The sequence below is a fragment of the Phyllobates terribilis genome, unplaced genomic scaffold (assembly GCF_046119375.1).
Source record: "Phyllobates terribilis strain yellow unplaced genomic scaffold, ASM4611937v1 Scaffold_13__5_contigs__length_258822181, whole genome shotgun sequence".
Lineage (NCBI taxonomy): Eukaryota > Metazoa > Chordata > Amphibia > Anura > Dendrobatidae > Phyllobates > Phyllobates terribilis.
The window spans coordinates 234,588,832-234,877,189 of NW_027362773.1; the positions used below are offsets into that span (position 1 = coordinate 234,588,832).

Genomic DNA, 288,358 nt, shown 5'->3' on the forward strand with positions numbered 1-288,358 from the left:
AGGGGGGTGTACTAACTCACACTGAGTGCAGTATATATAACGTACTGAGAATACAGGGGGGTGTACTCACTCACACTGAGTGTAGTATATATAACATACTGAGAATACAGGGGGGTGTACTCACTCACACTGAGTGCAGTATATATAACATACTGAGAATACAGGGGGGTGTACTCACTCACACTGAGTGCAGTATATATAACATACTGAGAATACAGGGGGTGTACTCACTCACACTGAGTGCAGTATATATAACGTACTGAGAATACAGGGGGTGTACTCACTCACACTGAGTGCAGTATATATAACATACTGAGAATACAGGGGGTGTACTCACTCACACTGAGTGCAGTATATATAACGTACTGAGAATACAGGGGGGTGTACTCACTCACACTGAGTGTAGTATATATAACATACTGAGAATACAGGGGGGTGTACTCACTCACACTGAGTGCAGTATATATAACGTACTGAGAATACAGGGGGGTGTACTCACTCACACTGAGTGCAGTATATATAACGTACTGAGAATACAGGGGGTGCACTCACTAACACTGAGTGCAGTATATATAACATACTGAGAATACAGGGGCGTGTACTCACGTATGCTGACTGCTGTACTGATAATACAGGGGGTGTACTCACATATTTGTCTCTCTTTCTCTCACTTTCTCCTGGACATATTGTCTTCATGTCGTCACACTGAGCATGCTCAATCTATAAAGGCTTCGGACAGATGGACACATCCCTGGTTTTATTATAGATGAAAAGTACACACAATAGTACAAATAAAATAATGACAGCTAAAAATATGTGCACTTTTTGCATTACTTGTTTTAGTCTGCAGCTTAATAAAACCAATTGGTAGGAAACAATTGATATCAGTTTTCTTCAGTCCTAATCCATTTACCTTCTTCCTGCACACAACAGCGCTGTGAGCACAGAGCCCGTACGGCTGCGCAGGAATCCCTACAATTTCATCCATAAGCACTCTATGTGTTGTCATACGGTAATGTAAGGCGGTGAACAGATGAGAGATTCCCACACTGTGAGGCCTAATTGGGTGTCAGCAAGCAGGCACCACCATCTACTACCTAAAGGGGTATTCCCATCTCCAATATCTTATCCCAATATGTAGTAGGTGTAATAATAGTAATATTAGCAAATACATCCAATTAGAAATGTAGCATAGTTCTTCTGATTCACTATCCTCATGTGAAAGCATTGCAGGATCTTAGGTATCCATGGTTACATCCACTGATAAAGTCACAGTTAGTTAGCTAGTTGCTAGTGGTCGTAACCATGGATACCTAAGGTCCTGCAATGCCTGCACATGAGGTAAGAGATAGCGAATCAAAAATACTATACTACATTTCTAATTCTCAGAGTCTCAGTGGCCCCTTTAACACATACCACGATTCATGATGCACAGATACCGCAGAGAAATATATGTATAGTACAATGCCAAAGATTTCACTTCTTACATTACATGAGCGATATAAATTGTAAATTCCACAATAGCTCTGAAACCGGCGAATCCTCGCAGCCCACAGTGCAGTATAGTCCTCCATACAGTATTATGGGCCCTATATAATGCTCCATATACAGGATACTGGCCCCCATATAATGCTCCATACAGGATACTGGCCCCCATATAATGCTCCATACAGGATACTGGCCCCCATATAATGCTCCATGCTGGATAATGCAATTCAAAATGAATCCGGCACTCCAAAGTATGATGAAAAGAAAAATAAAATATTTTACATGATCCTCCACTATGCAAAATATATTAACATTTCGGCCTGATACGGCCTTCATCAGAACTGTAATTATAATATGAATATACAACATATTCACAATGTTTATGGTATTACAATTAATTGAGCAAAAAAATTGATTTAATATGATAAGTCCATAGTACTCTTTATAATTTAAGCAAATGAGAGCAAATAGTAAAAAAAAACAAAGTGGCTGAATTCATTAGATGTGATTAACAGGCATACAACATCAAATATGAGATATGAGAGACAGAAAATACAAAAGATACATCTCATTATTACCAGGATGCTGCCCAATTGATATGTGGATAGTCAATCAAAGCTGCAAAGAAAAGGTGTCACGGGTGTGTCGCCACGAAGATCGTCACGATTACACAGCCTGACTTCTCGCAGCTGAGTTTTTGGTGCTTTGTGTTTTTCGGCAGTGAGGGAGTTAACTCTCTCTCTCTCTGTGCTAGACAAGGTCCAGCCTCGCCCAGCTGCAATCAATGCTGCTGTAGTGGGACTCCTTCAAATGCCTGCCGGCCTGTTAGGGAAGTGTCGGTGAAAGCATTTCATGCAGACTAACAGAGCGGATCGTGGTATTTGGAGTTTCAGAGCTAAGTGTATTTGGAGTGTTTTTTCCCTTCCTCGCTTTATCATTTATCTCCTTTCCCGTTGGTGTTCCCTCTGTTGTAGTTGTGTAGTTTTTGTATGCAAGGTGGTTTTGGTTTTACCCTTGTACTGTCTCGTTCGTCTAAGTACTGAGTGTGGGCATATTATTACCTGTCCCCTTTTGTTGTGATCAGGGGTCCTTCTCAGGACTAGATTACTTAGGTGCAGGGATCCTCAGGAGGTAGGGGTTACGCTGGCGGCCTGGACCTCTGTACCTTTAACAGTACCTCCAGGTAGAGGGATTAGTCAGAGCCCCAGCTTAGGGTCAGCTTAGGCCCCCTACCTCCAGTACACAAAGACAGCGTGACAAAAGGGGGATAACATGAATCACTATCTCTGTGCAAACTAAAATAAATGAGAAAACCCTAATAGATATGCAGTACTCACCAAGACCTCGTGGAGGAGGGGCATACGTTCAATGGCGCTACATAGAGGAAAGCATGACTGTACTATAGAGAATGTGCTGTGGAAATAGAACGCGAAGCGCCAGTGCTCCATACAGGATACTGGCCCCCGTATAATGCTCCATACTGGATACTGGCCCCCTTATAACGCTCCATGTAGGTTGTGCCCCCACATAATGCCGCATGCAGGATGTCACCTCTCCCCCCCATATAATGCCCCATGCAAGATGTCACCCCCCATATAATGCCCCATGCAGGATGTCACCACCCCCCATATAATGCCCCATGCAGGATGTTACCTCCCCCCCATATAATGCCCCATGCAGGATGTCACCCCCCATATAATGCCCCATGCAGGATGTCACCCTCCATATAATGCCCCATTCAGGCTGTACCTCCCACATAATGCCCCATGCAGGCTGTACCTCCCACATAATGCCCCATGCAGGCTGTTCCCCCCACATAATGCCCCATGCAGGCTGTTCCCCCCACATAGTGCCACATGCAGGATGTCACCCCCCCATATAATGCCCTTGCAGGATTCCCCCCCCACATAATGCACCATGCAGGATGTCCCCCCCCACATAATGCCCCAAGCAGGATGTCACCCCCTCATATAATGCCCCATGCAGGATGCCCCCCCTTATAATGCCCCATTCAGGATGTCACCTCCCCCCATACACACATATAATGCTCAATGCAGTATGTCACCCCCCTATATAATGCCCCATGCAGGATGTCACCCTCCATATAATGCCCCATTCAGGCTGTGCCCCCACATAATGTCCCATGCAGGCTGTACATCCCACATAATGCACCATGCAGGCTGTTCCCCCCCACATAATGCCCCATGCAGGCTGTTCCCCCCACATAGTGCCACATGCAGGATGTCACCCCCCCATATAATGCCCCATGCAGGATTCCCCCCACATAATGCACCATGCAGGATGTTCCCCCCCACATAATGCCTCAAACAGGATGTTACCCCCTCATATAATGCCCCATGCAGGATGCCCCCCCTTATAATGCCTCATGCAGGATGTCACCTCCCCCCATGCACACATATAATGCCCAATGCAGTATGTCACCCCCCCATATAATGCCCCATGCAGGATGTCACCTTCCCCACTCCTCCATACATAAAAAAAATTCAAATACTCACCTCACTTCTCCTCAACGGCTGCCGCTGTTCGCCTCGGGACTTCTCAGCGTCGTCGGCATCTTCCCGCTCTGCGCGGAAGAGACAGGACCTGCTGCAGAGGTACGGGGAGAGGTAAGTATTGTGGCAGCTGCCGGGGTCCTGAGCAAGCGGGTGGGGGGCAGGCGCTGGCACCACTCTCCTCCGCTCATGGGTCCCATAGCGCCGGGGTGCCCAACGGCGAGTGGACCCCCCCACCTGCTCAGGGCCCGGCACTTGCCTAGGTGCGCCGGGTCTGAATCCACCTTTATGCAGTGTGAACCCCTATATAGCTCCCTAAATATACACTGCTCAAAAAAATAAAGGGAACACTCAAATAACACATCCTAGATCTGAATGAATGAAATATTCTCATTGAATACTTTATTCTGTACAAAGTTGAATGTGCTGACAACAAAATCAAACATAAATCATCAATGGAAATCAAATTTATTAACCAATGGAGGCCTGGATTTGGAGTCACCCCCAGCATTAAAGTGGAAAAAACACACTACAGGCTGATCCAACTTTGATGTAATGTCCTTAAAAAAAGTCAAAATGAGGCTCAGTATTGTGTGTGGCCTCCACGTGCCTGTATGACCTCCCTGAAACACCTGGGCATGCTCCTGATGAGGTTGTAGATGGTTTCCTGTGGGTTCTCCTCCCAGACCTGGACTAAAGCATCCGCCAACTCAGGGACAGTCTGTGGTGCAACGTGACCTTGGTGGATGGAGCGAGACATGATGTCTCAGATGTGCTCAATCGGATTCAGGTTTAGGGAACGGGCAGTCCAGTCCATAGCTTCAATGCCTTCATTTTGCAGGAACTGCTGACATACTCCAGCCACATGAGGTCTGGCATTGTCCTCCATTAGGAGGAACCCAGGGCCAACCGCACCAGCATATGGTCTCACAAGTGGTCAGAGGATCTCATCTCGGTACCTACTGGCAGTCAGGCTACCTCTGGTGAGCACATGGAGGGCTGTACAGCCCTCCAAAGAAATGCCACCTCACACCATTACTGACCCACTGCCAAACCGGTCATGGTGAACGATGTTGCAGGCAGCAGATCGCTCTCCACAGCGTCTCCAGACTTAGTCACATCTGTCACATGAGCCCAGCGTGAACCTGCTTTCATCTGTGAAGAGCACAGGGCACCAGTGGCAACTTTGCCAATCCTGGTGTTCTGTGGCAAATGCCAAGTGTCCTGCACGGTGTTGGGCTGTGAGAATAACCCCCATCTGTGGACGTCAGGCCCTCATGCCACCCTCATGGAGTCAGTTTCTAACCGTTTGTGCAGACACATGCACATTTGTGGCCTGCTGGAGGTCATTTTGCAGGGCTCTGGCAGTGCTCCTCCTGTTCCTCTTTGCACAAATGCAGAGGTAGCGGTCCTGCTGCTAGTTTATTGCCCTCCTACGGCCCCTTCCACGTCTCCTGGTGTACTGGCCTGTCTCCTGCTAGCACCTCCAGGCTTTGGACACTACGCTGACAGACACAGCAAACCTTTTTGCCACAGCTCGCATTGATGTGCCATCCTGAATGAGCTGCACTACCTGAGCAACTTCTGTGGGTTGTAGAGTCTGTCTCATGATACTACGAGTGTGAAAGCACAACCAACATTCAAAAGTGACCAAAACATCCCCACCTGCAGACCCACTCCTTTATTGAGTGTGTCTTGATAATTGCCAATAATTTCCATCTATTGTCTATTCCATTTGCACAACAGTATGTGAAATTGATTGTCAATCAGTGTTGCTTCCTAAGTGGACAGTTTGATTTCACAGAAGTTTGATTTACTTGGCGTTATATTCTGTTGTTTAAGTGTTTCCTTTATTTTTTTGAGCAGTGTAGTTATGAGCCCCCACATAGCCCTGTATATTCAGTATGAACCTCCACATAGCCCTCTATATACAGTTTGAGCCCTCACACAGCCCCTTATGTACAATATGAGCCCTCATATAGCCCCCTTTATACACAGTATGAGCCCCCACATAGCCCTCTATATACAGTATGAGCTCCTACACAGCCTCTCTATGTACAATATGAGTCCTCACATAGCTCCCTATATACAGACACACATATCATACACATATATATTAAAAAAACAACACAAACTAACCCCATTCCCCAGAACTCTGCTCCAGTCTCGGGTGCACTGAATAGATGCAATGTAGTGACGTCATCGCATCTGCTGTCTCAATTGCACACGCTGATTGGTGGAAGAAGGAGATGGCAGCCCCATCTTCTACCAATGTATTCACTGCTATCTGAATCCTAAGAATGCAGATAGTGGTGATATGAGGGGGCAGACGGGGGAGGGCATGTGGGTGTTATGCGCTACGCAGAGAGACCCAGCAAGACTGGCACCAAACCAGCAAAGGGGCAGCCACAGACGCACTTGGCACAAGCTGCCCAGCTAGGCGAGCCTTTGAGGGTCGGGAATACTCTTTACCCAGCTCCCAGTAAATGGAAGGGGGACTTTGGCAGAACCCTTCCCAGGCCCACTTTCACTGGACAGCTGGCGTATGGTAATGCGGCCAGTGCCTAGTCAAGGACCAGGTGAGTACCTCAGCAAGAAACCCCGGAAGTGTAACCAGAAGAGAAAATGAGAAAACCCCTGAAAAAATAGTAACACTAATGCTAGCACCACTCACCACCACAGCACATAGGAACTGCAATAAACAAAGGACTGAGCAAGGAACAGGATTAAATAGCCTGCCTAATGATCAGGTTTTGAAAACCTACCAATCATCCCCAGAGAACCACTCCCTGCTAGCTTGCACATCAGAATGGACACAACCCCACCACTGCCTAGTGCCAGAAACAGCAGCATCCTGCATTGCCTGGCAGCAGCATAGCTACCAACTGTCCCGGATTCAGCGGGACTGTCCCATCATGTCTCAGCTGTTCTCCCGGCTTCTATACTTACTTCTCTGAGGTTTTCATCTCTCCCGTAGCTTCTTCTCCTTGAGGGGCAGGGCCGCTTCTCTCTGTTTAGTGCATAAATTAAATTACTAAATTAGTCGCCCCAGGACTCAAACTCACATCTTCTCAGTGTCTGCAGGCTGTTGATCTACCAACGAGCTACAGCCTAAAATGCTGGAGAGAGGAGAATTTGGTTATCTTGACCTTGGTTGCAGGCAATGTACCCAGAAGCACAGTATACATAGCCATACAAATACATTGTATATAACAATGTATTTTTATAGTGCCTGTATACTGAGGTGAAGTAAAATATTTATTTTGTTCCTATAAAAGTATTAAAAATTACAAAAACTGTTTTTTTCTGTGAGTCTCCCTGTTTTGAACTCACAACCTTTACATTACAGACTAGGTGCTTTAAGTCGCTGAGCCACTAGCAGAACTTTATGTACTTGATCTGTACTGCAGAATCTGACTACAGGCAGATTATACTGATAGCGGTGTATTTCTATGTACAATGTATGTATTTTTATTCTAGAGGGAGAATGACAGATTTTTTCATCCTATAAAACTACTAAAAAATAATAATGAAAACACTTGATAATGGAAAAAGTTATTTTAGCGGGTTTTTTTTATTAATAAACATCACTAATCAGTACATAACACAGACCTATTTGAGGTCCCTGTAATCGTAACGACCCGCACAATACAGCGATCATATTATTTACGCGGATCGGTAAATGACGTACAAACATGGCGTAATTTATTTATTTTTTCTCTATTAAACTCATAAAAAATGTAATAAAACTGTAACAGTGAGGCCGTGCTCACACGTAGCGTAAATTTTGTATTCTTTCTGCTGCTTTTTTTCCGCAGGTGTCTGCCCCAGACGAGGCAGTAACAATTTTATCTGATTATTGCGTGTTTGCTGCGTTTCTTTTATGCATTTTTCTGCTTATTTGATGCGATTTTGGGGCAGACATGAAGCAGAGTTTTTTTACGCTTTTTAATACTACGGAAGAGCTTTGATTCTGGGCTTAAAAATCCACTGGAGTTTTTTTCTTATGCATTTTTTTTTTTTGATAAGAAGTCTATAGAGATAAAATGCACCAAAACCGCAGCGTTCAGCAGCGTCTTCAGGTGACAGAGAGCGGAGATTTTATGGAATCACATCCACTTTGCTTTAAAATTTATACTGTGTTCACAAGTAGCGTAAATGCTGCATGTTTTCTGCTGCTTTTTTTGCACAAAAATTCTGCTTTTTAACTGCCCAAAGTGGATGTGATTTCGTGAAAACTGCAGCTGCTATTAGAATTCACCAAACAGTATTTTACATTATTTAGAAGTTAGTATTTATCTATATTCTTGTCTCTCCAGCTGTTTTTACAGGTGTTCTTCCTCTCCCTTTTCTTTCCTTGCTTTTCCCTTTCCTTTTCTTCCCCCTCCTACCTCTTAAATGTTTTATATATAAGGTATCTTATATGTGTATCGTAACCCCTTTCCCTCGCCTATCCTTTACAAACCAATTTTTTTCATTTTCTTTCTATCTCTTTAACTTTTTCTTTTTATCCCATTTTCCTTAATAAACCATATTTTTCCTTCCCCCTTCTCATCCTTAACCCTTTCCACCCTTTATTTTGCCTATATCTTTCATCCATTTAAATTTTGCTTTTTTGCTTTTATTTTGCTCGTTTGCTTCCATATTACTGTGTATTTATAATATGTCTCCTCCCCCTTTTTCTATATTACTGTGTATTTATGATATGTCTCCCCCTTGTTGCTTACCCCATTTATGTAAGAAATCCTTAATAAAAACTACCTTGACAAAAAAGGCGCCCGATGTGCACCCAAGGAGGCTGCTGAACTGTGCGGTTTTGGTTCTTTCTTTTCTCTAGATGCTTCTATGTGGAGCTTAAAAAAAGCCTGTAAAAAACTGCGTATACTTTATTATGTGCAGCATCAAAGCTTCTCTGTACTATAAAAAGCACATTAAAACCGCAGCTTCACATCTGCATGGAAAATGCATCAAATAAGGGGGAGGAGATTGTTATTGTGGAGTTTGGTACGGATGCTGCAGAGAGCAAAAACGTAGTATTTCTGCAACGTGTGAACACGGCCTTACAGACACGAAAAAGGAACAAATGTTGTATAGTGAAGCTACATAAAGATGAGAAAGTTCTGGCGGCTCCGACTCTGAATGAGGGAACAAAAAGTATACCACAGGTCCAAACTAGAGATGAACAGGATGCACAGATGACGTTGCGCTGTTCTCGGTGATCAAAAGCCGCCAGATGGATAGAGATTCACGGCCTCCTATCCAGCCGCCAGGTAGAACTGAACTGCACGCTGGACCAGAGACCCGGGAATCCATCCGCTCATCTCTAGTCCCAACTGTGCCGAATACAGCGGACAGTCCAGGATTTTGGTCTATGCCCTGCAGTCTTGGGCATCTGCTGAATATCCCTGTCTGTCACCGTCCTTCTGACAACTCCTCCTGCCAGTAGAGAAAGAAATGGTAAATGGGTGTGGATTGGGGGTGTGGCCAGGGGCGTGACCAAAACTTGCCATGGCACACCACATCATCGGTCTCTCTTTCTGTTCTTTAAAAGTTGGGAGGTATGCAACCATGGAACACAGTGTCCCTTGTAACCTGGGCAGAGACATCAGTGAGAGACAAGGCATCCCGCATCCTCACACATCCTACAACACCAGAACACGATTCTCCATAAGATTGGGACGATTTCCCTGCGTGCTTGGTAGCTCCGCCTCCAGGGTCAGGACAATGGCGGCACCTGCGACTGGAGTAGAGAAGCACCAGACCTGATCCATTCCCAGGTGGGAGCACAGAACCACAATTCCTAACAGTGGCCCACTGTTTTAAGCCCTGCGGCAGTCTCAGTCCGAGGGCTGGACTGGAACAGCCAAAAGGCTGGATGTTACCTGCGGGCTGCACCTTGCCCAGGTCTGCTATAGACTATAAAAAACAGGAGTAGAAGAGTAGCACCCATGCGAGAAAGATTGACATCTGAATGAGAGATCTAATTTTGATCTGTGACTCAAATCAACAGTGGACATTTCTCGGTTATCTTTTGTGGACCAAGTGGTCCACCAAAAAGCATACACATGCGAACAACCACATAGATTATTATAATTATGAAGTGTTCTATCTGGGAAAATCACAGATCATGTACAGTATGTGAAACACAGACATTTGAATGAAGCCCCAGACTGAATTTAGATGAATTGTGATGTACGGACTAGCCTTGGGTCTCCCACCCCAAACGCAAATGTTATTTTTTTTTCTACTCTGCTAAAGAAAGCACCATTTTCATCAGTGAGCTTTATCTGATTTTCAACCATTTTTTGTCTCTGTGTCCATATTTACTATCTGTATGATATTCTTATATATAAAAAAAACAAGAAAACTGATGGATAGTGATGAGCGAGTGTATTCGTTACTTTCACGGATAGTACGGCATTCGGGTTACTCGTTATTCTGCGAGTATTTGTGTACTCGCCTCGCTATATTCGGATGTCCCGCCCTGCATTTTTGGCGCCTTCTTTTCAGCCATTAAACATGCTGGGCTTCTTAACCAATCACAGTAATGCCGCAGACATCTTGGTTGTGGCATTACTGTGATTGGCTGGCCACCCAGCATCATAGGTTCTATTAAGCCCTGTCGCCACCATTTTGTGCACCTTGCGTCCGGAGAATGCATTCCACAACCATAGGAGAGATCGCTGAGCTGCAAGGGAGAGTGTTTAGGCCTCTTGATCAAACAAAAGCCTTTTTAGGGGCTTGCTGCAGTGTATACTAGTTCAATGTAGAGTAGGGAGGGAGAGATACTCAAGAGGGGACAGTTTAAAGGAGCCGCTCACTAGCTCCATAATACCACCAAAAAACACCAAGGTTACTTATCGGTAGCGGGTTTTTCCTGAACCCATGACAGCAGACCTTGAGAGAGGGATCTGCCCCACCAAGGACAGGAAACCATCTGAAATAAAAGGGCGGTACCTCTCCCTCGCTTCAGTTGATTACAGAGCATTGAGAGGACCTCCAGAAAAGGTTAGACACATAACACCTACAATATATAATCACCCAAAACATAAAGTGCTCACCAGGGAGTGAAAAAGAGACAGGGAGGGGGACTACGGGTGCTGTCATGGGTTTAGGAAAAACCAGCTACCGGTAAGTAACCTGGGTGTTTTCCCCTCACCCATGAGAGCACACCTTGAGAGAATTTTGGAGAATATAAGCACCCTAGGGAGGGACCACCGCCTGAAGTACCCTTCTCCCAAAGGTGAGGTCAGAGGAGGATAGATCCAACCTATAGTGCTTGTAGAAGGTGGATGGTGCAGACCAAGAAGCAGCTTTACATATCTGGTCAATTGAGACGTCTGCTCTCTCTGCCCAGGAGGTAGCTACAGCTCTGGCGGAATGAGCTTTAATACCGTCTGGTGCCGGAACACCTGTAGATATGTAAGCTAGACAAATGGCCCCCCTAAGCCACCTAGAAATAGTTCCCTTTGACACCACGTGACCTTTCCCACTCCCCTGAAAGGCCAGAAACAAGGAGTGGTACTTCCTCCACTGACTAGTCATGTTTATGTACTGTAGTAAAGCCCTTCTAACATCTAGATTGTGGAATCTAACCTCCCCGGGGTTTTTTGGGTTACTGCAGAATGAGGGAAGCACAATCTCTTGATTACAGTGGAATCTGGAAACTACTTTCGGAAGGTATGCTGGATCTGTACGTAGGACGACCCCGTCATCATGAATTTGGGTGTATGGGGGATCGACAGAAAGGGCCTGCAGGTCACTCACCCTACGGGCCGATGTTAGGGCCACTAGGAGAATGGTTTTGAAGGTGAGGAACTTTGGAGAGATAACCTGCAGGGGTTCAAATGGGTTGCCAGAGAGTGCATTTAAAACCAAATTCAGGTCCCAGGGAGGAACTCTGAGAGCCCGAACTGGCTTAGCTCTGAAACAGGATTTAATGAATCTAGATACCCACCCATTCCCCACCAGGAAGCAATTATAGAGCGCCCCTAGGGCGGACACCTGAACTTTAAGTGTTCCTGTAGCTAACCTCAGGTCGCGTCCCTTCTGAAAAACTCTAGGACGTCTTTAATTGGAGGTTTATCCGACAACGCAGAGTCTATAAAATCCAGGAATTTTCCCCAGATTCTGCTATAAATCTTAGTTGTTATGGGTAGTGTTGAGCCACCCCCGTAGTGTTCGGGTTCGGTTCGGTTCGTCGAACACCGGGATGTTCGAGGAACTGTTCGTCTAACTGTTCGTCGAACACCTTAGAACACCGTCGAACACCGTTAAAACCAATGGCAGGCAAACAAAAACACATAGAAACACATAGAAAACACCTGCAAAGGTGTCCAAAAGCTGACAAACTGCTCAGAAGACACTCTCTTTAAAAAAGCCGGCCGGCAAATTCAGCAGCGGCATACACCGGTACCCGACAATTTAGACAAGAAGGAATAGAGCATCACACATAGATTAGATAGATAGAAACATGTCAGTCACACATATAAGAAGCACAGTGACAGTGTTGGTTACTGCACTTGTCATTTAGTGTAAAGGATTTATTAAAAAAAATATTAGTGTTTTCATGCACCATCTCTTTAAAAAAGCCGGCCGGCAATTCAGCATCTGTACCCGACAATTTAGAACAGAAAGAATAGAGCTTCACACATAGATTAGATAGATAGAAACATGTCAGTCACATATATAATAAGTACAGTGATAGTGTTGCTTACTGTACTTGTCATTTAGTGTAAAGGATTTATTTAAAAAAATAATAGTGTTTTCATGCACTGTCTCTTTAAAAAAGCCGGCCGGCAATTCAGCAGCGGTACCCGACAATTTAGAACAGAAAGATAGAGCATCACACATAGATTAGATAGATAGAAGCATGTCAGTCACATATATATGAAGTACAGTGAGAGTGTTGGTTACTGTACTTGTCATTTAGTATTAAAATAAAGGATTTATTATTAAAAAAATTGGCGTGGGGTTCCCCTTAATTTTAGGCTCTAGCGGAGGTTAAGCAGACGGCTGGGGCAGATGTTTGAAGCCTGGGAAGGGGGTAATACCCACGGAGCTTCCCAGGCTACTAATATCAGCCCCCAGCTGAATACATAGCCTTTACTAGCTATTAAAATGGGGGACCCCCCCAAAAAAATGACGTGGGGTCCCCCCTAATTTAATAGCTAGCAAAGGCTAGGCAGACAGCTGGGGGCTGATATTAATAGCCCAGGAAGGGAGCCATGAATATTGGCCCCCTCCCAGGCTAGAAACACCAGCCGTCAGCCGCCCCAGAAATGGCGCATTCATAGGATGCGCCAATTCTGGCACTTAGCCTCGCTCTTCCACGCTGCCCTGGTGCGGTGGCAGGGGGTAATAGGGTTGGGGTTGATGTCAGCTTATAATGCCAGCTGACATCAAGCCCAGGTTAGTAATGGAGAGGCGTCTATAAGACACCCCCATTACTAACCCCATAGTCAAAGTTAAAAAAAACACAAACACCCAGAATAAAGTCCTTTAATTGAAATAAAGACACAATCCTTTATTGTTCTAAATTAAACCATACTTACCATCACGCCCATTCCAGCTGAAGCCAACGATCTCCTGCAATAAAAGAAAAATAATAAAGCAACCTCATCCTTACCTTTCCATGGTTCCCACGACAGCTTCAGCTCTGCTACATCGAGATGACAGGCTGGACCGCAGCAGAACGCTGCCATCCAGCCTGTCATCCCGCAGACACTGAGAAGCGCAGGCTTGCTTGCGCTGCTCAGCGTCTCTCTGTGACGACATCCAGATGAGCCGAGTTCATGACCAATGAACTCGGCTCACCTCATGCACGTCACTGACAGCGTGGGAAAATTCTCACGCTGAAGCGCTGAGTGCAGGAGAATTTTCCCACGCTGTCAGTGACGTGCAGGAGGTGAGCTGAGTTCATTGGACATGAGCTCACCTCATGCACATCACTGACAGCGTGGGAGAATTCTCCTGCACTCAGCACTTCAGCGTGAGAATTTTCCCACGCTGTCAGTGACGTGCATGAGGTGAGCCGAGTTCATTGGACATGACCTCGGCTCATCTGGATGCCGTCACAGCGAGACAGTGAGGAGCGCAAGCATGCCTGCGCTTCTCAGTGTCTGCGGGATGACAGACTGGATGGCAGCGTTCTGCTGCGGTCCAGCCAGTCATCTCGATGTAGCAGAGCTGAAGCTGTCGTGGGAACCATGGAAAGGTAAGGATGAGGTTGGTTTATTATTTTTCTTTTATTGCAGGAGATCGTTGGCTTCAGCTAGAATGGGTGTGATGGTAAGTATGGTTTAATTTAGAACAATAAAGAATTGTGTCTTTATTTCAATTAAAGGACTTTATTCTGGGTGTTGTGTTTTTTTTAAATACTTTACTAGAAATTCATGGCGGTCATGTCTAATACTGGCGTGACCCCATGAATTTTGGGCTTGGGGCCAGCTGATAATACCAAGCTGGCCCTAACCCCTTTATTACCCAGTGAGCCACCGCACCAGGGCCCTGGATGAGTTGGGTACAGCGCCAGAAGATGGCGCTTCTATGAACGCGCCATTTTCCGGGGTGGCTGCGGACTGCAATTTGTAGCGGGGGGGGGCCCAGAAAGCTTGGGCCTCCCTGCGCTGCAGATTCCAGCCCCCAGCTGCCTAGTTGTACCTGGCTGGACACAAAAATAGGGCGAAGCCCCACTTCAATTTTTTTTAATTATTTCATGAAATTCATGAAATAATTAAGAAAAAAAGGCCTTCCCTATATTGTTGTGTCCGGCCAGGTACAAATAGGCAGCTGGTGGATGGGGGCAGCCCGTTCCTGCCTGCTGTACCTGGCTGGACACAAATATAGTGCGAAGCCCCACTTCAATTTTTTTTAATTATTTCATGAAATTCATGAAATAATTAAGAAAAAAAGGGCTTCCCTATATTGTTGTGTCCGGCCAGGTACAAATAGGCAGCTGGTGGATGGGGGCAGCCCGTTCCTGCCTGCTGTACCTGGCTGGACACAAATATAGTGCGAAGCCCCACTTCAATTTTTTTAAATTATTTCAGGAAATTCATGAAATAATTTAAAAAAAATTGACGTGGGGCTTCGCACTATATTTGTGTCCAGCCAGGTACAGCAGGCAGGAACGGGCTGCCCCCAACCATCAGCTGCCTATTTGTACCTGGCCGGACACAACAATATAGGGAAGCCCTTTTTTTCTTAATTATTTCATGAAATAATTTAAAGAAAATTGACGTGGGGCTTCGCCCTGTTTTTGTGTCCAGCCAGGTACAACTAGGCAGCTGGGGGCTGGAATCCGCAGCGCAGGGAGGCCCAAGCTTTCTGGGCCACCCCCGCTGCAAATTGCAGTCCGCAGCCACCCCGGAAAATGGCGCGTTCATAGAAGCGCCATCTTCTGGCGCTGTACCCAACTCATCCAGGGCCCTGATGCGGTGGCTCACTGGGTAATAAAGGGGTTAGGGCCAGCTTGGCATTATCAGCTGGCCCTAAGCCCGAAATTCATGGGGTCACGCCAATATTAGACATGACCACCATGAATTTCTAGTAAAGTATTTAAAAAAAACACAACACCCAGAAAAAAGTCCTTTAATTGAAATAAACACACAATTCTTTATTGTTCTAAATTAAACCATACTTACCATCACGCCCATTCCAGCTGAAGCCAACGATCTCCTGAAATAAAAGAAAAATAATAAAGCAACATCATCCTTACCTTTCCATGGTTCCCATGACAGCTTCAGCTCTGCTACATCGAGATGACAGGCTGGACCGCTGCAGAACGCTGCCATCCAGCCTGTCATCCCGCAGACACTGAGAAGCGCAGGCTTGCTTGCGCTCCACAGTGTCTCTCTGTGAGGGCATCCAGATGAGCCGAGTTCATGTATAATGAACTCGGCTCACCTCATGCACGTCACTGACAGCGTGAGAAAATTCTCCTGCACTCAGCGCTTCAGCGTGGGAGAATTCTCACACTGAAGCGCTGAGTGCAGGAGAATTCTCCCACGCTGTCAGTGACGTGCAGGAGGTGAGCTGAGTTCATTGGACATGAGCTCACCTTATGCACGTCACTGACAGCGTGGGAAAATTCTCCTGCACTCAGCGCTTCAGCGGGAGAATTCTCACGCTGAAGCGCTGAGTGCAGGAGAATTCTCCCACGTTGTCAGTGACGTGCAGGAGGTGAGCTGAGTTCATTGGACATGAGTAGAGATGAGCGCTGTTCTACTCGAACTGTTCGCCAATCTCAAATTCGAGCTGTTTTGGGCGGTGTTCGAGCCGGTCGGCGAACACGAACAATTTGAGAAAAATTCGGCTGTTCGAGGTTATGTTCGATAACTGTTCGTGCACCAAAATCATAACTGGATTTTTTCTCAGTAATGATGAAAATTAATGTTAATACGCAGTTTGAGTGTACAGCGGGGCGGGGGGAGGGGCAGGGGATGGATCTCTGCAGGAACAATGAAGATCTCCATTTTTTTTTCTCTTTCCCGCATTTGCAGTGGGGAGGTGCAATCTGTCAGCCTATCAGCAGCGCACACACGGAGCGAAGTGCTTTTTTTCACACAAGCAAGGGCATGTGTGATTGGCAGTGTATGTCACATGTCCTTGCCCTATAAGATCAAGCCATTTTCCCCGTCGCCACCATTTTCTCACTGCTGCAGCTGCGTGTTAGACGGCACCGCTGTTGCTGTGTGCGCTATACCTTGTTAATTTCAAGCCAATTTTCGCACAAATATACAGATAGCTTGGGAGTAGGGAATAGTTGTGATTGCAGTCCTTTTAAGGACTAGGTTACAGCATTTCCTACGACTTTTATCAGGCAGGTCTGTGCTCTTAAATAGATAGATTGTGGGAGTAAAGACTAATTGTAATTGGAGTCCTTTTCAGGACTAGGTTACATCAGTTCCTATCAGTTTTTGCCAGGCAGGTCTGTGCCAGTGCTGTGCAAGTTTTTTTCACAGCATTTGGCTGAATCTAGCAAAGCTAATCCTTTTTGGCCTATTGCAGAGTGTGTTAGTCAGTGGAGTAGCCTATCTGTGTTGCAAGATATACCACCTGTGTATAGATTACCAATTTTTTTACTGCACCTAGTGAAGTAAAATCTTTTGGGCATAGCATCATTCTATTAGTCCATCTATACTGACCTCCATCAGGTTGCAAACTGAATATAATTTTTTTCTGCATCTAGCTCTGAAAAAATATTTGGGCTTCTAGCAGTGTGTGGGACTTGGTCTATTAGTCCATCTATACTGACCTCCATCAGGTTGCAAATTAAAAATAATTTTTTTCTTCATTTAGCTCTGAAAAAATATTTGGGCTTCTAGCAGTGTGTGGGACTTGTTCTATTAGTCCTTCTATACTGACCTCCAGCAGGTTGCAAATTGAATATAATTTTTTTCTGCATCTAGCTCTGAAAAAATATTTGGGCTTCTAGCGGTGTGTGGGACTTGGTCTATTAGTCCATCTATACTGACCTCCATCAGGTTGCAAATTAAAAATATTTTTTTTCTGCATCTAGCTCTGAAAAAATATTTGGGCTTCTAGCAGTGTGTGGGACTTGGTCTATTAGTCCATCTATACTGACCTCCATCAGGTTGCAAATTAAAAATAATTTTTTTCTTCATTTATCTCTGAAAAAATATTTGGGCTTCTAGCAGCGTGTGGGACTTGTTCTATTAGTCCATCTATACTGACCTCCATCAGGTTGCAAATTAAAAATAATTTTTTTCTGCATCTAGCTCTGAAAAAATATTTGGGCTTCTAGCAGTGTGTGGGACTTGGTCTATTAGTCCATCTATACTGACCTCCATCAGGTTGCAAATTAAAAATAATTTTTTTCTGCATCTAGCTCTGAAAAAATATTTGGGCTTCTAGCAGTGTGTGGGACTTGGTCTATTAGTCCATCTATACTGACCTCCATCAGGTTGCAAATTGAATAAAAAAATTTTCTGCATCTAGCTCTGAAAAAATATTTGGGCTTCTAGCGGTGTGTGGGACTTGGTCTATTAGTCCATCTATACTGACCTCCATCAGGTTGCAAATTAAAAATAATTTTTTTCTGCATCTAGCTCTGAAAAAATATTTGGGCTTCTAGCAGTGTGTGGGACTTGGTCTATTAGTCCATCTATACTGACCTCCATCAGGTTGCAAATTAAAAATAATTTTTTTCTTCATTTAGCTCTGAAAAAATATTTGGGCTTCTAGCAGTGTGTGGGACTTGTTCTATTAGTCCTTCTATACTGACGTCCAGCAGGTTGGAAATTGAAAATAATTTTTTTCTGCATCTAGCTCTGAAAAAATATTTGGGCTTCTAGCGGTGTGTGGGACTTGGTCTATTAGTCCATCTATACTGACCTCCATCAGGTTGCAAATTAAAAATAATTTTTTTCTGCATCTAGCTCTGAAAAAATATTTGGGCTTCTAGCAGTGTGTGGGACTTGGTCTATTAGTCCATCTATACTGACCTCCATCAGGTTGCAAATTAAAAATAATTTTTTTCTGCATCTAGCTCTGAAAAAATATTTGGGCTTCTAGCAGTGTGTGGGACTTGGTCTATTAGTCCATCTATACTGACCTCCATCAGGTTGCAAATTGAATAAAAAAATTTTCTGCATCTAGCTCTGAAAAAATATTTGGGCTTCTAGCGGTGTGTGGGACTTGGTCTATTAGTCCATCTATACTGACCTCCATCAGGTTGCAAATTAAAAATAATTTTTTTCTGCATCTAGCTCTGAAAAAATATTTGGGCTTCTAGCGGTGTGTGGGACTTGGTCTATTAGTCCATCTATACTGACCTCCATCAGGTTGCAAATTAAAAATAATTTTTTTCTGCATCTAGCTCTGAAAAAATATTTGGGCTTCTAGCAGTGTGTGGGACTTGGTCTATTAGTCCATCTATACTGACCTCCATCAGGTTGCAAATTGAATAAAAAAATTTTCTGCATCTAGCTCTGAAAAAATATTTGGGCTTCTAGCGGTGTGTGGGACTTGGTCTATTAGTCCATCTATACTGACCTCCATCAGGTTGCAAATTAAAAATAATTTTTTTCTGCATCTAACCCAGCCAATAGTTTTGGCCTAATACCACAGTTTGGCCACTCAGCTCTGCTCGGTTACCATCCATTGTTTTTTTGTGCAAACAACTCCAGAGTTGTGAATTAGTTAACCACCAAAATGAGTGGAAAAAGGCCTGCTGCTGGTGGAAAGGGGAATAGGCGTGTTGGGAAGGGGAAAAAAGGCTGTGTCCGTGGGGTAGGTGCAGAAGAAAGACCATCTTCCAGCCAAACTAAAATGTCTACTTCTTTTAGCGGACAATGTGATAAGATCCCTTTCTTACGGCCACGCCAATCGCTACAAATTCCAGATGAGGCACAAAAACAGCAGGTGCTTCAACGGATATCAAGTGCACCTTTAAGTGAGCTCTCCTCCACATCAACTACAACATCACAAATACTCCAGTCCTCAAAGGTGTCACCCAAATCGCACTTGCTTCCTCACAGCTCCCAAATCTCCAGCTGCCCGTCTGAGTATGAGGTAGAACAGATGGTTGAGTCTGCAGAGCTGTTTACTCATACTATAGCCTGGGAATCAGAGGTCGACTCCAGCGCTTCTGTGAATCCAGACGAGGAAATGATCTGCACTGATGCCCAGAATCTTTATGAGTCGGATCCAGGACCAGACGCAGAAGGTTCTGACCATAATGTAGACCCTCATTCCCAAACTGTAACTCCTGTTGGTGGAGACAATGAGGAAGACGATGATGAGACTCAAATACCTGGAGCGACAACTTTAATTTTTTGTCAGGGCAGGAACAGGTTGGCTCTGAGGACGACGGGTGTGATAACACACAGGGTGATGATGATGAGGTTGGAGATCCCACTTACTGTCAACCCACAGTCAGCCAAGAGATGAGGTCAGCAGAGGAGGTGGAGGAGGATGCTAGTGACGACGAGGTCAGGTTGCGCCTTCCTGGACAGAGACGTAGTACTGGAAGCACGTCAACAACTGCATCCTCAAACACAACTCTGCCTCTCACTACAAGTCGTGGTGGCTCTTCAGGTCGCATGGGTGCTAAGCCTTGCATAGCCTGGGCATTTTTTCAGATCGATAAAGATGACCCAACTCGTGTTATCTGTAACATTTGTCAGCAAAAGCTAAGTAGAGGCCAAAAAATACATAGTTTGAGTACTTCATGCATGAACCGGCACATGGACATGAAGCATAAGTTGCAGTGGGAAGCTCAGTGTGCTACAATGCGGTCTAGCCGGCCGGGCCAACCACCGTCTGCCATATCTTGTGCATCCGCGGCCTCTTCATCCTCTGTGACTGGGGGGACAGCAGTCACACCTGTTTTGGGGCGCAGACCTGCCACCTCTTTACCCGCAACAGCCAGCGTGATTGGCAGGTCATCATTTTCTTTGGAGGTGGTAACACCAGCTGGTCTTGAGCGCTGTCCGACATCGATAGCACCACCTTTGGATCAAGGCAACCTAACATGTCCGCCTGCATCTTCCTCACAGACCGGCAGTTTGCCGGGGACACCCTTATCAACCCCGTCTAAGCACAATAGCCAGCCCTCGGTCCCTCAGATGTGGACAAGTAAAAGACCATTTCCTCCTAGCCATGAGAAAGCTAAGAGGTTGAATTTCACCATCTGCAAGCTCTTGGCTACAGAAATGCTGCCTTTCCGCCTGGTGGACACAGAGGATTTTCGAGACCTTATGTCCGTCGCAGTGCCCCAGTACCAGATGCCCAGTCGGCACTACTTCTCAAAGAAAGGTGTGCCTGTGCTCCACCAGCATGTCGCACACAACATCACCGCTTCTTTGAGAAACTCTGTGTGTGACAGGGTGCATTTCACCACAGACACTTGGACGAGTAGGCATGGACAGGGGCGTTACATGTCGCTGACTGGGCACTGGGTAACTATGGTGACAGCAGGACAAGGGGCTGCTGTCCAAGTCTTGCCGTCCCCACGAGTTGTGCGTCAATCCTCTTTATGTCATTTTTCCTCCACTGCTTCTGCCTCCTCAACCTCCTCTCGGTCTTCCACCTGCACCCAAAGCCTGTCTGGTCATGCCACAAGCTTTCTAACTGCGCAGAAGGAATCCTGCACACCTCCTTACTATGCTGGCAGTAGGGCTCAACGTCATCAGGCGGTTTTTACATTGAAATGTCTGGGAAATGTGAGTCACACAGCTGAGGAGTTGTGGTCAGCTCTGGAGAACCAATTTCATGAATGGTTGTCTCCACTGGACCTGAAACCAGGGAAGGCCGTGTGCGACAATGCTGCAAACCTGGGTGCGGCCCTTCGCCGGGGCAATGTCACACACGTGCCTTGTATGGCTCACGTGTTGAACCTGGTTGTCCAGCAATTTTTAGCCCACTATCCCAGACTAGATGGCCTTCTGCAGAGGGCACGGTCGCTGTGTGCTCACTTCCGCCGTTCGCATCCCGCAGCTCAGCGACTTACATCTCTACAGAAGTCGTTGGGCCTGCCACTTCACCGGCTAAAATGCGATGTGCCTACCCGGTGGAATTCAACTCTGCACATGTTGCAGCGACTGTGGCAGCACCGACAAGCCCTGGTGCAATACGTTCTGACGTATAGCCTGGGCCAACGAGATTCAGAGGTGGGGCAAATCACGCTGGAGGAGTGGTCTCAGATCAGGGACCTATGCACCCTTCTGCACAGTTTTGAAATGGCGACGAAGATGTTTAGTGCTGACGATGCCATTATCAGCATGACTATTCCGGTGATTTACATGCTGGAGCACATGTTAAACAGAATTCGGAGTCAGGTGGTGGCACAAGAGGAGGTGGAGGAAGTAGAGGAGGAGGAGTTGTATGCGGAAGGGCTAACATCTGCAAGGTCCAGACGGTCGGCAGCACCAAGGCGGCAGGCATGTGAGGGTGGGGGAGATGGTTTTACCAGGGCGCATGGTAGCAGCCAAACTAGTGAGGAAGGTGCAGGAGCCCAGGAAGAAGTGGAGGACGAAGTGATGGAAGACTCATCAGATGAGGGAGACCTTGATCACATTTCTGTTGTGCGAGGTTGGGGGGAGAGGACAGAGGAAGGAAGCATGATTGTTACCTCGCCACCAACACAACAGGGACTTGGTGCTCCTGGATGCGCAACACACATGAGTGCCTTCTTGCTGCACTACCTGCAACATGACCCTCGAATTGTGAGAATTAGAAATAATCCTGACTACTGGGTTGCCACACTGTTAGATCCCCGGTACAAAAGTAAATTTGCAGAAATTATTCCTGCCATAGAAAGGGATGCACGCATGCAGGAGTATCAGCAGAGACTGTTGCAGAATCTTACATGTGCTTTTCCACAAAATACCAGTGGTGCACGTAGTGAATCTCACAGTTCCAACTTGCCAACCGTGGGACCGTCAAGTGTTCAGCACTCAAACCGTAACAGAACCACAGTATCTGCTGGTAACATCAATTTTGCGGAATCATTTCACCACTTTTTTAGCCCATCCTTTGCAAGGCCACAGGAGACAAGAAGTCTGACACATAGTCAACGCCTAGAGATGATGGTACAGGAGTATCTCCAAGTAAACATTGAAGCCACGACTGTGTCACTGGACCCTTGCTCTTTTTGGGCTTCCAATCTGGATAAATGGCCGGAGCTAGCCACTTACGCCTTGGAGATCTTGTCATGCCCCGCAGCCAGCGTTCTGTCTGAACGTGTGTTCAGCGCTGCTGGTGGTGTGCTGACAGATAAGCGCACGCGGCTCTCCACTGATAATGTAGACAGACTCACGTTCATAAAGATGAACAAATCATGGATCCGAAACGACTTTTCTACCCCTGTGTCATCCTGGGGAGAGTAAAAGCTTGATGATTGGTTAAAATCACCCTACCAACCGTTTTAAGCTTTCAAATTACTAATCATGTTTATCTGTATCTTGACTGGAAAATAATTTGGGCTTTGTAGCAGTGTGCAGCACTGATCCTATTAGGCCATCTATAATAAGCTTCACCAGATTTAAAATTAAAAATAATTTTTAGCTGCATCTAGCCCGGAAAATAATTTTGGGGCTCCGAGATGCGCAAGACACATAAGTGCCTTCTTGCTGCACTACCTGCAGCATGACCCTCATATTGTCAGAATTCGAAGTAATCATGACTACTGGGTTGCCACACTCTTAGATCCCCCAAACTTTTCGATCAACCTTTTCATTTTAATAAAGACCAAAAAAATGGTCATTTTTGAAATTATAAGCATTAGCAGGTTGTTAGAAACTGAAATCAAACAGTTTTCAACTCAAAACTTTATTCTAGGTGATGTTACATTTTCACATAGGACCCCTTGTTCGAAAGGAGCTTCTGAACTCTCTCGTCCATTGAATTTGTCAGGTTTTGGATGGTTTCTGCTTCAATTGTTTTGCATGAGGACAGAATACCCTCCCAGAGCTGTTGCTTAGATGTGAACTGCCTCCCGCCATCATAGACACTCCTTTTAATGATGCTCCAAAGGTTCTGAATGGGGTAGAGGTCAGGGGAGCATGGGGGTCACACCATAAGTTTGTCCCCTTTTATGCCCATATCAGCCAGAGATGCAGATGTTTTATGTGCAGCATGAGATGGTGCATTATCATGCAGAAAAATGATCTTGCTGTGAAATACACGGTTCTTCTTCTTGAACCATGGCAGGAAGTGCTGTTTGAGAAAATCCACATACATTATGGAGTTCATCTTTAGCGCCTTCAGGGATCCTAAAGGGGCCGACAATCTCTCTCCCCATGATTCCAGCCCAAAACATTACTCCACCTCCTCCTTGTTGGCGCTGTAGCCGTGTTTGCGTGGGGTGTCCATCAACCAGCCATCCTCCACTCCATTCATCTGGACCATCGAGCGCTGCACGGCACTCATCCGTGAACAAAACAGTTTTGAAATCAGTCTTCATGTAATGTTTGGCCCACTGGAGCCGTTTCTGCTTGTGTGAAGTGGATAGAGGAGGTCGACAGGATGGCGTATGCACAGCTGCAAACCTCTGAAGGACCCTGCATCTTGTTGTTCGGGGGACGTTGGAGGCACAAGCAGCTTCAAAAACTTGTCTGCTGCTATGACAAGGCTTTTTTGCCGCTGCTCTTTCAACCTGACGTAATTGCCTGTAGGAAAGAGTCCTCAATTTGCCCTTATCAGCACGCACACGTGTGTACTGTGAATCAGCTACATACTTCTTGATTGCCAAGACACTTCATCCTGATCATCGCACAATGTTGATTGTAGTCATGCCTTGACCTAAACACTCCACAATTTGTTGCTTCTCAGCAGCCGACACATCCTTTTTCTTTCCCATTTTGGCAGAAAATGTAGGCTGCTTAATAATGTGAGAGAGCCTTCTTAAGTAGTCTTGCCTTTCATTGGACACACCTGCCAAACTAATTAGCACAGGTGTCTGCAATTGCTTACAGTGATATAAAGAGCCCTGACACACATCACCATCAATGGATTTAGGGAGGGAGACATCGAGGGCCTCAGACTTCGCTGCATTGATTTTAAAATTTTACCATGTAACAAAGTGATCTATTTCAGCCATAACAGCAGGGATGGATATATGTGATTGAGTGATATATACTAGGACATCATCAGCAAATAGAGAGCACTTGTACTCGGTGCCTCCCACCTCAATCCACCTAATATTGGGGTTATGGCGAATTGATGAGAGCAGGTGCTCCGTCACTAGGATGTATAAGAGAGGGGACAGAGGACATCCCTGCCTTGTCCCATTGGTGATTGTGAAAGGTGATGAAAATGTTCTGACGCACCCCCTGGGCCTTGGGACACCCGGAGCCGGACCCTTTTTGGTGGATGCTGGTGGTTGTAGTCTTCGTGGCGGCGATCCGGTTCCGTGGCTCAGGGCGGTCAAACCAGTGGCGGAACTATTTATGTGGTTTTGATGTTTAAATGTCCGACTACGCCACCCGTGGATTGCGGTCAGAGTGAACCGCCGCTACAGGGCAGACCGCTAAGGCTGGTGTTGTGGGTGCAGCAGAGCGTAGCATAACTCCCCACGGGAGGAGTATAGCCTCAGGGCAGTGTATGCGGAGGATGGGGGTGATGGTGCAGGGCAGCAGCAGTAACGACACGGAGTCAGTGATGCAGTTCAGGGCCTTTACTCACAGTTCTTATTATCCAGACCACGTCTGCAGGTAACGGCTGCCCACGTCGTACTGTGCTCACCAGGTGAGGGGCTCAGACAACTCCCAGAAAACTTTGGAGCGCTTCACAGGACCCCGTTTGTGTGTCCTTTGTCTGGCCTTTCTTACCAACACTTCTGTCCGGCTGCCTCGGGCCTCCTCTTGGTAAACTTGGCGCCAGTTTCCCTGACCCTATGTGGTGCCTTCCTAGCGGGTGGAGCAAGGGGCTGCGCCACATAAAATGTCAGAGCCTCCGGTTTCTAGCTGAGGGTCGTTTCCTGCCTCCACTAGTTCGGGGACCGGTCTCCCCTTTGGCCTGACCCCTCCACGCAGGTGGATTCGGGCGTGCGGTGGCGACTCGCCCGTCCGCACCCCTGGGATCCCTTCATTCCTCGTTCCTGGAGCCTTCTCCGCTCCTCTTCCTTCCTTCTCCCTCTTGCAGGCCTAGGCCTCTGTTACTAGGCCCGCCTCCGGAGCAGAGCTCATGCAGAGCCCCTGCTCCCTGCCACTTCTGCTCAGACTTCTCTGCACTGAACTAAGATGGTGCCCACCTTTTATACTCCCTTCTCAATGCACCCAGGAACTGCTTCCTCCCTGCTCCTGCACTGCAGGGTTCCCCTTCCTCAGTGTTCCCTCCCCCCACTCCAGCCAGGGACAGGGACTGTCGTGCCCATCTCAGGGGCATATTGGTCGCCCTGCCCCACGGCAATGTGGTGTAATGCATGCAGGTGTCGGGTCCTGATCCACACTCCATCCTTATCTGAGAGTGAGATATCACACCTCTGGGTGAGGTGCAATACGTCTGTAGCAACCGAGCCCTCGGTGCTACAGTTCCATTTATCTTCAGCCTAGGTGACGTATTGTGATACAGGGCCGTGATTTTGGCTATAAAAGGGTCCCCTAGACCCCTACCCCAAGCTTTTTAAGAGAATCATATATGGCGTGCCAGGAGACTCTATGGAATGCTTTCTCAGCATCCAACGAGAGTATGTACTTACAAATTTTTAACTGCATCTAGCCCAGGAAATACTTTGTGCCTAGTAGCAGTGTCTGCTAGTCAGCGGATTAACCCGGCTGTTAAGCAAGCTACACCACCTGTAGTTTGGACACTTAATTTTTTCAAAGGAAATGCTTCGGGACCACGGGATACTTAGTGAAGAGCATCAGGAGGCACCCCAAGGCATAGGGGCTGGGACTGGCACTAGGATGCCTTGCGGTGGACAGCCGAGCTCGATCCTTATAAAAGCTTTTTAACTGCAGCAGCTTTAGTGGACGCTACTGGAGCTGGAATTACGCGGCTGCTGGCATGAGACTTGCCCTCCAATAGATCCTTGTAAATGGATTTAAAGTGTATTCATTCAAATTAGAGGGACAATTTAAATTAAAAAGCTTAGAGCTGCCTCCACCACAGGGGGGCTCTCTCGACCCACCAGCGGACAGGCACCAGTATTGGGAGAGGGGGGCTGGCCGTCAGGGTTCACCGCGGCTCTGGCACAAACCCGGCGACACGGAGGTGGCACGGGCAGGAGCGGACTGGCCGTCTCGGCTTCTCACTTTTTGGATTTTAGAAGGGCATGACATGCCTATATCTGTGTCTCCCCCTCCTTTTACTCCTCCACCTCTTTTCTTTTCGCATGACTATATGTACTTGTCACTTTTCCATGTGTTAGTTGTGTCTTCTGAGCAGTTTGTCAGCTTTTGGACACCTTTGAAGGTGTTTTCTATGTGTTTCTATGTGTTTTTGTTTGCCTGCCATTGGTTTTAACGGTGTTTGAAGGTGTTCGACGAACAGTTCGACGAACAGTTCGGCGAACACACGGGTGTTCGACGAACCGAACCGAACTCGAACACTACGGGGGTGGCTCAACACTAGACATGAGCTCACCTTATGCACGTCACTGACAGCGTGGGAGAATTCTCCTGCACTCACCGCTTCAGCTTGAGAATTTTCCCACGCTGTCAGTGACGTGCATGAGGTGAGCCGAGTTCATTGGACATGAACTCGGCTCATCTGGATGTCGTCACAGAGAGACGCTGAGCAGCGCAAGCAAGCCTGCGCTTCTCAGTGTCTGCGGGATGAGAGGCTGGATGGCAGCGTTTTGCTGCGGTCCAGCCTGTCATCTCGATGTAGCAGAGCTGAAGCTGTCGTGGGAACCATGGAAAGGTAAGGATGAGGTTGCTTTATTATTTTTCTTTTATTGCAGGAGATCGTTGGCTTCAGCTGGAATGGGCGTGACGGTAAGTATGGTTTAATTTAGAACAATAAAGGATTGTGTCTTTATTTCAATTAAAGGACTTTATTCTGGGTGTTTGTGTTTTTTTTAACTTTGACTATGGGGTTAGTAATGGGGGTGTCTTATAGACGCCTCTCCATTACTAACCTGGGCTTGATGTCAGCTGGCATTATAAGCTGACATCAACCCCAACCCTATTACCCCCTGCCACCGCACCAGGGCAGCGTGGAAGAGCGAGGCTAAGTGCCAGAATTGGCGCATCCTATGAATGCGCCATTTCTGGGGCGGCTGACGGCTGGTGTTTCTAGCCTGGGAGGGGGCCAATATTCATGGCTCCCTTCCTGGGCTATTAATATCAGCCCCCAGCTGTCTGCCTAGCCTTTGCTAGCTATTAAATTAGGGGGGACCCCACGTCATTTTTTTGGGGGGGTCCCCCATTTTAATAGCTAGTAAAGGCTATGTATTCAGCTGGGGGCTGATATTAGTAGCCTGGGAAGCTCCGTGGGTATTACCCCCTTCCCAGGCTTCAAACATCTGCCCCAGCCGTCTGCTTAACCTCCGCTAGAGCCTAAAATTAAGGGGAACCCCACGCCAATTTTTTTAATAATAAATCCTTTATTTTAATACTAAATGACAAGTACAGTAACCAACACTATCACTGTACTTCATATATATGTGACTGACATGTTTCTATCTATCTAATCTATGTGTGAAGCTCTATTCTGTCTGTTATAAATTGTCGGGTACAGATGCTGAATTGCCGGCCGGCTTTCTTAAAGAGACGGTGCATGAAAACACTATTATTTTTTTTGATAAATCCTTTACGCTAAATGACAAGTACAGTAAGCAACACTGTCACTGTACTTCGTATATATGTGGCTGACATGTTTCTATCTATCTAATCTATGTATGATGCTCTATTCTGTCTGTTATAAATTGTCAGGTACCGCTGCTGAATTGCCGGCCGGCTTTTTTAAAGAGACAGTGCATGAAAACACTATTATTTTTTTAAATAAATCCTTTACACTAAATGACAAGTACAGTAATCAACACTGTTACTGCACTTCTTATATATGTGACTGACATGTTTCTATCTATCTAATCTATGTGTGATTCTCTATTCCTTCTATTCTAAATTGTTGGGTACCGCTGCTGAATTGCCGGCCGGCTTTTTTAAAGAGACGGTGCACGAAAACACTATTATTTTTTTTGATAAATCCTTTACGCTAAATGACAAGTACAGTAAGCAGCACTTTCACTGTACTTCGTATATATGTGGCTGACATGTTTATATCTATCTAATCTATGTGTGAAGCTCTATTCTTTCGGTTCTAAATTGTGGGGTACAGGTGTATGCCGCTGCAGAATTGCCGGCTTTTCATGTTTCACTGTTGGCACTGTTCCCATCGATTTGGGCAATCACTGTAATGCCACAACCACCATGGCTGTGGCATTACAGTGAGTGGCAGACAATCCCTGCATGATTGGTGCTCTAAATAGCGCCAGACATGCAGGACACGCTTTTGGTGCACGAACAGTTATCGAACATAATCTCGAACAGCCGAATTTTTTGCAAATCGTTCGGGTTCGTCGAACAACTCGAACACCGCCCAAAACAGCTCGAATTTGAGATTGGCGAACAGTTCTAGTCGAACACCGCTCATCTCTAGTTATGGGCTTCCTACTACTCAATAGGGTGGAAACTCGGCCCGGTGAAAACAGGGTATCTGGAGAGCGTCTACAGCATAGGGATTCTCTGTTGGATCTAGTGAACAGAATCTCTCCACCTTCCTGTTCGCCCTGGAGGAGAAAAAATCTATGTCCGGTGACCCCCATAGTTGGATAATCTGCTGGGTTTAGAGCCCACTCTCCCTGTCTTAAAGTGTGGCGATTGAGAAAATCCGCCTTTGAATTTTCCACCCCCCCGGATGTAAAGAGCACCGATGGATGGGAGATGCTGTTCTGCTAGTTGCAGGATTCTGTTTGCCACTACCATCAGGGAGCGTGATCTTGTTCCACCCTGGTGATTTATATAAGCCACTGTCATCTGATTGTCGGACCTGATCTGGACATGGCGACCCTGTATGTGGGGAACGAAGCCTATCAGGGATTTCTCCACTGCCAAAGGCTCTTTTAGGTTGGATGATGTTGCTCTTTCGTGTCGTAGCCAGAGCCCCTGAACCGAGAGATCTGAAAGATGACCCCCCCAGCCGGAGCCACTTGCATCTGTTGTAATTGTATGGTCGACTGGTCTGAACCACTGCAAGCCTGAAGTCAGATTCTCCCTTTTTGTCCACCATGAGAGGGAGTCTACCGTCTCTAGGGAAAAAAATAGTCCTCTTTCTAAATGTCTGTTGAAGGATTTTTGCTCTGACAGGACCTCCCACTGAAGAAGCCTCATATGAACTTGGGCCCATTTGACTGGTGGAAGACAGGACGTCATGGAGCCCAGTAGGGACATTGCTCCTCTCAGGGACATCACTGGAGACTCTATGGCCCTTGAGATCAAGCTGATTATTTTGTAAACCTAGTCCTCCGGGAGGAAGCAGGCTTGGGGTTGGGAATTTAGGGTCAAGCCCAGAAAGATCTGAGTCCTTGAGGGGGATAGATTTGATTTTTGAATATTTATCAACCATCCTAGCTGATGTAAGGCTGTCTTGACCTCTAAAAGTTGAGTGGAACCTTTGGTCTTCTGATTTCCCTATTACCAGAAAGTCGTCTAAGTAGGGAACAATAACCACATTTTTAATTCAGAGAAAAACTGTCACCTCCGGTATAACCTTTGTAAACACTCTCGGTGCTATCGAGAGTCCAAAGGGTAGGGCAGTAAATTGGAAATGCCTCAATTCCCCTTGGATGAATAGGGCTACCCTTAGGTACTTCTGGTAGTCTAGATGGATTGGGATGTGATAATAGGCATCTTTTAGGTCGATAACTGCCATGAAACAATTGTGATGTAGGAGTTTTACTGCAGAGTTCACTGATTCCATCTTGAAAGTCTGGTACTCTATCAGCTGATTTAGACTTTTGAGGTTGATAATGGTCCTTAAAGACCCATTTGTTTTTTTTATCACAAATAGGGGGAATAAAATCCCCTTCCCCTTTGTGAATCCGGAACTTCGTGAAGGACGTGCTTGTCGACTAAATCTAGCACCTCCGACTCTAGGGCTATCTGCTCCTCCCTGGACTTCCTCCTGGGGGGTGATCATGAAGGTTCGGTGAGGGATTTCACTGAAGTGTATCTTTAGGCCATTCTTTATGATACTCAACACCCAAGGATTTGAAGTAATGGCTTCCCAAGCTGGGATAAAATGGGAAAGCCTTCCCCCGACTTCTAGCCCTGCGTCATTGGGAAGATTTTTTGGTACTGGAGGATGGCCCCCCAAACATGTAACCAGAGTCTTTTTTAGATCTGGGCTCCCATCTTTTCCTTTCTCCAGGAGGGCGACCCCGGTTATATCTTTTCCTCCGAAAGTAGGACCTTTTTGTGTCCCTCGTGAACCCAGGGAATCTTCTCTTCCTGTCGCCAGCCTTCTCCAAAAGCTCATCCAGTTTTTTGGCCAAACAAGAGTTTACCATAAAAAGGAAGGGAACATAGTTTATGTTTAGACTGCATGTCTCCTGGGCAACCCTTGAGCCACAGGGCTCGTCTGGCAGCGTTAGATGAGTTTGCAGACCTGGCAGCGAGTTTAACCGAATCCGCTTGTCACACTGTCACAGAATACTGGAGGTAGGGGGCCTAAGCTGACCCTAAGCTGGGGCCCTGACTAATCCCTCATCCTGGAGGTACTGTTAAAGGTACAGAGGTCCAGGCCACCAGCGTAACCCCTACCTCCTGAGGATCCCTGCACCACAGTAATCTAGTCCTGAGAAGGACCCTGATAACAACAATTGGGAACCAGCGATAATATGCCCACACACAGTATTTATACGAACGAGACAGTACAAGGGAAAAACCAAAACCACCTTGCATACAACTTCAACAAAACTACAACAGAGGGAACACCAACGGGAAAGGAGATAAATGATAAAGCGAGGAAAGGGAAATAACACTTTCAAATACACTTATCTCAGCAACTCCAAACACCACGATCCGCTCTGTAAGTCTGAATGAAAAGCTTTCACCGACACCTCACAAACAGACCTGCAGGAATATAAAGGAGTCTCACTAACGAAGCATTGATTGCAGCTGGGCGAGGCTGGACCTCAGCTAGCCCAGAGAGAGAGAGAATTAACTCCTTCACTGCCGAGAAAACACAAAGCACCAACAAGTCAGCTGCGAGAAGTCAGGCTGTGTACTCGTGACGATCTTCGTGGCAACACACCCGTGACAGTACCCCCCCTTCTACGAGGGGCCTCCGGACCCTCAGGGCCAGGTTTATCCGGGTGAGTCGTGTGGAAGGCCCGAACTAATCGGTCTGCGTTAATATCCGACGCAGGAACCCACATCCTCTCCTCAGGACCATACCCCTTCCAATGAACCAAGTACTGAAGGGACCGGCGATTAAAGCGTGAATCAATGACCCTCGATACCTGGAACTCCAAGTTACCATTGACAACCACAGGAGGGGGAGGTAAAGGTGACGGTACCACCGGCGCCACATACCTCTTAAGCAATGATCTGTGAAACACGTTGTGAATTTTAAACGTAGGGGGGAGGTCAAGACGGAATGCCACCGGATTAATAACAGAACTGATTCTGTACGGCCCGATGAACCTGGGACCCAGTTTCCAGGAGGGAACCTTAAGTTTAATATTCCTGGTAGACAACCATACCTGATCGTTCACACTTAGGTCCGGACCAGACACTCTCCTCCTATCAGCCATACGTTTGTATCGGTTCCCCATAGTATTCAGATTCTTCAGCACCCCTCTCCATACTGAAGCGAGAGATGAGGAAAATCGTTCCTCCTCCGGAACCCCCGAAGAGCCCCCCCTACTGAAAGTACAAAACTGGGGGTGAAAACCATATGCCCCAAAAAACGGGGACTTACCAGTGGACTCGCTTCGCCTATTATTGAGAGCAAACTCTGCCAGAGGTAGGAAAGAAGCCCAGTCCTCCTGGTTCTCTGACACAAAACACCGAAGATATGTCTCCAAGCTCTGGTTCATACGTTCCGTCTGACCATTGGTCTGAGGATGAAAAGCCGACGAGAATGACAAATGCATCCCCCGCCGTGCACAAAACGCCTTCCAGAACTTGGACACAAACTGAGACCCCCGATCAGACACCACCTCGGAGGGTACCCCGTGAAGCCTCACAATCTCCCCAATGAACACCTGCGCAAGAGTTTTAGCATTAGGGAGAGCCGGAAGAGCGATAAAATGTGCCATCTTGCTGAACCTGTCCACTACAACGAGTATGACCGTTTTACCCGAAGACGGAGGGAGGTCCGTAATAAAGTCCATAGACAGATGAGTCCAAGGACGCTCCGGGATCTTCAAAGGTAAGAGGGCCCCAGACGGACGGGTATGTGAGGTCTTAGAGCGCGCACAAACCCCACAGGACGCGACAAAAGTTACCACCTCTTTATGTAAGTTAGGCCACCAAAACCGACGCGAGAGGAGATCCACAGTTGCTTTACTCCCCGGGTGTCCTGCAAAAACTGAGTTATGGTGTGCCTCGATCACCTTTTGTCGCAACTGATCTGGAACGAACAGTCTCCCCGGAGGTCCAACAGGGGCGTCCCCCTGAGCCTCCAATATCTCCTCCTCCAGCTCAGAGCATACTGCCGAAACCACCACCCCCTCCTGAAGAACAGGAATCGGGTCGTCCGTATTCCCGGCCCCAGGGAAACTACGAGATAAGGCATCCGCCTTTACATTTTTAGACCCAGGACGATATGTAACGACGAAATTAAACCTGGTAAAAAACAATGACCACCTAGCTTGTCTGGGATTCAGACGTTTAGCGGACTCCAGATATAGCAGGTTCTTGTGATCGGTGATGACGGTGACCGGATGAACTGCCCCCTCCAAAAAATGGCGCCACTCCTCAAAAGCTAACTTAATGGCCAGGAGTTCCCTATTGCCGACATCGTAATTCCTCTCAGCGGACGACAATTTTTTAGAGAAAAAGGCGCACGGATGCCACTTACCAGGGGACGAACCCTGTGACAATACTGCTCCCACCCCTACCTCGGAAGCGTCTACCTCTACAAAGAATGGCTGAGACGCATCAGGTTGAATGAGTATGGGTGCCGAGGCAAAACATTTTTTCAAGGAGGAGAATGCTTGACAAGCCTTGTCAGACCACCTAGAAAAATCCGTCCCCTTTTTAGTCATGTCTGTGAGAGGCTTAACCACGGACGAGAAATTACGAATGAACTTCCGGTAATAGTTAGCAAACCCCAGGAAACGTTGTAGTGCCTTAAGATTCTCCGGCCGATCCCACTCAAGAACTGCCCGCACTTTCCCAGGGTCCATACGAAAACCGGACGCAGAAACCAGGAAGCCTAAAAACTGGAGTTCCTGTACGGCGAACACACACTTTTCCCACTTGGCATACAGTTTATTATCCCGCAAGATCTGTAACACCTGTCTAACATGCTCCTGATGAGACACCAGATCCGGCGAGTAAATTAAGATATCATCCAGATATATGACAACAAACTGTCCCACCAGGTGGCGAAAAATATCATTAACAAAGTGTTGAAACACCGCCGGGGCATTAGTCAGACCGAATGGCATGACAAGGTTCTCATAATGCCCCTCCGGAGTGTTAAAAGCCGTCTTCCACTCATCCCCCTCCTTCATCCTAATCAAATTGTACGCCCCCCTGAGATCCAACTTAGAGAACCATTTGGCGCCCACGATCTGATTAAAGAGATCGGGAATAAGTGGGAGCGGATACGGATCTCGGACCGTAATCCGATTAAGTTCACGGAAATCCAGGCAAGGGCGTAGGCCTCCATCTTTCTTCTTAACAAAGAAGAACCCCGCGGCCACCGGTGAAGATGAAGGTCTAATATGCCCCTTAGCCAGACTTTCAGAAATATAATCCTTCATGGCCTGCCTCTCAGGACCAGAAAGGTTATACAACCTAGCTTTAGGTAACTTGGCCTCAGGGAGCAGTTTTACAGAACAGTCATACTCGCGATGAGGAGGTAGTTCCTGACACCCATTCTCCGAGAATACATCCTCAAAGTCTGCCAGAAATGGAGGTAAGACCCAAGGAGTAACCGCACCGATGACCGTGTTCATGCAGTTTTTATTACAGAATTTACTCCATTGGCTTATCTCTCTGGTTTGCCAATTAATAACAGGGTTATGCTTAGCTAACCAAGGAAGGCCCAACACTATAGGAGTGGGAAGACCCTCCAACACGTAGCAAGACAACAGTTCTTTATGTATTGCCCCCACTTGAAGTTTTACGCCATGCACAGCTTGCAAAAAACTTCCCTGACCGAGAGGCCTGGCATCGATCGAGAATATGGGGATGGGTTTAGCCAACTCACTCAATCGCATACCTTGAACCCGGGCAAACCGAGCATCAACCAGATTAGCCCCGGCCCCACTATCCAGAAGAACAGATATCCTCTCAGTTCTCGTACCCACCACCACCTCCGCCGGTACGAGAAACTGAGACGAACCTAGGGACGAAATACCTACTCCCAGATTGCCGTCCACCACACAACCTGGGATCAACAGTTTTTTCGACGACTCTTTACTCAGCAAGGGGCGGGATGGACACCCCCCAATAAAATGTCCCTTTTTCCCGCAGAGGAAACACCTTCCTGTCTTATGGCGCACCACCGGTCCCCTTCCCCGAAATGATGTCCCTCCTAATTGCATAGGCTCCTCCGGACTGACCAGGGGAACCACCATATGAGGGGACCTTGTAAGAGGTGGAGACATTACAGGGGGTAGAGTTATCCCGCACCTCTCCCGAAGCCGTCTGTCAACGCGAATAGCAAGGGCCATAGCGGCTTCCAGTGACGCGGGAGAGTCATACTGTGCCAACACATCCTGTAATTTGTCGGATAAACCATGACAAAACTGGCTCCTAAGAGCCGGGTCATTCCACTGGGTGTCCGTGGCCCACCTACGGAACTCCGAACAGAATTCCTCCGCCGGACGATCTCCCTGCTGAATCCTACGTAACTTAGACTCAGCAAGGGAGATCCGATCTGGGTCATCATATACGAGTCCCAAAGCAGCGAAAAACCTATCCACTGACTGGAGAACTGGGGAGCTAGGGGGAAGAGAGAACGCCCAAGATTGTGGGTCCCCTTGTAGGAGCGAGATGACAATTCCCACCCTTTGTTCTTCACTGCCCGATGACCGAGGCCGCAGCCGAAAGTACAATTTGCATGCCTCCCGGAAAACAAAAAACTTGTCCCGCCCCCCAGTGAACCTGTCAGGGAGAGCTACTTTAGGTTCTGGTCCGGCTTGCTCCAGAGGATGCAAAACCTTGGACCTAACGTCCGCCAGCCCCATGGACAAACTCTGCAACTGCTGAGCTAGACCGGCTACTGGATCCATGGTAGCTGGAGAAAAACTAAGTTGGTCGGTGAAAATGTCACACTGTCACAGAATACTGGAGGTAGGGGGCCTAAGCTGACCCTAAGCTGGGGCCCTGACTAATCCCTCATCCTGGAGGTACTGTTAAAGGTACAGAGGTCCAGGCCACCAGCGTAACCCCTACCTCCTGAGGATCCCTGCACCACAGTAATCTAGTCCTGAGAAGGACCCTGATAACAACAATTGGGAACCAGCGATAATATGCCCACACACAGTATTTATACGAACGAGACAGTACAAGGGAAAAACCAAAACCACCTTGCATACAACTTCAACAAAACTACAACAGAGGGAACACCAACGGGAAAGGAGATAAATGATAAAGCGAGGAAAGGGAAATAACACTTTCAAATACACTTATCTCAGCAACTCCAAACACCACGATCCGCTCTGTAAGTCTGAATGAAAAGCTTTCACCGACACCTCACAAACAGACCTGCAGGAATATAAAGGAGTCTCACTAACGAAGCATTGATTGCAGCTGGGCGAGGCTGGACCTCAGCTAGCCCAGAGAGAGAGAGAATTAACTCCTTCACTGCCGAGAAAACACAAAGCACCAACAAGTCAGCTGCGAGAAGTCAGGCTGTGTACTCGTGACGATCTTCGTGGCAACACACCCGTGACACCGCTGAGGAGTCAGCAAGAAAAGCGGACGCTGCCTGTAGTAAAGGTATATTGGATAGGATTTTATCTCTGGATATCTTTTTATCCTTGAGCTGGTCTTCTAAATGTTGAAGCCACACCATGAGTGACCTAGCAACACAAGTGCCTGCTACAGCTGGTTTCAGGACCCCTGCCGCCACTTTCCAGATGTGACGCAGGAAGGAGTCTGCCTTCTTATCTAGAGCATCTTTTAGACTGCCCAAATCTTCCAGAGGTAGGGACGATTTTTTGAATGACTAGGCGACAGAACCGTCAACTTTAGGAATTTTATCCCAGGACCAAGAGACACTATCCTCGAAGGGGTACCTTCTTTTAGAGGATGAGGGCAACACTCCCGATTTCTCAGGCTTCCTCATTCCCGGTCTATAAGGGTCTGAATTTTAGGATTCACTGGAAAGGAGCATCTCTTTTTTTCCTCCAGGCCTGCGAACATAATGTCTTCCAGGGACCTGGCTGCCTTCTCCTCCCTCAACCTCATGGTTGATCTGACAGCTCTGACCAACTTGTCCGTACCCTCAATAGGGAAACAGGGCCTACCACTGTCTGATGAAGAGGAGGATGATGAATCACTGAGGCATGGATCCTCCGCCTGGGAAGATGAATCATAGTCGGAGGAGATATCCTTATGGGATCTCTTTTTCCACTTAAGTAAGCCTTTTAGGGAATCTTGAACCTCTGTACGGATTATGGATCTCAAATTAGAAGCAAAATCCGGGGTGCTCTCCGCTATGGTTTGGTTAATACAGCTAGCACAAACTGTTTCTGCCAATCTATGGAAAGGGGACTTGGCATAAGGCGCAAACCCAGTTCTTCTGTTTGGCGCTACTCTTCTAAGGTTCCTAAGGAATGAAGCACATTTAAGTGACATTCACGAAGATCACTCACCCCTGAAGTCACAAAAGGGTACCGGATTTGGAGGCTGTGGCGGGACATAAGATGAATCCCTTCTGGATGGCCCTGAAGCGTCCGACACCTTACTTCTCCTGCTGCTGCTACGGTTACTGGAGCGGCTGTCCGTGTGAGAGGCGCCCGACTGCTTCTTTCGCTGGTGTTGCTGAGGTGGAGGGGTCAGTTGCTGCTGCTCCTGGTTATCCTGGTCTGCCATAGCTGCTATACCACAAGCACGAGTATAGTCTGCGTTTACCAGGACAACCCCCCACCTAAAATAGGGCACATCCGGAACCTCCTCCTGTTCAGGTGTCCTCCCCCCTCCTGACGCCCGCCGGCCGAGGTTTCAAAAGCCGGCCGGCAAGCGCTTACAGGGCGCCGCCATGATGGATCCGGGTGCCGCCCCCAGACGTCATCGGCACGCCTCTCCCAGCGCGCACCGCGCCGTGACATCAGGCGCATCACACCCGGAAGACGCTGCTCCCAGAGTGCGGCTAGCCAGGAGCCTGCGACAGGGAAAAGACAGCGCAACGGTCTACGGGGAGCCGGAGCCCTCCTCACTGCCTGTGCACGCTCGGACACAGCTCCAGAGAACCGCGGACGGTGCTTCTGGAACCTGGAACCCGGTGCACAGGCTGGCGCTCGCTCTTCCACACCGGAACAGGCCCAGGTAAGTATGAAGATCTTCTTTCAGACAGGTTCCCATCAAGGACAGGAAACCAACTGAAGCGAGGGAGAGGTACCGCCCTTTTATTTCAGATGGTTTCCTGTCCTTGGTGTGGCGGATCCCTCTCTCAAGGTATGCTGTCATGGGTGAGGGGAAAATAGCTCTTTTCAGAGCTGAAAATACACAACAAAGTCACAGTACAGGGAGGGAGAGATTGTGTATTAAGTAGGAAGAGGTTAAAGTGTTCTTCCAGTGTCCATCTTAAAACAGCTCTTGTCAATATTTTTCCAGTACCCAGAGAAGTAGCATTTTGTGCTACCTCTTTTTTAAAAGCACCGGTCTATTTTCCCCGCTGTTTTAGGGGTCAGAGCCTGGCTTGTGCTGTCCACATTAGTCCACATAAACAGACGGTTAGTGCCCTACACAAAGCAGTAGTCTAAACATTTCCTACTGCCTGCTACACAGCATGCACCAGCCCATTTTCCCCACTGTTTTTGGGGTGACAGCCTGCCTTCTGTCCACATTAGTCCATTTAAAAAAGTGTTTAGTGCGCTACACAAAGCAGTAGTCCAAACATTTCCTACTGCCTGCTACCAAGCAAGCACCAGGACATTTTACCCACTAATTTTGCTGTGACAGCTAGCTTGGCTTGTGCCATCAACATCTGAAAATCTGTCAACAAAACCCAAAATGCAAAAAAAGCCTGTTGTTAAGGGATGTGGACATGGTGTTGTCAGTGGTGGGCGAGAAGGCACTCAGTCTGTGTCAGGTCAGAAGAAGCTTAATGCATCCACTATGTTCCTGGAAAAATGTCGCGGTCTGGAACGTAAACGTGTGTGGAAGCCAGAAGATCGAGAGCAGATTCTGTCATGGATAGCAGACAAGGCCACTACGCATTTGCCAAGCAGCAACAAATCTTCCACGACCACACAGTCTACTGTGGATACACAGAAGGCTAGCCCATCGAATCCTGAAGCTGGTTCTCCTTCCTCCCACCATTATCAGTCACAGGAGACATATGATCCCAAGCTTGGCCACTCTGAGGATCTGTTTGGTGCGTATCCTTTGGTTGGCTCTGGCCTATCACCGTGCAGCATTGAAGAGGGACAAGAGGAGGTGCCGTGCGTTGATGCTCAAGTATTTAAGGACCTACAGCCAGAAGAAAGCCACTCGGAGGGACATGATTTACCATCTCCAGAGGTGGAGGCTGATGATGATGAGACACAGTTGCCATCAGGTCAGCCTACAATGTCAACTGGGAAGGAGGATGAGATGGAAGATGAGGTGGTCGATGGTGAGTCCACTGATCAGACCTGGACTGTTTGCATGCATAGCCATGACAGCAATACAGAGGAAGAAGGAAATGTAGCACCAGCACAGGCACCAAAGAGTCCTAATTTGCCCAGAGTGAGAACTGGGTCAACTGTTCCCAAGAGCATCCTCACTATGTGCCAAGTCAAGGCAAGGGGGCGTTCAGCTGCTGGAATTTTTTTTCTGAAAGTCCTTCAGAGAAAAACATTGTAGTCTGTAGCAAATGCCATACCAAGTTGAGCAGAGGCCAGGGCAAAGGCAACCTGAGCACCACCAGTATGATAAACCACATGGCAGCCAAGCACCCCAGTAGGTGGGTGGAACACCAGGGTACCAGATCTGCGTCTTCGGGACAAACCAATGCCATGTCACCTGGGCTATGTCCTTCGGAATCTGCTGTTCAGGAAGCAGGCGCTCATTCCTCCTGCCCACAAGCTGCGGTTGCTCACACACAACAAACATTAACCACATCCACTTCCTTGTCCCAGCGAAGCGTCCAATTGTCCGTGCCTGAGAGCATGGAAAGAAAGCGTAAATACCCAGCCACGCACCCACAGGCACAAATACTAAACTCGTACATTGCCAAATTGCTAGCTGTGAAAAGTGTTACCGTTTAGGCTTGTGGGAACACAGTCTTTCCGTGATCTCTTGGCTGTGGCTGCCCCATGATACAGTGTTCCCAGCCGCCACTATTTTGCCTGGTGTGCCGTCCCTGTGTCACACAAGCACGTGTTAAACAATCTGAACCGTGCTCTCACCAACGCCGTAACAGGGAAGGTCCACCTAACAACAGACACCTGGACAAGTTGTTGTGGACAAGGACGATACATTTCTGTCACGGCACACTGGGCGGGCCCAACTTCAGTCAGGGTTTCCGCCTCTTCATATTCCACTTCCTCTCTCCCCTCCTCCTGCTCCTCATCCTCTGCTAAATTACCCTCCCCATCAATGCCAAGCTGGGACCTGTACAGCAGCGCATCGGCAAAGCGACAACACGCTCTTCTGAAGCTGATCTGTTTAGGTCAGAAAGCACACACTGCAGTAGAGCTGTGGCAAGCTTTAAAACAACAGACCAATCTGAGGATCTTCCCACTACACCTACAACCCGGTCTGGTCGTCTGCGGTAATGGGCGTAACCTGGTGGTGGCTTTAAAGATCGGCAAGCTGGTACACGTGCTGAACCTAGTTGTTCAGAAATTTCTGAAAACTTACCATGACTTGCCGTATCTACTAGAGAAGGTGCGCCGTATTAGTGCCCATTTCCGCCATTCCTCTACCGTTTTTGCTGCTCTTAGAGCGCTGCAAAAGAGCTTGAATTTGCCTTAGTCACCGACTCATTTGCAACCTGCCCACGCGGTGGAAGTCAACATATCATATGTTAGCGAGGATTAGTGAAAAGCAGAGGGCAGTAGCTGAATACCAGCTTCAACATGCCCGTCAGACTGAGAGTCAGCCACCACACATAACTGTCAAGTAGGTGTGGATCGCTGCCATTTGTGAGGTTCTTGAGAACTTTGAGTACTGCACCAACCTCGTGAGGGTTGATCATGCTTTTATCATCGTAACCATCCCGCTGCTGTGGCTCTTGAAACAATCACTCCATGATCTCAAAGAGGAAGATTTAAGTGCCCAGCATGCTGGTATGGAGCCAGATTTCCCAATGGGTGATACTACCCAGTCCAGCCAATATTCTGAGGCAACATTGGGTGATGAGGAGGAAGATGAGGAGGATGAGGAGGGAGAGGACTTGTTTTTCTGTTCTACCAAGGGGACTCGTAATGCTACAGAGGGGACACCCAACCCAAGCTTTATGTCTGTCTAGCCTGTATGAGCTGGAGAGGAGGAGGTGGAGGAGGAGGAGGCAAGGCAGCGTGAGGAGAGGTTGGGTACTGTTACTACTGTTAGGGACACAGATCATTTGCCATTTTTCAGCTTGGCCCACATGGCATAGTTCATGTGTAAGTGTCTGCGTGATACACATTTTATCGAACAACCTATACTGGTTGGCCATCTTTCTCGATCCACAGTACAAGGAGAAATTTCTTTCTCTCCTTTTGGAGTCAACAAAGAGTTTTACAATGGAATCGTTCAAGAGGGCCATTGTAGATCAGTTGCTGAAAACATCACCCCAGACAATGCTGGTGGCTCTTTTCAACATCAATGGATAATGGGGAGATACATGAACACCAGCTCCAACAGAGGTGGGGGGAAAATGTGCACAAATTGGACAATTTTCAATAAGCCAGCACAATAGCAAGGACTATCTGTGCCTCTAACAATGCCAAGGAGGGATAAGTTGCAGAACATGGTCAAAGGGTATTTAAGTGACCATTCAGCGTCCTTTCTGATGCTTCAATTCCCTTTAATTATTGAGTATCTAAGCTGAACACTTGGCCCGACCTCTCCTTATATGCCTTGGAAGTGCTGGCCTGCCCGGCTGCTAGTGAAGTGTCTGAGCATATTTTCATTTCCGCTGGGGCAATCATCACTGATAGGCGCACACACCTCTCCAAGGAAAATGCAGACAGACTTACTCTGATTAAATTCAACAAGGACTGGATATCTCCACAGTTTGTAATCCCTCCAGATGACAGCAAGCCAACCTAAATTCACCAAAAATGCAGATTCATGCTACTGCTGTTAACGTCACCCCCTTCCCATAAAAACCCGTTTCCTTCCTTCGTCAACCATGACTCAGCCCATAGGGCTAGTTTCTACAAACCCTATGCACATTGTGCAGTGGACAAATAAGGACAGTATTCCTACTCCAGCCTAACTATTTGTGATTGGAGGCCCTTGTGATGGTGGCTTCCTGCGTCAATGATGACTCAGCCCATAGGGCTAATTTTTACAAACCCTTGTGCAGTGGACAAATCTGGAATGTACAGTGGTTCTACCAAACTAATATTTGTCATTGGAGGCCCTTGTCACAGCTTGTGCCACATTGTGACTGAGATAGGGCATACATATTCAATAGAAATTTACACTGACTATTGATGACCGACTGATGGTCCTCTGAAAACTTGAATTGAGGGCAACAACTACTACAGTACTCCATCGTAGATAATGTTTGTCAAGGAAGGCTCTTGTCATAGAATCTTCCTGCACCTATGACACAGCCCCCAGGAGTAATTTTTGGAAATACGATGCACATTCTGCACTGGACCAAGTAGTACAATATCAAGAAGTCTTCTCTTCCTATATAATCTGGGGAATATTGACAATTAAAATCTCTGAGCCATTTGGAGAAGCTTCTCCAACCCATCCTGGAGGGGGGGCACCATATGTCCTTTGTCCATTGACTTGCACAAGTGATATATTTGAGCTCATCATCCAGTTGACTAGTGGAGTTTTATTTTCCGGTTCACAGAGTTCAGCCATACCTGAGGTTTGCAGGCCGCACTCACTACTACCTTCTAGTACTCCATGTCTCTTGGCATTTTTCTCTGTAGTCTCTGCCCTTAAATGAGTTAAATAATAGAGTGAGGGCCCTACAATATGAATAAGTGAGGGCACTCTCAAATGTACACAAGAGGCACCTCCAAAATTTCTAGAGGAGGGCACTTCAAAATGTATGTTACAGGGCCACACGAGGGCTCTCACAAAACTTAGCTCTCCTGCCTACTGCAGGCCCTATGAATATTTGAATTTAGGGTTGCAGGATCACATGGTGGTGGAAGAGGAGGGTCAAGCCCAACGCTACTGTGGCACCCCAGGGGTCTGGTTTCCCACAGTAATGTAATGTTATGTCTGAGAGCAGGTGGGAGGTCCTTTGGTCAGGGATCCTGTGCATGCCACACCTCCTGCCCAGTCTTGGGAGGGGAAGAACTTCCCCTATATAAACCCGGGGCTGAGGCAGGGTGAGGAGTAGAGAAGAAGTAGAGACAGAGAAGAGAAGCAGATATAGGAAAGAACATCAGGAGCTCTGTGGGAGCAGTGCTACAAGGAGTCAGGGGCTGGCAGCTGCAGAGCTCGCCCTGACTGAGAAGCTATCACCGGACCCGGAGTCCGAGGCTGTGGGGACTAACTCCTATCCAGCAGCAGAAACCGACCGGCAGGGGATTGCAGGTCCTCTGGCCCAGAAACCCGAAGGCACGGTCACACGCGTGGGACCAGCACCGCCGTCGTGGAGCGGAAGCTACTAGAAGGCCCCGAGTCACCGGCCATACGGGTGAGCACCACACGGTACACTCAGGGATGTGGGCTACTTATACCCGCTTCTAGCAAGGTAGCCAGAAGAGTATCGTTAGTTTTGGGAGGCCTACAACTCCGCCTGGCCAGGGGAGATCCCATCTGCTCAAGGACTGACCAGGCCCCAATCGCTAGCCAGTACTCCGGGAGGGTCTATCGTTGTCACCAGTAAAGACCCTGAACTACACCGTACCGTCTCTGAGTGGTTCCTGCTACCCCCATCATCCACGTCGGCTGCCCTGAGGCCATACCCCTCCCGTTGGGGGTTATACTATCACGCTGCACAATCCTACCACCGGCCTCAGCGGTCTGCCCTGCAGCAGCAGCTCCTTAGCTGTACTCAACGGGTGGCGTAGTCGTCCAACATCCTGCCGACTACGCCAAAAGTTGACGCGCCCCTGGGCCTGTGTCGCGCTGCGTTGCGCATGCGGGAGCTTACCCGGAGCCGGACCTCTTGAGGGTTGTAGTCTCGTGGCGGTGATCCGGTCCGTGCCCAGGGAGTCAGACTAAGTGGCGCTGTATTAGCGGTAGATGTTGGACGACTACGCCACCCGTTGAGTACAGCTAAGGAGCTGCTGCTGCAGGGCAGACCGCTGAGGCCGGTGGTAGGATTGTGCAGCGTGATAGTATAACCCCCAACGGGAGGGGTATGGCCTCAGGGCAGCCGACGTGGATGATGGGGGTAGCAGGAACCACTCAGAGACGGTACGGTGTAGTTCAGGGTCTTTACTGGTGACAACGATAGACCCTCCCGGAGTACTGGCTAGCGATTGGGGCCTGGTCAGTCCTTGAGCAGATGGGATCTCCCCTGGCCAGGCGGAGTTGTAGGCCTCCCAAAACTAACGATACTCTTCTGGCTACCTTGCTAGAAGCGGGTATAAGTAGCCCACATCCCTGAGTGTACCGTGTGGTGCTCACCCGTATGGCCGGTGACTCGGGGCCTTCTAGTAGCTTCCGCTCCACGACGGCGGTGCTGGTCCCACGCGTGTGACCGTGCCTTCGGGTTTCTGGGCCAGAGGACCTGCAATCCCCTGCCGGTCGGTTTCTGCTGCTGGATAGGAGTTAGTCCCCACAGCCTCGGACTCCGGGTCCGGTGATAGCTTCTCAGTCAGGGCGAGCTCTGCAGCTGCCAGCCCCTGACTCCTTGTAGCACTGCTCCCACAGAGCTCCTGATGTTCTTTCCTATATCTGCTTCTCTTCTCTGTCTCTACTTCTTCTCTACTCCTCACCCTGCCTCAGCCCCGGGTTTATATAGGGGAAGTTCTTCCACTCCCAAGACTGGGCAGGAGGTGTGGCATGCACAGGATCCCTGACCAAAGGACCTCCCACCTGCTCTCAGACATAACATTACATTACTGTGGGAAACCAGACCCCTGGGGTGCCACACTACAATGGGCACATTGTAAACTGCTATGGAATATGTATTCCACTCTCTGAGTGTCAATGATGGAGGGACCGCAAAAATGTCTAATTAACAGCTGTCCCTCCAAAACGCATGTTACAGAGCCACCTGAGGCCTCTCAGATCAAAGATCAACATACCTACTGGTGCATTCTAGCTGTGCTTGTAAAGTGTTTGGGAATAGCGAACTAAAAATGATGTATGACAGAGGGACCTACAAAATGTATAAGTCAGGGCCCTCCCAATTGTAAAAGGCGAAAAAATGCCACAACAGTTTGTGTGAACAAAGGCTAAAAGGGATATTTTTTTGTTTCTCTGGTTTATTTAGCCTTATATACAAGTGATTATGCAGGAAAAACAGTCTATTAACCTTTTTGGCCTGTTAAATGCAATTTAGGTTAGGTTTGGTAGTTGTTCTTGTGTGTCTGTAAAAGTGGCGTAATACTGCGACAAACTTATTCCCAAAAACCATATGTGAGTCAGAAATGCATGCAGGCACATTCTCCATGCTCTTTCCATTCTGTTTCATCACTTTCCCATCCATTTCAGCCTTTCCTGGGGCCCATAGACCTCTTTGTAGGGTCCAGCAGAAAATTACTCACATTTCCCATTGACTTACATTGTACTCGCTATTCGGAACGAATACACGATTATTACAAAGTACTCGTTACGAGTATAGCGATTACCAATATTACGGTATTCTATCATCACTACTGATGGAGGTTTCCCAGGCTTATCCTCGCTACAAGTAAAAACAGACAGCAAATGAATTCAACTTTTGGGGCACCCGTACTTGCTTGTTTTTCCCTTTCCTTAAAGAGGTTGTCCACTACTTTTTCACTGATGACCTAATCTTAGGATAGGTCATCAATGTCTTATCGGTCGGGGTCAGACACCCAGTTCCCCTTTTGATCATCTGTCATCGGTGTCGGCGGTGGCCGCAAGTACTCACTTGTGGAGCTACACCAACTTCTGACAGTGACCGAGGTATGGCACTGAACATCCGCCTCTTATTCAAATTAATAGGAGGCAGATGTGTAGTAACCTACCATGGCCACTACCAGAAGATGGCCAGCTCCGCAAATAAGTACTTCTGGCTGGCGGTCACCGCCGACACTGATAACAGCTGATCGGCGGGGGTGCTGGGTGTCGGACCTCGGCCGATCAGACATTAATGCCCTATCCTGAAGGTAGGTCATCAATGAGAAAGTAGTGGATAACCTCTTTAAGGGCGAAAATTGTTCACCAAATAAATAAATCTGACAGGTGCATGGCGTTGTAGAATATAATGTGCCAGTGTGCGCTCACACTGCGATAAATCAGACGTGTGAAGATTTACTTGCAGTACAAACCATAACAAAAGCGCCCCATCTGCACATACCCTTAATCTATTTCTGCAACACATGTGATATACATGAGATCAGAGCATATGCCTGCGTGCCCACCATGACTTTTTGGTCAATTTTTGACGAGGCGTATTTTTGCTGCCTCAAAAACGCAGCATCTTACAATTCCAGAAAAGTTGGTGGGATTTATAGAAATATCCTGTCCACTGGGTTTGTTTTTACTCAGTGTAAACTGACCTGCGGTGCGTGTTTTAAATCCGCAACGTGTTAGTTTCCCCAACGCTCAGTTTTATGTGCAGATCTTTCCCATAGATTTGGATTGCAATCACAGCTGAAACGCATCAGAAATGCAGGCAATCTGCATATGACTGTATAAATAAAATTTAGTCTAAGTCAAATACCAGGAAGTATCAAAAACAAAGCAACTTTGTTCAAAACATGACATACTAAAAAAAGACAAAAAACGTGATAAAAATGCATGTAACACATTCTCACAAGTGAGAAGAAGGAGAAAAAAAATTCTCCATCTTCTCCATTCTTCCAGTCTGTGAAAATTGGTCTGCACTCAGATGTCATCCGAATGCAGTCTTATGTTTTCCATGGACTCATTGACTTGCATTGCCAAGTGCGATCTGAATACCAGATCAAACTCGGGCATGCTGCAGCTGTTTCCCTGGATAGGCTCTATCCAAGAAAAAAATTTGACGTGTGCACGGCCCTTTAGAATAACATTGGTCCTGGTGCCACCTGATGTTTTGTCGGATTGCATTCGAACCGATAATTTGATCATGTGCACGATCATGGCCTCCTTCACACATCCATATAAAACCGGTTCCGGAAGAAACAGTACCGGTGTCATCAGTGTTTTGGATAAGTATGTCATCAGTGTTTGTCGGTAAGGCAAAAGAAAAAGAAATGACAAAGCTTCTCCTATACTTTGCAATGTTAAACACGTACGCACACGGATAGCACACGGATGTTTTAAATGGACCTTTAGACGTGTATTGGCCTTTATTGTCTGTGCTGCCTGTAAAAAATGGACAAGTCTACATGTGGTTTACATCGGACACACGGTCTGTGGAAAAACACAGACATGTGCACAGCAGCATAGTTTATATTGGGTACGTGCTGTATCCGTGCAAACACGGACATGTGAAGGGGGCCTTTGGGTGCTTTCACATTGAGTTCAGTGGCGCCGTTCAGTGGCTTATGTCCAAGCCCCCAGTAAAAAGGGATTCGGACATATGCACCTGTGGCGCCCCTGCGGGTTCAGTCGCCACGGAGGTACTGCATCTCACCCAGAGGTGTGGTATTTCACTCTCAGGTAAGGATAGAGTGCTGCCCGGGACCCTAACACCTGCATCCAACACATTCCACTTCAGTGGGGGCAGGGCGAGATTGCTCCTAAGGGAGAGCACATTCCCTGGTCCCTAGCTGGAGGGTGGAACCATGTAGTGGGTGTGGATGGAGGACGTAGTTTAGGGGAGCACTTCAGTATGTGTATAAATAGAGAAGCCATCTTGAAAGGACAGGTCAGTCAGAGGAGGAGAGTGTGTGGAGCAGGAGCTCAGCAGGAGCTCAGCTCAGGAGCAGGGCCTAGTGAGAGAGGCCCAGGACAGACTAAAGAGAGGAGAGGAGCAGGAAGGAAGGCTCCAGGAGGAACGAGGGGATCCTAGGGGTACGGGCAGTGCTGGAGGCCACCCGTATGCCCGAATCTGCAGAAACGTGGAGGGATCAGGCCGCAGAGAGGGGACCGGCCCCTAAACTAGTGGAGAACTACAAGGCTCAGCTAGAAACCGGAGGCTTCTGTACTTTTAGGGTGCAGTTGCCACAGCCACAATTACATCCCCGAAAAGGTGGCCACAGAGGGTTCTGGGAACTGCAGGTCGCCCAACAAGATCCGAGGCTGCCGTCTTGGGACACTGATTGTGAGGCGCAGGGCAGGAGGGTGAGAGCCAGCGCAGGAAGACGACTGAGAAAGGCACACAGAAAGGGGTCCCGTTAAGTGCCCTGGAACTATCTGAGGGATTGCTGAACCCCTTGCCTGGTGAACGCAGCGCGACGTGGGAAGTTACACCGGTACCTGTAACTTGGATGGCAACAACTGTGAATAAACCCTGAAGACTGCACCCCACTGTCTCCATGAATTACTGCTGCGCCATCACCCCCTGCACTACACCGCAGCATCCATAATAACTCAGCACGGCCCTGGAGCTAAGCTCTACCTGTGGAGAGCTAAACCAACTCTGCTGCATTTACACCAGCTCCAGAGGACCTGCTCCGCAGCGGCGGCTCCATATAGCCGCATACAACAGGTGGCGTCACGAACTGTATATAAAAACAATAAATCCCCTGTAAATATCCCCTTTTGATTGACTGCCCTGGGTCACGGACCGGGTTACCGCCACTGTGACATCTCCCCTAGCAACGACCGGCCCAGCACTGAGTACCCCACGGCCCAGGGGGCGCGTCATCTTTGGCGTCACGAACAGGATATGAACCCACCCATTATCACTGGATATTGTGCGCCTAGAGACTGTGATCTATACTGAATGTGGCGCCTGGCCCAGAAGAAGGGGGCGCCATTATGTGCATTATCAAGGACAACATAGAACCTCCCATCGTGGGCCGGGTCCCAGAATGGCGCCAAAAGTGGAGCACACCCCAATCAGCAGTAACCATGTATGTAGATGTGTCCATCAAGGTGGGGGAGCTGCCCCCAGGTGTGGCCGACAACAAGCAGCCATGGGACCACCCCAGAAAGGGGAGAGGAAAAAAGAAGAAAACTGGGAGACAGGGTGTGGTCTCGGGCTGTCTGGACAGACCACACCCGGCAGGCAAGATGGAAGGAGGTCAGCCTGAAGCTCCAGCTTGTGGTCTGCAGCCCGCGGCAGAACCCCTCACCGTGGAGGGGATGCTAGCCAAGTTGTCCTTGGAGGATACCAGCTTCATCCGGGATGAAATGGAAGGCCTGGGCAGGAGGATGGAAGAGGCCCAGTGAGCTGCGATTGCTGCCTGGAGAGCAGAGCTGATGGAGAAGTTGGTGACCCGGCAGCTGTGGGCGCTGCAAGTGACCAGCAGCGCCCCAGCCCTGGCGGAGCCTGACCAGAACCGGGAGGCAGCATGCAGCACAGGAGCGGCCGTGGGAGCAGGTAAGAGAAGACTCCCTGTCCCGGTGACTGAAAGCGCTGACCTGCTCCTGAGCCCCCTGGTGGAACTCCCTGTCCCGGGCGCTGAAAGCTGTGATCTGCTCCTGGGTCCCCTGCCGAAACCTCCGTACCCGGGCGTGCATGCGCCCGCTCCGCTACTGGCCCCGGGGCCTTCTACCCCGGGCGCTAGTGAGGAAGACCTGATCCTAGGCCCTCTTCAAGAGCTATCAGCCCCCACACCTGAATAGGTGTATGGACGTGCGGTCTGGGACTAGACCGCGGAGGTGGAAGACCGTAACCTCCCGCTGTTACCCGCTCCTGAGCCCTTAGCCTTCTCCGGGAGGGAAGAGGACCAGTTCCTGTGGGACAACCCTGGGGTGGACCTCATGGGGTTTCCCCGGGAAACCAGAGCAGAGGCTGCGCGCCGAGTGGAGCACTGAAAGAGGGAGCTGGCGCAGATGGAAAAAGAGCTGCACCTTCAGCGGGTGCGCTGGGAGAGACTAGAGGCCCGGAACATAGAGGAGAAGGCCCGGGCCCGCAAAAACAGAGAAGCTGCACATGGTCCCCGTGCCGAAGGGACTGTGGTAAGGTTTAACCTGGATGGAGGATGGGGATTTATCCGAGATCCACACTCCAAGACGGATCTCTTAGTCAACAGGAGGGACGTGGAGTGCCACCTGAAGGAAGGACATCCAGACCGGAATCTCTACCCTGGTGATTACGTCACCTACACCAGGCATAGAGGTGAGAGGGGCTGGTATGCCCTGAATGTCCACAGGGTGGTGGAGGAGAGCAAACCCTCGCCATCTGGAGCTGATGACCCGGCTGGGCCAGCCTATAGTGGACAGGAGTTGTTTCCACGGAGAAAGCACCACTACTGAGCAGTAGGTGGAACTGTACTGTATATAGTTTGTTACCCGGAAGGGTACAGCAGTGTTGGTGTGAACTGGAAAAGTGTTGTGTGTGTGTTTCCATAGTTACCCGGTAAGGGAACCAAAAACTGACAGGCTGAGGATTGTGAGCAGCCAAGAACTGACCTTGTAAATAGTTGCACTTCTTAAAGTGCCCCTTATTGGTTTTATGCAACAAAGATGACCTCAGAACAAAAACCGTTTGGCATGGCCGAAGACGTGGTCCAGCACCTGGATCACCTATGCCCTGCAGCCACGCCCAGGGCCTACGTTGAGGGTTTTCAGATGGGTCCCTCAAGCTCATGTTTGCTAGATTGCACCTTGTTGAAAAGAATGGACAGCCGGTTTCAGATTGCGCTGTAACCTGTAGAAGAAGAATGTTTTATGTGAAAAATGTTTTATATGTGAAGAAGAATGTTATTGAAAATGCTTTTTTAATGTTTTGATATAGTAGCCTGAAACGTTCAAGTAATGTGCTTCCCATAAAGGGAAGAAAAAGTCTGTTCATGATCTTCTATGCGAATGCATTCTAAAAAAATTGCATGTCTTCAAAATATTTTGTGTTTTACTCTGTTCCAGCCCGTGGACGCGCTGTGTTTTACCAAGGGAGTATGTGGCGCTCCTGCGGGTTCAGTCGTCACAGAGGTACTGCATCTCACCCAGAGGTGCAGTATCTCACTCTCAGGTAAGGATAGAGTGCTGCCCGGGACCCTAACACGTGCATCCAACACATTCCAATTCAGTGGGGGCAGGGCGAGATTGCTCCTAAGGGAGAGCACAGTCCCTGGTCCCTAGCTGGAGGGTGGAACCATGTAGTGGGTGTGGTGGAGGATGTAGCTTAGGGGAGCACTTCAGTATGTGTATAAATAGAGAAGCCATCTTGAAAGGACAGGTCAGTCAGAGGAGGAGAGTGTGTGGAGCAGGAGCTCAGCTCGAGCTCTGCTCAGGAGCAGGGCCTAGTGAGAGAAGCCCAGGACAGACTGAAGAGAGGAGAGGAGCAGGAAAGAAGGCTCCAGGAAGAACGAGGGGATCCTAGGGGTACGGGCAGTGCTGGAGGCCACCCGTATGCCCGAATCTGCAGGAACGTGGAAGGATCAGGCCGCAGAGAGGGGACCGGCCCCTAAACTAGTGGAGAACTACAAGGCTCAGCTAGAAACCGGAGACTTCTGTAGTTTTAGGGTGCAGTTGCCACAGCCACAATTACATCCCCGAAAAGGTGGCCACAGAGGGTTCAGGGGACTGCAGGTCGCCCAACAAGACCCTAGGCTGCCGGCTTGGGACACTGATTGTGAGGCGCAGGGCAGGAGGGTGAGAGCCAGCGCAGGAAGATGACTGAGAAAGGCACACAGAAAGGGGTCCCACTAAGTGCTATGGAACTACCTGAGGGATTGCTGAACCCCTTGCCTGGTGAATGCAGCGCGACGTGGGAAGTTACACCGGTACCTGTAACTTGGATTGCAACAACTCTGAGTAAACCCTGAAGACTGCACCATCACCCTCTGCACTACACCGCAACATCCATAATAACTCAGCACGGTCCTGGAGCTAAGCTCTACCTGTGGAGAGCTAAACCAACTCTGCTGTATTTACACCAGCTCCAGAGTACCTGCTCCGCAGCGGTGGCGTCACAAACTGTATATAAAAACTATAAATCCCCTGTAAATATCCCCTTTTGATTGACCGCCCTGGGTCACGGACCGGGTCACCGCCACGTTGACATCTCCCCTAGCAACGACCGGCCTGGCACTGAGTACCCCATGGCCCAGGGGGCGCGTCACAACAATGAGGCCATAGACTATAATGGTGCCAACATAGCGAACGTGCACTCTGCCGTGCATCATTTTCGGTCATATACACCTACTGGAGGTGGACACCCAAACGCAGTCGGCGTACACTCCCGAAAATGATGCATGGTAGACTGCATGTTCGCTCTGTCGGCACCATTATAGTCTATGGCCCTGTAGGCGCATATGTCCGAATCTTGTTTTGCGGAGGAGGGGGTGGGCAGGGTTTGGACGTAAGTCTCGATGGGACCACTGAATGCAATGTGAAAGCATCCTTTATTCTACATTGCTTTCAGAAATCTTCATCACTGTCCCCATTGGGGCTCACAATCTAAATAAACCATATATACTCTCTTATTTTAAAGTACACCCATTTGTTTTCTCTACACATTGCTGAATTTGCAGCTAGAATTTCCCTACATTTATTTCAATCCACAAAGCGTTTTATACCATAACACTTATAATACAGTCCTGGTGACCTGTACATTAACCAACCCTCCGCTGAGAAGACAAGTCACTGTGTATTAAAGCGAGATTACAGCCTCCTGCATCATTGTTTGCTCATGCTGTGCACTGTATCACAGCCCACATACTGTACACAGCATCCACTGTGCTGAAACATAGACAAGAGGCAAAGCAACATCTTACTGGGACTGTGTGACAATGCAAACCCCATGGCAAGCAGCAAATAGCAGCAGGCAGTGTAGAAGAAGTGCAGGCACAGCACTCCACCTAGGTGAGAGCTGCTGCAGCCCAGCATCCCTGGAACAACAGTAGGTGCCTCCTTGCATCAGTATGTCCACACTATGTACACAGTAGCAGCTGTACTCAGTGGGAGTGGTGGGGGGAGGAGGGACCCAGCTCCTGCTTGTCATTGCCTATTACTATTCATTTCTCCCAGGGAGCCCTGCCAGCAGCAGCTTCTGTCTCTCTACCACTTCTAAACTCCACTCTGCAACCGTTGGCTGCAAAGACTTTTTTTTTTTCTTGTTTTGTTCTTCGATAACCCCCCAACTCCAACCCCTCCCTTTCTTTTAAACAGGCAGAGAGGTCATTTCATAGAAATTGATGTATCCATCATTGCACAAACCCTTACTGGTGGAATAAAGTCTTCTGGATCTGTTTGGAGTTTACTTTGTTCTCTCTTATTAGTATGGTTTGACAGTGATTCTCTGCTTCTTTTTTTTTTTTTTTTTTTTTTTTTTTTTTCATTTTATTTATTTTTTTGGGTGCTTGTCCTGCTTGAGATCAGCTTCTGCTGTGGGATCTCCTGATCCCAATAACCCAACGCGTGGCTCCTTTGTGTATAGCAGCTGCTGTGCATCAATGCATAGGCAAGTCCTATGGTTTGGCTGCTTGCTTTTTTAAACAAAAAATACAAGCCCTGAATCTTTCAACCAGAAGAACCTCCAGAATTCCTTGTCTTATGCTCCTTATCCTGGAAGAACTAACACCTTAAAACCCTCTGCTCTGCAACTTTGTATTTTATCTGCACCTGAGAACTCCAAGAACAATTTGAATGCTGCTGATCCACTACTACTACTCCCACTAGGACTGGTTTCAACTACAACTTGACTACTTAAAACATGGATGTAAGGTTTTACCCTGCAGCTGCTGGTAATGCCCTGACTGGAGAGTCACCCAATCTGGACTTTTCCCAATGTTTGGACTACTACAGTTACAAGGTGATTGATTTGTTTATTCTTTATTTACTGTTGTCACTCTTTGTTTGTAAATAGTCACTTCCTTTCTGTCTCTCATCCTGATCTTTGATTATAAGCTTTTGTGTCTCAGGTCCTGCAAGAATTATAAGAGAAATGTCATGTTGGAAAAGGTTGATGGTCTCCTAGCTTAAAAAGACAAGGAGTTAAATGTGGTTGTCTTTAAATACCTCCTAGTATCACTGATGTGTCATCAAGCTTTTCAATTAATGAGTGCTTACTATTAGTCACATCAAACATCTAATTACTAAATGATGTGGGATATTGAGCTGCACATGTGCTAATTTATGTACAGGGCGTTTAGTCTTTGTAGTAGGAACTTTCTTGTGTTGAGGTTTTTTTTTTTTTTCTTCTCCCCTTCTTACATCCACCCATGGTGTCTACATGAGATGTATCCTAGCTCAATCCTTTGTCATAACGTTGCAGTGTTTTGACAACAGTATATTTGATGTGAATGGATAGACACAGTGTGGAATGTTTGACTTGTACTGTGTGCATATCCTGCCTCTTGTGCTATTGTTAGGGGAGGGGGGGAATAAATTACTGCTTCATGTTATATCTGGATTATAAACTGCTCCTTTGCTTAATCACTTTTCATAACAAATGACAGCTGGCAGGGACTGGAGAGAATTAGAACTACATTATCTTATTATTCAAAACTAATGGATTTTTGTTGCAAGGAGGGTTGATATTCTAATTTTTTTTTTTGCAATTGGGTATTAAGTGTGTTGTGGCTTTATTTATCCTATTACAGAAGTTTACGTGCTGAGAAAGTTTAACTATTAATTGTGCCCGGGCATGCACCAATGCTTCTTTTCTTACACATGGGGTCAGGGTTTACAGTGTTATACATATTGGCATATGACCAGTTATTATTTTGGTGAAGGATCAGTGGTTTGCAGAACGATCCCATGTGGCTGTTTCACAAGTAAAAGTTTTTGCGTCCCACATAAATCCATGCCCTGGGGATTATAGAAATAGAAAATGACCTTTTAGTGGCACGTATAATTGTTTTAATGATAAGGACGTTGAATTAGTAAACTAATGCTCTGGTATCTTTTTGCTACAACAAAGAAGGACATGTAGGAATGGATAACTTATGGTACAGTTCTGTAAAATAAACAATTAGTCCTTTTTTTTTTATACTTTTTTTTTTCTTTTTTGTCTGTAACGTAACTTTCTGTCCAATCACTCACAACAGTATTCACCTTCAAAACAAGTATATAAATAAAGCTGATGAAATACTTTATGTATATAGTGTTATTCTAAACTTCCATATTAATCCTTTATGTACTAGTGTAGTTTGCATACTGCTGAAAAAATAAATATATATATATATGTGTGTGTGTGTGTGTTGAATTTACCTTCAGGCTCAGAATTGATTCTATTAATGTTTTAAAAGTTTCAATAATGCATATTTTGTGTGTGTCATATATATTCTTGGTATATACTGTATGTAATATATATTTTCTTAGTTGTCACAGTTTTCTTTCCATGGAGAGCAATGAGCATCGTATCCCTGTACATACTTCACTTTTCTAACTTCCAAAATATATTTTAAGGGGATATTTAGATTTGTGTGTGTGATGTGTGCACAGTGTTTTGTATGTGTTTGTTTTCATGAAATTCCGCATTGTGTTTGTATGCAATTTGCCTTTTTACAACACCACAGCATATGTTGGTGCTGTATTAAGCATATAGAATTACATTGTGTTTACTGTAGGCAAAGGCCATCCCTTTTAATACAACAATTGTCGAAATACAAGAGCGATCTAACAGCAGAAGAGGTGTATCCTATTTAGAAACAGCCCTGAAAAGACAGCCTGAAGTAGCTTTTTAGATTCGATTTGTGTCTTATCCAGTTAATGTCATCCCAATAATGCTTTTTTTTCCCCCCATTTCACCAGTACGCACACCCCCTTCTTATACCATATCCAATGAAATTGAAATGTTCTCCACTTGCTGCCTAATAGGAATGGCCCCCTTCTAAGGGGCATTATTTCAAGGTAATTCATTGAAAATTCAATGAGGATATTTGTCTTTAGTGATGCAGCCTGTGTGACAAACACCACTGAGTGATAAGGATTGATGTCATTTTACATTGAATGGGAATACTTCAATGGGCAAATTCTTCAGGCTGTTAAGCATTAATCGGAGAAAAATATATGGCTGGGCAAGGTGGGACGGGTTATTTCTAATTAACTGATTCATTCTTCTTTAGTAAAAAGTGAACAAATAAGTCACAAAGTTATGCGTGTGTGTGTGTATATGTGTGTATAACTTTATATTTATTATAAAATGGGTCATGTATTGATGTCCCATAGTGTAAAGATCAGTGTAGAATACAAAATACACAGGTAAAGCAGCTCGTACACATGAGAGCGAGGATGGCTGGATGAACATTTGGCTAAGGCCTCCTTCACACGTCCGTATAAAACACATACATGTAAAACCGTTACCATCAGTATTTTTCCGGTAAGGATAAAGAAATAAATTGTAAAGCTTCTTCTATACTTTGTAATGTTAAATACGGAAAGCACACGGATTGTACACAGATGTCCTCCATATGCTGTACGTGTTTTTCACGGACCCATAGACTTGTATTGGCCCTTGTCATCTGTGCTGCCGGGAAAAAATGGACAAGTCTCCGTGTGTTTTACACATATACACGGTCTGTGTAAAAGCACTGAGATGTGCATAGCACCATAGGTTATAGTGGTTACATGTGGTACCCGTGAAAAAAATGGATACCACACGTACTGGAAACGCGGACTTGTGAAGGAGGCCTAAAAGCTATCTCCCCCGACTTCAGAAATGTTTAGATTGGTCAGAACATGCTTTCTTGAATGGTCACCCTGTCACCACTTAGGGTATGTGCACACGATGCAGAAATGAAGCAGAAAATTTCTGCATCATTTCTGCATCTCCCTGGCAGAAAAAACGCATGCAGATTGTGCATGCGTTTTTCCTGCAGAATACATGCGGATTCACATGCAGATTCACATGCGTTTCCGCATGCAGATTGACAAGCGCTTTCCAGGCGATTTTAGCATCACCTGGAAAGTGCTTGACAACTAGGTCACGCTATATAAATCCATGCAAACAGCATGGATTTATATAGTGTGACCCGAGAGAGTGTATATACTTACCTCCGATGGCCCGCGCTGTCCTACTTTACAAAGTTCCCGGCTGCCGGCAACTTTGAATTGAAAGACCTGCCGACGTCAGCGTCACGTGACCCGTCACATGACTCTGACGTCACCGCAGGTCCTACAACTCACTGCAAGTGCCAGGAACCAAGCGGGAGCGCTGCGCGGGCCGACAGATGGTAAGAATACATTTATTTTTTATTTTATTCTTTTTTTTTACAGCTTTTTTAATGGTACCTGGGTGTGGATGAGAGTCTCCTCTCCTCCACACTCGGGTACCATCCGCATATTAAAACGCGCCAATAACGCAAGTACAAATGCTGTCTTGCGGAATTGGCGCGTTCTAATGCAAGTCAATGGCGGCGAAATCGCCGCGTTTCCGCAAAATTAATTGACATGCTGCGGACTTTTGACCGCAGCGTTCACGCTGCGGAAAAATCCGCATCATGGGCACAACACATGCGGATTTCCATTGGGGAACATTGCTTCCTTTCTACCATGAATTTTTCATGCGTTTCCGCAACTGCAAAAACGCCGCGGAAACGCATGAAGTACGCATCGTGTGAACTCAGCCTTAGGCTGTGTGCCCACGTAGCGTTTTTCAAGCGTTTTTGATGCGGAATTTCCGCAGCGGAAACGCTTGTAAAACGCTTGGTAACCCGCACCCCATGGTCCCCAATGGGATTCCGCAAGTTCTATGCACATGCTGCGGATTTTTCCGCAGCGTTTATGCTGCGTTCAAAAATCCGCAGCATGTCAATTAATTTTGCGTTTCCGCAAGCAGAATTGCCTTTGTCCAATGCATAAAAAACGCAAGGCAATTCCGCATGTGGAAAACGCGTGATAAACGCGCGAAAAATGCGCGATAAACGCGTGCGGAATTCCGCATGCGTTTTTCCGGGAGAGGACTTGCAGAAATTTTCTGCTTCATTTATGCAACGTGGGCACATAGCCTTAGGCTGGGTGCCCACGTAGCGTTTTTCAAGCGTATATGCTGCGGAATTTCCGCAGCGTAAACGCTTGTAAAACGCATGTATATCCGCACCCCATGGTCCCCAATGGCATTCCGCAATGTCAATGCCCATGCTGCGGATTTTTCCGCAGCGTATATGCTGCGGTCAAAAATCCGCAGCATGTTCATTAATTTTGCGGAAGCGCAGCGGAATCAATGTGCGGATGGTACCCAAGTCTGGATGAGAGGAGACTCTCATCCAGACCTGGGTACCAAAGAACCTGTAAAAAAAAAGAATAAAATAAAGTTTATACTTATCTTCTGATGTTTTCCCTCCGTCGCGCTGTTGTCTGAAGGACCTGCCACGTCATTGAGTCATGTGACCCACCACATGACTCAATGACGTCACCGCAGGTCCTGCACACAACAGCGTGAGCCGCTCAAGACTCCGGACGGGGCAGAGGATGCATCAGAAGGTGAGTATAAAGTTTATTTTTTTATTTTTTACCATTCTGAACAAGTTGTCAAGCACTTTTCCAAGTGATGCTTGGAGAAGTGCTTGATAACCCACATGCGGAAATGCATGCAAAGACGCCTCACAAACGCTTCTACCTGGCGGGAAAACCGCATGTAATATCCGCATGCGATTTTCCCGCCAGGGAGAAGCGTAAAAAATATGCTTCAGGTCCGCTACGTGGGCACATAGCCTAGGCTATGTGCTCACGTTGCATTTATGAAGCAGAAAATTTCTGCTGCATAAATGCAAGTCCTCTCCCGGAAAAACGCATGTGGAATTCCGCACGCGTTTATCGCGCATTTTTCGCGCGTTTATCACGCGTTTTCCACATGCGGAATTGCCTTGCGTTTTTTATGCATTGGACAAAGGCAATTCCGCTTGCGGAAACGCAAAATTAAATGACATGCTGCGGATTTTTGAACACGGCATAAACGCTGCGGAAAAATCCGCAGCATGTGCATAGAACTTGCGGAATCCCATTGGGGACCATGGGGTGCGGATATACATGCGTTTTTCAAGCGTTTAGGCTGTGTGCCCACGTAGCATTTTTCAAGCGTATATGCTGCGGAATTTCCGCAGCGTAAACGCTTGAAAAACGCATGTATATCCGCACCCCATGGTCCCCAATGGGATTCCGCAAGTTCTATGCACATGCTGCGGATTTTTCCGCAGCGTTTATGCTGCGTTCAAAAATCCGCAGCATGTCATTTAATTTTGCGTTTCCGCAAGCGGAATTGCCTTTGTCCAATGCATAAAAAACGCAAGGCAATTCCGCATGTGGAAAACGCGTGATAAACGCGCGAAAAATGCGCGATAAACGCGTGCGGAATTCCGCATGCGTTTTTCCGGGAGAGGACTTGCATTTATGCAGCAGAAATTTTCTGCTTCATAAATGCAACGTGGGCACATAGCCTGTGGCTTATCTATCCTAAGAACAAGAGGATGGGGTGTTTTTAATGCAAATTACCTGATCCTTTTTAGGAGGCTCCTGATACATATCAGATTGTTGACCAATCCCTCTAAAATCAGCAAGTTTGGTCAATTTTACTCTTAATTAATTATGGGGATGAGGCGTAAGTATGTAAAATATTTATATAGGATAATTACATCTACATTCTCAAGTAGGATTTGTCTTATGATTTATTTGTAGATTCACAGGGGCTCTGGAGATTATGTGGCTCATCTCCACCTCCAAAGCAGGTGGAATTGGGCATTATGATGAGCTATAGGACTGCAGAGGGCCCTTATTGTTCTTGCACAGAGGCCTCTTCTGTCTGTGTCTGCCAGTGACATCAGCGGCATGTCACTTTGGTCATAAACCTGAAGCAAAACTCTACACTTTCTAAAGACTTTCTCACTATATACATTGATCACTAGGCCTCATGACAAGTCATGACATTGTGGGGGCCTAGCATTCACAAGAGATGGCTTAGATGCTGGCATTTGAGTGTGGAGAAGGAAGTCTGCTCTACCATTGTCTACTGATGTGAAAGTTGGACCAGAGCGGTGGACATCTTTTTGCTCATCTCTATTAACTGACCATTAAAAACGAGGTCCCAGGTAAGTATTTCTCCAATTTTGAGGGGGAGTTTGAATGGAGAGGTGGTAGCGCATGTACACTGCAACTTTATTCAAGTTATATAGAACTGATGCCTCATAACATGGTCAAGACTAGGGATGAGCAGACCTGTGGAAGTTAAGGTTCGCTGGGTTTGACTGAACTGAAGTCCAAAGTTCAGTTCGAGTACCAGAACTGTATCCGAACTTGAACTCTGACTAGGTTCCCTTTGAAATCTCCTTCTCTCTCTCCCTTTCTCTTCTTCCCAAACTGTAAAACGGACTTCCGGTAGAAGTCTGTGTTTGGAGTTCAGCAGCGGGCACTAGGTGTCCCGTACAAGCCCCGTACTTTGCAGTTTGGGTTCACTTATCTCTAGTCAAGATATTTTTGGCAATGTGGGAATCCTCATGCAATTCATAAAAGAAAACTAATTCCGCTATTAATGTGATCTGTTTCACCAGACAGATTCATGTTGTGGTATCTACACATAGTGTGCTTTATGGTGCCATGTTGTAGGCATATGGCATCCAGAGCCTTTTTTAGACCCATATTGTAGCTCTGTGTTTCTAATATTATATGGCCATGTGATGAGCATGGCTGCTCAGTGGTTAGCACTGTTGTTTTGCAGTGCCCTTTCCTTGATTCAAATCCTACCAAGGACGACATCTGCAAGGAGTTTGTATGTTCTCCCCATGTTTGTGTGGGTTTCCTCTGGTTTCCTCTCACACTACAAAGACATACTGATAGGGAATTTAGATTCTGAGCCCCAATGGGGACATTGAGTGATTAAAACTGTTGCAGAATATGTTTGAGCTATATAAGTAGGAGAAATAATAGCTAACATAGGTTCCAAGTATTAATCTTTAGTAAATTTGGAGTAGGATGACATTTTGAACTGTATCTTGTAATTAGACCCTTCTCTTTCCCTTGTGTTGTTACTCCACATAAATGGTACAACAGTATGGAAACTGCTACTTATATGTAAATCTTAATACACTGGTAAAATGTTGTTTTTTACCTATAGGCTTTGTCCTTCTCTTTTAAGAGCTCGTATTCTACTTAAAGGTCAGAATATGAATATAGGTCAAGGATAATGACTGTAATTTAGCTTTATCCAGCTGTGGCTAAGTAAATCATGTGACAATGCATGAGCGCCTGGAGAAATTGCAACGAGGCAATCAATCAATCAAGACTTGAAAAATAATATAACCTGAAGAAAACAGAATTCTGAGATTTTTTGAGCAGGTGAAGGTAGATAAAGTAACAGGTGCATTGAGAATGTTAGAGATACCCCAAAGAAAATGGTAGATCAGCCTTTCCCGTTATCTTGACTGAATCTCCAATCTTTGTGTTTCAAGTCCATTGTTGACTTGTACAGTGATTGTCCAGTTAATTGCAGCAGTGATCTAAGCTAAAGACCTATTGTCGGAATAGCAAGAAGCAACACACGCAAGGCTACAGGTTGATCACATATCCTACATTTAATGAGATTAAGGTCAACTTCTGTCATCGAGCCCCATAGGCATCCCGTAGACAAGAGCCAGACTTTAATTGTACAGAGGGAACATTTCCCGGCTTGATGAATTTCTAAATCTGACATTTGTCAAAGGTTAGCGGTGGCATTTATGTATTGTTTATAAAACGGAGCAGATTTAATATGATTAAGTTGGAAGAGAATCAGAGCTTGTACTTCAACTAAATGTTGCGAAAGGGTTTTCTTTTTCCTTCATCCTAAATTAAATTAGGTAAATTTAAAAGAATAATCCATAAGAATGATCTTTTTCATTTTGAAAGTTTATCTTTGTGGATCCCGTTCCAATAGATTAAAGAATGATAGAAATCATAATTCTCTCATGTCTACACATTGTCATATTAGCTTACTTGACATAAGTGGGAGCTTGTATGCCACTGATGGGAGTTATGGGGCAATGATAAGAAGTTAAAATTCTCTTCTGCAAGATATGCCTAATAATGCAGTTCACCCATTTGTTTGTAAAGTTATAGGCATGTATTAATGTAATCTATAGTAGATTTAGTATTTTTTTTTTTACATTATGCAATTAGACATTCTAAGCACCAATAGGCTAAACTTGTTGGCTTCCCATCAACCCAATGAGGAAATTCGAACTATGAATAGATGTTACTAAACATAAATTGAAACCCTTCTTATTATTGCAAGGTTTCTGTTATGCCACACAACCACTATGCTATGAGTGAGTGTTTTAAGAATAGAGTCTACCTTTAAAAGTATTATCCCAAAATATATTACACACTATAGAGAGAAGTTAATGACTACTGAGGAGCCCACCATTGTGACCGTCAATGATCACATTAAAGGTTCGCTCACACTGGAATATATTCTCTCATGTGAGAGAATTGGGCCGAGTATGCTAATGACACTTGACTCAAACTCAGAGTGTGAGCTAATTCTCTCACATGAGAGAATCGGAGCACAGGTGTGGAGAAGATGGCGAACTTAATTTCTCCATCTTCTCCATTGTCACTGTAAACGTACATCAGACTTCACCCATAGACTTGTATGGGATCCATGTATCGGAGCATGCTGCAATTGTTTTTTCCGAATTGGCATGAAAAAATAATCGTAGATCTGCACTGCCCCCTAGTATAACATTGGGCCGAGTGCTATCTGGTAAAGCATCATAGAGCATTCGGCCGTGTTATACGCCAGTGTGATTGGAACCCTAATAGCGGTCTCCAAATTTGAATAGAGCAGCACCATTCCACATCTATGAGACTGACAGAAATAGGTAAGTGTTGTGCATTGATATCTCTTGTAGTCTCATAGACTTCTAATAGAGTTGCAGTGCAGTTGACTTCCACTCCAATCAAAATAGGTACTGAAGGATCGGCATTTTTGTAATTGGTGGGGGTCAACTAACATGTGAATCGGTGGTAAGTTATCATTGTGGGACAACTCCTTTAATAGCATAATTGCTCTAAACTACCTTTACCACCACATATGGAAGAATTACCTTTGAGTAATGGTCAACATTAATGTAGAGTTCTCCAGACTAATAATTCAATATATTTAGCATTACCAAGAATAGACATTTTAAACGCAATCAGTCAGCACAAACCAAGCACAGGAGCTCTGGGAATCCTTGTCTGCAACTTCCCACCTATTTACTTTCCATCTATCTCCACCCTTTTCTGGCTCCTCTAAAGGTCGATCAAGCAAGAGGGTCAGAAAAAGATAGAAAACGAGTAGGTGGGAAGTGCATTGAACAGTTTGACCACGCCAAGGGTGCACCAAGCGCCCTTACTTGGTTGGAACATTAATATTGTTCTGACAAACTACCTTTAAACCTGTGGCCCTCTAGATAAATTTTTTTTTTTTTATAACCCTTAACATGCCAAGACGTGTAGTTGTGCAACAGCTGGAGAGCCATGGAAATCTGTCCTGGGTTGAACTGGGTCTACCAGTCCAAAAATTGGTTTCATCCTCAGTAATTTCAACGCCTATTGTTAGTATATGATTGGAAGGTTTGTAATTTTAATAAAAAGTGTACTCTGTAATATTAATTGACAAGTTCACATTTTACATGTTTGGCCATGCTCATCGCTGATGTAGTGAAATGGGCCATCACCATTTCCTTGACAAATTAGGTTTTCTGTGGAGTAAAAAGGTGAAAGGTCAGTCTATTACATTTTGATATATGCGCTATGCAATCATCAGATAGGACTAATGCACATTAAGGCCAAATTGTATTTTATTCTACTGACTAGTAAGGAATATAATGAACGTGCCTTCCTTAGGCTACTGCATGAAATGCTGACCATGGCAGTTATGGTAATTATTGGGCTGGAGAGCTGACTCATCAGTTTGCTGATGTTGGCAAAATTGTGATTGTATAGCATTCAGATCGCGTTTTATCAGGACTTAACATTATATTCTGTTTTTACATCATGTAAAATATTTTAAAGGAATATGTCACTAAGACTTGCCCCTTTAAATTAGAACATCTAGAGGTGACCCGATGATGGTAAACAACCGAGAATCCTTGTACTGACCAAAGAGGTTACTAAGAAGACATCCATCATGTACCCAGCTTATATCTTTCACCGTTATAGCCCTGCCTGATTTGTGGGGACTACAAGGAACAATTCAGAGGATGGAATGGCTTATAGAGTTTTATCATGTTTGTGTTCTCATTAAAAGGAATTTCGTTTAGTTTCTATCATTGTCTCTCCACACTCCTCCTCCCATACTTAAAATAGTCACTGTTGGGCACTTAAAGTAACAACATTCATCACCTGCACTAGATTGCTGGTGGGCAAGTGCAATTATTACACCTGGAAGCTAGCCTTGTTGCACTGTATTAATATAGGGTTACATCATGTTAACTTTATGAGACATTTTCAGGACCAGTGAGGGATCTGTTCTTCAAAGGGATATGAATTATTGGTGGGCAGCACTTCACAGTGCTATCAGATGAAAATTCTAAATACTGTACAAACGTTACATGCATCAACCTAATCGTTTCATTTGTACTTCTTATATTTGAGTGGCCAACTTGATTGGTGGAGTTTGTTAGTAGTCCGCGCCCATGGGCTCCTAAGGCGTCGGTCCGCGCCCATGGGCTCATAAGGCGTCGGTCCGCACCCGTAAGGCATCGGTTTGCGCCCATTGGCTCTTAAGGTGTCGGTCCAGGCTCATAAGGCGTCAGTCCACGCCCATGGGCTCATAAGGCGTCGGTCCGCGCCCATGGGCTCATAAGGCGTCGGTCCGCGCCCACGGGCTCATAAGGCGTCGGTCCGCGCCCACGGGCTCATAAGGCGTCGGTCCGCGCCCACGGGCTCGTAAGGCGTCGGTCCGCGCCCACGGGCTCGTAAGGCGTCGGTCCGCGCCCACGGGCTCGTAAGGCGTCGGTCCGCGCCCACGGGCTCGTAAGGCGTCGGTCCGCGCCCACGGGCTCGTAAGGCGTCGGTCCGCGCCCACGGGCTCGTAAGGCGTCGGTCCGTGCCCACGGGCTCATAAGGCATCAGCCCGTGCCCATGGGCTCTTAAGGCGTTTGTCCGGGCTCGTAAGGCGTCGGCCCGTGCCCATGAGCTCGTAAGGCGTTTGTCCGGGCTCGTAAGGAGTCGGCCCGTGCCCATGGGCTCTTAAGGCGTCAGCTCATGTGAACTTAACCTTTCAGTAGTAATGAATAAAAGGTGCCTATGTTATAATAGCCCTTGATCATCTGAGATATGAGTTGATGGAAAATAGCTTCACCTTTTAATAAAAATGATTCTTTAAAATGTAAATTTATTGGTTGTTGAAATCAGTTCGGCCAAATGATACATGTGGTTGAAAACAACTGTATATTTCCAAATCCTAATTTGACTATTAAAATGATTTGTGGTCATGTGCTTAAGTGTGTCATTGAAAGCTGCAGCAGTTATATAGCCATGATCCTTGTGTGGTTGACACTACTATGCAGAGAGCATTCACTTTAAATATAACAGCAAAAACAAATACAGAGCAATTTCTTCTGGATCCGGTTGGTTTAAAGCAGCTGAATAAATTATTTCGCAAGTTACAAACCTCTTTTATTGCTGCTAGTTTAAATGAATGTGCTGCCGTTATTTCTGGGAAAACCAAGTGCGTAACACTGTGTAGAAATAATGTTAAACACCAGATAAGTACTTTTTCCTTAAAGGGCTTAAAGGGGATCTGTCACCAGGTTTTTGCCTCCTAATCTGAAAGCAACATGATGTAGACGCTGAAATCCCGATTCCAGTGATGTCACTTACTGGGCTGCTTGCTGTAGTTTTGATAATCTTTTGCTGATAAAACACTGATTTTATCACTACAGGACTGTCTCATGCCTTCTAGTCAACTGCTCTTTGTAATCCCGCCCTCACCTCTTATTGGCTGCTTTTTGTCTATGCACAGTGTACACAGAAAGCAGCCAATCAGCGATGTGGGCGTGGTTATACAGGGCTCAGCATTGAGAGCTTTTGTAGATCTGCAGCAGATAAAGCTGTTTTTTTTTTTTTTAAATAAAACTAAAGCAAGCAGCCCAGTAAGTGACACATCACTGGAATCGGGGTCTCTTCCCCTACATTATGCTGCTCTCAGATGGGACTGCAAAAAAATGGTGATTGATTCCTTTTAAGAGAAATAAGGCCTGAAAGGATCTGCTTGGCCTCATGCGTAAATGCAAACTCTTTAAGTGGCCAAAAATGGGAAAATGATGCCACATTTTGGTGAGGTTTGCACAAACCCCCACTTCTTTAAAAATTTTAATTGTGAGATTGTGGTGCCAAAAATGGACTATTGTCAAGTGTGCATGTACAAATTGAAGGTGTTGCCTATAGCGATAATCCTAATCCAGTTATAATTTCTTTAGTAGAGATTGGAAAATGAAGACGTAGATCTGATTGGTTGCCGTGGTAAATAATTTTTGACTCCTGATTTGGTCCACACTGGTTATCATATGTGTATAGCTTGTCAGCATTGGTACATAAATGTTGTGTGAGTCACCTCGGGGCCTGGACAATTCACAATAATTGATGTATTTAAGCGATAATTAAAGTATATGAATAATGAATATGTCAAGACTAGCCAGGAGCCATCGATAGTAGTCCTGTGCTTTGTAAGTAAAGGTCATATAAAATATTGCGTACAATGGAACATTTAGAATCGCGTAAAACCCTGACTGTACATTATAGAACTATTATTTTGGTGTCCCGAACAACGTATGGCAGCATACCCGTGAACAGAATGTACTGTCCCTTTAATTGGTAGAAAAACATTCATCAGACAGACATAAAGGCCATTTTCTCCTGGCTTAGTGGCTTAATCCTAAAGCACTACAAGAGTACCCATCAATCGAACAATTTGCAGTGGATGAAACGGGGTTAATTATAGACGAGGCAGAAACTGAGCCGTCACTGAGGATGAAAACATTACACTCCGATTTAGGCAGGTTTTATTTAATATGAAAAGCCATGTTCGGGGCAGTTTTACAATATATTTGTTAAAAGCATAAATAATTTCTCCTTAGTGTAGTATTAATGTTGGAATTGCTTATCATAGGCGTAGAAAAAAGTCAATTCTAACCTGCAACGCTGAAGGACTTAAAATGCCTAATTGACCTGTTGGCGAATTACAGGCTTAAAAGTGTTCAAAATATGAATTATTATTATTATTATTAACATGAATATTCTTAACAAATATATTATATTTTCTCTAAAGACATTTTAAATTACTTTGTAAAAAAAAAATATAATATAATAATAATAATGATAATAATAATATAGGACTATCCTCCAAGTATGTTTAAAAGGAATAGGTCAGCAAGGTTTTGCTATGTAATCTGAGAGCAGTATGATGTAGGGACTGAGACCCTGATTCCAGCGATGTATTTGCTGTTGTTTTGATACAATCCCTGTTTTCTCTGCTGCAGATCTTTCAGTGCTCAAAATGATGAGCTGTGTATAACCCTGCCCACATCACTGATTGGCTGCTTTCTGTCACTATACAGTAAACACTGATCAGTGGAGGGGGCGTGGTTACATAGAGCAGCTGACTTGGAGGCACAAGACACCTAGCCCTGTAGTGATAATCTCCTGCTGATAAAACACTAATTTTAATTAAACAGCATCACACAGCCTAGTAAGTGATACATCACTGGAATCAAGATCTCTTCCTCTATATTATGCTGCTCTCCGATTACATAGCAAAAACTGGCCTAAAAATTCAATTTAATTAAAGTTGATCTATCATTTGAAAAAATATTTTAGATATTATAGTGACTGTAAATTGCTGCCGATTAGTAGAAGTCGGTGTCATTAGATCCCCATCAATCTGTCACAACACCGCTCTGAATTCTGAGTGTGATGTGTGAACTCAATAGTACGTCTGTAGGCCATATACCACTCTTACAGTGTAGTGTTGTGAACCCATCGACTTTAATATTGAGCCCGTACACTACAGAAGATTCAAACCAGTGTTTTGATTTTTCAATGGAGGTCTTGAGACTTGATCCTCTATAATAAAGTTTTTTTTTAACTGAAGGGTTGACGTAAAAAAAACAGAAAATGAATCATTATTTTTTCTATTTTTTTTTATTTTATGCGTATAGATTTTTATGATTATTATTTATTATTATTATTGCCTTTGCCTGATTATGGGGTTTGCCTTGTTGTCTGAGCTTATGTTAACAGTATTTGAAGAGATTTCTTACAGAACCTACATGAATCATAGAACTCAGTTTCTGCCTATTATTCTCTATCGCAGAGCTTTCTATTCATGTCACTTTAAGCCATATGGTATCATCATGGCCCTGGTACCTGAATGGATGTTCGGCCACATAAGTAGACTCCAGTATTATGGATGGCATTTGGTAGGTACAGATTTTGTATTGAGAAACTCATGGACTTGCTTAGAGATATAAAATGTTCTAGAGTTAGTATAATACAGTACGGAAGCAGAATAAAACTGTAGACAAAATACAGAGCCATACAGGGTGCATGCATGTGACTTTACTGTGCGAGTGAGCCATTACTGTGCGAGTGAGCCATTACTGTGCGAGTGAGCCCTACTGAGTTCTCGGGCAACAATTCATTACCAATAACAAATAGAAATAAAAAAGATTCCAGCTCACCGAATGAAACAGTCCAGTCGGACCTTCGTGTTGCAAAAGGGGAAAACATGAAGGAAATATTTCCTGCTCCTGGTAATATTTCTCGTAACTTTATTCCATGAAAATATTAAACCCTGGGTTCAAGGTAGATATGTGCAAAGCAACACGTTTAGAACGTATACAAACGCTCTTTGTCAAAGAAGCTTTGACAAAAAGTTTGTATAGGTTTGAAACGCGTTGCTTTGCACATATATACCTTGAACCCAGGTTTTAATCATTTTATGGAATAAAGTTCCAAGAAATTTTACCAGAAACTTGGAAATATTTTTATGTTTTCCTAATAATTCATGGCCCACTTGTACCTGCCACTGTTATTTGGTCCAAGCCAAGTCAGACAAAAAATGCTGTATATAGTTCGTCATATATCAATTTATTTATTTTTTTAATCTTTACACAACCAAAGGTAGTTTTACTTAAGGGCAAAGGGAATTTATTACCGGTTTTGTTCCACCTAATGTGAAAACAGCATATTGTAAAGATAAAGACCTCAATTCCGGCAATGTGTCACTTATTGGGCTGATAAAAGTAGTTTCGATAAAATCACTGTTATATTAGCTGCTACAGGAGTAATATCCTGCTGCCCTGTAATCCTTCATATTCATGAGCTCTGAATAACCCCCCCGACCACTGATAGGCAGCTGTGTGAACTGTGCATAGGCAGAAAGCTACCAATCAGTGGTGTGGGCGGGGTTATACACAGCTCAGCATTTAGAGAACTGGTAGATCTGCAGCAGATAAAATCAAAAGAGCAGCAACAGTCTAGTAAGTGATACATTGCTTGAATCAGGGTCTCTGTCCCTATGTAATGCAGCTCTCAGATGGCATAGCAATAACCTGGTGACAAATCAGATTTCAATCAACGACTGGGGGTTTTACATGGAATCTAAGATTTTTTTTAGCAAACAAGGTAGAAAAAAACGTATCTTGAGAAATCAAATTGGAAAAGTAATCATGGCTTTAAACCAGTCAATAATGATTTATAAAACATTAGAAATACAGATCCATGTTACATACTAATAAGTAAGTTTCTGAAATAGAAGTAAAGCCGACGGCAAACCCTGGACAACATGTGCGGTGAAATGAGCGCAGCGCTCCTCTCTTAGGTGCCATTTTTGTGAATCCATTACTGTTAGACGCCACAAATATCATCTCTATGTTCACTTGCAGGAGACTTAACCGAGTGCATCAATCTCTGTTCTGCAGAAATAAACTTGATTCCACTACCCTTAATAGAGCATTTCATTTAGATGAAGCCAATTGAAAGTATTACTTATGATCCATTTAGTTGACCTTGAGTGCACTGAAATAAGTCTGTGTTCCTTTGTGAAGAAACATGTTGGCTTGCTTCGGTACAAAACTGCTAATCCAAAATGACATTTTTATAAATCCAAAATCCTTCCTGGCAAAATAGAAGACTGAACGCTCTTTCATCTTTGTTTTAAACCTACGGATCTACTTTAATTAAACTTAGGAAACCGACTAAATAGCAATTAGTTATAAGAGTTATCCTGAACTGCTGGCTTAACTGCTATGGAGATAAAAGTTTTCTGTGGTTATCCTGCACATCAGGATACAGACCTAGAGGAGACCTGTGCTGAGGTTAAGGGGGATTAAGACATTAAATGAAAGAGTAGGTTTTTTTTTAGCAGATGAAACCTCCTTCTTGCTTATTTCGTATGTTTTGTATTTCAATTCAACCCTTTTCACTAAATTATGGCTTAGCTGTAATACCAAACCTGCCAATTAATAAGAGGGGTGCCGTGTCTGCAAAAAAATTTCCTATCTAAACCACCAGTGAAGTGAGGGGACACTACTGTGAATAATTTTGAAGACTTTTATATAATTTTAAAGTCACATGGTAATTTAAATAATTAGTATATAAAGACAAGAATGGGACACTCATATTACACCTTCCATATTACAGTGGAATCAGACCCAATATTCCTGATGGACCACAGGTCCCCTTTTCCATCAGGCCCTTCAACACATGGACATAATAGTGGGGGATGTCACAGTTCTTGTATGACAGAATGCATCTTTCTCCTCCTGACTAGGGATGAGCAGACCAGTGGAAGTTCGGGTTCTGGTACCCGACCCGAACTTTAGTCCAAAGTTTAGCTTGGGTATCAGACCAGTACTCATACCTGAACCCCATTGAAAACAATGCGGATCAGAGCTTTGGTACTGTTAAAAATTTTCTCTCTATCAAGACGAGAACACATTGTTGAGAACTCAAGACTATTAGTTTTATATAAATGGGACATTAAGTTTCTTCTCTATATCAGTGGTGGTCAAAATTCCTGGATTCCACCAGAGCAATCTATTGAAATATTTGCATGACATCCAAAACTACTGGTCCTAGTTTTTTTTATTATTATTATTATTATTATTGGTTGTCCCACAAATAAATGTAAATTAGCTCTTGTTAGATCAGACAAAAAATAAGTAGTTATTGGAAATTATTTAAAAAATGTTCCCATATTCATAATTTGATGTGTGATACTTGTTATGGCATCAATTGCTACTCCTTTTGATTCCCTTGCCGAATGTCCATCTTCTGCTAGTGGTGACATATGCTCAAGAACTGAAACTTGTTATGGCACCCCATAATGTTCCTTTGATTCCCTTTCTGTATGCCCACCAAATACTCAAGAGCTCATTCACACTACTTATTTTTCTACCTGCCTGTTGTCCTGCAGGTAAGCCAATAAAATCAGGAGAGCAGTAGTCAGCTTCTTCTCTTTGGCATTGTGCACTTAGACCGGAGTAAATAAAAAGAACACCTAAGAGCACACTGATCAATATGTATGATTATAACATCTAAGCAGGGTAGCATATGTTGAGAATGAGTGAAACTGAATACTCCTCAAAGTTTGCAAGAATACAAAATTTTTTTGTAATTTGCGCCACATAAATTCAGAAAAATGGTGTCCAGCTGCAGAGGGCCAGGCAAGAGGTTAAAAACAAAATAATACTCTGCTTACTACTCCTCTGTCCTGCCACCCCCGTTGCACACCATCTTTTTTTCCCTATTTCACCATTGGGTTAATTCTCTTCAGCTTCTTCACTCCATGTCAGGAGTTTTGGTATGAGCAATCTCTGACATCTCTGCCTTTCGTGCCGTTGGGGTGCATGTCTTGGCGAAACAACGCATGCCATCCAAGTGACAGCCTTAATCACAGTGATGTTAGAGGCCTTGTAATGCTGGTGGTGCTGGCCGGGAGTATAGAGGCTCCACCTTACAGGGGAAGAGTAAAAGAAGAGGGCCAGAGCACTGGATAATTGGATGGTGGGACAGGTGAGCAGAGAAAAGACCCAAGAACACTATAAGGAACATTTTATAACTTCACTGCAAATGGAATTTTCCTGTAAAATCTGTGTGATTTGCCAAATTTGTATCTCGATATTTTTATTTTATGCCCAACAGAGAAATGATTTAAATAATGGGGACTATATCATGGGACTAACAGCATAGGGGCAAGCAAACATCGTCCAGTCCAGGGTGATGCATTTCAAAAGTTGAAGTTTATTCCGCCATCATACAAAGTTTTGACCTGTCCTAAGTCTTTCTCAAGTATGATACTTCATAAAGACCTATGACCGGTTGAAATGTTGTGTGATGGCGGAATAAACTTCAACTTTTAAAGTGCATCACCGTAGACTGGACTCTGTTTGTTTGCCCCTATGCTGTTAGTCCTCCAAGTGGGTTCCTTGAAACTTTGAACGAGCATCCATCTTGGTGAGTGCTGTCAGCCTTCCCTTTTTTGGTCTGGGACTGTCCATTGAAGTGGTTCCAAATATGGCTTTATTAAAAATATTGCTTTGTCCGTAAAGTTAAAATGATAAGAAAATGGTAATATTAGTTGATTCTTATATCTGAGAAATGGAAACAAGTCCTCGGTTATCATGAATTGTTCTGTATGCAGAAAACATCCATAAATATTATAGAGAGATTGTTGAGATACAACAGGTTTCAGATGGAAAAAATATATTGTCAGATGCAGATGTAGTTTTATATACCTTATCTCATCATTAGGAAGTTGTAAATTGTGATGGCACTTAATGGACCAACAAGAGATTATCCCATTGATATTATAATGTGCACAAAGCTTTTAGTGCTTCGTTGCTCTACTCAGTCTTGATACTTGATTATCTATTGATATTTGTTTTATATAAACAGTTCTTTCGAGTGTAAGTTAACTCCATAACCATATTGTTGTCTAATATATACAGGTGCATCTCACTAAATTAGAATATCATCAAAAAGGTAATTTATTTCAGTTCTTCAATACAAAAAGTGAAACTCATATATTATATAGAGTCATTACAAACAGAGTGATCTATTTCAAGTATTTATTTCTGTTAATCTTGATGATTTTATATATACAGTACAGACAAAAAGTTTGGAAACATCTCATTTAAAGATTTTTCTGTATTTTCATGACTTTCAAAATTGTACATTCACACTGAAGTCATCAAAACTATGAATTAACACATGTGGAATTATATACTTAACAAAAAAGTGTGAAACAACTGAAAATATGTCTTATATTCTAGGTTCTTCAAAGTAGTCACCTTTTGCTTTTATGACTGCTTTGCACACTCTTGGCATTCTCTTGATGAGCTTCAAGAGGTAATCACCGGAAATGGTTTTCACTTCACAGGTGTGCCCTGTCAGGTTTAATAAGTGGGATTTCTTGCCTTATAAATGGGGTTGGGACCATCAGTTGTGTTGTGCAGAAGTCTGGTGGATGCACAGCTGATAGTCCTACTGAATAGACTGTTAGAATTTGTATTATGGCAAGAAAAAAGCAGCTAAGTAAAGAAAAACGAGTGGCCATCATTACTTTAAGAAACGAAGGTCAGTCAGTCTGAAAAATTGGGTAAACTTTGAAAGTGTCCCCAAGTGCAGTTGCAAAAACCATCAAGCGCTACAAAGAAATTGGCTCACATGAAGACCGCCACAGGAAAGGAAGACCAAGAGTCACCTCTGCTTCTGAGGATAAGTTTATCCGAGTCACCAACCTCAGAAATCGCAGGTTAACAGCAGCTCAGATTAGAAACCAGGTCAATGCCACACAGAGTTCTGGCAGCAGACACATCTCTTCAACAACTGTTAAGAGGAGACTTTGTGCAGCAGGCCTTCATGGTAAAATAGCTGCTAGGAAACCACTGCTAAGGACAGGCAACAAGCAGAAGAGACTTGTTTGGGCTAAAGAGCACAAGGAATGGACATTAGACTATTGGAAATCTGTGCTTTGGTCTGATGAGTCCAAATTTGAGATCTTTGGTTCCAACCACCTTGTCTTTATGAGACTCAGAAAAGGTGAACGGATGGACTCTACATGCCTGGTTCCTACCGTGAAGCATGGAGGAGGAGGTGTGATGGTGTGGGGGTGCTTTGCTGGTGACACTGTTGGGGATTTATTCAAAATTGAAGACATACTGAACCAGCATGGCTACCACAGCATCTTGCAGCGGCATGCTATTCCATACGGTTTGCGTTTAGTTGGACCATCATTTATTTTTCAACACGACAATGACCCCAAACACACCTCCAGGCTGTGTAAGGGCTATTCGACCAAGAACGAGAGTGATGGGGTGCTATGCCAGATGACCTGGCCTCCACAGTCACCAGACCTGAACCCAATCGAGAAGGTTTGGGGTGAGCTGGACCACAGAGTGAAGTCAAAAGGGCTAACAAGTTCTAAGCATCTCTGGGAACTCCTTCAAGATTGTTGGAGAACCATTTCCGGTGACTACCTCTTGAAGCTCATCAAGAGAATGCCAAGAGTGTGCAAAGCAGTCATCAAAGAAAAAGGTGGCTACTTTGAAGAACCTTGAATATAAGACATATTTTCAGTTGTTTCACACTTTTTTGTTAAGTATATAATTCCACATGTGTTAATTCATAGTTTTGATGCCTTCAGTGTGAATGTACAATTTTCAAAGTCATGAAAATACAGAAAAATCTTTAAATGAGAAGGTGTTTCCAAACTTTTGGTCTGTACTGTGTGTATATATATATATATGTGTCTGCGTGTGTATATATATTATACTGTTCATAAAACTAATACAGAGTGGTATTGGTAATACATATCTTTGTTGTATCTCCTATGTACAGCTTTATTTACTGAAATGCTTTGTTTTTAATGCACAGTTGGACCCATAGGGTGTCAATCAGTTACATTAATGCTGTGGCTTCTTTATTTAGGGCAATGGTGTAGGACCCAGGTGTCAGACTACGTTTAAAAGGAATCTGTCAGGAGGATTGACCGTCCTAAACCAGTAGGTCATAGAAAGCTGAACAAAATGATGCCTTGATATCTGCGATCTGATGTTTTAGTCTTCATTTTTCTTACTATAGATCTATTCGCCTTACCAGTGTCTGACAGTCTGCTCTCCTTATCTACATGTCTCACACTGGTAACTCCCCCATTCATTTAAAATAATTTGGAGGCCGATTCTCAGAGATCTATGTTCGACCCATAGATCTTAACAGCTCATTTACATGTTAAGAAAAATTTTGATTTCAATGGAATAAGATATCAGATTACTGATATCAAGGTATCATTTTATTCAACATTAAATGACCTACATGCCCATATAGATGGATTTGGAGGTTATATCCCACTAGTCGATTCCCATTAAAATTGTATGACATGTTATTCTACTTATGATTGGGAAAGTTACTGCTAAATTATATGAAATAGATTAAGGTTCGATAAATTGGAAAAAAAAAATCAATTTTGCCAAATGGAGACAATACATTTGACGGGGGATTTAAGAATGTGACTACAGCAGATTTCTGGAGTAAAAGTCACAATTTTTGGTAAATGCAATACCTATGCCGTAATTTGTGACTTAAACTTTCACTGATAATTATGGCACTTTTCTAAAAGTGGGGGGGGGGCTTTGTTCAATGGGATTTGACCCCACATGGCCTTACACTCTCGTAAATCTGTATCAAAATGGCAAAAATTGTAATGCAAATCAACGCCTGCCCATAGTTTTGAAAAATCTCTCCCATTTTGTTCCTCGAGCAGGAAGTTTGTTAATATTACTACCATATACTTATTAAGAGATATGTAAAAATGTAATGATCATGTGCGAGTATTTTTAACAAATTTCATGTCCAAGGTATTCAGGGCATATCTCTTTTGTTCAAAAAAGCTAAACCCTTATAAGAAAAGGTTGAGTGAACCTTTAAGGGCTGGGATCATAAATGTTTGATTTATACCATTCGCGCCACTTCTACAAAGCATAGTACTGTAGAAAAATGTGACTTTTTAAACTCAGTGGGATTTCCTACAGCTTGTTTAGCCCTCCATAAACCTTACCTGCCGACCGAACCATCAGCCGATGTCTACCTCAGTCATCTCTCCTATACATAGGAACGCTCTCTCGGCCAAGCGCTCCTGTGTTCTCTATGAGATTGACGCTACTTGATTCCAAGCAGTGACTTCTCTTATTGAGGACAAAATGATGGGCAGTCCGAAATCAGATTTGTCAGATTCTTATGTCCCCAACAATGATCTGCCCTCGTGCCCATTCGATAGTCAGCTGAACCCATCGATATCAGTTTCCGTCAGTGTTAATCTAAGGTGTCAGGGGGGGCTTGAGATTGGGCATTTGAATTTTGTGGTGGTGGTGATGGTAAAAATGCATGTTCAACTTATGTCCACTTAAAATAAGAGCAACGTTCTTGTCCTTGGGCTGTGAATAGTATTGCAGCTGTCACGGGTGTGTCAGAGGTGACAGTCGCCCTGCAGTTGGTTGCAGGAGATCTCTACATTTGGCATTACAGACATCTTCTTAGAGGCTGTCTCTAGGACCCAGTGGCTACTTCCCTCTGGCTAATTAACACACTGCCAGGGTGTATAAATACCTTCTGTGTTTCAGAGGGAGGTGCCAGCGATATTCATTAATACCTGTAAAGGCTTTAGCAAGAGCAGTACTTCGTCCTCTCTGGAGCTTGAGGACGTGTGCGCATTTGTCTGGAGTTCGTCTAAAGCTAAGCAATTTCCCTGTTTGTCCACCCCTGTTGTCTATAATGTTTAGTGGAGATTGACTAGTGCTTATCTCATCCCTTCCCTAGCCTTAGTGATACACCAAGGAAAGACGGTGTGAGGCACGTGTGCGGCGATTGGTGAAGAACCAATACAGGAACATTAGATGAGATAGTGTAATGCTAGATCAACCTAGGAGGTCTCCACTTCCCCCCTTTCCCTAGAGTGTGGGCTTCCTTTCCTTTTTCCCTTTGTGTTGCACTAAAGGCCCCGTCACACTTAGCGACGCTGCAATGATCCCGACAACGATACGACCTGTCAGGGATCGTTGCTGCGTCGCTATGTGGTCGCTGGTGAGCTGTCAAACAGGCAGGCTCACCAACGATCAGGGGAGCAGCGACATCGTGGAAAGAATCTTTCCACGATGTCCTGCTCCTGGTTACGAGCCTGCTGAAGCAGGAGCAGACTGGTAACTATGGTAAACATCGGGTTACTAGGGGCACACGGGCTCCTAGTAACCCGTTGTTTATCATGGTTACCACTCTGCTACAGTGAGCGGGAGGTTACCACTCACTTTAGCAGGCTCATAACCATGATAAACAACGGGTTACTAGGTGCGCGTGTGCCCCTAGTAACCCGATGTTTACCATAATTACCAGCCTGATTGCTGCTCCCGCTGGTCACACACAACGATGTGTGCTGACCAGCGGGAGAGCAACGACCAAAAAATGGTCCAGGACACTTTGCAGCGATCAGCGACCTCACAGCAGGGGCCTGATCGTTGCAAAGTGTCACACATAGCGACATCGCTGGTGAGGTCGCTGTTGTGTCACCAAAACCGTGACACAGCAGCGATCTCGCTAGCGATCTCGCTATGTGAGACGGGGGCTTAAGTCTTTCCCACACCATGTGTGACAGCAGCTCAGTTTGATTAATTCAGAACATAAGTTGCCCCATTTTTAGATTTCAAAACAACAGGAGAAAAAGTGTCAAAAAAAGGGTCGAATGAGAACCTTCCAGAAACAGCACCGTTATGGTAGAGTAAAGGCATCAAAAAGAATCTTTGTATTACTGGGACTAGGAAAATGTGTACAAAAATCAAACCAACTTAAAAAAAAATTACCTTATATTAGGTTGATAAGTTCCCAACATGTTGAGTTGCCCCATTTTTATATTTCATAATAACAGGAAAAATAAGTGTTCTGAAAGGGTTGAATGAGGATCTTCCCAAAACAGCACCGTTGCTGTTTTGGCAAGATTGTACCTTTTCTCAACATTTATTTTTTTATTGTCTTGAAATCTAAAAATCGGGCAACGCAACATGTTCTGAATTTATCCGCCTAAAATAAAGTGTTTTTTTTTTTAAGTTGGTTTGATTTTTGAACACATTTTCCAAGTCCCAGTAATACGAAGATTCCGATCAGTAAAGAAGTGTCAACTCCTGTTTTTGGCACAATGTAATCTTTTCTTGTGTTTAGAAGAAAAAAACACATAAACTAATCAAAAGCAATTAATCTTTCTGTGCACATGAAGAATCAGCCGTTCACATCTGATGGATGATGAAGTACGAGATTTACTTCCAAAGCTTTAAATAAATATGGAATCAGAAAAAAAAATCCTCATTCAACTCCTCCTCCTTTTCGCTAGAAATTCTCATCAAAGAAATGTTTTATGAAAGTGAAGTAGACAACTGACAAGCCCTGCAGGAATTTGCAACTTATTATATTTCACATCATATGTGCCTGATTCTTTCTGATGCCTGTACTACAAATAATTTATTTTTAATATAACATGCAAAGTTCTACATGTCCATAATAAAAAGTGACATTTTAATATCCTATGAAATATGTCTACCAGTTAGAGGGACAAGACAGTAAAATTGAGCAACCAGGACGTATATATTAAAATTCTCCTCCTGTTTGTAGAGACAAAGATTAAAAAAACAACTCCAGCAAAATTGCAAAGTTTACAAGTTAATCATTTTTTTTTTTTTTTTTATCCTTCGGGAAGAAAAAAAGCCATAGAAGAAATAATAAAAAAAAAAAAACACTTCGGCTTTAGATGGATTTAATGAACTGCAAAATACTGACATTTTCCCTATAAAAGTCACACTCTATTTAATTAGGTAGTTAAATACATGGAGCTATATTGAAACAAGCTTGGTAAAATGTCATTGCAGCGCGAAACAAAACAATCTCTGTTTTACAGTATACTTGCCTATTTGCATTGCGGGATTAGCTTGTGTGTGGAGTTATTGTATAGTTAAGGTCTAGAAAGGGATATTTTGATTTTTGTCATAGTCAGGGGCATTTTATTTTACTTAATGTTCTGTTCAGTTTCTGTCATCTGTTCCTGCTAAAAATGGAGCAGACTTTATTCCTAAAGGAGTTCAAGGCTAATTACATCTTTGAGTGAAGTTTACCAAATGTCTCTTTAGGAAAACGTTGACTTAAATGATCGTAATTTTTTTTGTTATCTGACTTCTACCAAGTTTGTGACTCCTCCTAGTTTGAGACATTTTGGAACTCTTTGTAGATAATTCGATATAGCTTCTTTTCTCCCTCTAATAATCACCAACTCCATACTTTGGAATTTGGCATGTTCTACCTATGGTTTTGTTGACAGGGATTTAGCGATAGGGGTTCATCCAAGCTCCATAAGCCCCCAAGAATACCTTGTATGAAACCTGTACTGTAAATTATTGGGCAAGTTTAGAGGCTTAGTTTCAGCCTTTGCGTTGGAGGGCCCGGAGCGCCAAGTTACCTTTCTGCTTATCAAATCAACAATCCTTTATTTTCTTTTTTTATAACCTTGATTTAAAACTCCATATTTAATTCATACATGGGACAAAACATTTAGGGGTTGTCCAGCCTTGGGTTACATGTCTGTAGTCACTTTGCATACTTCCGGCCACATTCCCACTAGACGTCTCTACCTCTCTCAATAGACTTGCATTGAGCGACTTCACCCACATCTAGTCGGCATGTGACCGCATTTATGCAAATCAGATACTTATGGTTACATGCCACCACTGTGAGGTTTCACAGGTCTGCAGACTTCTACTCTAAGACCGGACAACTCCTTTCAGACATTTGGTCATTTGAGCAATCAGATTCTAGCTATCATTTTTGTAGACGGAATTACAACATGGAAGTAGGGGGTCCAATAAAATTGAGAGTTCCTGAATGACTCTATTGGCTGACTAGTAACAGGTTATGCTCCTGAACTTAACAACACTGAACTTCTATACTTTTGTGTAGCCCAGTGTGATCACATAAGTGTTGGTGGTGATTATTACTTGCGTGGCTCAACACTTTTGCCTCCTATATTTTGCAGAATCAAATACTTGGGAGTATAGTAGAAGATAAAGTGGTGAACCACAAGGAAAGAAATTGTAGGCCTGCTGGTGGTTTTATACAGCTACTATATAGTATTTAAGAGTGTACTTTCTAAAGTGAAATGAATGACATACTTCACTGGACTCTTATATCCAATACTCCAACGTGACTGAACGAGTGACTATCTCCAATCATGCCTGAATTCAGAATATAATTAAGCATTATTGGATCTAGAATTGGTATATTATTTGATTCCTTCTGAGAGGTGACACCATTGAGATTCCCGTGGTCTTTAGGTTCATAATTTGTACGAAAACACATCTAATTGCAGGTCTACAAATAAGATGTCCTACTATGAATGTGCACAAACAGTATATTCCTATATATTGTAATGCAGAGTATGGAAGAAGGTATCTCTGGGTACAAACAATTGCCATCCTGTTGCAGATATTTTTTGCCTGAGAGTAGAGTAAGGCTGGGGCTTCATGGTGACTTTGGCCATGACAGTGACCCTCAGAGTTGCAATGTGGCCCCATTCATTTGTATTGCGTTGCGATGTAGGAGCAGCACCAAACGAATCTCGGTTAAGCGACAGGTGTCACAACCAAAGTCGCCGGGTAACTCTAGGCTAATATAGGGCTAGAGATACTGATTCCAGCAATTTATCACTTACTGGGCTACTTTCTGTAGTTCTGATAAAATCAGCAGGAGTAAATCACTAGTGGCCTAGTAAGCTTGCCACACTGTAGTCCTCCATATTTATGAGTTCTATATAACCCACCACACTGCCACCACTAATTGACTGCTTTTTGTATACACTGTGCATAGACAGAAAGCAGCCAATAAGTGGTGTGGGTGGGGTTATACAGAGCTCAGCATTTAGAGAACTGGTAGTTCTGCAATAAATATAACAGGGATTTTCGCAAAACTGCAGCAAGCAGCTCAGTAAATGACACATCGCTGGAATCAGGGTATCTGCCCCTACAGCATTCTGCGCTCGGATATAATAGCAAAAACCTGGTGACAGATTCCCTTTAAAGATCATCCCTACCATGCTGCAATATACATCTGATAGAGGCACAGTCCTTATTGTTGTTTCTAAATTGCTGTCGGGTGAGATCAACCATATCTTAAGCTTCACTATTTCATTTATAAATGTAGAGTTCCATTGTTATATTTAGACCTAAATAATCTTTACCACCACGTCAGGATTTTAAATTTATCTGCACCATATGTTACAAATTGTTCTTGTGATTTGTGTGAGCAATATCTAAAATAAACCAGGAGAGAATAATTAGTTTTTATTTATATTGAGGCACAATTATTCTAGTTTAAAAATATGACTAAAATGTACTTTACTCTTTTGGATAATTTAGTAACCGGAATGTAGAACAAAATCTGTTCTTAAAGTAGATGCTACCCACACATTGATAAAGTTTTACAACAATTAGTTATTACAAGACATTATTTTTCACACATAATTTTATCTTTAAAGACCAAACTTCTTCGTTTTTTTTTTATAATCGCCAAAAAAAACATACAAGTTGTACTTTTCATGTTTTGTATATTTGGGGATATATAATTTGATTGCTTTTATTAGGTATGGGGGAGGGGCATGCAAAAGAAAAAACAGTAATTTTTCTATAGTTTGTTTTTCTATGCAGTCAGCGTATGGGAATAGACATGGCTTGATTTCCTCTCTACAAGGACCCCATAGTAGCCACATTCTCAATTTTTGGCATGTATGCCCTTACTAACGTAACTGATAATACTGTATGTAGAATTTGTAGTATTGATAATATGTGTCCAGTGCAAAAAGATACAAACCATTTCTCAACTCCAATGGATTATGGGATTATAGTAAATTCAGATTATCATTGGTATCAAGGGTTTATTATCAGGTCACTACAGTTGTTGATAATGTTTAAGGTAATCTGTCAATATGGTTTTTATGTTAAATTTGAGAGCAGTATAATATAGAGCAAGAGCGCCTGATTCCATGGATGTGTCACTTACTAGGCTGTATGTTGTAGTTTAAATACAAACAGTGGTTTATCAGCAGGAGATTATTACTGCCAGACTAGGTCTCACGTGCAAGGAAGTCCAGCTATTCTGTGTAACCCTGCTTCCACCACCGATTAGCTATTTACAGCCATTCAGGGGTGTGGGCGGGGTTATTATGACCACTGCTAAATCTACAACAGATAAAGCACGGATTCTATCAACACTGCACCAAGCAGCCCAGTAAGTGACACATCACTGAAATCAGGCTGTCTTGACCTACATTATTCTGTTCTGGGATTACATAGTGAAAACTGGTGCAAGACTCCCTTTAATGTATGCAGAATAATTATTTTATTTTCCTAATGATTTTACTGAATGAAACAGTTTCTATAAACTTCATTGAAATGAATTGTGCATGAAGGAGCTCATGGCCAAAGAATATAAATGGATAGTGCATTTTTTGTATTGTTTGGTTTATAATGGTTACCATCTTGTACAAGGTGGTCACACCTCAATTCTTTATGTGAATTTATATACAGATATCGCTATAGACCTCGCCTTTAGATTATAGTTTTCATGATACTGGTCACTAAAATAGGGAGTGCAATCCCCTGTCTTTTTGGTACTATCCACACCTATTCGTTTCAACATATTTATCCGGGATGATCTGCAAGCAGCTTCTAGAGTGACTACAGGATTCTATGTGAAATAAGCCTACAAGTAGTAGCAAAAATATATGGAAAGGTGCAAATGGAGCTGGAGAACTGTGTACATTCACAAGCCATTCTGATCCATGTGCTCAGACTCCAAAAAATGGTGCATTAATTTTTTGGAGTCTACAAGTAGTAATGTCATCACAAAATTAAAAAGGACTTTTATTTTAGAAGCTAGGGGTGCGTTATCCCAATTTAAAAGAATATTCCTTATCTTGGACAACAGAACAGAAAAAAACAAAGATCTTTAAATCCATGTTCTCATACTAGCTCCTGAGCCCCCAAAACACAAGATTGTTAGTCTATGTTAATCACATATAAATAGGATATAAAGTTAACTATTTTGAAAATTTGCATAATTTGTGTATACATACAATTGCTTTACTTAGAATTACACATAACTAAAGGTTTTCCAGTTTCTTAAGATATTATGATTTTTGATAAATAGACGTTAACTGAAGATAAAATCACTGTAATGTTTAGAGTGACTAAACTCTCATTTTTATAATTTTGTCTGCCATGGAAACTTTTGAAACTTTACAAATCACTTTATTATTGGATTTGTCTTTGTTTCTGTAAATAAATAGTTTGTAAGTGGCTTTCAAACCCCCAGCTTGTCTTCAGCAGCATTGAGATCAGTACTTAATCATTTGGAGTACAGATGATAGCAGTGATGAGTCAGGGTCTGTCTCCTCCTCTGAGTGTTGTGCTTAATATAATAATCTCCTGCAGCATCTTCTCCCCATAGAACACAGAACACAGATAGAACACAGGTGTTAAACTGAACCTTTCACTGCCATCAGTTGTACTCCAAATAAGTATTTTCTGCTATCAATGCAGCTGAAAGTCGGCAAATAGATTGGGAAATAGCCAGGATTTGGAATCTGCTTACAAACTTTTTTTTTTTTTAAAGGAATGAAGACAAATCCCCTAACTAAAATCATTTGCAAAGTTTTGTTACTTTACATCCTGGTCAAAATTATTTTAAAAAAAATAAAAGTTTAGGTACTATTTAAGGATACTTTGGCTTTTTTCACCCCATATTGTTTCTGTGAGTCAGATATTCTGTAACTATGTAAAATACCTCTTCCCTTAGGACAGTTCTCTTTGATATGTTCTAATCCTTATTAAATTTAAAAAGGATCAAATTTATATAGAGCTCAGGCAGAAACTGATTAAAGTATTGTAAAGTGAGTGGGCTGCCTGCTGTGCCTTCCACCGTCCTTGCTTTAAATGATAGCGATATGATACATTTGGTTTTCATATTAGTAAAATGTATTTGTCACCAGTGACAAATCTGATAATGTGTACATGTTCTCTAGATTGAATAGTCTGTGTGATCCCTGTATTTGTTAACACTGAATAACTTGAGTACAAACACCCGAATGGTTGGCGTGTGAGCATAGACTATGACTTTTTAGACGTTTTATAGCATAAAGTATTTAGTAGTTATTAAAGGGGTTTTCCGGTCTGTGGTCACTATGTGATTGAAGACTTAAAAATCCTCACATCTTGTGCACTGCGTGCAGTGAGGATTCTCCGGTGCCAGCACCAGGAGTGGGCGATCATGTGACCACAAGTATTCACTCGTATGGAGCTATGCCACATAAGTCTAGTCGGTACGTGACCGCATGTATGCAAATCACATATTTGTGGTCATACGACCACCCACTCCCGGTGCCAACACAAGAGAATCCTTAAGGCCCCGTCACACTAATCGACGCTACAGCGATCCCGACGACGATACGATCTGTCAGGGATCGTTGCTGCGTCGCTATGTGGTCACTGGTGAGATGTCAAACTGTCAGATCTTCCCAACGACGCAGCAGCGATGCGGTGACCCGTAACGATCTGTATAACGATGCACGCCTATGTGTTTCTGTGTCTGAGTCCTCAACAAGGTCATTGGTAAGGTGTCAAACACACTGATACATGCTACCCAGCGGGACCTCAACGATCAAAGAAATGTCCACATCATTCCGACACGACCAGCGATCTCACAGCAGGGGCCTGATCGCTGCTATGTGTCACACATAGCGACATCGCTACTGAGGTCGCTGTTGCGTCACAAAACTTGTGACTCAGTTGCGATCTCGCTAGCGATCTCGCTTAGTGTGACGGGGCATTTACCGTGTGAAGTGCGTATGCTGTCAGGATTCACAAGTCTGCAGTCGCATAATGTGACTGCAGGCTTGTACTCCAAGGCCGGACAACTCCTTTAAGGCGGTCCATGACTTGCCTTCACCTCCAGAACATAACCTTTAGGAGGTCTCGCCTTACAGCTGCCTATTGAAGTCTGAGGCATGGGAAAGAAGAAGAGTGGAGGAGTAGAGTGAAAGGAAATGAATAGATCGGTGCTGCAACTGGCCTTTATCTGCACTCAGAGCTGGATTCACAGCTAAACTGCTCAGTAGTACGGTAAAATGCCCTCCAGTCTGCTCTGAATGTGCTATGTAGAGACAGAAGAGCAAGAATTGCTCATGTCTATGTATATTGTGTATGGAACATATCATAGCAGCTCTTCTCCACACACTAGGTCAGAGACAAGTAAAAAGTTGAGTTTTCTGAAGAGTAAACTGATGAGATTGATTTTACCATGATTCTAGTTATATTTACTGTCAAGGTAGATAAGAGATACATATTTTTGAAGTATGATGACATAATATTACAATGCGGTAATTTAAATATCATGTAGAAGTTAATGACTTAAAAACTTGGGAGTTTTTCATTCTAGCGCTTATGTTTTTTCCCTCCCCTTCTTTCAAGAGCTATAACTTCTTTATTTTTCCATTGTTATAGACATATGAGATCTTACTTTTTGTTGATCTAGTTGTAGATTTCAAGGACACAGTTACTTTTACCATTCAATGTATTGGAAAATAAGAAAGGAATTTCAAAGTGGGATAAATGTTAAAAAGAAAATTGTAATTTTGTCATTGTTCCTTGGCTTTTGTTTTTACGGCATTCATTGTGGTGAAAATGACTCTGCCAAATCATTTTCCAGGTCAGTACATTTATGGTAATACCAGACTTGCATAATTTTTTTGGGAAATGTTTGTCACCATTTTCCTAGACCCCTAACATTTTTTATTTTTCTATTGATTGAGCTGTAAAATGTCTTGTTTTTTGTGTGATAAGCTGATGTTTATATTGATACCAGTTTGATGTACATTTGATATTTTGATCCCTTTTTTATAGCATTTTTTAGGCCAGTAGTGGTAATTAAAAATCTGCAATTCTGCTTTTCTGATTTTTATTTTTTTTTTCTCGTTAGTTTTTACCATATGTGTTAATTAATTTTACATTTTGATAGACCAGACTTTTACAAACGCAGTGATACCAAATATGTTCATTTTTTAATGGGGAAAAAAGTGGGTGATTTTTATACTTTTTCTTTTTTCTTTTAGTTTTTAGTCTTCTTCGGGGACTTGAACCTGCAATTGTCCCATAGATTATACTATATTCTGCGGTATTTCAGTATATAGTGAAAATTTTGGTCTCCTATGAAGCTCAGCCTGTGGCAGAGCTTCACAGGAGTACTAAGATGGCAGTGACGGTAACCCATCGGTGCCCAGTGATTGTGTCATGAGAAGCCGATGGGAACACTTTCAAGCATTCCATTTAAATGCCATTGCTCGATATTGACAGTGTCATGTAAATGGTTAACAGCAGCCATCAGAGCTCAACTCTGCTCGCTGCTGTTGGACACTAATGTACATAGCTGGCATTCGGAGCTTTCTCCACATGCAATCGCCCTGTACAAATATGTAAATTTGCGTTAAAGGGTTAATAGTAGCCTTATGAAATACTGGAGTATTTTGTACTGCTTTAAGAACGGCAGAATGGTAACAGCTATTCTAGCTATAATGAAGCTATAAAGTAAATCTGTATATAAAAATAACAGTTTAGATTCCCCCCTACCGAGCATAACCTGATGTAAACGCGTCCCAGTGTCTTTAATTTCTCCCATCTGCTTAACCTGGTCATTATTCCTCTGCCCTTTACACAACACTTAATGAATATCACTATTCTTAATGCTTTAAGCTAATTTCAGTGCTCTCTATGGTTAATGAGATTAAATTATGGATACCATTTGAAGTGATTTATTTTGAATCTAATCAGGAACTTTTATCAACTTGAAAATCCATGCTCCGGCAAAATGGCCAAATTAATTTAGTCATGTCAAATCATTTGAACCTTTCTAATAATTGTGAAATAGAAAATGACCATCTTGATAAATCAGAGTTATAATCACATATTAAATTTTGACAATACACAATTATTACATTTTATTTCCTTACGGATACATTTGAAAATATTTTATGACATCTACATGTAATAAAATACCGAAAACACTTTATGAAGATATGGGACGTTGTATGGAAACATCACGGAAAAAAGCCTCCATATTTACCAATATCGAGACACTAGAGATCAGCGGATCTTGTGAAATCTGAATTTGCCAAGTTTGTTGAATTTTCCCGATGAAATCAATTTCTCAATACTGGAAAGCTTGTAAATGCTTGAAAAATAAACATGGGGGAGAGAGATGGAAACCGTGCTAAACATAAGAGCTTACACTCTTTAGGAAAGAGAGAGAGAAAGAGAAGACCCTGCTGACCATAAGAGCTTGCACTCTACATGAGTGAGGACACTACTGACCATAAGGGCTTACACTCTACTTGAATGAGGACTCTGCTCACCATAAGAGCTTAGACTCTACATGAGAGCTTGAGGACCCTGCTGACCTTAAGAGCTTATACTCACCTTGAGTGATGACCTCGCTGACAATAAGAGCTTACACTCTACAGGATAGAGAAAGAGAGGACCCCGCAGACTATAAGAGCTTACATTCTGCATGGACCATAAGAGCTTATACTCTGCATGAGAGAGTGAGGACCCTGCTGACCATAAGAGCTTACACTCTTCATGGACCATAAGAGCTTATACTCTGCATGAGAGAGTGAGGACCCTGCTGCCATAAGAGCTTACACTCTACTAGAAAGAGAGAGAGGACTCCACTGACCATAAGAGCTCACAGCTTACAGACCAGAGAGCGAGAACACTACTGACCATAAGAGCTTACACTCTACAGAAGAGAGAGACTTATCCAATAACTCTTGAGATGGAAAATGACTCTGCTGTACAAACGCTGCTCGACTGGCAAGCACTGATCTGTGATGGCCCAGGTACTGATCACCACTGTACAAGGTATGATTATGCGTAAGATATCACAGCTGCAGGACATTATGGGCAGGCCCAAGTTGCAACGAAGAATTACATTCTCCCATTGTCTGATGTGTCAGCAGTGTGGGAAATAGTGCCAGGCAAATTTATTTTCTTTCAATTTCTGAAAGTTTTCGAATTTACGTAAACCCCCAAATTTCAGGAAATTTGACTCAAACTCAATCCTCCACAGAACGATCCACTGATCTCTACTAGTTATTACACTAATGCACTTCAGGATGCAGCAGCCTCCTGTGTTTGAATGCGGAAGCAGCATAGGTGCAAAATACTCATAAAACAACCACTCACACACGAGGCAATCATGGAGGTGCTGCCTAGTGTTATAAATGCATGGGGATGAGGCTAGTATAAAGTGCCAGCCACAGAGGTACGTGAAGTGCACCATGCTGGCTTACAACCTATTTACCACTCCCATAACAAGGGCGTACCGACCATAGCGTCAGACCACGCGACTCTGTGCACTGCAGACATGATGCCGTCACTACATTGCGCCTGCTGTGCTGAAGCCTCTGTACTCACACTGTACAAACTGGAGCTGGCTGTGTGCTTTCGGCGGGGGGACTGCAACAGCTAGAACTTTTGCTATGGTGCCCTGTGATTTCTATGTACACCACTGGCAGACAGTTTAAGCAGCACAATGTAAGTGCATCCCACAAGGACAGGCACCCCATTTCCTCACCAACAATACAGACCTTGGCTACACCCTGCAAAAGATTACAAAAAAGATGAAGTATTGGTTGCTGTGGTTTTTTTTTAGGGTTTTTTTGTGCCAAAATACACATGCTCACAACCCATGTTAAGGTTTCTCATTGTCTTGTGAGTCCCAATACTAAAATTGAAAAGGAATTTGCTGAAAACCTCTACAGCCTTAGTGTTGGGTGATCACTAAAGTAGTAGTTCATATTGTCAATGACTTTTACGACTCGTATGTCCTCTGAAGAGCAAACCTCTGGAGGACCCATAGCAGTTTGTCTTTTTGGTGAAGATATGAAGTACAGGTCTTGACAAAGAAGGCTAGTAAGTCGTTATCTATCATATTTGATGATGGTAATGTTGACCAGAGTACTAAGAGTTCCTTCTTTGGGTCTCAAGATGTAGTGGGAGCCATTTGTAATGTTTGGTTACTGATTACTGTGGAAGGGGGGGCACCCCTACTGAATGCATTATTTTTTCTTTGCTACATTACTTTTTCATTATTCTTGTATAGTGCATGATCCATGTACTGCGATGCCATCTTGGGCATTATACCTGGATGTGACATTATCATTTTTCTCTATGAATGGTAACATTTTTATGTTTGTTCTATGAAGTTTTGGTGTCTGCGCATTATTGCTTTACATTAAAAAGACTCCCAAAAATTTAGCTTTCTGTGCTTTGAACTTATTGAAAAATGTAGTCATGGTGGAGAGGGACCCATTTCTAGTTTTGATATGGGGCTCGTTAATTACTAGCTGGGTCTACTTTTAAAATGAGTTTTGAAAAAATATTATGATGCTTAAAGTACAGTACATGATCATGGAGTGTATGGCAACTTCTAGACCATTTATTACCTTGAAATTCTGTTCTGGTTTGCACTTTTAGCTTTGCTCGCTCTATATGACGTACAGACAAATGAGATATTTTAAAATGTTGATTTTTCTTTTCATGTATAATTTCACATTTATCTGTATGTTTTTCCTGAAGTACTAAACATTGATTTTATGTAGCAAATTTATACCCAAAATGCCACCTGTTAAGATAAGTAAAATGCCAAAAAGTTTCTGGAATTTTAAATATGCAAAATTAAATCCATGAGAAAATAGATTGTTGTTGCTGATGGAATAATATTTATAAGCAGCATCATGTGGGAATACTCGCCCTTCAACAGTAATCCAAGAGTGAGACCTGCCGAAATGTTTCAATGCCAGTACGGTTGAATCGTAATGAAGCAAGTTTTTTTTGTTTTCTGAAAACAAATATTGTTCACTGTGGTTAACTTGCCATGAAAAAATGAAGTGGTTCAGTTGTGTTTGGAATCTGGGCAGTCAAAAGAAAGTGTAGAGAAATGTAAAATTAATTAGAAGGACTTGGTGTGATGTTTATAGGATGCATTTTGTTTTCTCCATCATTCCAAAAATAATATGACTTGCGGTATTGGCCCCATTCCACAGATGTGGTTTAGGGTTTATGTCCTGTGAACAAACACATTGCATAAACAACAATTACATATAAAATTTTGAAAATAAAAAAAGAAATGTTCTACTAGGGCAACAAGAAGGAATTATCGTTTTCTGATCTTTGTGAGAACGTCTTCTGATATGATGACGGGTGGAGATGAAAGAGTGGAATTGAATTATTCCCCTACATTACGAAAATCAATCTGTATTTGCCAAAATTACGGATGCTTTGTAATACTTTTCCACACAGATTCAGAAAATTATTGGTTGTTGCTCCCACTTTTCTGAAATGCAACGGACCATCAAAAGGTTAAAAAAATGATAAAATACTTATAATCTTCCTACTGCTCACCTCCACTCCACCTCCATTCCTCACTGTCATCCAGCTAGTTCTCAGCGGATCTTATCTCCGCTAAGTGCTGAATCCTTGTACATATTTGTGCTGGCCGTGACTTATGCCGCTGACGAGGCCATGGACGCTTCTGCACATGTGCGTGCAAGCAGTGGCGTAACTACAGTCTGATGGGCCCGTTGCAAGATTCTGACGTGTGTGTGCGTATATATACAGGTGTATAGCACTAGATTAGAATATCATCAAAAAGCTAATTTATTTCAGTTCTTCAATACAAAAAGTGAAACTCATAAATTATATAGAGTCATTACAAACAGAGTGATCTATTTCAAGTGTTTATTTCTGTTAATGTTGATGTGTATTCATTGGCTGTAAGCCATAATGAAGTCATTATCTCATTAACTTAAAATAATTAACAAAAAACACTTGCAAAGGTTTCCTACGCTTTTAAAAATGTCCCTTAGTCTGTTTCAGTAGGCTCCACAATCATGGGGAAGACTGCTGACTTGACAGATGTCCAGAAGGCAGTCATTGACACACTCCACAAGGTCCCAGAGTTCCAATTTTCATTCGGAAATCAAGGTCCCAGAGTCTGGAGGAAGAGTGGAGAGTCCACAATCCAAGCTGCTTGAGGTCTAGTGTGAAGTTTCCACAATCAGTGATGGTTTGGAGAGCCATGTCATATGCTGGTATAAGTCCACTGTGTTTTATCAAGACCAAAGTCAGCACAGCCATCTACCAGGAAATTTTGGAGCACTTCATGCTTCCCTCTGCCAACAAGCTTTTTGGAGATGGAAATTTCATTCTCCAGCAGGACTTGGCACCTGTCCACATTGCTAAAAGTACCAATACCTAGTTTAAAAACAATAGTATCACTGTACTTGATTGGCCAGCAAACTCGCCTAACCTTAACCCCATGGAGAATCTATGGGGTATTGTCGAGAGGAAGATGAGAGACACCAGACCCAACAATGCAGAGGAGCTGAAGGCTGCTATCAAAGCAACCTGGGCATCCATAACACCTCAGCAGTGCCACAAGCTGATCGCCTCCATGCCACATTGCCGCATTGATGCAGTAATTGATGCAAAAGGAGCCCCATCCAAGTATCGAGTGCATTTACTGAACATGCATTTCAGTAGGCCAACATTTCGAATTTTAAAAACTTTTTTCAAGCTGTTGTTATAAAGTAATCTAATTTACTGAGATAATGACTTTTGTGTTTTCATTGGCTGTAAGCCATAATCATCAACATTAACAGAACTAAACGCTTGAAATAGATCACTCTGTTTGTAATGACTCTATATAATAGGAGTTTCCCTTTTTGTATTGAAGAACTGAAATAAATTAACTTTTTGATGATATTCTAATTTAGTGAGATGCACCTGTATCTACACATGTCCTCTATCCTGGTATATATGTTCTCCTTCCTCCCCCCATCCTGATATATATATTCCCCCTCAGGTATATATGTCCCTTATACTGGGCCCCCATCCCGGTGTATATGATACCCGTTCTGCCACTGTTTTTTACTGCATAGAAAAAAATAAGCAATCATACTCCACCCCCCCCCCCCTGTCAACTCTCCCGTTGTGTGGAGTCCTCTTAAGCCAGCACCTGACTTCAGCATGCAATTGACGGCAGCGCATGATGTCATTGTCATGCCCCCCAGTCATGTGCAGCCTCTGATAGGCTGGCAGCACGTATTGCCATGCATGGACCCGACAGGTCTCTGCGCCACAGTACACTTCAGCTGAATATGCGTCCAAGGACCTCTGTGACAATGGTCATTATGCCCATACATGCAAGGTCATGGCACACATTGTGATGTTGTAACTTTAAAGATCCCGTCATGTGTATATTCTCATTCAATACACAAAAACAGCAGTCACTTTTTTTTTTACCATAAAAATCAACAGCAGCAGCACCTTTTTATCATGGATCAGCTTCATCCTGCAGTGCCCAAGTATTGGTAGGTATGCTGTGTTTTTTTTTTTCTGTGATGTTTTTTGGGGGCAGTTTTCTTTTCTGTGAATACCTATCCAATGGCTCCCCAGAACATAGCTCTGATACTGTTTTTTTTTTAACAAATGCTTTGCAAACCTTAAACACATATCATCTAGAATCAGTGACTTACAAATTAGTGGTGTTCATGCCGGTCTTGATGAAGGGGGCATGCTGTAGTCAGTTGCTCCTGATACATTAGGAGGTGCACCCCCGGGATGGTTGGCAACCCTGAGCAACAGTCGCTGCTTGTCATGAATTTGATGAGCTGCAGTTGCCATTCTCCAGCTTTTCCCACTTTGTCGGAACTGGGCGAAAATGTCGTGAGAATGCCAAAAGTTGCAACATTTTATCGCAGCCTTGAATTGCAATTTTTGAAAGTTTGTCATGGCAAAATACTGGTGTAAAAGCATTGATGAATCGGCCCATAAATGCTCTAGTCTTTAAGGCGGAAGTGGAATTAGAGGTTCCCGTGATAGACCATGGTAAGAATGTTGGGAATCGTCACCCTAAGAGAACAGAATACTTCCCTCGCGCCCTTACTAGCGGTGTTTGGTGTACGGGAAGCTTGCAAAATTGTAATAAGAATGCAGAACAAGACAATTGGTTCTGTACAGATTGCACTTACAATTAAGGTTCTCTAAACAGTTGCAAAACCCTGCTGTCTTGTTGAATAAGCCCTTGTATTAATTTGCTAGGCTAACTCCGCTTCTGTGTGTTAATTTGCAACACAGCAGGGACGGATTGATGAAACTCAACAATGCTGCTTTTGTGTCGTGTACGATATTAGAAGTCGTTTTTTGGTTTATTTATATAGCAAATCTTCTTTATTTCCTTTTTTGTTTTTTTTCTTGACCTGTGTGCACAGCAAAGACTCTCTTTTATAATGATGAATGTGTTTTTATGATACGGAGTTGATTAAATGCGAACAATGGGTCATATTATTTACTTTGGTTCGAGAAAAGAGTAATTAGAATGACCTCTGTGAACAGACTGCGATCAGCTTTTGTTCACGTTTAACCATATGCTTTGTGTTTACCTGCCATATCATATTTCATAAAAGAAACAGTATTCTGCCACTTCCTGGATTGGATTAAGCTTTCTGCCTCCGTATCTCTCTGATCTATCTTCGGGAGCACAAGCATCTTTTTACAAATCGTTTTTCTCTTTTATCTTCTCAAATTACCTTTGTCTGAAAAACTTTGCTTACAAGCTGTCTGCCTTTGCATTCACTCATTCATCATTGTGAAACGCGCTGGCATTGCAAGTCTTCTGTTGATGTGTTGGTCTTTAAAAACCCGAGGGTCAGTTTGATGAAAATCTTAGCGCGGTGTGGTGTCTTTTGCAAAGCAGCCTCTTGTAAACAGTTTGTCAGAGTTGCTGCCTCATGAATAGGAAACCAAATTTACATAGCGCCCAAGGAGAAGGACATGTGCAACTGTTGTACTCAACTATATTAATTGTCGATGTCAGCTCATCTGTCAGCAACGCTATCGAGGCTCAAAGTGAAGCTTTGGCTAAGAGATTCCAATAAATGTAATTACCAAGTAAAAATTCTGTGAATGTATTTTTCCATTTCACCATTATAGATGGTTTTACTAGGTCATTTACCTGGAAACAGTCTATTTCACAAGGTAGGTTATTCCTAGAAATTGAGAAGTGAAAGCCAACTCATTGGAAGAACATCGAAGCAAAACTTATGTTGACACAGTAGCCTATAAAATGGAAATTTAGAAAAAAATTTAGAAAAAAGAAAGCACGTCTATACAAGAAATGACTCACTCACTCCTTGTATTTTATGCAAAATACTTAAAGAAAAAGAAGGTTCAAAAAATTTAAAACAACTTGTTGACCATTCTGACCAATAAGGGGAAATTCTTTTTACACCTTTTCATTATTTTATACTTCGTCTTGAAAGTCATTTTAAAAGGGATCTGTCACCAGTTTTTTGCTTGTAATCCGAGGGCAGCATGAGGTAGGGGCTGAGACACTGATGTCACTTGCTGAGCTGTGTGCTGTTGTTTTGATGCAAGCAGTGCTTATCAGCAGGAGGTTATCACTGCTGGACTACAGCTCATGTGCATTCTGGTCCAGACACACCCCCAGCAGTGATTAGCCGCTTACAGTCAATAGACATTGTAAATAGAAAGATGTGGTGTTGGCGGGGTCCGCTTTCTGAGCGCTTCTACATACAAATTCTGCTTGTATCACAACTGTTGCACCAAGTAAACTAAGTGACACATCGCCGGAATCAGGATTTCTTTTCCTATATTATGCTGCTCTCAGATGAGGTAACAAAAACCCGGTGACAATATCCTTTTAATTAGTCTCTATATTTCTTCAAAGGACATACATGTAGAGAAATATTCAAGACATGATTTTGCCCAGGTTTAGGGAGTTCACATTCAACTTGAAACATTTCCCTATGATATTCGTTTTGCCATCAAACCTTCTCTTCCAGGAACTAGTAGAGCTGAAAAGCTGTTGTTCGAATTTTAATAAAGTTGCCAAAAAAAGCCATGAAATTGTATAAAGTCACCCACCATTACATCCCCTACTGCCTCTGCACTGCTATTCTTATAGAGATGATGTCATTGACATCACTGGACTTAGCAGTCATGTTCCATCCATGCAAGCATAACCACATAGGCCAATGATTGTCTACAGTGTTCACATGGATTATATAAATGATGTCATCACTTTGGTACCTTAGAGAATTTAGAGAATTAATCAAAACACTATAGATGCTTTTAGAATTGTTTAATCCACAACAGGATAAAATACATCAAGACCATTCAAGATAACGTTTCAGTCTTCCTGGACCTTGTTCACATTAGGCTTTTGAAAAGAAATGCTGTAACACAAGTAAAGCAAGTAATGGGCCAACGACACCAGAAGGCACTCCAGTGCAAAAATATCATTCTCGGGGGTATATCAGTGGACCACGACAGCTTATGCGCACTGAGCACTTTATTACAGAACAGATCGGTCAGTGTTCATCACTTTGCTTAGGTCTGCCTGTGTGAACAAGCATTTAAATGACCACCGATCTGTAAAGGTTTATCAATTGGCGGTCGTATCATTCCACCGGTCAGTCCTTGCAAACGGACCGCTTTCGTAAAAATTTTTGAGCTGTTTTGGAAATGTTGAGAGAAGGGTGAATTACTAAAGTTTTGGCAAAACTCATATAATCTAAGTTGCCATGATCCAAAGTTAAAAAATAAAAAAAATATATGGTTTTCCTAAAATAATAAAGGGGTCGTCCACGAAGTAACTCCTTTTAAAATTCCAGATGGTGGTAGAAAAATAAAAAAAATTGATACCTCATAGACCAGCGCTGTTCTTCCTTACTTCACGCTGTGTTCCTTGTTTCTGCTAATGTAAGAGCATCCTCACCCCTTGTGGGTGTTGCATGAGTCCAGCAGGATACCACGATAATTATGGTCACAGTAAACTTAGAAGTCAAGCTTTTGATTAAAGTGTAATTAAAAATGGATATTTACCTAGGGAATTTTTAATCTTAACCGTTATCAAGGATGGTAGCATATGATCCGACTATTGCGAGCAGTATTATAAAATTCATTTTAATAAAATGCTATGATTAATATTGCATTGGCAGGTCATTTTGCAAGGCAAATACAGTTGTTTTTTAGAAGGTATGTGCAAACTATAGATTGTATATGTACGTGGAAGCATTAGATTAGAGTGACTACCTGAAAGGACTCAGATCATGAAAAGCAACAGTTGGCTGCACACAGAGGAGTCAGCCATGTTGTAGTCTGGGCTAATGTTCATAAGCATGCATTTATCATGTCTTTGGTTGTGCAAGTTTTAAAGATAACCCACTTATAATTGTTCAAAGGCTTTTCTGCCACTGTATAGTCAGTTTAATGCCAATCCAGTTTTAAGCTCTAGGTCTTGCTGTTGGCTGGTAGCTAGAGACACCGCTGTTGTTTGACAGGCGGTGCCTGGCTGGTGACTATACAACTCGAAACACCAATGGGGACAGCACATCAAAATAATGCTTGAATTGTGTTTGTTCGGATTAACTCTTCAACATTCATAATAAAAGAATAAAGGGAAATTACAGAGACTAAGACCCTCGTTTAGTAATAAAATGGTCACAACCATATGGGATCTTCTGGCATGCAGTTGTGCAGGACCTTGACCTATGTTTAGTTCCCTTTATTTTGTACAAAAGCACAGTGGCAACCTGGTACTGTCTGCAGATTCAGAATTCGATGCTTATTGTCCCATTCATAATGAATTATCAGGCTCACCTACCTATAATGACAGTTGCTATGCCTATAGAAACAGTAAAGGGAACATAATGGCCACAGGAGCACCAGTACCTTGGTGTTGTGCTGACTGCCAGAAGTTATGAAGAACCCTGTTGAAAAGGGCATGAGTCTTGGCCATACCTATGCTCTTCGCCTCTTACTGCCATACTGATCAGATTAAAGGGTACCTACACTTTTATTTTTTCTAATATATGACAGGGCCTGAAGCATCCTGCAGTTCCCGAGACCCCAACCGATCACTCCAAACACTTTACAGATACAGTTATATGAAAAAGTTTGGGCACCCCTATTAATCTTAAGCTTAATGTTTTCTTAAAATTGGTGTTTTTGCAACAGCTATTTCAGTTTGATATATGCAATAACTGTTGGACACAGTAATGTTTCTGCCTTGAAATGAGGTTTATTGTACTAACAGAAAATGTGCAATCTGCATTCAAACAAAATTTGACAGGTGCATAAGTATGGGCACCCTTATCATTTTCTTGCTTTAAATACTCCTCCCTACTTTTTACTGACTTACTAAAGCACTTTTTTTTGGTTTTGTAACCTCATTGAGCTTTGAACTTCATAGCCAGGTGTATGCAATCATGAGAAAAGCTACTTAAAGTGGCCACTTGCAAGTTGTTCTCCTGTTTGAATCTCCTCTGAAGAGTGGCATCATGGGCTCCTCAAAACAACTGTCAAATGATCTGAAAACAAAGATTATTCAACATAGTTGTTCAGGGGAAGGATACAAACAGCTGTCGCAGAGATTTAACCTGTCAGTTTCCACTGTGAGGAACATAGTAAGGAAATGGAAGAACACAGGGACAGTTCTTGTTAAGGCCAGAAGTGGCAAGCCAAGAAAAACATCAGAAAGGCAGAGAAGAAGAACGGTGAGATCAGTCAAGGACAATCCTCAGACCACCTCCAGAGAGCTGCAGCATCAACTTGCTGCAGATGGTGTCACTGTGCATCGATCAACTATACAACGCACTTTGCACAAGGAGAAGCTGTATGGGAGAGTGATGCGAAAGAAGCCGTTTCTGCAAGCACGCCACAAACAGAGTCGGCTGAGGTATGCAAAAGCACATTTGGAGAAGCCAATTTCTTTTTGGAAGAAGGTCCTGTGGACTGATGAAACCAAGATTGAGTTGTTTGGTCATACAAAAAGGCGTTATGCATGGCGTCAAAAAAAACACAGCATTCCAAGAAAAACACTTGCTACCCACAGTAAAATTTGGTGGAGGTTCCATCATGCTTTGGGGCTGTGTGGCCAATGCCGGCACCGGGAATCTTGTAAGTTGAGGGACGCATGGATTCCACTCAGTATCAGCAGATTCTTGACAATAATGTTCAAGAATCAGTGATAAAGTTGAAGTTACGCAGGGGATGGATCTTTCAGCAAGACAATGATCCAAAACACCGCTCCAAATCTACTCAGGCATTCATGCAGAGGAACAATTACAATGTTCTGGAATGGCCATCCCAGTCCCCAGACCTGAATATCATTGAACATCTGTGGGATCATTTGAAGAGGGCTGTCCATGCTCGGCGACCATCAAACTTAACTGAACTGGAATTGTTTTGTAAAGAGGAATGGTCAAAAATACCTTCATCCAGGATCCAGGAAATCATTAAAAGCTACAGGAAGCGACTAGAGGCTGTTATTTTTGCAAAAGGAGGATCTACTAAATATTAATGTCACTTTTCTGTTGAGGTGCCCATACTTATGCACCTGTCAAATTTTGTTTGAATGCAGATTGCACATTTTCTGTTAGTAAAATAAACCTCATTTCAAGGCAGAAACATTACTGTGTTCAACAGTTATTACATATATCAAACTGAAATAGCTGTTGCAAAAACACCAATTTTAAGAAAACAATAAGCTTAAGATTAATAGGGGTGCCCAAACTTTTTCATATAACTGTATGTGCTGCTCAGGACCCGGAGCGTTCTACTCCTGCATGAGCACAAATACAGAGTGATAAGAAAAAAACGAAAACATCAGATCACTGGTGTGGGAGGTTTTCCGTAATGGGTGCGATGCATGGAAACTCTAGTCCAGATCCTGGGTAATGAGAATCGTAGAGAGAGCAAGGAAGGAGATCCAGCAACCGCAAAAATCAGGTAAATTAAAATATCACGTTGATTGGAACATTAGAACCAAGGGAAATGTGAAAACATGATGAATGTAAAAAGGAATAAAATACAGTGGGTCTACGCCTTTCAAGTGACAAGTTCTTAGACCTGTCAGGACTAAGAGTTTGTTGAATGAAACGCATAAACCTGGTCTCCTTTCTTTCCTTTTTTCACTCATCAGGCTTTTACATTTCCCTTTGGTTTTAATGTTCCAATAAATTTAATGTTTTAATTTGCCTCATTTTTGCGGTTGCTGGATCCCCTTCCTTGCTTTCTCCACACTATGCATGCAGAATGGTGCACATTTGAAAAGTGTCCTGAGCGATGGGTGGATTAGGACCTGGACGTCTGCTGATATATGGGGCATTACAGGGACAGTCACATATTAGAATAAATAAAATGTAGGTGACTATCTTTTAAGTAAATCAAATACATTTAGCTGCAGTTAGTTATTATGATGGTGCTGAGATTCTGAAGCCTACAGGGTTTTATGGCATTATCCGAGACATTTGCTTCCTGAGGTGTCTGACCGAGCATTCTAGTCCTCTTCCTCTCTGAAGAGACAATTTGCATACTTCCTGAGGTGTGAAATGCTTGCTACAAATTTTCCCTAAATCGGTATCATTATTTCAGTCTAATTTAAACATTTGAATCACTTCTTAACTCTCATTTGTAGATCCCATAGAGTACTAGATTATCCAGCAAAATGTAGGTTAATCATTTATTTTTTTTAAGTACACACAATTAGAGGTTATCTCTGTACTGGTTTTATTAACTTGGCTGTCTTTGGGGGTAACTACCGTATACCAGGCTGTTTTATTGCTTTTTGCTTAGATAACACGATACTCATCCTATCTTCTTCCATAAATTTTCTCTTAAACATCCTCTTGTACAAAGAATTGTTGCTGATGTTTGTGTCTCACAATAGAAACGTGTTGCTACATGGAAGAAACTAGGTTCATTTACAAAGAAAATCGTTGCTACGCCTATGTTTTTCTAACTAAGCTCACGAGAGCTGTACATTACAGCTGTACAATGTACAGTGAGCTAACCATCCATCAATCATGCACAAATTACTGTCAGAGCCAGATTTGTATGTTTTCTTTCTTCAACTAGTCCTTTCAAATTGCTCTCCCACCACCAGATCTCTTTATTTTGTTCTTTTTGATAAACCGTACTGTACGAAATAAATATTTTCACATTTTCTTTAGCAATTAAAAACGTTCCTCCAAAATGCAAAACTACTAAATAATATCACATTTTTGGGACCCATAGGAGCAACATGTACCCTTCATTCTTCATCGGGCATAATTCTATTTACTGTGGCTGCTTCATGGGTAACTTCCATTGATAAATACTAAGGATAAGGCATACATTTTGTAGTACCGAAGAACCCTTCAAACAGAAAGATAGATAATGAAGCAAAGTGAACAAATAGCCCTAAGGCGTCATACCACATGGAGGTCTGGTTTGGTTTTTCAATTCAGTAAGGAAATAAATGAGTGTTAAAATGAAAGTAACATATGCCTTAAATAAATGAAAAGGAAAAAAAATGTCATAAAAGACTAAAGTATTTAAGTTGGTTTGCTAAAGCTAAGCATTTTGTAAAAATTATGAATATCCGATAAACCAAATAATATCCTTGAAGATGATAGTGTCTCTGAAGGAAGCCAGTTCTGCTTATATATATATATGGCTATTACATGTTGCATATGAACTCAAGTTTATCTTCTTTGGAATTCTGTTAAAGGGAATGACCAGCCTTCAGAGATCGATGACCTATTTTTAAGCCCCCCCCCCCAACGGTCGGTTGTTTTCAGCAGCAATGCTGGCCAAAAGTAAACCGTGAGCAGAGCTGGTATGAATATTATTCTTATTTTAATTTTAGAGCACAATTGTTTTCATGATGCTGTACGTGTGAAAAGAGTTTACATACAAATGCGAACAACTAACAATGGGGAGGGAGAGGACTCTGCCCTCTCAGGCTTACATTCTACAGGATAATGGGGAAGGAGACAGTAGGTCGGGGGGGGGGGGGGTTGCAGCATCTCCGGTGGTGTAGAGGTGGCAGCAGGGTCATTGCAGGCTGTAAACTTTCTTGAAGAGATTGGTTTTTAAATTCTGTTTTAAAGTTCTGAGTATGGTGGGTAATTGGGGCACAGAATTTCAGAAGATAGGAAATAATTGGGAGACGTCTTGCAGGCGATTGGGTGAGGGAACATATGAGTGCAGAGGAGAGAATGAGGTCTTGGGAGGGAGGACTGGCAATTACATGTGGATAGCATGTAGTGGACATTTCTGAGATGTGCAGCTCAGCTCTTATACAGGGACTAGAATTCAGCAACGAAGGGTAGGTCATCAATATCGTAAGGCCATATGACCCGTTTAAACATGGTTATGTAGAGAACATATGGTAATGTTCTCTAATGTCATTTATTGGGCTATCTATTGCATTTTGTAATGGGAAAATACATGGATAAATAGTTTTGGCACCCATTAGTTGGGAGTCTATAAAGTATGTGATATGATCCTCCTTGCTAAGAAAGAGATCCCACAGGGAGTAGGATTGTACTCCGGCAGAGATTTTGGTGTATTGTTATTTTCATAAAGTTGATTAAAGCTAGTTCCAAGAATCATTTTTGGTTTGGTCAAGCAGGTGGAGAGAAATGACTCACTGCAAAATGGGTGGAGAACAGAGTCTCCATCAAGAGTATGGAGGCCAACTGAGAAGTATGCCCTAATAAGAATTTGACTATGAAGACTGTAACGTCAGATATCAGGTCACCTGGACTAAGCTGATTTATTTGTCATACCCATGGACACTTGTATGGAGACTGTAGTAAGGGAATTCATGGTCACAATTTAGAACTTACCGGTTTGTGCCATAGTGGTTATGCTTGAGAACCATAAATTAACCGTGCCTCTTATTAAGTTGTTAACCAGTATGCTTTTGTGCCTCCTAGAGTGTAGGACAAAGTAAAGTATGTTACAATTTACTGATCTGACTGTGAAGTTCTTGGATAACAAGATCATACCCAGTTGGCGTAAGGCATCCCAGTCACTGATCATTATTGCTTTTAGTCATCATATCCATTGACAACAACTCAGACAGGCAACATGGCTGGCTATATTTCAATGGACATGTAGTGGTTGTTTACTGTTGTGAGTGATCATTGGCGCAATATTTTGTAGCATTCACCAGATGCACTGATGGCGAAAATTATATAATCCATGATGACTTAAAGAAATGGAGATCGTAACATTAAAGTAGAAATTGTTGCAAAGATGTCATGACTGTAGTGTTATGTAAATACAGTTGTGTTTGGGTAGCTAACAGGGTTTTCAATTAATTTGCAAAAGAGAGATGTGACACTACCACTTTACAAAAAGTTAGTGCAACCTCCTCTTGAATATGAAGTTCAGTTCTGTGCACCGGTTCATAGAAAAGGTGCCCTGGAGTTAAGAAAGATACATAGAAGAACTACAAAACTGATAAGAGGCATGGATGATCTTGGTTTTGAGGAAAGATTAAAATTTTATTCATCTTGCCTTGAAACAAGACATCTAAAGGGGTGGGCATGATAAACTTGTACAAGTACATAAATGGCCCACACAAACAGTATTGTCAAAAGTGGTTTCATGTAAAACCCACTCAAAAGACAAAGGGGCACTCCCTCAGTCTGGAGAAAGAAAGGTTCAATCTCCAGAGGATACAGGCTTCTTCACCATTATAATTATTAATCTGTGGAATAGTCTACCTCAATATCTGGGCACAGCGGGAACTGCTGATGGCTTCAAAAAGGGCTTGGATGCTCTTTTAGAAGAAAATAAATAATTAAGGAAATGTGTAAAGTTCTAAATGTTTGATCTAGTGGATCAACAATTGGGATCAGGAGGGAAAGATTAGCTTTTTTTGGGGTGGATTGGATCATTCATTATGGTTGCACATACTGTATAGCCCATTCTCTTTATCATTTTGCATCCCTTGGTTAAACTTGATGGGCATGTCTTTTTTTTCAACCACATTAACTATGTAAGTTGTTAGTAATGCATGTTAGTTTTGTGTAACTTTAGCTTTACACAGTGATGTATTCATTATGGTGAATGGTATGACATTTATGAAGTTTTTGTCTCAGCCCTATATACAGCCACATCCACCTCACACCCGGCTTTCCCACACCACAAATATCATTGATAAAGACCGTTGTTGGTCAAAACGTTGGACCTTTTCTTGCCAGATCAAAATAAAATATTCACTTATTGCATCAAGATCTTCTTGCTCTATAATCATTTTGGTGCTGAGCTTTCTGTCTGCATTATGAAGTTTATAGTCATATTACAATTAAGTATTGTAATTTTAGTGTCTATGGAATTACATATTAAATTACTTTCTAAAATGGTCCAATGTCACCTTCTTATGTGAAGACTGAGGAATTATAGTTGTTGATTAGAGCCAGCAACATTCTAGCTCCTATTTCTTCTTTGTCAAAAGACTTTTCTGTCTTTATGATCCAACAAGTTTTCAAGACATACTTTATACTGTATGCAGCGTACACCACACCTCAGGTCTACATTTCCCTGAAGGGATTCTTGCCAAACATATGGGGAATAGCACAAGCTTTCATTTTAGCCTCTGTTTGTTTACACAGTCATTTAATGATCATGTTACACAGTGGTTAATTGAAATGGAGCCTTTATTGGTTAAGTACATGGTGGAATGCATGCTTCTCCAGGCTGAATAACAAATTGTAAATGAAAGCTTTTTGGAGCCAAGAGATGTTTATATGAAAAGGAAAAGGGATTAAGAATAAAATCTACCCCATAAATCATCTATTAAAAAGATGTACATTCATAATATTCAACAATGGTGTGTGTGAAAACCTCAACAGTAAAACATAGAAGTTGTATCCTTGTGTAATTGCTCGGTATTCATTCTTGAATCCATCAGAGAAAATAAATGTCTGCTAATTGTTCTGCTTAATGTCAAAACATGGTGAGTTTAGTAATGTGTGAAAAGACCTCCTTCATTTTGACACGATTGCAATTCTAAAGGACCATGCACATGGCCACATTATTGATGTTTTTGTATGGATCAGTATTCAAGTACCTACAAAATTCTAGAGCCCTACACTATATCTCTATCTGCCTACACTTTTCTGAAAAATCAGTGTTCTTCAGTGAGTCACAGATTTAGTGTTGTGGCATTCTAGATACATTTTCGCTATATACACTAATTTTTCATAATTCAATTTTCTTAAACCTTCATAAATCAAAAAGTAGTCATATACAATGGATAAACTCAAGCGCAACCCTTTGATTTTGGTGTGACCGATCATCCCTCATATGTGTATGAGGGCATCACAATTTACCCCCAGCGGCAGATATATGGAGGAAAAGGATCAAACATGTTCGACTTCAACATGCCTGGTGCTTTGTCCTCTCAGGAGTTAAGCCACCCCTCTTCCTGTTGAGAACCCATGAAGACAAGTGTGTATATGTATGGTGTATCAGTGTTGTGAGGAATTGATGTGGACTGAAATAGCATTGATTGGATTGTAAAGTGTAAGGCCTAAAGGCTATCTGTTTCTTGGACTAAAGGAAGAGTCATACAGCCATATAACTTGGAAGAGGATCGCAACACAGTGCTCGGACTGGCCGTCAGCTCTCCTGACCCAAGCAAGACAGTTGCATAGAAATACATGCTTTTATGCTCAAGTCAGGACAGCCAATGGCCAGTTCGGGCATTGCGTTGCTTTCCTCTTCTGAGTTATACGGCCGCCTGACTCTTCCCTTAGAATCATGCACCATTGATGTCCATCTCTGGCAGTTTGTATCCACTCCTATTGGATGTTTGGTGATATTTCATCACATAGATTAGCAATTAATGTTTCCTGGCGGCCTAATATGAACACCACTTTATACATTACTATGGGTGCAACCATGGTGTAACTTCAAAGGTTTAATGTGTCCCATGGGAGCTATGTTATTATACTTCTTTCTTGAGAGACAAATTCTGGTGTTGAGTAATGTTTTGACCAGAGTAGTTTTTTTTTTTTGTTTTAGAATAGGGGGCGTTTGAAAGGCGAAGTCCAAAAAGCACATCAAAGCCAAATGTTGGTAATCAGGTTCTCTTTATGGCTTATCAGGTTTGCTGCCATAGCGGTATGGGTGCAGATTTCCATATTCGAGTAAGGTGTTTGATGTTCCATACAAGAGCTGCAATCTTTTTGAAATTAACCTTATCTGCAGCAGGACTAGTCCGAAAAGGCGTCTAATCCCCCGATTTGGCCTGCATCAGATCTTCTAACCATACCTCCACGGCCATGTTTGCCAGCCTGCATAATGGTCCTACCGTAACAGGGATTGAGTTCAGGTTGTCAATCCTACCCCTCATTAGAAGATCTAGGGCATAACTTGTCCGGGGGAAGAGAGGCCCATCGGACTAGTCCTTCCTCATTTGTACATGTGACTCTACAAATGATATTTTATAGTATGGAACATCAAACACGGTATTGGACTTCAGAAATCTGCACCCATAGTAATATAGTAGTGGTTGGGAACACTTGAGTGACTTGACAGGTTTCCATTAAGATATAGAATTGTTCAAGAAATACCTAGATCATAGCATAACACTACCTTTCTAAAGACTTTATCTCTATGTGCCAGAAATTAAATGTAATAACTGTATTTATATTTTTTAAGGATTATTTTCACCTTTAAATGCAATCATTTATTTGATAAATGCTTATACACTTAGTACATAGGCATGTGAAATATATATTTAGCATCAAATTAATTTGTAGATACATTTTCTTCATATAATTGCTCATTAAAATGTCAGTTACACAGCGTGTCATGTTAAATTTATCATGCACAGAGAAAAACTGAATCACATTATTTAAAAATGTTCTTTAAGTTAAAAAAAAAAAAAATCTGGAAAGAATAATTACAGAAGCAGTGGAAAGAAACTAATAAGACTTCATTAATTCTAAGACTCTAAAACTGAGGGAATTATTCTGGGTTGTATAATACATTATTAAAATTCATTGTGCAATATTGCATTATTGAATTGTTAGTTCTACATAAAAGCGGCTGAATGGAAAATGTTTGAGTAAGATGGTAAATTTGCAAAGTACAATGTAGGACTGTGACCTTGAGTGCTTGAAATTGACATTGGCGTGTGTTTGTGATTTAAAGGAAGGCTAATAACATGGAAGCTTGATGTACAAGAGAAATGTGTTTTAGATGAGCGCTTCGATCGTGATGGGAAATGTTTGATTTGGAAATTCTAGCTCATAAATGTAGTGTTTTTTTTTTTTCCCGTAATGATTATATATACATTTGAAACATCAGAAAAGGGGAAATTAGCATTTTAATGTGAAAAAATTATTATTTAAAAAAGTCCCAACAATATCTATCTCTCTCAAAAATGGCAGCACTAAATGTGAGATAGCGAAAAAACTGTGTTTTTTGGTTACCAATGTATGTGCAACGTTTTGGCTCTTCAACCTGTGAGCCTTTCTAAAGCCATGAACGAAAATAAGGCTCACAGGTTGAAAAGCCAAAACTTTGCACATATATAGGTAAATAAAGACCCCAGTTTTTATTACTATTTCACATTTTAAGTGCTGCTATTTTTGCTGTATGTAACGGAAGATACTGGATCTGTCCCGTGAGGCTTGAACCCTTTTGCTATATCAGTGTTTTTAGTACTGCTTTTGTTTGAGGATTATCTATCTTTCATTATTATTTATTATTATAGCGCCATTTATTCCATGGCGCTTTACATGTGAAAAGGGGTATACGTAGCAGACAAAAAGTACAATAGTTTGAACAAAAACAAGTCACCAACTGGTGCAGGAGAAGAGAGGACCCTGCCCGTGAAGGCTCTCTATCTTTCTTTCTATCTATCTATCTATCTATCTATCTATCTATCTATCTATCTATCTATCTATCTATCTATCTATCTATCTATCTATCCATATATCTATCTATCATTCATAAAAAAGTTAAAAAAGTAGGCTGCATTCCAAAGTTATTTCACCCATTCCAATGTGGTGTATTAGCTCCAGAAAAGACAATAGTGAGCCTTTCTCAAGCAGGGTAAAGGTTGTTTTTTTTCTGGAGCCAAAACTTTGCGATTTGATGGTTCGATTCTACCCACACTTTTTGCTTATTAATTTTGGAGTGCTGCCTACTTTTTAATTCTATTTTATGGGTGAACACGGAGTTGCTGTTGTAGAAAAATGAATCTGAGCTTACCATGCTTTGTAAGTTGGAAATCCATAAGAGGAAAACCGGTGGGTGCCATGACTTCAGCTCATGTGGCTCAGCAACAGTGGAAAAGTGAAAAGAGAGGCACTTCCATAGGTGAAATAAAAGCACTATTTTATTATTTTATACCATAAAACCCCACTTACAAAGATAGAAAACTGACTCGTTTCCGGCATCCTGGACACACCTTGCACACTCTTCTTATTTCTTTGCATCTATCTATCTATCCTCTTCTACAAATTAACACAATGCTGTCTAAGATACACCTCCACATGTTTTCCACTTCTGCTACAATGTGCAATGATATTATGAACCAGAGTTAAAACTTGAAGTTCGTTGGCCTCAATCCAAAACTTTTACAAGGGCTCACTACCTACCTGTACCCACATTTTAGAATATTGTTTTCTGTGATTGAGGGAGTTTTGAACCTTTCTGAGCACTAGGACATGTTGTCAACCATTATAGCTATCTCCCTACTGTTTTATTTGTTGTCCCATTGATGGGAGATTGCTGTTCACAAAGCAAGCAATTCGATAACTTATTTGGATAAATCTGTTTACCATTTTTCTCCAGTCCACTGATTTTAATGGAATCTGTGTAATGCTCCATTCAACTTGTGGAGGTTCTACACTGAAAAAAGGTACATCTGCAGCCAGTTTTTCCAAAAGATTAGCGCTAAGAATCTCAACATCTACCAAAAAGAAAGTTTACTAATCTTTCAAATTTCTTTAACATGTTTTATTGTGCTTAGAATATTACAAGTTATAAATGTTTATCACTGTGTTATGTCATGCCAAAGTGATATAATATTACCATGTGTGTGTACGTGGCCAAGAAAAGGCAGAGTCAAAGCTCAAACGCACGCACATGCTCATTGACTTTTCACATAGTTTGTTCTGGATAGCAAGCACTGTCAATCAGAAGTATTGGAAGCGCCTAACATGAAAAATGAAAGAGCATAATGGTGGAAATAAATCCAAACGTCACTCGAAGTAAGAATCACCAAGCTATAACTTGACTACTTTTAACTCCTCATACGAAGAGAGCGATCAATGGAGAAAGACATCATGGTCATAAAAATACAGGGAACAAGGTGTTATGCTCACGCCTCCTGGATCTTCTTGTGTGAGCGTGGTTAGTGGTCTCACTGGGCCACGAACCGAGGAGTGTCTGGAGGGGCGTGACTAGGGGCTTCACCAGATCCGACCCCAGACACACAATGGCTTAATCGACTCCGTGGTCCGAGGAGGGGCAAGGAATGTGTCCTGGGTGCTACTCCAGAGCAGACCACGGTCACATAGCTGTTGACCCACACTGGGGTATGCAGGACCGGGCAGGTTCAGCTGGTGTGTAGATAGGCAGGCAGGTACTAGCGGTCATGGCTGATATACAGGTGGGCAAGTGCTGGCAGGCACAGCTGGTATACAGACAGGCAGGCACTGGGGGGCACTGCTGGTATACAGACAGATGGGTAGATAGGCTGGATAGGGACCAGTACAGACTGGGATACAGGAGCAGAGCCGCAGGTGTGGATGGGAAGCAGGGCAGAACAGAGCAGAGCCGCAGGTGCAGACTGGAAGTGGAGCACAGCAGAGCTGCAGGTGGGGACAGGAATACCACAGGAGCGGCCTGGCTAGAATGCCGCAGAAGCAGCCAGGCGGGATAGGACTCTGTTCTCATGGAACAGACAGGATCAGGAAAGCACAGGAAGGTAGCTAAAACACAGAAGGCAGATACAGGGACAGGAAAGTGGGACAGTCAGAGCCAGATTCACACAGGGTACTTACTATAAAGTAGTGAGTGGACACACTCACAAACTGAAGTAAAGAGCCGACAGGTAGGTTCTGATACAGAAACTGCAGAATATGAGAAAGGTACTGGAACAGACACAGGAGGTAAAGGGAAGGAATGGACAAAGAGGCAAACAGGTAATGGGTTAGGACACAGTTCAGACAAAAACTGACACATGAATAAGATACAGTTACGAGCCCGGGCATTCAGCCATCAGGGTGGCAGAAATAGATTAGAAGTCACAGATACAGGTAACGGGCCTGGGTACTCAGCCCCCAGGGTGGCAGAACAGGATAGATACATGAACACAGGTACAGGCCTGGGTACTCAGCCCCCAGGATGGCGGAAACAGGCAAGATACAGGACAGGAACTGGCAACTCACAGTTGCACAGAACACAGTGAAAGAAAATGTTGCTCAGGCACCTCCCACTGGGTGGGGGTGCCTTAAGTACCCAGTGACTCATAGCAATAGGCTGAGGACAGACTAGGACTGCACGCGCTGTTCCTTTAAGACTCAGGAAGTTCCAACGCCGTCGCTCTGAGCCAGCAGACAAGAGACATGCATACATCAAGTAGAGAAGCATAGTGCGCAGCCTGGACTGGTAGGTGCGTTAGCGGTTTTGCATGGTGGGAGATGGTAAGCCATGCCAGCACGCCGCCAGGGATGTTACACAAGGTGTAGAGTAAGACCAGCAACCTGATGGCTTGATAAAATCAAAACAACGGCAAAGAAGACCCTGATAGACCTACATAGGCTTGCAGAAGATCGATCTTCCTACAGATTATTCATCCATCTAATCTCTATGGCTCGGGATCGAGTGGAAGATCGTTTCATAAAAAAAAAATGGTATACAGAGTTTTTGGCATACACCAAAGTCCCTCATTTGCGTACAAATTAAGTTATTTTCTGAAGTGTTGTACTAGTAACAGGTACAATGCTAGTATGATATTTATAGGGTATAAGTCTCCTATATTATGGCATAGCTCGTTTAAAATGCATTTCTTTAAAGTTTATATGATAAAGCAATAAAGATATTTCTGATATACATATGCTAAGAAATTCAGTAGAAAGTAACATGTCTCACTTGAAGAAGACAAACCGACTCAAGCTCAGCAATAAATTGAGTGTATGATAGTCCATGGCTTTTTGGGATTTGCATTATGTTTCTTTGTAAGAACACTGGATCTTCTGCCAAATCCGTGCAAGTAATTGGCGTACATGAGTTCAGTACATAGTCTTTTACTGCTGTACACTGGAGACTCTCATCTAGATGGTAGGAAGGAAACATAGAAAATAAGAACAGGTTGTTTAATGCTTCAATAGCTTCTCTTCACAATAGGAGGTCATAGGGAAGCTTTGTGTGACTCTATCCATCTGTTACCATTGGCTCACAGCTGGGAAATGGTAAACAAGGAGTGTTCTCCAATGATGATCTTCTAGATTCAGAGCTTTTGTAAGCCAGGCACGGTTAGTACTATTTCTGTAAATGTGGAGCAATATCAAGTGGAACTCTTAGACAGGGTCACATTTAAGTGAATGAATCTGTCTTTTATTGCCATTCGTATAAGAAAAAAATATTGTAATTGAATAAGAAAATAAGAAAAGTCCAAATTTCGACTAACAAGTTTGGCCTGAGAGGCTAGCACAAACTTGTGCTTTATTTGATACAGGCGATTATTTATAATATGTAAATCAGAAGAGTAGCAATGCTTGAACATATGTCAGAAAGTTCATCATTGTCACCTATAAAAGCATGAGTCACATTCAATGATTTAAAACCATTACTATTGAAGAACAAGATGCCACCCGGTTCTTGGTGATGCTTCTTATGAACAAGGCCTTGGCTTAGAATTTACCTGGCAGTGCAGGTTCTAATAGTAATGGGTCCTAATGGTCCAGTAGAAGACAGCTTCCATTAGTTCTTACTGTAGAACCAATCATTTGTTTTGCGTGCAACCCCAGTCCACAGTCCAGGCTGCTGCTCTCTGTCCTTGGCATGAGCTGTGCGAATTTCCTGAGCTTCCAGCTTCCCAGGCATGGTGTTTGCTTTAGTGGCCTGACGTGTAGTCTTCTGAGCTGCGTACAAGTCAATCATAAGCCAAGCCTGGGATCGTGGAGGTAAGGAAATTCATGGAGCTCCTTTACATAGCTAGAGAGCATTGACGTTGATCATGGGTTGAGCGATCCGTCCATCTGTACTTATTACTAGCATTTATTTGAGTAAATTAAGAAATAATATGAAATACAGCATCAAAAAGGTTACAGGTGGATGTGTACATGTTCTATAGATTTTATCTTTTTTGAATACTCTAAGGTACCCAGATTGGATATCACTGGGCTACATGTTAACAGCATTTAAAATAATCAGCTTATGTGGATCACACATTCGATGCTTATCTGGTAGCTTGAGAGTGTGAATGTCCTAATGAGCTTACAGGAGCAACGTATGGTTTTAGCAACACTGCAATACATGCTGTGCTAAAACAGATATTAGACAAGTAACATGCCAAATTCTAGAATTGACACATGCAAGTCACAGTAACATGTGACTTACATTGAAATCACAAAAATGCAATGTTTTTGAAATATTATTTATGGTCATCCCAATCATGTTAGAAAGCAAGTCGCAGCATGACCCCATTTCAATCAATCATTAGATGTAATGTCATTATGTGGCCTAAAATATACAATCTTAGGTCCCCTTTACAGTTAAGAATGCTATTGGTTGAAAGATGGTTCCACTGGCAACCATCTTGCTTGACGCTCTCATACAAAGAAGAGCTCACTCAGCCAGCAATCCTGTATTCTACATTAGAGAGCCAATGCCAGAATCTGGTGGTGGACTATTTCTTAAAGTGCAAAAGGATCAGGAGTCTGAAATAGGACATGCTGTATCCTACTCTCCCACCAAATTATTTGTGGGGGACCATCATACACATTAGACTGTCGACCGCTCTTGTTGATATTGCTGGGCTCGGCAGACATTACTCATAATATATATGGGGGGGGGGGGCTTCTATTCCACGAGTATTTGGCAATAGCTGCAACCTTTTTCTCTAGTTTTATTTGTTGCAAAATTCTTGGAAAACATAAATTTTGGGGCTAAAATAATAGTAAGGCAAAATTTGTGTTAGCGCTGATGTGCAAGGTAATGCAACCATTTCCATGAGCCTTGAATAATACATCTCAGTCTATTCTTACATGAGTATAACCAGGGGTTTCTTAAGTTTTAGGCCCCACAATATTTAAGCTAAGTGGATAGGTTGTACATTTTGTAAGATACTGATAGCAGGGTCAAGAGCCTCCTAATGAAGACGAATGAATAAAATTGTCCGTGCTGGAGTCACATGTACTAGAAATTGCCCAGGTTGTTTGAACGTGTGATAGAAATTCACAGCTTCATTTATCAGTGTCATATTTGGGCCTAAAGTAAGCTGATACTGCTCTCTTTCTTCCTGGATGTATAGGTCAACCTTAATATTTATTTCAGTGGTAGAACATTTGTTTGATGGGTTACTGTTAGGCAAGCAATAATAGGAAACCACTCAAGAGAAACCGTAAGGAAAGTCCAATCTATTAATTCAATTTTTCATCTTGATCTACTGTACAGGAAGATAATGGTTGGCTGAAAGTGCTAAAATATATGCATATGTCTGTTATTAATGTTGTTGGTTTGTGTTTTTTTTTGCTTATACTTCTTGATCACGTGCAATATTATTATCTTTTTGTAAAATATACATTTTATGTGAACTACCAAGATTATATAATATCCTTAGTAAATAATACTGGTTTTGTATTGTATCTAGATTTTGTATGTTATCAGGAAAATTATGAGGTTTACTCTTAGTATATTATTTTGGGCAGTGAATATTAATAATACAGCTTTTTTATCTAAAAATTGTATGTTTAGTTAAATTTAAGCTATTTTAAGTGTAAACTCAACTAATCTAGTGCTCCCTAGTGCTGGCATTTAAATTCTCATTTGGCATGTGTGCTTGGCTGAGGAGACAATGTGGCAAAGCTACCATCTGTGGCATTATGACTGAAAGCCTCTTAGCAGGAATCCCTCTAAACTTGACTATACCAAAGTGTTGAGAAGCCCATCCCAGCCAGGGATGGTAAGAGGCTTCCACGCCCCCAAAAAGTAACGCCGGACCCCTTTCAGAATAATGAGGGGATGGAAGCTCCGCCGCCTCTCTTCTGAAGCGCATATCGAGTTTCACTGGGAATCTGGCACTAAATCTTTAGCAGTTTATGCATTCAACAAAGAAACTTTAAACCCAATTGACTGAAATTTTAGAAAATAGCAAAAGGCAATGGTACTCACCAGCCAAGGTTTCAAGAAAAAATGCACACCAGGACACGGCCGGCCCCCTTTTGTTAGAAGGAGGTAACACAGGTGCAGAATGCTAATGAACAATCGCCCTCACTCACTCTCACTGGAGGGGCGACTACCCAGCACTAAAACTGCACACAGATGAAACTTGCAGTAGGGTGCAATTCACATACTCGCGGCACTGTGCCTAGCCAGCATCCTATTGCACGCCCCTACTATTCGAATAGGCGGGATGCCCGGCACCCTATCCGTGCATCGCTTTCAGAATAATGAGGGGATGGAAGCTCCGCCGCCTCTCTTCTGAAGCGCATATCGAGTTTCACTGGGAATCTGGCACTAAATCTTTAGCAGTTTATGCATTCAACAAAGAAACTTTAAACCCAATTGACTGAAATTAGAAAAAAAGAATTTCAGAAATTGTGACTCTTGTCCATGGGCTAAGTTTGATATTGCAGCTCATCTAGTTTTATGTCTAGGCTCTGATGATCCCTTTAAAGTGAACCTGTCACTAGATTTTGAGTCTCTGAACAACTCACACCACTTTTTCCTGCTCCGGTACTGCATTCCACAAACATGTCCATCATCTTCTGACTCCCCTTGCATACTCCCAAAAATACCATTTTAATTTCTCCCGCGCTGTATGTAAATGAGATTGGTCCAGGCTTCCTCCCTTTTGGCCTCTGTGCCTCCTCTCTGCTCCTTATTGCCGTCCTCTGGCTTTGATTGATATCATCCATCAGCCAAATGAAATCTTGTGCCTGTGCAGTAGCCTTGCAGGCTTGTGCTGGCACATTTTTCTCTGCCCTACTGTGGGCAGAGCATAAAACCTCACTGCACAAGTGACGAGCGACATCATTCTGGTCATTTACGGTGGCAGAGTAAAAGACAATGAGGGCGAAGGCTTCCAGTACATTGGAGCCAGAATGACGTTGCTCGGTGCTTGTTCATTGATGTTTTATGCTCTGCTCGCAGTAGGGCAAAGCACAGTGCACCTGTGAGGCTACTGCATAAGTGTGAGATTTCGTCTTGATATGTTGTTGACGCAGAACCGTCAATCAAAGCCAGAGGATGGCCATTAGGAGCAGAGAAGAGTCACAGACACCACTGCAAGGTCGTCCATGTGATCTCATCCTCATTTACATACAGCATGCAGCAGTTAAAATGGTATTTTTGGGAGTATACATGGTGAAGCCAAGAATTGATGGACATGTTTATAACAGTACAAAAGCAGATAAAGGTGGTGGTATTTGTTCCGAAACTAGTGATCGGTTGCCTTTAAGCATATAAGAGTGGAGAAGGGCGGATCGACCCACTGGGTTCTGGTCCATCGGCCACGTCAGTTGTCTCTGATTCATCGGCCAGGTCAGTAGTCTTTGGCCACTGCACGAGAAGCCCGTGAATCTCTTAACTTCTGGGATCTCCAGCACGACTTTTGAATAGCCGAGGCTGGCGTGACGCCATCATTGGGTGAGACTAACAGATGACGTTGCACTAGCCCTTGCTAGTCAAAAGCCTCCCTGCTGATCTCGAACGGTAAGAGATTTGCGAACCTCCCATCCAGTGGCCAAAGTCTACTATTCTGGTGATGAACCAAAGCTCTGCGAATCGATCTTAACATCTTTTAAATAAGACCTTTTTATTTCCATGTTTTTTTTTAATATTCACAAAAAATATATTAATTGGCACTGTATATATAACGTATGCCTTACATTATGATGTAACTATTCGATATTAATCTAAGAAAATACATCTGTACTAAAAACTGCAATTCATATTGAAACCTGCCCTAGGGATTTCTCGTACATAGGTCTTTTCTGTGGAACTGAGACAATCACTTGAGATGTAATCTTGGTTTTAATAACTTTCCTATACATGTCTGCTGTAATAGTAAGCTGCAATCCAATGTATTTAACGGCTATCCCTTTTGATCTCCCCACACCGTCCATCACTATTTTTTTGCAAAAAGCAGGTGTTGCGATAAGTGCAAAGCAAACAACTCAGCCATATGTTTCTATAATTTAAATTAATTTGGTACAGTCATACTGTTAATCTTCAGTGACTTGTTGATTGGCACTTTGCAGACATATTTCTGGATGGCACCCAATACCATTTTCTGCAGTTTTTCTGGCAGTAGCAAAGAGTAACATTTTCACAAATTGGAATCTTGCACAGCTCCGGGAACGGAGCCAAGATTTAAATTGGACAATAACCTCTGCTCTGTATATAGCTTCTATTCTTCAGCTGTGGGTAGAGCGATTTGTTTAATGCAGTTAGCCTAGTAGCATATAATAGACTGATATATGAGTCACTCCTTGGCAACGTGTGTTTTCTAAGATTTATATACATTGAACAACCGGTTTGCACTGTACCTGGTGACTATTGTACAAACAATAACAATTAACTGTTCTAGGGGGAAAAAAAAGCCTCGTTGTTTCTAGTGATCCAGGAGATTTTCACAACACAGGTTTGGAGACGCGTTGTCTTTTATGACTTTTTTTTTTGTTTTTATTGTGACTGTAAAAATTGTTATCACCTTCTCTTTCATGTTCCTCATGCTCTGTGTTTACCAAAAAAATAAGCTGGGAAATAAACGGATCCACTAAAATAGAAATGGAAACAGATTAAGGTTCAGTCATTTACAACAGGGATTTTAAGAAAGACATAATCATAAAAAAAAAAATCAGTTTCACATCTGTTTGTTTGTCCTTGTTGGTTTGGATAATTCTGTCTTTCAGTAGTGTAGATTAAAAAAAGGAAAGAACTTGGCTTGAACTTGTATTAAAAATGAAAAGAACTTGGTATTGACTGTATATAAACCTACATCCAGTTTTAGGACTTGCTACATAAAGGAATCTACTTACATCTTATTCATAATAGAGAGAGAATCATTTTGGGGGACTCCGGTACATTGGCCCGGTCGATAATCTGTAACCGCTGGACTGAAGTCGTGTGATTCTCCTTTTCTCCCAGCACTTCCTTTGATTAGCTTGTGGGACACACACACATGACATTATGCAAGCCCAATGTCACACACAGTGTAGAAAAGACTAAGTGCAACATGAAGGGATGAGGGGAAGGAAGCCCAGACAAGGGAAAGGAAGAGTGGAGACCCCTAGGCAGATCTAATAACACCCTGACTACCCTACCGCACCTATATTGGTTCCATAAAAATCATCGAGCAGGAAACTAAACCCTGTATATCCCTAAAGCTAGGCCCTTGATAGGGAGGGGGTGGGCACTGGTCAGTCCCCACCATAAACTAAAGACAAGGGAGACAAACAAAGGGGGGAAAACTTAGCTTGAGCAGAGACCAGAGAGAAAACACCAAACATCCCTCAAGGGCACCAGAGAGGAAGCTAGCCAATTGCTATAGCTCCAAGCCTTCACAAGGGAAAATGAGAATATCACCGGTGACTCCCTGAAACAGAATGAGAGTTTGTAAACACTCAGACCAGGGTGTGTCAATCAGAGTAGGAGGGAGGTTGCCGCTGGGTCCAAAAGTGAGAAGGATTAAGAAGGCATCTGCAATGCCAAATGCAGTGACCTTCTGCAGCCAGATGCAGAGCGACTGTCAGTTACATCTGACACACCCATGACACCCAACTATCAAAAGAAGCGATAAGAATGGTGGGAGATAAAGAGGTTCACAGGTCTGTCAGTCAATGGTCATGAATTAGTGACCTCGCAGATGAATCTGACTCCTGCTAATTGATTTTCCCAATGTTACTTCCTAAAATACAAGGGAAAATCATCAAGTCAATAGAAGTCCCTGTGTTCTAAAATGCTGTAATATTCTGAGATCAAATATGTCACCAATGGGATCTTTGGATATGTATTGATGACATATCTCAATATCATTCTGACTGGAAATACACTTTAACCTTAGGTTCTAAGACATTGACCATGAGATATGGTAAAACTGTGGATGACTACAACTGTGCAGTGACTTCAATGGTTCCCTATCGAAAAAAAAGTATTAAAGGGAAGCGATCATCAGAAAATGACCTTTAGTTTAAATCGGGTTTATATGATGTGTTACATGAATGTATTTTTTTTAAATTTGGCAATGTATTTGTTTTTTCCTAAAATGATCTTTAACTTAAAAAAAACACAAAATTACTAATTTTTTTTTAAAAAGAAAAATAGAAATATTGTAATTTTCACTCCTGCCACTGGGGCTTTTCTAAACTCCGACATCCTGTCTTTCATGAAGTGTTCTCAGTAGTCTCCTTATTATATGGGGCATTATTACAGGGATAGGTAACGCCTCTGAGCACAGCTGATAACACAGGATCCACCAATGACAAATGGCAATGTCACAGCTGCCCCTGCGCCCCCTTCCATTCACTGTGACCTTTTCACGCACTCATTAGATGTTTCAAAATATGTTCAGAGTATGGTCATTGTGGCTAATAAACATGTGGTGTTTCCTGAAACTATAGGAAGTTAGATATTAATAAAAAGTCCCAGTGGCCTGTGTGAAAATATCAAGATTTCTATTTTTAATGCAGAAAAAAAATTGGCAAAAATATTTTAAAAATACATTCAACACAAAAATCTGATTAAAGCAATAGTTCGCTGTCCGTTGATGGCTTCCCTTTGTGACCTTGCAAGCACTGCAAAATCTCTGACCATCAAAAGACATTTTTAAATTTTGTATTATTTTTGTTCTTAGAGAGTTGTTAGAGAGAAGAATAGCATAGGGATAATTTCTTACTCTGGATGACCCCACCAATTCATTTGAATAGGAGCTGTTCCATACATTTCTTCTCCTGTAATAGTCCTGCATGGAAATTAAGTACTTATTGTCTACTTTTTCCAAAAATTACAATTGATCATTGAGGATCACAAAAGCAAAAGTGCCACAATAGTAAAAATACCATGTCTTTTCTATGGCCTTCACCCTCTGCATTAAATTATTTATTCCAAAATCACAAGTTACTAGCTTTCTTCTCCATTCATTAACTTTGGGACTACCGACGAAATCCAAAGTTTTATTCTCGACTATTTCTGACAGTCCCATTGACAATTAATGGAGAAGAGGCCGAGCATGTGGAGCTCTGATCCATTCAAGATAAGGTTGCAGACCTCTGATCTTGGAAGAGGGGACAGGTTATGATATTGGGCATAACCCTTTTATAGTCATAGAAATAGTGGTGCAAGCAGGGGTAAAAAGGATATTTAAAAATGGCTGCTGGAAAGCATGTATGAAATTATAGGAGTTATCCTTTATTACACTGGAATTTTCAATCCCTGGTATCTTTTATCACTGGTTCCTTATAGGAATCTATAATTTTTGCATTAAATAATGACTGGAGATTTTCTTTCATCACGGTTCACAAATACCAGAATCCGTTTAATGCCCATACCCCGCAAGACATCAGATTTAATATCTTGCATTCTACTCCCTATTAAAAGTCAAGATCAAGTTAGAAATATGAATTTATTTAATGTTTGCAAAAGCAAATTAAAGCTTGAAGATTCTCCATCTGGTGGAGGTGTCTCTCGGTGGAATTTAAGCAATCATGAAAGTCATAGTAAAAAGCAAAAAAACACGTATGTAATCACAATTTTCTATTCTGCATAGTTGGCAAAACCTTTTTCTTTTCTGTTACGAAAATGCAAAGCCTTCCATGACATATCATTATAAATTTATACCGCAAGATTGATTCATACAGATATCTGGATTTGATTCAAATGCTATTAAAGGCTTGTCATCTAAAATGTATAAGCTGTTATAATTTCCATCTCTGGGTGAGAAAATAGTCTTTTAACTCCCAGTAATGATGTGTTGACTAATGTACATTTGAGTAACACAGCCTTTCTCCTATTAAGTTGAAGCCACTTCAGTTATACGGTGTGCTGTCTTTATATGGATTCCGATTCATATGTGATGCATTCATTAGATAGTATAAAATTACAGATGTAGCAAAAGTAAATTAGCTATTCAGTGCAGCTCCCCATAATGGGGTTATGTATCAATGGTGGTATTTCTACCTAAAGGAAAAAATCTTGGATAAATAAAACGGAATGAAAGAATAATAAATGACATATAATTATCAATGTCCTCAGATTCTTTTAGGAAAATTAGTACATGAGCCTTAAAGTGCAGTTTTCAGCATCACTGTTTTGTAAAGGTGGTGACCTTAAAGGGGAACTGTAGCCGGTTGAAAGTGGCCTGCTTTTGATTTTATTTTATTCTCAGTGTTCCCCTGAGTATTCTGATGTTTTGTTTTTGAAAATCCACCTTATGGTTCCAGAGTTAAAGGCTTTTTTATTATGTGCTAATTTTGATGGTCTTAGCAGAGGGGGCGTGGCTCTCAGGCAGAGCAGCCTAAAGACACGCCCCCAAGGATCCTCCTGTTAAGGTCCTAAAATTAGTCCTAAATAAAAATGCCCATATCACTGAAACTGTACTATGTATTTTTTTTAAAAAAGTCTCTGAAGCTGCAGGAATAAAATAAGAACAAAATGCACCAATATTGTGTCAGATCATCTTTAAAGAGGGCTTCCTAACTTAAGAGAGGGACAACCATATGCTGTACTCTCCATTCACTTCTATGGAAATTTTTCAAAATAGCTGAGAACTTCCGTCATTTTTGCAGAACTCCAATGTGTTATGGCCACTCTAATCCTGATGACGTGAGAGAGAATCCATTCTCAAGGTAATTGTTGGTCCCAGAGGTAGGACTTGCACCTTTTAGATGGATATGGATATGGATGTGGATATGCCATGAGTATCTGAGATGGGAATGCCCCGTCAAGGGTCCACATCATTTTTAGGTTGCCTCAGGTAGAATTTGTTATATTTTCAGGTAACCAAAAGTTGTACTAAAACAATAGCTAAACCATTATAAGGTTGTCTAAAATTAGAAAAGCAGGGCTGCTTTTCTGAAAGAAATTAAATACATAAATAATGGGCTCTTTATGGTTTTATTGTTAAGACAGGAACAGACATATCATTCATGCATTCTGTGGCCCAAGGGGTAAAGGGGCCCATTACAGGTGGTGAAATTGTGTTTTATGATGAGCTATTGGACTTCAAAGGGCTCATATACTGTCCTTGCACAGGGGCCCTCTTCTTTCTGTGTCATTTCTTGAGTTAAAGGGGTATTCCAAACTCCAATATCCTATCCCAATATGTAGTAGGTGTAATAATAATAGCAAATACCTCCAATTAGAAATGTAGTCACGTTTTTCTGATTAGCTATGTCTGTTTCCTCAAGTGCAGGCATTGCAGGACCTTAGGTATCCATGGTTACGACCACTAGCAACTAGCTAACTGTTTGTCACTATATCAGTGGTCGTAACCATGGATACCTAAGGTCCTGCAATTCCTGCACATGAGGAAAGAGACATAGCGAATCAGAAAAACTTCACTACATTTCTAATTGAAGGTATTTGCTAATATTAATATTATTACACCTACTACATATTGGGATAGGATCTTGGAGATGGGAATACCCCTTTTAAGGACCTTTCACTTGACTATTGATGAGGTATATAAGACGTCGCTCTTGGACAAAAACGGACATTGTTTTTTGGACAAAAAGAAGACCCTTTTTACTAATCTTGGACAATACCTTTAAATCCACTTGATGCAAATATCATGTAGCCCCAAAGTTTTAAATACAGGATTCTGCATCTAACGTACAACAGTTTATGCGTCCATTGTACTACATGTGTCGTTAGGAGGCTTCTGTCCACCTATCCTCCGACGCTTCCCTCCCCAGTCATTTCTCCCGTTAGCCTCCTGCATCTGACCCTGGCCACATTGTAGGTCTTAGGCACGCAACAGCGGAACAAGTTCAGATTTCCATCTTTTAATTAGAAGGTGTATTGTTTGTATCGTCCTCTATCCACATGGATTCCCAACAAACTAGCTTAACCCGGCATTCATCTTTAATTGAATTTGTCATCTCATTCAATCAGCCATTCTGTTAAACAGCGATTAGACAGTGACATGGCTTGTTTTTCCATCAATGACCTTTTCTAAAGTGCATTGGAATGACATCTTACGGGGAGTTGTGTATTGTGGGCACGTTATAAAATATGTACAGTACAGTATGCAATTATGCTGAAGTGTTTATACTAAATGCAGCTCGTAGTTATTAGAGTAGCTAATAAATAATGTATTAAATGTATGTGCCAAACAGAAATTTATCACATAATTTAGAAAATAAATGTAGCAACTTATGTACATACTGTATGTAGAAGTGCAAAGAAAGCGACCAAAGAATTCTCAACGACATCAACACCTAAAGCGGCCAATAGAGCAGCATGGGTGGCTCAGTGGTTAGCACTGTAGCCTTGCAGCGCTGGGGTCCCACCAAATCCCGCCAAGGACAACATCTACAAGGAGTTTGTCTGCTCTCCCTTTGTTTGCGTGGGTTTCCTCCAGGTATTCCGGTCTCTCCAAAAACATATGGATAGAGAATTTAGATTGTGACCCAATGGTGACAGTGAGGATGATGTCTGTAAAGCTTGAAGGAAATTTATGGTGTTGGATCAGCAAGTAAAATAAATAAGTTATAAACATCTCGGGTATGAATTTCTCTGTTTCTTAAAACTCCTAGTTTACAATGACAGCTGTTATAGAACTAATCTATATTACAGCAAAATGTAGAAATTAGTGAATTGATGCTAATATGTATCTTAATAATAATAATAATAATAATAATAATAATAATAATAATAATAATAATAATGAAGAAGAAGAAGGTATATTGTCCCGTTTGTGAATCGCTTTGCCTCCAGTTTCAAATCTGGTCGCCCACAGATTGGTACAAAATCCATGAAAAAAAAAAAGTGAAATGTACATCATTATTTCGGTATAATCTCCTGGAAGCCTTGTCTTATGGAGACACTTGATGTAGGGCCTACTGATCAATAAATAGGTCCTGTAGTGACACCACGTTACTGCATACAGAATCCATGTGTATGGCTTGGTCTACCCTTTGTCACTTACTTCCATCAAAGCTTTTCATTGGAAGTGGTTCCTGATCTATATCTCTAAAAGAATCTTCCAATATATGCCACTGTACACTCGCGTAGTCATGCAGCGGCCAATGTCTGCCATATGAATGACTTACACACAAGTGTGTGTGTATATATAATATAATTTATTTTCTTTTAAAGGTTATTTCCACAATTGGAGACCTTTTTTTAATGCATGTATTTTGGGCTAAAAATTAATTTTGTTGTTGGGTGGCATAAAATTTTTTGCACCTTTTGGATTTTACAGACAATTTGTTTCCTTGTAACTTTGATCTGGTCTGTAGTCATAAATCAACACAGATAATCTCGGAAAAAGACAAATAAGTGTTACAAACAAGCTAATTGTCAGATCCTTAGTTAAAGGGAATCTGTCAGCAGGTTTTTGTTAACTCATCTGAGAGCAGCATAATGTAGGAAAGGAGACCCTGATTCCAGCGATGTATCACTTAGTTTACTGGGTGCAGTACGCCACAACTATCTATGTACATTGTCTATTGACAGTAAGCTGCTTATCAGAGGAGGGGGCGTGGTCTGACCAGGGCTTATGTCATCTGCAGTCCAGGCAGTGATAATCTCCTTACATAGTTACATAGTTTATAAGGCCGAAAAAAGACAAGCGTCCATCCAGTTCAGCCTATTTCTTGTGCACTGCAGCTATTCCACAGCGTTGATCCAGGGGAAGGCAACAAAAAAACGTGAGGTATAGGCCAATTTACATCATTGAGGAAAAATTCACTTCCCGACACCAATCTGGCAGTCAGATTAAATCCCTGGATTAATTAACTATCACTAAGCATAAGATGTAATTTTATTGTTCTCAAGAAAGGCGTCCAGGCCTCTCTTGAACTCATTAAGTGAGTTGGACATCACCACTTCCTCTCCCAGAGAGTTCCAGAGTCTCACGGCTCTGACCGTAAAGAATCCCCTTCTATGCTGGTGCAGGAACCTCCTTTCCTCCAGATGCATAGTGTGCCCCCTCGTCTTTGTCACCATCCTTGGTATAAACATGTCATGGGAGAGATCTCTGTACTGCCCCCTGATGTATTTATACATGTTTATGAGGTCTCCCCTAAGCCTTCTCTTTTCCAACGTAAATAGGCCTAATTTTGACAACCTCTCTGGGTATTCTAGTCCCTCCATTCCCTTTATTACATTAGTCGCCCTCCTTTGTACCCTCTCTAGCTCCAATATGTCTTTCCTGAGCACCGGAGCCCAGAGTTGTGCACAATATTCTAAGTGCGGCCTTACCAGCGCTTTATACAGAGGAAGAACAATGTTCTCATCATATGCCCCTATTCCTCTTCTGATGCATGCCATGACTCTATTTGCCTTCGCAGCTGCTGCCTGACACTGGGCACTCCAATTTAATTTGCTATTAACCAAGACGCCCAGGTCCTTCTCCATGTCAGATTTCCCCAACGGTTTCCCATTTAATATGTATGGGTGACTGCTGTTTTTCTTTCCCATGTGCATGACCTTACATTTATCGGCATTGAACCCCATTTGCCATTTTTTGCCCAACTCCCCAATTTATCTAAATCCTCCTGTAGCTGTGCCCTATCCTCATCTGTATTAACTACTTTACAAAGTTTAGTATCATCTGCAAATATTGCTATTTTACTATGCAACCCTTCCACTAGATCATTAATAAATATATTAAATAATATAGGGCCCAAGACAGACCCTTGAGGCACCCCGCTAGTAACCCTGACACACCCTGAGCTTACTCCATTGATAACCACCCTCTGCTTTCTATCACTCAGCCAGCTATTTACCCACTTGCACACATTATCCCCCAGACCAAGCATTCTCATTTTATATACCAACCTTTTGTGTGGCACGGTATCAAACGCTTTGGAGAAGTCAAGGTATAAAACATCCACTGACTCTTCCCGGTCCAGCTGTGAGCTCACCTCCTCGTAGAAGGCGATCAGGTTTGTTTGGCAGGAGCGATCCCTCATGAATCCATGTTGATATGGAGTTAGACGGTTATTATCATTAAGATATTCTACAATAGCATCTCTAAGAAATCCTTCAAACAATTTACCCACAACAGACGTTAAGCTGACTGGTCTATAGTTCCCAGGGTCACTTTTAGACCCCTTTTTAAATATTGGTACCACATTTGCTTGGCGCCAGTCTAGTGGGACAGTCCCTGTCCATAAAGAGTGCTTGAATATAAGATACAGCGGCCTGTCTATCACATTACTTAATTCTTTTAGTACCCGGGGGTGTATGTCATCTGGGCCTGGTGACTTGTCTATTTTGATATTATTTAGGCATTTCTGAACTTTCTCCTGGGTTAGGTGGGTGATATTTATCGGAGGGTTTACTTTATCACTCCGCATTTCCTCCGATAAATTGTTTTCTTTTGTGAAAACAGTGGAGATGAAGCTATTGAGTAGGTTTGCTTTACCCTCATCGCCCTCTATGATTTTACCCAGGTTATTTTTCAATGGGCGAACTCCATCAGTTTTAATCCTTTTACTGTTTATATAGTTAAAGAACAGTTTGGGATTCGTTTTACTTTCCTTGGCAATTAGTCTCTCTGTCTCCTCTTTTGCTATTCTTATTTGTTTCTTACAGATTTTGTTTTTTTCCCTATAAGATATTAGCGCTTCCTCGCTGGTTTAAGTTTACCGAAAGCCCTTTTTTTGTTTTTCATTGCCCTCTTGACTTCCTTATTTAGCCACATTGGCTTCCTCCTATTCCTAGCCCTTTTATTCCCATAAGGTATGTACCTTCTACAGTGACTATATAGGACTGTTTTGAAAATTTCCCATTTTCTATCCGTGCTCCTATTACTAAAGATACTATCCCAGTCTATAAGGTGAAGGGCATCTCTTAGCTGATCAAACTTTGTCTTCCTGAAGTTCAGTGTTTTTGTGACTCCCTTGCTGGGCACCCTACTGAAGCACATGTGGAATTGTATAATGTTGTGGTCACTATTTCCCAGGTGCCCCCCGACCTGCACCTCAGTTATTCTGTCTGGCCTGTTAGTTAATATCAAGTCTAAAAGGGCCGTCCCTCTAGTTGGTTCCTGCACAAGTTGTGACCAATAATTGTCTTTGATAATTGACAGAAACCTGTTTCCTTTCTGAGATCTACAGCTTTCGGTTTCCCAGTCTATATCGGGGTAGTTGAAGTCCCCCATAATAATCACCTCTTTATTTTTTGCTACTTCATCTATTTGTCTCATTAATAGACTTTCCGTGGCTTCTGCTATATTTGGTGGTTTATAACAGACTCCTATGATAATTTTATTATTGTTTTTTGCCCCATGTATCTCCACCCATAAGGACTCGACCTTCTAATTTCCCTCCCATACATCCTCCCGTATTGTAGGCTTTAGACACGTCTTTACATATAGACAGACTCCACTCCCTTTCCGACTTCTTCGATCCCTTCTAAACAGACTGTAACCCTGTAAGTTAACTGCCCAGTCATAGCTTTCATCTAACCATGTCTCTGTTATTCCCACTATGTAATAGTTACCTGTAGATATTTCTGCTTCCAGTTCATCCATCTTGTTTGTCAGGCTCCTGGCATTTGCTAGCACGCAGTTTACACGATTTTGTTTTGTTCCAATCTTCTCCCTGTGGATTGTATTAGAAATTTTCTTGCCTCCCTTCCAAGTATCTTGTCTTGGACCTTCTTTGTCGCACTTCATATCTTTCATTAGTATGTTCTCTGGTTGCATGTTCGTGTCCGGCATTTTTCTTCCCATCCCCTCTTCTTCTAGTTTAACGCCCTCCTGATGAGTGTAGCGAGTCTCCTGGCGAATGTGTGTTTCCCATGTTTGTTGAGGTGTAGTCCGTCTCTGGCAAGGAGTCCGTCATAGAGGTAATTCACACCGTGGTCCAGGAATCCAAATCCTTGTTGTCTGCACCATCGTCTCAGCCAGTTGTTCACATCAAGGATCCTGTTCCATCTCCTGACGCCATGCCCGTCTACTGGAAGGATAGAAGAAAAAACTTCTTGCGCATCCAGTTCTTTTACTTTCTTCCCCAATGCTTCAAAGTCCTTGCAGATTGTCGGTAGGTCCTTCTTTGCCGTGTCATTGGTGCCAACATGTATCAGAAGAAATGGGTGGACGTCTTTGGAACTGATGAGCTTCGGTATCCTATCGGTAACCTCCTTGATATTCGCCCCTGGGAGGCAGCATACTTCTCTTGCAGTTATGTCCGGTCTGCAGACAGCTGCTTCTGTTCCTCTCAGTAGTGAGTCTCCCACCACCACCACTCTTCTTCCCTTCTTGGCTGTCCTTTTTCTTGTCACTTCTGGGTGTTTCTGGGTGCTCTTTTCTATTTTGCTTGCTGGTAGTTCCTCATCCTTAGGTGTGCCATCTTCGTCCTCCACAAGTCCTTGGAACCTGTTTCTCAGTTGTGTGGTTGGTGGTGTCTGCATGGTCTTCTTGCTTCTTTTGGTCACTTGCCTCCACTTGTCTGCTAATAAAACATTCATTGTGTGAAAACAACAGCACACAGCCTAATAAGTGACACATCCCGGAAATTGGTGTGTCAGCCCGTACCCCATGCTGCCCTCAGATTACTTAGCAAAAACTTGCTGACAGATTTCCTTTAACTCATTCTGCAACTGGCAATAGACAGTGTAACACAGAGGCTATAGAAGAAAGAGTACACAATTTTTCAAAATTCTTTTTGAGGGATTTTTTTACATTATAAGGGGGTGAGGGAATAATATATACATATACATATCCATTTCAAAATCTGAATATAAAATTCACAAGGGGAGAAAAGATTATCACATTGAAAATCAATAATGCAGGGAGGGTAAGAAAGGAAGGGATAAGAGAAATTCGTTAAGAACTGTGCAAGATTTTTAATGAAGCTCAATTACAAAAGTTATTTTTAACCAAAAATGCAATGCACTTAAGAAAGAAAATTGGTCCAAAAGGTGTGATAATTTTCCAAAAACGTGTTTCTGAAGATGTCCAAAGAATGTAATTTTAAGCAGTTTTGAGTTGCACACTCAGAAATGAAGTATTGTTTTTTCTGTTTTATACCTGGGGAAATTAATTTACCTTTTTTTTTAATAGAACTAATTAAGAAGGAAAAGACTCTTGCCTTTGTCAGGCCGACCTCATTGGGCTACATTGGCCGTGCATCTGTCTCCCGTATGTGGCGTTTGCTACATCCAGGCCTTCAAAAGCAGTTTTGTTCCCAATCTCTTGCATTGACTTTACGTCTACACTCAGCCCCCGTTGTTGGGTTTTATGAAGAGTCTGGTGAATGTTTACAAGTCTACACCGAATATTTATATAGATCTAAAGCTCAGTGATCTCATAGAAATCTCTCGGCTATTTTCAGTAAGTGCCTTTTGCATCTGATTTACACGGTCTCGGTTACATAAACCATGCTTGCTGTAATGGCCAAGTTGCTTTATTTAGAGTAATTACATTTATAAAGAGCTATCAAATTTCTGTTATCTTTGCTATAAACATGTAGATTATGGTATACACTTTATTCACATTGATGTTTCTGTAGACCGCTGTTAAGACACTCTTTTGAAAATAGCTACTATTAGAATGCTTTTTTTAATTTTTTTTTTTGCCATAGGTCATTAGAGAAATATTAAAAACACTGACTTTTTTTTTCTGTTGCATTTTTCATGATTTGCCCTTAAAATGGGTTGGCTTAGGCTAGGGAGAGGTAAGTCTGTTAGTATAGGTTCCCTTCTAGAGAGGTCACCTAGTCACTGGCAGATGGGCGCGCACAGTTTGATCAAATTCTGTGCCAAGAACCTCAGTTTTAAAAGTATCTTCTATATAGCAGAAATGCATTGCAAAGTGTATTAATATTCAGTGTTTGCCTATATCTTACTGTTGTATTTGTTTCTATGCTAGTACAATGCAGTCACATCAAACTGCACCTCTACATATATTTCGTTCTTCTAGCTGTTTGCAGTGTTGGGTGCTAGGCATTTTTTCTCAGGTAGTTAATGGTATTTTGTTCACCCCCTAGGTGAAAAAATGCATGTGTTTATATGGGTTGTGTCAAGCTCCTGTCTTCAGGAGCCCACTGCTCCCCTGCTTTCTGACAAAGAACAATGTGCTCCTGATGATTGACCATTCAGGCTGGTGAGCCACTGGCCCCTTCTGACTGCTCTCATCAAACGCAGGGGCACTGATGCTGACCCAAACCAGAGATCTGACAAGCTTTCCATCAATGCTTGCAACCTGTTTAAGAAAGTGGCCATCTCTGAGTTGGCAGGAAATCTTATCAACAAATAGTACACTATAGAATTAAAGGGGTTGTCCCGGACTTTAAAATAGAAGGCCTATCCTCAAGATCAGTCATCAATGTCTGATTAATGGGGGTGCACCAATTGGCACCCCCTCCGATCAGCTGTTCTTGATGTTGGATACTATTGTAACTGCTCAGTTACGGAGCTGCAGAACACCATTGACAAAATAGTGGCTGTGGCCAGGTACTGCACATCTGCGCCCTATTGATTTGAATGAGGGGCAGATATGGACAGCACGGTGGCTCAGCGCCTTGCAGCGCTGGGGTCCTGGGTTCAAATCTCACCAAGGACAACATCTGCAAGGAGTTTGTATGTTCTCCCCGTGTTTGCGTGGGTTTCCTCTGGGTTCTCCAGTTTCTGCCCACACACCAAAGACATACTGATAGGGAATTTAGATTGTGAGCCCCAATGGGGACAGTACCCATAATGTCTGTAAAGGGCTGTGGAATTAATGGTGCTATAAAAGTGAGTTAAATAAGTAAAACCTTCAATATCCAGCAGCAGTCACTATACAGTTGACGGAGATACCCCCACCGATCAGTCATCGATGACCTCTCCTAAGGATAGGCCATCAATATCCTTAACCCCTTAAAGACTTTTAATTGGAAGTAATTTGCACAATTGCTTGTTTTTACTAGCTCTTTGCATTTTTACCCACTCAATAAAATGAGACAAACCCATTAATGCATCTTGAAATTTGTTCTTGCATTTTTGACTATACAAATGTGATTCTATGAACTTTGAAGCATATGATTAATGAATCCCATGATTTGTAATATTTAAAAAATGCATGCAAAAATATAAACACTAAAACACATTGATTTATTAAACTGTCTAAAAGAATAACTGTCTGCCCCCCATAGCAACCAATCAAGGCAGAGCTGTAATTTTTTATTATGTTCTTGAAAAATTATAAGATACAAAAAAGTTTTATAAATCGACCCCATTATTTTAAAAATGGCACCCCCCAAAAATTACAAAACTATGCAAGACACGTTTGTGTGAAGGAAATGTTATGGTATGTTCATACTAGAAATGTGCAGCTGAAGACCTATACTGCAAAACTTGCAAAAAAAAAATCTGGCAAAAATCCTTGCTAACAATTTTAGATCTGCAGAATTTGTCAATTTACACTGTGAATTTTCTCAGCAGAGTGTGAATAAGATTTCACTAATAAGATCTTGTAAAGTGCTATACACAGCACCGCTACTGTGATTAGCCACTATTCTTCCACGATCAAATCCACAGTGGGAAATCTACTTTTCCCAAAAAGGGAATTTCTAATGTTTTTTGCAGCAGAATTTTGTCAAATTGTGTTATTTTTCTGATTTTAGACACATTTACAGAAGTCATGCACCGTTTTTAAACCATTTTCATTTTGAGATTCTCATAAAGAGGTAGGTCTTTGGCATTTTTTATAGTTTCAACATAATTGTAACATGCAGCTTTTTTAAAAAATGTGGCACAAAATGTTGCTAAATCCCTCCAATAAAGGTTTCAAAATTGGAAAATCTGTTTGAGACCGAAATTTAAATACGCACAAAAATTATCGAAAATTATGCAACACTTTAAAAAATTTTCTGCAAATAACAGCAAAGAAGCCAGTAGTGAAACTGACGTAAAAAATTACTCTCATGATAAATTCTACCCAGATTGTCTGCACCTTTTACATGGTCCATGTGCTCAGCACAATTCTTTTTTTTTCTTGGGGTTCTTCTGCAATACTTGAGACAGACCATTGGCATGAATTAAGGTTTTTTTGGGAGGTAGAGAATAAAGTAAACTTTCTTTTCGATCTCAGGCAATCACTTGAAGAACTGTGGATGTAGAGATTATATTTATTTGTTTAGACCAAATTTCTAGTTATTTTCTTATATTTCCTTTTACCATTTATTGTTATTTCTGCAGTAGAACTATAAATATATTTTCTATTTTGTTGCTTAGAAAACAACTATTATTTTGACTATATATTCAATGACCTTGATAAATACATTGTATGAGACCGAACACTTAACGGTAAAGCAGAATTTAGTATATTAAACTCTCTGCCGATTTATGTTTTTTTTTTCTTTTTTTTACAACTTGGCCTCTTGTTTTTTGTTCTTGACAGACAATTTATTGGAAACAGAGAAAGTGTTGGAAATGAGAATAAATCATTGGGCACCCTTGAGCAGAGTTGGTTGTTATATACTGAAATTTGTAATGCCGACTCTCAATTATTGTCACCCAGTCACTTCACATTCACCGGTTAAACATTTGTTTTTTATCTGAAATAACACAATCAAACATATAGACCAGAGGGAGAAACATATTGTTCCATTACCGAATGGTTTTGTTTCTTGTACACATGAAAAAGGTGCTTGGTTATGTTCAGAACATTGAGCTCTAGAGATGTTTTGTTAAACAGATCAATTTTCCTGCTGCTGGGACATAATACATCAGTTTATTTATAACCTATTCCAGGAGTTGGTGGACAACACAATGTAATGTTTCTTCAGTATGTGCGCTAGTAAGATTTATTTAGTTAGGGAAGATGACAAACCCAAAAGTATGGATAGTAATTTAGTTATTTATCTGCTCAAAAGAACTATTATATCCATGTACAGGTTTCTGCCTTAGTGACCGGAAAAAGTGACTTAGACACCTTGTCTTAAAAATAAATCTACTGATAATAATAATAACAAATACAATTATATTATTAGATAATACAATCTAATAGGTTTGAGAAAAAAAGAAATTAGGATGAAAAATATCACGACGTGAAAATCATAATTCAAAGACTATGGCACAAGTCAGCAGTCATCGACAAACTGGGGCTATTCCTAAAAACTTCCGGAAGCACTTCCAACAACTCATTGTTAAAGAAGCTGTCACGCATATGTCAGAAGTGACAGACAGTCATCCTGAAGTTGGTTGCAGCGATTTCTTAGTTTGGCATTGCAGACAGCTTCTTAGAAGCTATATCCCTAGGACCCAGTGGCTACCTTCCTCTGGCTAATTAACACCCTGGCCTGGGTGTATAAATACCTGCTGTGTGCCAGAGGGAGGTTCCGGTGATATTCATTACCCCTTGTGAAGGTTAGAGCAGTACTTCTTCCTCTCTGGTCCTAGAGGACGTGTGCACATTTGTCTGGAGTCGACTAAAGCTAAGCGATTTTCCGTTGTTTGTCCCCCCTTGTTCGTGGGGATCGACTAGTGCTCATCCTCTCCCTTCCCTAGCCTGAGCCTAATGCCGGAGAAAGACTGGGCGAGGTACGCATGCGGTGATTGGTGAAGAACCAATATAGGGACAGTATTGAAGACAGGGTGATATCAGATCAGCCTAGGAGGTCTCCACTCCCTCTTTTCCCTGGTGTTTGGGCTCCCTTTCCCTCTTCCCTTTGCCTGTGTTTATGTGCATGTAATGTAGTGTAAGTGTATTGATATACTCACCTATCGCTACTTTCTCCGGTAATCAGCATTGTTGTGCTTCTCTTCATAGTGATGTCACCGCTCTTCAGACTCACCAGGTCACACTGTGCTCTGCATGACCTGGAAGTAGTTTTTACAATGTAAGTCTATAGAGCGTCAGAACAAGATTCCATAGGCTTAAAATGTAAAATATACTTCTTTTACACATAAAGTGTAGAGTGATCCGGCTAGTCTGAATAGCGGTGATGTCACTGAGAGGAGGAGCAGAACGGGGCTGGATACCGGAGAAGGCGGCAGTAGGAAAATATGTTAACAATCTCACTACATATACATATACTCATGTTTAGGTAAAAAAAAAGGTTCATGTGAGTATGTGTTTACTAAAATCACCAATGGTCAACTGCAGCAGGCAGCTTTGCTGGGATCTGCATCTTATGTTCTTGGGAAGAATCCTTTACGTAATTAAGGCTGACGCCAACTAGTGATCTGGAAGTTTTGATTTTTAATATTTTAGCATAATAACTATTTATAGTTATATTAAAAACAAAAAAATGGCAAGATCACTTGTTGGCCTGAATTATTAACTATTATTACAGTATTAATAATCCAGTATATATAATTAAATATTAATCTAGTATTAATAATAGTTATTTATACTAGAATTAATCCAAATGATCTTCCTAATGTACCATAAAATTTATAATCTTAACACCATATGGGTTGTAAAACTTGTATGTCGCAGAAATACCGCAATCATAGAAGTCTATATTGCACTCCACCTCCAATAACATACAGAATTTGCGTAGTAATTTGTTTATATGGATTCATACAGAATTTAAAGAAACATACAACACACTATGAAGATCTTTTTCCTTATATGCTTTGCTTACACCATTGAAGGCTATTTCTCCTGACCCTTCATGCATGGTTGGGCCAAGGGTACATGTATATTTACAATGAAGTGTAAGCCATCCCGAGACCTTTCTGGTGGCGACTCATGAGAACAAAGTATCAGGCATGTTAACTTTCAACACTTGATCCTTTTTTTCAAAATACATCATCTGTCAGGAAGAAGTTGGGAGACCTCTATATACTAAATAGTCTGTCTATCCAAATAAATATTTGGTTGAATTTTCCCTACTATGTGTAGGGGCCCTAAGACAGTGTTGTACAAACTACCATATATTGGCATACAGAGGTACAGAAAGAATCCTCCGATGGTTAGGTTAGAATGATTTGCCACTTGATTTTTTTCATTTGGTGAATTGCTTAACCTGTTTTATTCTTTTAAGTTACAGGGATGGAGATTGATTAATTTGAATATTATATTTTTCTTTTAATATATTTTTTGTATTCCTAGAATTCCTTAATTTTTTTTCGTTCATCAGTTTGAAAAAAACAAACTTTTTTTTTATTTATAATTTTGTAAATTATATTTTTTTTTTACGTAGTCTAGTAGCTAAAACACTGGTTAACAGAAGTAGAAAGAATTGAATGGTCCTATATTCAAGCTGTATATTATCTTCCACATTCATAAAGATTTCTACACCTGCTGAAAGATATCCTGACTCTACTATATGCACGGATTACTTTTGCTACATATCTGATGTGAATAAAGCTAGGTACACATTGGGTTTGTAGCCATTGTCAGGCACATATGCTCCAGAGGTATGCGCCTTAAGGTGGACATTATCCGGAAGGATGCCGAGGCATTCATCCACCGTAGGGACCCAACAGAAAAAATTATAACACATGGAATACACATGGTAGCAGAAGCTTTCTGAATAGGAAGGTGGAGTCTGCTGCACTTTCCTACGCAGTTAGACATATGATATGCAGGTGTTTACCTGCCAAATGGAGGCCGAAAGATCACATTTTTGCTCTCTGTCTGGTGAATAGAAGCTTATGGCAGTGTTAATGTATACATTGGGTAAAGTTCACAATGTAGACTGTAGGCTAAGTGCACAGACACAGTGTGCCCTTAGTCTGAGTGCCTACGTTGCGGATTTAATCCATTTCCGCGGCGGAAACTCATTAAGCAGCATTGTTAAGAGGTCTGGGATGTATCCCAATGATAATCCGCATGTGGGTTGGGCACATGCTGCGGAAATTTCCGCTGCCTATTAACATTGCGGAAGCACAACCAATTGACTTGCATTGAGCCGCATAATATTTGCATGTATACATGCTTATATTATGCGGTTCAATGCACGGATGGTACCCGGGTTGGGTGAAGAGAAGACTCTCATCCGACCCGGATACCATCGTACCTGCAAGTAAAAAGAGAATTATAAAGTAAAAAATATTCATACTCACCTCTCAGGCAGCCCCCGTTCTCCTCCCGGCCGCATCTTCTCTCCTCGGCGTCCTGCGGTGACGTCATTTACTCAGCTGATGGTCACGCGACCATCACCTGACCGCTGGCGTCAGCGGTCGCGTAACTATCAGCTGACTAAATGACATCACCGCGGGTCCTGCCAGTACACCGCGGGACGCTGAGGAGAGAGGATGCGGCCGGGAGGAGACCGGGGGCCGCCAGAGATGTGAATATATAAGGTTTTTTATTTATTTTTACTTTTTAATTCTTTTTTTTTAAATTTTTTTTTACTTTAGATACAGCATTTGATAGTAGAAATTTCCTCTAAGTTGGTCACACAATATAAATGCATGCCAGTTGCATGGATTTATATTGTGTGACCAACTTGTCAAGCCCTTTTCCAAGTGATGCTCAAAATCGCTTGGAAAAACACTTGAAAAAAACGCATGCATAAACTCATGTAAAAACGCTGAAAAAACGCATGTAAAATCCACATGCGTTTTTTCTGCCAAGGAGATGAGGAAATGCTCAGGAAATTTCTGCTTCAAATCTGCATCGTGGGCACATAGCCTTAGCCCTAGAATATGAGTCAATGTATATTTCCTGTTCAACAACATTTTTTGGGGGGATCAAATTATTATTTTTTTTTTTGGATATATTTATTACAAAAAAATATATGAAGTAAAGTCAGCACCATGTAAAATGTATTAGTATGTAGAGGTTCTACATCACATGGATTTATTTGGAAAATCTGATTCGAATGGAAGTTATTCAAGGTGAATTTAATGTTCCTTTTTGAGCTCCGGGGGTCTCCAAAGACCTCCTCTGAGCATAATAAATGTAGGGAATTTAACAAATAATAATAATACACCTTTGCAGCCCGCCATCCTGTCCTCCACACCTCTTCTTTTCACCTTCCCCGGTCAGGTGCATCTTCGTCAGCCAGCTTCACTTTGGCCTGAAGCTTCTGGCGGTCTTGGCGTCTGATGTGCCTGCACGCTGTGCCATTTTGGGACTTGTCATGGCGTCACAATATTCGCGCAGGGAAGTCAAAGGCCTAATCACACTGGAAGTTGTGGCGCAGAGTGAAACAGGTTAAACAAGATGTGCGTGATGAGGGAAGTCATTAAGAAAAGGCATGGAGGACTAGACAATGGGCTGCGAAGATGGTAAGAAAACTGAGCAGAGAGATGATTGTTATTATTATGCTTGGCCCTCTGTTATTCATCAAAATAATGGCCACATAGCTACTTTTTGCGGAATTCTTGTGGAGCGAAGTGCAAAAAATTTGCATTCTGAACAGTATGGGTTTTTGCAAAATAGAATTCAATACCGCTCAACAAATTTGCTCATTTCTAGCAGAATCTAGGAGGGTGATAAATAAAAAGAGGTATCTTTTATAAAGCTACCTAGCTGTTACTGACAAAATAAACCAGCCCTGTGTGCACTGAATGAGCTGCAAGGTAATTAAAGGAAAACCACATGCAGTAAATATGGGCATTTTCTTTTCTTAACAGCTGAGAGCTCTTGGATCCTAAGGGGAATCTGCTTACATTCCAGCAAAGCTTATGTCTTTTGTGAATCCTTTTTAATCATCCCTGAGCCAACCACAATATTATTCTTAAGTAAAAGAGAGCTCCTGCCAGGAAGCTGTAAAATATATATGTACGTCCCCAGCTGATCACACTGCTCCTAAATTATAAGCTATTAATTATAGACTGATAAAGATGCAAGAGATATGTCACCGTACTTCAGGTGGATGCTTTTCAAATTAGATGGACCATTGAAACCACCTGCTAGTCTAAATGCTGAGGGCCTCATGTCCCTCATCAGTATATTGCAGTGTTAACATTGTTACCAATTTTCCTAATTTCTCCAGGGCAAATACTAATTAATGGATACAGTTCGCAGCTGATTAGCAGTAGTTTCTTCAGTAATTACATTCGCATGCTAACTGTTCAGAAGAGTATTCCTAACCCAGTTCTTATTTCACTGAAAGACTAATTTGTTTTCTGAATTGTTCTGGCCCTTGAGATAATAGCTCCTTTTTATTCCGGTTTTCAGCCATTGTTGCTCGTTGCAGATGTTGTTAATTGAGTTTAACCTTAATTTTTTTTTTTTCTTTTAGTATCTATGTTTGTTTCTTAGGAAGAGGACCTGCCTTCTAAAAACAAATATGAATACAGCCATGTCGTAGATGAAATCTTAGCTGGCTAATGGTGCCAAATCCCAAACCACTGTTATTGAGCTCCATTGACCCTAATCATATTGACTCATGAAGTAATGAATTTTTAAGGGCTGCGATTGTGCAAGAAACTAAATAAAATGACTACAGCTTGAATCCTTGAGATTACGAGGACTAGTGTTTTAGGTAGTCTTTGGTTGAAGGCTTTGAATGTTTAAGTTTTGGGAAGGAAGGACAGAACATGGACAGTTTTTGAAAGAAAATGGCATTGTCTAGTCTTAAGGTCTCATCGTGAACGAACATTCCTAGGAATGCTTGCCAAACTGTGTGCCGATTACCCCATGAGCAGAACATTAATTTGTTAGGTGAAATGATCTTTTAGCTGCACAAAAGATAGGAAAGGAAAAAAAAAATGCTAATCAGCTCACCTTCCAAGGACGACAATTCAGCGTGAAAACCACTTGTATTCATATAGGAACCCTGGTAGACCTTGTTTGGTCAGGCTCTGGGGCAGAGAGTGTAAGATGTAGAAACATATCAGGTTGGTATCCAGGTTGGATATCAAAGAAAAGTCAATAAGGACCTTTCATAGCTGTTAGGGTATGTGCCCACGATGCGCAAATGAAGCGGAAATTTGCGCTTCATTTCCGCATGTCCTTTTCCCAGAAAACCGCATGCGGAATTTGGCATGCGTTTTTCGCGCGTAATTTGCGCTTTTTACACATGCGGAATTGCCTTGCGTATTCTACTGCGTTGTAGATGGCAATTCCGCATGCGTAAAAACACAAAGAATTGACATGCTGCGGAATATTCCGCACATCAAAAACGCTGTGGAAAATTCCGCAGCATGGGCATTACAATTGCGGAATGCCATAGGGGACCATGGCAGAAGGCTAACATGCGTAATTCATGCGTTTACGCTGCGGACATTTCCGCACAAAATACGCATGAATTACGCATCGTGGGCACATACCCTTAATAAGGGTTGCTCTCCTGAAACGTGTAAGCTTATGGATCCATGTTTTAATTTTCACATTTAAAATTTATGTTTTAACATTTTCCCATTGGTGCTGGAGCCCATTCCTCATGGACCCATTTTCCACCTGCACCTTGATCATCGTTCAAGGCAGCGCATTGTCCTATGTGAACAGGACTCCCGCTGCCGAGAACAATGGTGGTCTTTGCACTCTGAAGGATCTATTAAAGATCACTCATTGCACATCTGAAGCCAGGTTGGCCTGTGTAAATAGCCTATTAAATGACCACCAGGATGTTGGTGGCCATCTTAAATTGCGCTACGTGAAGTACAGTACAGACCAAAAGTTTGGACACACCTTCTCATTTAAAGATTTTTCTGTATTTTCATGACTATGAAAATTGTACATTCACACTGAAGGCATCAAAACTATGAATTAACACATGTGGAATTATATACTTAACAAAAAAGTGTGAAACAACTGAAAATATGTCTTATATTCTAGGTTCTTCAAAGTAGCCACCTTTTACTTTGATGACTGCTTTGCACACTCTTGGCATTCTCTTGATGAGCTTCAAGAGGTAGTCACCGGAAATGGTTTTCACTTCGCAGGTGTGCTCTGTCAGGTGCTTGCCTTATAAATGGGGTTGGGACCATCAGGTGTGTTGTGCAGAAGTCTGGTGGATACATGGCTGATAGTCCTACTGAATAGACTTAGCTGCTTTTTTCTTGCCATAATAAAAATTCTAAGTAAAGATAAAAGAGTGGCCATCATTACTTTAAGAAATGAAGGTCAGTCAGCCTGAAAAATTGGGTAAACTTTGAAAGTGTCCCCAAGTGCAGTTGCAAAAACCATCAAGCGCTACAAATAAACTGGCTCACATGAGGACCACCCCAGGAAAGGAAGACCAAGAGTCACTTCTGCTTCTGAGGATAAGTTTATCCGAGTCACCAGCCTCAGAAATTGCAGGTTAACAGCAGCTCAGATTAGAGACCAGGTCAATGCCACACAGAGTTCTAGCAGCAGACACATCTCTTCAACAACTGTTAAGAGGAGACTTTGTGCAGCAGGCCTTCATGGTAAAATAGCTGCTAGGAAACCACTGCTAAGGACAGGCAACAAGCAGAAGAGACTTGTTTGGGCTAAAGAACACAAGGAATGGACATTAGACCAGTCTAAATCTGTGCTTTGGTCTGATGAGTCCAAATTTGAGATCTTTGGTTCCAACCACAGTGTCTTTGTGCGACGCAGAAAAGGTGAACGGATGGAATCTACATGCCTGGTTCCCACCGTGAAGCATGGAGGAGGAGGTGTGATGGTGTGGGGTTGCTTTGCTGGTGACACTGTTGGGGATTTATTCAAAATTGAAGGCATACTGAACCAGCATGGCTACCACAGCATCTTGCAGCGGCATGCTATTCCATCCGATTTGCGTTTAGTTGGACCATCATTTATTTTTCAACAGGACAATGACCCCCAACACACCTCCAGGCTGTGTAAGGGCTATTTGACCAAGAAGGAGAGTGATGGGGTGCTAAGCTAGATGACCTGGCCTCCACAGTCACCCGACCTGAATCCAATCGAGATGGTTTGGGGTGAGCTGGACCGCAGAGTGAAGGAAAAAGGGCCAACAAGTGCTAAGCATCTCTGGGAACTCCTTCAACATTGTAGGAAGACCATTTCGGGTGACTACCTGTTGAAGCTCATCAAGAGAATGCCAAGAGTGTGCAAAGCAGTCATCAAAGCAAAAGGTGGCTACTTTGAAGAACCTACAATATAAGACATATTTTCAGTTGTTTCACACTTTTTTGTTAAGTATATAATTCCACATGTGTTAATTCATAGTTTTGATGCCTTCAGTGTGAATGTACAATTTTCATAGTCATGAAAATACAGAAAAATCTTTAAATGAGAAGGTGTGTCCAAACTTTTGGTCTGTACTGTATGTATGCATCTTTGGTTTCAGCTTAATCCAGGGTTCTTGTGAGAATCTAAAAACTATCAATAACATTTTAAGGAACTTTTTGTATCATGAAGTATGTTAAACATGTTTGTTATTATCTGAAATAATGATATACAAGAGGAAGTTATAATTCTTACAAGCAAAATGCTGTAAATACAGAGATTTTTGTTTTCTACTCATTGTTCTTTTTGCTTCCTAAACCAGTGGGAGATGTTTCTCACTTAATTTTAGTCTTTAGCTACACTGATTATAATTCCCCAACCAAAACTTGCCCTTTACACAAAGCAATAATGAATACAAAGTACGTGCAAGACCACTGAATAGCCAATACACATGTATTTATTAACGCATGAAATAAAAAAAAAAGTAAAAAAATAAATACACAAAAAAGAAAGAAGATTGGAAGATGATCTAGAAGAAAAAAAGTATACATTTACAGTAATAATTAGGGGATACAAAAACTTAATCACATGATTCCTAATATGTTTATTTTCAGAGCACATAAAAATCCAGCTGCAATAATTCAGAAAAGTTCACCCCCCTCCACCAGAGTAATGGGAGGCGCAAAGGTTCAAAGAGATGAGAAGAGCTGTAGGAAAACTAAAAGGCTAAAACCAAGAGGAGCATTGCTGGTGAAATGGGTGTCCGGAGTGGTGGCCTTTCTTGGATCCTCTTGATCTTATATGAAGTTTATCTTTACCATGCCGTCCACAAATCAGACTGTTTGTTCTAGAAAAGGAGAAGCTGAACAGAATTATATATATGGGATTGTGGGAAATATTCTGTATAACTTATAATTTCTTCATTGCAATCCCTCAACTTTTTGTATTTACGAGTCCAGAGGGCAGTCCTACTAGTGATTGACAGATATCTCTACAGGCACAGTCGTACACAGAAGACTGTCAATCATTGAATAGGACTTATTGCAACTTTTCCTACAAAACTGTATGTCCGATCAGCTCCCATGCTCTAGAACATCCTTCCGACAGATCAGACACCATTTTCAATATGCTAGGTTCCTTCTAAGGAGCATTTATACTGGTCAATCTCAGCCTGCTAACAAGGGTTTAAATATTATAAGTCAGTTGGTGCTAATTTTCTGGCAAGTTTACACAGGTCAATGAGTACCGATGACCATATAACATCATGTTATCAGCATCACTTACCCTGTATACACAGGATAGTCCATAATGGAGCATGGTAGGCATCAAGTGATTGATCTATTGGATTGTTGTATCAGAGAAATATTTACTACAACATATCTATGCTTTTTTGTGTTAAAAGATGGAAAGGTACATTCATTTTTTTTTTTTTTAAGTCACTCCTTCTTTTACGTGTGTGAGTAACTGCAAGTTACTACAAAATGAAATATTGTATTTGAGTGCATCTCTTAGATTTTGAAGACCTACATGTCCAAACACAAAGGGTTTGGGTGGTTTATGTAGTAATTATAACGGTTTGTTGCCTAGTTAAGTAAAATGTTTCGGTAGTAAAATCTAATGTATTTTATGACCATACACAATTTTATTAATGTTGATGTTTGCTCATCCCCGACAATGGTTTTAATGAATATAGATTTGGATATTTGCTCATTCCTGACAATGGATTTATTGAATATAGATTTGGAAAAAATAAAAAATGTTACCTACTCGAATACGGTTCCAATTATGTTTAATTATGCAGCCTTGAAATGATTTCTGCCAGATAGCAGGTGACTTTCTTTTGTAACACAGGTCTTATGTAGTCGCTTGCCATTTTCCGATCAGTGATTGCAGATGTCTGTTGTCAGTCAACTAATTACTGACATCATTATTTTAATTATTGCAGCTATCAACATTACATCTAATTACTTGTGGACTTCAAATCATAATCTCAGATGTTTCTTATCTGAACAGTGATTCTCTAAAATATATTTTATCCATTTTTAGTAGTAACACAACTTTTGGTTTATATTTATTTTATTTATTTCAAATAATAACCTATAATAAAAAGAAGTAGTGGCAACATTTCATTAAACCAAAATGGAATTATGTGTAATGGACACATTGAATTTTTTGTTTTTGCTATTATTAACTTTTCTTTTTATAGAAGCCACACGGGGCCTTACTCTTATTTCGGGCTCATTTAGGTATCCGTGATTGTTCACGTACGCAAAAAAATGGTATGAGTTTCATCAGTGTTTGGTCAGTATGTGAATTTTTACTATCATTCATTTTCATTGATTGATAAATAAATTGCAAAACGTCCTCTATTCTTTACAGTGTTAATCATGGACAGCACACCGATGCCATCCATGTGTTGTCTATGAATTGCACGGACCGGACCCATACATTTATATTGATACTTTTCATCCATGATTCCGGTAATAAACAGACATGTTTCACATGGACTGCAAAAAAAACACAGACAAGTTCTAAAGATTGTAATAGGTACATGTCCAATCCGGAAAACTACAAATACATCACGTACTTGAAAAACAGATGTCTGATTAAGTTCTTATATAAAGGATTAGAACCCCTTAGTTCCGAAGGATATTTTCCTGTTGCTTATTAAATAGTTACTTGTACAGAATTGTCTGGTTTAAGATGTGACAAATTAAGTATAGGTTTTCATATACAATTTTATGGCCAATCACTGTACTCTTCAAGATAAATGCATAGAGATCTATGTATGCTTCCGGTCCGTACAATCATCTTCTTCCTCCATAATTTTACTTCTTTAACCTTTCTGATGAGCAAGGGATTGGTCAAGTTGAATTTCAACTCATCTGATTGTATAGATTTCCCTGAGATAGTAAGAGCCACAAACCTTCTATCATTTACAGAAATAATATGGTCTAAGCCAAAATACGTGTTATTGGTGGAGATAAGGGGTTGTCCAGTGAAAACAAGTTACAACCTAGCCATAGGACCATAGGATAGGTGATATATTGCTGATCAGTGGATGTCCCACAACTGGGACTCACAACAATTGACAAATTGTGTGATTTTTTAACTTTTTTTTTCTCCATTAAAATATGTAGCGGCAGGTCGGATGTCCTACTGCTGCTCTATTCATTCTTAATGGAGCTGCCGAAAAAAGGCAGTGTGCCATGCTAGCCAGCCCCTTAAGGAATTGGAAGTGGAAGAAAATGCACAGGTCAACTCCATTCTGCCAATAAATAGATGTCCGAGGAAGGAATTGAACCAACTTCAAAAAGCATTGCTTGTAATAAACTTATTCATCCAGTACCTGCGAAACATGCAACCTTGTTGGCAGCCCCCGGACTCCACCGCCGATACTTCTCCTACACCAAGTTCTGCCAATAGGTTCAGGTCCCGGTGGTAGGACTCCCAGTGATTAACAAATTATCACTTCTCCTATGAATAAGTGAAAGCTTGTTTTCACCGGAAAACACCTTAAGGCCATGGCCCCACTATTAGTATTTGGTCAGTATTCGGTCAGTATTTTTTCTCAAGAGTGGGGTTCAAAACCAGGAGTGGGTGATAAATGCAGAATTGGTGCACCTGTTTTTATTATACTTGTTCCTCACCTGGTTTTGGCTTCCACTCTTGAAAAAACATACTGACCGAATACTGACCAAATACTGATAGTTGGGCTGTGGCCTAAAGGAAAGATACCAGTTGTCTGACCGCTAATTATATCTATGACTAGTTTAAAGAGGTCATCTATAATCGGTCAAAATTGATGCAAAGATAATAGGATAAGCAATACTTATCTGTAGAAGCCTCTTCTGCTCCAGCACCTCCTCCTCTCCAATGGTCTTTGTTTACAGTGCTGAAATGCTCCGTCTGCAATACTTGACTGATTTGTGATTGGCTGCAGAAGTCACATGTTTTAGACAGGATGATGCCATTGGTGTGGCTAGGGCATTACAAAGTAATGGTTATTTTGTAATTTTAAAATATTGCTTGGACAAAGTTTGGTCAGTCGTGGACAAACTTACCCATGTAGCCTCAGAAAAACAAAGCGGACAGTGCAAGGTGTTAACTGTTAATTTTCCTATGGACTCTTATATTGGTGTTTAGGTTAACGACCATTAATATTGATTATTTGTTTAATATGTCCAACACATAAATTCTATGCACACGTGAATATATACACTGTACATATAATATAGGATATATAATGAGCTAAAGTATGTTATCCATAAATGCGAATTACTCTATTGGAGTGGAACATTGTAATTACATTTCTAATGTAGGATGACTTGTTCCTTGCATGCTTTGAGCTTTGTGTTTTCTGAGAAACAACATCTATCTTCTAAGATATGATGGATGAATAGAAATGTGTGTTATTGCTTGTTTGGATCATTATGAGCTGAAATATATCAAACTCCAGATTTGCTAAGCAAACCAATCTTCTTTGCCTTATTCTTTTTCAGTTTGGAAATAATAACAACTACATGAATATGGCAGAAGCCAATAATGCATTTCTTGCTGCAAATGAGGTAGGTGTACTTTTATCTCTTTTCATATACATCTGTTTGCTTAGATAATTTAGCAGACAGGGGATAAATAAGATTGAAACTCTGCATCTGAATGTGTTTCATGAAGCACAAAATAAAGACTTTAATGAGAAAGAAAATAACCTGACAGTACTACATTACCACTCAATTTAGCCGCCCATAAGGCAGTTACGCCTGTAGCCCGCAATGCAGGAGACACATGCCTAATGGGAAATCAAGCATATAGAGAGGGGCGGGCATTTTGGCAAATATATGCTACATATATGGATTTTTAAGAAAATTCTTTAGTCTCAACTAGAGATGAACAAATTGATTCAAGTGGAATTATATTCTCGAATTTTACAAGAATTTGTATTTCCCAGTGCATTTTTTTTGTAATTCACTCCTACCAATTCAGCAAAATGGAAGTAAAATTGGACTGTCCTCGAATTTTACAAAAAATGTATATTTATCAGAATACATTTGATGCAGTTTGGGGGCTGGCTGTGGCCACCATTTTGTTGAACCACAGATGGGAAAGCAAATTATTGGAAAAAAAATTATTCATCTCACCGATACCACCGCCCTTTCATCCCACCATCCGGACCTCTACATGTCTTCTTTTTCCATTCTACCATCTTTTGCATCCTCTTCGGCCTCTTAACTCCAAGTAGGAACTTCTGGCATGACTAGGCTCCTGACCTTCCTGTGCAACGTGTTGTCAGAGGACTAATCATGGCGGAAGTCTTGACCTGAAGTTAGTAGGCCCAAAGAGAAGGCGAACTATGGGGGAAGGAGAAAAATAAAGGACACATAGGAGCGGAGGTGGACTGCAGGCATGGAGGGACAGGTGAGTGGTGAGGTGAGCATTATTATTTTTTCCTTTTTTACACCCTACGTTTAGGTTTCTCAAGACACCCAAGAGCATAATAACAAACATTCAATTTGCATCAAATAAGTTTTCTGCACATTGAATTTCCCTGTAAAATTTGCTTGATTTTCAGAATTTCAATCCACTCATCTCTAGTCTCAACACATTTTTTTGTCATACGGAATGATTATCTGGGGTTTTATCAGGAAAACTGCTATTATTGGAGGAAGCAGCATAAATATAACTAATTGTCAGTCGGGTCACTAGAAATTTTGTCTGTCTAAAGAGCTGGCCTCTCCTGAATAAAAAAAAAAAGAAAAAGAAAAGAAAAAGACAGCCTAACATGGTGTAAAATTGTAAAAATAATTAAGCAAATTTGTCAAGTGTCTTTTTTTAGGCGTGGAAAATGTGCCAGACAATCTTAAAATGTGCCAGATTTATTAAAGTTTATCATGATGTTCAATAAATTTGGCGCATCCTTTAGACCCTGTAATGTATGTTAGCACCAATTTTTAGTTGGCATATTTTGTGCCAGAAATTGACATCAAAATTTTGGTGAACGATGATGCATTTTACCCACTTTCTAGTGAGTCCACAACATTTTATGGCGCATTTGGCATAATAAATCTCTCCCAATATACACTATCCTACCAATTTGGTATCTCAGTGGTTAGCACTGCAGCCTTCCACCACTGGGGTCCTCGGTTCAAATCCCACCAAGGACAACATCTACTAGGAGTTTGTATGTTCTCCCCGTGTTTGCGTGGGTTTCCTCCAAGTTCTCCAGTTTCCTCTAACATTCCAAAGACTTACTGATAGGGAATTTATTTTGTGAGCCCCAATGGGGACAGTGCCCATAATGTCTGCAAAGCGCTGTGGAATTAATGGTGCTATACAAGTGAGTAAAATAAATAAATAAAAATAAATTCCTGGTGCTCCTCTCCTATGGTTCTCTGTGCTCCCTCTTCCAGCTGTAGCCAGTCACTGCCCTGTAGACTTTGTTCTTGTTTTACAAGATATTGGACACCCCTACAGTGAGTGTTGCAATGTCCATGTGCCATTTTTCTTCAGAAGAGGAAGTTTAGAGACTGGGGACCTGAGTGTATTTTTACACCTTGTTGGGCTGTTTTTTCTATAGGTGTGAATAACCCTCTTAAACACACAAAAAACATATATTTTTTAGTCTTAATAACCTGGTGGCACTTCTAACTAACTTGACTTGACTGTGCACCCAGACTCAAGTCTGAAATATATTTGTTTGGCTATCACACATGGCAAATTTTGGACAGTTTTCTGAAAATTCTTCTAATATGTTAATGTCCCTATTCAAGCCGAGTACAGTAGATGTGCTGATCAGTAGGACTATTTCAAAATTAGAATTCCAGTCACTCGTTCCATCTTTCCTATGACCATCAAGACTTGCTTAGATAATCGAATAATGTTTGGCATGGGGCCCGGCATTTATTTGTGATAATGAACACAGAACCCCATCTGTAAAGATAACATAATGTTTCATTCTGTAGAATTTCTTCCTACATTTGAATCGAGCATTGATGAAAAGTCCGCTACTAGCAGCTGTTAAGAGACAATTTAATTCCAGCTGTGATAATTCACCGTGGCAGACATAGGCTGTTATATGTTGATACAACAACCTCTCTACATTTGCATTTTTATCAAAAGGAACAAATGCTTTCAACATTTCCGTACAGATGGCATTCAACCATCTACACCCTAGTTAATGTATTTCTCTTCTATATAGCTTTTTTTTATTTAAAAGCATAAACATTTGAATGTATCCTATATGCCATAATCATAAGAAAATGATGATAGATAAACCTTTTTGTTTATACTGAAGAACATTTATGAATTACGGAGATTTGAATTGTACAATTTTGCTTTCCTAGTTTTTTTCTTCTCTGATTATAATCTGATTATTATAGTTGCAAGATTATCGTAGATAGCAATTTTACTGTGTTTGTAATTGTATCAATGCTTTCTTTGTGCAGAAGCAGCAGTGGACTGATGAATGTTTTAAGGTACTCTTTGTTTCATATTTTTTTTCTTGTTGCATTTATGTAATTTACAAAATTACCACCGGTAAATTTTATATACAGTTACTAACATATTGCCTTTTTCGTCTAAGTGAACAGTGTAATGTTTGAATTTAGAATTGACTCTAAGAGCTTTTATACAGTTGTGTACAGTGTTCATAATTACTTATGGTGTATTAGTCATTACAGGTCTTAGGCCTATTCTATTGGGTAACATGACAAATAAGTAAAATATTTATATTGCAATATGTCAATTATCTCTCGGTCACATTGGTGCAGGTTCTCTAATAGAGCATCTACTATATAATCGGCTTATCCCGTCTGTCTGTCCGTCCAGGAAATCCTGCTTCGCTGATTGGACCGGCTGCGGCCAATCAGCGACGTGGGATTTCAGAACAAGATGGCGGCCGGTCAGCGGCGATGCAGCTGGGAGATGCTCACAGCGGAAGTACCCGCACAGGCAGCGCCGCTCCACGGTCCTCACTAACACGGTTCGCTGATTGGTCGCGGCCGGTGGATGCTGGGTGTGACACGATGGGGGATAACCCCGCCCACAGCCCGTCACTCACAGTGGTACGTGGAACAGGAGACCCCTGGCTGCAGCCACAAATAGTTGTGATGTAAGCGGAAGCAAGAGCCAGCTGCAGCCGGGGGAATTACGTGCTGGCTGTGCGTGGTCAGTGATGTTGTCACAAGCAGTATTGACAACATGACGTAATTACAAAATTCATTAGGGGCCCTGGGGGGATACATTGGGGGGTTAATTTAAAGTAGTGCACAACCCATTTAAACACTGCTTCGCTGATTAGTCGCGCCCGGTCGGCCGCATACATATTCTAGAATACCCGATGCGTTAGAACCCTTCAGTAGGGTTATCAATAAGGGAACAACTAAAACATTAAACTTTAGGAGGGCGAAGTTTGATCAGCTGAAAGAAAACCTTCAACTTATAGACTGGGACAAAGTTCTTAATCAAGGAAATACGAATAGTAAATGGGAAACCTTCAAAAGAATTCTGAATACTCAGTGCGAGAGGTATATACCGTATGGGAATAAAAGGGCCAGAAATAAGAGGAAACCAATATGGTTGAATAAGAACGTAAAAGGGGCGTTAAATAGCAAAAAAGAGGCATTCAAGAGATTAAAACAGGAAAACAGTAAGGAGGCACTAATGTGTTACAAGGAAAAAACGAGAACCTGTAAAAAACAAATAAAATTAGCAAAGGAGGAAACAGAGAGACGTATTGCTAGGGAAAGTAGATCAAATCCCAAACTGTTCTTTACATATATAAATAGTAAAAGGATTAAATCGAATAATATTGGACCGATAAAAAGTGAGGAAGGCAAAATCATAGAGAAAGATGAGGATAAAGCTAATCTATTAAATAAATTTTTTTCGTCAACTTTCACAAAGGAAAAAGAACTAACAGGCGAAATGAGAAGTGACAAACTTAATGCTCCACTAAGTATGACAAATCTAACCCAAGCTGGGGTACAGAAACGCCTCAGTAACATTAAAATAAACAAATCACCAGGACCTGATGGCATACACCCACGGGTACTAAGGGAACTAAGTAATGTGATAGACAGACCGTTATATCTTATATTTAAGGACTCTGTTGAGACTGGGTCTGTACCACTTGATTGGCGACAGGCGAATGTAGTGCCAATATTCAAAAAGGGAGCGAAAAGTGATGCCGGAAACTATCGGCCGGTGAGTCTGACGTCCGTTGTGGGCAAAATTTTTGAAGGCTTTATTAATGAGGCAATCATGGAGCATCTTGATGCTAATAATCTATTAACCCCGAACCAACATGGATTCATGAGGAATCGCTCCTGCCAAACAAACCTGATTGACTTCTACGAGGAGGTTAGCTCTCGAGTAGATCAGGGGGAACCAGTGGATGTCGTGTATCTCGACTTCTCAAAAGCGTTCGATAGCGTGCCACATAATAGGTTGGTATACAAAATGAGAATGATGGGGCTGGGGGAAAATGTCTGCAAGTGGGTAGCTAACTGGCTAAAGAATAGAAGGCAGAGGGTGGTTATAAATGGAATATACTCAGATTGGGTAAGCGTCACTAGTGGGGTACCACAGGGGTCTGTATTAGGCCCAATGTTATTTAATATCTTTATTAACGACATAGTCAACGGGATAAATAGTAAAATATCAATATTTGCAGATGACACAAAGTTATGTAAAACAATTAATACAAAAGAGGACAGTGCAGACCTACAGAGGGATTTGGATAAGCTGGGTAGGTGGAGCATTAAATGGCAAATGAGGTTTAACGAGGAGAAATGTAAGGTCATACATATGGGAAGGAAAAATGGAAGTCACCAGTACTCACTGAATGGGAAACCATTGGGGAATTCAGAGATGGAGAAGGACTTGGGCATCTTGATTGATAGCAAACTAAATTGGAGTGCCCAAAGTCAGGCCGCTGCTGTAAGGGCAAACAGGGTAATGGGATGTATCAGAAGAGGTATAGCTGCAAAGGATGAGAACATTGTTCTTCCACTGTACAAAGCACTGGTCAGACCACACTTGGAATACTGTGCTCAGTTATGGGCCCCAATATATAGAAAGGATATAAATGAGCTTGAAAAGGTACAAAGGAGGGCAACAAAATTAATAAGGGGAATGGAGGGACTGCAATACCCAGAGAGGTTGGCAAAACTAGGACTATTCAGCCTGGAAAAGAGAAGGTTGAGGGGGGACATAATAAATGTGTACAAATATGTTAGGGGACAGTATAGAGACCTTGCCCGGGATTTGTTCAAAAGGAGGGATATTACGGTAACAAGAGGGCATTCACTAAGACTGGAAGAGAAAAGGTTTCAGCACCAGCATAGGAAGGGGTTCTTTACGGTAAGAGCAGTGAGAATATGGAATTCACTGAGTGAGGAGACGGTAATGTCGGATTCACTAAACCAGTTCAAGCGGGGACTGGATGCTTTTCTAGATACCAGGCAGATTTCTGCATATACTTAAAAATAGAATAAAATAGTAGGTTGATACAGGGATTTATTCTGACTGCTGGTTTCAGAGTCGGGAGGGAATTTTTCCTCAGGTGAAGATTGGCTAAGTCATTTGGGGTTTTTGCCCTCCTCTGGATCAACTTTAGCAATTACAGAACTAACAGGTCGAACTTGATGGACGCAAGTCTTTATTCGGCTTTACTAACTATGTAACTATGTAACTATGTAACCATCTAGTGTAAACATATTGGTCAAGCCCGCTAACAAACATCTAAACGGTTCTCTTAAACTAAACAGGCAATAATTTTCCTCCATATTCCATCACACACTCTTTAATCCATTTCTATTAGAGGTTCTGGAGAGAAGAGGGTCTAGAGTAGAGATGAGCAGATTGCTTCGTGCAATCCACGGTCCGGTCAGTGCTCTTTAGCCGTGGACAGGAGCAACATGAATTTCCTTACCCTCAGGGATCCTGGACTTTGGCTTATGATTAGCCGGACTGGTCAAGCGTCACCTGTGTACTGCACGCCGCACACCAGGCCGACTAATTAAATGCTGCACCGCAGGACCCATTATCCATGAAGTTGGTCGGGGGCTGCAAGAAGTGATCCACTCATCTCTAGTCATAAGTGGGTATGCTGACTATGAGCTGTGAAAAGTGACTGGAAGTGCCCATAGAACTATCTACCAAATGCATGTTTGGCCAATGACTAGGTTTCTTGATTCCCTTTATATATGCACTCTCAACTTGGTCAAATGATTGTGTATTTTCAATAGGAAAAAAGCAATCATCCACTGCCAGACATCTCTAGATGCAGCTTATTTACTGCAAGAACAAAAAGATTAGGCTTTGAAATTCAAGTAGTCCAATCTAGTGATGAGCGAGCATGCTCGTTACTCAAGATTTACAAGCATGCTTGGGTGTTTTCCGAGTATCTTCTGCGTGCTCGAATGTTATGTTTGAGTCAGTGTGTGTGCATGATTAGCGACTGTTTGACAGCTTTAATACATGTGAGGAATGCCTGTTTGTTAGGCATTCCTCACATGTATTAAAGCTGTAAAACAGTCACAAATCATGCACACGGAGTGACTCAAACATAACATTAGAGCACTCTGCAAATACTCGGTGAGCACCTGAGCATGCTCACCGAAAGGGTTAACAGGACACGCTCGCTCATCACTAGTCCAATCCTTTTTCCATTGACTTTATCTGTCAGGAGAAATTCAGGCAGCTCCCAGACACAGAGAGATTTAAGCTTAACAGGTAGAAGAGTGGCTGAAGGAGGTCAACAAATTCATCGCATTGTATGCCAAAATAATGGCGCATATTATGACAGAAATGTACTCCAGCACCAGGCGCATAGCAGCTAATTAATCCTCCTAAATACATTAAGAGGAGCAAGTCTCCTTGCTCTTTCGGCACACTTTAGGATGTTTGTCAAATCGGTCCGAGCACAGACCACAATGAGTCACGGTTTCATAGATATATATGAAGCTGTCATGGATTGGGAGACCTTAGGCCAATCCATACATTGCATTCCACTTAAAGTTTTGATTATTTGCTAATGTAACAAGTGACTGCTATTCTTTTAAATAACCATACTAAATTATTACTATTGTGTAGAGTTGGGTGAATTTGTTCAAGCGGAATTGAATTCTACTCAAATTTTACAAAATCCGTATTCTCCAAAATTGCTGTTTTTGCTAAACTGTGGAGGGCGAACTAAAGGTTTGAAAAAACAAAAAAACTAATATATATCTCAATGCTCAGCTCTCCGCCACTTTTGCTGCTCACTGACTTCCATATGGTCCTTTATGCTTCTTCTTGCCGCCACACACTGAAATACCAGGCATCTTCACGTTAGTCCGGGACTTCCAGACGCGACTTGGCCCAAGACCTTCTGGCATAGAGTGTACTTCGTAAGGTTGTGGCTGACATTGATGATATCTCTGCGACCTTATAACAAGCTTATTCAGAGATACACCGTGCCTATTCGCGGTTGGAAGTTCCAACCTAGTGTAAAGATGCTCTGAGTTTTAGCACACGGCGGTATAAAGAAGAGGCTCTGAGGGCTGTATGGGGGGCTATGAGCAGTGAAGTATTTGCTTTTTTTTCCTCTATATCTTATGTTTATTATGGGGTCTCATGTTACGTGACATTCAATTTTTGGAGAATAAACTTTCTGTGGCATGAATGTCCCGTTGAAGTCTGCGCGATTTAGCCAATATGAATCTCCTTCTATCTGCTAATCTCTACTATCAGGCTCATTTCGTTCATTCATTTCTAACCCATTAGTATTTTTAGCAGCTCTTCTTTAAACTGGAAACTCCACTCAATCAAAACCAATAATTGTTATTTGAGATATTATATGGTGTCCTATTATAGGAACAGCTGAATGCATAGCAAACATTTGCACCTCCGTATAGGTCACCACCAATCTCTAGCAGCGGAAATATTTATTGAAATAATATTTCTAAGGTTTAATTACACTGATAATGAAAACAAGTTAAAACGCCACATAACAAGAATGAGTGTTTACCCACACTGTTAATGTGATATGTTCGATTTCATTAAGCAGTAATGGTGTAGCAAATGAGTCACAAATTACTGTTGCATCTGTTAGAAGACCACGTTAGTGCCAAATAACTGCAAATGCAACCATTGGCTTATGTTCATTAGCCAATTGCTTCTGATCATGGCTAATCTATCTACGGTGGATGAGAGAGTTGGAGTTTCTGTAATGTGGAAAGTGACACTGTTTTTTGTCTAAGCAAAAATTGAAAAAAATATATCGATATAATCCCCCCCCCCCAATGCGCTGGCTTCAGAATAAATTGTGCTTTGCATCAAAAGTGATTATTTGAGCTTCAACAATCTATCCAAATAGCATTTTCCTATAGAATTGCAGGGCTCATCACTCCTGACCTCTAATGACAGCTGACAAGCAAAAGGATTTTTTTTTTTGCTTTTTTGGCCACAGTATACCTCCCTCATACAGCTCGCGGTTATTAATTTCTATCATCATTAACAGTTTGAAGAATGACAATGTATTGCAGCTAATGAGATCATTCCTTAGAATACATCTTTTTTTTTTTCCTTTTTAACCAGCATGCAAAACTCTGTCTAAATAATATAAATTGTGTTTACTGCACAATGGCGGAATAATTATGTTTTATTATAGTTAACAGACATGTAATGAGGACTGTATCTGTCATCTGTGCTGCCCTAGATCATTAATAAACATACTATACCCATTGATCTTAGAGTGGTCAGGGTGCCCATTTTAATTATATGAATAATATTTTAGATTAGTTTGAATAGTAAGTATTTATTTTTTGTACCTTATTTATTCTTTTTCCATGTACGATTTTATTTTACAATTATAATTCTTGCAAATTGTTGTACTTATTTTTTCCATTCCTATACTTAGAAAATTATTTAAAATTTAATCTAACATTTCTGTCAAGCTGTTAGTAATACTATCTTGGTGGCATTGATTTTAGACCTAGAAGTACAATTTTATTTGTACATACAAACATGCTTAACCCCTTCACCACCTTGTGATTTTCCATTTTTGCTCTTTTTTTTTTTTTTTGCTCCCCTTCTTCCCAGAGCCATAACTTTTCTTAAATTTTCCATCAATATAGCCGAATGAGGGCTTGTTTTTTGCGGGACGAGTTGTACTTTTGAATGACACAATTTATTTTACCATACAGCCTACTGGAAAATGGGGAAAAAAAATTCCAAGTGCGGTGAAATTGCAAAAAAAGTGCAATTATCTTTTGTTTTTTGTTTTTTCATGTTCACTAAATACTAAAACTGACCTGCCAGTATGACTCTCCAGGTCAGTACGAGTACACAGATACCAAACATGTATAGTTTCTTTTTTAATTTAAGTGGTGAAAAAAAAAATTTGTAAGAAAAAAAACGTTAGCGTCTCCATTTTTTGGGATCTGGGGCCGGATGAGGGATTATATTTTGCTTTATTTTCAGTGGGGCAAAAGGGGGTGATTTGAACTTTTAGTGTTTTTTTTTTTTATTTTTTAAAAACTTTTTTTTTTAACTGGCTTCAATAGTCCCCTTAAGATACTTGAAGCTGCGATTGTCTAATCACTTGTGCTAGAAGTAGACATGCTATGTGTAACCGAAATTATGATCTCATATAAACTCCGGCCACGCATCGGCGTTCATAGGAGATTTACATGGACAGGCACGGGGTCTTCGTCTTCTGCAGACCACTGGCTTTCATGCCAACCCAGTGTTGACACCGACCATGGCAGTTTAACCCCTTAGATGCTGCAGTCAATGGTGACTACTGCATCTAGATGGTTAACAGAGTATGGGGCTTCTTCTTTAACCCCATCGGCACCCTGAAATCATGATTGTGTGGCCCTGATGGTTGCCATGGCAATTCACTACTAAACAACGGCCTTAGAGTCTTCCAACTGTAGGGGCTTGTTCAGAAGTTAGCAACATTTAATTGGTAAAATTACATTTTTCTTTCCTGTCATGCCATTTTCTATTTATTCCTAAAAAGCACCTGAAGGGTTAATAAACTACCTGACACCAGTTTTGAATATGTTGAGGGGCACTATTTTTAAGGTATCACTTTTTTGGGGTTTCCTATATGCAGGTCCCACAAAGTTAATTAAAAATTTAATAAGTCTCTAAAAAATAGATTTGTAAATTTTCTTGAAAAAAATGAAAAATTGCTGCTACATTTTTAAGCCTTCTAACATCCTAACAAAATAAAAGAAGCTTTGACAAATGGTGTTTTTGTAAGGTAGACATATGGGAAATGTTATTTATTCACTCTTTTTGTGTGGTCTGACCATCTGGATTAAAGGGATAATCATTCAAAGTTTGAAAATTGCAAATTTTAATTTTTTTTTAATCAAATTTCTGATATTTTTATAATCGAAAAACATATTGACCTAAATTCAACATTAACATAAAGAATAATGTGTCACGAAAAAAACTGTCTCAAAATTGTTGGAATATGTTGAAAAGTTATTACCAAATAAAGTGACACGTCCAATTTGAAAAATTTGTCTTTGTTGCTAAGGGATTAAATAAAAAAAAAGATCGATTTACAGATATAAAACATGCTAAAAGGCAGCTAAACCAGGATATACTTCATCCTAACAAACAGTTAACAAAAAGCATGGCGTTTTTTTCATCATAGTTATTACCGAACTGTTCTTACTCTGAATTCAATATTCCTTCTCTTAGAAATTTTGTTAGAAATTTACAATTTTCACCTTCTCTTTTTTTCTACAAATCAGAGCAAACCTTAATGTTTGGGCAGATTCCATTGCAAATTGGAGAATGAATGTGTCTAAATTAATAGAGCATGAGTATTGTATAATGTGAGCTATTTTTTACTGCAGTTAGGTATCAATAAATAGCCCATTTGATATACACTAGACCTAATGTATCTGTTGCTGAAACAAACAAAGACAGATGTTGCTAATTAAGCACACATTAAAACACTGTTAATACTGGTAGACTATTCCAGCACTATGATAATTGCACTTAAATCTTTGATCAAGAAGATCTGTTTCTGCTGAGACTTCAAAATTTACGGAACAAAGATTTATCTTAGAATTAACAGCTTACATGTAAAAAAGCTGCATATGCTGGTTATGAGGGTGTATATCGAAATTATTTTCCCTTTCATTCACTAGAAGATGTTCTCTCTCTCTCTTGTCTCTCTCTCTCTCTATAGATAGATAGATAGATAGATAGATAGATAGATAGATAGATATTCATGGCCAAAAGTGTTGGGACCCTTGAATTTGTTCCAGAAAATGAAATACTTCTCCCAGAAAATTATTGCAATCACACATGTTTTATTAAACACATGTTTATTTCCTTTTTTTGTATTGGAACAACAAAAAAAGGAGAAAAATTGGCAAATCGGACATAATTTCACACAAAACCACGAGATTGGGCCAGACAAAATGGTTGCCATCTTTTCAAAATAGTGGGTAGACAACTTTATTTCAAGCATGTGATTCTCGATCAAACTCACCAGTGGCAAGTAACAGGTGTGGGCAATATGAAAATCCCATCTGAAATTAGATAAAAAAGGGGAGAATTTGACTCAATCTTTTGCATTGTCTGTCTGCATGTGCTACACTAAACATTGAGAACAGAAAGAGGAGAAGAGAACTGTCTGAGGACTTGAGAATGAAAATTGTTGAAAAATATCAACAATCTCATGGTTATAAGTCCATTTACAGATCTTCAGAGATCTCGATGTTCACTTCTCAACTATGCGCAACATAATCAAGAAGTTTACAACCCATGGCACTGTAGCTAATCTTCCTGACCTGGACGGCAGAGAAAAATTGATGAAAGTTTGTAACGCTGGATAGCTCGGATGGTGGATAAGTAGCACCAATCAATTTCCAAAGAAATTTATGCTGTCCTGTAGGCTCAGGGTACATCAGTATCAGCACAAACTATCCATCGACATTTGAATGAAATGAAACGCTATGGCAGGAGACCCAGGAGGACTCCACTGCTTACATAGAGAGAGAGAAAAAAGCTAGACTGCAGTTTGCCAAATTGTGTGTAAAGTAAGCCAAAATCCATCTAGGAAAGCGTCTTGTGAACAGATGAGACCAAGATAGAGATTTTGGTATTGCACATCACTCTACTGTTTACCAAAAATGGAATGAGGCCTATAAAGAAAAGAACACCCAGTACCTATAGTCAAATATGGTGGAGGTTCAAAAATGTTTTGGGGTGGTTTTGCTTCCTCTGGCAGTAGGTGCCTTGACTGTGTGCAAGCCATCATGAAATCTCAAGATTACCAAAAGATTTTGTGTCACAATGTAGTGCCGAGTGTCAGAAAGCTTGGTTTGCCTCCTAGCTTATGGGTCTTCCAGCAGGACAATGACTCAAAATATACTCCAAGAAACACCCAGAAATGGATGGAAACAAATTGCTGGAGAATTCTAAAGTGGATAGAAATGAGTTCGGATCTAAATCCCATTGAACACCCATGGAAAGATCTTAAAATTGCTGTTCGGAGAACGCACCCTTCAAATATGAGAGATCTGGAACAGTTTGCAAAAGAAGAGTGGTCCAAAATTCCAGTTGAGAGGTGTAAGAAGCTTGTTAATGGTTCTAGGAAGTGATTGATTGCAAGTTATTTATTCCAAAGGGTGTACAACCAAATATTAAGTTGAGGGTGCCAACAATTTTGTCCAGAGCGTTTTTGTGGTTTAGTGTGAAATTCTGTCCAATTTGCCCTTTTTTCTCTCTTTTTTTTTTTGTGTTGTCTCAGTACACACAAAAGAAATAAACATGTATATAACAAAACGTGTAATTGCAATAATTTTCCGAGAGAAATGCTTCATTTTCTGGAACAATTTCAAGGGAGCCAACATTTTCGGCCGTGTGTGTGTGTGTATTTTTACCAATAAGATTACCAAAAGGAGGACGTCTGGTGTCTTGGTTTTTTCGTTCTCCCCTTTGAAAACACATGAATGCCCGACTGAACTGAGCGCTCATGCATATGGGTAATCCAAGAGATTTTACAAGGAAATTAGATTTGTGTTGAAGTTATTCCCTGGGAATTGGATGTTCCTTATTATGCTCTGGGGTCTTTATAGGCCCCAGAGCATAATAAGTATAGAATAGAAAACAACAAAAAAAATACTCACCTCAACGTTCACGTTTTCTGCCACCTGGTTCCTCAGCACGTCTTCTTTTTTCCTTACGCCTTTGTACTCATTCTATTCAGCTTCCATCACTCAAGGCGCTGGCTTCCAGCTCGACAAGGCCTCTTATTAACATCACTGTGTGCTGGGCCATTACTTAGTGGCGCGTGTTGCAACGTTGTGATATCAAAACATTTTCCTCAAAGACATGGCACACAGTGTTAACCAAAATCTTTTCCAGCTGGTAGACGGGGAAAGGGAATTGGAAGAAACGGAAAAGAAAAGGCTTCAAGGAGTGGAAGGTGGGCTTCAGGGATAGCAGGACAGTTAAGCAGAGAGGTGATTTTTTTTTTTTTATATATTTGTCTGGGCTTCTTTGGTTCAGCAAAATGGCAGAGGGCAACTGGCTACGTTTTTGCTAAATTCGCATGGAGCAATTTGCAAAAAATCTTTTTTCTGGAGAATACGAATTTTTCACTCAAATTTTCTCATCTCTATGGTCTGTCAAATTTTTGCCTGACAGATCTCTAATTTGTATGGCTGGCTTTAGAATGGGAAGATGATTTACTGGCCGAGACGCATTGTATAAATAGCATATAATTGATGTTTAAGTTGTCCTAGAGATGATATCTTCTACCACCAGCAATTTTTATTAATACTAATTAATATCTGCCAAAAACATAATAGTTTTGTTTGTTACGTTACTATGTTATGCCCAAAGTGCCAACCTACTAGATGACTCCTATCTGATTCTTGCTTTACAGACGTTCCACACTCCGAGTCTTGGTGATGAAGAATTTGAGATACCTCCCATCACCCCACCTCCGGAGACCGACCCTTCTCTTGGCATTACTGATGTCCTGCTCCCATTTCAAATGATGGGTGAAGCTTTGGCTGCACATGGAAATGAATTTACACCTCAGTTTCCACCTCAAAGTCTAGAGCTCCCATCTATCACCATTTCCCGTAATGCAGTAGACCAAGATCGAACATTGCACTCTAATGGGTTGACCATGGTGAGTTTCATATGGAAAGTCAGAAAATATCACCTATAAAAAAAAAAAAAAAAATTAATAATCTATTTTTAATAAGACATACAAGTGAATTAATATGGTAAGTGACAATATACAACTGATATTCTGCAGCATTTATAAAAAAAATTATTTTGAAGCTTATACGGATTCTGCAATATTTAAAAATGGCCTATGATATATGGACATGATCTACTGCAAAGCATTTTGCTTAGATTATATTGCCCTTTATTGGTTATAAACTCGTAAGGCCTACTTTATATGTAGCGACATCAATATATAGCAGATTAGTACATTTCAGCATTGGGGCATTCTCCGCAGTAATGAAGTTTCCCTTTTCAGTTTCATAAGGCGCCTCTGGGGTCTGGAATCCTGCAGAGAGCTGAGAAATGAAATGAATGATAACTATAATCATTGCACAAAAGCAACAGGATCTAATAATGGCTGGATGTGAAAATTCTAATTAAAAACAAGAACCACCGAGCTATTTACTGTTCTGTGTGAAGTAAAATGTTTGGGAAGAGATGAGATTTGTGTGATTTGTGTAATATTGCTACAAATATTCCCTTTGTTTCCTAAGTGTGCAGGGATGTTAACAAATTGCCAGCTTGCTCACCATGTCAAGCCAAGGATGATGATGATGAACAGGCTGGTAGTTTCTCCACATTTATACTTCCTGTGACTGAATATCTAAGTAGCACATTTTATAACAGACCTTGGATTAAACCCTTCACAACATATGACGTACATTTATGACTTTGATACGGGCTCGCACGCCATTTCCACATCTTTCCCAGCAGATGATGGCTAATTTGATCAGCCATCATGTGCCTTTAAGAGCCGAAGGTGGAGCTGAGCCGTGGTCGGAGCTGTCAACCTCTGACAGCGGCACTTAAAACGTGCCAGTAGAGGGTGCGTTATTCTACATGCCGGTGGTTTGCCATGACAGCCGAGGGTCTGCTGAAGACCCCTTGTGCATGTCATGACAATTCTCCTGTGAAATCCAACCTGTATCTGTTGTTCATAGGAGATCATGATTTTCTCTGTACATAGCAGTGCTAATGCACTGCTTTGTAGAACACAAGCAATCAGACGATCGTAGCTTCAAGTCCCCTAAAGGGACTATTAAATACAGTAAAAAGAAAAATTTAAAAAAATAAACACAAATGTAATGGGGCTAGAAACTATTTTTGCAGTTGGGTTTCATTCCTTCTATAGTTCACCCTTCCTTTTTCTGAGCATCTCTTAGATGATTTATGACCACAAATCTCGTTAAAGTTGAATGTGCAGGGAAACATAGAGCAAAAACCCAATTGCAAAAATGTTTTTTAGCCCGAAATACATGCATTTCAGTAAAAAATAAATTAAAAATATGTCCTCAGATTGGTGTGTTTAAAGTAACTGAATGTACAGCCCCCTAAAGGGATTGTCCAAAGTTAGGTTTGGTCCCATTTAGTGACTTTTTCTACTGTGGATTTTATCTGATGCAAATTTACCAGGTCTAAATACCTCAGTGGGCCTTATTCATACCTTCTGGTACAGGATAATCTTAAAAAATAAACATGGTCTTTGCTGAGGAAATGTTCACTGATCAACCATAATATCACAATCACCCAACAGGTAAATTTACCCCTTCACCCCAAAGCCATTTTCTGTTTTGTGCGCTTTCGTTTTTTGCTCCCCTTCTTCCCAGAGCCATAACTTTTTATTTTTTGGTCCATATGGCCATGTGAGGGCTTGTTTTTTTGCGGGACAAGTTGTACTTTTGAATGACACCATTAGTTTTACCATATCGTGTACTGGAAAACTGAAAAAATTCCAAGTGTGGTGAAATTGCAAAAAAAGTGCAATTCCACAGTTGTTTATTTTTTCTTTTTTTACCATGTTCACTAAATAAATGCTAAAACTGACCTACCATTATGATTCCCAAGCTCATTACAAGTTCGTAGACACCAAACATGTATAGGTTCTTTTTTATTTAAGTGGTAAAAAGAAACTAGAAGCTGCGATCATCAGATCGCCTGTGTGTAGCGGAAATGCTTACTTGCTATGAGCACCGACTGTTGGGCGGCGCTCACAGCATCCTGGCAGTGACAACCGCAGGGGTCTCCTGCAGAACCCGGGTTGTCATGCCAAATCATCGACGAACCGTGGTCATGTGACATGGTCGCCCATGGGCAGGACTAGTAACATCCTTCTGCCACAGCCATGTTAAATGCTGCTGTCAGAGATTGACAGCGGCATTTAATATTTTAACAGTCGCAGGTGGGTCGCGATTCCACCGGTGGCTGTTAGGGGTACATGACAGCTGATCAAATCAGCTGTCATATCCCCGGAAAGGTGCAGGCTTATCGACGAAGCCTGCACCAAAGGGAGAGACACGCCATGTGTTGTATATGTATATCACATATCATTAAGGGGTTACTTATCATTGATTTTCTTGTTACTATGGCACCTGTCAAAGGTTCTCATCAAATCAGTTTTTAAAGTTGACAAGTTCAATGTATTCGACCCCAAGGCTGTAGGTCTGGTGGGGGGAGAAACAAAAAACAGGCGCAGATCTAAGTGTAGATGTATATATATATATATATATATATATATATATATATATATATATATATATATATATATATATATATATATATATATATATATATATATATATATATATAGAAACAGAAGAAAAATGAACTGCTCACCTTTAGCAGATCTTGTACCAAGGCTTATCGACCAATTCTGGTCTAATGTGGGTAGCTGGTCCACTGGTATGCAGCTTCTATCTGGATTAAACGGATCTCCCAGCTGGAGTCCGTAAGAATAAGGTTCAGAGTATGTATCCAGCCAATTGAGCGCTCCCAGGGTCACAAGGAATGATTATCCAAAAAAAGGATTTACTTCTTCAGAAGATTTATTCAAGTTAGTAAATAGATAAAACTTATAAATAAAACAACGCTTTTCGGCTATTAAAATTAAAAATATATAGCCTTCCTCAAGGCTATATATTTTTAATTTTAATAGCCGAAACGCGTTGTTTTATTTATAAGTTTTATCTATTTATTAACTTGAATAAATCTTCTGAAGAAGTAAATCCTTTTTTTGGATAATCATTCCTTGTGACCCTGGGAGCGCTCAATTGGCTGGATACATACTCTGAAAGTTGACAAGTTGGGATTAGGAAAAATTTGTAAGCTTAAAGAAGTTGTCCACTAGGTTTTTATTGATGCCCTTTCCATAGGATAGGGCATCAGTGTTTGATAAGCCGGGGTCCAGCACCCGGCACCCCCGCCGATCAGCTGTTATTGGTGCCAGTGGCCAGAAGTAGTTGCTTGTGGTGCTTGGCCATCTAGCTGTAGTTGCCTCCGCGGGGTGCTACACATCCACCTCTCATTAAATTGAATAGGATGCAGATGTGCAGTACCCCCGCGGCAGCCACTACAGCAAGATGGCCAAGTACTGCAAATAAGTACCTCCGGCAGGTGGCCGCTGGCACCGATAACAGCTGATAGGCCGGGGTCCTGCACCCGACACCCCTGCCGATCAGACATTGATGCCCTATCCTATGGATAGGGCATCAGTGAAAAAGTAGTGGACAACTTCTTTAAATATGTTCTCAGAACATTTTTCATAAACTATGCTGATGTCTGTGTAATGATGTGCAAGTGCATTGCTATACGTACCAATCACTGTCTTCTACGGTTTTCAGCATCGTTCTGGTCCCACATGAGTGTTTCTCTCTGGCTGACATAAGGAACCGTTCTGTGGGGGCAGTGCAACCTCCTTCAATGTACATCTATGCAGCTTCAGAATCAGATTTCATAGACTTGCACAGAGAAAGCAACCTCTGTCTCACACATAGACCTCATTGTGAGCCGTTTAGTCTGTTTGCAGGTCACATGGGCAAAAAGTGCATTGGAGCAAAGCTGGAAATCAGTGAACAGAGCAAATGGTAAATCTGTTAACACACTAACAGATAATCGCATAGATTACAGGTTTTTTTAGTCACTGCAATACCACAAAAAAAGTATCAAACGATCAAAACTTGATATCTAGCCCAAAATGGTATCAATAAAAATGTCTCACCCCACAAAAAAATAAGTGATCACACAGCTCCATCTACCAGAATATGAAAATGTTACGAATCCCAGAAAATGTTAACAGAACCCCCAATTTTTTTTTTAAGCATCTGTTTTTTTTTTCATCACTAAAATAAAAAAAAACCTGGACATGTTTGGTATTTTTGTAATACTACTGGTGAGCAGAGTCATTTTACCAAGTTGTTTTTTACTACACTATGTACACTGTAAAAACAATTCCCAAAAACAAATGTCCGTATTGCATTTTTTCCATAATTTCTCCCCAGTTGGAATTTTTTCCCATTTTCACAATGTGGTAAGATGAATGATGTCATTCAAAAGTAAAACTCATCCTGCAAAAAACAATCCCTCATTTGTCTAATGTGGACAGAAGAATAAAAAAGTTATAGCTATGGGAAAAAGGTGAGATAAAACAAAAACGTAAAATCCCAAATTGCCGCGTTGTGAAAGGGTTACGGGGCTGGATTTACTTTGACAATTTATTCTACCATAAGATACTCATTTATAAGAGTGATGATATAGTGCACATACTAAATTAAGTTTGCCAGGACAAATATCTACTTCCCACAGGAGAATGTATAATAGTGTGCAACATTAGGAATATCATGAGAAAAATGTGCAAGGTCTTTAACTGATTTATTTCAAAGGGTTATCCAACTTCTAAAAAAAAAAACGGAACCAAATTTAAAAAGAAAAAAATAAGACTCCTCTTTTCTCTCCCTTCAGGGATCCCCTACTAGTGTTCATTTAAAAAGGGGCAAAATGTGACCACTGCAGTCAATCAGTTGCTTTACTTAGTGCTTCTCTGGCATCAATGCTCAGTATATAAAACATTTGGTAGTTATACTATGTAGGATGTCGGCTCACTGTCAGATTCCTATCCTGGATGGTAATGCCTCGGTGGTTGCTGGATGGAGGGCGTACTGTGCTAGTGACAGGTGTAATAGCTTATGACTGCAGAGCTATGTCGTAAACCCAGGGTCCTCAAACTTTTTTAACAGGGGGCCAGTTCACTGTCCCTCAGACGATTTGAGGGCCGGAATATAGTTTTTAAAAAAAACTATGAACAAATTCCTATGCACACTGCACATATCTTATTTTGAAGTAAAAAAAACAATACAGGAACAAATACAATATTTAAAATGAAGAACAAGTAAAGTTAAATCAACCGGTATTTCAATAGGTAGGTAACTGTACCCAAAAGGCAGGTAAATGTCCCCAATGGGCAGGTAAATGTCCCCAATAGGCAGCATAGGTCCCCAATAGACAGGTAAATGTCCCCAATAGGCAGGTAAATATCCCCAATAGGCAGCATAGGTCCTCAATGGGCAGGTAAATGTTCCCAATAGGCAGGCTGTTCCCCCCTTATAATGCCCCATGCAGCATGTCACCCCCCCATATAATGCCCCATGCAGCATGTCACCCCCCCCATATAATGCCCCATGCAGCATGTCACCCCCCCCCATATAATGCCCCATGCAGGATGTCCCTTTCCCCCCATATAATGCCCCATGCAGGATGTCCCTTTCCCCCCATATAATGCCCCATGCAGGATGTCCCTCCCCCCCCCATATATTGCCCCATGCAGGATGTCACCCCCCATATAATGCCCCATGCAGGATGTCACCCCCCATATAATGCCACATGCAGCATGTTACCCCCCATATCATGCCCCATGCAGGATGTCAGCCCCCCATATAATGACCTATGCCTCCATACATTTAAAAAAAAAAAAAAAAAATCCAATACTCACCTCACTTCTCACTTGCTGCCGCTGCTCTACTCTGGTCTGGACTCCAGCGTTCTTCCTCTGTATAAAGCGCTGGTAAGGCTGCACTTAGAATATTGTGCACAGTTCTGGGCTCCGGTGCTCAGGAAAGACATATTGGAGCTAGAGAGGGTACAAAGGAGGGCGACTAAGGTAATAAAGGGAATGGAGGGACTAGAATACCCAGAGAAGTTGTCAAAATTAGGCCTATTTACGTTGGAAAAGAGAAGGCTTAGGGGAGACCTCATAAACATGTATAAATACATCAGGGGGCAGTACAGAGATCTCTCCCATGACCTGTTTATACCAAGGATGGTGACAAAGACGAGGGGGCACACTATGCGGCTGGAGGAAAGGAGGTTCCTGCACCAGCATAGAAGGGGATTCTTTACGGTCAGAGCCGTGAGACTCTGGAACTCTCTGGGAGAGGAAGTGGTGATGTCCAACTCACTTAATGAGTTCAAGAGAGGCCTGGATGCCTTTCTTGAGAACAATAAAATTACATCTTATGCTTAGTTAATTAATCCAGGGATTCAATCTGACTGCCAGATTGGTGTCCGGAAGTGAATTTTTCCTCAATGATGTAAATTGGCCTATACCGCATGTTTTTTGTTTTTTTTGCCTTCCCCTGGATCAACGCTGCGAATAGCTGCAGTGCACAAGAAATAGGCTGAACTGGATGGACGCTTGTCTTTTTTCGGCCTTATAAACTATGTAACTATGTCGCGGCGTCGTCGTCCCACTCTGTGCTGCCTGTGACGGCACTCGGGAGGGCGCGGTGTAAAAACGTCACCGCACCCTCTGACCTGAGACGTCACAGGAAGCGCAGAGCAGGAAGACAGCGGATCTGCGGAGGCACGGGGAGAGGTAAGTATCCGCCTGCCGGGCCCTGAGCAAGCGGGGGGAAGGGCGGGCAATGGCACTGCTCTCCTCCCCTCCGCCCATAGCCCGGCGGGCTGGATAAAAGTCCTCCGTGGGCCGCATGTGGCCCACGGGCCGTAGTTTAAGGACCCCTGTCGTAAACTATATCACTGCAGCACTGATTGGCTGCAGAGGTCACATGCCTGTTGTTTGTTGGAGAAAAAACTGCAGGATTACTACAGCATAAGCACTAGAAACAAATATTGTTTCATGATAATTGTTGCTATTTTTATTTAAAAAAAAAATAGGCCTATTTATTAAAAAATTACAGTTTAAAGGGTTATTGGAAAAAAAGAGGTATCCTAAATCCATTGGCTAGGAGATTATTTGTGATCCCAGCGGTTGATTCCCAAGATTGGGGCTTTAGAATCCTGAAAATAGGGATTTAAATGGAAAAGAGGTGCGCATTCACCTCTACAATCAACAGTCCCATAGACGATATATAGAACGGAGCCAGAACATTGACACCTTAATTCCATTGAGGATGTGGCAGCTGGGCCCCGATCTTGGAATTGGTCAGACCTCCTATGTTCAGCAAATTATCACCTATCCAATGGATAGGGAATAGGTTTTTTTTTTTGTAGGAGGAAAATAACCCTTAGGCCACGGCCCCACTATCAGTATTCGGTCAGTATTTTTCTCAGGAGTGGGAGCCAAAACCAGGTGAGGAACAATCAGAGAAAAGGTATAATAGAAACAAGTCAACAATTCTGCCTTTATCTCCCTCTCCTGAGAAAAAATACTGACCAAATACTGATAGTGGGGCCATGGCCTTAAAGTTGAACTCTCTACTGAAGACCTAAATTATTAAGATCAGAGATATTTTTTAGTGTTTCCGCGTTCAAATAAAATTTTATTTACAGCCATCAGAGACATTTTTCTCCTTGTGTAAACTCATGAACATGCTGGAATCGGGACCTTAACACTTCTCCAAAACGCCTTTTAAAAACATTGTTCTGCTCCACCTAGCCGAACCAAAATGCATTAATACCGGCTTAGCCTTGTTATTGTATACAAACTAATGTACATAACTAATCATTCCAGCACTTCACCTTTCTCCTGCTTCTGAATGTGGAGCCTGGTAAGAACAAAAGGCAGGCGTGAATTAATTTACACCTGCCTGCGTTAATTTGCCAATTTATTATCTAGATTGCTTGGCCTTTCTGTTTGTTACACAGTTCATTAAAATCTCCAAAATCAATATTTTGACAGCTCTTAATAAGATGTCTATCTGTTCTTACTAGAAGGGCAAATATTTATCAATAGGCTAGCAAAGAATCATTAAATTAGTTATTGAGCAAATTGTTTTACCTATAATGGGAAAAGGACCTCTGGAAACAATGCCTATATATATATAGCTATAGAATCTCCCAATGGGGCACTGGATATTACCAAAGTAAATCCTCTGAAATGTGTATAGATTAGTACCATGTATGTAAAGCCTTACATAAAGTAAGTATAGTACATATATATTTATTTCATTGTTACAACATTTATTATAGCCAGCTTGCTATTTTAAGTTTGTGTCAACAGACAAAACAGAATTTTTAGAATGAAAATGCTTAGAGTATCCATTTATTTTTTTTTAAATAAGAGGTACAGCTTTAATATGTGGAGCAGAAGGGTGGTGTCCGAGTGATTAGACTCCCACTGATCACTCAAAAAATTGCTCTGTGTACAGGTTCATAGGGGCCGATGCATAAAAGCTTTTACACCAGTATTCTGGCGTAAAAAGTTTTGAAAATTTGCACAGTTTTGCCACAACTGTCGACGGAGCTAAAATTGTCAACTTTTGACTTTTTTTTTCCACATTTTCACCCAGCTCCGACAAAGTGGGCGAAGCTTGGGTGGATGTGGCATGACTAACACTGCTCATCAAATTCATGGGTAGGGACTGCAGTAGGATTTGTGGTGAGGCTCACACAGAGGTGCACTTAGCTCTTTCGGCATTCTTGTTTCATAAAGAGACATACTCCTCTTTGTTAGAGTATTCGGAAGTTGTGGGTAATCTGTGCTGCTGGTATTATATCCAGCAATGGAGTCCAATCGAGAGAGGGTGACAGTGTGGTTTATTCTGTACACGTTTCAAAGTATCCCTACTTCTTCTTCAGGTAAACCAAAAAGAGTTCCTGAAGAAGGAGAATTCTCCTTCAATCTTTTTGGCTCTCCTGAAGATGAAGTAAGGATGCTTAGAAAAGCATGGAAAATAAACCGCACTTTTACCCTTCTCTCGATTGGAGTCCTTTGTTTCATATAACCAGCAGCACAGATTACCCACAACTTCCGAATACTATAACACTACATTGATTTGCCAACTTGTGGAGCTGCAGTAGTTGGAATCCTTATTTTATAAATTTTCCAGTGTTGTGTCTCACACAACCGCATCACGTGAGCGGTACCGCATTTGGCCTAAATGCTGTAATTTGAATAACACCCTATTGTGCTTTTATTGTTCCCCTCAGCCAACTTTTAACAATACTCTTCTTTGTCAATCAGGAGTTTTTGACTTCAGCACATCTCATTATCAAGACAGGCATGTCCATGTACTTTGAATTGAGTTTTTTTAATTTATTGGTGGAGGTCTCTGAATCCAAACCGCACTGATCTGCTACCAAATTTAAGTTTTAGGTATCCTTAAAAAAAAATAAAATAAATTATTGGTTTTTATGTCAAGTCCTGCACAGTTATTGAGCCAGCAAGGAATGTTCAGAGAAATTAGCTCAGTAGCTGTTCAAGGATTTGGGACTAGTAATTTAATGATTTTATTCATTCTTTTATGAAAGATTTATCTAACCTTGAACAGAAAAATCTGTTCAAAGGTTATAGAAAAATATTTAATATAGCATATATAAATTGAAATATGCAGGGCAAACACGCACTTATGTAGTGTAGTACACTCAATGATGTATAAAAAAAATGCTTGGATAGGATGAGTCTGTTATAATTCACACATCTGACATTCATTGATATACATGAAGCTATGGAGTTTAGTTTGAGACCCACAGCTGGTATGGACATTGCGGTCCATGCAATAGCATCCAACCTTCGGTTCTTTAGCAGTTTGCGAAACCTCATCTTAAAACATGCTGAAGTTGTAGTTTTGCAAGAACTGTAGAACCAAGTATTCGAGTTCACTGCTATACTGAAGGTTAAGTAACTCCACCGAAAACAAACTCCTCAATTTGTCACAGGTTTATCATCATTTGAAGTTCAAAAGTTAGCAAGTACTTATGAAGATAAGTGAAAATAAGTAGTTTAGTAATTATACAAGCAACATTTGGGGTTTACTATTGAACTTCATGCACATGACAAAGAGTGGTTGTGTGGTGATACACAAAGGACACAAGGACTTCATGTGCGATCATTCATTGCTTTGGTGTCCTTTTTATGGAGTTATTCTTCACAAAAGCTAATGCCTCATGAAATAAAAATCCAAAAACACAGCATTCAATAGAGCTTGCTGAAAGGCATACAAACATATAATAAAAACCCAATCCACTTTTATAGATGCCTTAGGAGTGTATGGCTTTAAAGAAGAAGCACTCCCATCAAAGTTTTTATCCTCTAAATATATTGCAATATATAGCACTATGTACTTACAATTGCTCATTTTGCCTTTCTATCCAGCTCATTCTTCTCTTTTTTCCTCCTCTGTGTAGAAATAGGAAGTCTATTTTCCCTGCATAAATCGTTCCACTCTTCATATCCGGATCCAGCTGCCCCCTTCTTCCCCCTGCTAGGGACTTGAACAGTAATTCAGGAGTTATGTAGGGAAAATTGAAAAATTGGAGATGAAAGTGGATGTAAAGCCTGCACTGCTGAGGATTCAATACACAATAGGAGACCAGATGCGGTTTTATTTGTCAAACGTGTTTCTAGGTAATCATACCTTTTCATCAGAACAAACCCCAATGATCTTTGGTGTGATTGCCTCGAAACGTGTTGCCAAAACCACATCCATGCCACATCTGGTCTCCTTTCGTATATTGAATCCTCGGCAGCCCTGTTTTTTTTATCCACTTTAATATCCAAGTTTGCATACTATCTTTTTGGTGGATTGGAAGCCATTTTTCTTATAAGCTAACAAAAGGGACTGTCACAATTTTCCCCAGGTGAGCAAATCCCGTTTTTACTCTTTCCTTTGTAATTGTTATGATCTGCAACATGTACTAAGGAAAGATAGGGGAAAGCTGTCCCTACAGTAAGACTAAGCTGAATCCCTACGATGTAGCGGGCTGCCTGTTCCTAGTGAACAGACCCGCCTTAGTCCTCGGCTAGTCTGAACGAAGACCTATAACATAAGGGGAGGGGTCCCTAAAAGAACTAAGGACTGGGACAAAAATGGGACACCTACTAAACAGAGAAGTTGTAGCAGAACACAAAAAGACAAACTGACAAAATGGTACTAGAGGTCCCAGAAGGACCAGGCGAACTGACAGAGATGGGCACCGAAGCACCTGGCTAGAGAGACAGTCAAACACTGAAGTCCAGCACAGCCAAAAGGGCGGAGCTGTAATATAAAGGCAGAGGGTCACGTGACCGCAAAACACAAGATGGAAAAAAACAAACAGGAGGGTTCTAACAGTAATCCGGATAAGACCCTATTGCTCTTATTGTCATTCTAGTTTTTTATCTACACATATGCAGGAAAAATTGACCTCCTGTTTCTACGCAGAACTTAGAAGGATTCAGCTAGTCAGTTTTTAATCGTGTGATGTCATAGACCTAATGGAAAAGACAAGAATTAAATGGGTAGAAGGGAAAAATGAACAATTGTAAGTACACAGTGCTATAATATATGATGATTGCAATATATTAAGAGAACAAAATCTTCGAAGGGAGTGCTTCTTTAAGCAGGGTTCTCACAATTTTATTTCACTGTCTGTTTACAGACCAAAATATCAGAATGATCATGTCTCAATTATCGTGTCTATGAGGCTATAAGTTTGGATCGCTCATGTGAACCAGACCTTATGGTTATTGCATGTAAATATAACTACAATAAAATTCTGTCGAATATTTAACATTCTGGAATGCCTAAGAGTTTGAAATCTGCCCAAAAGAATCCTAAATCCCAACTCTAAATTTCATAAGTTTGCAAGAAGAGTTATGAAAGAGACTAGTTAAGGAGTGAGACTTGCATAATAGTAGATGTTAGAAAGAAAGATTGCAAGTCAGAGCAGCAGTATGCACTGGAGTTTTTCTTATTTTACTGTTTGTTATTATTAAAATAGATTTAACGTTCTAGAAGAAAAATTACACAAACACGTCAAACAAAAATATATTTTTTCTTTGAAACAGGCCTCTTCAATGACTTTGCCATTTTAAAGATTAGGGATCTTCTATAGCATATTAATACTTGATTGTTCCAAAGGGATATAATTATTTTAGTTTTCCTTGGAAAAACGTTATAAGATTTTTGAGTGATAATAAAGAAAACAAATGCTCTTGATGGGTTTATGAGTAATATTGTACCTCTTTTGTTCTGTGGTCTACTTGACACATTCACCTATAAACTTGAATTCACAATTGCCTGAGGTACAGTTAAAAATAGGTTATGTCAAAGTTCCTCAATGCTTCCCTCAGGATTTGTGTTGGCTAGATAAATAATAATATTTTTGCACTACCATCATATATTTCCCAGTGGAAGACTGATAAAAATGAACGGTGACTTCTCTTATTGCTTCATAGACATCTTGAGATCCATAAAGTGAAGCCAAGTTGCTTGTTATCTTAATAACTATAGGTTCCGGTAAAATGATTGTAGGTTACAAAAGAGCCTTATGAAGTGGATGTTTGCATGATACAATGTTGATATGATTTTAGTGCATTGGGTGTTTCAAATAAAAATATGTAATAATCAAGGATACAATAATTTGGATATAATTTCTAAACCAATAATAATCATTATAATAAGTCATAGGAGTGTGATCAAAATACATAAAGACTTTATGATATTATTAGCCAGTTCTAGACTAGACCATATACCCCCCCATACCTGACCAGGCACAGGTTTTTTCATATATGCAGTTTAAAGAGCTGTACATTTTGTTTCCTCATTCTGATCTTCATATTAAAATGATACGATATGAATGTTATGATACGCGGGGCCTAATTTTTGGTTATTTTCACACTCTATGCTTTTACTTTTTGCAGATATTGGTGGAAAAATAAAATAAATGTTTGTTTTATACATTTTTTTTAAATGCTTTTCTAATCATTGAAATATATTTTAAAATGTGTTTTCCTTTCAGTAACAATAATTGTTATTTATTGAACTCTTTTTTTTTTTTTGGCAGGGCTAGTAACAGCAGTTTAAATTGGTAGTTGCTTTTTATTTACATATTTATGTACTTTTAAGCTATTTCACTTATTGAGCCCCCCATTTTCTTGTAAAAAGCAAATCAACATTTAAATCTTTTGTTCTTTTTACCTGATTTCCTCTGTAACTGAGGTTGGTATATTAGCCCCAGTTACAGGAGAAATTGAACTTGGCTGTAGAGCAGAGCTGACTGAGTCTCCTCAGACCCAGCAGTATCTCCTTCCCTACACCCAATGATAACATGACTACTGTGTCCGGAGAAGGAAATCCAGTTAGCACTTCCTATTACTCTACACTTGTTTAGTGTTGTATATACCGTGATCAGGAAGGCAGATCAGTTTGCCTTTTCTATAGAAAGTCCGGCTGTGTCTGACAGTCGTCTCTCCACTTCTGCAGCTGCTCTACTATGCAGTGACTTTTTAGAACATCACTATGGACGGTTCAAAAGTACAATGTAGTTAATAATAGTGATGTTAATATACATACATTAATAATAATGGTCCCTCCTAAAAGCAATTTCTGCAAATCTAAATAATCTGTATTATGACTAATAATGTTTTGATGAACATTTTAAAAGTGCAAGTTTATTAAACAGGTTGTCCTTGTGGACTATCATTCTTTTTTAATTGAAAAGGTTCCCCAGAATATAAATTTATCACTGGGAACAAGCACTTGTCCTGAGCCTATGATAATTTCACAGGTTCATGGCTTGTTACAGTACTATTATAGGCCTCTGACTTCAAATGAGTCAAGCACCTATATATCCATCACGAAACAAGGAAATAAACAAGAAGTCATGAAAAAAAATAGGAAGGAAACAATAGAAGTTTGTTTTGAAGTATGACAAGCATAGATCTTGGGGAATTGATACAGAGAGTATAGTAAAAATTTTTTACAACTTTTAGTTAAATAAAGAGTAACGTTTATGTTGTTAAAACTATAATACCGCTTTGTAGGGTATTTACCACCAGGTTTTTGCAATCTAATCTAAGAGCAGCCTAATAAAAAGACGGAGACCCCTATCCTAGCGATGTGTCACTTATTGTGCTGCTTGCTGTAGTTTTCTTAATATTACAGTTTTTTTCAGCAGGATATAATCACTAGAGGACTAGTACACCTGCTGCCGTGTAGTCCTCCATATTCATCATCTCTGCCCCCAACACTGCCTATGCACAGTGTACACAGAAAGCTGCCAATCAGTGATAGGGGTGGGGTTATACAGGGCTCAACATTCAGGGAACTAGTAGATCTGCAGCTGATAAAACTTTGATTTTATTAAAACTGTTAAAACTACAGCAAGCAGCCCAGTAAGTGATACATTGTTGAAAACAGGGTCTCTGTCCCTATATCATGCTGTTCTTAGATGGCGTGTCAGATTCCCATATATATACACAATATATATCTTATCAAGAATAGGATGATTAGTAGCATCAACGGTGATTTTTATATGGTGGTGACATAGATAATTTGTATTTGTTTGCACTGAAATACCAATTTTCACTTGCAACCTTTCCTGATCAGTATCTTTTCTTTACTCAGTAGATATGAAAAATGTATGTTTAAAGAACACTAGAGATTTCTTCCTTTAGTCTGTCTGTCTTCCTTCTTCAGATCTCCATAAGATAGCAGCACTATCTATCCGTATCTCTCCCTTTAGCCCCCCTTTTATAACACCTCCCTATAATCTGTCCAGCTTGCTGAGCAGTATTGACATCAGTGCTACATCAATTTCAAAAAGTGGATTATTTTTACAAGACAGCTATTGTGACATATTGGGTCAGTCATAAATGAAAGATATTCATGCAAGCATGCAATACTTGTAATGAAGTCTCACTCTGACCTTCTGTATGATTGATTCGGTAATTTAGTTTTCTCAGGCAGTGCCTGAAATGAAATGAAATCATGTTGAACAAGTTTTGAATACCCACAGTGCACCAGGAGAAAGAAAAATCTGCAGCCCCAGAGGCTTGCAAGTGAACAGCTGAACGATTTATCTCTGTGCTATTATAGCCTATGCCAGAATTCAACGTTTCTTTTTTTTTTTTTTTTCCCCTCTTCTTTTTTTTTCTTATTTGGCTTAAGTACTTAATTCTGCAGGTAGCTCTAAATGGGAAAATAAAATACTGTCCAGATTTAAAATGACAGGACAGAAAGTATGTGCAGTGCACTGATAAAATACCTTGAATAGAACTGACCTTTCATGTAGCTGAAAGTTACTTGGGAATTTGTCCTTATAATTACCATATAGATTATTTTTATTTCTTTCCTGCAATGAAACACTTCTCAGAACAGCAGTTGTGATTGAATGGAAATTGAACTTGTTAACATTCTCTTCTGCTTAGTCTGTTGTATGGAAGAGAAGGTAGGCTTTGATGAATTTAGAAATTCTTTTTTTTTTCCTCTCGATATCCACAAAAAGCCAGTCAAATATATTATATTGGGACCTTTTATCTTCGGCTCTGCAAAGCTAAATGGGTTTTTACTAAATGAGAGAAAACATTTATAATGTTACCTGTGTGCTATCCCTTGTATCGAGAAGACAAATAGCTTACAATGTGTCTAAAGCCCGGTAAATATATTTACACTGATTACTTGTACCAGAGAAGGGAATTTGATTTGGTTGGGATCAGAGGGATTTTCTTAGTTAAAATGCTTATGGTATAGTTGTAATAATCTGCTGAAATGGAAACCGTCGAACTGAAAAAGCATTTATAACCATAGAAAAGATATTTAGTTATTATCTCTAAGCTCTAGCTAAATACTTTTTATAGAGGGGAAAGGTTCAAAGATCTCTTCTGAAGATAACTGATGGAGTCCTTAAGAGGTTAAAGGGAACCGCGCAGAGCAGGGATCAGAGCCTTGCTACACAATGACAGCCAGGTATTTTTCTCTCCAGCATTTTAGAGAAAATATACTTGAAGATGCAGCCAGGAAGCATAGCTGGAGATGAGACTTCATAGCTGGAGATGAGACTGCATAGCTGGAGATGAGACTAGTCTGTTCCCACCCCTAGATGGCTTTTCTCAGCACTGCTTGAGGTGATTGACATGTCTCTCCTATAGCAAGAGATCTGTTTATATCTTAAAACGGTGCAGGGAGAAGCCGGCTAGTGCGAGAAATGGAGTAGTCTTATCTAAGGTTATGGTTTCTGGCTGGCTTTTTAAAACTAAGGGCTCAATCAATCAAGACCGGCATTGTTCATGCCGGTCTTGATGAGGGGGGTGTTAGAATCAGTCACTCCTGATTCATGAACAGACAAATGACTCATCACATATTAGTAGCTTCAGAAGAGCGGTGTACACTTCTGTGTGCACTTCACCAGAAATCCTACTCCATCCCCTGCTAGAGTAAGATTTGTGACATAGTGGATGCTGCCGCTCATCATCTCATCATGAATTTGATGAGCGGTTGTCGCCACGCCCCTGTCTCTCCCCAGATCTGCCCATTTCATCTCTAAATTGTGCCTACATTTCGCTGCTTTTCAAAGCTTTTACACCTGAATTCTGGCATTAATGCTTTAATGAATTGGGCTCTATATTGTCACTGAAATGCTAGAGCATTTGTGAGAAAATATACCCAATTTGGATTTGTACAGCTAGGCTCTGATTTATATGCCTTCAGTTTGGGCTGCGTGAATCAGATGACAGGTTCTTTTTAAACAGTTTAGAACACAGTCATGCCATTTTAATAAAGAAGGTATTTACAAAGTTAAATATTTTATAATGCTGAACAAAGACACATGTCCATCAAATGCAACTAAGGGATGGGAAAGGATAAAATGAAGGGTATACAGTAATGGCCAAAAGAATTAGCGCCCTTGAAATTCTTCCAGAAAATGAATTATTTCTCCCAGAAAATATTGCAATTACACGTTTTGTTATACACATGTTTATTTCTTTTGCTTGTATTAGAACAACACAAAAATAGAAAAAAAGGCAAATTGGACATAATTTCACACAAAACCCCTAAAATGGTCAAGACAAAATTGTTGGCACCCTCAACTTAATATTTGGCTGCACATCCTTTTGCCATAGCGTTTCATTTCGTTCAAATGTCGACAGATAATTCGCGCTGACACTGAAGCACCCTGAGATTGCAGGACAGCTTGAATTTCTTTATAACTAGATTAGGGCTGCCTATCTACTATCTGGACTATCCTGCGTTACAATCTTTCAACAATATTTCTCTGCCATCCACGTCCAGAGAGATTAGCTACAGTGCCATGAGTTGTAAACTTCTTGATTATGTTGCGCACCGTGGATAATGGAGCATCAAGATCTCTGGAGATGGACTTGTAATCTTGAGATTGTTCGTATGTTTCAACAATTTTATTTCTCAAGTCCTCAGACAGTTCTCTTCTCCTCTTTCTGTTCTCCATGATTAGTGTGGCACATACAGACACACAATGCAAAGATTGAGTCAACTTCTCCCCTTTTTATCTGGTTTCAGGTGTGATTTTCATATTGCCCACACCTGTTACTTGCCACAGGTGAGTTTGAGTGAGCATTACATGCTTGGAGCAAAGTTGTTTACCCTCAATTTGGAAAGGTGTCAACAATTTTGTCTGGCCTATTTTGGGGGCTTTGTGTGAGAATATACAATTCTCCTTTTTTTTCTCTGTTTTTGTGTTGTTCCAATACACACAAATGAAATAGACATGTTTATAACAAAACATGTGTAATTGCAATGATTTTCTGGGAGCAATACTTATTTTTTTGGAACATTTTCAAGGGTACCAACACTTTCGGCCATGACTGTATGTACAGCCGTACAGCCACCACGCATGATCCGTTCTGTTCCACAAGAGCTAATCTTTCCCTACTATTAATCTCTCCTTCCCATTTATATGCTCACTTATTATTATTATTATAGCGCCATTTACTCTATGGAGCTTTACACGTGAAAAGGGGTATAAATAGTAAACAACAAGTACAAGTCACCAACTTGTACAGGAGGAGAGAGGACCCTGCCTGCGAGGGCTCACAGTCTACAAGGGATGGGAGAGAATACAGTAGGTGAGGGTAGAGTTGGTCATGCAGTGGTATGGTGAAGCGATGGTTACTGTAGATTGTAGGCTTGTCGGAAGAGTTGAGTCTTCAGGTTCCTCTTGAAGGTCTCCACGGCAGGCAAGAGTCTGATATGTTGTGGTATAGAGTTCCAGAGTAGGGGGGATGCTCTGGAGAAATCTTTTATGCAATTCTGAGAAGAGGAGATAAGAGGGGAGTAGAGAAGGAGATCTTGTGAGGAACGGAGGTTGCGTGCAGGTAAGTACTGGGAGACTAGGTCACATGTATGGAGGAGACAGGTTGTGGATGGCTTTGTATGCCAAGGTTAGGGTTTTGAACTGGAGTCTCAGGGCAATGGGGAGCCAGTGAAGGGATTGATAGGAGAGGCCGGGGAATAGCAACGGGATTGGTGGATTAGTCGGGCAGCATAGTTGCGGATAGATTGGAGGGATGCGAGACTGTTAGAAGGGAGGCCACAGAGCAGGAGGTTGCAGTAGTCAAGGCGTGATATGATGAGGGCGTGCACAGGTGTTTTTGCAGATTCTTGCACATATGCACTCAACAAGGAAAACAATCATAGTGGGATAGAGGTAGGGGTAAAACTTAAATTTTCTTGTCATCCCATGTCCTTCACTATTATAGAATTATATTTGATCTCCTTATTTTGCGAGTATTGGCTTAAAGAGGGTATTTAATTTTCTTTTAATAATGATTTGCCTTGTATTAACAGAGCCTAATCGAGTGCTAGAATGTACTAGATTTGCAAATAAAAGGCTCCAGTAGTGGCTGAAATGTCAGTCTGGGCGAGTAAAGATGTTTCTCACTGATGTTGGAGTGCAGCCAATCTTTTTTTTGTTTTTAACTGATTTGAACATATAAGTGTTTGACCGAGATTTATTTTTTGGTTTTGTACCCTGCAGGTTACTAACAAACAAGATCATTCAGGCAAAAAAAAAAATAAAAAATTAAGACCTAAAGAGCTCTTTGTGTACTCCAATTTATCAGGACTATAGAACTACCTTCATATGTTATCTCACAAACACAGCCTTCATATAGAGCCTGGGGTCCTTATATACTTAAAGGGTCTAGTTAATCATTTGTAATGATCTTCTATTTGTATAGGTGATACTGTACAGTAAAAAACATTTCGAAAAGCCATTTGGTAGAATGCTGCCGGCACTATTTTTAAGTTGTTATTGACTCTATGATCATATTAATAATGTCCTTTCATGTATTTAGGTCTTCAGGCTTCTCCATGGAGTTCTCGTGAATATCTTTTTTGAGATTCTACTCATCCATCTTCTTATTGGTTACCATCTTCCTCTTTTTCCTTTTAATATTGGAATTTTTATACTTTCTTGCAACATACCCAGTGTATAAAATTGTCAAGGGCTAAAAACATATTCTTTTTTTTGCAGAAACCGCGCCATTCTTTTCTTTAGGCTGTAAAGATGAATAAATGTATATGATTTCTACTGAAATCTACAAAAAAAAATCTGCATTTTTGAGAATACAGATTTTTGTAAATTCGCTTTGCGAGGATTTAGCATAACGGCGGCCAGCTGGAAGAGTTAAAAAAGCAAACGTAAAAACTTACCTCCTTGTTACCTGTCTGGCGCCTTCACTAATCGTCACACACCGTCCAGTCCTCAAAGCCGCCTCTTCTTTCACCCATCCTGTATATTCTAGGCTGGAACTTCAACCATCCCTCAAAAGTCACTGGGCATCGCACATCCATCACAACAAGCAATGTGCAGTGACCTCTGAGACCTTGTTATGGCCATAAATCCTGGCGTAGAGTGAAAAAGCTAGATGTGGCGGTGAAAAGAAAAGGCAGCTCTGAGGATTGACCAGTGGGCAACGAGCTGCAGAAGGGCTGGACAGGTAAGCGGTGAGATATGTGTTTTTTTTTTAGTTTGTTTTTTTGCTTTTTACATTTTTTTTTAAAGAGTTGTAAAAATTTTCTCATTCAGATATCCTAATGATTATTACATCTTTATTTCATGATGTATGGTCCCTATTTTTTAATGCAGTTTTCATACTCTCTACTATTTTTTTGCCGATAGTTACTGAGAATGGTGGTAAAATAAGGGAAATGTGTTTTTTTTCACTTTTTGTAAGTTTTTATAACCACAAAGGATCATTGAAATATATCTTTAAAATTTGTTCTGCATTGCGCAACAATTTTTATATATCAAACAATTTTTTTAGTAATTTCAATTTTTTTGGGGGGGAACGAGGAGCATGGCTGAAAATTTGCTTTGCGCAAACTCAGCAAAAGGGCGGGCAGCTGCTCACCATTATGCTGAAGCACAGATGGCCTGCAAAAGTTATAAAAAAATAAAAAACTTTCCTGTCTGGTCTCTTCACTACTTGTCACCCATTGTCCAGTCCTCAGAGCCACCTCTTCTTTTCCTCATTGCGGGCTGCATTGTGCGGCCTGTTCACTGCACACCAGGACTTCCAACTACAGCCATGCATCTCAGGTCAATGTGCATTGCATGTCGTTACATCACAACCATATGTAACGTGCTATGTCCTTTGAGGCCTGGTCGAGGCTGGAAGTCCCGGCCTCAAGTGAACAAGTCGAAGATGCGACAATGGAAAGAAGAGCAGCGGACGGTGGGCAGCACCACTCGTTGCCCACTGTTCGGATCTTAGGACCTCTTATTTCTGTTGTCTTAGCTCCAGCTTGTACAGTCTAAGCTGGAACTTCGACCAGGCCTTAGAAGTCACTACGCATCGCACATCCGTGACATCACAATGTTCAATGTGCAGTGACCTCCTGGTTGTTGCCCGAAATCCTGGACTAGAGTGAACAGGTTGGGAGATGTGGCTTGAAGCAGTGAAAAGAAAAGGCAGCCCTGAGGACCAGCCAGTGGGCACCGACCGACAGAAGGGCAGGACAGAAAATAAAAATAAACAAACAACATTTTTTATTATAAGCTTGGAGACCCTATTAAATCCATTTGCCACACATCATAAAATATTTGTTTCTAAACCTTGGAATAAAATACATTTTCAGGCTAGACTTGGACACATCACATTCCCCAGCTATCTAATAAAGAGCAGCTGTTGCCTTATGCATTATCTACATGTATATCAGTAAACAGCATGTACAAGGGTTAAAGTCCAATGTTGAGCTATTACAATTATCTATTCAGGTTGAGTAAAACGAAAGGCTGTCATTAGCACATCCTAATCATGACTGGATTTTAATGTCTCATTAAAGTAATTAGCCCTCTGCCTGACTTTCACAGATTCTGACTCCACCAAAGGAATCTTCACACATGGAGATGAGCAAAATAATTCTGTCATTTTATGAAATGAGTAATTTTGTGTGACACATTAATATGTGATATTTTCCTTTGTTAAGTCTGTCATACATGCGAGTTAATTGGAATGAGTGTGAACTGAGTGCAACCTCTAGAAGAACCAATTGACCTAGTAGTGTCTATGAGGTTTCATCATGGCGTCCATGGATTTGTAAGGGTATATGATCTTGCCCCTATTATTTGTCTGTATGAAGTTTATTTTTTGCATATTCCTAAAAAATTTTTTTTAAAAATCTCTCAGATTTGTTCCATTTTCACCTTGAGGAGGCAGAGCTTACTTAAGGAGGTGGAGCTAGCAATCTCTTTGTTCGACTATATAAGCGGTGTAGATGGTTTGCCTTAAAGCCAAACATGGTGGAAGAAAAGAGGTTTTCTTTATATATTTCTTAGTGTTGGATGTAATAAATACAAAAAAGAATCCAAAGAAAGAATGAAATTAAGGGAGGAATTATCTTGGGAATTTTACTATTGTTTAGAATAGTATTATTTTTTATCATCGTTCTTGATTATATCATTTTTTCAAGTGAAAAAAGAGGTTATACATTTATTGCTATGTCCTATTAAAAAATAAGAGAAAATTGAAAAATTAGTAATTTTGAACACCTTTTTTTGACAGTATTTACAGAGCATTTTAGGCTTTTACTTATATTTTTGTCTCCACTCTTTATGACCTTATATTTAGCTAACATGAGCACATTTTCAATTAATACAATGTTGGGGCAATGTTGCCTAATGTGTTGCAGATAAAACAGTTATTTCATGGGTCATTAATGTGTTTAATGCGTGGAACATTCTATTAAAACAAGCACTTATTATTTTTATGAAGATGTTTATTACTTTGGTTAACAGCCAGAGTACAACTAGAATTTTGAAGGCCATAATCATTCATCTTATGTGAGGTTTGCCTCTTTTGTTTCTGGCTTTCTTTTAGCAGAAGATTTGGATTATCATCAGCAAGCAGCCAAAGGTTTTTTGTTATTTCAAGCTGAGATTGATAGATGTTGTTGAAATTACATGCAATACAATTACACACCTTCAAAGATTTACAGCAGTGGTGCTAAATAGCTATGAAACAGAATAAGAACAAAGGAGAGGAGAAAGGAAAATTGTTTAGGATGGAATTTAAGAAATGATATAGTGAAGATCAACATTCGCAATTCGGCTTTTGCAATCTCTAATTGCCTATGTAACGCAAGCATTAGCTTTATTATACAGCAGGGAAATAAACAGCAAGACTTAACATGTACAAGAGTGAATGAAAAAACTACAATAAAATGAGATAGGGCTCTTAGTTTATATTATTTAAGTATTATAATATTCAAGTATTGTGGTTCCTTGTCTTCATAATTTCATTGCCACCAGATACTAATTTTTTAAGCCTTTTTTTTATATGTTTCCACTCCAGAACTTTTCCATGAACTGTTCTTACTGGCATTCCCGTATTATCAAAATCAGTCTGTCCTTTGTCCTTTTTTGTCCTTTTATACCCAAGCTACTAAGAAATCTTATATGTATACCTACAGAATGATATTTTACTAGCCACAATTTTCTTTTTATTGACAATTAAACTTTTTATTCGAGTATGAAAATGTACACAGTTGGCCAAAGCCTAGGTCTATAGCCCATAAACTTCACTGAGTATGACAAAATATTTGTTGGTAAGATAGGCTACCCTGTTTTAATTGAATAACATTATAGGAAATCTTTCACTAAGTTTTTGTTGCCCCACCTGAGAGCAGTATGATGTAGGGATAGAGACCCTGATACCAAAGCTGGGTCACTTATTTGGCTGCTTGCTGCCATTTTGATAAAATTACTGTTTTATCTGCTGTAGATCTACCAGTTCCATGAATACTGAGCTCTCTATAACTTCGACCACACCACTGACTGCTTTATTTGGAAACTGAGCATAGGCAGAAAGTTTCCAATCAGTTGAGGGGGCGGGGTTATACAGAGCTCATGAATATGGTATACTACATGGAAGCAGGTTTACTAGTCCACTAAAGATATTCTTCTGCTAATAAAACTTTTATCAAAACTTCAGCATACCCATAAGTAACAACTGTAATCTGGGTCTCTGTCTCTGCATCAAGCTGCTCTCAGATTAGATGGAAAACCTGGTGCCAGATTCCATTTAGCACAGTATAGCCATCCACTATGGCACTAGTCAAAGGGATGGCAATCTGGTCACTCTTACGATACTTAACTTTGTCTTGTTGAGGTGAACACATTGAAATTAAATGCCAGCCTACAAAATTCTCCACCAATTAGTAAAAATATCCCCCTATAAATATGGATGTCTCAACCGAAAACTGATTTTTGAGTAATAAACAAATAACTGCAATGCTAATAATAAATCATTCGAAAAAAGAACACCTGAGGGGGCTTATGAAAAGATTGAAAAAAGTTTATTGATGAAAATTACATTAATACATAAATATATACGATATATAGTAGGGACAGGAACGATTAAAAAACATATATAGGGAGAGAAACAGAGATTAAATCCACAATGAGGATCAATTAATCCTTATAAAGAGAGGCAAACACAGGTCCCCCAAAACTATACTCCTAATTGTCAATAGTAGTTATATAAAGCATATATAGTGGGTAAAGTGCATACAAATAAACACTAATCTACACAATGATATTATAAACAAAGAGAATATCTTCTCTGACATAATATGCACAATGCACATAAAATGCAAATTCAATCACAGTGTAGTCATAGAAAGATGAAAGCCACCAAGACAAACTCTTTAGTTTATAATGGTATCAGTCCACATTGAGATATATGTTCTAAGAGAGATTGGGATGCAATCTTTAAATGCAATATATACCTTGATACATGGTAGATAAATATAGCCAAAGGGAGGTCAGAAGTGGATACACAGGCACCGTGACGCGCGTTTCACATAATTCAGCTTAGTCAGGTGGAGACATTGAACTTAAAGTAGAAAGTAATTGCACATATTATCATGATACCTTTATTTATGTATTTTACTTGTATAACTCTATCATATTCTGCAGCGCTTTGAGTTGTGTGATAAAATAAAATCCAGTGATCTTTGAGACTTTTGTCCATGACAAGCAATCAGCAGATTTGGGTTCCAGTATCATCTCTATGCTGACGACACCCAACTATACACCTCTTCATCTGGCATAACCCCTACCCTAATACAAAATACCAAGGATTGTCTGTACGCTGTCTCTAACATCATGTCCTCCCTCTATTGTAACTGAATCTCTCTAAAACTGGACTTCTTCTGTTTCTCCCCTCTACTAACCTAACTCTACCTAACATCGAAATTACCTTGGAGGGTTCAACCATAACTCCCAAGCAGCATGCCCGCTGCCTAGGGGTCATATTCGACACTAACCTTTCCTTTACTCCCCATATCCGATCATTCACTCGCTCTTTTCACCTGCATCTTTAAAACATCTCCAGAATCCGACCTTTTCTCACCTTTGAAACTGCTAAAACTCTGACTGTCGCCCTTATTCATTCTCAACTGGACTACTGCAACTCTCTTCTGATTGGTCTCCCTCTTACCAAACTTTCTCCTCTCCAATCCTTCCAGAATCCGGCAACCAGGGTCGTATTTCTGTCCAGCCGCTTCACTGATGCCCTCATCTTGTGCCAGTCTTTACACTGGTTGCCCATCTGCTACAGGGTCCAATATAAACTCATCGCTCTCACACACAAAGCTCTCCACAGTTCTGCACCGCCTTATATCTCCTCGCTCATCTCTGCCTATCGCCCTACACATGCCCTCCATTCTACAAATGACCTATGACTAACATCCCCCGTAATCCAAACCTCGCACCTCTATCTCCAAGACTTCTCTTGTGCTGCGCCAGTTCTCTGGAATGCACTACCCCAGGCAATCAGACTGATGCCTAGCCCCCATGTCTTCAAGCGTGCTTTAAAAACCCATCTCTTTAAACAAGCCTACCACCTTAACTACTCAGTAAATTAACTTTCCCCTGTTCCCTCCTTCTAAATATTATTCAGAATCTGCACCCTACTATTCATCAGTCTCCACACCGTCCATGCACGCAATAACTGCACTCGATATTTGAGTACTGTACTTAAACATACTGGCTGATGACCGGATCATACAGCTTTATATGAAAATCCCTATTTATTATAATTGCCAGACCTGAAATAACAAGCACTTTTCACCTATTGTGTCCCCCCATTTCCTTGTAGAATGTAAGCTTGTGAGCAGGGACCTCACTCGTAATGTAACTGTTTACACGGTCTTTCCTTGTATTGAATTTATTGTCTGTACATGTCCCCGCTTAATTGTAAAGTGCTGCGGAATATGTTGGCGCTATATAAATAAAAATTATTATTATTATGACTTGACCATTGATGACTTTGTCACACTGACAATAGAATTTGATCCCATGACCACAACATGCTCTGGCAGTATCATCCTATCTCCAGTTTACTATATTAGTATACACCAGTGTACATGCATCCATATCTACTCTTCTGTGCAGGTATACTCACAAAAATCACCATCTGGAGATCTTTTCTACATTGTTGTTTGCTAAACCTGGTGCTAATGCACCAAGCTGGCAGGTAGCCTCAAGCCACGCAACATAGTTTTGCGAGCCGCGTGTGGTTCCTGAGCCACAGGTTGGGGACCCCTACTCTAGTGGTTCACAGACTTGCCCTTTAAGTGTTTTTTAATGATTTTTGTAACTCAAATATGTATTCTTACTTTAATTTTTTTAGTAAAAAAAAGGTCTGTCATTGATAAATTTGATTAAAAAAATATGCATAATAGCACTTCGAATTAGAAAAGTGAAAATCCGTTGATGCCATTCTCTCAGCACTCATTACAGAGCATGTTGGGAAAATGGGCATTTTATTACCGCCAGTTAAGTTCTTATACTAGTGACATTTTATTTTACGTCAAGTCAATTTATGGCTTTGACTTTTAAATTTAGTTGAGCCAAGTAAATTAACACATGGCGGATCTAATTTCTCAGTTCCTGCTGTAATTCATCTTCTAGTTTAGCATGTAAATCGCAGTGTTGTGAAGAGTGTTTGTACTCTCATTAAGAGCAAGCCATTTTCTAGGAAATTCTACAATGTGTTTTTTGTTTGCTTTGTTTCTCTCATGATCGGTACTAGAAATGTAAGGCATTATGTAAAGAAAGAAGAAAAATAAATAAGGCATTTTCTAATTAATGAAAAAAATTCCAGACTCTACAAAACAATTTGAAGAATTGTAACAGTTAGAAATCTAATTTATATGAAGTTATACATATGCAGAAACTTAAAGGCTAGCACTTCTAGCTTTATCTCACAAGTATGTAGCAATCCGCCTGTAATGCCATTATTTTGTAAGAGACGATATACTGTTAAAAAATTTTAGTCCCATAATTTAAATGCTTTTAGCGCAGTCAGACACATAATGAGTAAGGTTTTATTTATTAATTACCAATCAGAAAATGGAACTTCTCTGTATCACGAGATGCATATTTTGAAGTATTGTCACATTTGTATGTTTTAATTATTATTCTCAAATTCTGAATAATTAAGGGTATATCCTTGATTCTGGATCCTTAATAGGAAAGCTACTACGAAAACCTCTTATTCTGAGTGACCGAACACTCGGTCCTATAAATTGCCAAATAGTCACATTAAATGACCACAGATTAGCTACTTGTTTGCCTTTAAGGGACTCTCAGCACAGAATGACTGTTGAAACCAACTACAGCTGCTCGGTGCATCATGGTGGGGCGAAACATTTAAGTACATGTTCCCACCTGCTTGTTTTCCCTCTATCTTGGCCCTCCCTTTCTTTGATTGACAGCATTGACTTCATAGAGCGAGAGAAGGGTTGAGATAGATCGAAAACAAGCGAGTATGAAGGTGTACTTAATTTTTTGGCCATGCCATGGTGCATTGAGCTCCTATATTTGGTTTGAACAATCATTCTGTGCTGACAGTCCCTTTTAATAGTCTCTTTCAATAGGTAGACTGTGCCTCAGATGCACATGTAATGATCTGTAATAGATCATTCATTGTGATTAGGCTACTATTGCTCTCGGCAGCCTATAAACAAGACGCTGCATTGCCAAGAGCGATGATCTTTTGTATGGACCAAAAGATCATTTGACTCAAAGAATGAGCCTGTGTCTCTCCCTATGTACTTGCATTGGAGAGACTGTCAACAATTATGGCAGAGTCAGAAGAAGCCGGCCGGGGTGGCAATGGACGAGTTTCATCTCTCACAGTAGCATCTGACTGGTTGGAGTGACAGGTTACCTTTAAATTTCTTTGGCTTTCAAAGTCAAAAAGAGTTTGAAACTTGTGAAAAACATACAGCTCTTACATGAAATCCATATTTTTCTTATTCTTACCACTGTCTTTTGCACAGTATAAACAAGATCTTAACTGCTAGAGAATTATGAAACATATTTTTAGATACTTTCATTCTAACTACTTAGAATTACTAAGAACAGATGTTTTTGATTGTTGGAAGATTTTTAGAAAATGGAATTTAACAAGACTTCTGGCAGTAAATTGCCATTTATAATATTGTTCATGTATTAACAAAAGCTTGCTCCAAATTGTGTAACCTAAGTGGAAATATTTCCAATTCCATCTTATCCTCGTTATTTTGCATGTGATCCTGTGAAATTCTAATCAGCAGTATCTGCTTAATTCAATAGAGGATCTTTAATTGGGTCCTATCTGTATTAAAATATTGTTTTCCAAAAATCCAACATAAATCTAGCTTTTGGAAGTCAACCATTTGCCTCTAGGCTCCTATGAGTTAATTCACCAATTATATCCTAAATTTTGCTGATGATATATCCTTAATGTGCATTAACAACATGCCCATATTTTACATAGATGAAGGGGTTGACCCTGAAATTTATTTCCCCTAGTAATCTTAAACCCTTCACCCCCGGCCGATTTCGCATTTTTTCATTTTTGTTTTTTTCCTCCTTTTTGTTCCAAGAGCCGTAACAGTTTTATTTTAAGCCCCGTATGAGGGCTTTATTTTTTTGTGAGAGAAGTTGTTCTTTTGAATGACATCATTTATTTTATCATGTGATACACTTTTTCTCCACTTTCTAGTGTATTGAAATTGCCAAAAAAGTGCAATTTATTTTTTGGGTTTTGTATTTACTATGTTCACTATATCGTAAAACTGACCTGGCAATATGAGTCTCTAGGTCAGTATGAGTACGTAGATACCAAACATGCCTATATATATATATTTTTTTTATTTAAGTAGTGGCCACGCGGGCCTATCGGGAAAGATGTGGGCTCGACCAGCATCAAAGGCAGAGACACGACTTTTCACATACATGTTCGCCAAAAGTTATTATGAAGGGGTTAAGGTACACTTGCCAGAAAATAATGCTGAATATTTTCTACCTATATATCTATTCTGTACATCTATTGTTGTGAACATAAATGATGGGGACTCATTTGATATTAGAATTGGGAAGTTTTGGGATAATAACATGACTATCATCATTTTTTTATGAAGTCCCACATCTAATTTAATAATTTTTCTTTTTTTCACTAGGATCAAAGACAGACTCAGATGGCCCAGTATCGTCAGGACCCCTCATTAATTATGAGGTCGCTGGTACACATGTCAGATGTGGCACGGGCAGGAATAATGTCTCAAAGTCAACTTACCACCATAAACCAATCTCAACTCAGTGCTCAGTTAGGACTCAATATTGGGACTGCTCCTATTACCCATACATCACCTTCACCTCCAGCAAGCAAGTCAGCCACACCATCCCCTTCCAGCTCAGTAAATGATGAGGATGCCGATGAAACAAACAGGGTGCGTATAACATTGTAGATTCAATCTGGTTTAATGTTATTGCAGTAATAATATAATTGGTATTTAGTACAATTGATAGTTGACTTGTTTCCCTTATATTACAAATATTACTTAAAATTTTGAATAAGTGAATTTCCATCCAAAGTGAAAAATGTTCCTCTTGAGTATGCAAATTGCCTCTTCAGAGAGAAAGAGGACTTAAACTCTATAGCGCTACCTACTGGAAGCATCAAACCTACAAGTCACAATCAACCCTTTAACAAGTCTTGCAATGTGACATAGGATAACAGCCAAATCAGAATCTCAATTTGCAATCACGGTGTTTTGGGCTGTTGGCCCTCGTCAGTGGAAAGTATGAGAACTGATTTGGCTAGGTGAGAGGCTCTGAACTGAGTAGTAAGGGATAATGTTTCTGAGTCCAGAGCCTCTCACCTAGCCAAATCAGTTCTCATACTTTGCACTCACGAGGGCCAATAGCCCAAAACACCGTGTCTGCAAATTGAGATTCTGATTTGGCTATTATCTTAAGTCATATTGAACGACTCGTGAAAGGGTTAAGTGTGACTTGTAAGATGGGTGCTTCCAACAGGTGGCACTATAGAGTTCAAGTCCTCTTTCTCTCTGAAGAGGCAATTTGCATATTAAATTTCCCAGAGGAGCATTGCACAGCGAATAAGCCTCCTTACCTTGGCATGCCTCTTGAGTAATAAAGGGTGGAAAAAAGTTTCCTTTTTTCTCCACCCGCCCCCCAAAAAGCCTCACTTTTATCCATGAGTTCACATATAAGAGCAGCTTGTACCTGGGAAAATGGCAGACTGTTTCTTATTCAAATATTTAAGAAAGTTACACAACTTTTTTTTTTAGAAATTTTTATACCATATTTTCTAGACAATCTATTTCCATACAATATATTACTCTGTCTACTTAACTTTCCCTAAGTTGAAAAAGAGGCAAAAATATGCTAATTTCTTACCAAATATTTCCACACTCTGCAGAACTCTGTAAATCATGTTTACACTGTAATTAGACATTTACTCATTCAGTCTTAACGTGTATTTTCTTTTGTTGACAAGCATGTACACATACTGTTGCCACATACTTAATTTAATTTTTTTGGAAGGAAATACTGAGAAATGCTCTTATGTTAAATCTCCAATTGCTTTTTCTTCTTGGTAATAGCAGATTTATAAATAATTTAAATTTCAGCAGAATGTATTTTCAATTCACCTTCAAGAAAACAATTCACGAGAGATTTCAGGCTGCGAAAACATCAGCTGAGAGTATTTTATTATTCAGAAATATGAATTAAAAGACAACAAAGAAAAAAACAAAATACTACAACAATTTTATTCTAATCCCTGCTGGTTTATTTTTAATATAATTGTTGATTATCTGAGCTAGTCTGATAACAGTTTTATTTTTTCACAAATATTCTTTATGAGAAGAATTAAGCTAATTTTGACAAGAGGAGAATAAATGAATAATGCTAAAGAATTAGAAATGAGTGAATCAATTAGATGAGATTTAAATTTGTGTAAATTTTTGGAAATTTGTTGTTCTCATTTAATTTGACTAAATTGTATTTTGTTTGCAATGGCCACAACCATTTTACACATTGCAGAATAGTGCATCAGCCAGACAAGGCTCACATAACATTGGGTGCAGTTGGGCGGTATTCCCAATAATGCCTCACAGCTAATCACATCACATTGTATAGTTCAGCCAATCAGGATGGACTATTGTAGACTGTATAAAAGCAGAGGCAGGGAATGCAGCAGCCTCTTTGAGGTGAATCTGGATAGTGAAAGGACATTATACCTTCCCAACAGAAATATCGAGAGAAAGCCATAAAACAGCAAATAAATATTATGGATAGTGTTTGATAACACAGCGATGAAGAATAGTTGCCATCCATTTACGCAAAACAAATATGTTGAATTCAGTTTGACATTACTATGGCTGTAGTTGACTTTAAGGAGACTAAAAGGGGTTGGATACAGTCCTAGGAGACCTCAAAATGTTATATATGTTTTTTCAGGAGTACTTGAGATTCATGGCGACTCAGTACTATGTGAATCAAATTTTGGGGAAAAAGTCGACAAAACTTTTGAATTTGAATTTCAAAGTGTTTTTTCATTTCTAAAATAAAGCTAACATACACACTGTATAATTTTTTCAGATAATTGGAGAAAAAAGAGCTGCACCTGATTCTGGAAAGAAGCCCAAGACCCCAAAGAAGAAGAAAAAGAAAGATCCAAATGAACCCCAGAAACCTGTCTCTGCATATGCTCTGTTTTTTAGAGATACACAAGCTGCAATTAAAGGTCAGAACCCAAATGCAACATTTGGTGAAGTATCAAAAATTGTGGCTTCAATGTGGGACGGTCTTGGCGAAGAGCAAAAACAGGTAATTTTCCCATACTCTGTATAGTACATATTCATAAAAAGTTTTTATTTCCTATGAAGATGTCGAGAATGCTTTTACTATTTTATGTATTTTTTTAGCCTATATGCATTTTTCATTACCTGAATTTTTTGGTGTTTGCAGACAAGGAAAGCCAGATTGGTCATGTTTGATCTTAACAGCCAATACAGTTGTTTGCCGCCCCCTGTAATATTTAACCCAAAGGATTTTAGAAGACCCTTCACTACACCATTTATAGTAAATAGTGTGCGTTGATAGCAATTGAGGGGATATAGTGTGTGGTTCTTGGTCAATGACTACTAGGCTAAACCTTACCCTGTTTGGCCAGCTTTAGATCACCTAGAGAGGAATGGCATGACTAATATGGTGGAAAGTTTAACTTAGTATACCAATACAAAAAAGTAAGATGATTGTTCAACATATGGACAATAATTTGTAGGGACAATACCAGCAGTAATCGGGATTGACGCATCATATTTTACGTCTAGTTTCTGCCGAACACACCTGAAAAATTGTGACCTAGCATGACATTTTTTGCTACATGCCATGGAAAAAATCCGTTTATGTATGACTTAAAAGATGATCTGTCAAATGGTCAAGATTTTATATATGGCTAAGAGTAGTTAGAGTTTGTTTGTTACGGTATGATTATTTGTCATAGGCTAGGGTCACATGAATGTAAATTCTCTCATCCGAGAGATTAGAGTCGATTGTTCAAATCTCATTCTGATCAGAGTGTGATCATAATGTACTCCAGTTCTCTCAGATGAGGTGAAGAAGGAGAAAAAATTGCCTTCATATTCTCCATTGTGCCAGTGTTTGGAAATCGGACTTCACTCAGATGACATTCGAGTATAGTCCAATGGTTTCCAAGGGCTCATTGAGTGCGATCCAAATACAGGCTCAAACGCGGCATGCAGGGATTTTTTTCCTCAGACAGAATATGTCTGAGGAAACAATTTAACGTGGACAGCCCTAGAGGATAACATTGGTCTGAGTACAAGTCGATGTTTTGTCGGATCACACTCAAACCGAAAATACGATCGACTGCACCTGCCCATAGTTTGACTCTGGTTCCTCTGTGAACGTCTACAGAATGTGTTGGTACTACATTTTATAATTAATATCCATAAATTGATAAATATATTCATTCTCAGAGCAATGAATGTTGCTACCAGAAGTTTAGAAATTAAAGTGCTTTGCAATAAAAATGTATGGTGCTTTTTTAATTATTATTTGCAGTCTGTTAATGTAACATGAAGGCATTGTGTGCAAGTTTCTAAGACATCTGCTCTTTACTAGACTTTACCCTGTTATGATTTAATGATGGTGATTAATCAAGCCTATTTGTAGTTTGTGTGCAACAACTGGGCCTTTGTTGAATGGCACAAAAAAATATTCCGAAAAGGCCAGACTTCTGCAGGCAGGAAGTCATGAAAGGCATAATCACAGCCATTCAGAGAACTTGGTGAATTATCAAAGGGTTGCTCTAGTTTGGTTCTTGCCTGGCTGATTTCTAATGAGCAATTCTATAATTGTATAAATCATAAATATAGCAAATTGTAACTTATAGTAATAATGTAAAATTATGTATTAATTGTATTGCTGATTATTAAAATCTGCTAAGAGGTTTTACAATTTTGGACAATTTTGTGCATATTTATTTTTTTAATGCATGCAATTTCCTTATTAACATGCATATTCAATGAAGCCATATGTTGTTCTGCATATTAATCTCTTTTTAAGAAGGAGGGGTGAAAAAATATCAACCTGTCCTACTTTTCTCTCTACTGTTGTGTACCTCACATTGTTAGAAATATTTTCCTAAAACTATGGATCTACTATTCATAATCCAGAGTCATCGCTAGGGTTTCTTTTAATCAGGGTAATTTTTTTTATCTTGCCTGGTATTTTGTTAGCCTCGTCAGGCCAAAGTGGCTTGCTTGTTCTTGTGGCTTGTTTTTCCCTTCTTCCGTGCAACACACTTGCCACAATCTGTGCTGGGCATTGAGTAAAAAATGTCAATAAATATTGCTGATTGCAATTTTATTACATTTATTTGGTGTTAAAATTATTATAACTTGTAAGATCTATCTTCTGTTCTCTTACAGGTGTATAAGAGGAAAACAGAAGCCGCCAAAAAGGAATACTTAAAGGCTCTTGCGGCTTACAGAGCAAGTCTGGTGTCTAAGGTAAAATGAGATTGAAAATGTATATATGCTGTAGGAATAAACGCTCTCAGGTAGGCAGTAGGCGTTCACACAGGCAATGCTTTTTGATCCAAATGTGCAGTTTTATTGCTTTCATAAAATTCCAAGAGATTCAACACCAAAACAACTTCTGGGCGCTAAGGTATAACAGAAAATAAACCGTTCATTCAGTAGGCGCTTATACATCAGTGTGGGCTCACCCAAGCAGGCAACAGTCCTTTCTCCCGAAGTAAACTTTACACACTGAAGAGGTACAGTCCTACCAGTCTCGGTATCCCCTTCTGCCTAAGCTCCAAACAGAAGTCTTCAACTCAATGAACATTACACACTGAACAGGCTGCAGTTTCCACACATTACTCTGCAGCTCCAGTACACAGACTGCTCAGCTTTCCTAGCTGACTTTTGCAGTCTACATTCAGAGAGAGACTCCGGGTTGTCTCTCTCCCATCTACAGCTCACATTTTTGGCTGGTCATTCACCAGCTTCAACACACCCCACTCTGCTCAATGTCCAGCAGACTGACAGAAGGTGAGCCCATTTCCTGATACTTAGTCAAAGCTAGCCAGGTGCATCTAATTAAGACATGCCGTGCTAGGATTTAACCCAGTCCTACCTGACTTTGCTACAATTCATATATTATGGTTTTAGTTTGAGGTCTTTGTAGCCTGTTGCAGATTTTGACCTGGGATTTCAAGTGTGCATTGCAGCCATAGTGGTCAAGGGATAATGTCAAGTTTATATGTTGTGATTCCACTTGCTAAGTGTGGAGTTATGCTTGTATAAGTGATGGATAAAAATGGTGTTCTGTATTATAATTAGTGTTGAGCATTCTGATACTGAAATATCGGGTATCGACCGATATTCGCATTATCGGAGTTCCGATACTGAGTTCCGATACTTTTAGAATATCAAATACCGGAATCGGAAGTTCCCATAATGCCTGCGCTCTGCAGTGTCTCTGAAGGATGACAAGCTGGATGGCTAAGAATAATGTAGAATGTATTACATGAAAAGCCGGCAATTCAGCAGCGGCATACACCGGTATCCGACAATTTATAATAGAAAGAATAGAGCATCACACATAGATTAGATAGAAAGAAACATGTCAGTCACAAATATAATAAGTATAGTGATAGTGTTGATTACTGTACTTGTCATTTAGTGTTAAAATAAAGGATTTATTAAAAGAAAAATTGGCGTGGGGTTCCCCATAATTTTAGTCACTAGCGGAGGTTAAGCAGACAGCTGGGGAAGATGGTTGAAGCCTGGGAAGGGGGTAATACCCACGGAGCTTCCCAGGCTACCAATATCAGCCCCCAGCTGAATACCTAGCCTTTACTAGCTATTAAAATGGGGGATCCCCAAAAAAATGTCGTGGGGTCCCCCCTATTTTTATAGCTAGCAAAGGCTAGGCAGACAGCTGGGAGCTGATATTAATAGACCAGGAAGGGTGCCATGAATATTGGCCCCCTCCCAGGCTAGAAACACCAGCCGTCAGCCGCTCCAGAAATGGCGCATCCATAGGATGCGCCAATTCTGGCACTTAGCCTCGCTCTTCCCACTGCCCTGTAGCGGTGGCAGTGGGGTAATAGGGCTAGGGTTGATGTCAGCTTATAATGCCAGCTGACATCAAGCCCAGGTTAGTAATGGAGAGGCATCTATAAGACACCCCCATTACTAACCCCATAGTCAAGTTAAAAAAAAAAACACAACACCCAGAATAAAGTCGTTCAATTGAAATAAACACACAATTCTTTATTGTTCTAAATTAAACCATACTTACCATGACGCCCATTCCAGCTGAAGCCAACAATCTCCTGCAATAAAAATAAAATAATAAACCAACCTCATCCTTACCTTTCCATGGTTCCCAGGATGGCTCTAGCTCTTCTACATTGACATGACAGGCTGGATCGCAGCCGAAAGCTGCCATCCAGCTTGCCATGCCACAGACACTGAGAAGCGCAGGCATGCTTGCGCTCCTCAGTGTCTGGCTGTGACAGCATCCCGATGAGCCGAGATCATGTCCAATGAACTCAGCTCACCTCATGTACGTCACTGACAGCGTGGGAAAATTCTCCTGCTCTTGCGCTTGCCGTGAGCGCAGGAGAATTCTCCCATGCTGTCAGTGACGTGCATGAGGTGAGCTGAGTTCTTTGGACATGATCTGGGCTCATCTGGATGCCGTCACAGCCAGAAACTGAGGAGCGCAAGCATGCCTGCGCTTCTCAGTGTCTGTGGCATGGCAAGCTGGATGGCAGCTTTCGGCTGCGATCCAGCCTGTCATGTCAATGTAGCAGAGCTAGAGCTGTCCTGGGAACCATAGAAAGGTAAGGATGATGTTGGTTTATTATTTTACTTTTATTGCAGGAGATTGTTGGCTTCAGCTGGAATGGGCGTGATGGTAAGTATGGTTTAATTTAGAACATTAAAGAATTGTGTGTTTATTTCAATTAAACGACTTTATTCTGGGTGTTTGTGTTTTTTTTTAACTTTGACCATGGGGTTAGTAATGGGGGTGTCTTATAGACGTCTCTCCATTACTAACCTGGGCTTGATGTCAGCTGGCATTATAAGCTGACATCAACCTCAGCCCTATTACCCCACTGCCACCGCTACAGGGCAGTGGGAAGAGCGAGGCTAAGTGCCATCCTATGGATGCGCCATTTCTGGGACTGCTGACGGCTGGTGTTTCTAGCCTGGGAGAGGGACAATATTCATGGCACCCTTCCTGGGATATTAATATCAGCCCCCAGCTGTCTGCCTAGCCTTTGCTAGCTATTAAAATAGGGGGGACCCCACGTCATTTTTTTTTTGGGGTCCCCCATTTTAATAGCTAGTAATGACTAGGTATTCAGCTGGGGGCTGATATTAGTAGCCTGGGAAGCTCCGTGGGTATTACCCCCTTCCCAGGCTTCAAACATCTGCCCCAGCTGTCTGCTTAACCTCCGCCAGAGACTAAAATTACGGGGAACCCCACGCCAATTTTTTTTCTTAATAAATCCTTTATTTTAACACTAAATGACAAGTACAGTAATCAACACTATCACTGTACTTCTTATATATGTGACTGACATGTTTCTATCTATCTAATCTATGTGTGATGCTCTATTCTTTCTGTTCTAAATTGTTGGGTACCGGTGTATGCCGCTGCTGAATTGCCGGCTTTTCATGTAATACATTCTACATTATTCTTAGTTGTTTTCCTTCATGTAGAATAAACCTACTGTACAAGGAAAGAAAGGGTTTATTTTCATTCTGATATTTGTGTCCCATTGACTTGCATTGGTTTCCGGTATCGGAATCGGTGATATCCGATATTTTTTGGGTATCAGTCCGATCCAATCCGATCCGATATTTCCCGATATCTGAAGGTATCGCTCAACACTAATTATAATATATCATGGTCAATCTTGAATTGCTCTAAACCTCCTGTCAGGTCAATCTGACTGTTTCCATTGTGAAGCGTAATTTATGCTGCATTTTAAGTTACTGTAGCACTGAACATTTTAATGCATACTGTCCAGATTTACTTTGGAAATATTTTGTCATTTTCTTAAAATTAATCATAGAATCAATCAACACTATTAAACATATGTTAAATATTTAAATTAGATGCAAAGTTGTCTTGATAATAAAATCCTACATACTCTACTACTCTAACCCAAATGATCAAGCACAGGTTCTCCAATGGCCTGCATCAGGACAGCAGGTGATGGTTTCTGGTTCTATGATCACTTAAGTGCTGAGACTAGTGATTGGCTGCAGTAGTCAGGTGACTGTAATGGTGAATGTGCATCTCATGGTGTAGTGTTGCAGTTACCTAATTGCTTCACAGGCCGATGAACTGGTGATTTAAAAATGGAGCATCATCACTCCCTGTCTTGGTGCAAACCACTAAAGAATTTATGTCCGATTTTATTATTTTTAAGACATCAATGCCATTGGCATTTTAAAGGGGTTATGTGGAACTATTTCTTTTAACAATGTGCCTAAGAACTAACAGGCAGGTAGTTGCTAACTACTTGCCTTTAGTGCCCGCTGCCGATCTCTACCGGCAAAGAGCAGTCACAGACTGCTCCTGGCGGCTATTCAGTGACTTCCCCTTTTGTCATGTTGACAGAACAGTGGCTTCTCTTTTGCTCTGCTCTGTTGATGGGGTGAGACTGCCTACGTCATGCTGAATGACAGCCGGCTCTCCACTGTCTAACTGCGAGAAGCCTACTGTCAATCAGCATGACTTCGGCAATGATGCCCCTTTGACAGAGCAGCCCAGAAGAAGAAGAGCTGCTCTGTTGATATGGAGCAGCTAAATCACCAGCAGCAGCAGTTGGTGACCACTCTCTGCCAGCGTCGGGTACAACAGGCAGGTAGTTACCTCTTTTAGCAACTGCCTGCTTGTTCGTTTTTTGGCCCATAATAGTAGTTGCTCCCTTTGTAGATATAGCTCTAAAACAACTCCTAAACACACCTACATAATATATATATGTGTGCGTATGTAATATATCTATCTAATATATATATACACACACTCGTATAAGCATTGTGTATGGAGATTCAACATCTATATTGGAGGGGACACTGGATTGCACATATACCAGCACATGTCTGACACCGCTGCGTATGCACAAACTTAGCTTGTGTTCCAAAATCTAAAAGACAGTGGAACGCTTTTCTGTCAGCCCCAAAACTGCCTAATGAGTACTCAAAAGACCAACGTTGGCTCATAATGTTTCTTTCAGAAACTTGAAAAAAAACCTTTAGGGTGTTGATATGGTTGTTTTAAATAACAGAGTTATTTTCTTTGCTTTAATTGTGGAGAGAGGCGCTTAAACTGGAGTACAATAAGGCCTGGCCATCCAGAATGGTTGTTGTGAAGACCCGGGGTCTTCCATGGGCAGAACACTACTCAGACAACACAGGGTGAGGGTAAAACAGTGTGGCAATACTTTATTGAACCACCAAAGGAACAATAAACACATAGAACAGTCCCATGAAATACCCAAGATGGTACAACATTACACAGTCTCACCCTTCCGCTGGCCACCTGGGATTAAACTGCTGCGACTTTGGGACTTCCAGGGTCAACTACCTCAACCAGTGGCCCCCCGCTTTTGGCGGGCCTCCCCAGAGAAATGGTAGCGGCAAGCTTAGGAAGCAGACAGTCCATCGAAGTACAAGGCCAGGAGACCCGAGGGTCCCACCCTGGCCTCTCCGAGAGTTTCCATGGAACCAGATGACCGACTGGTCCCAATCTGGCTTGTTGTGAATGTTTCCATGGGTTCCAAGCGACCGGAGGGTCCCACCTGGCAACCCCAAACAACATATCTATGGGGCCAGGTGACTTCTTCGTCCCAACCTGGTCTCCCCAAATGAATCCATCGGCTCTCTGATGGTCAGTGGAGCAGATCCTTATCTTTCCAGTCAGGGTCCTATACCCTTAGGCTGGAATCATGTAAAATCCAAATCTGTGTCTCTTTGGATAAAGTCATGCTACAAGCTGATGGTCTGAAGGAAGTCTGATCTTTGATTCTCCTTGTAAAGTCTGTTTCAATTCTCTGTTTCAAATCTGCCTGCTACAGAGGCATATGTTCCTTAAATAGTTCACATTTGTTTTTTCAAGTATACACCCACAGGCCAAGGGTTAGGGAGTGTATAATTCCAGAGGGCTCAGATCTCATTGTTTGAGCATTTAATCAATTTGCATAGTTGTGGCTATTGTAAACAAACATCATTGTTTCAGAACCAAGAAAGACAACATTCAGGGTTATACAAATACTGGTCTGTCCTTCTTGACCCACCAAAGAAACACACATAAGTTCTAAAGTCAACACAAACACAATAGTGTATTTCTCTTGGCTTAAAAAAATCTAACCGCCTGTCTGATTAAGATTCTAAGCGGTTTTGTCACAGTTGTTTTTAGCCTTTCATCATAAATTGTTGACCTTTATTGGGCTGCAGTTATAATTAATGTGGACAAAACCTTAGTAATAATAGTTATAATGCATTTCATTTACATTCAACGTTAATTATTGGATTTTTCTTTTTTTTTACTGAAAGTAACATTTAATGTTTTAGATTAGTGTTGTTATATTAATACCATAGTTTTCTTTCTTAACAGGCTGCAGCAGAATCTGCAGAGGCTCAGACAATACGCTCTGTCCAGCAAACACTGGCATCAACAAACCTCTCATCTACACTTCTCCTTAACTCCTCGCTGTCTCAGCATGCCTCTCTCTCTGTGGCAGCGCAGAATCTCCAGCAGGCAATTCCAAGGGCCATTGCACCCAAACCATTAACCATGAGACTACCCTCTAACCAGATTGTGACCTCTGTAACCATTGCACCAAACATGCCGTCCAATATGGGAACACCATTAATGAGCTCCATGGGTGCGCCAATGGTGGCCTCTCCCCCTTCTTCTCAATTGAGTCCTTCACTGCAGAGCCAGCAGCATCATATCCAACAATTGCAGCAGCAGCAGTTACAACAGATGCAACAGCAGCAGCTTCATCAGCATCAAATGCACCAGCAGATCCAGCAGCAGATGCAGCAGCAGCATTTCCAGCATCATATGCAGCAGCAGCTCCAACAACAGCAACAGCAGCAACTTCAACAGCAAATGCAGCAACAACTGCAACACATACACCTACAACAGATGCAGCAACAACAGCAGATGCAGCAGCATATTCAGCATCAGTCACAACTGTCTCCTCAGCAGCAATCTCCTGCCCCTTCCCAAACTGGTGTACCTTCCCAGATAGCATCTCCCATCCCCCATATCAGCAGTCCCTCCCCAGCATCCCAACATCACCAGCCATTGATACAGTCCCAGGCACAGACTCAAGTGATGTCTCAAGTCAGTATTTTTTAACCCTCCAAGGGTTTCATTGCAGGATATTTTCATCTCTTTAAGGGAAGGTGCATATTCTGTATATTGTCCAAACATGTTATGCGATAATGCATAACTGACCAAGTGAGACTATTACTTGTCTATTAGATAGGCAATACGGGACAGTGTAACCTGTATCATATTTTAGCATCCTCAAAATTTCTTCTCTGAGAACTAAAGAATGATGACTTTGTTTTTTCATGCAATGCTTTTTTTTAATTTATTGAATTTATTTCCTAAAATATGTGAATTGTGTGGTCCTAAAACACACTGGGAAATCACTAAAAAAAACTGTGGACACTTTGAGTGGACTTGAACATGCGACAAAGCATTGGAAGCTCACAGAGACAAAATTGTATGCTACCTGTCAAGTGATAATGTCACCACCATGCAAGTGCATTTGTATGACATATATGTAGTTAATGGCATTTTTGTCATATGATATGATGTAAATCACAGATGTTTGCCAAAGTTTTTATTTTTTCATGTTTTGCCTATATCAAAATTAAAAAAAGGGAAAAAAAATTCTCATTAGCAACCAAAATTTCAGTTTGGAATACACTGTAATGGTACGTTGACTGCTTCTGTGTCCCACCATCTGCATTAGGACAGAAATGTGACTATAGTGTGCTGACGTGACACATTTCTTATACAAACAATGTATTTTTTAAAAAGGGAAAATGCACTTAAATACTGTAAATGGTTATTCTAAAGGCTAAAGTTAATTAATGCTACAAGTACTGTATGAACAGTAGAATATTTAAAAAGGGTACCCTAATGAGGTGTATATATTTTCTTTTCAAGTTGTACGGTTTAAAATAACTTCTTGTAAAATGTTTTCATAAACAAGGCTTTAATGTAACACTGGTTACACAAACATTAATTGCTACATCGCTTATTGTGTTTTTATGCTGTTTTATACTTTTTTATGAGTTCTGATAGCGCCAGTTAAGTTGTTTGTATTTTTGCTTAACTGAAAAAAATGCTTTTATCTTGCTATAGAATAAACACATTTCTGTAATAGGTTGCATGATGTTTATTTATTTTTGGGATTGCTTGTAGTTTTTTTTTAATTATTATTATTTCTTATACAGATGTATTTATTTTAATTTCCGTGAAAGACTTAGAGCTGCCTATTTTAATATAGATTTGGCGGAATAAAGAAAAATTATACCTAATTTTACACTCAATTATGGTGTACTTATATCAAGTGTATATGGACCCTTCCGTGACAGACTCATTGGACCTTCTGTCAACCCTATCCTTGATGTGAGAGAATGTATTTCTATTGTATGGACAACCCCATGCCTAAAAACAGAGGATCCATCACCAAATTTTTCATGTGAACTGGACACACAATATAGTAGTGGCTGCAGAGTGGAATGCATTTTTTTTCTAATTTCACCTCTCCGTTGCAAAGATATTAGCAATCAAAGTACTTGGCACCTAATGTGTTAACTTTTTAAAGTCCAAGTAGGTGTATTCATTGGGGGCATGTGGTTCTTCTCCCTGTATGAGTTGCTATCTACTTGGCTTAACAAAAGTTTACTGATTGGGACCAATATTTGGATTGGTAATATTTTTGCAACGCAGAGGCGAAGTAAAAAAAGTTTTATTCTGCTCTGCAGCCACTATTACGTCGTGGGTCCAGCTCAACGTGAAAAATTTGGTGAAATGTCTTCTTTAAATGGATTTACAATCAAATAAGTCACCCAGCATAACACATGATTGATTATCTGTTGAAATATTTTGCGTATAACTGTCCTCTATAAGTGGTATCGAAGATTGCTAATTAATTAATCCTTAGTTTAAATGTGAAAATTGTTATGAGTCCAGCAAAGCCAAGATTATATTCTTATCTACATTTGTATAAATATTTTCTGTGAGAAATCTTGAACTTTCTTTTAAAGGGAGTATTTATTTATGGAGATAGATGGTTGAACTACTCTTTGCAGGCCCTAAGTGTGCTATGAATAAGAGTTAGATCAGTGTTCCTCAACTCCAGTCATCAAAAGCCACCAATAGATCATTTTTTCAGTATTTCCTTAGTATTGCACAGGTGATCATGGAGGACTGGAATCGAGGAACACTGAATTGGAAGAATATATCAGGATTACATATGCAGGAACTCTCTCATATCTCTAAAAAGTACTCCATTTTACTGTTTGGGTGGTAGAAGATTGAGAAAATTCTTATATTTCTATTACTGCCACAGATTTTCAGAACCAGACTTAAATCGCTACACAGTTGTTGTAAGAATGCTAAAACTAGATTAAAAATGTTTTCCAGGACTTTAATATTCATGACCTATCTTTAAAATACACCCGACTTGTTATCGATGCCTTCATATCACTTACACCTGGCCATTAAGATAGAGAGGTCTTTGACAAAGACCACCAGTTGTTCGAAACGTTGGACGTTATGTCTTTTTCAATGGTGCCAGATCAAAATAAAATTTGAAAAATTATTCACGACAAGTCCTACTACTCTCATCTTTGTCAGTTCTGAGGTTTTCGCTAAATATATTACAGGACTTTGATCCTTTCCTCAAGCGCGACCACCTGCACAGCAGTAGTGCCTGCTTCTCCCTATGTCTTTCTTTAAGATATATCATCAATGTCCGCTCAAAGGAACCCATCCAAAGATTCTGCAGCGCATCTGAAGTTGTATAACTCTGTACATTGTGTAGTGGTCACATATGGTACTGTAAGCTTGCTCCAATTCACCTGTATGAGTTTACTTCCATGGTGATTTGATATGATCTTGCCTAAAATACCACTCCAGCTGTTTACTTTTTATTTCACCACTGGATTGGTAGTACTAATCCATGTTTCTTGGCCTTAATAAAATACTTACTAGCGGCCATCTTCTGCTTTTACCGGTGCCATTATGGTCCCAATCTACCATCTTGTGACCTTAGCTTCTGATTGACCAGAAGTCAGAGCTAACAGTCACAAGCGCTCAATGGGAGTCTGAGAGCCTTGTTCTGGCCTCGTTCCTGCTTTCAGACTTACATTGAGTAGTGACTTCTGGATCACCCAGCAAACACTGGAGCGATACGGCAGGTTATAGCTAGCAGAAGACTACCGGAGCGGCACAGAGAGCAGAAGTAGATGGCGGCTGCTAAGTAATTTACTAGGGGCAGGAAACTTACATTAGTGACACCCAGCTAGTGGTGAAATGAATTAAAAGAAAACAAAAAAAAAACATGAGTGGTGCTTTAAAGATAGATCCTCACTATTAAAGTAATTAAAATCCTAATCATGCATTTTATCTTTTAGAGTCCAAACATGAGCATGCAATATAATTTGAATCCCTATATGAATGGTTTCCTTGGAATTATTTTTCTGTACTGTATATACAGCAACCATTTATTCTCTGCAATGAGGGTAGAGGGAGGTAAAGAGAGTTGGGGGAATGCCACCTTACTGAAATAAGTGGACTTGCCCTTGGTAACCAAATAACAAAATATTTTTTTGCCATTTTGGCTAATAAGAATGTGGAACTGTTTCTGTACTTCTGCTGACAGCTCTGCTTTCATGGTTTTGTCATAGTTATGGATTATTTTTAAAAGCAGTTTGTCATCTGAAAATGATCTATTGTTTAAATCAGGTTTTGTGTTACATTTTTTTAATTATTTTAAATCATCAGAATCAGTATTGAAAATAATACAATATATAAATCTTGCAACTTTTATACCCACTGGGGATATTCTAGATTCACCTTTCCTGTTGATTGAGGAAATGCACATTATCAGTAGACTTACTTTTTTGTATTGAAGCCACTAATAAGTATGTGCAAAATTCAATGTAAAGTGGGGATCGGAGTTGTGAGATTACCAGTTATGATTGGTGCATCCTATTATTAGCCATGTATAATAGTATTACCTGTTATTTTTTAGAAAAAATACAAGAAATTGGGGTTTCTACTCTCTTTCCAGGATTCTTCAATATGGTTTTTAAAATGCAAAGATAAAAACACAACGCGTTTCAGCTGGGTCAGCCTTCATCAGATGAATGATGAAGGTTGACCCAGCCGAAACGCGTTGTGTTTTTATCTTTGCATTTTAATAAACCGCATTAAAGAATCCTGGAAACAGAGTAGAAACCCCAATTTCTTGTATTTTTTTCTAAAAAAAAAAACATTTTTCTTACATTGGAACCTCTTGAATGACCCTCCACAGTTTAACAATGTGGCAGCAGACCACTAACAAGGATTTATATTGAATACATGTTATCCTAGAGTTGTGCCTGTATGCACAACCATATAAGGTGAGCAAAATCTTTTATTTGCTACCAATCATGATATAATCTAATACTATGCTTAAATAGCACTCCCTTGTCTGCCTTGTAATCTAGGTTACACCCTGCAGCAATTACCTGTTATTGTAATTCTACCTCTGATGATAATGAGCCTTCTGAAAACTCTTCTTGAAAGGATAGGAAGTATGAGCATAAAATATCTCCAGTGATCTGCGTGAGAAGTGCAAGATTATTAATTTTGTTTTTAAATTTAGATTGTGAGATCTAAAACAAAAATTGCCAAAATAATTTAAAAATTGCATGTAGCCCAAAAATCTGATTTAAAAAAAATTGTCCTTCTCTGTTGACACATCCTCTTTCAAGTGAATGTCAGCAGGTTTTTGCTATCTAATCTGAAGACAGCAGAAGATAGAGGCTGAAACACAGAATTCATGGATGTGTCATGGGTCAAAGTGCGTGCTGTTTACTAACTGAAGGATTTATCACTATGAGATTAACATTATCGGACTACACTATTCTGGAAACACCCCTCCCCCTGTGATAAGCAGTTCACGGTCTATGGACTTTATACATAGAAAGCCTGATGTGGGCGGGGTTAGATTTCTCAGCTCTGCTTCATTGCTAAATCCAAAAGCGCTTATTGTGTGAGAACGGCTGCACCCAGTAATCTAAGTGACACATCATCGGTTTCAGCTTCTTTTTACCTACATCAGGCTGCTATCTCCGATAAGATATCAAAATCCTGCTGATAGATTTCCGTTAAGGCCAAGTACCACCAAGTAGGTTTACCATTTACGTGTAAAGCTATAATGTTAGAAATACAATGCAATATATGATGCAGTCGGCACATTTTTTGATGCAGTTTTCTGAGCCAAACTTAGAGCTGGATCCAGAAGAAAGGATAGGTACACATTCTTCCTTCATGCTCTATTTCCATTGCTTTGAAATCAGCTTGCTGCCTTTTTTGTTATAGAAAGCAAAAAAATATGAAAACTGCCATAAAAATATACAAACTTTTTTTGGTTACCTTTAAATGTCAAAAATTCACAGGTTTTTCAATGGATGGTTTTATTTGCTATGGAATATATTTGGGTTGTTAAAACTTGCACATTTTGCTTTATCTGAGTTTTTGTGACCAAATTTAAAAAAAGTATTAATTGATTACAAAATACAAAGGACACAACCTGCAAAACAGCACTGATACCTTTCGAGGATTTACCATTAAAACGATATAATTGATTTGTGACATGTTTCCCTCTACCAAAAAAGTAATTAAGTTCAGCTATATATCCTCCATTGACCCTTGTCACTGTGTATTCTTTGGAACTATACGTTTGTCACATTGTAGATGTGGAAAGTTCAGAGCACTAGTAGATATTTTTTTCTTACAAGAGATGAACATGTTGACAAATAAAAGAGTAATATCAACAATTTCTGTGGTTCATTTTATTTTATTATCTGGTTATACGAATTAAACTAAAATGTCTAAAGAAGTAAAAAGTAATATTTGAAAAGATACATTTTTATTATATAAAGATTAGTGAGTCAATTCTACACAAATCAAAATCCATAAAATTTGAGTAAAATTTTCCAAAATTTGTGGATTCAGGCAAATCTGAATTTTGGTCAATTTGATGTGCGCAATTACAGGAAAATGGTGGCCAGCTGACAGCCCATATGCTACATTTTGAGGTTCCTTCCTATTCTTGTTTTGCCGCTGCTCCCCGACCAGCCCTCTGTGGGGCTTCAACTGGCCTTTTCTTTAGCGCATCACAACCACCAAAAGTAGTAAAAATGATAGGCATTACATTATAATTAGATTCCACCTAAAACTCATCTAAAATAGCAATAAAAATGCCAAAATTGTTAAAATTTCAACACAACTTGCCGTTTATATGTCCTGTCAATTGTAACTTCTTTTAACCGCTTCAGACTTCGAAAGACACAAAGTGGCTAAAAGAAGTGACCGCTCCATTCTTGTAGTTTCTGATAGCAATGTTTTATTGATGTTGTCATATTGTTGGCACACAAACTAATTCTTAGGAAGGGACCAGAAAATTCAGGAAAGTACATGGGCTCTTTTGACTGTTTTTTAAACTGAGTTGTCCATGATCAGCATTTTGTAATACTCCCAACACCGGTCCAAAACGCTTGACAACCATAGCTCCATTCAAAGAACTTGGTTAGACTCCCATCAAACCTCCACTATGAAGTTGATATGCAGTAATTTTATTGTGAGCAAACACTATTAAGGGCAATCAATAAAGATTGTGTCGAAATATACACTGTTGGTTATGGAAGTCTGGTAGTCTGTATACGTCAAATGTAGAATTAGTTATGTCATATTATCAATCTCTGACATTTAACTTGTGCAAACCGGATGCGTGTTAGAAACATCGACATCCCTGTTACATGATTGCAGGGCGCCGATGGGTTGGCATGACAGCTGGTGGTCTGCAGAAAACCCCGTGCTTGTCATTGCAGATTTCCAATGAATGCCGGCCCATGGCCAGTGTTCATAGGAGATGATTTCTGCTACGCATAGCAGGGCTAAAGTCCTGCTATGTGTAGCACAATCAATCGGATGATCGCAGCTTCCAATCTCCTAAGGGGACTTTTGAAGCAAGTGAAAAGTAGAAAAAAATAGAAAAGTTCAAATCACCCCCTTTTTGCCCCATTCAAAATAAACCAATAATAAAAAAAATGCACATATTTGATATCGCTGCATTCATAAATGTCCGATCTATCATTATATAAAAGCAATTAATCCGATCAGTAAACGGCGTAGTGAGAAAAAAAATCAAAATGCCAAAATTACTTTTCTTTTGTAATATTGCAATAAAATGCAATAACAGGCAGTCAAAACATCATATCTGCCCCAAAATGGGATCAATAAAAATGTCACACCTGTGTGCAAAAACAAGCCCTTGCCCAGCCCCACATCACGAAAAATGGAGACGCTACAGGTCTCGGAAAGTGGCGTCATTTTTTACAAACTTTGGATTTTTTCACCACTTAAATAAAAAAGAACCTATACATGATTGGTATCTATGAACTCGTAATGCCCTGGAGAATCATAATGGCAGGTCAGTTTTAGCATTTAGTGAACACTGTAAATAAAAAATCCAAAAAACATTTGTCAAATTGCACTTTTTTTTCCAATTTCCCCTCTCTTGGAATTTTTTTTTACATTTTCCAGTACATTATGTAGTAAAATCAAGTGTCATTCAAAAATATATCTTGTTCTGCAAAAAACAAGCCCTCACATGGCAGTATTGATTGAAAAATAAAACAGTTATGGCTTTGAGAAGTAGGGGAGCAAATAACGAAAACGCAAAAATGGAAAATCGCATGGTCATGAAGGGCTTAAGGGACTAAGTCACCTACATACCTAGATATGTGGTTCAGTTTATATTTTGGGGGTGACGATTCCCTTTAAGTCTTAAGTTATATAATGGATGCCTCCTTCTAATGCTGCTTTGCAATCTTCTCCCTTCTAGCTATGTAGACAATTGCAAAGCCAATTCAATTACTCATCATTACTTATCTTTATTAGTTAGATTTTTTTGTGTAATGGCTTCTGTTGCCAACTATCTTCATTAAAGTGAATATTTCACCAGGTTTTTGCTGCCTCATCTGGGAGCACCATAATGTAGTAATAGACTCCTGATTCCAGCGATGTGTCACTTTGTTTCACAACTGCTGAACACGGTAAACTATCAGAGTTCTAGATGTAGCATGAAGCAGAGCTCAGAAAGCTGCCCCCGCCTACACCAGGCACTCTATTTATCTTTTCTATGGACAGTGAGCTGCTTATCAGAGGAGGGGACGTGGTCAGTCTAGCAGGCTCATGAGCTGTAGTCCTGGCAGTGATATTATCCTGCTGATAAAACCTTCATTGTAAGTAAACAACATCACACAGCCTCATATGTGGCATATCCCTGAATTCAGTGTTTTATCACCTACCTCATAATGTCCTTATATTACAAGAAAAAACCCGCTGACCTATTCCTTTTAATACTATGTTGAAATAACCCCTAGTTGGGCAGGCTATTTACATTGCAGCAGGTGACTGCACAAACCAACTGCAATTGTTTAAAAAAAAAAAAGCTAAAACATTACTTTAAAGTCTTCAGTGACTACAATCCACTGTATCCAGATGTTAATTGACTTTTACTTCATACTCCTGCTGGAAGAATCCTTCTAGTGATTTCTAATGCCAATTTGAAATTTCCCAAGAAATCTCATGAACTAAAACACAAGAGATTTGTGGATGTTACTAACCAGGACTAATTCATCTACTCTGGTTGACTAACCTTACAAAATCCAGATGTCTTCTCCGGACCCTGGTCCATATGCCGGTTCAGTAATTGTTTAACACTAGATGGGAGTCCTGTGAATCTCTTTAACTCCCATCAATCCCGTATTTTTATTAGTCAGGCTGGAGTGATGGTGTGTGTGTGTCCTGTGGCAATAATGACCAATGACATTGTGCTAGCTAGGCTAATCAAAAGAAGCAAACCTCCTGTCCATCAGCCACAGATTACCAACCTGGATAGGCCGGAGTTATGCGAATCGTTTCTTGCATTTCTGCTCAGCAATAAAATACAGGGATGGAAGCAGCTTTGTCCCCAAAATTCCACAGGTACACCCAGTGTCAAAGTGAGGTTCCAAGAGCCCAACAATGACATTCACTTTGCAAATATTTCAAAACCCTCATACACAAATTTAGCTGCACTATTAGTGATGAGTGAGCATGCTCGCCACTGCTCGGTACTCGCCCAAGCATCTCAGTACTCGAGATGCTCGGAGCTCTCCGAGTACTTGCGCGATGCTCGGGCGGGAGCTCGGGTCCCCGTCCTGCATGTCTGGCGCTATTTAGAGTACCAATCATGCAGGGATTGTCTGCCACTCACTGTAATGCCACAGCCATGGTGGTTGTGGCATTACAGTGATTGCCCAAATCGATGGGAACAGTGCTCACAGTGAAACATGAAAAGCGGGCAATTCAGCAATGGCATACACCGGTACCCGACAATTTAGAACAGAAAGAATAGAGCATCACACATAGATTAGATAGATAGAAACATGTCAGTCACATATATAATAAGTACAGTGATAGTGTTGGTTACTGTACTTGTAAGTGTTAAAATAAAGGATTTATTAAAAAAAAATTGGCGTGGGGTTCCCCGTAATTTTAGTCTCTAGCGGAGGTTAAGTAGACGGCTGGGGCAGATGTTTGAAGCTTGGGAAGGGGGTAATACCCACAGAGCTTCCCAGGCTAATAATAGCCCCCAGCTAAATACCTAGCCTTTACTAGCTCTTAAATGGGGGGACCCCCAAAAAAAAAGATGTGGGGTCCCCCCTATTTTAATAGCAAAGGCTAGGCAGACAGATGGGGGCTGATATTAATAGCCCAGGAAGGGTGCCATGAATATTGGCCCCCTCACAGGCTAGAAACACCAGCCGTCAGCCGCCCCAGAAATGGCGCATCCATAGGATGTGCCAATTCTGGCACTTAGCCTCGCTCTTCCCACTGCCTTGTAGCGGTGGCAGTGAGGTACTAGGGCTGGGGTTGAAGTCAGCTTATAATGCCAGCTGACATCAAGCCCAGGTTAGTAATGGAGAGGCTTCTATAAGACACCCCAATTACTAACCCCATAGTGAAAGTTAAAAAAAACACAAACATCCAGAATAAAATGCTTTAATTGAAATACAATTTTTTAATGTTCTAAATTAAACTCTACTTACCGTCACGTCCATTCCAGCTGAAACCAATGTCTTCTGCAATAAAAGTAAAATAATAAACCAACCTCATCCTTACCTTTCCATGGTTCCCAGGACGGCTTCAGCTCTGCTACATTGACATGACAGGCTGGATCGCAGCAGAAAGCTGCCATCCAGCTTGCCACGCCGCTGACACTGAGAAGCGCAGGCATGCTTGCGCTCCTCAGTATCTCGCTGTGACGGCATCCAGATGAGCCGAGTTCATGTCCAATGAACTCATCTCACCTCATGCACGTCACTGACAGCGTGAGAGAATTCTCCTGCGCTCACCTCTTGAGCAGGAGAATTCTCCCACACTGGGATGGCATTGAGATGACAGGATGGATCGCAGTAGATCGCTGCCATCCAGCTTTTCATCCTTTGGAGACCCTCAGAGCGCAGGCATGCTTGCCCTCTGCAGTGTCTCTGAAGCGTTACCTGCAGTGTCTCTGAAGCGCTGGATCGCAGTAGAGCGCTACCATCCAGCTTGTCATCCTACAGAGACACTGCAGAGCGCAAGCATGCCTGCGCTCTGCAGTGTCTCTGAAGGATGGCATGCTGGATGGCAGCGTTCTGCTACCATCCAGCCGGCCATCTCAATTCCGTCCCAGCGTTGGAAAATTCTCCTGCTCAAGCGGTGACGTCATTTGCCAGCACCGCACGCACAGGAGAATTCTCCCCCCTGTCAGTGACGTACATGAGGTGAGCTGAGTTCATTGGACATGAACTCGGCTCATCTGGATGCCGTCACAGCGAGACACTGAGGAGCGCAAGCATGCCTGCGCTTCTCAGTGTCTGCGGCATGGCAAGCTGGATGGCAGCTTTCTGCTGCGATCCAGCTTGTCATGTCAATGTAGCAGAGCTGAAGCTGTCCTGGGAAACATTGGAAAGGTAAGGATGAGGTTGGTTTATTATTAGTGTTGAGCCACCCCCATAGTGTTCGAGTTCGGTTCGTCGAACACCCGTGTGTTCGTCGAACGGTTCGTCGAACACCTTCGAAGACCGTTAAAACCAATGGCAGGCAAACAAAAACGCATAGAAACACATAGAAAACACCTTCAAAGTTGTCCAAAAGCTGACAAACTGCTCAGAAGACATAACTAACACATGGAAAAGTAATAAGTACATATAGTCATGCGAAAAGAAAAGAGGTGGAGGTGTAAAAGGAGCGGGAGACACAGATATAGGCATGTCATGCCCTTTTAAAATCCAAAAAGTGAGAAGCCGACACGGCCAGTCCGTTCCTGCCCGTGCCACCTCCATGTCGCCGGGTTTGTGCCAGAGCCGCGGTGGACCCTGATGGCCAGCCCCCCTCTCCCAATACTGGTGCCTGTCCGCTGGTGGGTCGAGCCCCCCTGCGGTGGGGGGGGGGTAACATCTGCAGAAGAAAGGCCATCTTCCAGCCAAACTAACATGTTGACTTCTTTTCTGGACAATGTGATACGATCCCTTTGTTACGGACACGCCCATCGCTACAAATTCCAGATGAGGCACAAAAACAGCAGGTGCTTCAGCGGATATCAAGTGCTCCTTCAAGTGGGCTCTCCTCCACCTCAATTTCAACATCACAAATACTCCAGTCCTCAGAAGTGTCACCCCAATCGCACTTGCTTCCTCACAGCTCTAAAGTCTCCAGCTGCCCGTCTGAGTATGGGGTAACACAGATGGTTGAGTCTGCAGAGCTGTTTACTCATACTATAGCCTGGGAAACGAAGGTCTGCTCCAGAGCTTCTGTTAATCCAGATGAGGAAATGATCTGCACTGATGCCCAGAATCTTTATAAGTCGGAACCAGGACCAGATTAAAAAGGTTCTGAGCATAATGTAGACCCTCGTTCCCAAACTGTAACTCCTGTTGGTGGAGACAATGATGAAGACGATGATGAGACTCAAATACCTGATTGGAGTGACAACTTGACTTTTCAGTCAGGGCAGGAAGAGGTTGGCTTTGAGGACGACGGGTGTGATAACACACAGGGTGATGATGACAAGGTTGGAGATCCCACTTACTGTCAACCCACAGTCAGCCAGTCGATGAGGTCACCTGGGCCTTTGCCTGGCCTTGGGGATGTCGCGGTGGTCGGCTCCTTGGCCCATACCCTGGGGTCACTCTTTAAAAGGGTGGATAATTGTTAATTTTATAAGAGTTCGTGACGCCACCTGTGGTATCTGGTGAGAAGCACCAGCGCTACAGCATTCCACTGAGGCCCGTGATAAGGCAGCTCGATGGTATAGCTCCCCACAGGTGGAGCTAGGCCTCAGGGCAGCGTATGCAGGGGGAATGCAGGACAGGCGAGACCCAGCTGGGTCAGAGCAAGAACGGGAACGGACACGGTAGTCACTTCAGTACCTTCTACTGGAGGAAATTCAGGCACATCCCGGAGCACTGTAGGGTGAAGGGTGCATATCAGGATCCTCCCCAATGAGCGGGTGTAGGGCCTCCTGTTTCTTGCCTCTGCGTAGTAAGTTTCTGACCTGCCTGGAGCTAGGCCTAAATTTGTCTCTGTCCTTCGCTGGCTGACCTTGTTGTAGGGCCTTCTCTTGGAGTTCACGCTCCCAGTATGCGGGGCCTAAGCGTCTCCTGGCTCTGTCACGTATCAACACCTTAGCGATCCTGGGACTTGTAGTTCTCCAGGGATTCCGGTTATGCCTTACTGGGTCATAGAGATCCCGGTAAGCTCGGATCCAGTGTCCGGTAAATGCTTCGGGGTGAGCTGGTTAAGCTCCTCAGCCCCTTATGTACTAACTAGCCACTCGCCTTCGGCCTACTCGGGCCCTCACTAGGCTATACACACTAACGGCAGCTTGCCGCGCTTCACCGATCTTATGGCGCCGGCACACCTTAAGCTCTATCTGGGCTCCCTGAATCTAGCTAGCAGGAGCCTTGTGCTCCACTGCTGAACTATTAACTGAGTTCTCTAGACTAGACTGAGCTCCACTGCAGACTGACCTCTCTTAGGCTTCTCTACTGCAGGAACTCTTCAGAGGAACTGAACTGCCTAGCTCCACCTTCCCTATTTATATCCCTAATGGGCTCCCTCTGCTTGTCTGAGGTGGAAGGTGGAGATGTGTGAATGTTTATGGGGGCCTCTTGTGGAGGATTCCATCAATACACTCTTCTAGGATCTGTGATACCAAGCGCAGCGGGGCGTCACAGTTGCTATTGATGACAAGGTTAGGTTGCGCCTTCCTGGACAGAGACGGAGCACTGGAAGCACGTCAACAACTGCATCCTCAACCACAACTCTGCCTCTCACCACAAGTCGTAGTGGCTCTTCAGGTCGCATGGGCTCTAAGCCTTGCATAGCCTTGGCATTTATTCAGATCGATAAGGATGACCCAACTCGTGTTATCTGTAATATTTGTCACCAAAAGCTAAGTAGAGGCCAAAAAATCCATAGTTTGAGTACTTCATGCATGTACCGTCACATGGATATGAAGCATAAGTTGCAGTGGGAAGCTAACTGTGCTACAATGCGGCCTAGCAGGCTGGGCCAACCATCGTCTGCCCCATCTTGTGCATCCGCGGCCTCTTCATCCTCTGTGACTGGGGGGACAGCAGTCACACATGTTTTTGGACGCAGACCTGCCACCTCTTTACCTGCAACAGCCAGTGTGATTGGCAGGTCGTCAGTTCATTGGGAAGTGGAAACACCTGCTGGTGTGGAGCGCTCTCTGACATCGAGAGCACCACCTTTGGATCAAGGCATCCTAACATGTCTGCCTGCATCTGCCTCACAGACCGGCAGTTTGCCGGGGACACCCTACTCAACCCCGTCAAAGCACAACAGCCAGCCCTCGGTCCCTAAGATGTGGAAAAGTAAAAGACCATTTCCTCCTAGCCATGAGAAAGCTAAGAGGTTGAATTTCACCATCTGCAAGCTTTTGGCTACAGAAATGCTGCCTTTCCGCCTGGAGGACACAGTGGATTTTCGAGACCTTATGTCCGTCGCAGTGCCCCAGTACCAGATGCCCAGTCGGCACTACTTCTCAAAGAAAAGTGTGCCTGCGCTCCACCAGCATGTCGCACACAACATCACCGCTTCTTTGAGAAACTCTGCGTGTGACAGGGTGCATTTCACCACAGACACTTGGACGAGTAGGCATGGACAGGGGCGTTACATGTCGCTGACTGGGCACTATGTAACTATGGTGACAGCAGGACAAGGGGCTGCTGTCCAAGTCTTACCATCCCCACGAGTTTTGCGTCAATCCTCTTTATCTCGAAGTTCCTCCACTGCTTTTGCCTCCTCAACCTCCTCTCGGTCCTCCACCTGCACCCAAAGCCTGTTTGTTAATGCTACCTGCTTTCTAACTGCGCAGAAGGAATCCTGCACACCTCCTTACTATGCTGGCAGCAGGGCTCAACGGCATCAGTGTTTACTTTGAAATGTCTGGGAAATGTGAGTCACACAGCTGAGGACTTGTGGTCAGCTCTGGAGACCCAGTTTCATGAATGGTTGTCTCCACTGGACCTGCAACCAGGGAAGGCCGTGTGCGACAATGCTGCAAACCTGGGTGCGGCCCTTCGCCGGGGCAATGTCACACACGTGCCTTGTATGGCTCACATGTTGAACCTGGTTGTCCATAAATTTTTAGCCCACTATCCCGGACTAGATGGCCTTCTGCAGAGTGCACGGTCACTGTGTGCTCACTTCCGCCGTTCGCATCCCGCAGCTCAACGACTTACATCTCTACAGAAGTCGTTGGGCCTGCCTGTTCACCGGCTGAAATGCGATGTGCCGACACGGTGGAATTCAACCCTACACATGTTGCAGCGACTATGGCAGCACCGACAAGCCCTGGTGCAATACGTTCTGACGTATAGCCTGGGCCAACGAGATCCAGAGGTGGGGCAAATCACGCTGCAGGAGTGGTCTCAGATCAGGGACCTATGAAGATGACGCACCCCCTGGGCCGTGGGGTACCCTGAGCCGGGCCGGAAGACGCTGGGGGTTGTAGTCACTGTGGCGGTGACCCGGTCCGTGACCCAGGGCGGTCAATCCAACGGTAATTTGTATATATGGATTTTATAATGTCCGACTACGCCACCTGTGGAGTGTGGCCAAAGGGGCCGCCGCTGCGGAACAGTCCTCTGAAGCTGGTGGTTTTGCAGCAATGGTATTATTACTCACCACAGGAAGAGTGTAGCTTCAGGGCAGTGTGGGTGGATGATGGTGGTTGTAGTGCAGGGAGTCAGTAATGAACACAAAGTCCGTGTCATGCAGTCTCAAGATCTTTACTCACAGTTGTTGCAGTCCAGATTACAGATACCAGAGCAATCTCACCCGTCGTGCTGTGCGTACTCAGTGAGGGGCTCAGTCCACCCCCAGATAGCTCCGGAGTACTTAGCAGGACCCCCTTCTGTGTGTCCTTTCTCTGGCCTTCTCCCTGCACCTCACACCCAGTGACACTTCTATCCGGTATCCTCGGGCCTTGGCAGGCGACTTGTGTTCCGTCCCCTGGGTCCTATGTGGCTACCTTCTTAGTGAGACTGGTGTGGACTTTTGCCTGCAGTACATGAAATGCTGCAGCCTCCGGTTTCTAGTTGAGCCTTGCTGTTTCTCCTCTAGTTGAGGGACCGGTTCCCTTTATCTGGCCTGACCCCTCTACCTCCTGGTAGCAGCGGGAGTACGGGTGGCCTTATGCACGGCCCATAGCCCTTGGGTCCCTTCGGTTCCTGGAGCCTATCCTGCTCCCACTCCTCTCTTCTCTCCTTCAGTCCTGGGCCTCCAAGGCTAGGCCCGCCTCCGGAGCAGAGCTCATGCCGAGCCTCTGCACCTGTCACTTTTCCTCCTCTGACTGGCTTGCTCTTTCTAAGATGGCTTCCTATTTATACTCTCCCTGTCATGTGCTCCCCTAAGCTGCTCCCCTATGCACCCAATACATAGGACCCTCCCACCAGCTAGGGACCTGGGACTGTGCTCTCCCTTAGGAGCAATCTCGCCCTACCCCCACTGCAGGTATGTGTTGGATGCAGGTGTTAGGGTTCCGAGCCATACGCCTTCCTTACCTGAGGGTGAGATACCACACCGCTGGGTGAGATGCAGTAACTCTGTGGCGACTGAACCCTCAGGGGCACCACACACCCTTCTGCACAGTTTTGAAATGGCGACGAAGATGTTTAGTGCTGACGACGATGCCATTATCAGCATGACTATTCCGGTGATTTACATGCTGGAGCACACATTAAACAGAATTCAGAGTCAGGTGGTGGGACAAGAGGAGGTAGAGGAAGTAGAGGAGGAGTCGTATGCGGAAGGGATAATATCTCCAAGGTCCAGACGGTTGGCAGCACCAAGGCGGCAGGCATGGGAGGGTGGGGGAGAGGGATTAACCAGGGCGCATGGTAGCAGCCAAACTGTTGAGGAAGGTGCAGGAGCCGAGGAATAAGTGGAGGATGAACTGGCGATGGGCATGGAAGACTCATCAGATGAGGGAGACCTTGATGACATTTCTGTTGTGCGAGGTTGGGGGAGAGGGCAGAGGAAGGAAGCATGATTCTTACCTCGCTACCAACACAACAAGGACTTGGTCCTCCTGGATGCGCAAGATACATGAGTGCCTTCTTGCTGCACTACCTGCAACATGACCCTCAGATTGCAGAATTCGAAGTAATCCCGACTACTGGGTTGCCACACTCTTAGATCCCTGGTACAAAAGTAAATTTGCCGAAATAATTCCTGCCATAAAAAGGGATTGACGCATGCAGGAGTATCTGCAGACGCTGTTGCAGAATCTTACATGTGCTTTTCCACAAAACACCAGTGGTGCACGTAGTGAATCTCACAGTTCTAACTTGCCAACCGTGGGACTGTCAAGTCTTTATCACTCAAACCGTAACAGTAACACAGTATCTGCTGTTAACAGCAATTTTGTGGAATCGTTTCACCACTTTTTTAGACCATCCTTTGCAAGGCCACAGGAGACAAGAAGTCTGACACATAGTCAATGCCTGGAGAGGATGGTGCAGGAGTATCTCCAAGTGAACATCGAAGCCATGACTGTGTCACTGGACCCTTGCTCATTTTGGTATTCCAATCTGGAAAAATGGCCGGAGCTCGCCACTCACGCCTTGGAGATCTTGTCATGCCCTGCAGCCAGTGTTCTCTCTGAACGTGTGTTCAGCGCTGCTGATGGTGTGCTGACAGATAAACGCACGCGGCTGTCCACTGAGAATGTAGACAGACTCACGTTCATAAAGATGAACAAATCATGGATTCGCAAGAACTTTTCTAACCCTGTGTTATCCTTGGGAGAATAAAAGCTTGAGGATTTGGTAATATTACCTCACCAACCATTTTAAGCAACTGTGGGGCAATTGATGCCACTTAACCCTAGAACGCATGACCATAAAAATCTACACTTTCATATACCTGGGGCCTTTTAGGCCCTTGTGCAAATAACATGGAATAACTCAAACTCAAATGACAAACAACTATATACATGAAGAATACCTAGAGTTTCAAAATTCTAACTAAAGTAATCTTGCAGAAAATAGAAAACAATTAACAGGGCGGGACTGCGATGCCCCAGGTATGCGTTCTAGGGTTAAGTGGTGTCTGTGCCATAATTTTGGGAAAAAATGGAGACTCTTTTTGGAGTCCCCTTGCTGTGTCTTACGTGACGTTGGCATCGTCAATTCCAGGTGGGTTGGGTCGCTCCCCCCCCTTTTAACTGTAAGAAACTACATACACTATGGCTTGGGGTAACACAGATGGTTGAGTCTGAAGAGCTGTTTACTCAGAGGTCTGCTCCAAATCTTCAGTGTCTGCTAGTCAGCGTAGAATTTTTAACTGCATCTAGCCTAGGCAATACTTTGGGCATAGTAGCCCAGCTGCGAAGCAAGCTGCACCCCCTGTGTATCCAATAAGAATTTTTAAATGCATCTAGCCTAGGCAGACTGTGGCGACCCCCAACCAAACCCAGACGCTCAGCCCCCATATCGCCCCCCTTTCCTTGACAATACAATAATGTAACTCTTACAACTGGATGGGTGAGGATCGGTCACAGCTTTATTAACTCTTTATACTCATTCCATTAGAAAGGCATTTTATTTCTAAAATAATTCAGCTTGTTGCAGCATGCTCTGGGTCTCCACTCCTGCACTTGGCCAACAAGTGTAACTCTCCAACATGTCCTTTCTATTTCCAGGCCACGGAGGATCCTGCGTACTGGTATGCAGGACTCTGACCCCCACCCATCACTCTTAACGCTTGTTCCACTCCGTCCTGGAGTCCTGACAGGAATATGTCCAGTCCAATATCCATTAAGTGAACACCGTCGAGCCGTATGAGGCCTTCTTTATCTCCTTCCAGTTGTCGGTGTCGTACCACTACACCACCTCTGTCTCTTCTAAATTTTGCCATTCGAATATTTATTACCCGCCTTGTCCATTCGATGGCCGTGATGTCTCGCGCACCTTGCCATACCGCTATCGGCACAATCTCTGACCATACTATAGCTAGTTTTGTGAAAAATTCTCTGAAGCGCCCAGTGTCTAGTTTCATTATTGCCATTAGTTATGCGCTCTTGTGATGACCTAGGTTGTTTCCCCCAGCCTGTATAACTAAGATGACCGGACATCTTGCCTCTCTCCCTACCTTGATTACCTCCATTAGTACCTGTGGCCATAGCAGGCCTCTAATACCTCTCCAGTTGAAATATGTGTTATGAAACTCTAATTTCCTCCCGCCTGGGTGGACTTTCGCCCTTTTTTCTGCCCAATATATATACGAGTGGCCTATCACCCACACTGTTGGCTTAGCGTCACCTGTAAAAGAAACAAACCACGTTAGGATAACAAGTCCGGTCTTATGTATCTTGCCAAACACATGGATCGCCATCTCCCTATCCTCTGAACTTCCGTTTCTGACAGTCCTGCTCTTGCTGCTTCCGTGACCGCGCCTATGCGGAATGAGTGTGTCCCGTAATCTTTGGGGTGGTTCCCTGCCGATGTTAGGCATTTATTAAATATAGCTTGGAACTGGTATCTTGATAATGGCGTTCCATCAATGTGTGATAGGAAGAAATTACTTTGTGATCTGATGGTTAGATATATTTTTACTATTGTTACCCGACTCAGTGTACCATTAGAGGGTTGTAGAAGTACCCAAGTGCCCCTGCCCGCTGGAACCGTTTTCGATTTGTGTATGCGTAGACGTATTGCATTATTGGCTATGACTACGTCATGATGTAATAAGCCTCCACTGGTGGTAATTTTGGATTGAGGGACTAATTCGCTAATCCATAGCGCCCCGAAGAAGGCGATCACAAATGCAGTAGACAGTAGTGTTGCTTCAAATTGTGAGTGTCATGTTAATGGTGTTAGGGATATGATGTGAGAAATCAGTTTTAGTGACACGGGACGGGACGTCTACACTCCTGACTTGGCTGACCCCTTTTCCACCCTTTTATGGATTGTCTGATGATGAATCTTTGTCACATCTCCCCAATTCAGTAGTTGGAAGTGAAATGCTACTCCGGTCAGACACCGCTGCGCTGACGCCCCTGATATGCCCCTCATCATTAGCTGGTGGAGAAATTCTATGGTGACTTGTGATCTGGCTTGTTCACATTGGTCAACCCGTCTGCCTGCTACTAGTCGTGTCCACTCTTCCCATGCCTTACCGTATGCTTGCCACGTCGACGGGGCAACTGACGCTCTGATTAATGGCATCAACTATTCGCCACTAGATCCCATAGGGAAGGTGGGCAACTGTTGCCCGATGGGTGGGCGTTGTGGAAGAGCTCTGTGAAAATCTGCCAATTGAATTGTTATAAAGCATTAGCAGCAGCTTTAGACCCCTCAGCATAGTGGCTAGCGCGGACCCATACATTGTGTTTTAGGCACAGGAATGCTAGCCTGGGTAGTAGGCCTAGCACTGGGAGAGACAATGATGCCATCTTATTAATGCAGTGCGCTAGGCTGGTGTTTTTTGTTATGAAGCGTATATTTTTGTAAGCCAGGAGCGCGCCCCATATTTCTATTGCTACCACTATTGGGAAGAAAAATTATTTTCAGGGCTAGATGCAGCTAAAAATTATTATTAATTTAAAAGCTGGTGGACCTTAGTATAGATGGCCTAATACAATGAGTCCCACACACTGCTAGAAGGCCAAATATTTTTTCAAAGCTAGATGCAGAAAAAAATTATATTCAATTTGCAACCTGATGGAGGTCAGTATAGATGGACTAATAGAACAAGTCCCACACACAGCAAGAAGCCCAAATATTTTTTTCAGAGGTAGATGCAGAAAAAAATTATATTCAGTTTGCAACCTGAAGGAGGTCAGTATAGATGGACTAATAGAACAAGTCCCACGCACTGCTAGAAGGCCAAATATTTTTTCAGAGCTAGATGCAGAAAAATATTATATTCAATTTGCAACCTGATGGAGGTCAGTATAGATGGACTAATAGAACAAGTCCCACACACAGCTAGAAGCCCAAATATTTTTTCAGAGGTAGATGCAGAAAAAAATTATATTCAGTTTGCAACCTGATGGAGGTCAGTATAGATGGACTAATAGAACAAGTCCCACACACTGCTAGAAGGCCAAATATTTTTTCAGAGCTAGATGCAGACAAAAAATTATTTTGAATTTGCAACCTGATGGAGGTCAGTATAGATGGACTAATAGAACAAGTCCCACACACTGCTAGAAGGCCAAATATTTTTTCAGAGCTAGATGGAGAAAAAAAATTATATTCAATTTGCAACCTGATGGAGGTCAGTATAGATGGACTAATAGAACAAGTCCCACACACAGCTAGAAGCCCAAATATTTTTTCAGAGCTAGATGCAGGAAAAAATTATATTCAGTTTGCAACCTGATGGAGGTCAGTATAGATGGACTAATAGAACAAGTCCCACACAATGCTAGAAGGCCAAATATTTTTTCAGAGCTAGATGCAGAAAAATATTATATTCAATTTGCAACCTGAAGGAGGTCAGTATAGATGGACTAATAGAACAAGTCCCACACACAGCTAGAAGCCCAAATATTTTTTCAGAGGTAGATGCAGAAAAAAATTATATTCAGTTTGCAACCTGATGGAGGTCAGTATAGATGGACTAATAGAACAAGTCCCACACACTGCTAGAAGGCCAAATATTTTTTCAGAGCTCGATGCAGAAAAATATTATATTCAATTTGCAACCTGATGGAGGTCAGTATAGATGGACTAATAGAACAAGTCCCACACACAGCTAGAAGCCCAAATATTTTTTCAGAGGTAGATGCAGAAAAAAATTATATTCAGTTTGCAACCTGATGGAGGTCAGTATAGATGGACTAATAGAACAAGTCCCACACACAGCTAGAAGGCCAAATATTTTTTCAGAGCTAGATGCAGATAAAAATTATTTTGAATTTGCAACCTGATGGAGGTCAGTATAGATGGACTAATAGAACAAGTCCCACACACTGCTAGAAGGCCAAATATATTTTCAGAGCTAGATGCAGACAAAAAATTATTTTGAATTTGCAACCAAATGGAGGTCAGTATAGATGGACTAATAGAACAAGTCCCACACACTGCTAGAAGGCCAAATATATTTTCAGAGCTAGATGCAGAAAAATATTATATTCAATTTGCAACCTGATGGAGGTCAGTATAGATGGACTAATAGAAAAAGTCCCACACACAGCTAGAAGCCCAAATATTTTTTCAGAGGTAGATGCACAAAAAAATTATATTCAGTTTGCAACCTGATGGAGGTCAGTATAGATGGACTAATAGAATGATGCTATGCCCAAAAGGTTTTACTTCACTAGGTGCAGTAAAAAAATGGGTATTCTATACACAGGTGGTGTAGCTTGCAACACAGATAGGCTACTCCACTGACTAACACACTCAGCAATACGCCAAAAAGGATTAGCTTTGCTAGATTTAGCCAAATGCTGTGAAAAAAACTTGCACAGCACTGGCACAGACCTGCCTGGCAAAAACCGATAGGAACTGATGTAACTTAGTCCTGAAAAGGACTGCAATTACAATTAGTCTTTACTCCCACAACCTATCTATTTAAGAGCACAGACCTGCCTGATAAAAGTCGTAGGAAATGCTGTAACCTAGTCCTTAAAAGGACTGCAATCACAACTATTCCCTACTCCCAAGCTATCTGTAGATTTGTGCGAAAATTGGCTTGAAATTAACAAGGTATAACACACACAGCCACAGCGGTGCCGTCTAACACGCTGCTGCAGCAGTGAGAAAATGGTGGCGACGGGGAAAATGGCTGGGTCTTATAGGGCAAGGACATGTGACATACACTGCCAATGACACATGCCCTTGCTTGTGTGAAAAAAAGCACTTTGCTCCGTGTGTGCGCTGCTGATAGGCTGACAGATTGCACCTCCCCACTGTAAATGCGGGAAAGAGAAAAAAAAAAATGGAGATCTTCATTATTCCTGCAGAGATCCATCCCCTGCCCCTCCCCCCGCCCCGCTGTACACTCAAACTGCGTATTAACATTAATTTTCATCATTACTGAGAAAAAATCCAGTTATGATTTTGGTGCACGAATAGTTATCGAACATAACCTCGAGCAGCCGAATTTTTTTCAAATCGTTCGTGTTCGCCGAACGGCTCGAACACCGCCCAAAACAGCTCGAATTTGAGATTGGCGAACAGTTCGAGTCGAACAACGCTCATCTCTATTTATTATTTTACTTTTATTGCAGGAGATCGCTGGCTTCAGCTGGAATGGGCGTGATGGTAAGTAGAGTTTAATTTAGAACATTAAAGAATTGTGTCTTTATTTCAATTAAAGGACTTTATTTTGGGTGTTTGTGTTTTTTTTTAACTTTCACTATGGGGTTAGTAATGGGGGCATCTCATAGACGCCTCTCCATTACTAACCTGGGCTTGAAGTCAGCTGGCATTATAAGCTGACATCAACCCCAATCCTATTACCCCACTGCCACCGCTACAGGGCAATGGGAAGAGCAAGGCTAAGTGCCAAAATTGGCGCATCCTATGGATGCGCCATTTCTGGGACGGCTAATGGCTGGTGTTTCTAGCCTGGGAGGGGGCCAATATTCATGGCACCCTTCCTGGGCTATTAATATCAGTCCCCAGCTGTCTGCCTAGCCTTTGCTAGCTATTAAACTAGGGGGGACCCCACGTCATTTTTTTTTGGCGTCCCCAATTTTAATAGCTAGTAAAGGCTAGGTATTCAGCTGGGGGCTGATATTAGTAGCCTGGGAAGCTCTGTGGGTTTTACCCCCTTCCCAGGCTTCAAACATCTGCCCCAGCCATCTGCTTAACCTCCGCTAGAGACTAAAATTACGGGGAACCCCACGCCAATATTTTTTTTTAATAAATCCTTTATTTTAACACTACATGACAAGTACAGTAAGCAACACTGTCACTGTACTTATTATATATGTGACTGACATGTTTCTATCTATCTATTCTATGTGTAATGCTCTATTCTTTCTGTTCTAAATTGTCGGGTACTGATGTATGCCGCTGATGAATTGCCGGCTTTTCATGTTTCACTGTGAGCACTGTTCCCATCAATTTGGGCAATCACTGTAATGCCACAACCACCATGGTTGTGACATTACAGTGAGTGGCAGACAATCCCTGCATGATCGGTGCTCTAAATAGCGCCAAACATGCAGGACGGGGACCCGAGCTCCCGCCCGAGCATGGCGCAAGTACTCGGCGAGCTCCGAGAATCTCGAGCACTCAGATGCTCAGGCGAGTACCGAGCAGTGGCGAGCATGCTCGCTCATCACTAATTAACAGTATTACTGTGAAAAAATCCAGTTATGCTTTTGTTACAGCCTGAATTTAAGATTGGCGAACAGTTCGAGTCGAACACCACTCATCTCTAGCAGTAACTCTGGTAGTCCGCACTTAGACGTACAATTGTAATTTTTTTTTTACATCCATTTTCAGCCTCTCCACAAAAAACGTACAGTTCCATAATTTCTTTAAATGCACAGTAGGATTAAGTTTTCATTAAATCAAATCTAGTTTGATAGAACTTTTAAAGCAACAATCCAGTGATTTTTTTATTATTATTTTCCCCATATCATGTGTGTGTCATGAAGTTAGCAACACACTCACCAGTCGCTGTCGACTCCCTTTTTCAGAGCTGCTCCAGGCCACTGCGGCACCATGTGACTGCATTATGACCTGTCGAATCACACAGTCTGGAGCATAGGTCATGTTTTGAAATTTCTTAATATAAGTCTATGAGACTCAGAATGAAAGTAGGGGGTCCCAAAGACTTACATTGAGAATCTAACTGCCGCTCCACAGAGTGATCTGAGAGGATACAAATGAAATCACCTGGTGCTGCAGTGGATCGGAGCTCTGCTGAAACCAGTAGGAGACAGCAAAAGGTGAGTATACTACTACATTCATGACATTTACACACATGATACCTAGCAAATGGGCAATTAGAAAAAATTACTAGAGTGGGGTTTAACATGGAGCAAATTTTCTGCAAAAAAAGCAGTAGAAAATACACAGCATTTACACTACTTGGAAACATGATCTGAGGCTACATTCTGCATTTATTCTGTTTCTCTGTCCTGATTTTAAGAGTAGACAAGCCGCAAAAAAAACTTTTTTTTTGGGCTAAACTGATGCAAATGGAAGCAGAGGGACTCCATTGATTATTGTGGGGTCTTTCTGGGTCCTCTTTTTTGTCAGATATTTAAAGGGTTTATTCATGATTTTTTTATTTTTTATTATGTTCTTAAAGGTGTTTTACAAAGTACACTTTAATCAATGTGTTTTAAAATAATGTTCCTGTTCTACGATAATCTTATAAATGTTCCCCTGCTGTGTACTGTGTAATGGCTGTGTCTGACCATACAGGGATATGGTCTAATCATACCACATCTCCTGGGCAGGGGAGGAAGCAAAAGGGGATACAGACAGGACAGTTTGAGATCACAGGTGATTCTTTCTGTGAGGTAAAACATTTCCCTGCCTGTTTTTAAGCAATGTTTTACCTCACAGGAAGAATCAGCTGTGATCCCATGCTGTAATGTCTGTATACTCTTTTGCTTCCTCCCCTGCCCAGGAGCTGTGGTATAATCAGACCGTGTTCCTGCACAGTCAGACACAGCCATTACACAGTACACAGCAGAGGCACATTTATAAGATTATCTCAGCAAAGGAACATTTTTTTTTAAAACACATCGAATTGTGGAAGTTATTATTATTCAAAAATCTCTTGATTAAAATTTTGATTAAAATTAACTTTGTTCGTGGGAAAACCCCTTCTAAGACTAACAGGCAGGTAGTTGCTTCCCTGCCTGCTGTACACTGCATCGACTCAGAGCGTCTACGGACTGCTCCTGCTGACAGTTCAGCTGTTCACTAACAACAGAGGAGCTCTTCCTCTTCTAGGCTGCTCTATCAATGTGGACTGACTGTCGGCCTCATGCTGATTGACAGCCAGTTTCCCACAGTTAGGAAACCTAATTGGCCAAAAGCTATAAAAGTAGGTCAAATATGTAACAATCCAAAAAGAGAACTAGACCCTAAAACACCCCCATAATTTATGAACAAAGTACTTTATTGAAATCTACAGAACAATTTAATAAAAAATCATAAAAAAACACACACATAAGGAGGGATAGTGAATCATAAAAGAACAGTACACTGGATGATAAAGTAACATTCCATAGATGCAGTCAGGGTGTGATTTCTCAAAATAAACAACTGACAGATGTATATAAAAGAATGCAAGATGTATCAGAATTATTCTAAATGTGCAAATTACCATAGACAAAAAATATAAATCACCAATGGAATCATAAATATTATGTATATAATGTCTAGAGGAATCGCACCATATGAAATTCAGGACACCATCTATGGAGGTGGGAAACTCAATAGATGCAAGTTTATAACAAAGTAAGTAATGCAGGTTGATACAGCAAATCGATATGGCACTGTACAACACACTATTTCTTATTAATACCTAAAAATAAAGTCAGTGCTTTAGTACTATGTGGTACTAATTATGAAGTAAATAATAGGAATCACTATCATATAGTTTCCTACCTTTTCGGCCATGTAGTAGGCAGACTCCAATAGCTTAAATCATAAAGTGCTTAGTGCTAGAATTTACCAATCTGTTAGTGCCTTATATATACATATTCCAGTATAGAGCAAATGCGACCCAAATACGTTACCCTCCATGGAATTATTTCATCCAGTACCCCCTGACGCACGTTTCGCATCAAGCTTCATCAGAAGGAAGTCTCTTTTTGGATTGTTCCCACAGATAGGCAGCCGACTGTCAATCAGCATGACATCGGCAGTCATGCTCCATCAACAGCACAGAGAGGAAAAGAAGCCCTACTTTGTTGATGTGATGTCAGTGGAAGCCACTGACAGGAGCTGTCTGTGGCCTCTCTGTGCCGACAGAGATCAGCGCTGGGCACAATAGGCAGGTAGTTAACAACAAGAAAAAGCTGTTTTTGATGCAATTTTTCCTTTATTCTAAAGAAGACACATAACGGAACCCAGACACACCCCAAAATAGTCAATGGGGTCCTGCTTCCATTTTAATCAGTTATGCTATAGATCAATTCTTTTTATTATTTGTTCCTCAAAATTGCACGGACAAACAGAATGTGGGAACGCATTTTTATATCTGTATCATTTTAATTCTTGTTTTGATGACGTCTAGAAGAATTATTTTCTATTGTAAATTGCTGAATGATAGGATGGATACATTGTGCAGCCTTATTCCTGTAAGATTAAATATTAAACAAGAGGACAGATGTTTTTTGTTTCTTTGTTTAAATCACTCGAAAGAAGAAAGCTTTACCAGAGCTGAGACATTGAAGGTGCTGTACAAATGATCTTTTATGTGACATGACAGATACCTGGTTTCTTAGGAATACAGTGGAGGGATAATGTCAGATCTGTTTTTTCTTGTTTACATTTCAGAACAAAACAGGTTCATTTACTGCCCTCTCCATTTCTCTCTTCCCTCTTCCCGCCGTACGCCGAGTGTTACGGACACAATTCCCCAGTTGTCTTGCAAGATTAATTACAGCATCTGTCCTGTCACAAGCTATAATGAAGAGGTCTTGATAAAAATTGCAAATTACCGCTGGCAACAATCTTAAACTGCTTATGATAAAATGAAAATTAAAAACAGCAAACTAACAGACCTGATCAGAATCCTAATTCCCAAACAATGATATTGTTGGAGATAAGCTCGGAAAATCAATGCTGTACAGAATGGGCTCCAGGTCAGTTGTTGTCCAGAATGTATGTAATACAGTAAATTATTAATTATGAATTGGGCACTCAATATTTAATGACCATAGTCTTGTTATTGTCTATGGATATTGAGTGATCTGGAACAGAAATTCTTAGAATATATCTCCAGAAATTGAATTATTTTTTTTATAACTTCTTAGACATTCTCCTCCTCACTGCTTATACGTTAAATATTTATTAGGCATGCAATGATCTAATTAGCAACAAAAGAAATTTTTATTTTATTCTAAAGAAAGATTATCTGAATATAATGAGTAAAGCAAAAATATTGCCTACCACTGAATCTAGACATTGTATGCATGATATATGTTTAGTTAGAACAAAAAGGTTTGTGTCAATATTAGGATGGTGTAATTTTGCCTCTATTTAAAGGGACTTTGTCAGTAGGATCAACCCTCCTGAGCCGTCTATATGGGCATGTAAGTCTGAGGAAGCTGAATAAAATGAGATATCTGCTATTTTATGTCTTATTCCAGAGAAATCCATGTTATTCTTATACATAAATGAGATGTTAAAGAGGTTGCCACTACTTCTTCATTAATGACCTATCCTTAGGTGTGGTCGTCATTAGCAATTTGGATTTCTCCACGTTATTTTGGTATTCCTCATCTACTTCCCAGTGTCCTTCTATGTATTCTCACTGGACGCGATGTGGCCATGTTTTACATTCACTAAGGGCAAGCTATTTTGCCCTCACTAACATCTTCAGTGTCCTGTGCATGTGTCTATGGGCGGAGCATTGCAATCATGTAATTCGCCACGTGACCAATTTGCACCGCCCACCATCGGGTCCTGCTTTTTGATCATGCATTCACATGTGGCATAAATCAAGGTTATTACTAGTAATGAGCGAGCACTAAAATACTCAGGTGCTCGATGCTCGGTCGAGCACATTGGAATACTCGGGTGCTCGACCCGAGCAACGAGCCCAATGTAAGTCTATGGGAAACTCCAGCATTTTTCCAGCAGTCCCCCCCCCCCCCCAGTGGTCTGCAGAGGGCCTAAAAATTGCCAAAATCGATGGGAACAGTGCTCAAATGACATGGTAACAGCATGGTGAAGACCCCTGGAAGCATTTCTGATGCCCAGGTCACTTCTGTCAACAACATTGTCAGAGGTATTAAGCCACTTTTACCGACTAACATGAAAATATACAAAAACGAAACCAAAATGGATTTTTCTGGGAAATATGTTAACAATCATCCATTCCAGGGTAATGACTTGTATATAAAGCAAAATAAATAACCAAAAACAAAAATACTCCTCCACACCTTGGGCTATGTTCACACGTAGCATTTTTGATGCGCTTTTTCACTTTTGCATTGCTTTCAGCCAAGACAAATGCATTATCTGGGAAATGTCATTTTAACATTTTACAACCTTATCTGGCCATGTGGTGTGTGACAGATGCGCAGACACATGCATACAGTGCTGAAAATAGATGGGAACAGCATGGGGAAGACCTGTGGAAGCATCTCTGACTCCCAAGTCACTGCCTAAAAGTGTGCCCATCATAAGTGATCCTTGGCGCAAGCGAAGATGCCTCCTGCCATGCACCTGTTGTTGCAGACTTGCAACAATCACCGTCCCAGTGCAGCTTTCAGTTGTCCCTCCCCCATTCCTTGGAATGCAAGCGCAAGTATGCAGCCAGCCACCCACCCATCCACAGGCTGCAATGCTATACTGCCAAATTTTTGACAGCTGCTTGCACTTGAAATGTGGCTTTTTAGGTTTATGGAGACGGAAGCTGTCCACAATCTTATGGCGGCGGCGACCGGGTATCCATACTCGGTTCCCAGCCACCACTATTTGTCCCGGTGTCATCTCCGCTTTCCACAAGCTTGGGTTCTACAACATTACCCGTGCCCTCCCCAGTGCACCTACTGGGAAGGACCGCATAACCACAAACACGTGGACAAGTGAATGTGGCCAGGGATGGTACGGAGCCAGTCCACAGCTTTTTGCTGAGAGTTGTATTTCACCACAGTCATATTTTTTAGCTCGGTGAAAGGACTGACTTAGGAACTCTCTCCAGCTGTCATTTCTCCTAGGAAGTCCTCTAATGCAGCTTGGCGCATAAGCAATGGCAGCCCGTCCAACATCAGCTGGCACTTGTTGGTGGTGCTTCGACACACAAACATCTTTCTTTGCCATTTAATTTCTTGACTACAGAGTTGGGCAATGGCCTGATCTGCAATGTGGTTTCAGAAATAACATGCAATGAAGCACGTCCAATCCATATTAAATAAAGCAGCCATAGAGTGTCCGGGAACCTTCCCACACACTTTTATTAGCCAAGACTGCTTCTAGACAGGGTTGGATGGTCCCATAAGAGTATTCTCTGGTGGGCCCTGGCTTCTCCATCAGGAGAGTTCATTATAGCGCAAACTTTGCAGCAGCTATGGGGCTCTTGAGCGGGGGAGAAAAGTGAGCCCTCAGAATCAAATCCTCTGGTGGGCCCAATGTTTTTCAGTTTAAAACTGCTTCTCAGTGGGAGTTGTTTTTCACCACAGCCATATTCTTTAGCTTGGTGAAATGACTGGCATAGAGGGAAACCGTATCTACTCCTGCTGTCATTTCTCCATCGCCAGGTTCTGCCCATTGTCATACACGACCATGCATGGCTGTATGTTCAGCGGTGAGAGCCACAGATCAGGCTGCTGTGTTACAGCTTTCAACAACTCTGCAGCGGTGGGCGGTTTTTCACCTAAGCATTAAGCATGTTATCTTCAGCACAGCCTGTTGCCACTTGGCCAATGCAGTGCTGCAGTGCTTTCAGCTTGTGACTGATGTGGTCATTTCAGAGATGGAGGCTGAACTGGAGGAGGAGGTGCAGGAGCTGAACAATGTGATTACATTGAGGTTATTTTGGTGAGTCTGTTTTTTATACTAAACAAATATCCTACTGTGTTTTTATTTTTTTACATTTTTACGTTTTTTTTAAGACAACTGGGAAATGTCATTTTAACATTTTACAACCTTTTCTGGCCATGTGGTTTGTGACACATCATCAGACACATCCTGTTTCATTTGTGATGGAGGGAATCTGAAAGTCACAAAACCTATTTTTATAGGGTCATCAGGTGGCCCTTACAATTCTTCAAGGGCCAGCAGTCGGCCCTCGCTATTGTTAGAAAGCCATTAGCCGCCTATGCTTTGTTGGTCCCATTATTAACGAGTGGGTCTCCTATACTGTTATTGCGCATGCAGTGACTGCAAGGGCAGCCAAAAATTTGGACGCAACCCAATACCCCTTTGAAGAGACATAGAGGGAGGGTCTCAGCAAAAAAAAATGTTCACATTATAATGGAGCGGGTCTCCTATAGTGGTAACGCCCATGTTGTGACTGCAAGGGCTTCCAAAATTTGGGAAAAACTCCACTAACAATTTAAAGACACATAAAGCTGGGCCACAGTAACAACATATTCCCATTAGAAAGGAGCGGGTCTCCCATACTGTTTGCCTATGCAGTGAAGCAACGGCTGCCAAAAACTTGGAGGAACTCCTATGCCCCTTGCAAGAGATGAAGAGGTCCGGGGGCCTCCTGAAAACAATGTTCCCTATATTAGAAGTGGGTCTCCCATATTGTTTGCCTATGCAGTGAAGCAATGGCTGCCAAAAATTTGGAGGAACTCCAATGCCCGTTGCAAGAGACGTAGAGGTTGGAGGGCCTCCTGAAAACAATATTCCCATTGTTAGGAAGTGTCTCTCCCATACTGTTTGCCTATGCAGTGAAGCAACGGCTGCAAAAAATTTGGAGGAACTCCAGTGCCCCTTGCAAGAGACATAGAGGTCGGAGGGCCTCTTGAAAACAATGTTCTCATTATTAGGAAGTGGGTCTCCCATACTGTTTGCCTATGCACTGAAGCAACGTCTGCCAAAAATTTGGAGGAACTCCTTTGCCCCTTGCAAGAGACGTAGAGGTCAGAGGGTCTCCTGAAAACAATAATCCCATTATTAGGAAGTGGGTCTCCCATACTGTTTGCCTATGCAGTGAAGCAACTGCTGCCAAAAACTTGGAGGAACTCCAATGCCCCTTGCAAGACACGTAGAGGTCAGAGGGGTGCCTGCAAAAAATGTTCCCATTATTAGGAAGTGGGTCTCCCATTCTGTTTGCCTATACAGTGAAGCAACGGCTACCAAAAATTTGGAGGAACTCCCATGCCCCTTGCAATAGACGTAGAGGTCAGAGGGTCTCCTGAAAACAATAATCCCCTTATTAGAAAGTGGGTCTCCCATACTGTTTGTCTATACAGTGAAGCAATGGCTGTCAAAAACCTGGAGGAACTCCAATGCCCCTTGCAAGAGACGTAAGGTCGGAGAGCCTCCAGAAAAAAAATGTTCCCATTATTAGGAAGTGGACCTCCCATTCTGTTTGCCTATGCACTGAAGCAACTGCTGCCAAAAATTTGGAGGAACTCCAATGCCCCTTGCAAGAGACGTAGATATGATGATATGGTACACATGGTGGTGATATAGTGGAGGAGGATGAGGATGCGGAGATTGAGGAGGACAAGAGCAAATATACAAAATCAGGAAGCGTATATCCATATCTGAGTGTGAAGACAGAGGTGCATGGGAATAGAGTTAGACCTCCCCAAAAAAAGACATTGTATTTGAGTTTATGTTACGCTGCTATCATTTGGTAGTGTTTGCCCAATCCAGCCATTGTTCATTTTTATAAGAGTCAGCCTATTATCATTTTCAGTTGACAGGCGTATGAGCCTATCGGTTATAATTCCACCGGCGGCACTAAAAACCCGCTCTGACAAAACGCTAGCAACAGGGCAGACCAGGACCTCCAAGGCGTAAAGAGCCAGTTCATGCCACGCGTCCAGCTTGGATACCCAATAATTACAATGCACAAAGGAATCATGGAGGATATTGGTACGGTCGGCAAGGTACTCCCTCAGCATCTTCCCAAACTTTGCACTCAGGGCCTGTGCAATGGGAAGGTCTGAGAAAACTGTCCCAGAACTTTGACAGTGTTCCCCTGTCTCTGTTGGATTGCATCTGTGGCTCTCTCCCCTGTACATCTTGGTTGTCCAATGAACTGTGACCTCTGTCGTCATCGTTTTCAGATGGGAATTTTTTTAATAGTTCTGCAACAAGGGCCTTCTGGTACTGCCCCATTTTTGTAGACCTGTCCGCCTCAGGAATAAGAGGTATAAAGATCTACTTGTAGCATGGGTCTAGAAGTGTCACCAACCAGTAATGTTTGAAAATGCGAGGGTCATGGGAAAGTCAGCATAACATAAACTCAGCCATGCGTGCCAGACTGCTAACAGGCAAGACTTCCGTGTCCTCACCAAGAGGATGACTGACCATGGTCTCCTCCTCCTCCTCTCTGTCCTCTGGCCATTCACGCTGAACAGACGGTATGACAGCTGTGCAGGTAGTATCGTCTATAGCACATGAAACTAGCTCCTGTTCTTCCTCCTTCTCCTCCTCTTCCTCATTGTCACCCAATCCACGTTGGGATGAGATGAGGCTGGGCTGTGTGTAATCACACTGTATGGTTCCTTGCTCCATCTCATTGTGCTCTGCCTGCAATACATCCTCTTTGATTGTGAGCAGAGAGCATTTCAGAAGATAGAGAAGCGGGATGGTGACACTAATTATGGCGTCATCACCGCTTACCATGTTGGTGGAGTCCTCAAAGTTTTGAAGGATGGTACATATGTCTGACATCCATGTCCACTACTGAGGTCTTATGTGTGGAATCTGACCTGAATAACGGCGGTCTTGTTGTTGCTGGTACTCAATAACTGCCCTATTCTGCTCACAAATCATTCCCAACATCTACAATGTAGAGTACCAATGCGTGGGGACATCACACACCAGTCGGTGAGCCATAAGCTGCACATGCTGCTGACGCACAGCAAGGGCGGCGGAAGCTGTAGCTGACTTTCTAAAATGGGCACACAGGCAGCATACTTTGACAAACAGATCTGGCAGATCCGGGTAGGTTTTGGGAAACCGCTGAACCACAAGGTTAAGCACATGGGCACATGTTTTTTTTCACAAAAATGTTACTTTAGACCCCAATTTCCTTATTTTCCAAAGGGTATCATTAAAAAATGAACCCAAAAATTTATTTTTCAATTACTCCTGAGCACGCTGATACCCCATATGTGGGAGAAAACCACTGTTTGGGAGCACGGCAGGGTTCTGAAGTAAAGCAGCGCCATTTGACTTTTTGAATGTAAAATTTGCTTGAATAATTTGCGTTTGGGGAGCCCATGATGTCCTGATGTGCCTAAACAGTGTAAACCCCCCACAAGTGACGCCATTTTGAAAACTAGATCCCCCAAGGGAACTTATCTAGATGTGTGGTGAGCACCCTGAACCCCCAGGTGCTTCACAGAAGTTTATAACATTGAGCCGTAAAAATAAAATGTTCACATTTTTTTCAACAAAAATGTTTTTCAGTCCCCAATTTTGCATTTTCATAAGGGTAACAGAAGAAATTGCACCATACAATTTGTTTTGCAATTTCTCCTGAGTAAGCCGATACCCCATATGTGGGGGAAAACCACTGTTTGGGCGCATGGCAGGGTTCGGAATGGAAGGAGCGTCATTTGACTTTTTGAATGTAAAATTTGCTTGAATAATTAACGGACGTCATGTTGTGTTTGGGGAGCCCCTGATGTCCTGATGTGCCTAAACAGTGGACCCCCCCCAAGTGACTCCATTTTGGAAACTAGACACCTCAAGAATTTTATCAAGGGGTATAGTGAACATTTTGAACCCAGAGGTACAACACAGAATTTGATAACATTAGGTCATCATATTGAATAAGTTGTCATTAGTCTTGAGTGCACAAAGTATCACGGGTGCTCTAGTGACATGCTTGAGTCCCCGCCCGCATGTTTCACGGTTATTAGACACCCCCCCAAAAATATGCGGGGATTGCTCGTGTATGGCAGGCAATCCCCGCGAGTTTTTTTGGCTTTAAAATAGCTGCAAAACATTTGGGGCGGAGACTCAAGCATGTCACTCGAGCACCCGGTATACTCTACGCATACCAGAGCACCCGATGCAAACTCAAGTAGCGAGCACTTGCTCTCAACATTAGTCGCCATATCGTCATCATTTTTTTCTTTACTTCTGAAAAAATCCCAACCTCAACACAAACCCAACCCTAACCCTAGCCCAACCCTAACCCTAGCCCAACCCTAACCCTAGCCCATCCCTAACCCTAGCCCAACCCTAACCCTAGCACAACACTAACCCTAGCATAACCCTAAACCTAGAGTTTATTTTTTACGCCGTTCCTCATGTGTGATTAAACTACTTTATTCTTCGGGTCGGTGCAATTACAGCGATACTAGATTCATATTGGGTTTTTATGATTGACAGCTGTCACACACTAAAAATTATAGCTCCCCATATTTGGAGAGCTATAATTTTTCCATATTTCGGCCAACAGAGTCATGTTATGGCTTTTTTTTAGCGGGACAAGTTGATGTTTATATTGGTACCATTTTCGGGCACGAGACATATTTTGATCGCTTTCTATTCCGATTTTTGGGTGGCAGAATAAACAAAAAACAACAATTCAAGAATTGTTTTTTGGGGTTTTTTTTATGCCGTTCTGCATGGGTTAAAATTGGTAAGGAAGCTTTATTCTTCAGGTCAGTACGTTTACTGTGGTACCACATTTATATTTTTTGTTTTGACGCTTTTACACAATAAAAACTATTTTATAGAAAAAAGAATTGTTTTTGCATCGCTTTATTCTGAGAGCTCTAACTTCTTAAATTTTTCGGCCGTTGGAGATGCAAAGTGATTTGTTTTTGCGGGACAAGATGACGTTTTCAGCGGTACCATTTGTATTTACATTCGTCTTTTTGAACGCATTTTATTCCATTTTTTGTTTGGCGGTATGATGATAAAGCATCGTTTTAAGTTTTGTTTTTTATTTTTTTTTACCGTGTTCAGTAAAGGGGTTAACTAGTGGGACAGTTTTATAGGTCAGGTCATTCTGGATGCGGCGATACCAAATATGTGTACTTTTATTGGTTTATATTTTTTTTCATAAGATTATTTATTTATGGGTACAATATATATCTTTTTGGGGGATTTTTTTTCCTTTTTTTATATTTTTACAATTTTTTTTATTTTTTTTTTCACTTTCTGACATTTTTATTACTTTTGCATATTGTCCCACAATGGGACTTTCACTTTTTGCAGCCTGATCGGCTGCATAGCACAGGAATGCAGCACCATCACTGTGCTATGCATCCTGTCAGCACTGCACAGGGAGAAGTTACTTTGGTCATGCACTGCGCATGACCAAAGTAACTTCCTGCCTCCTGGTGACCTGGATGTTGTCATGATGACATCATGTTACCATGACAACATCCAGGACTGGACACAGACACCGCGGAATGGCGGCAGAGAAGGTAAGTATATCACTTACCTCTTTTAGCCACCGGAATGCTGTGATCGATTTAGAGCGCAGCATTTGAGGGGTTAATGTGCAGGGAGCGGTGCGGGACCGCTCCCAGCACATAGCACCAGATGTCAGCTGTGACAATCAGCTGACATCTGGCGGTGATTTCGCCCGCACTGCTTGTGTGCGGGTGAAATCGCCAAGACGTACTAATACGTATCTGGCCCATAAGGTCCAGGGCACAGATACGTATTAGTACGTCCTGGGACCGAAAGGGGATAAGCAAATAACCAGGATTAAGAACAAAAAAATTTTCCCTGGCCCCTGATATCTGGGGCTATGTCTACAAATATCTGTAAGAACAGCAGCAACAAGAACGTTCAATGGACCCTCTTGCACCATATGCACTGCAGTCTGCCACATACACTGTCTGCCTGCCTAGCCCTGATTATATGCAGCTGGATTAGTCCTCAGAAGGACTGTTAGTTCAGATGGATATAGATATTATACAGTACAGACCAAAAGTTTTGACACACCTTCTCATTTAAAGATTTTTCTGTATTTTCATGACTTTGAAAATTGTACATTCACACTGAAGGCATCAAAACTATGAATTAACACATGTGAAATTATATACTTAACAAAAAGTGTGAAACAACTGAAAATATGTCTTATATTCTAGGTTCTTCAAAGTAGCCACATTTTGCTTTGATGACTGCTTTGCACACTCTTGCCATGCTCTTGATGAGCTTCAAGAGGTAGTCACTGGAAATGGTCTTCCAACAGTCTTGAAGGAGCTCCCAGAGTTGCTTAGCACTTGTCGGCCCTTTTGTCTTCACTCTGTGGTCCAGCTCACCCCAAACCATCTCGATTGGGTTCAGGTCTGGTGACTGTGGAGGCTAGGTCATCTGGCGTAGCACCCCATCACTCACCTTCTTGGTCAAATAGCCCTTACACAGCCTGGAGGTGTGTTTGGGGTCCTTGTCCTGTTGAAAAATAAATGATGGTCAAACTAAACGCAAACCAGATGGAATAGCATGCCGCTGCAAGATGCTGTGGTAGCCATGCTGGTGCAGTATGCCTTCAATTTTGAATAAATCCCCAACAGTGTCACCAGCAAAGCACCCCCACACCATCACACCTCCTCCTCCAAGCTTCACATTGGGAAACAGGCATGTAGAGTCCATCCGTTCACCTTTTCTGCGTTGCACAAAGACAAGGTGGTTGGAACCAAAGATCTCAAATTTGGACTCATCAGTAGAGTTGAGCCACCCCCGTAGTGTTCGGGTTCGGTTCGGTTCGTCGAATATTGGTATGTTCGCTGAACTGTTCGTCGAACACCGTCAAACACCATTAAAACCAATGGCAGGGAAACAAAAACACATAGAAACACATAGAAAACACCTTCAAAGGTGTCCAAAAGCTGACAAACTGCTCAGAAGACACAACTAACACATGGTAAAGTGACAAGTACATATAGTCATGCGAAAAGAAAAGAGGTGGAGGAGTAAAAGGAGGGGGAGACACAGATATAGGCATGTCATGCCCTTCTAAAATCAAGAAAGGCTGGAGTAAAAATCTAAAATCAGCCTACCAACACCCAGACGTCGTGACAAGAAAATTAAAAAAATAAATATCTTTAGGTAGAATGGCGGTTCCATTCAGAACACTTTCCTTACAAGACGTAGTGGTATCCCCGTTGTGAGTTATGCCAAAAACGGAACCCAATACATTCGGACTAATCCACCATTTGTCATATCCAAGGGGCAGGTCAGTAAACGACAACATTGACGTGGAACCAAGTACAGTAGTATATACTGTACATCCTTTGACAAGGCAATCAGGCGGCTCAAGAAGTTGGGAAGGGTCACCCTAATGGCCAAAACAGACATTGATGCGTCGTTCTGGTTACTTACTACCTGTGCCTCCGAATAGTGTCCACCTCTTGGGCTGCTTCTGGGAAGGAGCATACTATATAGATCGCTGTTTGCCCATGGAGTGGTCCAGATTCTGCTATTTGAGGCGTTTAGTTGCTTCCTCGAATGGGTTGTAATGGACGTTTCTAAGGGGGCACATATAATCCATTACCTTGACAACTTCTTAAGCCTGGGCCCAAAAGATTTGCCACAGTGTGAATACATGCGGTAGTCCACCTGTGAGAAGGAGAGAGCTGGAGGGAAAGCGGACACCACAGAGCTGAGGGGTTAGATGGAGAATGGAAGAAGGAAAGAGGGTGAGGGAGGTAAGGGAGAACAGTGGAAGGCCGACCTGAGCTTCCCCACGTTCCTGCTGGGCGGGGAACAGCCCTGGGAAGAAAAGACGCTTGCGCATCCCTTTGAGGTTACGGGCGCGAGCGGGCAGAGGGACTACGCTGGAGTGCGAAGCCGACACGGCCAGTCGGTTCCTGCCCATGCTACCTCCGTGTCGCCGGGTTTGTGCCAGAGCCGCGGTGGACCCTGACGGCCATCCCTCCTCTCCCAATACTGGTGCCTGTCCGCTGGTGGGTCGAGCCCCCCCGCGGTGGGGGGGGAGTAACATCTGCAGAAGAAAGACCATATTCCAGCCAAACTAACATGTCGACTTCTTTTTGTGGACAATGTGACACGATCCCTTTCTTACGGACATGCCCATCGCTACAAATTCCAGATGAGGCTCAAAAACAGCAGGTGCTTCAACGGATATCAAGTGCTCCTTCAAGTGGGCTCTCCTCCACCTCAACTTCAACATCACAAATACTCCAGTCCTCAGAGGTGTCACCCCAATCACACTTGCTTCCTCTCAGCTCCCAAGTCTCCAGCTGCCTGTCTGAGTATGGGGTAACACAGATGGTTGAGTCTGCAGAGCTGTTTACTCATACTATAGCCTGGGAATCGGAGGTCTGCTCCAGAGCTTCTGTGAATCCAGACGAGGAAATGATCTGCACTGATGCCCAGAATCTTTATGAGTCGGATCCAGGACCAGATGAAGAAGGTTCTGAGCATAATGTAGACCCTCGATCCCAAACTGTAACTCCTGTTGGTGGAGACAATGATGAAGACAATGTTGAGACTCAAATACCTGATTGGAGTGACAACTTGACTTTTCGGTCAGGGCAGGAAGAGGTTGGCTCTGAGGACGACGGGTGTGAAAACACACAGGGTGATGATGACGAGGTTGGAGATCCCACTTACTGTCAACCCACAGTCAGCCAGTCGATGAGGTCAGCAGAGGAGGTGGAGGAGGATGCTATTGGCGAAGAGGTTAGGTTGCGCCTTCCTGGACAGAGACGGAGTACTGGAAGCACATCAACAACTGCATCCTCATCCACAACTCTGCCTCTGACCACAAGACGTGGTGGCTCTTCAGGTCGCATGGGCTCTAGGCCTTGCATAGCCTGGGCAATTTTTCAGATGGATAAGGATGACCCAACTCGTGTTATCTGTAATATTTGTCACCAAAAGCTAAGTAGAGGCCAAAAAATCCATAGTTTGAGTACTTCATGCATGAACCGTCACATGGATATGAAGCATAAGTTGCAGTGGGAAGCTCACTGTGCTACAATGCAGCCTAGCGGGCCGGGCCAACCACAGGCTGCCCCATCTTGTGCATCCGCGGCCTCTTCATCCTCTGTGGCTGGGGGGACAGCAGTCGCACGTTTTTGGATGCAGACCTGCCACCTCTTTACCCGCATCAGCCATTGTGATTGGCAGGTCATCATTTCATTTGGAAGTGGAAACACCAGCTGGTGTTGAGCGCTCTGCGACATCGAGAGCACCACCTTTGGATCAAGGCAACCTAACTTTTCCGCCTGCATCTTCCTCACAGACCGGCAGTTTGCCGGGGCACCCTACTCAAACCCGTCTAAGCACAACAGCCAGCCCTCGGTCCCTCAGATGTGGACAAGTAAAAGACCATTTCCTCCTAGCCATGGCAAAGCTAAGAGGTTGAATTTCACCATCTGCAAGCTTTTGGCTACAGAAATGCTGACTTTCTGCCTGTTGGACACAGAGGATTTTCGAGACCTTATGTCCATCGCAGTGCCCCAGTACCAGATGCCCAGTCGGCACTACTTCTCAAAGAAAGGTGTGCCTGCGCTAAACCAGCATGTCACACACAACATCACTGCTACTTTGAGAAACTCTGTGTGTGACAGGGTGCATTTCACCACAGTCACTTGGACGAGTAGGCATGGACAGGGGCATTATATGTCGCTGACTGTGCACTGGGTAACTATGGTGACAGCAGGACAAGGGGCTGCTGTCAAAGTCTTGCCGTCCCCACGAGTTTTGCGTCAATCCTCTTTATCTAGAAGTTCCTCCACTGCTTCTGCCTCCTCAACTTCCTCTCGGTCCTCCACCTGCACCCAAAGCCTGTCTGGTAATGCCACCCGCTTTCTAACTGCGCAGAAGGAATCCTGCACACCTCCTTACTATGCTGGCAGCAGGGCTCAACGGCATCAGGCGGTGTTTACTTTGAAATGTCTGGGAATGTGAGTCACACAGCTGAGGAGTTGTGGTCAGCTCTGGAGACCCAGTTTCATGAATGGATGTCTACACAGGAGTGGTATCAGATCAGGGACCTATGCACCCTTCTGCACAGTTTTGAAATGGCAACGAAGATGTTTAGTGCTGACGATGCCATTATCAGCATGACTATTCCGGTGATTTACATGCTGGAGCACACGTTAAACAGATTTCGGAGTCATTTGGTGGGACAAGAGGAGGTGGAGGAACTAGAGGAGTTGGAAGGGATAACATCTCCAAGGTCCAGACGGTCGGCAGCACCAAGGCGGCAGGCATGGGAGGGTGGGGGAGAGGGATTAACCAGGGCGCATGGTAGCAGCCAAACTGTTGAGGAAGGTGCAGGAGCCGAGGAAGAAGTGGCAGGCGAACTGGCGATGGGCATGGAAGACTCATCAGATGAGGTAGACCTTGATCCTATTTCTGTTGTGCGAGGTTGGGGGGAGAGGGCAGAGGAAGGAAGCATGATTCTTACCTCGCTACCAACACAGCAAGGACTTGGTCCTCCTGGATGCGCAAAACACATGAGTGCCTTCTTGCTGCACTACCTGCAACATGACCCTCGGATTGTCAGAATTCGAAGTAATCCCGACTACTGGGTTGCCACACTCTTAGATACCCGGTATAAAAGTAAATTTGCCGAAATAATTCCTGCCATAGAAAGGGATTCACGCATGCTGGAGTATCAGCAGAGGCTGTTGCAGAATCTTACATGTGCTTTTCCACAAAACACCAGTGGTGCACGTAGTGAATCTCACAGTTCTAACTTGCCAACCGTGGGACTGTCGAGTCTTCATAACTCAAACCGTAACAGTAACACAGTATCTGCTGGTAACAGCAATTTAGTGGAATCATTTCACCACTTTTTTAGACCATCCTTTGCAAGGCCACAGGAGACAAAAAGTCTGACACATAGTCAACGCCTAGAGAGGATGGTACAGGAGTATTTCCAAGTGAACATCGAAGCCATGACTGTGTCACTGGACCCTTGCTCATTTTGGGCTTCCATTCTGAAAAAATGGGCAGAGCTCGCCAATCACGCCTTGGAGATCTTGTCATGCCCTGCAGCCAGCGTTCTCTCTGAACGTGTGTTCAGCGCTGCTGGTGGTGTGCTGACAGATGAGCGCACGCGGCTGTCCACTGAGAATGTAGACAGACTCATGTTCATAAAGATGAACAAATCATGGATCCGCAAGGACTTTTCTACCCCTGTGTCATCCTGGGGAGACTAAAAGCTTGAGGATTTGGTAAAATCACCTCACCAACCGTTTTAAGCAACTCTCGGGCAATTGATGCCACTGAAGTGGTGTCTGTGCCACAATTTTTGGAAAAAATGGAGACTCTTTTTGGAGTCCCCTTGCTGTGTTTTACGTGACGCTGGCATCGTCAATTCCTGGTGGGTTGGGTCGCTCCCCCCCCCCTTTTAACCGTAAGAAACTACATACACTATGGCTTGGGGTAACACAGATGGTTGAGTCTGAAGAGCTGTTTACTCATAGGTCTGCTCCAAAGCTTCAGTGTCTGCTAGTCAGAGTAGTAGCCCAGCTCTAAAGCAAGCTACACCGCTTGTGTATCTAATAAGAATTTTTAACTGCATCTAGCCTAGGCAGATGGTGGGGACCCCCAACCATGCCCAGACGCTCAGCCCCCCTACAGCCCCCCTTTCCTTGACAATACAATAATGAAACTCTTAAAACTGGATGGGTGAGGATCGGTCACAGCTTTATTAACTCTTTATACTCATTCCATTAGAAAGGCATTTTATTTCTAAAATAATTTAGCTAGTCGCAGCATGCCCTGTGTCTCCACACCGGCAAGTTGGTCAACAAGTGTAACTCTCCAACATGTCCTTTCTATTTCCAGGCCACGGAGGATCCTGCCTACTCGTATGCAGGACTCTGACCCCCATCCATCACTCTTAACGCTTGTTCCACTCTGTCCTGGAGTCCTGACAGGAATATGTCCAGTCCAATATATATTAAGTGAACACCGTCGGGCCGTATGAGGCCTGCTTTATCTCCTTCCAGTTGTCGGTGTCGTATCACTACACCGCCTCTGTCTCTTATAAATTTTGCCATCAAAATATTTATTACCCGCCTTGTCAGTTCGATGGCCGTGATGTCTCGCGCACCTTGCCATACCACTATCGGCACAATCTCTGAACATACTATAGTTAGTTTTGTGAAAAATTCTCTGAAGCGCTCAGTGTCTAGTTTCATTATTGCCATTAGTTATATGCTCTTGTGATGACCTAGGTCGCTTCCCCCGGCCTGTATAACTAAGAAGACCAGACCTCTTGCCTCTCTCCCTACCTTGATTACCTCCATTAGTACTTGTGGCCATTGCAGGCCTCTAATACCTCTCCAGTTGAAATATGTGTTATGAAACTCTAATTTCCTCCCGCCTGGGCGGACTTTCGCCCTTTTTTCTGCCCAATATATATACGAGTGGCCTATCACCCACACTGTTGGCTTAGCGTCACCTGTAAAAGAAACAAACCACGTTAGGATAAGAAGTCCGGTCTTATGTATCTCACCAAACACGTGGATCTCCATCTCCCTATCCTCTGAACTTCCATTTCTGACAGTCCTGCTCTTGCTGCTTCCGTGGCCGCGCCTATGCGGAATGAGTGTGTCCCGTAATCTTTAGGGTGGTTCCCTGCCGATGTTAGGCATTTATTAAATACAGCTTGGAACTGGTATCTTGATAATGGCATTCCATCAGTGTGTGATAGGAAGAAATTACTTTGTGATCTGATGGTTATATATGTTTTTACTAATATTACCCGACTCAGTGTACCGTTTGTGGGTTGTAGAAGTACCCAAGTGCCCCTGCCCACTGGAACCGTTTTCGATTTGCGTATGCGTAGACGTATTGCGTTATTGGCTATGACTATGTCCTGCTGTAATAAGCCTCCACTGGTGGTAATTTTGGATTGAGGGAATAATTCGCTTACGCTTAGCGCCCTGAAGAAGGCGATCGCAAATGCAGTAGACAGTAGTGTTGCTTCAAATTGTGAGTGTCATGTTAATGGTGTTAGGGATATGATGTGAGAAATCAGTTTTAGTGACACGGGACGGGACGTCTACACTCCTGACTTGGCTGACCCCTTTTCCACCCTTTTATGGATTGTCTGATGATTCTCTTTGTCACATCTCCCCAATTCAGTAGTTGGAAGTGAAATTCTACTCCGGTAAGACACCGCTGCGCTGACGCCCCTGAAATGCCCCTCATCATTAGCTGGTGGAGAAATTCTGTGGTGACTTGTAATCTGGCTTGTTCACATTGGTCAACCCGTCTGCCTGCTACTAGTCGTGTCCACTATTCCCATACCTTACCTTATGCTTGCCACGTCGACGGGGCAACTGACACTCTGATTAACGGCATCAACTATTCGCAACTAGATCCCATAGGGAGGGTGGGCAACTGTTGCCCGATGGATGGGCGTTGGGGAGGAGCTCTGTGAAAATCTGCCAATTGAATTGTGATAAAGCGTTAACAGCAGCGTTAGACCCCTCAGCATCGTGGCTAGCGCGGACCCATACATTGTGTTTTAGGCACAGGAATGCTAGCCGATGTAGTAGGCCTTGCACTGGGAGAGACGATGATGCCATCTTATTAATGCAGTGCGCTAGGCTGGTGTTTTTGTTATGAAGCGTTTATTTTTGGTAGTCAGGCGCGCGCCCCATATTTCTATTGCTACCACTATTGGGAAGAGTTCCAGGAGTGTCTGTTTTTTTGTCAGCACTTGTTATGCCCAATACGGAGGCCATAAGCTTGTGCACCATTGGTTATTTAGTATCGCTGCATATCCGTACAGATGGGCTACTCCAATGAGTAACAGACACTGCTACAGGCCCAAAAGGTTTTACTTGGCTAGATGCAGTAAAAATTGCTATTAAATTCAAAGGTGGTGCTGCTTGGTACAGATGGGCTACTACAATGAGTAACAGACAGTGCTACTATGCCCAAAATTATTTACTGGGCTAGATGCAGTAAAAAATTGTTATTAAATTCAAAGGTGGTGTAGCTTGGTACAGATGGGCTACTACAATGGTAACAGACACTGCTACTATGCCCAAAATTATTTACTGGGCTAGATGCAGTAAAAAATTGTTATTAAATTCAAAGGTGGTGTAGCTTGGTACAGATGGGCTACTACAATGAGTAACAGACACTGCCACAGGCCCAAAATTATTTACTGGGCTAGATGCAGTAAATTTTTTTTATTAAATTCAAAGGTGGTGCAGCTTGGTACAGATGGGCTACTACAATGAGTAACAGACACTGCTACAGGCCCAAAATTATTTACTGGGCTAGATGCAGTAAAAAATTGTTATTAAACTCAAAGGTGGTGTAGCTTGGTACAGATGGGCTACTACAATGAGTAACAGACACTGCTACAGGCCCAAAATTATTTACTGGGCTAGATGCTGTAAAAAGTTGTTATTAAATACAAAGGTGGTGTAGCTTAGTACAGATGGGCTACTACAATGAGTAACAGACACTGCTACAGGCCCAAAATTATTTAATGGGCTAGATGCAGTAAAAATTGTTATTAAATTCAAAGGTGGTGTAGCTTGGTACAGATGGGCTACTACAATGAGTAACAGACACTGCTACAGGCCCAAAATTATTTACTGGGCTAGATGCAGTAAAAAAATGTTATTAAATTCAAAGGTGGTGGAGCTTGGTACAGATGGGCTACTACAATGGTAACAGACACTGCTACTATGCCCAAAATTGTTTACTGGGCTAGATGCAGTAAAAAATTGTTATTAAATTCAAAGGTGGTGTAGCTTGGTACAGATGGGCTACTACAATGAGCAACAGACACTGCTACAGGCCCAAAATTATTTACTGGGCTAGATGCAGTAAAAAAATGTTATTAAATTCAAAGGTGGTGGAGCTTGGTACAGATGGGCTACTACAATGGTAACAGACACTGCTACTATGCCCAAAATTTTTTACTGGGCTAGATGCAGTAAAAAATTGTTATTAAATTCAAAGGTGGTGTAGCTTGGTACAGATGGGCTACTACAATGAGTAACAGACACTGCCACAGGCCCAAAATTATTTACTGGGCTAGATGCAGTAAAATTTTTTTATTAAATTCAAAGGTGGTGCAGCTTGGTACAGATGGGCTACTACAATAAGTAACAGACACTGCTACAGGCCCAAAATTATTTACTGGGCTAGATGCAGTAAAAAATTGTTATTAAACTCAAAGGTGGTGTAGCTTGGTACAGATGGGCTACTACAATGAGTAACAGACACTGCTACAGGCCCAAAATTATTTACTGGGCTAGATGCTGTAAAAAGTTGTTATTAAATACAAAGGTGGTGTAGCTTAGTACAGATGGGCTACTACAATGAGTAACAGACACTGCTACAGGCCCAAAATTATTTAATGGGCTAGATGCAGTAAAAATTGTTATTAAATTCAAAGGTGGTGTAGCTTGGTACAGATGGGCTACTACAATGAGTAACAGACAATGCTACAGGCCCAAAATTATTTACTGGGCTAGATGCAGTAAAAAAATGTTATTAAATTCAAAGGTGGTGGAGCTTAGTACAGATGGGCTACTACAATGGTAACAGACACTGCTACTATGCCCAAAATTATTTACTGGGCTAGATGCAGTAAAAAAATGTTATTAAATTCAAAGGTGGTGGAGCTTGGTACAGATGGGCTACTACAATGGTAACAGACACTGCTACTATGCCCAAAATTTTTTACTGGGCTAGATGCAGTAAAAAATTGTTTTTAAATTCAAAGGTGGTGTAGCTTGGTACAGATTGGCTACTACAATGAGTAACAGACACTGCTACAGGCCCAAAATTATTTACTGGGCTAGATGCTGTAAAAAGTTGTTATTAAATACAAAGGTGGTGTAGCTTAGTACAGATGGGCTACTACAATGAGTAACATACACTGCTACAGACCCAAAATTATTTACTGGGCTAGATGCAGTAAAAATTGTTATTAAATTCAAAGGTGGTGTAGCTTGGTACAGATGGGCTACTACAATGAGTAACAGACACTGCTACAGGCCCAAAATTATTTACTGGGCTTGATGTAGTAAAAAAATGTTATTAAATTCAAAGGTGGTGGAGCTTGGACAGATGGGCTACTTCTATGAGTAACAGACACTGCTACTATGCCCAAAATTATTTACTGGGCTAGATGCAGTAAAAAATTGTTATTAAATTCAAAGGTGGTGTAGCTTGGTACAGATGGGCTACTACAATGAGTAACAGACACTGCTACAGGCCCAAAATAATTTACTGGGCTAGATGCAGTAAAAAAATGTTATTAAATTCAAAGGTGGTGGATCTTGTTACAGATCGGCTACTACAATGAGTAACAGACACTGCTACAGGCCCAAAATTATTTACTGGGCTAGGTGCAGTAAAAAATTGTTATTAAATTCAAAGGTGGTGTAGCTTGGTACAGATGGGCTACTACAATGAGTAACAGACACTGCTACAGGCCCAAAATTATTTACTGGGCAAGATGCAGTAAAATATTGTTATTAAATTCAAAGGTGGTGTAGCTTGGTACAGATGGGCTACTACAATGAGTAACAGACACTGCAACAGGCCCCAAATTATTTACTGGGCTAGATGCAGTAAAAAATTGTTATTAAATTCAAAGGTGGTGTAGCTTAGTACACATGGGCTACTGCAATGAGTAACAGACACTGCTACAGGCCCAAAATTATTTACTGGGCTAGATGTAGTAAAAAAATATTATTAAATTCAAAGGTGGTGGAGCTTGGTTCAGATGTACTACTGCAATGAGTAACAGACACTGCTACAGGCCCAAAATTATTTACTGGGCTAGATGCAGTAAAAAATGTTATTAAATTCAAAGGTGGTGTAGCTTGGTACAGATGGGCTACTTCTATGAGTAACAGACACTGCTACTATGCCCAAAATTATTTACTGGGCTAGATGCTGTAAAAAATTGTTATTAAATTCAAAGGTGGTGTAGCTTGGTACACATGGGCAACTACAATAAGTAACAGACACTGCTACAGACCCAAATTTATTTACTGGGATAGATACAGTAAAAAATTGTTACTAAATTCAAAGGTGGTGTAGCTTGGTACAGATGGGCTACTACAATGAGTAACAGACACTGCTACAGGCCCAAAATTATTTACTGGGCTAGATGCAGTAAAAAATTGTTATTAAATTCAGAGGTGCTGGAGCTTGGTACAGATGGGCTACTACATTGAGTAACAGACACTGCTACAGGCCCAAAATTATTTACTGTGCTAGATGCAGTAAAAAAATGTTATTAAATTCAAAGGTGGTGGTGCTTGGTACAGATGGACTACTACAATGAGTAACAGACACTGCTACAGGCCCAAAATTATTTACTGGGCTAGATGCAGTAAAAAAATGTTATTAAATTCAAAGCTGGTGGAGCTTGGTACAGATGGGCTACTGCAATGAGTAACAGACACTGCTACTATGCCCAAAATTATTTACTGGGCTAGATGCAGTAAAAAATTGTTATTAAATTCAAAGGTGGTGTAGCTTGGTACAGATGGGCTACTACAATGAGTAACAGATACTGCTACAGGCCCAAAATTATTTACTGGGCTAGATGCAGTAAAAATGTTTTATTAAATTCAAAGGTGGTGTAGCTTGGTACAGATGGGCTACTACAATGAGTAACAGACACTGCTACTATGCCCAAAAGGTTTTACTTGGCTAGTTGCAGTAAAAAAATGGTATTAGATACACAGGTGGTGTAGCTTGCAACACAGATAGGCTACTCCACTGACTAACACACACAGCTAGAAGCCCAAAAGGATTGGCTTAGTTAGATTTAGCCAAATGCTGTGAAAAACATTTGCACAGCACTGGCACAGACCTGCCTGGCAAAAAGTGCTAGGAACTGCTGTAACCTAGCCCTCAAAAGGGCTGCAATTACAAACTAGTCCCTACTCCCTAAACTTTTCTGTCTATTTAAGAGAAAATTCGCTTGCAATTCACAGTTACACAATATAGCGCTAACAGCAGCAGCGGTGCCGTCTAACACTCAGCTGCAGTAGTGAGAAAATGGTGGCGACGGGGAAAATGGCTGGGTCTTATAGGGCAAGGACATGTGACATACTCAGCCAATGACACATGTCATTGCTTATGTGAAAAAAAAGCACTTTGCTGCGTGTGTGCGCTGCTGATAGGCTGACAGATTGCACCTCCCCACTGTAAATGCGGGAAAGAAAAAAAAAATGGAGATCGGCATTATTTCTGCAGAGATCCATCCCCTGCCCCTCCCCCCGCCCGCTCTACACTGAAAATGTTTATTAACATTGATTAACAGTATTACTGTAAAAAAATCCAGTTACGATTTTGGTGCACGAACAGTTATCGAACATAACCTCAAACAGCCGGATTTTTTGCAAATCGTTCGGGTTCGTCGAACGGCTCGAACACCGCCCAAAACATCTCGAATTTGAGATTGGCGAACAGTTCGATTCGTACAACGCTCATCTCTACTCATCAGACCAAAGCACAGATTTCCACTGGTCTAATATTCATTCCTTGTGTTCGTTAGCCCAAACAAGTCTCTTCTGCTTGTTGCCTGTCCTTAGCAGTGATTTCCTAGCAGCTATTTTACCATGAAGGCCTGCTGCACAAAGTCTCCTCTTAACAGCTGTTGTAGAGATGTGTCTGCTGCTAGAACTCTGTGTGACATTGACCTGGTATCTAATCTGAGCTGCGATTTCTGATGCTGGTGACTTGGATAAACTTATCCTCAGAAGCAGAGGTGACTCTGGTCTTCCTTTCCTGGGGCGGTCCTTATGTGAGCCAGTTTCTTTGTAGCACTTGATGGTTTTTGCAACTGCACTTGGGGACACATTTAAAGTTTTCCCAATTTTTCGCACTGACTGACCTTCATTTCTTAAAGTAATGAATGCCACTCGTTTTTCTTTACTTAGCTGTTTTTTTCTTGCCATAATACAAATTCTAACAGTCTATTCAGTAGGACTATCAGCTGTGTATCCACCTGACTTCTGCACAACATAACTGATGGTCCCAACCCCATTTATAAAGCAAGAAATCCCACTTATTAAACCTGACAGGGCACACCTGTGAAGTGAAAACCATTTCCGGTGACTACATCTTGAAGCTCATCAAGAGAATGCCAAGAGTATGCAAATCAGTCATCAAAGCAAAAGGTGGCTACTTTGAAGAATCTAGAATATAAGACATATTTTCAGTTGTTTCACACTTTTTTGTTAAGTATATAATTCCATATGTGTTAATTCATAGTTTTGATGCCTTCAGTGTGAATGTACAATTTTCAAAGTCATGAAAATACATAAAAATCTTTAAATGAGAAGGTGTGTCTAAAGTTTTGGTCTGTACTGTATGTTGTGGAATACCTATACTAATAGGACTTTCAATGGACCCGCTTGTGCTATATCATGCTCTACAGTCTACAACATACACTGTTCCTCTGCCTAGTTTGGATTATATGCAGCTGGATTAGTCCTCAGAAGGACTGTTAGTTTAGATGGATTTTATAGATATACAGTCATATGAAAAAGTTTGGGCACCCCTATTAATCTTAAGCTTAATGTTTTATAAAAATTGGTGTTTTTGCAACAGCTATTTCAGTTTGATATATGTAATAACTGTTGGACACAGTAATGTTTCTGCCTTGAAATGAGGTTTATTGTGCTAACAGAAAATGTGCAATCTGCATTCAAACAAAATTTGACCGGTGCATAAGTATGGGCACCCTTATCATTTTCTTGTTTTAAATACTCCTGCCTACTTTTTACTGACTTACTAAAGCACTTTTTTTTGTTTTGTAACCTCATTGAGCTTTGAACTTTATAGCCAGGTGTATGCAATCATGAGAAAAGCTACTTAAAGTGGCCACTTGCAAGTTGTTCTCCTGTTTGAATCTCCTCTGAAGAGTGGCATCATGGGCTCCTCAAAACAACTGTCAAATGATCTGAAAACAAAGATTATTCAACATAGTTGTTCAGGGGAAGGATACAAAAAGCTGTCTCAGAGATTTAACCTGTCAGTTTCCACTGTGAGGAACATAGTAAGGAAATGGAAGAACATAGGGACAGTTCTTGTTAAGGCCAGAAGTGGCAGGACAAGAAAAACATCAGAAAGGCAGAGAAGAAGAATGGTGAGATCAGTCAAGGACAATCCTCAGACCACCTCCAGAGAGCTGCAGCATCAACTTGCTGCAGATGGTGTCACTGTGCATCGGTCAACTATACAACGCACTTTGCACAAGGAGAAGCTGTATGGGAGAGTGATGCGAAAGAAGCCGTTTCTGCAAGTATGCACAAACAGAGTCGGCTGAGGTATGCAAAAGCACATTTGAAGAAGCCTATTTCTTTTTGGAAGAAGGTCCTGTGGACTGATGAAACCAAGATTGAGTTGTTTGGTCATACAAAAAGGCGTTATGCATGGTGGCAAAAAAACACAGCATTCCAAGAAAAACACTTGCTACCCACAGTAAAATTTGGTGGAGGTTCCATCATGCTTTGGGGCTGTGTGGTCAATGCCGGCACTGGGAATCTTGTTAAAGTTGAGGGACGCATGGATTCCACTCAGTATCAGCAGATTCTTGGCAATAGTGTTCAAGAATCAGTGATAAAGTTGAAGTTACACAGTGGATGGATCTTTCAGCAAGACAATGATCCAAAACACCGCTCCAAATCTACTCAGGCATTCATGCAGAGGAACAATTACAATGTTCTGGAATGGCCATCCCAGTCCCCAGACCTGAATATCATTGAACATCTGTGGGATCATTTGAAGAGGCTGTCCATGCTCGGCGACCATCAAACTTAACTGAACTGGAATTGTTTTGTAAAGAGGAATGGTCAAAAATACCTTCATCCAGGATCCAGGAACTCATTAAAAGCTACAGGAAGCGACTAGAGGCTGTTATTTTTGCAAAAGGAGGATCTACTAAATATTAATGTCACTTTTCTGGTGAGGTGCCCATACTTATGCACCTGTCAAATTTTGTTTGAATGCAGATTGCACATTTTCTGTTAGTACAATAAACCTCATTTCAAGGCAGAAACATTACTGTATCCAACAGTTATTACATATATCAAACTGAAATAGCTGTTGCAAAAACACCAATTTTTATAAAACATTAAGCTTAAGATTAATAGGGGTGCCCAAACTTTTTCATATGACTGTATGTTGTGGAATGCCTATACTAACTCTAAACGAGCAAATCTCTCCCTATTCCAGCAGCAGCTCTCCCTACTCTGCCTGATTCCGGAGTGACTGTGACGAGCACAGCGGCGCCAGGTCTTATATAGACCTGATGATGCTATGCGGCCTGCCAATCACTGTAATGCCACAACCAACATGGCTACGGCATTACAGTGCATGGTAGGCAATCCCTTCATGTTCACTGGCTCTCTAAAGAGCACCAAACATGCAGGGAGGGGACCCGAGCTCCCGCCCGAACAACCCCGGAAATACTCGTAGAGCGCCGAGCATCTCGAGCAGTGATATGCTCGGGCGAGTACCGAGCAGTGATATGCTCGGGCGAGTACCGAGCAGTGGCGAGCACGTTCGCTCATCGCTAGTAATTGTGCATTATACTACATATTTGCCGGCGGACATATGGTACCACAACCAGCCCTGACAAAGCCGCTAGACGGCGATACGCATGGGCTCTCTGACTCAGCACCCCTCTTCCTTCCCTTAGGGATCTACCTATATGGCCACTTCTAGGCATTCTTTTGGGGCTCCACACCAGCCAAACTTTGGCCTTGAAGCCTTCCTGCCACTGTAGGTATACCATGGGATTTTCTTGCAAAACAGTCCTTTGGATTGTGATTCATTAATCATTTATTGGGCAATGGTCTATTGTGTACAAGGTGGTCTCTAGGGAGGTTGAAGGTTTTCTTTATATGTTGTTATATGGTATTTATTTCTGCCAAATAGACGTTTATTTTGCGTCTTATGAGGGATGTTTGCCATTGCTTGTTCAGTACTTGCGTACTTATTTAGAGGGAGCTTGCATTGTGCAATATGTGGACAAGGTCTTCTGGTTTGTTGTTTTTAAATGTTTTTAATTGTCTCCATGTGTGTGTGTATTAATTTTTTGATTAAATTTGTACATTTTCCTTCATTTTTAGTGTGCATATCCATTGTGCATTGTATCTTTTTCTCGCTTAGTCACTTCTTCTTACCCCTGGCGCAAGCCATATCACCCGACTTTTTCACTGTACACCGAGACTTCTAATCACAACCCAACCTTCCAGGACACTGTGCATCACAAGTCGTGTCGTCACTGATTTGTGAAGCATAGTAACCTCTGAGGCCTGGTTGTGAAAAGAAGTCATAACCTATAGTGAATAGGCCAGAACTATGATGGCAGAAAAAAAAAGACCTTGAAAGCCAGACGGTGGGCAGCAAAAAGATCAGATAACCATCCATTCCTCTTCTTTCTGTTGACTCATCTTCAATCTGATTAATCTGGGCTGGAACTATAGAGGTCAATGCGAGTCGCATGCACATGACGTCCCAATGTCACGATCTCCAATACCTGATCACAGCAGGAAATCCTGGCTCATGCCAGAGAAAAAAGGAGGCAGCCCTGAAGATCTGATGGTGCGAAGCAAAATGGTGGACAGCTGCCAAAGTGAATCCGTATTCTCAAAACTGCGGATTTTTTTGTATATTTAAGTAGAATTAAATTCCACTTGAATTAATTAGTTCGACTCTAGTTATAAGGCTTAAGAATTTTGTACTTTTGTGCTATATGAAACACCATACACACATGTACCTATTGTATTACTTTATACACTCGAGCCTCAGTGTTTTAATGTATGGTCATGCAGGCTCCATACACATCACTTTGTGTTAATGACACCTTAAACTTAATTTTTAGCAATTTAAGGTAAACTGTAACCATTAATTAAGTGCACCTGGTTAAAGAAGTCACATACACGGATGGCAGCTTTGCAGGTGTGTAATCCAAGGAACTATTACAGCTTTCTAGTCATTTGGTTTGTAAATTGCATTGCAAATATTTGTTTAAAATCACAAAACTAATTTCTTTAAAATATCCCAAGCCATTAAAATGTGGTCAGACACTTTTAGCTGAGTGCTAAGAATTAGCATCCATTTTGTATAACAACTGCTTACATTGTTTGTAAATTGTTTAATCATAAAAACAGTAGATGGATTTTGCATGTATGTGTATTTTGTGCAAATTTATTAGTACTGTAAGGCAGCTCTAGACATCATAATGGGGGATACTCGCTTCACTGCGACAATCAATGCACACTTGCAATGTCTTTCCGTTTTTAAACGATGCTCAGTAGTTTATTACTTCATAAACCGCTTATGACCGGGTCCAACTCAGTGGCACGCCGACACACATATATATAATATTCATAAGCCAAGTGACACACAGGCCCACTTGCTCCAGTTACAGCCTTCAGCAAGGTAATCATATAGCAATGTCCATAGCAATGTCCATATAACGTAGTGTATTACCTTTGCCGGGTTTAGCTGTCTCAGTCCATTACTCCGCCACCACTGTGGCTTTGCGGCTTCCCAGGTGGGGGTCTCTAGCCGTCGTTCCCTCAAAGGCCACTGACATCCACACAGGATCCAGGCTTTGCCTTTCAGGACTCTTCATCAAGCCTCTGCCTTCCAAGGCCACTAGCATCCACTCACAGGATCCAGTCTCGGCCTTTCGGGCTGCCAGGCTTCACTCGGCTTCGCTAGGCCTCACACGGTCCGTGTCCCACACACACGGGAACAGGCCTTACGCCTCTCTCACAGAACACACCTGTCTCCCATCAAGCAGGGTTTATATATCCATCCCGTGCACACACACACAGACACAGACAGGACCTTTCTGATGTCACAGTCATGTGATCAGACAAACATTCTGTGCGCGCAGGACCTGTGCTATGTCACAGTCATGTGACCAGTCACCTGAGGAGGAAGGTACATGGTCAGGTAAAACACATCCTGGACCATTACTGTAATGCCAGCAAGTCGCTGCATTATATATCCCCCCCCCTCTGTTCAAACTTGTGGGGTTGAACACATAATATACACTATGACATTATTACCCCCAGTTCACATAGAGACCTGTACTTTACAATTGTGCTACACAGCCCCTGGAACATTAGTCAACCACATTAGCCCATTCCTTAGGGACCTACCATTTGTCACTGTCACTGACTTCGTCAGGTCACCATTCCGGGTCGTAACCTTGTCAGAGCTCCCCCGCTCCCAGCGGTCAGTTGTAACCTTGTCAGGTCTCCCCCGCTCCCAGCCGTCAGTCATACTGCGGTGTGACTCACATGCCCTGGTATCTAAGGTCCGGTTCGACTCCGTACTGTCCCGTCCTCTATTGGGTCATTTGTATGGGCTGCTCCAACCTAAGTTTCTGGAGGTCTCACTACCTCTAAACCCATGCCCACTACTCTCAGGACATCTTGAAAGGTCCCTAACTCCAACTATAGCTGTTCTGTTATTTAAGGGGCCCTTTCTCTGTCTGGTCTCATAATTTCTAGACCGCTGCCATCTTCTGCTACTCAGATGATGCTGTCTATCCACTCGCAATCTAGCGAGATTCAACTGTTCTACCTCTCGCAGGTAGGTCACTCGGTACTCCAACAGCATGCACATATATCCTAGACTTTCTTCTGTTCCTACAACGGAGAATGATACCATGCCGTCTTCGTCTGGTATCCAGTCTTGATGATCATGTGGACTGCTTACTTTCACCACTCCAGACTTCTTGACCATCATCTGCATGGCTCGACCATTTCTCCCAACAAGCTTCCTCACCAGAACATGAGGCACCCGGATGACCTCTTCACGCATACTGTGAGCTTTCCTCATCAACTCCAGTTGTCTAACGGCTTGTTCCGTCTTCAACCGGAGAAACCGCTTCGTGCGAATACATCGCCAGTGCATGTCACTTAGGATAGCCACCCTCTTCCCTGAGACTTCGGTCGTGGACAGGACCACCAGCTGTTTAGCTTCTGAGGTCAAGTACACCTTACAGGCTCCCACGGCCTTCTTAAACTCCTCATGCACGGACTCACTGGTGCATTCTTCCCTCAAATCCTCGGGCACATCTACGAGGCACTTGTACCAAGACGTTTCAGTCTCACCAGTGGTTTCCATATGATCAACCAGCTCAGGGTTCAGGGACAACTGACTTTCAGCTTCTTCCCCCTTTACGCTTCCCCTGAGCTGACTCACAGCTACAAATTCACCAATTTTCGTCTTCACCACTTCCATCTCAAATTTATCTGTGGATAACACTCTCTTAGCTCTCCTCAGGCCTACCCTCTCTTGGTATAAGGGAGTGAGTGCAACGTGTTCGCCCTTTTTCTTCTCCAAGAAGGCCTCGTTCACTGAGTGATACTTTGTCAGGCGACTTTTGAGCCCGGAAACTTCTTCCTCTAGCTCCGCCACTCGCCTCTCAGCGGCCCGTCTCTGAAGCTCCTCTTGCTTCCAATGGGTTTGTAGCGACTCCTTGATCTCGGCTCCTACATCCACCGAATCATCCGAGCTCACATCACTCGAGGAGGTATCTGCTTCATACCTCCCATCACCAGCAGCCCACTCCAGGCCCTGGTCTGTGGCTTCTCCGATAGACTCCTCCATCTGCTTCTGCTCAGCCTCCATCTTGCTGAGCCTTTCCTTAAGGCACGTCTCTGCCCTCTGGAGATTATCACAGAACGTCCGCAGCTCCTTCACCTAAGCTTCCAGACCTAAGGTCTTTCTGTGGAGATCACCATTTTCATTACGGGTGTCCTGCAGAGTGGTCTCAACCACTTGGCGTAAGTGCTCTGCATCCACCTTATCATCCTCTAGTTTTCCTTTAACCCTGAGGAGATCCTCATAGTCTCTCTTGATTTGTTGCAGTTCCCTATTGAGCTTTTCGCCATATTCCTTCTTGGAGTCACATACCTCCCGGTTGAACTGTTCGCGCAGTCGTTTTAGGTTTTGGTCACGTCCGGAAACTTCAACCTGCAGCGCCTCTTTTAAGGCAAACAGCTCTCTATCCCTCTGGTGTAGTCCCTCATCCAGCTTTTGCTTCACTTGTATCAGCTCTACGTGTACCAGGGATAACCTATCTTTCAACTCGCACAGCTCATCTTCAAACTCCGCTTTGTCAAGCCTCAACTGAAGAACCTCCTCTTTATTTCTCTGGAACTTTTCCTTCCAATTGTTGACTTCCTTGCTGTTTTCCTCCAGTTCTCGCTGCAAGTTCCTCACAACCTGGTTTATTTTCTGCCGTTCAGACTCCAGACCCAGCTGGTCTGAGGACACGATCTCCAGGTTTCCACATAGTTGCTGCACGTCACTCTGACCCTGCTGGCTGATAGGCTCCAGCTCTTGGTCACGACTGGCCGCCTCCTCTTTCAGGGCTGTCAGATCCTTCTGACTCTGTACCGTACCGGAGGTTGCTACTGGCAACGTCACCTCCTCTTCTGCCTCGGAAGGAGGATCCACCCTTGAAACAAAGGCACACTGTACTACATTTTCCTTATTTTCACTTTCAGCCAAGTCTACAGGAGCAACCTTTTTGTGGCCCTTGCACCATCTACGAGATGGGGACCTTCTCACCTCGTCGAACCCATCCTGACTGACCTCTCCTTCTACTTTCGTAGTGTCACCGTCAGCTACGGGGTCTGTGTCACTCCCCATGGTGTTGTGGATTAACAGGTCACCTCCCACTTTGACATCACCCCCTTCTACTGGAGCTACCCCGTTATCAACGATCACATTGTCATTTTTAGGAGGTACCAACCCACCACCAGTAATTCCTTTTGATTTTCTATCCTCCACGCTGTTTTGAACAACCGCCCCTTTTTTAGACTTCGCCCCCATTTCAACAACCACACCGGCAGGGGAATTTTTACAAGAAAAATCAACAATAGGCTTAGGACTCAGTTCACAACAGCTCTTACCACCTCCCCGGGCACTCTGGGACAACAAGGGCGCCCCCGGAGAGTTCAAGGAATGGTCCGCTGCCGCCTCTCTGTAACGGGCCAACAGCTCCTGCCCTTCCTGCACCACGACCTCTTGTCATTTCTCCCATACCTGCTGTTGTTTCTCAAATGCCTGCTGTGAGTCCTGTTGTTGTTTCTCCAATGCCTGCTGCTGCGACTCCAACAGGCATTTCAATTGCTCAACAGCTTCAGACTCATTTGCTGCTCCGTTCACAGCCATCATTATCTGCTCCTGCATTTCTTCAGGAAACTCTATTATGCCGAAGACCGATTGCACACGGTCATCTAACTCCTTCTCCATTCCGTCTGGAGATACTGCACCATTCATGGCCATCACGGTACACACTAGACACTTTACACTGCTCTCCCCGAAAATTTTTGTGGCCCCGCCGAGCCACAGCGAAACCGGATTTGAGTGCGACGACAACCTTCGCATCCCCGCCGAGCTGCAGCAAAACAGGATTTGAGTGCGACGACAATCTTCGCAACCCGGCCGAGTTGCAGCAAACAACCGGATTTGAGTGCGATGACAATCTTTGCAACCCCGCCGAGTTGCAGCAAACAACCGGATTTGAGTGCGACAACAATCTTCACAACCCCGTCGAGTTGCAGCAAGATGCTTTATCCACACTCGTCGTCCTGTGCTGTTGCCCCTAGCATCCGGGATGTCGTTGCCGCTAGCAACCGGGCTGCAGTTGCTCGCATTCTCTAACCATATGTAAGGCAGCACTAGAAATCATAATGGGGGATACTTCGCTGCGACAATCAATGCACACGTGCAATGTCTTTCCGTTTTTAAACAATGCTCAGCAGTTTATTACTTCATAAACCGCATATGACCGGGTCCAACTCAGTGGCATGCCGACACACATATATATAATATTCATAAGCCAAGTGACACACAGGCCCACTTGCTCCAGTTACAGCCTTCAGCAAGGTAATCATATAGCAATGTCCATAGCAATGTCCATATAACGTAGTGTATTACCTTTGCCGGGTTTAGCTGTCTCAGTCAGTGCAGACACTTGTCACGGGTGTGTCAGAGGGGACAGACAGTCGCCCTGCAGTGGTCTGCAGGAGATCTCCACATTTGGCAATGCAGACAGCTGCCTAGATAGGAGGCTGTGCTTAGGACCCAGCGACTACCTCCCTTTAGTCTGGGTGTATATATACCTGGTGTGTCTAGGTGGGTGTCGCCAGTTATATTCATTTCTACTTGGAACTTGGCTGAAGCAGAATCACGTCCTCTCTGGAGTCTTGAGGCCGTGTGCCCTGTTGGAGTTCTTCTAAAGCTGAGTTGTTGTTCCCCTGTATTGTCTTCCCCTTTTGTCTTTAGAGTGCTAGCTGAGGTTGACTAGTGCTCATCTCCTTCCACCCCCAGCTATAGCCTTACGCCAGGGATAGTAGGGCGAGGCACATGATCAGTGACAGCTGTGGAGGCTGTAGGGAGAGACAGGGTGACGATAGTCCAGATTTGGAGGTCACCTCTTCCACCTTCTTTAGTGTCTGGGCTCCCTTTCCCCTCTGTGTTGCACTCACACCTTGCGTGACTCTCTGTGTTGCACTCACACCTGGCATGACAGGACACTGTCGTGCTCATATAGTGTCATTGTGGGCTCTTATTACTTGTTCCTGTCTACAGTACAGTACCGAGTTCCAGCTGCAGAAAGGAGTTAGCGATAAGAGCCTACAATGAAACTGTAGGAGCGCGACTGGGTTCCTGGAGCATCTATGCCAAGGAGCAGAGCTGCTGATTCAGTTCACACAGTTCTATCAGTCAAGATATGCTCACTATGCAAATTGAAAGATCATAATGGTGCACTGAGCCGTTGGCCACACCAAGGGTGCACCAAAGTCCCCTCATTTGCATAAAAAATAAATCTTAACTTTCTGGCAACTAAATACCTAAAGTCCATACCACAGATATATATTTTTATACTACATAGGGGGGTAGCATGGTGGCTCAGTGGTTAGCACTGTTGCTCTGTAACGCTGGAGTTCAAATTTTCTGGCTCCACACGTCTATTCCTTTTCTTCATCCAGCAACAATGAATAGGGAAAAAAACACATTAAAAAAAAAATGTGTCAAAAAACATATATTATCCAGCGTTTTTCCTGCCAACACTACCGTATTTGCAGCAGAAATGTCTGCAGCCAATATTTAACGTATGCACATACCCTTAGTGGATGAATTAGTGTCACGGGGGTGACAGACTCATTTTAATTTACAATATTTCCTAAACAATAGGGTTTCTAATATTTAATGTATCATTATTTATTTAGCATTATTCTAAGATATTATAAGTAAATATTAAGTATTAACATCTTTGATCTTTATAATCAATGAAATGAATGGTCAAATTAGTTTAATATCATGTCAATGTAAGTACGATGCTATTCTATTACTTTTGCTGGTTAGTAATAATAATTTTGCCATAAGAATTCATTGAAAAACTCTATAAAACAGCTAAGCAAATACAAGGAGGCGAAGAATAGAGATTTTATCTCCAGTTCGTTTTCCCATTGTATAAACATGTAACACATTTTTATTTTTCATATTTATTTATCTCTACAGAACAACTAATGATAACATTATATATACAATTGTGACTCCTTGCAGAAAGTGCTGCAACATTGTAACAGGTGTTTAATGACCCCGGCCAAACCTTACTTTCTAGAATGAACTTGGAGAATGGGGGTCACTGCTGTTTATCTTAGACACCTAATAAGTAAACTGTACCAACAACCCCACACCAGCTCTTTACATCAATGCAAGACCCTCTTAGTATATCAACTCTGCAATCGTTTTAATAACCCCGATGTGCGGAGAACATAAGGTTATGCACTTGATATATTTTTACACTATTGCAGAGATTACATTTCCCAGGTTTAAGTCCAGTTTTAATTAAAATACTTTTTTTTTTTTTCTTCCCCGATGCTTGAATTAGCTGCGTCTCCCATCCCCACTTCACTATCTCGGCATCAGAAATGGTTCTAACCTTTCCCTCCCCTCCTTTGTTTGGCTTTTGTGTTGTAACAGCTGTTGTTATCATTTTTTGGTCAGCTGTGGTTGCTGGAGGCATAACAGGACCAGATGGTGTTTTGCTATGCATGAATGGAGAGTTAGGAGACTTTGGATTGAATAGGCTGAGTCTGAATAGTGTCTATACACCACCTGCCCCTTTACCAGCAGTATTAAACATCGTTGTAGTGCGATCTGCCCAAGATCAAGCCGAATGGGATGGGAAAGGAAGAGACCCTCTACATTCTGTACATATATATTGATCCTTTCTGCATTAACAGCATAATGCAGTACACAGTCAATTTGAGCTAATTGGAAAGGACACAGCATGTATATGTAATCTATCACGGCAGTCTCCTGATACAGTTTATAGGACTAGCTGCCATAGTAACACACAATCAGTAATGGCATACATTAAGAGGGCTAAGTAGGAAGGAGTGAAATCGGATCGTTTTATAGTCATGTTTTTACAAACTATGCATGTGGGATGGGTCATTGAGACCCGAATAAAGGATAATCTTTGTTTTATCTAATTTAGTAGGCTTTTCTCCTCCAGCTCATTTATTCTAGAACCATTAACTAATCTAAAAAAATACATTTTGCCCAAAGGGGGAGGCATTTAGGCATCAAAACAAAGCAGTTTAATCGTTGAATGATGCTTTGATTTTTCCTCTTTATAATATTGACAGATAGGCTTTAAAAGGAATGTGTCATCAGAAAACGACTTAGGTGTTTGCGTTATACCAAATTATTATGCAAATGCAAACTTTTCTCTGATTTTACTAAATGGTCGATGAAAATAAAGCACATTTTATTGGAGAAACCTCCCGATGTAACAGTTTTTTTTTTCTCGAAAATAGCAAACCTGAAAATGCACTGTTCCAAATTATTATGCACAACAGAGTTTCCAAACATGTTATGGGTTGTAAAGAGCTGAAAATGGTCATTTGTTGTATTTGCAGCATTAAGAGGCCACATTATTGGAAATAAAAGCTTTTCCAATCAAAAACATCTTAACAGGCCAAGTTACATGTTAACATAGGACCCACTCTTTGATATGATCTTCATCCATTGAGCTTGTGAGTTTTTGGATTGCCAAAAGATAAAAATAAAATACATTTAACACAAACCTGATTTAAATAATAAGTCATTTTCATTTTCTGATGATAACTTCCCTTTAAAATTGATTTTTTTTCAAAATTTTTGGCAATGTTTTTGTTCTCATTTGCGTTGTAAATTATTTTGATATGTGCTCTATTTTGCTCTTTCGGTTAGGTTGAAAAAGAGAGTTTTTTTATAATTTTCTATTTTATAAAACTTTCTTTTAAAATATTTCAGTTCCCACAGAGGACAAGAACATGTGACCGATACATGGGAACACCAAGATGGTGGTCATGGGGGCCTTTAGTATGCCCTATGACTTTAGTAGGTCATTGCTAAGTATTAGCTCCAAAGGATTTCATTGCCGTGGAGGTTGATGTGCAGCAGAACGATCGTGCTATCCAATTGGCCATTTAAATGCCAATGACAGATATTGATCATTGCATTTAAATGGTTAGACAGCTTGCTGATGTTAGCTGTTATTGCCATCTTTAGGAGGCAGCCGGCACCTGCTTTGTATAGTGTGTGCTCAGTTTGTGAACCCACTCCATATATTATTTACAGATTTTTATAGACACGTGCATCCCTAACTAAAGACCATATAAAATGTAACTTTTATTTTCACAATTATAGCTGCGGACCATCACTTTGCTATAAGGCCTCATTCCCCTGATGACGCCAGTTTGATGAAACATGTTGGGGGGGCTAATGGCTGCTCACTTTTAGTTACCATAAGCAATGATAGGTAAGACAGATAGTAATTATATAGCAGAATAATCAAGTAGCAAAGTGATGGTCAGAGAGCCTAATACCCAATGATGGATTATATCTCCTATTTGTGTTCCATATAGTTAGACAAAGCAGGATTATAATACCCTATTCTATCTGGTTAAGAGATACTATTACTATGATACAGTGAACCCATTATAGGTTAACTATCTATTATATTATATATTTTTAATTATTGCATTATTTCGCCATTATTAATTGTGAAATAAAAGTAACATTTTATATGGCCTTTAGTTAGGGATTTGTAAGTTTACCCTTGCTGACTGTTGAACAGCCCTCATTTGTATATCACTCCATAGATTGGCATCTGTTGTAAGACATACTATTGCGTTTTACGTTAGGAAGGGGTTAATTAGAAATGGAAGAAGTTCTTCAATGGGATTTTATGAGGACTATATGTGTAGTGTTGCATACTTTTTAATGAAATCTTGACTACATTACTATTGGATTAACACTCTGATGTTTTACAGATGAGGACAATATTAGAAAACATGATTTACATATGTATCCTGCAAAAATGGACGCAACTAAAGTAAACATATAATCCTCTCCCACTTCACGTTAATATTACACTGTCATTACTACCTAGCTCTGCCTGTGTTTAATCTCAAAGGCTGACACCACTACCTAGAAGACAGACACATATATCTCTACTGCTACTATTAATATCTAACAATCTAAAGGAGCTGGGGACATCTGTAGTGTATAGGAATGGGAGTGTTAAAGCTGTAAGAGTGCCTGACCCTTGTCCATTCACTGCAGTCTTTTTCTGATTGCATTGTGTACCAGCTTTCAAAGCAGGTGACAGAAAAGAATTTCCCCTCCCCCATTTAAGGGTCGAACAAAAAACATGATCAAATATAAGAGCTGAGGCCGCAGCTTTATTGTGCCATGCACTAATGTATGGGCATTGTGGGGATTTAAATTGCCTATTGTGTGAGCTTCAAATGTTTATGCGCCATGTTTAGTGTGCCTAATGCAGTATATATAAGAATCACTTCATTTTGCTTATGCTATTAAAATATCTCAGTAAATACTATGCACTGAATGAAAAAAATAATAAATGGAGACTTTTTGCTACCAATGGCTATAGTAGGCAAAGCATACTTGTCAGCTCTCCTGGAATGTTTAGTAGACTCCTGGAAAAAAAAGGAAACCTTCTGTTCTCCACAAAGAGCAGTCAAGTCTGCAGGGCATTGGGTCCTACCAAAATACTCACCCCTCCTTATTCCTGTACTGCTCTTTGTTCTCGGAAACTGCTGCAAATGATGTCCTTATGTTAGGTCTGGTGTTAGGATAGCTATTGGAACTAGGCCAGTTTTGTTTTTGTAGGTTTGGTTTTATTTTGGGGGTGTGGCTTGGGGTCAGGGTGGCCAGTTAGATTTTTTTTTTCTGGACAGCTTATTAAAAAATTATGGATAGCCAACATTTTTATGGACACAATAGAAAACAATAATAAATCATTAAGATCAGAGCCCATTCTAGCTTTTCTGCTGTCTAAGTCAAAAATGCAAATGCAAATTAATCCTGCTATAAACAAAGACACTTCTGTCATTTTATTTTTTTGAGTTTTACTTTAATGGCATTCATTCATTACTATTTAGTTACCTTAGGGAACTTGAACCTGCAATCATCTGATTGATTATACTGTATATTGTAATACTAGAGTATTGCAGTATACAGAACACATCACTGTCTCTTATGAAAGAATACAGCACTAGAACCACCATCAGTACAAGAATGAAGCACCAGAACCACCATCATCACATGAATACAGCACCAGAACCATCATCAATGTATTTAACTATAATCAAAACCATCGTCAGTACTTGAAAACATCACCAGATCCAGCATCAGCATATGAATATAGAACCAAAACCACCATCAGTATATGAATACACATTGGAACCACCATCAGTACATGAATGCATTTAACCATCAACAGTACATGAATCCAGCACACTAACCACCATCACAATATGAATATATCAGTAAAACCACTATCAGTATATGAATGCATCAACATAACAATCATCAGTACATGAGTATAGCACCAGAAACACCATCAGTCCATGAATCCAGCACTAGAAAAAACATTAGTAGATGATTATAGAATCAGGAATCTCCATTTGTACATGAATACATCACCAGAACCACCATCAGTACAAGAAAATATCATCAGAACAACCATCATAATATGAATACAGCACCAGAATCACCATCAGTACATGAAAACACCATCACAGCAACAATCATTACATGAATACAGCACCAGAATCATTATTAGTACTTGAATACATCACCAGAATAATCATCAGTATTTGAATATAGCACTAGAATCCTCATCAATACATGAAAACAGCACCAGAATAACAATCAGAACATGAAAACATTACCAGCACCAACACCAATACACGAATACAGCACCAAACTTAGTACAATGGTTAATTGCAATGTCAGATCAGTCCAAATATTATACATTAGTATTAAATCAACCTACAACTCCTACTATGTCCTTAATAATGGTATGGAGATACGAGTTGTAATTACCAGTCATTAAGAGTCTCCAGATCATACAGGGACCACAGTACTGATTAGATGCAGGCAGTGCCACAAAAAAAACATTTATATCCAGGTACCTTATAGGTGACTTATTCCCTGATTGGAGTTGTTCTCATTCCTTTCATCTCCATCTGGTCCAGACTTCATGATTACTCATTACTGCAGACTTCCCTCTCCTCCAGCCATTCCACAGCACATCCCATCAAAGTGTCAATAAAAATAACAGTATCATTATATTGCTCCTGAATAAAAATATCTGCCAATACTGTACTCCTAAATAATAATTACACATTACTTTGCTTCCTGACCAATATATGCCCCCTATACTATCCTTCTTATCGTACATAGCCTCCGCCCAATCTTCTCTTATAAAATACTGCCTCCACACTGTCCACCCTGATGAGCTATTACACACTATCACTTCTGATGATCTTTAATCGCCTCACTGTCCATCAATATGAACTATAACCTCGATAAAATCTGCCATTATAAACTATCACAAGTATGCAAATAATAAAAGTTCACATCAGCTCACCAGAATGGGTAGTTGTTCACAAAGGATGTGATGCATGGAAGGCTCCTAAGTCCGGCTCCCAGATGAAGCAATTCAGTATATACAAACAGGTATACAGCATACGCCCATAAAACACTATATTTACTTAAAAACATTATTTACTGGAATTCTCTAAAAATAGAAGAAGTTATAAACAAATAGACACAATTGGCCTAAGCTCTTCAAGCATTAAAAGCTCTTTGTCATGACTAAGAGTTTTTAATGCTTGAAGTGCTTAGGCCAAGTATTCCCTTTGTTTTTAACTACTTCTATTTTTAGAGCATACCAATAAATAATGCTTTTAACCTTATAAACTATTGCCTCCATATTGTCTACATTTATGAACTATAACTTCTACAATGTCCTCTATTGTCCTGAACTATGATATCACACCATCATCTCTTATGACTTAAAATCTCCACTCCTTCCCTCCTTATAAATTATAGCTGCCACACTTTCCCTACTTTATGCTGTCCTCTCTCCACTGTTTCGCGTCATGCTGCCCCTTTCTGTCTGTCCTCAGCTTCAATGAGTCTCCCTTTCTACACTTCTCCCCTTTCTATACTATCCCTCTTTATATTGTGCCATATCTATAGTGTGCCTATGTAATGTGGCATGGGGCAGTAACCGTGGGTGAGGCACTCGACTTTGGCGCCCCAGCACGTTACATGAAAGTGGAGCTCCTGACTGGTTGTGTGGACTTGTGCTGTGAGGTTATTACACTCGTGCAAGCTGCATATAATCATTATTGCGGGTTTGTCAGGATTAGATGTTTCACAGTTCAATAAAGGAGACCACCATTCAAAAACAAACTCTTTACTGAACGGTAACTTGCTTAGAGTTATGTACAAGGGATAGCGGGTACACAGTCTTATGAACGTTTCCTTTACAACTCAAAGCATTTTCCACACAGATTCTTTACACAGTAGTTTACTCCAGGGCTTTTTATGACCACTGTTTTTCACTACTTTGCCACAACCCAGCTTTAATGCTACACTCCTGATTAACAAGTGTCCTCTACTTGTTCTGTGGTTCTGCGTCCTCTTTCCACGGCTGGCATCTTGGAACTCTCACTCGGGACACCCCGATAGTCCCACCTACTCAGTCCTCTTTAGGCCTGTTATCACCTTGGGATCTTGTGGCTAGGCGTCCTCTCCTAGGAACCGTTTCTGGAAGGCCATTCTATCTCTTAGTCACTTGTAATGCAGATATCGCTATCCCTGCTATCCCATACATTGTATGGTGCTCCATAGCTCCCATAGCACAGTATATATGATAAAAAATATATATATTGTAGAGTTTCTACTCACTTGATGCATCGGGGGGCAAATAGCAAGTGTTTTCATTTAAATGTCCTTGTCGGTTTATTGCTTCATAAACCAATCAAAAGTAAAAGTAAAACAGCCTTTAGTGCAGGCAAAACAAAGTAAATAGTCCTTTAGGCACAGTCTCCAGGTAGCCCTGTCCTGTGGGCACACAGGCTGAATAGCATCCAATACACGGTTTCAGTCTAGAGACAACAACACACACAGGATGCCTTCTTCCTCCAAACTCAGACCATGTGCCAATCAACGGCCTCCATTTTAACTGGTTAACCACACCCAGATATGAGGTATGTGGGCAACAAGTCCCGTCCGTTTCTCAAGTTGCCCATAAAACCTGGACCCGGATGCACCAACTAATCCTCTTAGTGCTTACAGTTGGATGTTTCTGGTTGTCATTAAGATTTAAAAAGAGAAAACACAGTTGTTTGACAATAAATGGCTTCACTCAACCTATAATCATGAGTGGAGAAAAAGTTTTTTGTTATCATTCATATTCTCTGAAACAAGGCCAAGAAAGGAAAAATTCTGCCGGTGTATGTAAACTTTTGAGCACAACCATACATTCACTAGAGCAACATTCCAGGAACACATCACAGAGGACAACCACCTCTGTGATACATACCTCCCATCGACTATGTGTCCAAGAGCTATCTTACATACCGCCCATCTGCCTAAAGTCGTGGGGCTTGGCAACTTCTACTACTAGACAGGGGATTCTCAAGAGGGCATCAGCATTCCCATGTAGCTTCCCAGCTCTATGTTCCACCTGGAAGCTGAAATCCTGTAGGCCTAAAAGCCAATGGGTGACTCTTGCATTTTTCCCTTTTTTTCCTTCATCCAACTGAGTGAGGCATGGTCTGATACCAATTTAAACTTTTGTCCCAACAGATAGTATCGCAATGTGTCCACTGCCCATTTTATGGCCAAGCACTCCTTTTCTATGACAAAATAATTTTTCTCACACGAGGACAGCTCCCTGCTTAGGTAGAGAACAGGGTACTCCTCCACGTCTATCTCCTGGGAAAGGACTATTCCTAAACCGACAGCTGAGGCATCTGTTTGGAGTATAAACTCCCTCTTGAAGTTGGGGGTAACCAGAACTGGTTGCCTACACAGAGCCACTTTAATTTCTTGAAAGTCCGTCTCTGCCTCTGCAGTCCATTTGGCCATGTCTGATTTCGTCCCCTTAAGGAGGTCAGTCAGGGGTGCGACCATAATGGCGAAGTTTGGGATGAACCTCCTGTAGTACCCCACGATTCCCAGAAAGGCTCTAACTTGTTTCGACAGCGGTCTTGGCCAGGTTTGGATTGCTTCCACTTTAGTGATTTGGGGCTTGATCTCGCCTCTACCCACTACATATCCCAGGTATTCGGCTTCTTCTTTCCCCATGGCACATTTTTTTGGATTTATTGAAAACACAGGGTTCCTTTGCTATATCTAGGAGACCCCGCGGATGTCGGCCATGCAGGAGTTTAAATGGTGAGAACCAAGTAGATACCAAATATGGTATATGGCCTTCCTCAGCATACTCTTCAGAGTTTTATTGAACCTTTCCACGAGGCCATCTGTCTGAGTATGGTATACTGATGTTCTCAGTTAGGATATTTTCAGGGCCTTACACAATTCCCTCATCACGTTACTAATAAAGGGTGTTCCCTGGTCAGTCAGGATCTCCCTTGGTAACCCTGTCCGGGAAAAAACATGGACCAATTCGCGAGCTATACTCTTGGTGGAGGAGTTTCTCAGATGTATCGCTTCAGGAAAGCAGGTGACATAGTCCAAGATGACCAATACATATTGATGCCCACAAGCAGATTTAACCAGGGGACCAACCAAGTCCATAGTAATTCTCTCGAATGGCACTACAATGATGGGCAATGGTACTTCGAAAGTGACAAGTGGGGGCAGTTAACTGGCACATAGGACAGGACCTGCAATACTTTAAGATGTCTCGGTGACATCCGGGCCAATAGAACCTCTGTGCAAGACATTTTTTTTCCTCTCCCAGATGGCCACCCAAGACATGTGAATGTCAATAACTGCCCCACAAGCTTCTTGTCACTTTCATAACCTGGTACAACAACTCCCCACTCAACATAAAATAGGGAAATCTTGTGTCATCCCCTGGCTCCTGTGCAATCCCATCTATGACTGTGACATTGTTAAAGGTTTCCCTCAGAGTTAGGTTCCTATGTTGTGCGGACCCAAAATTCTCGCTGGTCACCCCTAACTAAGGAATGTCAGTCTCAGGGGACACTACCTCCTCATCCCCCACAAGAACACAGAAGGGAAACCCGTCCAACTCTGGGTGTGGTGATACCTCTTCAGGGTTAACTGGTTTCATATCCAAGCCATCGAACCCTGAACCCTCCCCCCACAGATCTTAAAACAAACAAAAGTCCGGCCTATAATAATGGGGTGCAACAAGTCCTGGACAATGCCGACTTTATGGGACACAGTACCATGGGCCGTTTCAATGTCTACTCTGGCCATAGTAGTCTTTAGCATCACAATGAATTCAGCGTACGCTCACCTTCTTCCCTCGGATCAGTTGGAGAGGAAGTATGGCCCTCACTAGGGTCACCAGACTCTCAGAGTCTAGCTGTCCAGTTATCTTCCAACCATTTACCTTCACGGGACATGCTTGTGGCCCCTCGCTGTGTGGACAGTTCACACTGCAGACTGGATCCAAATAGTATGAACAGTGGCATCCCTGGCTGCAGTTCACTTGCTCGGGGGTCAGGGGACAACGGGCGGCTATATGGCCTGGGCAATGGCACTTCCAGCATATAATATCACCCGTAGCGACCTTGGGCATTAACTCCCGAGCCACTTTTGGGCCTCTTCCCCTGTTTGGATCCATAGTATGGAGTGGGATGCCTTCCCAAGGAACCCTCAACCCCCTGATATCTCTAGACCAGTCAGATCAGTTCATTGACATTCCGGGGATCACCCTGAGCAACCCAAGTCTGTATTGGCCTCGTCAGGGAATGCACAAACCGGTCCATCACCACTCGCTCTACCATCTGCGCAGGTGTAGAGGACCCCGGCTGCAGCCATTTTTGGATCAGGTGCAAAAGGTCAAACATTTGGAAGCGAGGGTCTTTGTCATGGTAATACACCCAGCGGTGGACCCGCTGCACCATGACAGTCATCGTCACCCCAAAGCGTGCCAGAATTTCGGTTTTCAGTTTGCCATACTCTTTGGTGTCCTTCAAAGCCAAGTCATAATATGCCTTCTGGGGCTCCCCCGTCAAGTATGGCGCCAGCACCTCTGCCCACTGCTCTGGCAGAAGCCTCTCCCTCTCAGCGACACTTTAAAACACCGTCAAAAAGGCATCTATATCATCCCCCAGGGTCATTTTCTGCAGGGCTCCCCTTACCACCTTCCGGATGACAAAGTCGCCCACTGACCTTGTCGGAGCTGTCGCCGTGCCACGAATTGCCTCTGCGAACAAATCGATTTGCTCCTGCTGTTGACGGTGCTGGACTTTTTGGAGCTGCTGCTGAAGCTGGAGCTGCTGCATAAGCAGCTTGTCTCCTGTTGCGCCATTTGTTGCTGATGCTGCTCCCTGTGCTGCTGTAACAATTGCTGGTGCTGCTGATGTTGTGCCTGCCATGCTTGCACGAGATGTTTAAGCAGGTCCTCCATCTTGAACATTGTCGCTTGCTGGCCTGTGGCAGACTTTATGCAGGACATACAGTACGTCTTGTAGTAGTCACACATATCTGCTGGGAACGCTGCCCGCACTTCTAACACCAATTGTAGGGTTTCTACTCACTTGGGTGCATCGGGAGGCAAACAGGAAGCATTTTCATTGAAATGTCCTTGTCGGTTTATTACTTCATAAATTGATCAAAAGCAAAAAGAAAACAAACAGCCTTTAGTGCAGGCAAAACAAAGTAAATAGTCGTTTTTGCACTGTCTCTAGGTAGCCCACAGGCTGGATAGCATCCAGTACACTGGCTCTGTCTGGAGACAACAACACACACAGGAGGCCTTCTCCCTCCAAACACAGACCATGTGCCAAACAACGGCCTCCATTTTAACTGGTTAACCACACCCAGAGAAGAGGTATGTGGCAACAAGACTCGCCCGTCTCTCAAGTTGCCCATAAAACATGGACCCAGATGCACCAACCAATCCATTTAGTGCTTACGTGGACTAGAGCAACATTCCAGGATTACATCACAGAGGAGAACTACCTCTGTCATACACACCTCCCATCGACTATGTGTCTGAAAGCTATCTTACAATATACTCACCTTATTTAGGTTCCCCATCTATTATAGCCTCCATTTCATCTTCTGGTTTGACTATCAGTGGGCCTATGCAGGAGGCCTGATGCAGCAGTGTCTTCAACTGATGTCCCCTGCGTGGTGCCAACCTCCAACAGTGCACAGACTAGAAGTAGTCTGCCTCTTTCCAGAGGAAGTGGAAGAGCAGGAAGCTGATGACTTTCTCCTCATCCACAGCTGTTACCAGTATAGGCATCCTGAAGACGCTGATACTGTTAAAAACTATGCAGGCCGATGCGACCCACTGCTGGACTAGCCCTGCTTTCATGGCCTGTAAAATGAGGCCCCCTGAGAATCATCTCAGACAGCTGCTTGAGACAAGATGCCCATATCACCTCATGTCAAAAGCGGGCATGATTAAGATTCTAGGTGATACATGTCTACAGTCAGTAATTTTGATTTGAAAACATCAGCTGCATTTCCTATGAACTATAAAATTATGATAATTAGAGTCATAATAATCTGTGCAAGTTTTCCCAGCTTCAAAAAAAATCAGAGACATCAATTTTTTTTCAAACTAAATAAAAAGTGCACTATTTTCACAGCCTGTACGGTAATTTCGGCACTTCTGTCTGTGGTCTGTAGAATTTTCATGCTGTGGCATCTCTAATTCTTTATGGCGGTTTGTTAAGGGTATTTGATTTATAAATCATTTTGTAGTTGTGTGGTTTGATTTAAATATTGATTTTCATACAGTTTCTGATATAATTTCTCAAATGTTGGAAAGTATGTGACAAAGTATAAGGCCTCAAACATATGCTGCGTACATATGGTTACACAGAGGTCACAGTCTGTATGACTCTATTCTATGAGACGCTAGAGTAGACACTCTACATGCAGCCATATGGTGCTCTATATGTTACTGTTTTATGAGGTTATTTTTCTTAGAATCATATCGTGATGCTAGTCACTTCTCATGGACAAGCCAGGAGACTTGGGTAGTCAAGAGGTCTGGGGTCAGACACCAAGAGAGCTCCTCATATACAAAGGGGTAAGACAAAAGTCATAGTCAGTTCACGGTCTAAAGTCAGAATTCCAAGGTCATAGTGCTTCAAGACAAAAGGGGTAATACAAACGGGTAGTCAATAGGCAAATCCAGGGTCTGCCAACAAAAGGTCAGAATGTCAGAAGTCAGAGCACAAAGCACAGAGGACAAGCTACACAGAGCTGAAAGCTACAACTGGCAGCCATTTGGAACAGACAGCTCAGTTAAGTAGCTGGGCAATCACCAGGAACAGGGAACACCTGAAGGAAGCTCAGCACGCCCCAGTCCTAGATTGGACAGTCAAGCTGTCACTCAAAACACCTACAACTCAGCATGCCCCTGCACTAGATTCGATGACTGAGCTGTCAATCAAAATGTGGACAGCTCAGCATGCCCCTGCACTAGATTGGACGACTGACCTGTCAGTCAATGCGTCCAAGACATGCTGAGCGGTGGAATCGTGACGCATATAACCTGGAATAAAAATGATAAATAGATACCCTGCAGTAGGTAAATACATAGTAAGGGTTTATATAGCAGGGTGTCTATTTACTGTTTTTATTTTAGGTTATATTTGTCTGTTAATGGCCACAATGTGAATTTGCACCTACATATTACACTTATATCATCTGGTTGTGCTGGCCCATGTTTTCGGTTTTATTTTTCTTACATGTAAAGTGTGTTTTTTTAATCAGATAAAAATTCTAACTTTTTCACAAAGTAAAAAGAAAGTCTTCCTTAAATGCTATTTACTTGCAGATATAGGGGTATTTTGCAAGTAAATAGCATTTAAAACATGTTTACTGGTGGAGTGGCTACAGAGAGAAATGTAAATGTTATTCTCCTTGCAGCCGCTTGCTTCCAGTCATTGGGGCAGTGCAGAGAATATTTTTAGTCACCACTACTATTTGATTGACAGTCTGCTCTGTACACACACTTTACTGCTAGATGTCAATCAAAGTTCCGGGGAATAATTGTGTAGTGAACAGGTCTTATGCCTTCCCAATAACTGTAAGCAATTGGCTTCATGGAGAATACAACTTAATTTTATTGCTGTATATGGTTCTTCTGTAAGCTGGTTTAACAGAATTTAAATGCTATGTAATTTAAGATTACCCTGAATCTTTAGGTACATAGCATTTCTGGACGTGACAGGTTCCCTTTAAAGAAATGGTATGAAAAGTTAACCCTGTTCTGTGATTTGTAATTTTTTTTTGGCAATCCCAAAGAATTTTATTAAGGATAAGCGTTCACATTGTTCTTCTCCACATTGTAAAATTCTCTTCACAGACTCGCCAATTAAAGAGTACCTAATCCAATCATTTGCTTTATCTAATATCAGCATTAAATGATTTAAATTGCTGACTTGCAGAATATGAGCATTGAAATGTGTTATTTATGTATGGCCGCATGAAAGGAATTAATTTTCCTTGCAGAGATCCAGCTGGAAAAGGGTATTTAGGGCAATGCTAATTGGGAACAAAATATGCAAATATGTCCTAACAGAAAACAAAACTTTTACTCTGCTGCTAGCTATAGGTAGCTATACTATAAATCGATGTCTGACTCTTTAAAGGAAACCTGTCACTTTGACTATGGCTTCAGAGCTGCAGTCAGAATGTTATAGAGCAAGATCAAATGCAAAGGTTAATATATAGTTACATTGCCAAATTTTAGTAAAACTCTTAACTTACTTAAATTTCAATGTGGAAATTGTGGAGATCTTGTAAGGGCTTGAGAGGGCTATATTTAATAATTATTTACAATTTGGGATAACCCAACAAAAAACTTCACTAACAAGTCCTGAATTAAAATAATAGGGTTATACTAAATCATTCTGTTCCTATATTGCCTAAACGATTCTAATACAGAGTAGAGGCGATCATCAAAATATTGCTTAGTGACACCCGGGGTGTCAACATTGTAAGGCAGATAGGACACTTTTTACTGGAGCACATGTCCACCCCAACATGTTTCACCGCATATGTAGCATCATCAGGGCATGGCACTATAGCTATAACTTCTAGCTATAGTCCCATCCCCTGATGACGCCGTATGTGGGGTGAAACGTGTGCTCCAGTAAAAACTGTCTTATCTACCTTTTATCCACTTTTAAGGGGTGTCACTAAGTGATATTATGGCGATCACCTCTATTCTATGTTAGAATCGTTTAAGCAATATAGGAACAGAATGTTTCGTGTTTAGTATTACCTCACTATTTTAATTCATACTAAAAATTAAGTTTTAAGACTTGTTAGTGAGGGTTCTTGTTAGATTGTCCAAAATGGTAAATAATTACTTCAATTTCTGCTCATTTTGAGCTTTGGAGTCCAATAGGCCGTCTTACGGTGATTGACAGTGTTCCTTGTACATACATAAAAATATAGCTGTTAATCAATACATAACACCGCCCGTTGGACTCCTAAAACCAGAATGAGAATTATTTTTTTAAATAGATTAAAAGTTTAACTAGTTTTCTCATAAATATATATATTAGTCTGTCTAGAACATCCTGCTCTATAACTTTATCCCCATAGATCAGACTGAATGTTCAATATGACAGGAGCCTGATAAAGAGCCTTGAAGCATCTAGAATCTTTCAAACAAAAGGAGCAGCCTGTAGACAGTTCTGTTTCAGAGTAAATGTTCTTTCTTGTGTAATGCAGCAGGTTGCTAGCATTACTGTAAATGGTCCAGGATGTGCTTACCGGACCATGTACCTTCCCCTTTATCTGACTGGTCACATGACTGTGACATCACCCAGGTCCTGCATGCACAGTAAAGCTCTGTATACATGACTGGGACAGCACACAGGACCTATACACACAGCTGACTGATCACATGACTGTGACATCAGCAAGGTCCTGTCGGTATGTGGCTGTCTGTGCACAGCATATATAAACCTGCTTAATTTGAGACAGGTGTGTTCGGTGTGAGAGGCGTGAGGCCTGTTCCCCATGTGTGTGGGATACCGTGAAGCCTGGCAGCCTGAAGGCAAAGACTAGATCCTGTGCGGATGCTAGTGGCCTTGGAAGGCAGCGGCTTTGAAGTGAAGCCTGGTACCTGAAAGGTCGAGCCTGGATCCTGTGCGGATGTCAGTGGCCTTTGAGGGAATGACGGCTGGAGACCCCTACCTGGGAAGCCGCAGAGCCACAGTGGTGGCAGAGTAACGGACTGAGACAGCTATACCCGGCAAAGGTAATACCCTGTGCTATATGGACATTGTGATATGAACATTGCTACTTTATTACCTTGCCGTAAGCTGTACCCTGGAGCAAGTGGGCCGGTGTGCCACTTGGCTCATGAATTGTTTATGTGTGTAAACCTGCCGGTGGCGGACTAAGATGAACTGTGTGTGAACAGCGGTTTATGAAGTGCCATAATAAACTGCAACACTGTGTGAAAAACGTAAAGACATTGCACGTGTGCATTGATTGACGCAGCGAAGCGAGTTACCCCCAGTATGATGACGAGCGCTGCCTTACACTTGGTATAGAATAGGGTACGTGTTGACTGTGTGAGGTTCTACATTTACTTCTTCTTGAAAGGCAGTGCTCACTGGAATTTGTGCTGCTAATTTTTGCTTTATGGGGTGTATATTTGAAAATTGGGTTTTGTGCAACATGTTCTGATTATGGTTACATTCTGGTTTTAGTTTGTCTCTATCACAAGGGATAAACTGGCTACATGCCTACATGTGTCATATTATAGATAGACAAATACAAAGGCCAATTTTTCCGAAATATAGAGAATAACCCTTCATAGACTTTTCTGTACAGCAAATAAGTTTGTCACCGACCTATCTCAATGAAAGAGTCACAAAGCAATTTATTAACTCACTTTCAAAACCTTTTCAGATAAATGATTTATTTTCTAAATAGTTCACACAGCTCCGCATGTGAAATTGAAAATGGCCACAGTTTTTCAGAAAGACGTCTAAAACCTATATTTTATTTCAAGCTGTCATGGCATTTGATGGAAAGCAGAGAGTTTACCCATTACGGACTTAATCTGTCACCCTAGACCTTTTTGGGGGTGATATACTACAAAACTTGGCTCAGCCAACAGTCAATAAAATCTTTGCCTTGGATTGAGATTGCTAAAAGAAATATGTTCTTTTGACATTTTAAAGTACATTCTACCTTGATTGAATCTATTTTAATGTCATGTGTGGACACTGAAGAGTGGATCAGAGCCTGTTCTTTCTGAATGCTGCTACATTCCTGGTACTTCTAAATTTATGCATCAAACACTAACTTTTTATAGTCCTAATTAAATACAAAATGTTCCCGGAAATTATTACAGATATAACCATTTTAAAAAAGCATTTCAAATGTTATACTTAACTTAGTATTTTATTAATCTGGATTGTATCCAAATGTAACAGAATCTTTTTTGGGTAATGGGAATGACAAATACTTTTGAGGTGACATCACTCTATAAGCACATTTTTTTGAAGCTTTTCCTTAATTTCTTCAAGGAGAGCAACAAAACAAGATTCACCAACAATGAAAATTCTTTATGGGCACAAGTTTGGTGACTTGGGTAATTTGAGGGCTATTGTACTAGACCACTAGTGATAGCAGTTGTAGATGCTGTAATAATTCTAATATGCATTGAATAACTTTTTTTTTAGAAAACTGAACAATCTTATTATCTACAGTATATTTATCTATGCTCAAAAAATTTCATATGCTATAGCACAAGTCTACCAACAGGGTAAGAGATGTCTGCTTTTTTCAATTAGTGTAATAATTTAATAAATGACTTTCTCCTCCTGTTTATATTGAAACATTGTAACTAGAGAACAAATCTTTTGAAATTTGAACTCTACAGCTTCACCAAATTTCTTAAAAATTGACTTTGTGACCAATTCAAAGAGAATTTTAAATACTGCAAAGCCTCGAAGTACGCTAAAAAGATCAATATGACACTCTGAAATTTTCTAGGCTGCATTCAACAGCAATATTAATGTCAGTGTGACCTCAACATTAATGGCTCTGGGTGAACTGATGGTCATCAGTGGTCCCTTAACAGCATGGCTTCACACTAATCTTCATAACTGCTATCACACACAGTATCTGTACAGATTGTTTGGTGTTTTATAGCTTTCTCTCCTTATCACTATGGAAAAGATATGAGCTTTGATGCAATCTTACTATCCAGATTCACCACAAATGGCTGCTGCATTCTCTGTTTCTGCTTTTATGCAGGCTATGATAGTCCCTCCTTTTTGGCTGTTCAATACCATGTGATGTGTTAGCTGCAAGGTATTATGGGAAAATGTTCTCAGCTGCACTTGGGGTCTTGTGAGCTTTCTCTGGTTGATACCATCCTCTGCAATGTGTAAAATTTGGATGGTGATTAGGGGTGATTTGCATGAAATGAATCGTAAATTGTTTAAATTAGTCAAATTTAGCCAATTGATAAAAATATGACAAATTCACCTTGCATTGAATCAATTTGTTAATCTCTAATTGAAACTAATCTTAAATTCATGTCTCTGTTCTTTGTAAAGTTAAGTTCACATGAACATACAAAAACATTATCTAAGTTTCACCCAAAAGAAAAGAGTGATTATCAACTCAATTGACATCCGTATACAGTTCATATGGCATCTGTATAACATCTGTTTTTATAAATCAGCAGTTATTAAAATTTAAAAGGCCAAATATTGCTCTATATCTTAAAGACTTGCAATGTATCCATAAAAATCCAATGCTATACGGTTAATCCTTATGGAATTTTTATGTGCACCTGTAGATGGACTGCGCCATCCAAAGCTTCTGAATCTGACATCTCTTCTATCAGCAGCACCACCCACAGAGTGAGTATGGCGATGTCTGGTGGCGACAGAAGCACATGTGTTGCAGGAATAGGTTCTGGTGGACATGTGACAGCTGAAATTCACAAATACTGCAAAGCCTGCAAATGACCGGCAAAGACTTGTGTAACACTCCAAGTTCTCTTAGGTACAGAGCACCTTTCAAGCTCCTTACCAGAAACACAGCCGTGATAATATCAAAGTGAATTCAACATATATGGCTATGAGTAAGCAGACAATAAACGATGGTACCACCGTGGCTCCATAGAGGTGGCCTTTATGGAATAGGGGGCAGAAATAAACCCTTTACTTACACTATTAATTTGTGAGGCTCATTTTGAGTTTGCCAAAAGACATGTGAGAGACTCCCCAAATGTATGGGAGAAGGTGCTGTGGTCAGATGAGGCCAAAATTGAACTTTTTGGCCACCATGGTAAATGCTGTGTCATGCGCCAAACTAACACAGCTGATCACCCCAAGAACACCATCCCCACAGTGAAACATGGTAGTTGCAGTATCATGCTGTGGTGATGTTTTTCGGCAGCAGGGACAGGGAAAGTGGTCTGAATCAAGGGGAAGATGGATGGTGCAAAATAAAGGGATATTCTTGAGCAAAACCTCTTTCAGTATGTCAGTAATTTGAGACTGGGAAAGAGCTTCACCTTCCAACAAGACAATAACCCAAAGCATACTTCTAAAGCAAAACTTGAGTTGTTTAAAGGGAAACATGTAAATGTTTTGGAGCAGCCTAGTAAAAGCCCAGACCTTAATCCAATTCATAATCTGTGGTCAGGCTTGAAGATTGCTGTTAACCAGAGAAAATCATAAAACTTGAATGATCTGTAGCAGTTTTGCCTTGAGGAATGTACAAAAATCCTACTGGTAAGATGTGGAAAGCTTATAGAGACATATCCAAAGTAACTTGCAGCTGTAATTGCCACAAAAGAAGGCTCTACAAAGTACTGACTTTAGGGGGTGAATAATAATTATGCACACTGATGTTTTCAGTTATTTTGTCGTATTTGTTTTTTACTTCACAAGAAAAAGAAAACCAAATGTTCACAGTTGTAGGTATGTTCTTTACATGAACTGAGGCAAACCCTCAAAAAAAACAGTGGAAGTCCAGGTAGCAAAACACGAAAAATGCCAAGGGGGGGTGGGGGGTGTGTGTGTGAATACTTTTGCAAGCCACTGTATGTTAGATGTGCTCCACCATCTGTGCTGCTTGTGTTTTTGTGTTTTATGTTTATCATTGCATTAATTCCTTCTCAGTTCAATGTCATCCCCTCTGCTGATCCTGAGATTCCTGTTGTGCCTTTACAGTCCTGCCTAAGACTTTGAGGATCCACTTCACCTGTTAAACCTTGACATTGGTAAGAGCTGCCCTGGAACATTTCTGGAGACAATTTTAGACAGAACTCCTTTCACCGTCTGCCACATTTCCAAAAAGGATTTTATTTTATTATTTTCTCCTGGTATTCCAGGTGATACCACTAGTAACAGGTGCATCTGAAAATTGCATATGAAATACTATATTATTTATTTATATAGCGCCATTGATTCCATGGTGCTGTACATAGGAAGGGGTTACATACTAAATACAGATATCACTTACAGTAGACAAACTAACAATAATAGACTGGTACAAAGGAAAGGGCCGGGCCGGCGTCAGCACCCGGCGCACCTGGGCAAGTGCCGGGGCCCTGAGCAGGCGGGGGGCCCACTTGCCGTCGGCCCCCCCGCTGCGCTATGGGACCCGTGAGCGGAGGAATGAGGTTCCAGCGCCTGCTCCCCCCCGCTTGCTCAGGGCCCAAGCACTGGCGGAATACTTACCTCTCCCCATGCCTCCGCAGCAGGTCCTGTCTCTTCCGCGACTGCTGCACAGTGACGTCTCAGGTCAGAGAGCGCAGTGACTTCTTTCCACAGCGCTCTCTCCTGAGCAATCACAGCGCAGAGTGGGAAGACGCCGGCGCCCGTGAGGAGTCCGGAGCAGGGGCAGCAGGTAAGAAGTTAGGTGAGTATTTGATTTTTTTTATTGTATGGAGGCATGGGGCATTATATGGTGGGGTGGGGTGGGGGTGTGTGACATCCTGCATGGGGCATAATAAGCGAGGGGGGGTGTGACATCCTGCATGGGACATTATAAGGGGGAGGGTGTGTGACATCCTGCATGGGGCATTATAAGGGAGGGGGGGGTGTTACATCCTGCATGGGGCATTATAAGAGAGGAGGGACATGACATCCTGCATGAGGCATTTTAAGGGAGGGGGGAATGTGACATCCTGCATGGGGTATTATAAGGGTGGGTGACATCCTACATGGGGCATTATAAGAGAGAGGGGTGTGACATCCTGCATGGGGCATTATAAAGGAGGGTGTGTGTGTGACATCCTGCATGGGGCATTATAAGGGAGGGGGGGTGTGACATCCTGCATGGGGCATTATAAGGGAGGGGGTGTGTGACATCCTGCATGGGACATTATAAGGGAGGGGATGTGTGTGACATCCTGCATGGGGCATTATAAGGGGGTGTGTGACATCCTGCATGGGGCATTATAAGGGAGGGGGTGTGTGACATCCTGCATGGGGCATTATAAGGGAGGGGGTGTGTGTGACATCCTGCATGGGGCATTATAAGGGGCTGTGTGACATCCTGCATGGGGCATTATAAGGGAGGGGGGTGTGACATCCTGCATGGGGCATTATAAGGGAGGAGGGTGTAACATCCTGCATGGGGCATTATAAGGGGGGTGACTTTCTACATGGGGCATTATATGGGGGGAACCGCCTGCATGGGGCTTTATGTGGGGGGAACAGCCTTTATGGGACATTATGTGGGAGAACAGCCTTTGTGGGGCATTATGTGGGGGAAACGGCCTGCGTGGGGCATTATGTGGGGGAAACAGCCTGCGTGGGGCATTATGTGGGGGGAACGGCCTGCATGAGGCATTATGTGGGGGGAACAGCCTGCATTAGGCATTATGTGGGGGGAACAGCCTGCATGGAGCGTTATATGGGGGCCAGTATGATGCAAGGAGCATTATATGGGGGCCAGTATCCTGTATGGAGCGATTTGCCGGTTTCTGAGCTATTGTAGAATTTACAATAGATATCACTCATGTAATGTAAGAAGTGAAATCTTTGGCCTTGTACTATATACATATTTCTCTGCGGTATCTTTGCATCATGAATCGTGGTATGTGTTAAAGGGGCCCACTGAGACTCTTTCGCCCAGGGCCCACAAAAACCTGGAGCCGACCCTGGAGAAGAGGACCCTGCCCTTGCGGGCTTACATTCTACAGGAACGGGGAAGGAGGGAGTAAGTTGGGGGTGTTGCAGTAGCTCCGGTGTTGTTGAGGTGGCAGCAAGCAATGTCATGGCAGGCTGTAAGCTTGTTTGAAGGGATGGGTGTTCAGGTTCCGTCTGAAGAATCCAAGTGTGGTGCATAATCAGACGTGTTGAGGCACAGAATTTCATAGAATGGGGGATATTCGGGAGAAATCTTGGAGGCGATTGGGCGAGGAATGAATAAGTGTGGAGGAGAGAAGGCAGTCTTGGGAGAACCGGAGATTACGTAAGGGAATATATTGGGATATTATTTCAGAGATGTATGGAGGAGAGAGGTTATGGATGGCTTTGCAGGTCAGTCTTAGTAGTTTGAACTGGATGCGCTGGGCAATTGGGAGCCAGTGAAGGGATTTGCAAAGGGAGTAGCGAGGCGAGAGATTGACCAGTCACGCAACAGAGTTAAGGATGGACTGGAGGGGTGCGAGATTGTTAGCAGGTAGGCCACAGAGGAGGATGTTGCAGTAGTCAAGGCAGGAGATGATGAGGGCATGCACAAGCAGTTTAGTAGATTGAGGGTTGAGAAAAGGACGGATTCTGGAAATATTTTTGAGCTGGAGGCGACAGGAGGTGGAAAGAGCTTGGATGTGGGGTTTAAAGGACAATGCAGAGTCAAGGGTTACTCTGAGGCAGCGGATTGCCTGTACAGGGGAAAGTGTGATGTCATTTATTGTGATAGAAAGATCAGGTGGGGAAGATATGAGAGATGGAGGAAAGATGATGAGTTCAGTTTTGTCCACATTGAGCTTGAGGAAGGGGGAGGAGAAGAAGGAGGATATGGCTGCTAGACATGCTGGGATTCTGGACAGCAGAGAGGTGACGTCTTGGCCAGAGAGGTAGATCTGGGTTTCATCAGCATACAGATGGTACTGGAAGCCATGGGATTTTATGAGCTGTCCCGGGCCAAGGGTATAGATTGAGAAAAGTAGGGGTCCTAGGACAGAGCCTTGAAGGACTCCAACAGAGAGGGGGCGGGGTGAGGAGGTAGTGTGGGAGTGGGAGACGCTAAATGTGCGGTTAGAAAGGTATGAGGAGATCCAAGATAGGGCAAGGTTTTTGACACCAGAGGAGGAGTGGATCTGTAGTAGGAGGCAGTGGTCAACCACATCTAAAGCTGAGGACAGATCAAGAAGAAGGAGTACAGAGAATTGTCTGTTAGCTTTGGCTGTTAGTAAGTCACTGGTGATTTTGGTAAGGGCAGTTTCGGTGGAATGGTGGGGGCGGAAACCGGATTGTCGGTTGTCAAAGAGAGAGTTAGATGAGAAGTGGGAGGAAAGTTCTGCGTGAACGTGTTGCTCAAGGAGTTTGGAGGCCAATGGGAGCTGCAATATGGGGCGGTAGCTGGACAAGGCGGTTGGGTCGAGGGATGGCTTTTTGAGGATGGGCGTGATTGTGGTATGTTTGAAGGCAGCGGAGAAGGCACCAGAAGTTAGTGATAGGTTGAAGAGATGGGTTAGGGATGGAATGAGTGTGGGGGTGAGGTTGAAGAGGAGGGATGGGATGGGGTCATGTGCACAAGTGGTAAGCTGTGATTTGGAGAGGAGACAAGTAAGGTCTCTTTCCGTGATGTTGGTAAGGGAGGTTATGGGGGAAGGGCAATGGTGTGGAAAGCAAAGGGATTGTTGTGGTCAGACAGTAAAGACTTGCCAGGTTTGGTCAATCCTCAGCATCTCCTCAGCAGAGATGATGGAGGTTGGAGGGGGCAGTGGAGGGTGGAGGACAGAGTTAAAAATGTTGAATAGCTGTTTGGGGTTGTAAGATAGGGAAGACTTGAGGGTTGTGAAGTAGGCCTGTTTAACAGAGGTGAGTGCTGTTTTGAATGCGATTGTTGCTTATTTGAATGCAGTGAAGTCATCTTGAGTATGTGTTTTCTTCCAATGCCGCTCCGCAACCCTGGACACTTGTCAAAGCTGTTTAGTGAGGTTGTTGTGCCAAGGTTGCCTGTTGACTCATTGCGCTCTACCATGCGCAAGAAGGGCGACAGAGTCAATAGCTGATGCAAGAGTGGCATTGTAGAAAGCAGTGGCGCTGTTTGTGTCATGGAGTGAAGATATGGATGTCAGTGGTAGAATAGTGTCAGAAAGTGTGTGGGTGTCTAGATGTGCAAGGTTTCTTCGGGGGTGTGCTAGTTGCTGGTCATGGGTGACAGGTAAGGAGGACAGGGATAAGAAAGTGAGTAAATGGTGGTCAAATATGGGCAAGGGGGAGGTTATGAGGTTAGATAGGGAGCAGAGTCGGGTGAAGATGAGGTCTAGTGTGTGCCCGTCTGTGTGGGTGGCTGAGGAGGACCACTGAGTAAGTCCAAAGGATGAAGTAAGCCACAGGAGTTTGGATGCTGTTGACTGGCGAGTGTCAGAGGGGATGTTGAAATCGCCCATGATGATTGTGGGAATGTCAGCAGAGAGAACGTAAAGAAGCCAGGTGGAGAATTGGTCAATAAGGGCAGTGACCGAGCCTGGAGGTCGGTATATGACAGCCACTTGGAGGTTGGAGGGAGAGTAGATGCTGACAGAGTGGACTTCAAAAGAAGGGAGAATAAGGGAGGGTAGAGGAGGAGTAGGGCTAAAGGTGTAGTTGTTAGAGAGGAGAAGACCCACTCCTCCACCATGTCTGTTACCAGGGCGAGGAGTGTAGCTGAAGTGCAAGCCACCGTAACACACCGCAGCAGGGGAGGCAGTATTGAAGGTAGTGTTGAGCGATACCTTCCGATATCGGGAAATATCGGATCGGATTGGATCGGACCGATACCCAAAAAGTATCGGATATCGCCGATTCCGATAACGGAAACCAATGCAAGTCAATGGGACAGAAATATCGGAATGAAAATAAACCCTTTCTTTCCTTGTAGGTTAATTCTACAAGAAGGAAAACAACTAAGAATAATGTAGAATGTATTGGGGGAGGTGGGGGAGACAATAAAGGCATAGAGGTTTAGCCCAATCAAATGGAATAGCAGGAATTAATATTTTTTTTAAGACGTTCTGAGTTACGGAAATATTGACTATGTTAAGTATTTTTATATTTTGTCAGATATTTATGTTTCACTACTTCCATGCTCTTCACCTTCATTTTTACTTCTCCCATACTTTCTCCTTCATCATCCTCAGCATCAGCATCTTTTTCATCAACTTCTTCTTCACCTTCTTCATCTTCTTCTTTTTCACCTTCTTCGTATTATTCTTTTTTTTACATTCTTCATATTCTTCTTATTCAACTATTATTCTTCTTCAGATTCTACTTCTTCATCTTCTTCATATTCTTCTTCTTCATCATATTCTTATTTGTGACAGGCATTCCTGTAGTAGCTATCTATAAAAGTTTGAACATTACACCTTTCGTTCTGCCCGTCACAAAAGATTTACAACAGGATTTGTCCGCGTTCAGTTTTGCCTGCAGCAGCAGGTCTTTTCCAGGGGCACCACGAGGAGGAACGGACTCACCCCCATACACTGCTTAGTCATCTTCTGCTTATAATTTAGATATTATCTCTTGCTCTGATTTTTAGTCTTATGCTTAATGTTCTTCCGCTTTTTGTTCTGCAGCTTCTTGTCCTTCTGCTTCTTGGTTTTCTGTCTTCTGTATCTTGGTGGTTGTCTTCTCTTCTTTGTCCTCTTGGTCAACTTCTTCAGGGTCATCTTCTTGGTCTTCTTCGGGGTGGTCTTCAGGGTCGTCGTCTTCGGGGTCCTCGTCTTCAGGGTCGTCGTCTTCGGGGTCCTCGTCTTCGGGGTCCTCGTCTTCTTCGGGGTGATCTTCAGGGTCCTCGTCTTCTTCGGGGTGGTCTTCAGGGTCCTCGTCTTCAGGGTCGTCGTCTTCGGGGTCCTCGTCTTCTTCGGGTTGGTCTTCAGGGTCCTCGTCTTCAGGGTCCTCGTCAGGCAGATCCAGAGTGATTACCAAGAACCATTTCCAAAAGCTTGAACTTGGAAATGTAGCAGAAGGTACAAGAAGGCTGAGGAACTACCGAGAACCAGCTGACGGTACTGGAACCCGGATGGGTAGCAGAAGGTACAAGAGCCAATGGAACTACCGAAGACCAGATGACGGTTCTGGAACTCGGTTACTAAGCAGGAGGTACCTGTGCCAGAAAGCACTACCAAGGACCAGCAGGCGTTGGTGGAACTTGGATACCGAGAAGGAGGCACCTAATCCAAAGACACTGCAGAGAACCAGCTGACGGTACTGGAACTTGGATGGGTAGCAGAAGGTACCCACGTAAAAAAAAGTTTCAAGGCCGCGAGCCGGCCGCAGTTACCAAAACCCACAGACCTACAGGGGGTGCTTGTCCTATTGGCTCTATGGAACCAGCCTTCATTGCCAGATCCCGCAGCCCACATAGGAGTCACCTAAACTGCAGGCACCATAGAGTTGGCTAACCCGACCCCAACACGACAGGACAACGCATTGGAGGCAAAATGACGTTGACACTACCTGGAAACAGCTGGAGTGCTGGAAACAGGCTGGGCAGGAGGGAGTACCCATGCCAAAGACACTGCCGAGAACCAGCTGACGGTACTGAAACCCGGATGGGTAGCAGAAGGTACAAGAGCCAATGGAACTACCGAAGACCAGCTGACGGTTCTGGAACTCGGTTACTAAGCAGGAGGTACCTGTGCCAGAAAGCACTACCAAGGACCAGCAGACGTTGGTGGAACTTGGATACCGAGAAGGAGGCACCTAATCCAAAGGCACTGCCGAGAACCAGCTGACGGTACTGGAACCCGGATGGGTAGCAGAAGGTACCCATGTAAAAAAAGTTTCAAGGCCGCGAGCCGGCCGCAGTTACCAAAACCCACAGTCCTACAGGGGGTGCTTATCCTATTGGCACTATGGAACCAGCCTTCATTGCCAGATCCCGCAGCCCACATAGGAGTCACCTAAACTGCAGGCACCATAGAGTCGGCTAACCCGACCGCAACACGACAGGACAACGCATTGGAGGCAAAGTGACGTTGACACTACCTGGGAAACAGCTGGCGTGCTGGAACCAGGCTGGGCAGGAGGGAGTACCCGTGCCAAAGACACTGCTAGGAAATAGCTGGCGGTGCTGGAACCCAGGGTAAATACTAAAGACAGAGGAGCCAGAGGTGTAATTGGAGCAAGTTTTAAATCAGTAGTACAGTGGATGTGGACAAAGCAGGAGAATTTGCCGGACACACAGCAGGGGAACAGCTGACGTTACTGAACCCCAATAACACTGGAGCAAGCGTTGACTGTGCAGACAGCATTTCCGAGCGCCAACTGGTGGTGTTGGAGCTCTGGGATTATACTGAAAACAGAGGAGCCAGAGGTGTAATTGGAGCAACTTTAAAAGCTGTAGTGGTGAGAATGTGGACAGAGCAGGAGAAATTGCCATCCGCACAGCAGGGGAACAGCTGACGTTTCTGAACCCCAATAACACGGCAGCAAGTGTTGACTGTGCAGACGGCACTTCCGAGCGCCAACTGGCGGTGTTGGAGCTCAGGGATAATACTGAAAACAGAGGAGCCAGAGGTGTAATTGGAGCAACTTTTAAATCTGTAGTGGTGAGAATGTGGACAGAGCAGGAGAAATTGCCGTCCGCACAGCAGGGTAACAGCTGAAGTTACTGAACCCCAATAACACGGCAACAAGTGTTGACTGTGCAGACGGCACTTCCGAGCGCCAACTGGCGGTGTTGGAGCTCAGGGATTACAGTTCAGGTGGTAGGAACATGAACACAACAGGAGACCTGGATACTGTTGCCAACCAATTATTTTATTCTGGAAGAGGACTGGCAAATTCATGAGAGATCCAGGCCTTGTTCACTTTGAGAAAAGTAAGCCGGTCAATGTTATCGGAGGATAGTCGCATGCGACGGTCTGTTAGTACACCACCTGTGGCACTAAAGACGTGTTCCGATAATACACTAGCAGCAGGGCAAGCTAGCACCTCCAATGCATACTGACTAAACTCTGGCCATGTATCCAGCTAACAGACCCAAAACTTGAAGGGAGAAGAGCCATCTGGGAGTACACTAAGAGGGCAAGACATGTAGTCTGTCACCATCTGACGGAAACGTTGCCTCCTGCTGACTGGAGCCGTCTGTGATGGTGTAGACATTTGTGGCGGCGGGGACACAAAACTTTGCCACATTTCGGCCATACTGGTCTTGCCTTGTGCTGAGGTGCTGCTTCTGCTCCCTCTTTGTGCAGAGCTTCCTCCACTGCCTCGACGCACTGAGCTGCTTTGTAAAGCACTAGCAGCACTGCTCTCGGTTGGAATGGAGAACATGATGGAATGCACCAGTGCGTCTTGGTACTCCCGCATTTTACGCTCCCGGTTCAACGGTGTTATGAGGCTTTGTAAGTTGTCCCGGTAGCGAGGATCTAGGAGGGTGGACACCCAATAATCAACCGTGTTGAGAATGTGGGCGATGCGGCAGTCATTTCTCAGGCATTGCAGCATGAAATCAACCATGTGCTGCAGACCAAGTTGAGCACATGTGCCAGACATGGGATGTGAGTGAGGTTGCCTAGGGCCAGAGCTGCCACCAGATTTCGGCCATTGTCACACACTACCATGCCTGGCTGGAGATTCGCTGGCACAAACCACACGTCGCTCTGTTGCTTGATGGCATTCCAGAGCTCCTGCGCTGTGTGGCTTCGATTCTCCAAAGAAATTAATTTTAATACAGCCTGTTGACGTTTGGCCATGGCTGTGCTCATATCGGTCATCATAACAGGTAACCGTTCACGGGTGGAGGTAGACCGTGACGGCTCCTGCAGCGCTGATTCAGAGGAACTGGAGTATGAGGAGGAGTCAATGTGTACAGACTGGATTCCTGCAATCCTTGGAGTTGGCAGAACACGTACAGCGCCACTCTCAAGATCTGTACCCGGCTCCACAACATTTACCCAATGGGCAGTGAGGGAAAGGTATCGTCCCTGTCCATGCTTACTGGTCCACGCATCGGTGGTCAGATGGACCTTGCTACTGATGGCGTTTTGTAGCGCATGTTTAATTTTTCCCTCCACATGATGTTGCAGGGCAGGGACGGCTTGCCTGCTGAAATAAAAGCGGCTGGGCACGTTGTATTGTGGGACTGCCAATGCCATAAAGTTACGGAAGGTGTCAGTCTACACCAGCCTGAATGATAGCATTTCAAGGGCCAGTAGTTTAGCAATGCCAGCATTCAGAGCCTGTGCTCGGGGCTGGTTTGCTGAGTATGGGCGCCTTTTCTCCCATGCCTGTGCTAACGATGGCTGTAGACTGGCCTGGGAGTGTGAGGATGACTGGGAAAGTGGTGCTGTGGGTGGAATTACACTGTGTCTCTGTACAACAGTGCCAAAGATTCTTCCATGGCGATCCTGTGAGGAAGCCGAACCAGCTGTGTGTGAGCTGGAGGAAGAGGCTACAGCACGAGCTGAAGAGGTGGTAGGTGGTGCTGTAGGTTGGCCTAGGTCTTCAGTGTGCTTTTGTAACTCCACCACGTGCTTGGTCCGCACATGTTTCCACATATTTGTGGTATTGAGGTTGCTGACACTTTTCCCTCTTTTCACCTTCTGATTACACAGCTTGCATTTGACAAAGCAAATGTCATCTGCAACTGTGTCAAAAAAGGACCAGGCGCTGCAAGTCTTGGGAGCGCCCGCTTTGGATTTTGGAAGAGCCATGCTCCTAATGGGTGCCGAAGTGGAGGCTACAGGCAACCAAGTCTGTCCCTTCCCTCTCCCTCCTTTTTGGGCCGTTCGGCGAATCTCTTCCTCAGAGCTGCTCCCACCACCTTCCTGTCCCTCACACCATGATGGGTCAAGGACTTCATCATCTACACCACCCTCTTCAAACAACTGCTTCTCCTGGGTAGTCTCGACAGCACAGTACGCACCAGAAAGTGGCACCTGAGTCACATCATCAGATGCGTACTGAGGTGTGCTGCTGACCATAGGCACTGGCCCACCCGCCTCTTCAGA

General features: G+C 42.1%; 1 protein-coding gene across 1 annotated transcript; it reads left to right on the forward strand.

The window, feature by feature from the left end:
* The first annotated feature begins 53,095 nt into the window (after window positions 1-53,095).
* On the forward strand, window positions 53,096-203,253 carry TOX3 (TOX high mobility group box family member 3). Its single transcript, XM_073659353.1, has 8 exons — window positions 53,096-53,921; window positions 143,935-144,000; window positions 146,875-146,904; window positions 158,340-158,591; window positions 187,618-187,887; window positions 190,067-190,294; window positions 192,424-192,504; window positions 198,644-203,253. The coding sequence occupies exons 1-8, from the start codon at window positions 53,823-53,825 to the stop codon at window positions 199,394-199,396; spliced, it is 1,779 nt and encodes a 592-aa protein (XP_073515454.1). The 5' UTR covers window positions 53,096-53,822; the 3' UTR covers window positions 199,397-203,253.
* The last annotated feature ends 85,105 nt before the right edge of the window (window positions 203,254-288,358 follow it).

Coding starts and splice junctions, on each gene's coding strand:
- TOX3 (XM_073659353.1), top strand. CDS start 53,823: ATGGATGTAAGGTTTTACCCTGCAGCTGCTGGTAATGCCCTGACTGGA. Junction 187,888..190,066: donor ATGCCGATGAAACAAACAGG/GTGCGTATAACA, acceptor TAATTTTTTCAG/ATAATTGGAGAAAAAAGAGC. Junction 192,505..198,643: donor GAGCAAGTCTGGTGTCTAAG/GTAAAATGAGAT, acceptor CTTTCTTAACAG/GCTGCAGCAGAATCTGCAGA.